Below are 222,409 nucleotides of genomic sequence, written 5' to 3'. Positions count from 1 at the left end.
AGTAAAGCTCCCAACTTCCTGGGGCAGAGCACCTGGGAAAGGGGAAAGTTGTGGGTTCAGCATCAGCAGACTTAAATATCCCTGCCTGGCAGCTCTGAAGGGAGCAACATATCTCCCAGAACACTCGCTCCAATAAAGGAAAGACTGCTTCCTCAAGTGGCTCCCTGACCCCTGTGTGTCCTGACTGGGAGACACCTCATTGAGGACACTTTGGCTGGCACCTGATGGATACTATTCTGGGAGGAAGCTATCAGAGAAAGGAACAGGCAGCAATCTTTGCTGTTCTGCAGCCCCCATGGGTGATTCCCAGGCAAGCATGGTCTGGAGTAGACCTCCAGCAAACTGACTGTTAGAAGGAAAACTAAAACAAAGAAATAGTTTAAACATCAACAGAAAGGATGTCTACTCAGAGGACCCATCCAAAGATCATCACCTTCAAAGACCAAAGGTAGATAAATCCATGAATATGGGAAGAAACTGAAGCAAAAAGGATGAAATCTCGAAAAAGCAGAATGCCTCTTCTCCTCCAAGGGATCACAATTCCTCACTAGCAAAGGAACAAAACTGGATGGAGAATGAGTTTGACAAATTGACAGAAGCAGGCTTCAGAAGGTGGACAATAACAAACTTCTCTGAGCTAAAGGAGCATATTCTAACGCAAAGCAAAAAAGCTAAGAACCTTGAAAAAAGGTTAGACAAAATTCTAACTAGAATACCCAGCATAGAGAAGAACATAAATGACTTGATGAAGCTGAAAAACACAGCATGAGAACTTCGTGAAGCATACACAATGTTCAACAGCCAAACTGAACAATCAGAAGGAAGGATATCAGAGTGAAGAACAACTCAATGAAATAAAACAAGAAGGCAAGATTAGAGAAAAGAGTGAACAGAAAGAAAAAAAGTCTCCAAGAAATATAGGATTATGTGAAAAGACCTAATCTACATTTGATCGGTATGCCTGAAAGTGATGGGGAGAATGAAACCAAATTAGAAAACACTCTTCAGGATATTATCTAGGAGAACATGCCCACCCTAGCAAGGCAGGCCAACATTCAAATTCAGGAAACACAGAGAACACCATAAAGATATTCCTCAAGAAGAGCAACCCCACTCGGACGACTCAAGATGGCGCTGTGAGAACAACCCAGGATTGAGGCTCTCGCTGGATGCGCGGAGTAGGTGAGTCAGGGACGCATTTCCAGACGGACCTTTGTTGCCCACAGAACGGGGAAATTCCCAGATATAAAACAAACGCGGGATGCCAGCCAGAGATCTTGACTGGTGTAGCCAGCAGCCGGTGCAGCTGCGGCCCGCGCTGGAGCGCAGAGGCGCTCCACAGAGGTCCACACAAAAACGCACTATTCCGGGTGCCCTGTTGAACTGGCAACCTGAGACCTGAGAGGGCTGAACTTGAGACTGAACAGGACTTGAACAGTGAGCCAGCCCAGGACAAAGCGTTAGGGGTAGTGCAGTGCGACAAAATGGGATTCCAAACACTCGCTGTTAGGAGGTTACCTTAAGGCGCAGCTCCGTGCAGGAGGGGCGTCTGCCATTACTGAGGCAATCAGCCCCTACTGAGGTACACGCCCATTGCTAACACAGCCTGCCATTGCCGAGGCAACCCGGTACAACAGAGAGACTCCTGCAGGGCGGAGCCCGCGGCTGCAGGGCGGAGACCGCAGAAACAGGGTAAACCTCACACCAGCAGGGCGGAGCCCCTGCAGGACAAGACTGCCTCGTAGCTAGGCAGGACAACCCAGCAGACACTCAAAAATAAAGCACCAACCCCTTCAGAAAGAGCAGCTGAGAAAAAAAGGGCTTTTTTTGAGTTCTGTTGCAGCAGAACTAAACATAGCAGCCTAACAGCCCTGAATGAACATCAGAGCTCACAGCTCAGCACTTGAGCTCCAATAAAGTATGAACTGTCTCCTCAAGCAGCTCCCTGACCCCACTATATCCAAAAGACTGACATTTGGCAGACATCATTCTGGGACAAAGATAGCAGAAAAAGAAACTGGTAGCATCCCTACTGTTCCACAGCTGCTATAGGTGTACCCCATACAAGCAGGGCCTGGAGTGGACATCAGCAGTCGTACAGCAAAGAAGCTAGACTGGTAGAAGGAAAACCAAGTAACAGAAATACTTCATCATCAACAATCTGGGGGTCCACCCAGAGACCCAATCGAAAAGTCAGCAACTACACAGATGACAGGTGGATAAATCCACAAAGATGGGAAGAAACCAGCGCAAAAAGGAGGAAAACACCCGAAACCAGAACACCTCGCCTCCTAGAAAGGAACAAAACTCCTCACCAGCAAGGGAACAAAGCTGGATGGAGAATGACTGTGACGAAATGACGGAATTAGACTTCAGAAGGTGGACAGTGAGAAACTTTTGTGAGCTAAGAGAACATGTTTCAAATCAATGCAAAGAAACTAAGAACCTTGAAAAAAGATTCGAGGAAATGATAACAAAAATGGATAACTTAGAGAGGAATATGAATGAATTAAAGGAGATGAAAAACACAATATGAGAACTTCGCGAAGCATGCACAAGTTTCAATAGCCGAATTGACCAAGCAGAAGAAAGAATTTCAGAAGTCGAAGATCAACTCAATGAAATAAAACAAGAAACCAAGATCAGAGAAAAAAGCACAAAAAGGAATGAACAAACTCCCCAAGAAATGTGGGACTATGTGAAGAGACCTAACCTACGTTTGATAGATGTACCTGAATGTGATGAAGAGAACGAATCCAAGTTGGAAAATACTCTTCAGGACATTATCCAGGAAAATTTTCCCCACCTAGCAAGACAGGCCAACACTCAAATGCAGGAAATACAGAGAACACCAAAAAGATATTCCGCAAGAAGAGCAACCCCAAGACACATAATCGTCAGATTCAACAAGGTTGAAATAAAGTAGAAAATACTAAGGGCAGCCAGAGAGAAAGGTCGGGTCACCCACAAAGGAAAGCCCATCAGACTCACAGCAGATGTCTCGGCAGAAACTCTGCAAGCCAGAAGAGAGTGGGGGCCAATATTCAACATCCTTAAAGAAAAGAACTTTCAACCCAGAATTTCATATCCAGCCAAACTGAGCTTCAGAAGTGAAGGAAAAATAAAATCCTTTGTGAACAAGCAAGTACTCAGAGATTTTGTCACCACCAGGCCTGCTTTACAAGAGCTCCTGAAAGAGGCACTACACATAGAAAGGAACAACCGGTACCAGCCATTCCAAAATCACACTAATTGCTAAAGAGCATCAACATAATGAAGAATCTACAACAACTAACAGGCAAAACAGCCAGCTAGCATCAAAATGGCAGTATCAAATTCACACATAACAATACTAACCCTAAATGTAAATGGACTAAATGCACCAATCAAAATACACAGACTGGCAAATTGGATAAAAATCCAAAACCCATCAGTGTGCTGTATCCAGGAAACCCATCTCACATGCAAGGATACACAAAGGCTCAAAATAAAGGGATGGAGGAAGATTTACCAAGCAAATGGAGAGCAAAAAAAACCAGGAGTTGCAAATCTCATCTCTGATAAAATAGACTTGAAAGCAACAAAGATCAAAAGAGACAAAGAAGGCCATTATATAATGGTAAAAGGATCGATACAACAAGAAGAGCTAACGATCCTAAACATATATGGACCCAACACAGGAGCACCCAGATACATAAGGCAAGTTCTTAAAGACTTACAAAGAGACTTAGACTCCCACACAATTACAGTGGGAGACTTTAACACCCCACTGTCAATATTAGACAGATCAACCAGACAGAAAGTCAACAAGGATATCCAGGGCTTGAACTCAGACCTGGAGCAAGCAAACCTGATAGACATTTACAGAACTCTTCACCCCAAATCCACAGAATAGACATTCTTCTCAGCACCACATCACACCTACTCTAAAATTGACCACATAATTGGAAGTAAAGCACTGCTCAGCAAATGCAAAACAACTGAAATCATAACAAACAGCCTCTCAGACCATAGTGCAATCAAGTTAGAACTCAGAATTCAGAAACCAACCCAGAACCGCACAGCTTCATGGAAACTGAACAACTGGCTCTTGAATGTTGACTGGATAAACAACAAAATGAAAGCAGAAATAAAGAAGTTCTTCGAAACCAACGAGAATGAACACACAACATGCCAGAATCTCTGTGACACATTTAAAGCAGTCTCTAGAGGAAAGTATATAGCAATAAGTGCCCATATGAGAAGAATGGAGAGATCCAAAATTGACACCCTATCGTCAAAATTGAAAGAGCTAGAGGAGCAAGATCAAAAAAACTCAAAACCCTGCAGAAGACAAGAAATAACTAAGATCAGAGCTGAACTGAAGGAGATTGAGACACGAAAAACCCTCCAAAAAATCAATAAATCCAAGAGCTGGTATTTTGAGAAGATCAACAAAATAGACAGACCACTAGCTAGATTGATTAAAAAGAAAAGAGAGAACAACCAAATAGATGCAATAAAAAATGATAAAGGGGAAATCACCACAGATTCCACAGAAATTCAAACCATCATCAGAGAATATTACAAACAACTCTACGCACATAAGCTAGCAAACCTGGAAGAAATGGATAAATTCCTGGACTCCTGTGTCCTCCCAAGCCTAAACCAGGAGGAAGCTGAAACTATGAATAGACCAATAACAAGGGCAGAAGTGGAGGCAGCAATTAAGAGCCTACCACACAAAAAAAGCCCAGGTCCAGACGGGTTCACAGCCGAATTCTACCAGACAAAGAGGAGCTGGTACCATTCCTTCTGAAACTATTCCAAATAATCCAAAAAGAGGGAATCCTTCCCAAATCATTTTATGAGACCAATATCATCCTGATACCAAAACCTGGCAGAGACCCAACAAGAAAAGAAAACTTCAGGCCAATATCCATGATGAACATAGATTCAAAAATCTTCAATAAAATATTGGCAAGCCGATTGCAACAGCAAATCAAGAAACTTATCCATCATGATCAAGTAGGATTCATCCCGGGGATGCAAGGCTGGTTCAACATACGCAAGTCTATAAACGTAATTCACCACATAAACAGAACCATAAACAAAACCCACATGATTATCTCAATTGATGCAGAGAAGGCATTTGACAGAATTCAACAGCCCTTTATGCTAAAAACCCTCAATAAACTCGGTATTGATGGAACATATCTCAAAGTAATAAAAGCTATTTATGACAAACCAACAGCCAATATCGTACTGAATGGGCAAAAACGGGAAGCATTCCCTTTGAAATCCGGCACTAGACAAGGATGCCCTCTGTCACCACTCCTATTCAATATAGTACTGGAAGTTCTAGCCAGAGCAATCAGGCAAGAAAAAGAAATAAAGGGTATTCAAATAGGAAAGGAAGAAGCCAAATTGTCTCTATTTGCAGACGACATGATAGTATACCTAGAAGACCCCATCGCCTCAGCCCAAAAACTCCTGAAACTGATAAGTAACTTCAGCAAAGTCTCAGGATATAAAATCAATGTGCAAAAATCACAAGCATTCCTCTACACCAATAACAGACTTAAAGAAAGCCAAATCAAGAGCGAACTGCCATTCACAATTGCTACAAAAAGAATAAAATACCTTGGAATACAACTCACAAGGAACATAAGGGACCTCTTCAAGGAAAACTACAAACCACTGCTCAACGAAGTCAGAGAGGACACAAACAGATGGAGAAACATTCCATGTTCATGGTTAGGAAGAATTAATATCGTGAAAATGGCTATACTGCCCAAAGTAATTTACAGAATCAATGCTATACCCATCAAGCTACCATCGACTTTCTTCACAGAACTGGAGAAAACCACCACGAACTTCATATGGAACCAAAAGAGAGCCCGCATAGCCAAGTCAATTCTAAGTAAAAAGAACACAGCGGGGGGCATCACACTACCGGATTTCAAACTATACTACAAGGCTACAGTAATCAAAACAGCATGGTACTGGTACCAAAACAGAGATATAGACCAATGGAACAGAACAGAGGCAACAGAGGGAACACAACATATCTACAACCACACAATCTTTGATAAACCTGTCAAAAACAAGCAATGGGGAAAGGATTCCCTGTTCAACAAATGGTGTTGGGAAAACTGGCTAGCCATGTGCAGAAAGCAGAAACTTGACCCCTTCCTGACCCCTTACACTAAAATTAACTCCAGATGGATTAAAGACTTAAACATAAGACCCAGCACAATAAAAACCCTAGAAGGAAATCTAGGCAAAACTATCCAGGACATAGGAGTAGGCAAGGACTTCATGAACAAAACACCAAAAGCATTGGCAACAAAGGCAAAATAGACAAATGGGACCTAATGAAACTCCACAGTTTCTGCACGGCAAAAGAAACAGTCAATAGAGTGAATCGGCAACCAACAGAATGGGAAAAAATTTTTGCAGTTTACCCAACTGACAAAGGGCTGATATCCAGAATTTACAAAGAACTCAAACAGATTTACAGGAAAAAAACAAACAAACCCATTCAAAAGTGGGCAAAGGATATGAACAGACACTTTACGAAAGAAGACATATATGAGGCCAACAATCATATGAAAAAATGCTCATCGTCACTGGTCATCAGAGAGATGCAAATCAAAACCACATTGAGATACCATTTCACGCCAGTTAGAATGGCGATCATTAAAAAATCTGGAGACAACAGATGCTGGAGAGGATGTGGAGAAAAAGGAACACTTTTACACTGTTGGTGGGAGTGTAAATTAGTCCAACCATTGTGGAAGACAGTGTGGCAATCCCTCAAGGCCTTAGAAATAGAAATCCATTTGACCCAGCAATCCCATTACTGGGTATATATCCAAAAGACTATAAATCGTTCTACTATAAGGACACATGTCCACGAATGTTCATTGCAGCACTGTTTACAATAGCAAAGACCTGGAATCAACCCAAATGCCCATTGATAATAGACTGGATTGGAAAAATGTGGCACATATACACCATGGAATATTATGCAGCAATCAGAAATGATGAGTTTGTGTCATTTGTAGGGACATGGATGAATCTGGAGAACATCATCCTCAGCAAACTGACACAAGAACAGAAAACAAAACACCACATATTCTCACTCATAGGTGGGTGATGAAAAATGAGAATGCATGGACACAGAGAGAAGAGTACTAAACACTGGGGTCTATTGGGGGGAAATGGGGAGGGCCAATGGGAGGGGGAGGTGGGGAGGGATAACCTGGGGAGAAATGCCAAATGTGGGTGAAGGGGAGAAAGAAAGCAAAACACACTGCCATGTGTGTACCTATGCAACTGTCTTGCATGTTCTGCACATGTACCCCCAAACCTGAAATGCAATAAAAAATTTAAAAAAAAGAAGAAGAGCAACCCCAAGACACATAATCGTCAGATTCACCAGGGTTGAAATGAAGGAGAAAACGCTAAGAGCAGCCAGAGAGAAAGTTTGGGTTACCCACAAAGAGAAGCCCATCAGACTCACTGTGAATTTCTTGGCAGAAACCCAACAAGCCAGAAGAGAATGGGGCCATTATTCAACATCCTTAAAATAATTTCAACCCAGAGTTTCATATTCAGCCAAACTAAGCTTCATAAGCAAAGGAGAAATAAAATCCTTTGCAGACAATCAACTGCTGAGAGATTTTGTCACCACCAGGCCTGCCTTAAAAGAGCTCCTGAAAGTAGCACTAAACATAGAAAAGAACAACCAGTACCAGCCACTGCAAAAACATACCAAATGTAAAGACCATTGACACTATGAAGAACCTGCATCAACTAATGGGCAAAACAACCAGCTAGCATCAAAATGGCAGATCAAATTCACACATAACAATATTAACCTTCAATGTATATGGGCTACATTCCCCAATCAAAAGACTCAGACTGGCATACTGGATAAAGAGTCAAGACCCATCAGTGTGCTTTATTCAAGAGACCTTTCTCACATGCAAAGACATACATAGGCTCAAAATAAAGGGGTGGAGGAAGATCTACCAAGCAAATGGAGAGCAAACAGCAAGAGTGGCAATCCTAGTCTCTGACAAAACAGACTTTAAATCCACAAAGATCAAGAGAGACAAAAAAAAAAAGGAGTTTACCTAATGGTAAAGAGATCAATGCAACAAGAAGAGCTAACTATCCTAAATATATATGCACCCAATACAGGAGCACTCAGATACATACAAGTTCTTAATGACCTAAAAGAGACTTAGACTCCCACACAATAATAGTGGGAGACTTTTTAACACCCACTGTCTATATTAGATCAACACTACAGAAAATTAACAAGGATATACAGGACTTGAACTCATCCAGACCAAGCGGACCTAATAGACATCTATAGAACTCTCCACCCAAATCCACAGAATATACATTCTTCTCTTCTCAGCACCACATCACATTTATTCTAAAATTGACCATATAATTGGAAGTAAAATGCTCCTCAGCAAATGCAAAAGAATGGAAATGATAACCAACAGTCTCTCAGACCACAGTGAAATCAAATTAGAACTCAGGATTAAGACACTCACTCAAAACAACACAACTGTTTTGAGTTGGAAACTGAACACCTGCTCCTGAATGATTACTGGATAAATAATGAAATGAAGGCAGAAATAAAAGTGTTCTTCAGACCAATTGGAAATGAAGACACAATGTACTAGAATCTCTGGGACACATTTAAAACAGTCCCTAGTGGGAAATTTGTAGCACAAATGCCCACAAGAGAAATTATAAAAGATCTAAAATTGACACCCTATTGTCACCATTAAAAGAACTAGAGGAGCAAGATCAAACTAATTCAAAAGTTAGCAGCTAGCAGAAGAAAAGAAATAACTAAGATCAGAGCAGAACTGAAGGAGATAGACATGTAAAAAACCTTTCAAAAAATGAATAAATCCAGGAACTGCTTTTTTGAGAAGATCAACAAAATAGATCAACCACTAGCCTGACTAATAAAGATGAAAACAGAGAATAATCAAATAGATGCAGCTAAAAACCATAAAGGGGATATCACCACCGATCCCACAGAAATACAAACTACCATCAGAGGTTACTACAAACACCTCTATGCAAATAAACCAGTAAATCTAGAAGAAACTGAAATTTCTTGACACTTGCACCCTCCCAAGACTAAACCAGGAAGAAGATGAATACCTCAATAGAACAATAATAAGGTCTGAAATTGAGGCAACAATTAAGAGCCCACCAACCAAAAATTTTCCAGGACAAGATGGGTTCACAGCCAAAATCTATCAGAGGTACAAAGAGAAGCTGATACCATTCCTTCTGAAACTATTCCAAACTATACAAAAAGAGGGAATCCTCCCTAACTCACTTTATGAGATCAATATCATCCTGATACCAAAACCTGGCAAACATACACCTAAAAAAGAAAAGTGTCAGGCCAATATCCATGATGAACATTGATGCGAAAATCCTCATAAAATACTGGCAAACCAAATCCAGCAGCATGTCAAAAAGCTCCATCACAATCAAGTCAGCTTCATCCCTGGGATACAAGGCTGGTTCAACATACACAAATCTATAAATGTAATTCATCACATAAACAGAACCAAAGACAAAAAATGCATGATTATCTCACAGATGCTGAGAAGGCCTTCAACAACATTCAACAGCCCTTTATGCTAAAAAAAAAAAAAAAAAAAAAAAAAAACTCTCAATAAACTAGGTATTGATGAAATGTATATCAAAATAATAAGAGCTATTTATGACAAGCCCACAGCCAATATCATACTGAATGGGCAAAAACTGGAAGCATTCCCTTTGAGAATTGGCACAAGACAAGGATGCCCTCTCTCACCACTCCTATTCAACATAGTATTGGAAGTTCTGGGCAGGGCAATCAGACCAGAAAAAGAAATAAAGGGTATTTGATTAGGAAAAGAGGAAGTCAAATTGTCTCTATTTGTAGAAGATGCCTGTATATTTAGACAGCCCAAAATCTCCTTAAGCTGATAAGCAACTTCAGCAAAGTCTCAGGATACAAAATCAATGTGCAATAATCACAAGAATTCCTATACACCAACAACAGACAAACAGCCGAATCATGAGTGAACTCCCATTCACAATTGCTACAAAGAGAATAAAATACCCAGGAATACAGCTTACAGGGGATGTGAAGGACCTCTTCAAGGAGAGCTACAAACTGCTGATAAAGGAAATAAGAAGACACAAACAGATGGAAAAACATTCAATGCTCATGGTTAGGAAGAATCAATATCATGAAAATGGCCATACTGCCCAAACTAATTTACAGATTCAGTGCTAATCCCCATCAAGCTACCATTGACTTTCTTCACAGAATTGGAAAAAACCACCTTAAACTTCATATGCAACAAAAAAGAGTGTGCATAGCCAAAAGAATCCTAAGCAAAAAGAACAAAGCTGGAGGCATCAGACTTCAAACTATACTACAAAGCTACAGTAATCAAAACACAATGGTACTGGTATCAAAAGAGAGATACAGACCAATGGAACAGAACAGAGGCCTCATAAATAACACCACACATCTACAACCATCTTATCTTTGACAAACCTGACAAAATCAATAATGAAAGAATTCCCTATTTAATAAATGGTGTTGGGAAAACTGGCTAGCCATATGCAGAAAGCTGAAACTGGATCCCTTCCTTATACCTTATACAAAAATTAACTCCAGATGGGTTAAAGATTTAAACATAAGACCTAATGTCATAAAACCCTAGAAGAAAACCTAGGTAATACCATTCAGGACATAGGCATAGGCAAGGACTTCATGACTAAAACACCAAAAGCAGGCAACAAAAGCCAAAATTGACTAATGGGATCTAATTAAAGAGCTTTTGCATGGCAAAAGGAATTATCATTACAGTGAATCGGCAGCCAACAGAATGGGAGAAAATTTTTGCAGTCTACCCATCTGACAAAGGGCTAATATCCAGAATCTACAAGAACTTAAACCAATTTACAAGAAAAAAACAACTCCATCAAAAAGTGGACAAAGGATATGAACACTTCTCAAAAGATGATATTTATGCAGCCGCTAACATATGAAAAAAAGCTCATCATCACTGATCATTAGAGAAATGCAAATCAATACTACATTTTTATACAATCTCATGCCAGTTAGAATGACATTCCTTAAAAAATCAGGAAACATTATACCTAATACTATGTTAAAAAAAAAAAAAAAACAAAGAAAAATCAGGACACAACAGATGCTGGAGAAGATGTGGAGAAATAGAAACACTTTTACACTGCTGGTGGGAGTGTAAATTTGTACAACCATTGTGGAAGACAGTGTGGTGATTCCTCAAGGATCTAGAAATAGAAGTACCATTTAACCCAGCAATCCCATAAGTGGGTATATACCCAAAGGATTATAAATCATTCTGCTATAAAGACACATGCACATGTATGTTTATTGCTGCACTGTTCACAATAACAAAGACATGGAACCAACCCAAATGCCCATCAAAGATAGACTGGATAAAGAAAATATGGCACATGTATGCCATGGAATACTATGCAGTCATAAAAGAGGATGAGTTCATGTCCTTTACAGGGACATGGATAAATGTGGAAACCATCATTCTCAGCAAAGTGACACGAGAACAGAAAACCAAATGCTGCATGTTCTCATAAGTCAGTGTTGAACAATGAGAATCATGGACACAGGGAGCGAAACAGCACACACTGGGGCCTGTTGGCAGGGTGGTGGTTAGGGGAGGGACAGCAGGGGGTGGGAGGATAGAGGAGGGATAGCATTAGGAGAAACACCTAATGTAGATGATGGGGTGATGGATGTAGCAAACCACCATGACATGTGTATACGTACGTAATCTGTGTGTTCTGTACATGTACCACAGAGCTTAAAGTATTATTAAAAGAAAAATCAGAAACCACAGAAAAACTTAAAGATAATCTAATAAGAAAAGATATGCTAACAAAATCTATCAAAAGAGAAGTTGTGACAATCAGATAAAAGTGATTTTGCTTTGGAATTACCTTAAAATTGATTTTTAGGTAAAATAATAAAGAGACTGTTTGAATAAAGAGTAAGCTTTTAACAATGATAAATGGAGCAGTTTGCCAGGATTATAACAACTCTGAAACAACAGCCCCAAAATTTATGAAGCAATTGACAATGAAAAGCTGAAACCCATAAGAATAGTAATAGGCCATGTGCAGTGGCTCATGTCTGTAATCCCAGCACTTAGGGAGGCCAAAGCAGGCACATTACTTGAGCCTAGGAGTTTGAAGCCAGCCTGGACAAGATGCTGACCTCAAACTCTTTGTTGTCTTTCTCTACTCATCCAAGTAGAGGAAGACAACAAAAGAACTTGGAAGGAATTAATGACATCAATTTATAATGGAATTTTTCCAAGATGGTGTGCCTCAACCACTTGAAAATAGCAAAATAATGCATAAAGATCTACTCTGCGAGCTTTAAGTTAAAAACAAACAAATAAAAATGGAAATTCACAGGAATAGCAAAAGATATCCCAGATCCCAAGGAGGAGGAGGTGGAAAAGCGGCCCCCATGATAGCATCTGGCTGATAAAAGTGAGTGACACTCCAATATGTGAGATGGGCAGGCAGCCAGTTTCTGTGACTCGCCTTTCCACTAGGAATCCGTGTAGTCTAGGCCAAGGGAGAGTAACTTGTTTCTCTCAAACCCCGAAGATAACTTGGGGAAAGCCTAAGAGATAGAAAACACCAGGAAAAGCTGCAGCCATTTTATCAAACTTGGGCCTGAGATGAGGACTTGCTCCTTAACCCCGGCTTTTACAAAGTCAGTCACTGGTGACCTGGCAGCAGGGGCTATTGCAGGCATTTTAGTCTCTGGCTGGGGTACTGGAGCACATGCTCTGAGCAGGGAATGGCCCCCATAACCAGAATTGGGCAGTGAGTGTGAAGAGTGCCCCGGCACTAGGCATTGGAATTGGGCTCCTTACCACTGTAGGACTGTAGGACTGGAGCCAGGAAAGTTGCTGGAGCTGAGGTTTATCCGGGTAGTGAGACTTGAAACCAGAGATAGCCTTGCAAGCTAGCACCAGTTTGCATGTGTCTGGGTGCCGTATCCCACTCCCTTGGTCAATAGGAAGAGTGCCCCACCAGTTGCAAGGAGTGGTAGGTTGACCCAAGTCCGGCTTGCCTGGATTGGAAGCAATGGGCCAAGTTCCTCTTTCCTTGCAAAGACATCAGTGTCAGGGGTGCATTCTTTGTGGCACACTCATAGTCCCACTCATTCAGAGTAAATTCCCACCTGGATTAGTGGCCCAAGCCACATTTCCTTCCTGTTCAGAGATCTTGGTGCAGTGGCACTCTCTCCACTATAAACCCAGGCATATTCCCAGGCATTTGGAATGCCCACATTCCTGGATTACCAGACTGAGCTACTCCTCCCTTTGCCTGGAAAGAGCTTATTGCACCAGCAGTAACTCTGCTCCTTGCCAGGGTACATGTTTTCAGGCATTCGGAGTACACACTAACCTAAATTAGGAGACAGTTGTCCCTCCCTTACTGTGTAAGGAGGGGCTCTCTTTGCCCCTACACCTAGGCATATCTCCAGGAATTTGGAGCACTGGCTCATCTGGATTAGCAGCCTGAGCTGCCCCTCACTTTCCCTGCAAAGACTTTGTTGTAGCAGCAGTGGTTCACTCTTCACCAGTGAATGTATTTCCAGGCCATCGGGGCAACTGCTTACCTGAATTAGGAGCCCGAGGTACTCTCCCTTCCTGTGCACAGATCTTGATACAGTGGTGCAATCTCTGCTCCACACCCAGATGTAACTCCAGGCTTTCTGTGCACTGACCCCTGCAGTAAGAGTTTAAGCCACCTTCCTATTTTTCACACAAAGAACTTGGTACAACAGAACTCCCTTTGCTCCACTCCCAGATGTAACTCCAAGCATTTAGCACACCTACTCCCACAGATTAGGAGTTTGAGTCACTCCTGCTTTCCCTCTTGTAGCAGTTTCTCTGCTCCTGCCCTGGGCATATCTATACGTGGTTTTGTTACCAGTGGAAGGTATCTGAGTTACCAGCAGCAAATCTGTACAGGTCTGCAGCAACTTCAATTCTTGCATCCTCAGAAGAAAGAATTTGACTGAGGGGTATAAAAACAGAAAAAGAGACCAAGGCAAGTTTCTGAGCAGGGGTGGAAGTTTATTTAGGAAGGCTTTAGAACAGAAATGAAAGTTCACTTGGAAGAAACCTAAGTGGGCACTTGAAGGTCAAGTGTGACATTTAACTATGGTCTTAAGACTTCATAGGCTCACCTCTTTCCCATGATTCTTTTCTTAAGATGGGCTGCTTACAGGTGCAGTGCCCTCCTTACCCTTGAGAGGTGAACATGTGCAGAGTGTATAGGAAGTTATATGCATGCCTATCTGAGGCTTTCTTCCTTTTTCCACTGGAGTGCCCTTGGAACATCATACTCTGCCATTTTATCTCTTAATATGCATGCCCAGGAAGTTGCTTCTCCCTGGCATCTCCATTCAATTAACACTTTAGTGCAACAGGAGTGAACCATCAAGAAATGGCCTCTCCCTGGCAACAGCTGCCAATTCATCACTTTTAGAGAGGCAATGCGATAACCATCACTCAATATTCCTAGAGGGTTTGCAGGGAGAGCCCTTTCCTGCCCCACTCATGCCTAACTACCTGTTACAGCTTGAGGCACATCTGCTTCCCCAAATTAGGAGGTTGAGCCACCCGTCCCATCCCCTACAATGTCCTTGTTGCAGCAGCAGTTTCTCAGCTCCTTGCTGAGAAATTTTCCAGGCATTTGGCTCACCCACTCACCTGCATTAGGAGCCTGAGCCATCCCACCCCTTCAGGTGCACAGATCTTGGTTGCAGTCATGCTCTATCTGCTCAATGTTTGCACATATCCTCAGACATTTGAAGCAACCACTCCTAGATTACGAGGTTAGGCTGCCCATCTTTCCCATGCAGAGAACTTGGGTCAGTGGAGATCTACCCACTGGAAACCCCCCACCCTCTTGGAGCTGTTGCTGCCATTGGAGAACATGTCAGCAGGCCTGCCCAGTCTGGCCCTACCCTTCTTTGCCCTTCTCCGGGTCTTAGCAGGGAACTCAGACCACTATACATTCCACAGCCCATTCCTGAGGCAAGAGAGTGTTTCTCCCAGTAAAGAAAGATCAAATATATACCCATCTGCTTCAACCACAACTGGCTCTTACCATAAGCATTGCCTACTGGCCTGGAGGTTAAATGGAACAACACAATAGGAAATCTGCTGACATAAGCATGCAACTCTGGAGAATGATATAAGCTTCCTAAGATTTCCTCCACCTCAGCCCCACAGGAACCAATGAGCCTGCTCATATGCCCAGTACCTTGCTCCTACAGTATTTAGAAGAGCCACCATACAAAAGTTATCTATAAGCAACTAGACTGTGCCACCAAAAGCACCCAGAACCAAAACCAAAGGACCCTATACAAAATACGTTATAGACACCCCTTCCAGAAAGAAACAACTCCTGTCCAAATGAAAGTAAAAAATAAATAAATAAATGACACATATCTTATCCAGTGAGAAATAACCAGAGAAACAACATTTAAAATTAAAAAAAAAAAAGACTAATTCAACACCCTCAAAGGATTTTGCTAACTCTCCAGCAACAGATCCCAACCAAAATGAACTCTCAAATACCAGATAAAGAATTTAAAGTACCCCAGCATGGATGACAGAGCAAGACCTGTCTAAAAAAAAAAAAAAAAAAAAGAATTCAAAGTAGGTTTTACAGAAGCTCAATGAGATTCAAGAGAAACTGAAAGTCATCACAAAGAAATCAGAAAAAAACAATTCAGGATATGAAAGATGAGACATTTAAAACCCCAAACAGAACTTTAGGAAATGAAAAATTAATTGAAGGAATTACAAAATACAGTTGAAATCTTGAACAACAGCCTAGACAAAGTGGAAGAAAAAATTTGATAGCTGAAAGACAGACCCTTTAATTAAACCAAACAGACAAAAATTAAAAAGAATTTTAAAAATTAGGCCTTCAAGAAATATGGAATTATGTAAGGGTCAAAACTTGAGTTATGGATATTTCAGAAAAAAAAAGAAAGAAAAAGTAAAATTTATGGAAAATCTATTTGAGAAAATAATTCAGAAAACCTTCCCTGGCCTTGGGAAACATTTAGACATCCAGACACAAGACGCTCAGAGAACTCCTGGAAGATACATTGCAAGAAGAACTTCACCAAGGTATACAGTCATCAGACTATCCAAAGTTGACAAGAAAGAAAAAATTCTAAGACTGGCAAGAGAGAAAAGTCTAATCACCTATAAAGAAAATTCCATCATAATGACAGCAGATTTCTCAGCAGAAACCCTACAAGCCAGAAGAGATTGGGGGCCTATTTTTAGCCTCCTTCAAGAAAAAAAATGCTAGCTAAGTATTTTATATCAATCCAAACCAAGTTTTATAAGTGAAGGAGAAATAAACTCTTTCCCAGACAAATGTGAAGTAAATTTGTCACCAGTAGTCCAGTTCTGCAAAAAATGCTCAAAGAGATTCTAAACATGGAAACAAAAGGATGACATGCACCACAGAAGAACACATAAGTACCAAACTCACAGATCCTATAACGCAGTTACACAATTGAAACTCCATGGTAACTAGCTAACAACAGTATGACTGGGGAAAAAAACCTCACATATCAATATTAACTTTGAATGTAAATGGACTAAATATTCCACCAAAAAGATACAAAAGCAAGCAGAAATAGCCATTCTCATATTAGAAAATACAGGCTTTAATCCAACAAAAGAAAAAAAAGACAAAGAAGGGCACTATATAATGCCTAAAGTGTTTAAAACAAGAAAATTTAACTATCCTAATTAAATATATATTCATTCATTACAGGAGCACCCAGACTCATCAGGCAAATAACGTGAACTAAGAAAACAAACTGATAGAAATATAACAATGGGGGTCTTCACCCCAGTGACATCACTAGACAGATCATCAAGGCAAAAAATCAACAAAGAATCTCTGGACTTAAGCTGGACTGTAGACTTAATGGACCTAATAGACATTTACAGAACATTCTGTCCAACAACTACAGAATATACATACTTATCTGCACATGGAACATTTTCTAAAACCGACCATGTGCTTGGCCTTAAAGCAAGTCTGGAAAACAAAAACAAAACAGAGATTAAGTATCTTCTTGGACCACAGTAGAATAAAATAAAATTAGAAATCGATACCAGTTTGGGTGCAGTGGCTCATGCCTGTAATCCCAGCACTTTGGGAAGCCGTGGTGGGTGGATCACCTGAGGTCAGGAGTTCAAGACCAGCCTGGCTGACATGGTTAAACTCTGTCTCTACTAAAAATACACACACACACACAAATTAGCCCAGTGTGGTGGCAGGCAGCTGTAATCCCAGCTATGAGGAGGCTGAGGCAAAAGAACTGCTTGAACTGGGAGATAAAGGTTGTAGTGAACTCAGACAGTGCCACTGCACTCCAGCCTGGGTGACAAGAGTGAGGCTCCATTTAAAAGAGAGAAAGAGAGAGGGAGAGAGAGAGGAAGTGGGAAGAGAAAGAGAGGAAAGAGATAAAAAGAAAGAGAAGGAAAGAAAAAGAGAGAGAGAAATGCTGAAAGAAACTCTAAAAACCACGCAAGTACATGGGATTCTAACAACTTGCTCCTAATTTATCTTAGAACAAAAACAATGAAATTAAAACAGAAATTTAAGAAAAAATGTTCAGTGAAAACAGAGACACAACATACCAACCCTCTGGAATACAGCAAAAGCAGTACTAAGACAGAGTGTATAGTGTGAAATGCCTACATCAAAAAGATAGAAAGATCTGAAATAAAATTTAACATTGAACCTCAAGAAACTTGAAAAACAAGAACAAACCGAACCCAAAGCTAGCAGAAGAAATGGCAAATATCTGCAGAACTAAATGAGACTGAGACCAAAAAGATGATATAAAGGATCAACAAAAGTTGGTTGTTTGAAAGGATGTGCAAAACTGCCATATGGTTAGCTAGACTAAGAAGAAAGAAGAGAAGATTCAAATTACTATAGTCAGATGATAAAGGTAACATTACAACTGATACCATAGAAATACAAAAGATCATCAGAGGGCTGGGTGTGGTGGTTCATGTCTGTAATCCTAGCACTGTGGGAGACCAAGGCAGGTGGATTTCCTGAGGTCAGGAGTTGGAGACCAGCCTGGGTAACATGATGAAACCCTGTCTCCAAACAAACAAAAGTTAGCCAGGCATGGTGGTACATGCCTGTAGTCCCACCTACTTGAGTGGCTAAAGCAGGAGGATTTTGTGAGCCTAGGAGGCAGAGGTTGCAGTGAGCCAAGACTGCACCACTGCACTCTAGGCTGGGTGACAAAATGAGACCCTGAAGACAAAAATAAAATAAATAAATACATATATATATATATATATAAAATATATATATTTTTTGAAACGGAGTTTTGCTCTTGTTACCCAGGCTGGAGTGCAATGGCGTAATCTTGGCTCACCGCAACCTCCACCTCCTGGGTTCAGGCAATTCTCCAGCCTCAGCCTCCTGAGCAGCTGGGATTACAGGCACGTGCCACCATGCCCGGCTAATTTTTTGTATTTTTAGTAGAGACAGGGTTTCACCATGCTGACCAGGATGGTCTCAATCTCTTGACCTTATGATCCACCCACCTCGGCCTCCCAAAGTGCTGGGATTACAGGCGTGAGCCACTGCGCCCAGCCCAAAATATTTTTTTAAAGTCATCAGAGACTACTATGAACACATCTATGCACATGAAGCAGAAAATCAAGAGGAAATGAATAAATTCCTGGAAACATACAACCTCCCAAGATTGAAGCAGGAAGAAATAGACATCCTGAACCAGACCAGTAATAACTAATAAAATTGAATCGGTAATAACTAATCTTCCAACAATAACAACAACAAAAAGCCCAGAACTAGACAGATTCACAGCCAGATTTTACCAACTGTACAAAGAAGAGCTGATATCAATCTTGCTGAAACTATTTTGAAAAATGAAGGAGGAAGAATTTCTCCCTGACTTATTCTATGAAACCAGTATCACCCTGATAGCAAAATCAAGCAAGGACACAACAAAAAAAGAAAACAATAGGCCATAGGCCAACAGCCCTGAAGAACATAGATGTGAAAATCTTCAATGAAAGAGTAGCAAACAGAATCCAACTGCATATCAAAAAGATAATTCATCAGGATCAACTAGACTTTATTCCAGAAATGCAAGGATGGTTCAATTTTTGCAACTCAATAAATGAGATCTGTCACATAAACAGAACTAAAAACAAAAAACATATGATCATATCAATAGATACAAAAAGGCATTCAGTAAAATCCAACATCCCCTTATGATAAAAACCCTCAACACACTAGGCATCAGAGGAACACACCTCAAAATAGTAAGAGCCTTGTATTACAAACCCACAGGCAATATCATACTTACTGGGAAAAAGTTGCAAATATTCCCTTTAAGAACTAGAACCAGATAAGGATGTCCACTATTATCACTGCTATTTAATATAGGACTGGAAATCCTGGCCAGAGCAATCAGGCAAGAGAAAGAAATAAAAGACATCAAAATAGGAAAAGAGTAAATCAAATTATCTCTGTTCACTTATGCCATCATTACATACCTACCTAGAAAACCCTAAACATTTCCCCAGAAGACTCTTAGACTTGATAATCAACTTCAGTAATATTTCTATACACCAACAATCTTGAAGCTGAGTGCCAAATAATGAAAGCCCTTTACAATACACACACACACACACAAAACACCTCTGAGTACATCTAACCAACAAGGTGAAAGATCTCTACAAGGAAACTATAAAACACCAATGAGTGAAATCATACATGACATGAATGGAAAAACAACCCATGCTTATGGATTGGAAGAATCAATATCATTAAAATGACCATATTTTCCAAAGCAATCTGCAGATTTAATGCAATCTCTATCAAAGTACCAAAAGAATTGTTAAAAATAAACAACAACAACAAAAAAAAACACTAAGTTCATATAGAACCAAAAATAGAGGAAATAGCCAAATGAATCCTAAGCAAAAACAACAAAGCCAGGGGCATCACATTGCAGGACTTCAAATTATACTATAAGGCTATAATAACTAAAATAGCATGGTAGTGGTAGAAAATAGACACATAGTTCAATGGAACAGAATAGAGAACCCAGAAATAAAGCTACATACCTATAACTATAACCAATTGATCTTTGACATAGTCCACACAAATTAATGATGGAAAAAGGATACCCTAGTCAATAAATGGTGATGGGAAATATGGCTTGCCATGTTCACAAGAATGAAACTGGACCCCTATTTCTCACCATATATAAAAATTAAGATGGATTGAAGACTTAAATATAAGACCTGAAAAATCTTGTTTTTTGTTTTTTTTTTTTTTTGAGACAGAGTTTTTGCTCTTGTTGCCCAAGCTGGAGTACAATGGCCAATGTTGGCTCACTGCAACCTCTGCCTCCTAGGTTCAAGTGATTCTCTTGCCTCAGTCTCCAAGTATCTGGGATTACAGGTGCACACCACCACACCCAGCTAACTTGTATTTTGAGTAGGAACTGATTCACCATGTTAGCCAGGGTGGTCTCAAGCTCCTGACCTCTCTTGACCTGCCCACCTTGGCCTCCCAAAGTGGTGGGATTATAGACATGAGCCACCACACCCAACTAAAAAAATCTTAGAAGAAAACCTAGGAGAAAAACATTGGCTTAAACATTCTGGACATTAACCTAAGCAAACAATTTATGATAAAGACCCTGAAAGCTAATGCAACAACATTTTTCAAAACAGACAAATGAGATTTAGTTAAACAAAAGAGTTTCTGCACAGGAAAAGAAATAATCAACAGAGTAGACAGACAACCTACAAAAATGGGAGAAAATATATGTAAACTATACCTCCAGCAAAGGACTAATATTCAGAATGTGTAAGGAACTTAAATCAACAAGAAAAGTGCCATTAAAAAGTGGGCAAAGAACATGAGCAGATACTTCTCAAAAAAGACATACAAGTAACCAACAAACATGAAAAAATGATCAACATCACTAGTCAGAGAAATACAAATTAAAACCACAATGAGATACCATCTCAGAGTGGTATTATTAAATACCAGTCAGAATGGCTATTATTAAAGAGTCAAAAAATAACAGATGTTAGGGAGGATGCAAAGAAAAGGGAATGCTTATACACTATTGATGAGCATAAAATAGTTTAACTTCTACGGAAAACAGCATGGAGTTTTCTCAAAGAACTAAAAATAGGACTACCGTCCAACCCAGCAATCCTTCTACTCAGTATCTACCAAAAGGAAAGGATATCACTGTATAAAAAAGACATGTGTACTCACATGTTCATCGTGGCACTATTCACAATAACAAAGTCATAAAACTAACCTACATGTCCATCAATGATTGACTGGACAAGTAAAATGTGGCATATATACACAATGGAATACTATGCGGCCATAACAAAGAATGGAATCAAGTCCTTTGAAGTGACATGGATGAAGTCAGAAGCCAATATCTTAAGTGAACTAACTCAGAAACACAAAAACAAATAACTCATGTTCCATTTACAAGTGGGAGCTAAACAATGAATATATATGGACCTAAGGGTGTAAACAATAGACACTGGGGACTCCAGAAGGGGAGAAGTTGGGAGATGGGGAAGATTGAAAAATAACCTATTGATATGGAACTAAAAAAGCAGTTATTTAGGCAGTTAGTAAGGGCAAGAGAGATCTCAGTGGAATTTTCTTTTAATAAAAAACTGGCCCCCAAATCATTTCTTTTCTAACAAAAATCAGCCTGAAAAATCAAGCTGCAAGTATAGATAAGCATAGGTGAATGCCTACAGCTGTACCAGTAGAAAAGGGATACCTGAAAGTCAGGTATGTTCAACATGGAGGTTTTCTCTTCCCTTTTGTTTGTTGCTACATGTGCAAATGTCATGGTGCTGACCAGGTAGAGACTCATCTACATAATAAAAGATTAGGATGGGATGGCCAGCCGTCTCAGGCACTATATAATTGGCACACTTGGTCAAACCAATCCTCTGGACCCTATGTAAATCAAATACTGACTCCTCAAGCTCATCTATAAAATCAACCACATTTTGCCCCAAACCCAGGAACCCACTTGGGCCCCCTCCCTCTGCACAAGGAAGCTTTAAACCCACTCTTAAACCCACTTTGTGTGTGTCTGTGTCTTCAATTTCATTAGTGCAAAACAACAAACTTCAAATATTTCCCCAGATAAATGATGCCACTTCATTATCAGGTACAATTTCACTACTTGAGTAAGGGGTACAACTAAAAGCTCAATCCCCACCAGTAAGCAGTATGCCCATGTAACAAACACCCCATCGTCTCAGCCCAAAATACCCTCTAAATCTAAAAAGAAACAAAAAAAAATTTCAGACAGTTTAACTCCATTGTCCAGCCTGGGGTGCAGTGGTTTGATCTCGACTCACTGCAGCCTCAACCTCCTAAGCTCAGGTGATCCTCCCACCTTAGCCTCCCAGGTAGCTGAGACTACAGGCATGTGTCACGATACCTGGCTAATTTTTTTGTATTTTTAGTAGAGACAGGGTTTCACCATATTGCCCACACTGGTCTCAAATGCGTGGGCTCAAGCAATCTGCCTGCCTCGGCCTCCCAGAGTGCTGAGATTACAGATGTAAGCCACTGCATCTTGCCATAAAACAAAATTTAAAAAAAGAAAAAAATTTAATACATATATTTTGTAAACAACAGACAAGCTTCTACCAAATTTGATCAAGGTAAACATATGTATATGCATTAAAGAAATTAATTTTGAGTTTAAAATCTACCTATTAAAAATATATCATTCCCTAATAGTTTTACAAATAAATATTCTAGAAATAAATAAGTCCTTTTGAACTTAAATGCTATAGAAACTTGGAAAAGAATACTTTCCAACTCCTCCTTAAAGCCAGTTTCATTGTGTACCCTTGATATCAAACCAGAAAAGTTTGGTATAAAGAACAAAAGTACTTTTCTAATCCTACTCATGAACATAGACACAATAAATTATAAATTTTCTAAATTCTAGCAAACCAAATTCATAAATATATTAAAAGTATATTATCAAATTGGTGGTATCCCAAGAATGCTAGGGCAGTTTAATGTTAGAAAATCTACATCATTCCCTATATTAACAAACTAAGGAAGGAAAACATATATGACTATGATAACAAATATTGAAAAACTATTTGATTACTCTTTCATTATTTTAAAACAGTTTTATATGATTCCTTAGTTCAAGCCACCACCATCTCTCACCTATATGATTATTACAATGTACAAACTGGCCTTTCTAACATCTATTCCCAATATGGAATTCGAATTTGATCCTTTCAAAACTTGCATCAGATATATGTTGGTCTTCTGGTTAGACATTCCATGGCTTTCCATAGCACTCAAAATAAAATCCAAAGTCTTTACCATGACCTGTAAGGTCCTACATGATTTGTATCATTAGCTCTTTGACCTCACCTTTTACTTCTTTCCTCCTTCATCACAAAGCCCCAATACAATGGCCATCTTTTGTTTTAAGAGAGTTGTAAAATTGTTGAAAAGAAGAAAGAGACCATTTCTCCTCTACAGAGCACTAAGAATATTTAATGGCTAACTTTTCAACATAAATGATGGAATCCAACAGACAAAGGAATGAAAATGAAAAGTCCACTATTTCAAGTAGTGAAGAAAAAGGGAAAATATCTATTAACCTAGAATTCTATACCCAGTGAAAATACCCTTCAAAAATACTCTCTCATATAAAAGACAAAATACTCTGTCATATAAAAACTCTTTGGTTCTCACCAAATATGCACCAAAAAAATAATACTAGAGCCTGGGGAGAAAAGCCAAATGTGGGTGAAGGGGAGAAGAAAAGAAAGCACACTGCCATGTGTGTACCTACGCAACTGTCTTGCATGCTCTGCTCATGTACCCCAAAACCTATAATCCAATAAAAAATTTAAAAAAATAATAATAATAATACTAATATGGAATGTTTTTTTATAGAGACAGAGTTTCACCATGTTGGCCAGGCTGGTTTTGAACTCTTGAACTCAAGTGATCCACCTTCCTCAGCCTCCCAAAGTGCTGGGATTACAGGCATGAGACATCAAGCCCAGCTAGGGAATTCTTCGGATGGAAGGAAAATACAAAAGAAAAACTATGCCAGAAAATACAAATATGAGAATAAATCTAAATGACTATTAAATATATTAGTTATTGATCACAATATGAGAACTATAATTCCTCAAAACAAATAGTTTTAAAAAGCACATAACCAAAAACAGGTCTTCAGTTGTTGAAAAGCAAATTTTATCTCAGATGGTTGTCTTCCTTAGCAGCAACAAAAATAAAATGCTACCAAACTAGTTTGAGACAGCTGCCACGTATATTTGCATACTTATAGACATATATCCACACAGAGACATATCCAAACACGTATGTGTATGTCTATTTGTATATATATAAATACAAGCCTGTTACAATTTAATGTCATATGTATCACAGTTATGATGCTATCTCCCACTGCAGATGCTACTTTTAAAAATCATGTTCCTGCTTTTTTTACTGCATTTTAGGTTTTGGGGTACATGTGAAGAACATGTAAGATTGTTGCAAAGGTACACACGTGGCATTGTGGTTTGCAGCCTTCCTCCCCATCACCTACATCTGGAATTTCTCCCATGTTATCCTTCCCCAACTCCCCACCCTCCACTGCCCACCACCCCTTTCCCAACAGACCCCAGTGTGTGATGCTCCCCTCCCGGTGTCCATGTGTTCTCACTGATCAACATGCGCCTATGAGTGAGAACATGCAGAGCAATCAGGCAAGAAAAGGAAATAAAAGTATTCAAATAGAAAAGGAGGAAGCCAAATTGTCTCTATTTGCAGATGACATGATAGTATATGTAGAAGACCCATCCTCTCACCCCAAAATCTCCTGAAACTAATAAGCAACTTCAGCAAAGTCTCAGGATACAAAATCAATGTGCAAAAATCACAAGCATTCCTATACACCAATAACAGACTGAAAGAGAGCCAAATCAAGAACGAACTGCCATTCACAATTGCTACAAAGAGAATAAAATTACCTAGGAATACAACTAACAAGGAATGTAAAGGACCTCTTCAAGGAGAACTACAAACCACTGCTCAATGAAATAAGTGAGGACACAAACAGATGGAGAAACATTCCATGTTCATGGTTAGGAAGAATCAACATCGTGAAAATGGCCATACTGCCTAGAGTAATTTACAGATTCAGTGCTATCCCCATCAAGCTACCAATGACCTTCTTCACAGAACTGGAAAAAACTACCTTAAAATTCATATGGAACCAAAAGAGAGCCCACATAGCCAAGTCAATTCTAAGTAAAAAGAACACAGCAGGAAGCATCACACTACCAGATTTCAAACTATACTACAAGGCTACAGTAATCAAAACAGCATGGTACTGGTACCAAAACAGATATAGACCAATGGAACAGAACAGAGGCCTTGGAGGTAACACAACATATCTTCAACCATACAATCTTTGACAAACCTGACAAAAACAAGCAATGGGGAAATGATTCCCTGTTTAATAAATGGTGTTGGGAAAACTGGCTAGCCATGTGCAGAAAGCAGAAACTGGACCCCTTCCTGACACCTTACACTAACATTAACTCCAGATGGATTAAAGACTTAAACATAAGACCTAACACCATAAAAACCCTAGAAGAAAATCTAGGCAAAACCATTCAGGACATAGGAGTAGGCAAGGACTTCATGACCAAAACACCAAAAGCATTGGTAACAAAAGCCAAAATAGACAAATGGGACCTAATCAAACTCCACAGCTTCTGCAAGGCAAAAGAAACAGTCATTAGAGTGAATCAGCAACCAACAGAATGGGAAAAAAAATTTTGCAGTTTACACATCTGACAAAAGGCTGATATCCAGAATTTACAAAGAACTAAAATAGATTTACAAGAAAAAACAAACAAGCCCATTCAAAAGTGGGCAAAGGGTATGAACAGACACTTTCATATGTTTCAGATGTGGAGAAATACAAACACTTTTACACTGTTGGTGGGAGTGTAAATTATTTCAACCATTGTGGAAGACAGTGTGGCGATTCCTCAAGGACCTAGAAATAGAAATTCCATTTGACCCAGCAATCCCATTACTGGGTATATATCCAAAGGATTATAAATCGTTCTACTATAAAAACACATGCACACGAATGTTCATTGCAGCACTGTTTACAATAGCAAAGACCTGGAATCAACCCAAATGCCCATTGATGATAGACTGGACAGGGAAAATGTGGCACATATACACCGTGGAAGATTATGCAGCAATCAAAAATGAGGAGTTCGTGTCCTTTGTATGGGCTTGGAAGCACATGGAGAACATCATCCTCAGCAAACTGATACAAGAACAGAAAATGAAATACCACATGTTCTCACTCATAGGCAGGGGTTGAACAATGAGAACACATGGACACAGGGAGGGAAGCACTACACACGGGGGTCTGTTGGGGGGGATAGGGGAGGGACAGTGGGGGGTGGGGAGTTGGGGAGAGATAGCATGGGGAGAAATGCCAGATATAGGTGAAGGGGAGGAAGGCAGCAAATCACACTGCCACGTGTGTACCTATGCAACTATCTTGCATATTCTTCACATGTATCCCATACCTAAAATGCAATATAAAATATTTTTTAAAAATCATGTTCCTGCTTTTTTTTTTTAACTGCATTTTAGGAAAAATATGTGCCACATTTTTCCTATATTTAGTTCCAAGTCTTTACTATTGTAAACAGTGCTGCAATGAACATATATGTGCATGTGTCCTTATAGTAGAATGATTTATAATCCTTTGGATATATACCCAGTAATGGGATTGTTTTGGGTCTAATGGAATTTCTATTTCTAGATCCTTGAGGAATCGCCACACTGTCTTCCACAATGGTTGAACTAAATTACATTCTCACCAACAGTGTAAAAGTGTTTGTATTTCTCCACATCCTCTCCAGCATCTGTTGTCTCCTGATTTTTTAACAATCACCATTCTAACTGGTGTGAGATGGTATCTCAATGTAGTTTTGATTTGCATTTCTCTAATGACCAGTGATGATGAGCATTTTTTCATATGTTTATTGGCCTCATGTATGTCTTCTTTTGTAAAGTGTCTGTTTATACCCTTTGCTCACTTTTGATGGTCTTGTTTTTTTCTTGTAAATCTGTTTTAGTCCTTTGTGAATTCTGGATATTAGCCCTTTGTCAGATGGGTAGATTGCAAATGGGAGGGGAGCATCACACCCTGGGTTCTGTTGGAAGGAAATAGGGAAGTTGGGGAGAGATACCATGGGGAGAAATGCGAGATATAGGTGATGGGAAGGAAGGCAGCAAATCACACTGCCACGTGTGTACCTATGCAACAATCTTGCATGTTCTTCACATGTACCCCAAAACCTAAAATGCAATAAAAAAAAGAAGGATATATAATAGTAATTCCCATCAGAGTGAAATGATTATAAGGTCAGATTCATGGAGCCAAGCCATTACATTCTGTGGAAGGGAATCTCAGGAATAAGGCAGTGTTTTTGTTTTTGTTTTTTTTAACATCTTCTATCCTTATACCTATTTTTGGATAGGGTGCTGGCAACTGTCCCAAGCAATGGGTAGTGATGATGACAAAAAGGGTGTTTGAGGGAACAGCTGCAGACCTGCTGCTCTTATGTTCACACCTGCCCCATTCTGGGTCAATGTGATTTCATTTACTTGCTCCCTTGGATACTGCATCTTGGGTCCCACTTTCTCCAGGATGCCAAATGCACTAACTGTGCAAATGACATATCTTGTGCATTTTAACTTTTTTTCCCTTCATATAAATATTCTGGTGTTGCATTTTTGTATATTTTAATCTAAGGCTCTCATTTCCCACACTGTGTTCTCAGGTACATGAGCAATCTCAGGGATAAGTCGGCAGCAGCTCCAGGTCTGCACAGTAGGAATACTTTCTGTTGTTTTTGCCACCAGGGAGAGCAACAATTTGGAGTGTACAGCCTATTGAACTACCTCATTTTTGCCAATGACAGCTGGTTTTTCTGCCATAGTGTCCTCTTGAAACCCCCTCTGCCTTGAAAACGTTTTATGGGAGACTACGTTTTAACTGGGTTGCCCATGACTTGATTGCCTCCTACTGGAAGGTTGGAAATTAGTCTAAACTGGAAATGATGGTACAGAGAGGCCAGGAGAGGTTGGGCCAGGTAAAAGGCCCAGAGAGGAAACCAAGATTAAGTGAGGGTTGTCTAATCCTAGGGCACAGGATGTGCTTTACATCCCAGATCCATTCTTCACCAGATTAGACTAGGCCTACCATGCACAACGGAATGTGTTCATAAAATGGAGTTGATAAGGGTGAGTTTTAAGACCCATATTCCTGTGCTGTCGAGGGATGGCTATAGGAAGGTCTAAAATCTTTAACCTTTCATAATTCTTGGGCTCCAGGAAGACACATAAGCAAGGGCTCTGTGGTGCCTGGGGCCTGTGCTCTGCCCTGTTGTGGTAGTGATTGATAGTGTCATGATAGCTAAAGAAGAAAAAGGGAGTTTTGTTTACATGCTGTGAGATCACCGCAAACCTACCTCACTGTGTTGAAATGGGACAAATGCAATGTATTCTATTGCATTTGTCCCATTTCAACACAGTGGTGTGTGTCTGATCCTGGGTTCTTCTCTCCCCTAATGCTATATCCCATCTAGTTATTGCATTTGTCTGGGCCTTGTAGGACTTCACTAATTTGGTGATTGCTAGGTGGCCTAGCTTGTGTAAATGTAACATATTGGTCTTTCTCCATGTTCTTTGGGGTTTTGTTCACAAACTTCTTTTCTTGGCTAGGCATGGTGGCTCACGCCTGTAATCCAAGCACCTTGGAGGCCAAGGCTGGCAGATCACCTGACGTTGGGAGTTCAACACAAACTTCTTTTCTTACTGAAAGAAAAATAGCCAAAGCATCTCTGACAGAAGGTTCCACACTAGAAAAAAATATCTGAAACATTAGTTTTGGGGGGCCCTCTTCTTAAAGTGGCGATCTTAAACTATCCTTTCTTTTGTATTCCCCTTCCCCTATTACCTATTAGATCCAATCTTCTGTCCTAAAAACTTGTCTTCCACTTGGCCCTCTTTTCTGTTCACCCCCAAAACAAAACTTACACACCCACACACATACACATGTAATGCTTGAAGTGTCTCTACAACTCTTAAACAATGTATACAAAAGTCCTGAAGAAGCAGGGAACCTTCCATCCCTTGTTCCCAACCTCCTGAGTCAAGACCATTATCATTTATTTTGGCGAGCCACTGCACCTGGCTGACCATTTCTTGATGTATTCATGCCAAACACTTAAGATACTTCTGTAGGCTGTGTGCAGTGCCATACCTGTAATCCAAGTACTTTGGGAGGCCAAGGTGGGTGGATCACAAGGTCAGCACTTTGAGACCAGACTGACCAACACAGTGAAACCCCAACTCTACTAAAAACAAAAAATTAAAAACATCCAGTGTGATGGCATGTCCCTGTAGTCCCAGCTACTCAGGAGGCTGAGGCATGGGAATCACTTAAACCAGGAGGCAGAGGTTGCAGTAAGCTAAGATCACACCACTGCACTCCAGCCTGGGCAACAGAGCAAGACTCCATCTCAAAAAAAAAAAAAAAAGACACTCCTGTATTTTTGACAGATCAAACCTACTTAATTTTTTTTTTTAATTTTTTATTGGATTTTAGGTTTTGGGGTACATGAGCAGAGCATGCAAGACAGTTGCGTAGGTACACACATGGCAGTGTGCTTTGCTTTCCTTCTCCCCTTCACCCACATTTGGCATTTCTCCCCAGGCTATCCCTCCCCACCTCCCCCTCCCACTGGCCCTCCCCTTTTCCCCACAATAGACCCCAGTGTTTAGTACTCCCCTTTCTGTGTCCATGTGTTCTCATTTTTCATCACCCGCCTATAAGTGAGAATATGTGGTGTTTCATTTTCTGTTCTTGTGTCAGTTTGCTGAGGATGATGTTCTCCAGATTCATCCATGTCCCTACAAACGACACAAACTCATCATTTCTGATTGCTGCATAATATTCCATGGTGTATATGTGCCACATTTTTCCAATCCAGTCTATCATCAATGGGCATTTGGGTTGATTCCAGGTCTTTGCTATTGTAAACAGTGCTGCAATGAACATTCGTGTACATGTGTCCTTATAGTAGAACGATTTATAGTCTTTTGAACCTACTTAATTTTTAATCCCAAAGTAGAGAGATGCAATTGGGGGCCTTCCATGTAGAAAGTGGGGTCAGGAGGCCAAGAAAGGAAATATGAATGTATATTCAAGTGACTAAGGAACTATTATGCAGGTGCTAGAATCTTATGTCAAAGTAGCCACAGATTATTTAATAGGAGATGAACAAATGTAACTCCATGTTTACTTCTAGAAACCAAAGCTTAGTGTAAAATCTTGAATTTATAGGAAGGGAGGGTAGGAAAGCTGGTATCTGTCTATTCTTTTCTGATTTCTTTCCCCCATTCTTGAACTGCAGGAGACTGAGCCCCTTTGGGCTTTGGTGACTCCATCACCAGGGTGTGTTTATTTGATGGTCGATTTTGCTGCACTGGGTACTTTCTTTCCCATTTTCTAATCATTTCTCAATACATGCTGACCCTTTCCTTCCATTCTACTTTCCCTGGGAAAATACAATGAGTAAGTAAAGACTTATTGGTACTCAAAAAAAAAAATCAATAAATCCAGGAGACACTTTATTGAAAAGATCAACAAAATAGACCACTAGCCAGACTAATAAAAAAGAAAAGAGAGAAGAATTATATAGATTTTTTAAAAAAGTGATAAAGGGGATAACACCACCAATCCCACAGAAATACAAACTACCATCAGAGGTTACTACAAACACCTCTGTGCAAATAAACCAGTAAATCTAGAAGAAAGTGGTAAATTCCTGGACACTTATACCCTCCCAAGACTAAGCCAGGAAGAAGCTGAATCCCTGAATAGACCAATAACAAGGTCTGAAATTGAGGCAGCAATTAATAACCTACCAACCAAAAAAAGTCCAGGACCAGATGGGTTCACAACCAAATTCTACCAGAGGTACAAAGAGGAACTGATACCACTCATTCTGAAATGATTCCAAACAATACAAAAAGAAGGAATCCTCCCTAACCCATTTTATGAGACCAACATCATCCTGATACCAAAACCTGACAAACACACAACTAAAAAAGAAAATGTCAGGCCAATATCCATGATGAATATTGATGTGAAAATCCTCAATAAAATACTGGCAACCCAAATCCAACGGCACATCAAATAGCTTATCCATCACAATAGAGTCAGATTCATCCCTGGGATGCAAGGCTGGTTCAACATATGCAAATCTATAAACATAATCCATCACATAAGCAGAACCAAAGACAAAAAACCCATGATTATCTCAATAAACACAGAGAAGGCCTTTGACAACATTCAACAGCCCTTTATGCTAAAAACTGTCAATAAACTCGGTATCGATGGAATGTATCTCAAAATAATAAGAGCTATTTATGACAAACCCACAGCCAATATCCTACTGGATGGGCAAAAACTGGAAGCATTCCCTTTGAAATCTGGCACAAGACAAGTATGTCCTCTCTCACCACTCCTATTCAATATAGTATTGAAAGTTCTAGCTACCGCAATTGGGCAAGAAAAAGGAATAAAAGCTATTCAATTAGAAAAAGAGGAAGTCAAATTGTCTCTATTTGCAGAAAATGATTGTATATTTAGAAGATCCCATTGTCTCAGCCCAAAATCTCCTTAAGCTGATAAGCAACTTCAGCAAAGTCTCAGGATAAAATATTAATGTGTAGAAATCACAAGCATTCCTATACACTAATAACAACCAAATCATGAGTAAACTCCCATTCACAATTGCTACAAAGAGAATAAAATACCTAGGAATCCAACTAATAAAGGAGAACTACAAGCCACTGCTCAAGGAAATAAGAGAGGAAACAGATAGAAAAACATTCCATGCTGATGGTCAGGAAGAATCAATATCATGAAAATGGCCATACTGTCCAAAGTAATTTACAGATTCAATGCTATCCCCATCAAGCTACCACTGACTTTCTTTACAGAATTGGAAAAAAATACCTTAAACTTCATAAGGAATCAAAAAAAGAGCCATCATAGCCAAGACAATCCTAAGCAAAAAATAAAACAAAACAAAGCAGGAGGCATCACGCTACCTGACTTCAAACTATACTACAAGGCTACAGTAATCAAAACAGCATGGTACTGGTACCAAAACAGAGATATAGACCAATGGAACAGAACAGAGGCCTCAGAAATAATGCCACACATTTACAACCAACTGATCTTTGACAAACCTGACAAAAACAAGCAATGGGGAAAGGATTCCCTATTTAATAAATAGTGTTGGGGAAACTGGCTAGTCATATGCAGAAAGCTAAAACTGAATCCCTTCCTTACACCTTATACAAAAATTAACTCCAGATGGGTTAAAGATTTAAACATAACATCTAACCCCATAAAAACCCTAGAAGAAAACCTAGGTAATACCATTCAGGACATAGGCATAGGCAAGGACTTCATGACTAAAACACCAAAAGCAATGGCAACAAAAGCCAAAATAGACAAATGGGACCTAATTAAAATTAAGACCTTCTGCACAGCAAAAGATACTATCCTTAGAGTGAACCACCAACCAATATAATGGGAAAAATTTTTTGCAATCTACCCATCTGACAAAGGGCTAATATCCAGAATCTACGAAGAACTTAAATTTACAAGAAAAAAACAAACAACCCCATCAAATAGTGGGTGAAGCTATGAACAGACGCTTCTCAAAAGATGACATTTATGCAGCCAACAACCATATTAAAAAAAGGCTCATCATCACTGGTCATTAGAGAAATGCAAATCAAAACCACATTGAGATACCATCTCATGACAGTTAGACGATGATCAATAAAAAATCAGGAGACAACAGATGTGGAGAGGATTTGGAGAAATAGGAACACTTTTACAGTGTTGGTGAGAGTATAAGTTAGTTCAACCATTGTGGAAGACAGTGTGGCAATTCCTCAAGGATCTAAAAATAGAAATACCATATGACCCAACAATTTCATTGTTGGGTATATACCTAAAGGATTATACATCATTCTATTATAAAGACACATACACACGTATGTTTATTGTGGCACTGTTCACAATAGCAAAGACTTGAAACCAACCCAAATGCCCATCAATGATAGACTGGATAAAGAAAATATGGCACGTATGCACCATGGAATACTATGCAGCCATAAAAAAGGATGAGTTCATATCATTTGCAGGGACACAGATGAAGCTGGAAACCATCATTCTCAGCAAACTTACACAAGAACAGAAAACCAAACACCGCATGTTCTCACTCATAAGTGGGTGAACAATGAGAACACATGGACACAGGGAGGGGAATATCCATACCCCGGCCTGTCAGCAAGGTGGGGGGCTAGGGGAGGGATAGCAGGTGGTAGGGAGATAGGAGAGAGTTAGCATTAGGAGAAATACCTAATGTAGACGATAAGGTGATGAATGCAGCAAACCACCATGGCACGTGTATACTTTTGTAACAAACCTGAACCTTCTACATATGTACCCCAGAACGTAAAGTATTAAAAAAAAGAAGAAGAAAAAAATTCTAAGAGCTCTGAGGAAACAGCATTGGGTAACTTATAAAGGAAAACTTATCAGATTAACAGCAGACTACTCAGCAGAAATTCTACAAGCTAGAAGGGACTGGGGTCCTGTCTTTAGCCTCCTTATACAAAATAATTAGCAGCCAATAATTTTGTATCTAGCAAAAGTAGGCTTCATAAATGAAGGAAAAATAAAGTCTTTTCCAGACAAACAAATGCTGAGAGAATTTGCCACGACGAAGCCAGCCCTACAAGAACTGCTAAAAGGAGCTCTAAATTTTGAAACAAATTCCCAAAATATACCAAAATAGAATCTCCTTAAAGCATAAATCTCACAGAACCTATAAAACAACAACACAATTTTTTTTTAAAAAGATATACAGGCAACAAATACCATGATGAATAGAATAGTATCTCATATCTCAATACAAATGTTAAATGTAAATGGCCTAAATGTATCTCTACTTCAGAGATACAAAATTGCAGAATGAATAATAATTGACCAACCAAGCATCTGCTGCCTTCAAGAGACTCACCTAACACATAAGCACTCACATAAACTTTAAAGGAGTGAGAAAAGATATTCCATGCAAATGGATACCAAAAGTGAGCAGGAGTAGCTAGTCTCATATCAGACAAAACAAACCTTAAAGCAGTAGCAGCTAAAAAAGACAAATAAGGACACTAATGATAAAAGGACTAGTCTAACATTAAAATATCACAATCCTAAATATATATATGCACCTAACACTAGAACTACCATATTTTCAAAACAATTACTACTAGATACAAGAAATGAGATAGATGGCAACACAATAATAATGGGAGACTATAATACTCAACTGACAGGATTAGACAGGTCATCAAGACAGAAAGTCGACAAAGAAACAATGGACTTAAACTATACCCTCAAACAAATGGACTTAGCAGATATTTTCAAAACATTCTACCCAATGACTGCAGAATATATATTCTATTCAGCAGTATATGGAACATTCACTAAGATAGGCCACAAAATAAGTCTCAACAAATTTAAGAAAATGTAAATTATAGCAAGTACTCTTTTAGACCACAGTAGAGTCAAATTGGAAATCATCTCCAAAAGGAACCCTCAAAACCATCCAAATACATGGAAATTAAATAACCTCTCCTGAATGGCTGTTGGGTCAACAATAAAATCAAGATGGAAATTGAAAAATTATTTGAACCAAATAATAATAGTGATGCAACACATCAAAGCCTCTGAGATATAGCAAAGGTGAGGCTAAGAGAAAAATTTTTAGCATTAAGTGCCTACATCAAAAAGTCTGAAAGAATACAAATAGGTACTCTAAGGTTACACTTCAGGAGCCAGAGAAACAAAAATAAACTAAACCCAAACCCAGCAGAAGAAAAGAAATAACCAAGATCAGACCAGAACTAGATGAAATTGAAACTCCTCCCCACAAAAGTGTAAAGGATAAATGAAACAAAAAGCTGGTTCTTTGAAAGATAATAAAACTGATTGACCATTATCAAGATTAACCAAGAAAAGAGAGAAGATGCAAATAAGATCTGTTAGAAACACAATGGGAGATATTAGAACCAGTATCACAGAAATACAGAAGATCCTTCAAGGCTACATGAACACATTTATGCACAAAAACTAGATAACCTCGAGGAAATAGATAAATTCCTGGAAATATATACCCCTCCTAGAGTAAACCAGGAAGAAATAGAAACTCTGAACAGACCAATAACAGCAAGATTAAAATAGTAATTAAAAAGTTACCAACAAAAAGCACCATAACCAGTTAGACTCACAGCTGAATTCTACCAGACATTCCAAGAAGAATTGGTACCAATCCTATTGACACTATTCCAACAGACAGAGAAAGATGGGATTCTCCCTAAACCATTCTATGAAGCCAGTATCACCCTAATACCAAGATCAGGAAAGGACATGACCAAAAACAAAACAAAACTACAGACCAATATCCCTGATGAACATAGATGCAAAAATCCTCAACAAAATAAAAGCTAACCAAGTCCAATGGCATATCAAACAGTTAATCCACCATGATCAAGTGGGTTTCATACCAGGAATTCAGGGATAATTTAACATCTTCAAGTCAGTAAATGTGATACACCACCTAAACAGAATTAAAAACAAAAGTCATGTGATCATCTCAATAGATGCAGAAAAAGCATTTGGTAAAATCCAGGATCACTTTATGATTAAAATCCTCAGCAAAATCAGCATAGAAGGGACATACTGAAAGATAATAAAAGCTATCTCTGACAAACCCATAGCCAACATTATACTGAACAGGGAAAAGTTAAAGCATTTTCCCCTGAGAACTGGAACAAGAAAAGTAGGCCCACTTTCAGTACCTTTATTCAACATACAACTGGAAGTCCTACTCAGAGCAATCAAGGGAAAGAATCAAAGGGCATCCATATCAGTATGGAAGAAGTCAAACTCTCACTGTTCACCAATGATATAATTGTATACCTAGAAAACCCTAAAGATTCATCCGAAAAGCTCCTGGAGCTGGTAAATAAATTCAGCAAAATTTCAGGATACAAAGTTAATGCACACAAATCAGTAGTCCTACTATACACCAACAATGAGCAAACTAAGAATCAAATCAAGAACTCAATCCCTTTTACAATAGCTGAAAAAATAAAATACTTAGTAACATACCGAACCAAGGTTGTGAAATATCTCTACAAGGAAACTACAAAACACTGCTGAAAAAAATCACAGATGACACAAATGGAAAGACATCCCATGCTCATGGATGGGTAGAATCAATATTGTGAAAATAACCATACTGCCAAAAGCAATCTACAAATTCAATGCAATTCCCATCCAAATACCACCATCATTCTTCACAGAACTAGGAAAAAAAATCCTAAAATTCATTTATGGAACCAAAAAAGAGCCTGCATTGCCAAAGCATGATAAAGCAAAAAGAACAAATCTGGAGGCACCACATTATATTACCTAACTTCAAACAATACCATAAGGCCATGGTCACCCAAACAGTATGGTACTGGTATAAAAAAACAGGCATATAAGCCAGGCGTGGTGGCTCATGCCTGTAATCCCAACACTTTGGGAGGCTGAGGCAGGTGGACCACCTGAGGTCAGGGGTTCAAGGCCAGCCTGGCCAATATGGTGAAACCCTGTCTCTACTAAAAACACAAAAAATTAGGGGGATGTGAGAGAAGGCACCTGTAAATTCAGCTACTCAGGGGGCTGAAGCAGGAGAATAGCTTGAACCCAGGAGGCAGAGGTTGCAGTGAGTAAAGGCCGTGCCATTGCACTCAGCCTGGGCAACGAAAGAGAAACTCTGTCTCAAAGAAAAGCAGGCATAATGACCAAGGGAACAAAGATAAAGAACCCAGAAATAAACCCAAAGATTTACAGCCAACTGATCTAGAACAAAGCAAAGAAATAAATTAAACAAATGGTGCTGGGATAATTAGTAAGCCACATGTAGAAGAATGAAACTGAATCCTCATCTCTCACCTAATACAAAAATCAACTCGAGATGAATCAAAGATTTAAATCTAAGAACTAAAACCATAAAAATTCTAGAAGATAACACTGGAAAAACCCTTCTAGACATTGGCTTAGACAAAGATTTCAAGACCAAGAACCCAAAAGCAAATGCCACAAAAACCAAGATAAATAGATGGAAAAAAAGTTTCTACACAGCAAAAGAAATAATCACCAGAGTAAACAGACAACCCAGAGAGTGGGCAAAAATCCTTGCAATCTATGTATTTGACAAAGGACTATTATGATGTCCAGAATCTATAAAGAATTCAAACAAATCAGAAAGAAAAAAAAACAAAAAATTCCATCAAAAATTGGGCTAAGGACATGACTAGACAATTTTTAAAAGATATACAAATAACCAACAAACATATGAAAAAATGCTCAACATTACTAATTATCAGAGAAATGCAATTAAAAACCACAATGTGATACCACCTTACTCCTGCAAGAATGGCAATTAAAAAAAAATTTTTTTTAATTGTTGGCATGGATGTGGTGAAAAGAAAACACTTTTACACTGCTGGGGGGAATGTAAACCAGTACAACCATTATGAAAAACAGTGTGAAGATTCCTTAAAGAACCAAAAGTAGATCTACCATTTGATCTAGCAATTCCACTCCTGTGTATCTACCCAGAGGAAAAGTCATTTGATAAAAACGGTACTTGGCCATGCATGTTTATAGCAGCACAATTTGCAACTGCAAAAATAACGAACCAGCCCAAATGCCCATCAACCAACAAGTGGATAAAGAAAATGTGAGATATACATGTATACATGTCCTATCAACAAAATCTATTTTATCTTTAAACCATAATAAAGCTGTTTTGTGTGTGTGTGTGTGAGTGCATGCATTCTATCAACAAAATCTATTATATCTATAAACCATAATTAAGCTGTTGTTGCAAGTATAGTCTGTAAGTCAATATAGGAAATTATATACATACCATGGAATGAATACTACTCAGCCATAAAAAGTAACAAAATAATGGCATTTGCAACAACCTGGATGGAATTGGAGACCTTTATTCTAAGTGAAATAATTCAGGAAAGGAAAACTAAACATCAAATGTTCTCACTTATAAGCAAGAGCTAAGCTATGAGGGTACAAAGGCATAAGAATGATACAATGGACTTATGGATTTTGGGGACTCAGGGGAAAGCGGGGGTTGGTGAGGGATAAAAGACTACACATTGGGTACAGTGTACACTGCTCAGGTGACGGGTGTGCCAAAATCTCTGAAATCACCACTAAAGAACTTATTCACATAAGCAACCACTACCTGTTCCCCATAAACCTATTGAAGTTTTTTTTTGTTTCTTCTGGGTACTATTGCAGGCAGGACAGATAGCTGGTGAGCGACTGAACTCACCACTGCCATGCTGATCACAGAAGATGTGAGAGCAGGCTGTGACCCATGCATTGCCAGAGAGTTTTTTTTTTTTTTACTTATTTTTTTTTTGTATTGCATTTTAGGCTTTGGGGTACATGTGAAGAATATGCAAGATAGTTGCATAGGTACACACGTGGCAGTGTGATGTGATGCCTTCCTCCCCTTCACCTATATCTGGCATTTCTCCCCATGCTATTTCTCCCCAACTCCCCCCGCAGGCTGTCCCTCCCCTATTCCCCCCAATAAACCCCAGTGTGTAGTGCTCCCCTCCCTGTGTCCATGTGTTCTCACCCGCCTATGAATGAGAACATGCAGTATTTCATTTTCTGTTCTTGTGTCAGCTTGCTGAGAATGATGTTCTCCAGGTTCATCCATGTCCCTACAAAGGACACAAACTCATCGTTTTGAAGTTTTTTTAAAAAAAGAATATTTGAATTATTCTACTCCTCAAACATTTGTGAAAACATTTACATTTGTTTTCATATGTACATGAATGCTTACAAAAATTGATCATGTATGTAGCCAAGAGAGGAATATTTTTGGCTACATCCCCTAATTAAAAGCCAATAAATCCCAAAAGCTTGAAAATTAGAAGTAAAAGGAATATATCAGAAAAAATAAATGGGAAATTACTAACTGGAAATTAATGAGAAGAATATTTCATATTTAAGCCAATGGAGTACATGAAAATAGTACTGAGGAAAATTTATAATCTTAAATAAGTTTGCTTTTAGAGTAAAAGGATGAAAAAAGGAATACATGCTCATCTTAAAAAATTAAATTTCTGCCAGCAGGTATTTAAACATAAAAACTGAAATATAAAAATTAGGAAAATAACAGAAATATGCAATCAGTAAAGGTAAAATAAATTAGTGACAGTAACAATAACAAATATAAAACAAAAACACTAAGCTCAATATGCTTCCTTTTAGTAAAAAAGATTAGAAATAACAAAAGAATCACAGAAGAGAGACTCAAAAAGATGAATTGTTCTACTATATGACAGTAAATTTTAAACACTAAAGAAAAGGAGATCCTGACAAAACATGAACTGCCAACAATGACCAAAAAGAAAATGGAAATTTCAAGCACTGGACACTACAAAAGAAAATGCATAATTGACTAGCAATCCAACTTTGAAATAAACACTGTTGTATATAACAAATTTGGTATTTTTCTTAGGTTCCTGACAGTAAACTTCTAAACTCTTGGAGTGTTCCAAGGAACAGCATTCTTCGTTATTCATGGTGTGCCCTTGACACCAAGTCTGAATTTATGCTAGCAAGGTGACCCATTGTGGGCCACTAGATAGTTTCAGGTTGTGGGCTGGCCATGATGGAAAGACACACCATATGATTAGAGAGTTGGGGCTTTCTGAAAGGTGAAATCAGCCCAACCTTCAGAAAGAAGAGGGGGGCTAGAAATTAAGTTTAATCTTGTGACCAGTGATTTAATCAATTTTGTCTATGTAATAAAATCCCAGTGAACACTGGACACTAAAGTTCAGGCTTCTCTTGGCCAGGCGCATTGGCTCACGCCTATAATCCCAGCACTTTGGGAGACCGAGGCGGGTGGATCATGAGGTCAAGAGATCGAGACCATCCTGGTCAACAAGGTGAAACCCCGTCTCTACTACAAATACAAAAAGTAGCTGGGCATGGTGGTGTGCGCCTGTAGTCCCAGCTACTCGGGAGGTTGAGGCAGGAGAATTGCTTGAACCTAGAAGGTGGAGGTTGCAGTGAGCCGAGATTATGCCATTGCACTCCAGTCTGGGTAACAACAGCAAAACTCCATCTCAAAAAATAAAAATAAAAATAAAATAAAGTTCAGGCTTCTCATTGGTGACAAAAACTAATGTGCCAGGAGGGTGATACATCTTAATGACACAGAAGCTTCATGTTTGGGACCCTCTCAGACCTCAGCCTATGCATCTCCTCACTTGGCTGGTCCCAATTTGTATTCTTTATAATAAAGCTGTTGTTGTAAATATAGCACTTTCTTGAGGTCTGTGAGTCAATCTAGAAAACTGTCAAACCTGAGAGAATAGTGGGTACCTTCCCCCTCTCCCACCTCCCCGCTCAACCAGAAGCCAACTGGTAATGAGTGCAGGTAGCCTGAGAGCTTCCAACAGGTGTCTGAAGTGAGGGCAGTCTTGGGACTGTGTCCTCAAACTGTGGAGTCTGCACTAACTCTGGGTAGACAACATAAGAGTTGCATTGTAGTACGAAGGACTGAGTTGGCTTTATAGCTGAATTATGTTGAAATTCAAGAGAAGAGTCCAATTTTTAAATCATCCCAGGACACACACAAAAAATAAGTCAATTAATTTGAAAGGTCAAAAACAACCCACATTTATACAAAAAAAAAAAAAAGTCTGGCAAAGATTAAACTATGGACCAACCTCACTTAAAAATAAAAATACAGTGAAAAAGTTGTAAACCAAGCCTTAACAAGAAGAATCTAACAATGTTTAAAAATACTAATTACGGTGGGTCACACCTGTAATTCCAGCACTTTGGGAGGCCAAGTCAGGTGGATCACCTGAGGTGAGGAGTTCGAGAGCAGCCTGGCCAACATGGTGAAATCCCATCTCTACTAAAAAAAAAAAAAAAAAAAAAAAAAATTAGCCAGGTGTGGTGGCACATTCCTGTAGTCCCAGGTATTTGGGAGGCTGAGGCAGGAGAATTGTTTGAGGGGGAGGGAGGTTGCAGGGAGCTGAGATTGTACCACTGCACTCCTGCCTGGGCAACAGAGCAAGACTCAATCTCAAAAATAAACAAAGATAAAATAATAAAAATACTAATTTATTATAACCAAGCAGTGTTATTCAAGAAATTGAAGAATGATCAGGAAATCTATCGACAAAATCTATTTTCTCTGTAAACCCATCAAGAACTTTGAAGAGTCTTGGATTTTGCCCTACTTGCAAGGTAACTCAGCCTGACACAGTCTCATTGATACTGGTAAAGTTGTCAAATACCCAAATACATAAAACTGCAGGACCAATGGTGAAGAACAATTTATTTTTTTTTTAAATAGCAGCAGCCTGGGCATTGGTAATTTTGTGCCTATTCCCTGAGGCCAATTCTTACAAGGCAGCACAAATAGATGTGATAACACGGGCACATACTGTGGGTTGCATTATAGAAGAGCCTGGTTTAGGAGACTAGTTTTTTTTTCCTTTTCAAAAAAGCAAACAAAAGTCACCACAGAGACAAGTGCAGTGGTGTGTGCTGAAGGTGGTTGAAGTAAGAAGATTGCTGGATAACATAGAGAGAACCTCTTCTTGAAAAGATATATAAATATGTATTTTTAAAAACACATAAATCTACCCTCTTAACAATTTCTAAGTGTACATAGAATACAGTATTACTAATTAAATGCACATTATAATTCAATACATCTGTAGAAATTTTTCATCTTTCATGACTCAAAGTTGGGCTAAAAGTTGAACAATAGCTACCTGCTTCCCCTTCCCCTTCCATGATGGAAGGGGCCAAATACCATTCTACACACTGTAAGGGGCACATGGCAACATATTCAAGCTTATGTTCATGGCATTTGAGGTTGGGGTATGGAAAAATACTGAGGCACTGTGTGTGTTATTTGTGCATGGGAATGAAACTCCTTGACCCTAAAAGCAGGACAGGGAGTGGAGTTTGTGGTGTGATAAGGAACACTGAAAACAGCCTCCTGATAATGCAGTTTGAATGTGTACAAGGTCACAGGTGTCTGAGTAACCCACATCAAATGACCATCAAGTAGATGTTTGTAGGTCATACAAGCCCTATCAATAAATACTTGGTGGATAGATGCTGGGCAGACTCTCTCAGAAGAGTGACTCCCAGTCCCCGCTCAGCTGAAACTGAGTACTTAGGTCTTGGCGTTCACTGCAAGCTGTAGGCTCTGCAACTGGTGACCCTGAAGTGATCGCCTTGAATTTACATGTGAAGGTAAAGAGCTCACCAATTTTTCAGGGAATCCAAGTAAAGGACAGTCCTGACTCCCATCAGAAGGATGGAACACACATGTAATATATCAGGGGCTAGGTTATCATGGGTCAAAAAATGACCAAAAAGCATCAAGTATTTTTTAAAACAGTGCAACAGCTATTTAAAACTATCCAGTGCACTGTAAGCCTCTACACAAGTGTATCCCCTTATTTCCGCAGGAATGCCCTTGGTTTCCTGACCAAGGAACCATAGATTTAGAGTTATAGGAGCAGGTGGTTTCTCCCTGAAAAGAAGATGAGAAAGGTCATTTTACTAAGGTTACTATTTTGACCACCTGGGCGCTGGTACACTCTGAGTTGTATCCCCCCCCCCCCCGCTTTTTTTTTTTTTTGAGATGGAGTTTCACTCGTTACTCAGGCTGGAGTGCAATGCCGTGGTCTCAGCTCACTGCAACCTCTGCCTCCTGGGTTCAAGAAATTGTCCTGCCTCAGCCTCCTGAGTAGCTGGGACTACAGGCATGTGCCACCATGCCCAGCTAATTTTTGTATTTTTAGTAGAGACGGGGTTTGACCATGTTGACCAGGATGGTCTTGATCTCTTGACCTCGTGATCCACCCACCTCGGCCTCCCAAAATGCTGGGATTATAGGCGTGAGCCACCGCGCCCAGCCATATCCTCTTTTTCTACTAGATTGCAGTGAGTCAAACCACTCATCTTCTCCACCTGAAGGGAATTCAGGAGATTTAAAGGAAAAGGAAAAACAGAAATCAGAACAGTGAGAGGGTCCTCTCCCCTCTTCCCTTCTATGGGGAAAAAAAAAAGAGACTTTTTCTAGTGAGGATAAGGAGCCTTTCCCTCCCCCCATAGAAAAGCCATTGCCCTCCTTTCCTCCACTGTTAAAGGGATCTGCATCTGTTTGCCCCATTCAGGCAACAGCGCCTCCCATTGCCCTTGAGGATTGGGGGCTGCCCAAGGGATGGTCCTTGGATAAGACCCCTGGTCAGCGAACATCTATATCATCGGGTGGCCACATCTCCTCGACAAACTTCCCTGCTGGAGGAGTGCCTCCAGGAGGGAAGGAAAGTAGCCAATTACGATTGTTTTCCTAATATGCAAGTTCTCACTTCCTGCTTCCAGCACCTGCCTTTCTGGCCTTGTCTTTTTTGTTTCCCTAGAGTTTAAGGAAAAGTTTTATGCTGCCTCCTAGATTTTTATCCCAGATAGCTCTGGATTTCTTGTTGCCCACAGAGGCCTGGGGGAGGAAAGTTACTAAGATGTCTTGTAATGCCCATTGGGTCACTGGCAGTCTAGGCAAGTTGCTCCTTTCTGGGTTTGTGGTGACAGAGGGGAGGCCAAGAGGCATAGACAGAATCCCCGGTTAGCTACAGGCAGCTCCAGCCCGGTCCTGAGGATCCTATTCGCCATGGTCACATGCCTTAGTAATTGCACCCAGAAAGTGGCCTGCTGCTTGCTGTGCTTGCTGCTTTTCCTACTTCCGCCCATCCCTGCCACCCCTCACATGTCTCAGTTGCCAAGCAATTCCTTGTCTCCTCTAGCCCCCTAGGGAAATGGCTAAGAAACAGTCCATGTGCACCCCGACCTTACTAGCCTAATGTGGGCAGAGAAGCGTAGACCAGCCTAGAGTACAGAGCCCTGGGGGAGAAGCCCAGTAAAAAGGGGTGCTCTCATTAAATGCTAACTACGCTGAAGTAGACGAGCTCTATCAGGAGCTGTCATCCTCAGAAGATAGATGCAGCAGTAAGGAATGTTTATTTTGCCTTTTTATAAAATGTTTAAAAAACACTCTGGCTAGGAGACTTCAAAGAAGACCCTATGCTGCATGTCTGTTGCTCCCTGAGCCTTTCTGCCTGGGGGTAGTAAAAATAATAAAAAGCCTATTATATTTTCAGTAACTTACCTAACAGGGTTGGCTCCAAGCATAGCTGGTCTGGAGGATGAGGGGAGTGGTCTTCTCCAAGCCTTTTACCCTCTTGCCTCCTGCCTCCATGCTTATGCACACACTTTACCACCTGGTTATTTTCTGGCCTCTTGCTGCCACTTGTAGTCTTCTTTCCTCTCAGAGCAAGAGTAGCAACAGGTGGCAGGCTGTTAGAAAGAGAGGCTGCCTAATGAGCCTGGAACTAATAGAAAGAAACCAGCCACAGCCCTACTTTCCCAAACTAATTTCTAAGACTTTCCAGCTAAAGGCTAATGCAAGAAAATGGCCAGCACCTAAGGGCATTTTAAGAAGTTTTTTTTTCTTTTTTTTTTTTTTTTTTTACACACTTAAGCTAACTCAATGCAGGTTTATTATCCTGGCAACTTGCAGTCACATTCTAATAACTTTCTAAGGCCAGAAAATATGGTAGAAATCACTTAAAATATCCATCCCTTCCATGTCTTAGTTTAGCAGGTAGGTTTCGTCTTTTGCCATTTCTTTATTTTATGGCTGTTTACCTGTCTCATAACCCCTCTAAACATATACAAAAGACCACAGATTTAATAGCTTCTCTTATCATAAATGGGCTCTGACATTGCATCCAATTATCAAGATATAACCCTGCTATTCTTTTCCTACCGTGAAGCAAGGAACAATTTCATACCCTCTTAGCTTGTGATCTTGACTAGCAAATAGCAATGGCTGACTTTATTGGTAATATCAGCTTTCATTTACCAGTCTTTAAGCTCCTAAACTTTTTGAAAACTGTGTCTGTTAAATTTGAATCTGTTGTTGTCGCTGAGCCCTTGCTTCATGCCACTACTATCTTTCAAAAAAACTGAAAAGACATCTATAGTGTGGTAAGATGCCATGCAAAAAAATTGGCAACACAAAATCCAGGAACATTTTAAAACTATGCAACAGGTGGAGACAGGTACTCTAATATTGGCCTTACAAACTTTTCCTCACCAAGACATAAACATAGTTAGTGATTCTGCTAATGCAATATATAGTATTGCTCATTTAGATCTTGCACATGTGAAGGACATTACTAATGAATCTCTACTAGATTTGTTTCTTGCAGCAAGAACTCCTCTGTGCCCATAATTACCAGGTTAATATCACACGTATTCATTCTCATTCTAGGTTTTCTGGTCCCTTATCAGAAGGGAATGCTCAAGGTGATGCTCTAGTACGACCACAAATGTGGTTTGCAGACTTTCCTGCACTTTTTCAAGTTCGAGCTGATCATGCTTGCTTTGCACAAGAATGCTCACAGTCTTAAACAACAGTTCTAACTATATCTCTATAAACAAAACAGCAAGAAAACTCATACAGCAGCTGGGCAGAGGCCACAGCAGTTCAGCAATGTCTCTGCTGGCAGACTGTGACTAGGCTAACTCCTCGCTGTGCAGGGCATCTCTGAAAAAAAGGCACCAGCACAACAGGAACTTATAAATAAAGCCCCACCTTCCCAGGACATAGCACCTGTAGAAAAAATGTGGTTATGAGTTCCACTGCAGCAGACTAAATGTACCTGCCCAACAGCTCTGAAAGGAACAATGGAGCTAACAGCTCAGCACTTGAGCTCCTGAAAGGGACAGACTGTCTTCTCAAGCAGCTCTCCAACCCCATATATCCAAAGAGACATCTCATAAAGGAGAGCTCAGGCTGACATTTGGCAGGTATTTTTCTTGGGCAAACATAACAGAAGAAGAAACTGGCAGGAACCCTTACCATTCTGCAGCCACCACAGGTGATACACAGGCAAGCAAGGTCTGGAGTCGACCTCCAGCAGTCCTAAAGCAGAGGGGCCTAACTGCTAGAAGGAAAACTAAAAAACAGAAAGAAATAACTTCATCATCAACAAAACAGACATCCACTCAGAGACCCCATCTGAAAGCCACCAACTACAAAGACCACAGATAAATAAATCCACAAAGATGAGAAGAAACCAGTGTAAAAAGGATCAAAATATCCAAAACCATAACACCTCTCCTCCGCCAAGGGATCACAACTCCTCTCCAGCAAGGGAACAAAGGCTGGATGGTGAATGAGTGTGATGAATTGACAGAAACAGGCTTCAGAAAGGGGTAATAATAAACTTCTCTGAGCTAAAAGAACATGTTCTAACCAAATGCAAATAAACTAAGAACCTTGAAAAAAGGTTTGATGAAATGCTCACAAGCATAAACAGCTTAGAGAAGAATATAAATGAATTGATGGAGCTGAAAAACACGACACGAGAACTTCATGAAGCATACACAAGTTTCAATAGCCAAATAGACCAAGCAGAAGAAAGGATGTCAGAGGACAAAGATCAACTCAATGAAATAAAATGAGAAGGCAAGATTAGAGAAAGAAGAGTGAAAAGAAATAAACAAAGCCTCCAAGAAATACGGGATTTTGTGAAAAGACCGAATGTACCTTTAATAGGTGTACCTGAATGTGACGGAGAGAATGAATCCAAGCTGGAAAATACTCTTCAGGATATAATCCAGGAGAACTTCCCCAACATAGCAAGGCAGGCCAATATGCAAGTACAGGAAATACAGAGAACACCACAGAGATATTCCTCAAGAAGAGCAACCCCAAGGCACGTAATTGTCAGATTCACCAGGGTTGAAATGAAGAAAAAAATGCTAAGGGTAGCCAGAGAGAAAGGTTGGGTTACCCACAAAGGGAAGCCCATCAGACTCACAGAAGATCTCTCAGGAGAAACCATACAAGCCAGAAGTTAGTGGGGGCCAATATTCAACATCCTTAAAGAAAATAACTTTCAATCCAGAATTTCATATCCAGCCAAACTAAGCTTCATAAGTGAAGGAGAAATAAAATCCATTATGAACAAGCAATTGCTCAGAGATTTCATCACCACTAGGCCTGCCTTACAAGGGCTCCTGAAAGAAGCACTAAACATAGAAAGGAACAACCAGTACCAGCCTCTCCAAAAATATACCAAAGGTAAAGAGCATTGACACAATGAAGAAACTGCATCAACTAATGGGCAAAACAACCAGCTAGCATCAAAATGGCAGGATCAAATTCACACATAACAATACTTACCTGAGAGAACGATCCAAGATGGCCAATTGCGAACATCTCAGGATTACAGCTCCCAGTGAAAGCTCAGAGAACCAGAAGACGCCACACTTTCAGACAAATTTTGGTCGCTCACGGAGCAGAAGATTCCCAGTGGAGGAGCTCCACGGGTCACCAGCACGACTCTTGTGGCCAACGCAGAGGTATCACTGGCACCTCAGTGCAGCAGCTCTCGGTGCAGAGTAAATGGGACTGGTTCCCCTTCTGACCAAGGTTTGGAGGAGCCACACGGGTCACCAGCGCAACTCTTGTGGCCAGCGCAGCAGTTGTGCCAGCACCTCAGCGCGGCAGCTCTTGGTGCAGAGTAAACGAAACTGGTTCCCCTTCTGACCGAGGTTTGGAGCTCCAGGAAGGCAGAGTCGCCTATTACGGACTCAAGAAGAAAGCCAGACTGGAGATTCCCGGGCAGAGAAGCACCATCACTCTTAATGCCGCTGTTTTGGCTGGCACAGTGGGTTGCTTATATTTCGGCCCTGGTAATTAACAACTTGGACGTCCACTCAGAGACCTAATTTGAAAGTTGGTAATTACAAAGACGACAGGAGGATAAATTTACAATGATGGGAAGAAACCAGCATAAAAAGAATGAGAATACTCAAAACCAGAGCGCCTCTCCCACTAAAGAGGATCACAGTTCCTCATCAACAAGGGAACAAGACTTGATGGAGAATGAGCACATCCCATTAACAGAATCAGGCTTCAGAAGATGGATAATAAGAAACTTCTGTGAGTTAAAAGAACATATTGTAGCCCAATGTAAAGAAACTAAGAACTCTGAAAAAAGGTTTGACAAAATCCTAATGAGAATAGACAACTTAGAGAGGAATATAAGTGAATTAATGGAACTGAAGAATACAATACAGGAACTCCAAGAAGTATGCACAGGTTTAAACACTCAAATTGTTCAAGCAGAAGAAAGGATATCAGAGGTCGAAGTCCAACTTAATGAAATAAAATGAGAAAACAAGATTAGAGAAAAAAGGATAAAAAGGAATGAGCAAAGTATCCAAGAAATGTGGGACTATGTGAAAAGACCAAATCTACATTTGATAGGTGTACCTGAATGCGATAGAGAATGAATCCAAGCTGGAAAATATTCTTCAAGATATTATTCAGGAAAATTTTCCTAAACTAGCAAAGCAGGACAATATTCAATCCCAGGTAATACAGAGAACACCACAAAGAGATTCCACAAGAAGAGCAACCCAAGGCACATAATCGTTAGATTCACCAGGGTTGAAACGAAGGAGAAAATACTAAGGGCAGCCAGAGAGAAAGGTCATGTACCCACGAAGGGAAGCCTATCAGACCTACAGCAGATCTCTAGGCAGAAACTCTACAAGCCAGAAGAGAGTGGGGGCCAATATTCAACATCCTTAAAGAACAGAACTTTCAGCCCAGAATTTCATATCCAGCCAAACTAAGCTTCACAACTAAAGGAAAAATAAAATCTTTCATGAACAAGCAAGTACTCAGAGATTTTATTACCACCAGGCCTGCTTTACAAGAGCCTCTGAAAGAAGCATTACACATAGAAAGAAACCACCAGTATTAGCCTTTCTAAAAATATACCAAAAAGTAAAGAGCATCAACATAAAGAAGAATTTACATCAACAAATGTATAAAACAGCCAGCTAACATCAAATGGCAGTAACCCTAAATTTAAATCAACTAAATCCCTCAATCAAAAGATACAGCCAAAAGCCAATGGCATATTACATCCAGACCCATTTCACATGCAAGGATACACAAAGACTCAAAACAAAGGGATGCAGAAAGATTTACCAACCAAATGGAGAGCAAAAATAAATAAATAAATAAAAAGCAGGAGTTGCAATTCTTGTATCTGATAAAATAGATTTTAAAGCAACAAAGATATTGTGGTAAAAGGATCAATGCAACAACAAGAGCTAACGATCCTAACACTCAGATAGAGACTTAGACTCAATGAGACAGAAAATTAATAAGGATATCAAGGACTCAAACTCAGATCCAAAACAAGTAAACTTAATAAATATTTATAGAGTTCTCCACTTTAAATACACAAAATATACATTCTTGTCAATACCACATCACACTTACTCATAGGTTTAAATGAAACATTGGCCATTATTAATACCCATTCTTTTTAGAATAAAGCAACATTTTTGTTCTCTCTCCCTCTTTTTCTTCCTCTTTCTTCCTCTCCTTCACTCCTTTTTTTTCTTTCCTTCTCTCAGAAAAAGAAAAAAAAGAAATCAACTTGTAGACCTCTAGATCCAGGTCGGCAATGTCTCTCTCATTACTTGATTTCCTTCCTTCCCTTCTCCCTCCCTCCCTCCCTCCTTTCCTCCCTCCCTCCCTCCCTCTTTCCGTCCCTCCTTCCATACCTCCCTCCCTCCCTTCCTTCTTTCCTCTCTTCCTGCCTTCCTCCCTTCCTCCCTTCCTAAAAAGTGAAAAAATAATAAAAATAAACTAAAAATACAATACTAACCTTAAATGTAAATGGGCTAAATGCCCCAATCAAAAGACATAGACGCTGGAGGAACTCAAGATGGTGCTGTGACAACAACCCAGGATTTAAGCTCTCGGTTAATCCGCGGAGAGGTGAGTCAAAACTGCATTTTCAGACTGATCTTTGTTGCCCACGGAATGGGGAAATTCCCAAGTATAAAGGAGATGCGGGAAACCAGGCAGAGGCTCTGCCTGGAGAAGCCGGCAGCCGGGGTGGTGGCGGCCGGCCCTACCCAGCAATCCCCATAGGGCGCACTTGTCCAGGTGCCCTGTTGAAACGGCAGCCTGAGACTTGAGGGGGCGGAACTCGAGACTGAAAGGGACTTGGGCAGTGGGCCAGCCCAAGGGATTGCAGGGACACAGCGTGTGGAATAGTGCAGTGGGACATACAAAACGGCGATTCCAAACGCTTGCCGTGGAGACTGTCCCTGAGGCACTCGTGGGGGAGGGGCGTCCATCATTACCGAGGCAACCCGCCCCGACTGAGACACACGCCCACTGCTGACGCAACCTGCAGTTGCCGAGGCAACCCGCCCCTACTGAGATACACGCCCACTGCTGACGCAGCCTGCCGTTGCTGAGGCAACCCGCTACAACAGAGAGACTCCGCTGCAGGGCGTAGCCCGTGGTGGAGAACTCAGCAGAAGAGCAAGAGCCTGCAGCAACAGGGCGAGCCTCACAACAGCAGGGCAGAGCCTCAGCAGTCAAATAGTGATTAGACTGCCTCCTAGCTGGGCAGGACACCTCAACAGACATCCAAAAACAAAGCCCCAACCCCCCAAGACAGAGCATTTGAGAAAAAAAGGGGTTTTTTAATGAGCTCTATTGCAGCAGAATTAAACATAGCAGCCTAACAGCCCTGAATGAACAACAGAGCTCACAGCTCAGCAATTGAGCTCCTATAAAGTACAGACTGTCTCCTCAAGCAGCTCCCTGACCCCTCTATATCCAAAAGACTGACATTTGGCAGGCATCATCCTGGGACAAAGATAGCAGAAAAAGAAACTGGTAGCATCCCTCACTGTTCCGCAGCTGCTATAGGTGTACCCCAGACAAGCAGGGCCTGGAGTGGACCTTAGCAGTCGTACAGTGAAGTGGCTAGACTGGTAGAAGGAAAACCAAGTAACAGAAATACTTCATCACCAACAATCCGGGTGTCCACTAAGAAACCCAATGGAAAAGTCAGCAACTACGCAGACGACAAGTGGATAAATCCACAAAGATGGGAAGAAACCAGAGCAAGAAGGAGGAAAACACCCGAAACCTGAACGCCTCGCCTCCTAGAAAGGACCAAAACTCCTCACCAGCAAGGGAACAAAGCTGGACAGAGAATGACTGTGATGAAATGACGGAATTAGACTTCAGAAGATGGATAATGAGAAACTTTTGTGAGCTAAAAGAACATGTATTAAATCAATGCAAAGAAACTAAGAACCTTGAAAAAAGACATGAAAAAAGATTTGAGGAAATGATGACAAGAATGGATAACTTAGAGAGGAATACGAATGAACTAAAGGAGCTGAAAAACACAATATGAGAACTTCACGAAGCATGCACAAGTTTCAATAGCCGAATTGACCAAGCAGAAAAAAGAATATCTGAAGTTGAAGATCAACTCAATGAAATAAAACGAGAAACCAAGATCAGAGAAAAAAGCGCAAAAAGGAATGAACAAAGTCTCCAAGAAATGTGAAACTATGTGAAAAGACCTAACCTACGTTTGATAGGTGTACCAGAAGGGGACGAAGAGAATGAATCCAAGCTGGAAAATACTCTTCAGGACATCATCCAGAAAAATTTCCCCCACCTAGCAAGACAGGTCAACACTCAAATGCAGGAAATACAGAGAACACCACAAAGATATTCCACAAGAAGAGCAACCCCAAGGCACATAATCGTCAGATTCAACAAGATTGAAATAAAGGAGAGAATACTAAGGGCAGCCAGAGAGAAAGGTCAGGTCACGCACAAAGGGAAGCCCATCAGACTCACAGCAGATCTCTCGGCAGAAACACTACAAACCAGAAGAGAGTGGGGGCCAATATTCAACATTCTTAAAGAAAAGAACTTTCAACCCAGAATTTCATATCCAGCCAAACTGAGCTTCATAAGTGAAGGAAAAATAAAATCCTTTGCGACAAGCAAGTACTCAGAGATTTTGTCACTACCAGGCCTGCTTTACAAGAGCTCCTGAAAAAGGCACTACACATAGAAAGGAACAACCGGTACCAGCCATTCCAAAATCACAATCAATGCTAAAGAGCATCAACATAATGAAGAATCTACAACAACTAACAGGCAAAACAGCCACTTAGCATCAAAATGGCAGTATCAAATTCACACATAACAATATTAACCCTAAATGTAAATGGACTAAATGCACCAATCAAAAGACACAGACTGGCAAATTGGATAAAAATCCAAAACCCATCAGTGTGCTGTATTCAGGAAACCCATCTCACATGCAAGGATACACAAAGACTCAAAATAAAGGGATGGAGGAAGATTTACCAAGCAAATGGAGAGCAAAAAAAAGCAGAAGTTGCAATTCTCATCTCTGACAAAATAGACTTTAAAGCAACAAAGATCAAAAGGGACAAAGAAGGCCATTACATAATGGTAAAAGGATCGATAAAACAAGAAGAGCTAACAATCCTAAACATATATGGACCCAATACAGGACACCCAGATACATAAGGCAAGTTCTTAATGACTTACAAAGAGAATTAGACTCCCACACAATAATAGTGGGAGATTTTAACACTCCACTGTCAATATTAGACAGATCAACCAGACATAAAATTAACAAGGATATCGAGGGCTTGAATTCAGACCTGGAGCAAGCAAACCTGATAAACATTTACAGAACTCTCCACCCCAAATCCACAGAATAGACATTCTTCTCAGCACCACATCACACCTACTCTAAAATTGACCACATAATTGGAAGTAAAGCACTGCTCAGCAAATGCAAAACAACTGAAATCATAACAAACAGCCTCTCAGACCATAGTGCAATCAAGTTAGAACTCAGAATTCAGAAACCAACCCAGAACCGCACAGCTTCATGAAAACTGAACAACTGGCTCTTGAATGTTGACTGGGTAAACAATGAAATGAAGGCAGAAATAAAGAAGTTCTTCGAAACCAATGAGAACGAAGACACAACATGCCAGAATCTCTGGGACACATTTAAAGCAGTCTCTAGAGGAAAGTATATAGCAATAAGTGCCCATATGAGGAGAATGGAGAGATCCAAAATTGACACCCTATCGTCAAAATTGAAAGAGCTAGAGGAGCAAGATCAAAAAAACTCAAAACCCAGCAGAAGACAAGAAATAACTAAGATCAGAGCTGAAATGAAGGAGATTGAGACACGAAAAACCCTTTAAAAAATCAATAAATCCAAGAGCTGGTTTTTTGAAAAGATCAACAAAATAGACAGACCACTAGCCAGATTGATTAAAAAGTAAAGAGAGAACAACCAAATAGATGCAATAAAAAATGATAAAGGGGAAATCACCACAGACTCCACAGAAATTCAAACCATCATCAGAGAATATTACAAACAACTCTATGCATATAAACTAGTAAACCTGGAAGAAATGGATAAATTCCTGGACTCCTGTGTCCTCCCAAGCCTAAACCCGGAGGAAGCTGAAACTATGAATAGACCAATAACAAGGGCAGAAGTGGAGGCAGCAATTAAGAGCCTACCACACAAAAAAAGCCCAGGTCCAGACGGGTTCACAGCCGAATTCTACCAGAAACACAAAGAGGAGCTGGTACCATTCCTTCTAAAACTATTCCAAATAATCCAAAAAGAGGGAATCCTTCCCAAATCATTTTATGAGACCAACATCATCCTAATACCAAAACCCGGCAGAGACCCAACAAGAAAAGAAAACTTCCGGCCAATATCCATGATGAACATAGATGCAAAAATCTTCAATAAAATATTGGCAAGCCGATTGCAACAGCAAATCAAAAAACTTATTCATCACAATCAAGTAGGATTCATCACGGGGATGCAAGGCTGGTTCAACATACGCAAGTCTATAAACGTAACTCACCACATAAACAGAACCAAAAACAAAAACCACATGATTATATCAATTGATGCAGAGAAGGCATTTGACAAAATACAACAGCCCCTTATGCTAAAAACCCTCAATAAACTCGGTATCGATGGAACGTATCTCAAAGTAATAAAAGCTATTTATGACAAACCAACAGCCAATATCATACTGAATGGGCAAAAACTGGAAGCATTCTCTTTGAAATCCGGCACTAGACAAGGATGCCCTCTCTCACCACTCCTATTCAATATAGTACTGGAAGTTCTAGCCAGAGCAATCAGGCAAGAAAAAGAAATAAAGGGTATTCAAATAGGAAAGGAGGAAGCCAAATTGTCTCTATTTGCAGATGACATGATAGTATACCTAGAAGACCCCATCGCCTCAGCCCAAAAACTCCTGAAACTGATAAGCAACTTCAGCAAAGTCTCAGGATATAAAATCAATGTGCAAAAATCACAAGCCTTCCTCTACACCAATAACAGACTTAAAGAAAGCCAAATCAAGAACCAACTGCCATTCACAATTGCTAAAAAAGAATAAAATACCTTGGAATACAACTCACAAGGAAAGTAAGAGACCTCTTCAAGGAGAACTACAAGCCACTGCTCAACGAAATCAGAGAGGACACAAACAGATGGAGAAACATTCGATGTTCATGGTTACTAAGAATTAATATCGTGAAAATGGCTATACTGCCCAAAGTAATTTACAGAATCAACGCTATCCCCATCAAGCTACCATTGACTTTCTTCACAGAACTGGAAAAAACCACCATGAACTTCATATGGAACCAAAAGAGAGCCCGCATAGCCAAGTCGATTCTAAGCAAAAAGAACACAGCGGGGGCCATCACACTACCGGATTTCAAACTATACTACAAGGCTACAGTAATCAAAACAGCATGGTACTGGTACCAAAACAGAGATATAGACCAATGGAACAAAACAGAGGCACCGGAGGCAACACAACATATCTACAACTATACAATCTTTGATAAACCTGACAAAAACAAGCAATGGGGAAAGGATTCCCCGTTTAACAAATGGTGTTGGGAAAACTGGCTAGCCATGTGCAGAAAGCAGAAACTGGACCCCTTCCTGACACCTTACACTAAAATTAACTCCAGATGGATTAAAGACTTAAACATGAGACCTGGCACCATAAAAACCCTAGAAGGAAATCTAGGCAAAACTATCCAGGACATAGGAGTAGGCAAGGACTTCATGAACAAAACACCAAAAGCATTGGCAACAAAAGCCAAAATAGACAAATGGGACTTAATCAAACTCCACAGCTTCTGCACGGCAAAAGAAACAGTCACTAGAGTGAATCGGCAACCAACAGAATGGGAAAAAATTTTTGCAGTTTACCCATCTGACCAAGGGCTGATATCCAGAATTTACAAAGAACTCAAACAGATTTACAAGAAAAAAACAAACAAGCCCATTCAAAAGTGGGCAAAGGATATGAACAGACACTTTACGAAAGAAGACATATATGAGGCCAACAATCATATGAAAAAATGCTCATCGTCACTGGTCATCAGAGGATGCAAATCAAAACCACATTGAGATACCATCTCACACCAGTTAGAATGGCGATCATTAAAAAATCTGGAGACAACAGATGCTGGAGAGGATGTGGAGAAAAAGGAACACTTTTACACTGTTGGTGGGAGTGTAAATTAGTCCAACCATTGTGGAAGACAGTGCGGCGATTCCTCAAGGCCTTAGAAATAGAAATTCCATTTGACCCAGCAATCCCATTACTGTGTATATACCCAAAGGACTATAAATCATTCTACTATAAGGACACATGCACACGAATGTTTATTGCAGCACTGTTTACAATAGCAAAGACCTGGAATCAACCCAAATGCCCACTGATGATAGACTGGATTGGGAAAATGTGGCACATATACACCATGGAATATTATGCAGCAATCAGAAATGATGAGTTCATGTCGTTTGTAGGGACATGGATGAATCTGGAGAACATCATTCTCAGCAAACTGACACAAGAACAGAAAATGAAACACCGCATATTCTCACTCATAGGCGGGGGATGAAAAATGAGAACACATGGACACAGAGAGGGGAGTACTAAACACTGGGGTCTATTGGGGGGAAAAGGGGAGGGCCAGTGGGAGGGGGCGGTGGGGAGGGATAGCCTGGGGAGAAACGCCAAATGTGGGTGAAGGGGTGAAAGCAAACAGAACACGCTGCCATGTGTGTACCTATGCAACTGTATTGCATGCTCTGCACATGTACCCCAAAACCTAAAATGCAATAAAAAAATAAGAAAAAAATTAAAAATTTTAAAAAAAGACACAGACTGGCAAATTGGATAAAAAGTCAAAACCCATTGGTGTACTGTATCCAGGAGCCCCATCTCATGTGCAAGGATACACATAGGCTCACAATTAAGGAATGGAGGAAGATTTACCAAGCAAATGGAAAGGAAAAAAAAAAGGAAACAGCAGTTGCAATCCTTGTCTCTGATAAAATAGACTTTAAACCAACAAAGATCAAAAGAAACAAAGAAGGGCATTACATAATGGTAAAAGGATCAATACAATAAGAAGAGCTAATGATCCTAAATATATATGCACCCAATACAGGAGCACCCAGATACATAAAGCAAGTTCTTCATGACCTGCAAAGACACTTAGACTCCCACACAAAAATAGTGGGAGACTTTAACACTCCACTGTCAACATTAGACAGATCAACCAGACAGAAAATTAACAAGGATATTCAGGACTTGAACTCAAATCTGGACCAAGAAAACCTAATAGACATTTATAGAACCCTCCACCCCAACTCCACAGAATATACATTCTTCTCAGCACCACATCATACCTACTCTAAAATTGACCACATAATTGGAAGTAAATCACTCCTCAGCAAATGCAAAAGAATGGAAATCATAACAAACAGTCTCTCAGACCACAGTGCAATCAAGTTAGAACTCAGAATTCAGAAACTAACTCAGAACTGCACAGCTTCATAGAAACTGAACAACTGGCTCTTGAATGTTGACTGGATAAACAATGAAATGAAGGAAGAAATAAAGATGTTCTTCCAAACCAATGAAAACAAAGACACAACATACCGGATTCTCTGGGACACATTTAAAGCAGTGTCTAGATGGAAATTTATAGCAATAAATGCCCACAGGAGAAGCAAGGAAAGATCTAAAATTGACACCCTCCATCAAAATTGAAAGAGCTAGAGGAGCAAGATCTAAAAACCTCAAAACCTAGCAGAAGACAAGAAATAACTAAGATCAGAGCAGAACTCAAGGAGATAGAGACACAAAAAAACCCTTCAAAAAATCAATAAATCCAGGAGCTCGTTATTTTGAAAAGATCAACAAAATAGACAGACTGTTAGCCAGATTAATAAAAAAGAAAAGAGAGAAGAATCAAGTAGATGCAATAAAAAATGATAAATGGGAGATCACCACTGATTCCACAGAAATACAAACTATCATCAGAGATTACTACAAACAACTCTATGCACATAAACCAGTAAGCCTGGAAGAAATAAATAAATTCCTGGACAGTTGCACCCTCCCAAGCCTAAACCAGGAAGAAGTTGAAACCCTGAATAGATCAATAACAAGGGCTGAAGTTGAGACAGCAATTAATAGCCTACTACCCCAAAAAACCTCAGGTACAGACGCATTCACAGCCGAATTCTTCCAGACATACAAAGAGGAGCTGGTACAACTCCTTCTGAAACTATTCCAAACAATACAAAAAGATGGAATCCTTCCCAAATCATTTGATGAGACCAATATCATTCTGATACCAAAACCAGGCAGAGACTCAACAGAAAAAGAAAACTTCAGGCCAATATCCATGATGAACTTAGATGCAAAAATCTTCAATAAAATACTCACAAACCAATTGCAACAGCACATCAAGAAGCTTATCCATCATGATCAAGTAGGCTTCATACTGGGAATGCAAGGCTTGTTCAACATATGCAAGTCTATAAATGTAATTCACCACATAAACAGAACCAAAGACAAAAACCACATGATGATCTCAATAGATGCAGAGAAGGCCTTCAACAAAATTCAAAAGCCATTTATGATAAAAACTCTCAATAAACTATGTATCAATGGAACATATCTCAAAATAATAAAAGCTATTTATGACGAACCCACAGCCAATACCATACTGAATGGGCAAAATATGGCACTAGACAATGATGCCCTCACTCACCACTCCTATTCAATATAGTATTGGAGTTCTGGCCAGAGCAATCAGGCAACAAAAAGAAATAAAGGGTATTCAATTAGAAAAGGAGGAAATAAATTGTCTCTATTTGCAGATGACATGATTGTATATCTAGAAGACCCTATCATCTCAGCCCAAAATCTCCTGAAACAGATAAGCAACTTCAGCAAAGGCTCAGGATACAAAATCAATGTGCAGAAATCACTAGCATTCCTATACACCAATAACAGACTTAAAGAGAGCCAAATCAAGAATGAACTGCCATTCACAATTGCTACAAAGAGAAGGAAATGCCTAGGAATACAATTAACAAAGGATGTAAAGAACTTCTTCAAGGAAAACTACAAACCACTGCCCAAGGAAATAAGAGAGGACAAAAACAGATGGAAAAATATTCCATGCTCATGGTTAGGAAGAATCAATATTGTGAAAATGGCCATACTGCCCAAAGTAATATAGATTCAACTGCTATCCCCAACAATCTACCTATGACCCTTTTCACAGAACTGGAAACAAACCACCTTAGACTTCATATGGAACCAAAAAAGAGCCTGCATAGCCAAGACAATCCTAAGCGAAAAGAACAAAGCTGGAGGCATCATGCTAGCTGACTTTAAACTATACTATAAGGCTACAGTAATCAAAACAGCATGGTACTGGTACCAAAACAGAGATACAGACCAACGGAACAGAACAGAGGCCTCGGAGGCAATGCCACACATACAACCATCTGCTCTTTGACAAACCTGACAAAAACAAGCAATGGGGAAAGGATTCCCTGTTTAATAAATGGTGTTGCCACATGTTATCACTCATAGGTGGGTGTTGAACAATGAGAACACATGAATACAAGGAGGGGAGCATTACACACTGGGGTCTGTTGGGGGGAAACAGGGGAGGGACAGCGGGGGGTGGGGAGTTGGGGAGAGATAACATGGGGAGAAATGCCAGATATAGGTGATGGTGAGGAAGGCAGCACATCACATTGCCATGTGTGCATCTATACAACAATCTTGCATGTTCTTCACATGTACCCCCAAACCTAAAATGCAATTTTAAAAAATGGTGTTGGGAAAACTGGCTAGCCATGTGCAGAAAGCAGAAACTGGACCCCTTTCTGACACCTTACACTAAAATTAACTTCAAATAGATTAAAGCCTTAAACATAAGACCTAACATCATAAAAACCCAAGAAGATAACCTAGACAAAAGCCACTCAGGACACAGGCATAGGCAAGGACTTCATGACTAAAACACCAAAAACATTGGCAACAAAAGCCAAAATAGACAAATGTGATCTAATTAAACCCCAGAGCTTCTGTACAGCAACAGAAACAATCATTAGAGTGAACTGGCAACCAACAGAATGGGAAACAATTTTTGCAGTTTACCCATCTGACAAAGGGCTAATCTCCAGAATCTACAAAGAACTAAAACAGATTTACAAGAAAAAAAAACAAAAAACAAAAAAAAAATTCAAAAGTGAGCAAAGGACATCAACAGACACTTTTCCAAAGAAGACATATATGAGGCCAACAAACACACAAAAAAATGCTCATCACCACTGGTCATTAGAAAAATGCAAATCAAAACCACATTGAGACACCATCTCACGAGAATTAGAATGGCAATCATTAAAAAAATCTGGAGAATAACAGATGCTGGAGAGGATGTGGAGAAATAGGAACACTTTTACACTGTTGGTGTGAGTGTATATTAGTTCAACCACTGTGGAAGACAGTGTGGCGATTCCTCAAGGACCTAGAAATAGAAATTCCATTTGACCCAGCAATCCCATTACTGGGTATAGATCCAAAGGATTATACATTGTTCTATTATAAAGACACATGCACACGTATGTTCACTGCAACACTGTTTACAATAGCAAAGACTTGGAACCAACCCAAATGCCCATCGATGATAGACTGGACAAGGAAAATGTAGCACATACACACCATGGAATACTATGCAGCCATAAAAAACGATGAGTTCGTGTCCTTTGTAAGGACAGGGATGAATGTGGAAACCATCATTCTCAGCAAACTGACACAAGAACAGAAAATCAAACACCGCATGTTCTCACTCATAGGCAGGTGTTGAACAATGAGAACACATGGACACAGGGAGGGGAGCATCACATACTGGGGTCTGTTGTTGGGGACTAGGAGAGGGACAGCAGGGGGTAGGGAGGATGGGGAGGGATAACATGGGGAAAATGCCAGATATAGGTGATGGGGGTTGGAGGCAGCAAACCACATTGTCATGTATGTACCCATGCAACAATCCTGCATGATCTGCACATGTACCCCAGAACCTAAACTGTAATAAAATATATATTATAAATAAATGAAACTAATAAATAATTATAAATAAAAAATCTTAGATTCAGGGGTACATGTACAGTTTTGTTATGTAGGTAAACTCATGTTATGGGACTTTGTACAGATTATTTTGTCACCAAGGCACTAAGCCTAGTACCCAATAGTTATTTTTTCCATCCTCTCCCTCCTTTTACCCTCCACCCTCAAGTAGGCCCCACTGTCTGTTCCCCCTCTTTTCTTCCATGTGTTATCATCATTTAGATCCCACTTAGAAGTGAGAACATGCAGTATTTGGTTTTCTTTTTCTTTTTTTGAGACGGAGTTTCTCTCTTGTTACCCAGGCTGGAGTGCAATGGCTCAATCTCGGCTCACCGCAACCTCTGCCTCCTGGGTTCAGGCAATTCTCCTGCCTCAGCCTCCTGAGTAGCTGGGACTACAGGCACGTGCCACCATGCCCAGCTAATTTTTTGTATTTTTAGTAGAGACGGGGTTTCACCATGTTGACCAGGATGGTCTCGATCTCTTAACCTCGTGATCCACCCGCCTCGGCCTCCCAAAGTGCTGGGATTACAGGCTTGAGCCACCGTGCCCGGCCCGGTTTTCTGTTCCTGTGTTAGTTTGCTAAGGATAACAGCCTCTAGCTCCATCCATGTTCCTGCAAAACACATGATCTTGTTCTTTTTTATGGCTGTATAGCATTCCACAGGGGTATATGTACCACATTGTCTTTATTCATTCTACCATTGATGGTCATTTAGGTTGATTCCATGTCTTTGCCATTGTGAATAGTGCTGCAATGGCCATACACTTGCATGTGTCATTATGATAGAACAAGTTATATTCCTTTGGGTATATACCAAGTAATGGGATTGCTGAGTAGAATGGTAGTTCTCTTTTTAGCTCTTTGAGGAATTGCCATACTGCTTTCCACAATGGTTAAACTAATTTACACTCCCACCAACAGTGTATAAGTGTCCCCTTTCTCTGCAACCTTGCCAGCATACTATTTTTAACTTTTTATTAGGAACAATTCTGACTGCTGTGAGATGGTAGTATCTCATTGTGATTTTGATTTGCATTTTTTTCTAGAAATAAGTCATATTTCTCAGTTGGTAAAATGCCTTTCTGAACAAACACTTGAAGCACAGTTAATCAAATGTCTGCCCATTTTTGTGTAGCTTTCACACAGTACAGATTTAATTGATGTCACTCCTCAACTGAGTGTTAAAAACATTTGACATTGTTCTCAGTCCTCACAACACCCTGTGAAGTAGGTGGTATGGATCCCATTTCGAAGATGGGAAGGTCTAGGCATGGAAAGGTTTAGTGGCTCCTTACAGGCTGCATGGCAGGAAGAGGCAGAGTGGCATTCTGGCCATACGCCACGGCCACCTTCACATTCACCTTTCATCAGCGCCACTGTAGGATCTTATGGTGAGGCCAAGTTCTAGTCTAGAATGAAGCCAGTGTCTCACCTCTTAAAGCTTTGGTGTGTGACTCAAAGCCAACTACTCTCCCAAACTTGCAAAACAGAAATATTGACTAAATCTTGATTGGGATTATTTGTACCAGTTAAGACTATTTTTGAGAGTTGACCTCCCGGATTTATAGTTGTAGATGCTCAAACCCCTTTCGAAAACAGTTTGAAACAACATGAGGGATAATGTAATTCTGAGAACAAAACACAGAAAACAAAAGCTAAGAGATTTACATTGAAACACAAGAATATAAACTATGGTAAAATGAGAACATCCCAAATACCTGGAGAACAGTATTTCTCAGTGTTTAACACCATGCACAGAGCAGGCATTCAGTAAGCACTTCTTGGATCAAGGAAACGTGATGCCCCTTTGACTGGCCTGTAACTGATAACAGAAGCTGAAACCCCCAGGAAAGCCCACAGAAGCCATGGTTCCCTTGGTTTGGGGTGCCAGAGTCACACAAAGCCACTCAGCCAAATTGTGTGGAGGTGTCTAGGCTTACTTGCTCTTAGATAAAAGTTGAGCTAGGAACACCAAGCGAGTCCCCTTTTAATACACCACTTCTTAAAAAAATAGAGATGTAGCTATGATTAAATAGATGAAGAACCAAAGCATCCTTTAAGGAAGCATCTTTAAAGTTGTATAGATGTTGGCTGGGTGCAGTGGCTCATGCCTGTAATCCCAGAACTCTGGGAGGCCAAGGTGGGTAGATCACCTGAGGTAAGGAGTTGGAGATCAGCCTGGCCAATATGATGACACCCCATCTCTAATAGAAATACAAAAATTGGCAGGGCACGGTGGCTCACGCCTATATTCCCAGCACTTTGGGAGGCCAAGACGGGTGGATCACCTGAGGTCAGGAGTTCAAAACCAGCCAACATGGCAAAAACCCATCCCTACTAAAAATACAAAAATTAGCCAGGGGTAGTGGCATGTGCCTGTAATCCCAGCTGCTTAGGAGGCTGAGGCAGGAGAATCCCTTGAACCCGGGAGGCAGAGATTGCAGCAAGCAGAGATCAGGCCATTGCACTCCAGCCTGCAGAGTGAGACTCCATCTCAATATAAATACATCAATAAATAAATAATCTTGTAATCATTAAATGAATTGGAGAGGAGAGTGATGTTAGCAAGATGGTAGAGTATTGTTGTGGATAACTATAGTTATCTGTAAATGGTAATAACTTTGGGAGGGATCAAGGGTCCATTTAAGAACCTGCAGTAACACAGTAGAGGAAAAAAATGGAGAATAACCATATAGGAACAATCAAAGGAGATCAGCATACCTGAGCCATCTAGAGACAGGAATAAAAGACAAGGGTAGGAACTATTAGTATCAACCACCCAGAAGGGGCTACTGTGGCCCCAGTTGCCTGCTCTACAGAGGACACTAGCAACTGAGTAACCAACAGCCATCCCCACTGCAGACCCCACCACCATCACCAGAAGGAAACATGGCTATGCCTCCTCCAAAGGAGCCACTGTTGTGCTTTTCAGGACTGGAGCCATCATCCCTCACAATCCCATGCAAATCCCTGACATCAGAACTATGGTTATTTCTCAGTCATGCTTCCTGTTAAGCCTGAAGAACTGTGCCTCGATTAAATTCTGCATAAATTACTCAGGTAGTTCTTTATAGCAGTGTGAAAACAGATTAATACACCATATTACACAAAGCAATCTACAGATTTAGTGCAGTCCCTATCAAAATTCTACTGTCATTTTTCACAGAAACAGAAAAAGCAATCCTAAAATTAAACTGGAACTACAAAAGACCTTGAGTAGCCAAAGCAACCTTGAGCAAAAAGAACAAAGCTGGAAGCATTATACTACCTGATTTCAAAATAATCTATTAATCTATAGTAGTTAAAACAACATGGTATTCAACTAAAAACAGACATATAGACAAACGGAAGAGAATAGAGAGCCCCAAAATAAATCCACACATTTAGGCAACTGATCTTTGACAAAAGTGCCAAGAACACACAATGTGGAAAGGACAGCCTCTTCAATAAAGGGTGTTGGCAAAACTAGACCTCCACATTCAGCAGAATGAGAGTTAACCCTTATGTTAGCTGATATACAAAAATCAACTCAGAATGGATCAAAGATTTGAACATAAGACCTGAAACTGTAAAACCATTAGAAGAAAATATAGAGGACAAGCTCCATGATAGTGGTCTAGGCAATAATTTTTTTAAAATATGACCCCAAAAGCACAGGCAACAAAAGCAAAAATTGGCAACTGACAGTGTATCAAACCAAAATGCTTCTGCACAGGCAAGGAAATAATCAAGAGTGAAGAGACTATCCATGACTTGGGCGGAAATATTTGCAAACCTGATAAAGGGTTAATATCAAAATATCTAAGAAACTCAACTTGATAGCAAGAAAGAAGTGATTTTATTTAAAAATGGGCCAATGACCTCAAATATCACTTCTCAAAATAAGATAAACAGCCAAGTGTGTCTCTAGTCCCAGCTACTTGGGAGGCTGAGGCAGGAGGTTAACTTGAGCCTAGGAATTTGAGATGAAACTGGGCAGCATAGTAAGACCCTGTCTCTTTTTAAAATTATTATTAGACTTTAAGTTCTGGGGTACATGTGCAGAACATGCAGGTTTGTTACATAGGTATACACATGCCATGGTGCTGTGCTGCACCCATTAACCCATCATATACATTAGGTATTTCTCCTAATGCTATCCCTCCCCGGGCCCTCCCACCCCCTCGCCATAGGCCCTGGTATGTGATGTTCCCCTCCCTGTGTCCATGTGTTCTCATTGTTCAACAGCCACTTATGAGTGGGAACATATGGTGTTTGGTTTTGTCATATTTTTTTTTCATGAAGAAGATATACAACTGGTCAAATAAAATATTTTAATATTTATATTACTGATGTGTATTTTAAAGAAATTTAAAAATTATAGTTCTTTATATTTATCCACATATTTCCCTTTTTTTTAACACAGGGTCTCACTCACCCAGGCTGGAATGTGGTGATGCAATCTCAGTTCACCACAACCTCCACCTCTTCGGTTCAAGTGATTCTCTTGCCTCAGCCTCCCAAGTAGCTGGGATTACAGGCACTCACCACCACGCCCAGCTAATTTTTTATTTCTACTAGAGACAGGGTTTCACTGTGTTGGCCAGGCTGGCCTCAAACTCCTGGCTTCAAGTGACTTGCCTGTCTCAGCCTCCCAAAGTGATGGGATTACAAACATGAGCCATGCCCAGCCCATATTTCCTATTTCTGATATTCTTCATTAATTTCTGACAATATGAGTTTCTATTTCTTATCAAATCCACTCAGTGTGAAAAACTTCCTTTGGCATTTCTTGTCGTGCAGGTCAGTGGATGATAAATTCTCTTGTTTTCATTTATCTAAATTAATATTTTTATTAGATAATAGAATTCCGAATTGACAGAGCTTTCTTCACCAGCTTTTAAAGATGCAACAAAAGCCAAAATGGACAAATGGGACCTAATCAAACTCCACAACTTCTGCACAGCAAAAGAAACAGTCATTAGAGTGAATCAGCAACCAACAGAATGGGAAAAATTTTTTGCAGTTTACCCATCTGACAAAGGGCTAATATCCAGAATTTACAAAGAACTAAAACAGATTTACAAGAAAAAAACAAACAAGCCCATTCAAAAGTGGGCAAAGGGTATGAACAGACACTTTACAAAAGAAGACATACATAAGGCCAACAAACATGAAAAAATGCTCATCCTCACTGGTCGTTAGAGAGATGCAAATCAAAACTACATTGAGATAACATCTCACGCCAGTCAGAATGGCAATCATTAAAAAATCTGGAGACAACAGATGCTGGAGAGGATGCAGAGAAATACAAACACTTTTACACTGTTGGTGGGAGTGTAAATTAGTTCAACCATTGTGGAAGACAGTGTGGTGATTCCTCAAGGACCTAGAAATAGAAATCCCATTTGACCCAGCGATCCCATTACTGGGTATATATCCAAAGGATTATAAATCGTTCTACTATAAGGACACATGCACACGAATGTTCACTGCAGCACAGTTTACAATAGCAAAGACCTGGAACCAACCCAAATGCCCACTGATGATAGACTGGACAGGGAAAATGTGGCACATATACACCATGAAATATTATGCAGCCATCAAAAACGATGAGTTCGTATCCTTTGTGGGGACATGGATGAACCTGGAAACCATCGTTCTCAGCAAACTGACAGAAGAACAGAAAATCAAACACCGCATGTTCTCACTCATAGGTGAGTGTTGAAAAATGAGAACACATGGACACAGGGAGGAAAGCATCACACACTGGGGTCTGTTGGGGGTAAATAGGGGAGGGACAGTGGGGGGTGGGGAGTTGGGGAGAGATAGCATGGGGAGAAATGCCAGGTATAGGTGATGGGGAGGAAGGCAGCAAATCACACTGCCATGTGTGTGCCCATGCGACAATCTTGCATGTTCTTCACATGTACCCTAAAACCTAAAATGCAATAAAAAAAAGATGTCAATTCACTGTCTTTTTCCTTCCATTATTTCTTGTGACAAGTCAAACATTATTTATATTCCTTTTTCCTGTGTAGAATATATTGGTTTTTGCCTAGTTGTTTTCAAGATTTTTCTGATTATCTTTGATAATCATTTGATTTTCATGGTCAAATTATGATGGTCACTTGATTATAATGTACCTTGGTGTGGTTTTCATTGAATTTATCTTGCTTGGGATTGACTGAACCTCTTGAATATGTGTATTTATATTTTTCATAGGTTATTTTTCTTAAACATTTTTGCCCCCATCTTTCTCTTTTTTCTTGTGGGGATCCAATAACACATATATTGGTCTTTTCAAAATACTGTTCTACAGATCACTGAAGCTGTATTCATTATTTTTTGTGGGGAGCAGCTCATTAGATTTTGTAAGTTCTAGTGATCTATCATCAAGTTGCCTGATTCCTTCATCTGCCATCCCCGCTCTACTATTAAGCCCATTTTGCAAATTCTTTGTTTGCCCTTTTTTCAGTTCTTTATCTAGTTCCTATTTCTGTGTTGAAATTTCCTATTGCTCATTCATTACTATCATAATTTCCTTTATATTCTTGAGCAAAATAGTTATAATAGCTACTTTTAAATCCTTGAGTACTAATTCTTTCATCTTGGTTAACTCAGTGGTTAGTCTCTATTGATTCTCTTTTCTCTTTTTAAATTTCATGTCACATTTTCTTATTTTTTAAATATCTACTAATTTTGGATTTTCACCTTGGCATTTTGAAAACTTAGAGATAATAGATTTTGTTATGTTCCTCTTAAAAAGTACCATTCTTCTGTTTCTATAGACATCTAAATGACCTAAACTCAAATTCCAAACTCTATCTTCCTTGGAGTGGGAAGCAACTAAAAAAATCTGTGCAGTTCTCAGCATCAGCTAGACAGTTTAAGTCTGCACAGCACATGTGTAATTCACGGCACAGCCAAATATTTGGGTAGAGCTTTTGCACAGAATTTATGGTTTCCCTCTCCCGCCCTATATGACTTTCTACTCACTTTCTAGCTGCTGTGGTCAGCCCAAATTCTGGTCTGATTCCTCAGTTGGGTAAGACTGCACAGACGTGGCAGCACCTGGAACTTCTATCAGTCACAGAGTCATAAAAAAGTTAAACTCACACTATAATGCATTTCTAAAAATGATTGAACTTTGAAATTCATTATTGTACTGTTCTCTCTACTTTTCAATTTGTCTGAAATTTTTTTATAATAAAAAAACCATGCTCAATATAAGTATTTTAAAAATTAAGGCTATGGGAGGTAGAAAATCAAAGTTCCCTGCAATCGCTGCATCTACATATAACCTCTATATAGAGCCAATAGACTATCTTAGTAAAGTAGACTTATCGCTTGACTCAGACTATCTCAGAGGGAAACATTATTTCAAGGAAGATATGAGATGAGATGCTTCCTCTTTTTTTTTTTTTTTTCCTTTTAGTTGCATTTATTTTAAGGCTGAATTTACTCCCGTGCCATAAGTTTTTGCTTCTTCAGTTTCTTCTGGGATATCTTCTTCTTCTGGGCAACCTCCTCTTCTGGTTTAGGAACAATCTGTTCCTTTTCAGCAAGGATCATCTCAATGTGGCAGGGAGAACTCATGTATGGGTTAATTCGACCATGAGCTCTGTAGGTCCGGCGGCGCATCTTGGGTGCTTTGTTCACTTGGATATGCTCAATGACCAGAGAATCTACATCTAAACCCTTAAGTTCAGCATTACTCTCTGCATTTTTAAGCATGTGCAGCAAAAATTCAGCACTCTTTTTGGGCCACCGACCTTGTGTCCAGCCCCACTGCTTGGCCTGGGCACACCTGCCAACTCCACCATTGTAACGTCGGAATGGTACGCACTGTTTCTGTAAAGTGACATCTTTCAGATACTTCGTGGCTTTTCGTATATGCATACCCTTGATGGCCTGGGCAGTTTCACGTGTGTTCTTAAAGTGAACGCGAAGATTGGAACCTCTTGATTTGCATGACTTTGTGGGGTTCTCCGGATCAAGTGAATAGTGAACCATTTTCACAGATTACCTCAGGCCGCTTGGGGAAAGAGGAAGAACGGTGACTTCTGGGAGATGCTTCCTCTTAACATAGCTTCCTCAGAACTACACATCACTATTCCTTAAAGTGCTGTTCGGAACATTAGCTTTGCTCTGTATTTTCTTAAACTGTAGAAGAAACCAAATGTTATACGAAGAGGGGAAAGGATCTTATGTATCTCAGCTGTAATATGTACTTAATTATAATAACATTGTATACTCTGAATATTGAGATAAACAAAAGTTATGAGGTGGCCAGGTGTGGTGGCTCATGCCTGTAATCCCAGCACTTTGGGAGGCTGAGGCAGGCAGATCACTTGAACTCTATACTTGAAGTACAGAGTTCAATGCCAGCCTGGCAACCATGGAAAAACCCTGTCTCTATTAAAAATACAAAACTTAGTAAAGCATGGTGGCACATACCTGTAATACCAGCTACTTGGAAGGCTGGGGCATAAAAATTGCTTGAATCCAGGAGGCAGAGGTTGCAGTGAGCCAAGATCATTCCACTGCACTCCAGCCTGGGTGACAGAGAGAGATGCTGTCTCAAGGAAAAAAAAAAGTTATGAGCTAATTACATTAATTACATTTAGAGAATGAGGTCATAAGAACTGAGGACAGAAAGGGATAAAAGTGGCCAAGTGTGGTGGCTCACATCTGTAATGCAGCACTTTGTGAGGCCAAGGCAGGTGGATCATCTGTGGTCAGGAGTTCAAGACCAGCCTGGTCAACATGGTGAAACCCTGTCTCTATTAAAAATACAAAAATTACCTGGGTGTGGTGGCAGGTGCCTGTAATCCCAGCTACTCAGGAGGCTGAGGCAGGGAACTGCTTTAAACTGGGAGGCAGAGGTTGCTGTGAGCTGAGATGGCACCACTGCACTCCAGCCTAGGCAAGAGAGCAAGACTCTGTCTCAAAAAAAAAAAAAAGAAAAAAGAAAAAGAAAAATGAAAGGGGTAAAAGTAAAAGCAACTAAGGAAATAGTTCCTCATCTTCCACAACAGAATAGAGCTAAACCTATAACTGAAAAAAATAAAAAAAGAACATAAGCATGTTATTTAGAAATATGGTGGAATATATAAAAATGAACAGTTAAATGAATTGAAGAGGGTTGCATCTGGGAAGCAGAAATGGAGAGTTTGTACACTTACTCTTATTAATTTGTTATAAACAATTTGATTTAAAATTTTTAAAATTATATATACATAACAGTGATTAAATAGAAATTAAAGGTAGTAAGAACAACTATGTAAAATTAGATTAGAATTGGTGATATCAACTTGAACTCATGATTACTAATAATAGTTTTTTTCTTTAGTTCCATCTGCTGAAAAGTCATAGATGCAATGACACTTAAATCACAATAAGCTTTCTGAGCCCCCAGATACTGTTCTTTAAGTACCATTTTCTACTGAAAAGTGTCAGGACACTTTGCAGAAATGGCTCCCTTCAGTGCTGGGTCAGAAAAAGCCCAAAATAAAACTAGAACATCTTGTTGTACCACAAAGTAAAGAACTGCTAAATATATACATATGTTCTATCAAAACAGCTAGGTTGAAAGGAGCTCTCACTGTAACAAATCCCAATTTGAACACCAAAATAAGTAATGATTGTGATGGGTTATAACCCTTTGAGGAAATGGATTATAGCTGATTCAATAATCTGGGAATCCCTAAATCCATACTCATCTATCTTATCTGTGATAACACAGATGCTCCTTGACTTGTGAGGGGGCTACGTCCCAATAAATTCATCATGAGTCAAAAATATCCTAAGTCAAAAAATGCATTTAATACCCTAATAAATAAATACATTATAAAGACAAAATACCATAAATTGAACCATCATAAGCTGGGGACCATCTGTATATCATTAAACAGGGCAAAATGTAGGACTCTTCTTTTTTTTTCTTGAGACAGGGTATCGCTCTGTTGCCTAGGCTGGGGTGCAGTGACATGATCTTGGCATACTGCAGCCTTGGTCACCCAGGCTCAAGTGATCTTTCCACCTCAGCTTCCCGAGTAGCTGGGACCACAGATGCACACCACCTCCACTGGCTAATTTTTGTATTTTTTTGTAGAGACTGGGTTTCCACTGTTTTGCCCATGCTGGTGGTCTCAAACTCCTGGCTCAAGCAATCTGCTCGCCTCGACTTCCCAAAGTGCTGGGATCACAGGCTTGAGTCACCACACCAGGCGGAGCTCTTCTTTTTGGCAAAGTTGTTTCTAATAAATATGGAGAGAGAACAATTATCATTTTGTAACTATCATAGTAAAGACTAGTTTAGGAAAAATCAATAATACTGCAGAATTGTGAGAGGTTTTTGCTGAGGAGTAGGATATTTGCATTAAATTCAAGTGTCTCCCCCATGGATTGCTTATTAGTTGCAAGTAGAAAACCAGTAATTTATACTGTGGAGAAATTGAGATCAAATGGCATGCAACACACACAAACACACACACACACACCCCTAAGGGTGGTGACAATGTGTTAATTTGATTGTTGTATATGTATATCAAATCATCATGCTGTACAACTTGAATAAGCACAATTTTTGTCTATTATACCTCAGTAATACTGTAATGAACAAATGGTAAATAATTGGCTTGCAGTCTTCAAAAATCTCAATGTCACAAAAATACAAAGGTTGAGGAACTCTTCCATATTAAAGGAGACTAAAATGATATGGCAACTAAATATACTATGTGATCCTGTACTAGATCTATACTGAAGGGAAAAATGCTAGATAAAGACATTACTGGAACGATTGTGTTGTTCACAATCTAATGTCCAGACTGTAGATTAGATTAAATATAATATTGTATCAATGTTAAATATCCTTATTTTGATAAACACACAAGAGGATACCATTGTTCTTAAGAAATTCACATTTTAGAAGAGGTAAAAGAGCATAGTGTATGTAAAGTTTTTAAGAATGATTAATAAAATACAAATATTAAGCTTACATTATTTATATAGTATATATTATTTATATATTTATACATGGATATTACACATGAAGAATACTAAAACAAGTATGGCAAAATGTTAAGAATTGGTGACTGAGTAAAGGACAATAGTTCTCTATTACTCTTACAACTTTTCTGTAAGTTTAAAATTATTTGTAATAAAAAGTTTTTAAAAAATGGGCCAGGCATGGAGGCTCACGCCTATAATCCTAGTGCTTTGGGAAGCCAAGATGGGCAGATCACCTGAGGTCAGGAGTTTCAAGATCAGCCTGGCCAAAATGGTGAAACTCTGTCACTACTAAAAATACAAAAATTAGCCAGGTGTGGTGGCACTGCCTGCAATCCCAGCTACCGGGAAGAGTGAAAAAGGAGAATCACTGGAACCCAGGAGATGGAGGCTGCAGTGAACCAAGATCGAGCCACTGCACTCCAGCCTGGGCAACAGAGCAAGGCTCTGACTCAAACAAAACAAACAAAAAACAATTATGGCGAATCATAGGAACTTTTGAAAAGTCAACAGCTAAGGCAAGTCTTAGTTGGAGGACTGGAATCAGGGACCTAAATGAGAACCACTCAAGCATTATAACATTACCTTTAATGAAGGATTTCTGGAAATGAAGGAAAAAAGTTGACTTGTCTCTGAACAGAGATTTTTTACAGCTTCCATATAAACAAATTTAAGTAAACTTGAAATACACAATAACGTAGAGGAAAAGAGCTTTCATTTAAGAACAGATCTAAGTTTGTGCGCTAGTCCTGTTTGTTATACATCCTTCCCTGAGCATCACACTTTTCTCACCTGCAAGACACCATCCCGGCTGGGTGTGGTGGCTCAAGCCTATAATCCCAGCAGTTTGGGAGGTCGAGAGGGGTGGGTCACGAGGTCAGGAGTTCCAACACCAGCTTGGCCAACATGGTGAAACCCCTTCTCTACTAAAAATACAAAAATTAGCCGGGTGTGGTGGCGTTTGCCTGTAATCCCAGCTACTGGGGAGGCAGGAGAATCGCTTGAACCTGGGAGGCAGAGGTTGCAGTGAGCTGAGATTGCACCACTGCACTCCAGCCTGAGCAACACAGTGAGCGTCTGCCCCACCACGCACTCCCAAAGAAAAAACAAACGAAAAAACACCGTCCCAAACTTATAAAGGTCTCTTTTGATCCCTACAAATCATAGTGTATGAGATCTCCTAACTCTAAGTTATTATACAAATGACACAATAATATTAAAATCTTAGAGGAGTTTACCAAAATAAAGAATGGAGTTCGTATTCTTAAGGTACCATACACATTAATTACAGTTACAAAAAAATTACGGAGCACTTGGTAGTTGTGTAACCGGTGTCCCTTTAAAAAAGGTAATGCTTTTTTTCCTTGTTCTTTCAAGTCTTAAACATGTGACATTTTAAAATATTTTTAAACCTTTACGGAATTAGAAGTGGCATTTCGAACAGTGAAGTAACCGATCAGCTATGAGTGTTCCATCTCTAAAGCTTGCTCTTTCACCCATCTTGCAGAAGGTCGTCCGAGAGTAGGCTCGCGACACGCTCCCGCCCAAGTCCGAGACCGCAGGAGCGCTTCCGGGCCTTGGCGCTGAGGTCTAAAACCCTCGGCCAGCCAAGAAGAAGGGACTGCTGCGCATGCGCGCCCCGGGGTAGCCTCTCCGGAGCGAGCCGTGTCGATACGTCACCACCAGCCTCGCACGAACTGTAACCGGCGGGAGTCTTTCAAAATGGGAGCGCAGAGGCACCGCCCAGGCCTTGGAAGGTGTCGGGGAGGACTCTCCGTGGCTTTAGCGTCGTGGCCTGGAGCGGCGGCCTAGAGAACCAAGCCTGATGGGCGCCAAGAGCGGCTGGCTGCTTGGAGCGTTGCCTCGAAGGGACTGGGTGAAGGAAGATAATTCGGAGAACCCAGGCCAGAGCCTGGAAATATGGCGACCTGCATCGGGGAGAAGATCGAGGTGAAAAGACGCGGCAGTCTGCAGCGGGGCGGGTAGGAGTAGTTATGGCGGGACTGGAGACCTCCGTGGGAAGGGGAGCGAGCGAAGCTAACAGCTGCGGCACCGGCGCCGAGGTGCTTAGGGAGGGTCCCAACCGCCCGACCCCAGCTGTTTAGGGGCGGAGCGGCCCGCCCCTCAGAGACGGTAGGGGTAGAGGAGGCGGGACAGGTGAGTCCCTCGCCGCCCGGCCGTGACCCCAGGTACTGCGACTTTCTGTCAGCAATCCCGCGGGAGCTGCCGCGCTAGAACAGGGCAGGGCTACCTCCTACTTCTCCAAGGCGATGACGGTTATCTCCGGCGGGAGCTGCGGCGGGATTCTGACCAGGCGTTAGGCTGCCAAGGGTTGGCTGGAGATGGGAGGAGGGCGCTTAGGCTGCACCGAGGTTAAGGAACCAGATCACTAGGGTGCACCATCTCGAGTCCAGCTTGGAAGCTCAGGGATCCCTGCACTGAGCCAACATGTCTTCCACCCTAGACACCTGCTGCATCGAGGTGTAATACCTGCTTGAATTTTGTCAAATTCCCCTCTCGATCCATTTTTATCTTCTTTTTTCAGCCCCTTCTCATCTTCCTTTCTACTGTGAGTCATCACACATAATCTTTAATTTTAACTTTTAAGGATTTTAAAGTTGGAAATCTCCTTGGTAAAGGATCATTTGCTGGTGTCTACAGAGCTGAGTCCATTCATACTGGTTTGGAAGTTGCAATCAAAATGGTAAGAATAAACTAATCAACTTCTGTACTTTGCAAGTAACTACAGAGGTGTCAGAGATGTCAGAAACTCCTGCACACCAGCCTTTCCTTTGATTATGGCGTAAAGAACACTTTGCATAGGCAGAAGATAATAGGGCCAAGTCCAGCTGTTGAGCTTAAGAATATTTTAGGAAAGCCTTGACCTTGCTTAAATAAGTGTTATATCTTCATTAATATTCAGTAGACCTAGTATATGGTATAATTATGCATACTTGGAGTAATGAGTAGAAATCAACTAACAAGTAATTTGTTTATGAGTATACTGTGTATAATTCTGTATTACACTAATAATCTAAAATTATTCTTCATTGTTAGAAGTTAGTCTAATAGGAGTAACATAAACATAAACAAATTAAGAATAATTTTTCAGCCGGTGGGTGACTCATGCCTGTAATCTCAACACTTTGGGAGACCGAGGCAGGTGGATCGCTTGAGCTCAGGAGTTTGAGACCAGCTATGCAACATGGTGAAACCTCCTCTCTACCAAAAATTAGCCAGGTGTGGCAGCTCGTGGTCCCAGCTACTCAGGAGGCTGAGGTGTGAGGATTGCTTGTGCCTGGGAGATTGAGGCGGCAGTGAGCTGTGATCGTGCCACTGCACTCCTGCTTCGGTGAGGTGACAGAGTGAGACCCTGTCATTAAAAAAGAAAAAAACAAAGAATCTTTTATCTAAACCACTTGGAAAAGGAAAGGGAAGTTTTGTTTCAAAGTTTGCCTGAGTTGGGAATTTTTTTCCCTTATAATTAGGCTAGTTGTGCTATTAGATTATTTAAATTGAGAGAGGATATTAGAATGAATTGGGCAAACTTTTACTAAGCATCCTCTCTGCCAAGCACTCTGCTAGGTGCATGGGGAAAACAGATTAACAGTAGATTGACTGCAAAGTCATATAAAAGGTTTTCAGACTATTTTAAATTAAAGTATACTTTGTTTTCAAAGTTCACTTTTAACCTGTTCACATTTGAAAATTTGTCAACATTTAAACCTGTTCTTTTTAGATAGATAAGAAAGCCATGTACAAAGCAGGAATGGTACAGAGAGTCCAAAATGAGGTGAAAATACATTGCCAATTGAAACATCCTTCTATCTTGGAGGTAAGATACTAATTTTATAGAAGTGACCAAGGACACTGAATTTTTGTATATTTTAATTTATTATGCCCTTTCACATTTCAGCTTTATAACTATTTTGAAGATAGCAATTATGTGTATCTGGTATTAGAAATGTGCCATAATGGAGAAATGAACAGGTATCTGAAGAACAGAGTGAAACCCTTCTCAGAAAATGAAGGTAAGCATCTGTTGTTTTTTTTGTTTGGGTAGATAAAAATTTTGCTTTTTAAAGTGTAGTTTTGAGGAATATGCTATTTTGTAATATATAGTAAAACTGTTTGAATTATTACTTCAGGCTAGAAAATATTTCCCATGCTGCTAATTGTTAAAACAATTCAATTACTACAGTAGTAAAGTTAGAAATTTGTTGTCCTTCTGTCCTTAAAACCACATTTTAAATTAAATAATTGGTAGCAGTTTACTGTAAGCATTTTAGGATGCCATTGGTGGCTATAGAGTAGTTCTAAATCAAGCACAAATAGTCATTGAAACTGTTTATTATAGAAAATGTGAAACATATAAGTAGTGTGCTATAATGAGTCCCCTTGAATTTAACACTCAGCTTCCAAAACTAGTGACTCATGGTTATATTATTTCATCAATACAGTTTGTACTCCCCTGATTTTCCAAAATATTTTGGAGCAAATTATAGACATTTTTAACTTGAAAGATTTCAAAATATAGACTTCTTTAAAAACATACTCAAAAAGTCATTGTCACACCTAATAATTCTTTACTATCAACTATATAGCATCGGACTTCCTCAATTTCTCATGGATAATTTTTTGCAGTTCAAAGCAGAACCAAATAAGGTCTATACATTGACACAAGTAATTGTTTTCAAGTTATCTTGCTCTGCTAACTGAAATTACAGGTAAGTTAAGAGAGGTGGTTGCTGATAGGCTTTTTGTACATCTGAATCTATTTAAGCCATTTGGAAAACAATTCGGGAATATGAATTTAGAGTTATGGAATATTTATATTCTTTTACTCCGATTCCATTGTTGGAAGTTTATTCCAAAGAAATAATACAAATTGAAAAAAATCAATACACATGTTGATAATGACTACTGCATTTTTGTATAATACTTCATAAGAAAGAGGACTTATTTGGCTGGCGCAGTGGCTCACACCTATAATTCCAGCATGTTGGGAGGCTGAGGCAGGACCAGCCTGGCTAACATGGTGAAACCCTGTCTCTACTAAAATGTAAAAGTTAGCCAGGCATAGTGGTGCAAGCCTGTAATCCCAGCTACTTGGGAAGCTAAGGTGGGAGAATTGCTTGAACCCAAGAAGCAGAGGCTGCATTGAGCCAGGATCACACCACTACACTCCAGCCTGGGTTACAGAGCGAGACCCGCGTCTCCAAAAAAAAAAAGAAAGAAAAGAAAAAGGCCTTATTAAATAAGGCGGAACCTGTAAAACCCATAAAGGAAAATCAATTTGACTAAATTAGAATTTAAAACTTTATATGACTAAAGCTATTAAAAGACAAAGGAAGGAAATATTTGCAAAATGTACAACTAGAAAATTAGTACTGTATTAAAAGATATAAGACACACCTAAAAAGAAAAGCTAATTGAATAGACAAATGGACATCTAATATGAGCAGACTGTTCACAGAAGAGAAAATACTGATGACTAATAAACATATGAGAAGATGTTCAAACCCAATAGTAATCATAAGAATGCCAACCAAAATAATGAGGTACCATTATTTTTTATTCAGATTGAGACTATTGAATGTTAACAAGGATGTACAGGAATATATAGGCTTTTCAAGGGTAATTTTGTGTGGTATGGCAATACTAAATTTTCCTATCCTTCAACCTAGTGATTCTACATCTTGAATCTACCATAGAGAAACAAACTATGCATATATTCAAGAAAATAAGCATGTACAGGAATGTTTATTACTACATTTTTAATCTTGAAATTTTATAAATGATCCAAATACTCATCAGTAGCAATTAAATATCTCTGCCACTGATATAGAAATATCTCTAAGAAATATTGTGAAGTGGGGAGAAAAGTAATGAACGTATATTTTTGATACCATTGTTGTATTTAAAAAGCATTTATTTAAGTGTATCTCTAGATTTAAATGTATGTAAACATGCTGATGAAGGTATAAAACAAATTACAAACTGATTACTTAGGAGAATTTGGGAGATGTGGATGGGACTTTAGCTTTTTTTTTTACAATTAGAATATATGTAGGAATTGTTTGTGCAATTGTTTGTTTTCTTAATTGCTATGGTTACCCTAATGACTCTCAATTGCTAAAAAAGTTAAGCTTCTCTTATCTGTGTGTAAAACACTCATCAGTTGGAAAGAACAAAGATTAAAAGGAGTGCCTAGTTTTCTTAAAGATTAATATATCTTCAGAGTGGTGTGATGGTACCACTGTGATAATTGCTGGTAATTGAAGTAGCTGGCAAATCTAGGCTCCAAGCCAGTGTTCTAATATAATACTCTAGCATATGTACCTGGGTTTCATAATGTTTACTAAATCACTGAATCTTCCAGAGTTTCTAAATTGTAAATTTCTCTTTTTTTATATCCTAACAGCTCGACATTTCATGCACCAGATCATCACAGGGATGTTGTATCTTCATTCTCATGGTATACTACATCGGGACCTCACACTTTCTAACCTCTTACTTACTCGTAATATGAATATCAAGATTGCTGATTTTGGGCTGGCAACTCAGTTGAAAATGCCACATGAAAAGCACTATACATTATGTGGAACTCCTAACTACATTTCACCAGAAATTGCAACTCGAAGTGCACATGGCCTTGAATCTGATGTTTGGTCCCTGGGCTGTATGTTTTATACATTACTTATCGGGAGACCACCCTTTGACACTGACACAGTCAAGAACACATTAAATAAAGTAGTATTGGCAGATTATGAAATGCCAACTTTTTTGTCAATAGAGGCCAAGGACCTTATTCACCAATTACTTCGTAGAAATCCAGCAGATCGTTTAAGTCTATCTTCAGTATTGGACCATCCTTTTATGTCCCGAAATTCTTCAACAAAAACTAAAGATTTAGGAACTGTGGAAGACTCAATTGATAGTGGGCATGCCACAATTTCTACTGCAATTACAGCTTCCTCCAGTACCAGTATAAGTGGTAGTTTATTTGACAAAAGAAGACTTTTGATTGGTCAGCCACTCCCAAATAAAATGACTGTATTTCCAAAGAATAAAAGTTCAAGTGATTTTTCTTCTTCAGGAAATGGAAGCAGTTTTTATACTCAGTGGGGAAATCAAGAAACCAGTAATAGTGGAAGGGGAAGAGTAATTCAAAATGCAGAAGAAAGACCACATTCTCGATACCTTCGTAGAGCTCATTCCTCTGATAGATCTGACACTTCTAATAGTCAATCTCGAGCAAAAACATATACAATGGAACGATGTCACTCAGCAGAAATGCTTTCAAAGTCCAAAAGATCAGGAGGAGGTGAAAATGAAGAGAGATACTCGCCCACAAACAACAATGCCAACATCTTTAACTTCTTTAAAGAGAAGACATCCAACAATTCTGGATCTTTTGAAAAACCTGATAACAATCAAGCACTGTAAGAATTCTATCAAAGGCGTTTTATTTTTTGATAAACATTATACTAGTATAAATATGAAGCTGCATCTAAGCTGAGGGGTTACCAGGGAAATGAATATCTTTAAATATGTATATATATACTGTCATGTTTCTGAGGTACTTCTCAATTATGATTTTTATGTATTATTAGGATGAAAATTAGAATAATAATTTGACCTGTGGTTAACAGTCTTAAAAGGAGTGTGTGTGTTCATGAATGTGTTTATAGGATTGCTTAATTTTTGGAAATTTTTAGTCTCATTTTTAAATTTTGTATGGAATGGGTCTCCAGTGCAAAGTATTATGTATTAGTCATACCTTACTCTTAAAGTACTTTAATAATAACTATATGCATAGATAGAAAAGCTGAGCCTGAGTGGTCATAATACTGACTGCTTCCAACATGAAAACTAATTTTTAGTGACTATAGTTTGGTTTTTTTTCTTTTTCTGGTCATTTTATGATTTTTATGCTTAAGTTATAAGAGGGCAGAAGCCTTATAGAAATGCTATCAAAGTGCCCTGGGCATTTTGGCCTGGGAGTTTAACTTTTTAGAGATAACATAGTTATGCCAATATTGTTTTCTATAGTTATTCTAAAATGTTCAGGTGTTCAAATCAGAAGAAATCTTCCTTTTCTAATATTTTTACTTTAAAATGTTACCTGATAATTTATTAGTTTATGGGATTTTTTTGTTTGTTTGTTTAGCTCCAATCATCTTTGCCCAGGAAAAACTCCTCTTCCATTTGCAGACCTGACACCTCAGACTGACACAGTACAACAGTGGTTTGGGAATCTGCAAATAAATGGTGAGTTTTTAATGGAGTATTTAATCAAGAATTAATTACCTGGACACTTACCAATCATTGCAGTGTTCTATTTGAGGTTTTTAAAGAAAATCATTTTCTGGCTGGGTACAGTAGCTCATGCCTCTAATCCCAACACTTGGGAGGCCAGGGCAGGTGGATTGCTTGAGGCCAGGAGTTTAAGATCAGTTTGGGCAACATAGTAAGACCCTGTAACTCCAAAAAATAAAAAAATTAGTCAAGTGTGGTGGCATGCACCTGTAGTCCCAGTTACTTGAGAAGCTGATTCAGGAGCATTGCCTGAGCCAAGGAATTCAAGGCTGCAGTGAGCTGTGATCACACCACTGCACTCTGTGACCCTGCCTCAAAAAAAAAAAAACAAAGAACATTGGCATGCAGTGGCTCATGCCTATAATCCCAGCACTTTGGGAGGAAGTGAGGCAGATCACTTGAGGTCTGGCATTGGAGACCAGTCTGGCCAGCATGGAAAAACCCCGTCTCTACTAAAAATACAAAAATTAGCTGGGCGTGGTAGCATACACCTATATTCCCACCTACTTGGGCGGCTGAGGCATGAGAATCACTTGCCCGGGGAGGCAGAGGTTGCAGTGAGCTGAGATTATGCCATTGCACTTCAGCCTGGGTAACAGAGCAAGACTGCCCCCCCCCCCAAAAAAAGCATTTTCAGTTCATCTCAATAAAGCTGTATTACAATATTTGAATATTTGCTATAAGTCAGTCATTGTCCTTAATATTTAACATATATTAAGTTCTCACATAAAAACATGAGGAAGATACTGTTACTGTCTCCATCTTATAGATGAGGAAACTGGGTACACAGAGCTTAATTTGCACAAGCTATGTGACCATTCAGTAGAGGAGCCAGGGTTCTAACGTAAGTAGTCTGGCTCAGAGACTTTTTTCTTAACCCCTATGCTTTGCAACCTCTCAATAATCAGCACCTACTATCAGTGCCCATAAAATAATCAAAGATGGTTGACCTTATTTTTAAGTAGAAGCTGATAAGGACATTATAGGGTACCAATGAAACCTCACACTGAAGTACAGAGCTCCTAAAACCTAAACATTTTAAACAGCTATCATCACGTCATTATGTTGTTTATAATACAGAGTTTGAAGGTTAAACATTGCTCATAATGAACATGACAGATTCACAGAAGGTGAGTTGGGAAATGATGTAAAAAAGACATGTGGGCCGGGCACGGTGGCTCACGCCTGTAATCCCAGCACTTTGGGAGGCCGAGGCAGGTGGATCACGAGGTCAAGAGATCGAGACCATCCTGGACAACATGGTGATACCCCATCTCTACTAAAAATACCAAAAAAAAAAAAAAAAATTAGCTGGGCATGGTGGCGTGTGCCTGTAATCCCAGCTACTCAGGAGACTGAGGCAGGAGAATTGCCTGAACTCAGGAGGCAGAGGTTGCGGTGAGCCGAGATCGCGCCATTGCACTCCAGTCTGGGTAACAAGAGCAAAACTCCTTCTCAAAAAAAAAAAAAAAAAAAAAACGACATATGGAGAGGAGGAGATCATTTTTTACTAAGTGTCGTATTACTTCATAGATAAAAAGTGCATAATACAACTGCAATTTAAGCAGAGAGTTGTATGTTATCTTGAGTCTATTCTTGTTTTCTTTTTTTTAAATGCATATTATTTTCAGAAGCATAAAAGGAAATTAATTTTTTTATTTGTACTTCTTGGAGATGGTAATTCAGGTTTGTTTTTTAAACTATAAAACTGCCACGTACTTAATTTTGCACATCTGTTGTGTTTACAGATACTTATATTTAGTAACACAGACTTGTCTGAGATAGAGAAATAACCTTGTTTATAATAATCCAGTAGTGCTCCTGCAATTTTTCAGTATATTATTTGACACAAAATACTTTGTAATGAGAGTAGGGGAGAGCACTAAAAAAGTCATTTAAGAAAAACATTATAATTCAAATTTTTAGAGTTTAGTGTTGAAAAATTGCCTTACCAAGTTTTATATAATTTATTCATAAGCCTTTAAAAGATAATGTTTTGTATGTGAACTTTAAGGCCATACAAAATATAAATTGGTAAAGTTAATAGCTTTTTTAAAAATGTGGGTGCAAGTACATAGGTAATATTAAATATTAATATTAAAGCTGTTCATATAGTGTTTTTGCTTTTAGTTGCATATTTTCATTAATTACAAGTATTTCTAAGTAAAAATGGGCTATACTGATCTTAGAGTAAATTTTTGTATTTTTCTCATGTAGAATGATTACTTGGGAACTCAAATCTGCTTTTGTTGGAGCATTGGCGATTGCTTGCTTTAGGATTAATAGGTGACCATATCGTGACTAGTTTTTGTTTTATGTTAATATTTTTTGTGTCTTAGTCTTAGGAATACTAAAGATATTTCTTTACGATCTGATTTAAAATGTCCTTTCAAAGTCATTATCCTATTTTGTCTTAAAACTGCTTATTTGTTAGAAAATTAAGAGCTCTTTTTTTACTAGATTTCTTTTGTTCAGAAAATGCTGTTATAATCAGAATGACATTGTTTTGTGTCAACTTGTGTTTTTAGTTATTTACTTAATTGCTTCATTCTATATGTATATTACAGCTCACTTAAGAAAAACTACTGAATATGACAGCATCAGCTCAAACCAGGATTTCCAGGACCATCCAGATTTGCAGAAGGACACGTCAAAAAATGCCTGGACTAATATAAAAGTCAAAAAGAGCTCTGATGCTTCTGATAATGCACATTCTGTAAATCAGCCAAATACCATGAAATACATGATGGCACTTCACAGTAAACCTGGGATAATCCAACAAGAATGTGTTTTTGGCTTAGATCCTCTTTCTGAACAGAGCAAGACTAGGGATGTGGAGCCACCATTGGGTTATCAGAATCGTACATTAAGAAGCATTACATCTCCATTGATTGCTCACAGGTTAAAACCAATCAGACAGAAAACCAAAAAGGCCGTGGTATGTCTGTTATTTTCCTGAGTTACTACATAACATTTTACTTGAGAATACAATTCTTGAGAACATATTTTTTTGTCCTCTGTAACATTCCTTGTACTTGGGGGTGTACATGATCAACTATATTAAAAAGAAAAGAAACTGGGTGTTTATGGAAAAACAGCTCTTGTTTCCCTCTATCTTCTTAAGAACAGCGAATTGATACTGATAAGTTTTAGATTTCATATTATTAAAATAGATTTGAATGAAAACATTTTAAAATAATACTGGCTATATGCTGTGTTAAAGGTTATTTTGTTCACAATTCCAATCAGTGAGTCAATATTTAATATTATCCTTTTGCTTCTGTTTTTATTGTTTCTAAATTTAATCCTATCTCAAATTTTTTAAAAACTAGAAAATATAACTTTTTATTTTAGCATCTGGAAGTAAAGAAAAGGCATGTGCACATTTAAGTTTAGAGTTTAAAAATTATTATATGTGAATTGAAAATGATGTGTTTTTTTTTTAATTCTATCTTTATCCTGTTCTTTGTTTCCCGTTTTCCCATTTCATTCTTGCCTTTGTTTGGCTTGCTATTATCTTTTCAAAGCCCTTATTCTCCACCCTACCTTCTGCTTGCTTTCTGCTGATTGATTATCATTTCACACTTCATTATACATTCTTACCTTTGTACCATATGGTTCACAGTTGTACTCAAATATACCTCTGATCTGGACTGTTGTAGTGAAGCAGCTATTTGATTTTGACTTCAATATTTGTTTCTGCCATGGTTAAGTATTCCTAAGTACTATGTATGTCAGAGCTGTTCTAGTAAACAAAAGAATTATTACTGATTTTTAGGTTTTTTTTTTAGGTGAGCATACTTGATTCAGAGGAGGTGTGTGTGGAGCTTCTAAAGGAGTATGCATCTCAAGAATATGTGAAAGAAGTTCTTCAGATATCTAGTGATGGAAATACGGTAATGTGGAATTACTTTTTATCTTACAACTTCAAATTATTACTTAAGCACATTTAGCATTCTAATTCATTTTACAATTATGTAAGTTTTTTAAAAATCAGTTTCCTGGTATGATAGTGTCTCTGGAATTCAAAAACTGAAATAGCATATTAAACATTTAAATAAATTAGTGTACTATTAAAAATAATTATATCTAGTAACAAAATCTAAATTTTTGCCTTCAGTTAAAAAGCAAAGAAAATGTTTTTATAGAATATTTAATATTTTTCTATAAAATAATTTTAATGTTACATTTAAACACTTTTCATACTTTCGAGCAAAATGTAATACTGGAACTTAATGGTATGTAATTAGAATTTTTAAAAAAATCTTTTTGGCAGATCACTATTTATTATCCAAATGATGGAAGAGGTTTACCTCTTGCTGATAGACCTCCCTCACCTACTGACAACATCAGTAGGTACAGCTTTGACAATTTACCAGGTATGCGAATTTACCAGGGAATCCATTTGGATCATAGATTTATATGTATTTATGTATAAACTCTATATATAAATATGATACATTATAAATATCTTGGCTTTGGTCAAACTTTAGGTCATATCATATTCTTATACTTTGTTTCTGGTGAGGGTTGTATGCCTTTAATGCAATGTTTACTATTAATATTCTGTGTTATAATGGTACTGTATTCTACTTAAGTAAAAACTAACTCTAGAACATTAGTCATATGTCTTACAAATATAATTTGTACATTTGTTTAGAATGTGGCCATAATTGTGTTAAAAAATTCAACATTGCTTATTTCAGAGCACATATACTAAAATTGGAATGTTACAGAGGACATGGCCCCTGTGACTCACAAATTTGTGAAGCATTCTGTATTTAAAAACTAATTCACCATGATGTATCTCATGACCTTTGAAATCAGTGCTGCTACATAAATGATTATTTATGATTATAGTTAACCAAATTTGACTCTCAGTTTGGTTTCTGGATATTATGGACTGGTGACATAATTACTGAAGAGTAAGACTTCATTGAGGTGACTCATAGAAAATAATAAGAAAACCTGTCTAATCTAACTCTATTAGAAATAAAAATAAATAGGTAAAACTATATATCAAGTCAACACTTTCTTCCCTAATGTTAAGTAATTATTTTTTCCTTAGAAAAATACTGGCGAAAATATCAATATGCTTCCAGGTTTGTACAGCTTGTAAGATCTAAATCTCCCAAAATCACTTATTTTACAAGATATGCTAAATGCATTTTGATGGAGAATTCTCCTGGTGCTGATTTCGAGGTTTGGTTTTATGATGGTAAGTACCATTTGGAAATGGTAACTTGTTCCTTTAGTTTGGAATTTAGTAGTTACATATATGTGGGTTTTTAAAATTCAACACAGCCAGTTTTAAAGATGTGTATGTATGTAACTATACATATAAGTTGCATAGCAGAGTATACATGTCAAATCATATTAATCAAAATTCATATATACCTTCCTTTAAACAATTTATCTTATAATATGTATATTAGTCCTCTTCTCCTACATAACTCCAGTTTAACTACATCTAGACTGATAGTATAAAAATCACATGAAATGAGCCATGTCCTATTTCTTATTAGAAACCTTAAATGGATATATACCATATTATGAGTATTATAAATTTAGCAAAAAGGATAGGGTTGAATCAGAGAATTTTTTCAATCTATTCTGTAAAGATGAATTTTCTTATTTTTTAAATCTATTTCATAAAGGCAACTATTTTTTAATCTATAAAGCTCCTTGAAGGGATGCAAAGCATTCATATCATATAGTACACTATAATTGTAGCTATCCTTAAATTATGTTTTTGTATGAATGTAGTGATTTTTTAAAATATAAAAGTATCAGACTTAAACCAGATATATGTTGGGGAAAAAAATGGATGACCTTATTGAATACTTTGATAGTCTCATTAATAGTCAATAAATGAATGAAAATGATACCTTGATGTAGGAGCCATTATATACTGATGCGATAATTAATATAAATCTAGGAATATATTTAAAAAGGATAAGAGAACAGTTTTCTGATTTTTTTTTTTTTTTTAGGGGCAAAAATACACAAAACAAAAGATTTCATTCAGGTGATTGAAAAGACAGGGAAGTCTTATACTTTAAAAAGTGAAAGTGAAGTTAATAGCTTGAAAGAAGAGATGAAAATGTATATGGATCATGCTAATGAGGTACATACCTAATTGTAGGTTTTTTATACGAATTAATGATGATTATGAATGACATAGGTGAAATAATGACGGAAGCACTCTTCTTTTGAAATAGGGTCATCATATTTGTTTAGCACTGGAATCCATAATTTCAGAAGAGGAAAGGAAAACTAGGAGTGCTCCCTTTTTTCCAATAATCATAGGAAGGTAAATGTCTGCAAATTTTAAATATCTAGCTAAAATATTTTTTAAAGTTTGGTGTTTATATTATAAACATTCTTTAGTTTTCTGTAAATTGAAAGCTTCAAGGGAATATATTTGGACTTTTCTTCTTCAGAAAACCTAGTAGTACTAGTTCACCTAAGGCCTTATCACCTCCTCCTTCTGTGGATTCAAATTACCCATCGAGAGATAGAGCATCTTTCAATAGAATGGTCATGAATAGTGCTGCTTCTCCATCACAGGCACCAATGCTTAATTCCTCTGTAAGTAAATATATGTCACTTCTGTACTTTAAACCTTTCAATGATTGCCTGATGCCCATCATATAAAATGGTTTGGCTTTACTATCATCTACCTACTTTCCAACCTCATCCTGAGCCACTTTATTCCATACTATCTATGCTTACGCCTCAAAGGCCTTCTTTCAGTTCTTTAAACAAGTCAAAAGGCCTTTTCACATGCTGTTCACTTGACCTAGAACTCTTTTCCCTAACCTCTTAACTTTATATGAGTAATTCTTTTTAGGTCTCTTTAAATGTTACCTCAATGAGCCCTAATCTCAGCCCTCTTGGAAAAGCTAAATGTATTAATATTTACATATATAGTTGTTTTATTTTTACTAGTAAAATATCATTAACTGCCTAAATGCTCATGATAGGCTCATGGTTAAATTTATTATATATTTAATGAACATGGTGGTGAAGATTATTTAGCAATGTAGAAAAATGCAACATTAAAGAAATAGGTGTGTGTATTTGTGTGTACTCACCCACATGCATAAAAAGAATATGCCATGGGATTAAAAAGATGAAAGAAATCCACCAAAATGAAAACAGCAATTTTGTGGGTTTTTTTCTTTTCTGTATTTTTCTAATTTCCAATAATGTGGTTATATTTTCATTTAAAAAATTTTGTTTTTAAAAAATTCAGCTAATGAAAAATTCCATAATTTTCTGCTTTTGCTGAATTTGGCTTATAAAAATGCTGAGGAATAATAACTTCCTGTCCTTTATTCTTTGTAGATGATTACAAATGAAGGACTTGGTCTTACAGCTACAGCTTCTGGAACAGACATCTCTTCTAATAGTCTAAAAGATTGTCTACCTAAATCAGCACAACTTTTGAAATCTGTTTTTGTGAAAAATGTTGGTTGGGCTACACAGGTGAGAAGTTTCTAGTAGAGTGAATTTTTTTCATTATGAATTTCTTTTCATTTTCACACTGATAAGACAATTACCAAAAAATACAAATTATTGTAATGATACTTTTTTACAAGGAAGTTTTTGTACCTTTTTACATCGGTTATATCATTAAAAATTTTAACTTCTAAATTTGTATACAGTTGGAAGACTCCAGACATTGCTGACAAGAGGTTGCCTGCTAGGGCCGGGGTGACCTACTTTTGCCCTTTGTTTTTAAAGTAGAGGTCATGATAATGACTAATTATGAAGAGTAGACTGTGATATCTGGGACATTTTAAGTTTGGAAATTATTTGTAATCAGTATTAGTAGAGTAACTTTCATTTGGCAAAAGAAAAAAAGGATTTTTGCATTAAAAGTCAAGTGAAAGCCAGGTGTGATATCACATGCCTATAGTCCCAGTTACTCAAGAATCTGAAATGGGAGGGTCGTTTGAGTCCAGGAGTTTGAGGCCAGCCTGGGCAACAAAGCATGACCCCATCTCTTTTAAACAGTGAAGTCAAGGTCAGGCATGGTGGCTCGTTCCTATAATACTAGCACTTTGGGAGGCTGAAGTGAGCTAATCACAAGGTCAGGAGTACCAGACCAGCCTAGCCAACATAGTGAAACCCTGTCTCTACTAATACAAAATTAGCATGGCATGATGGCACACACCACTACTTGGGACGCTGAGGCTGGAGAATCACTTGAACCCGGGATGTGGAGGTTGTGGTGAGCCGAGATCACGCCACTGCACTCCAGCCTGGGCAACACAGCAAGACTCCGTCTCAAAAAAAAAAAGTGAAGTCAATATTGAGTTTCAAACTTACAGAATTTTATGTAGGTGTGAACTTATATGTGTATGTTATCTGAAAATTTGAAACTTGGAGACTTCTAAGCCTGGCACATGTACTTTTACTTATTAGTGAAGTAAAATGCAGCCTAGTACTTTATGGGGGTAGGTAACATTTGTTGAGCACCTGCTTTGTGGTATCTACCATGTGTTTCACGTACATTGTTTAATTTATTCTCCAAAATAACCTAGTAAAGTCGATGTATCTCCTTTTATAGATAGTAAAATTATGGTTTATAGCAGTAGGTTGACTTGCAACAATCCTATGCTATACTCTTAAGTTGGCAGAGTCTAGATGGCAGAGCCTAGGTCTGTTTGATTTGGTGTCCATATACTATGTGCTTCTCCACTTTGAGTGAAACATTGTGACTACTAATGACTAAAGGAAGAAGTTTCAGAGGCTAAAATATAATATTCTCAGGCCAGGAAAGACATTCTTGTGGCCTAAGGACAGAAAATGTTGCTTTTATTTCCTAAATCTTTTCTTGGTAAGAAATACTAAATATTTCTTGTGGGGGGGGGAAAAAAAGCAACAACCAAAAAACTACTTCAAAATCCTAATGGAAATTAATGGGAAACAGAATTTACTTAGAATAATTCTAATATTATAATATCTTAGCTATTAAAGGAATAATCTGAAAAAGACATGAATATTCTCAAAGCTACTACCATCGCAGCCCCAAATTTGTAGTCACTTAGAGAGTTTCTTTTTAACTGTGGAAAACCTGTTAAATATTAATATAGAACCATAAATCCTCTGCTGTATAGTAATTTTGTATGCTGCTGCTGCTTTTTTTTTCTATTCCTGTGCTTACCTGTGCTTATTATTTTTCTAGTTAACTAGCGGAGCTGTGTGGGTTCAGTTTAATGATGGGTCCCAGTTGGTTGTGCAGGCAGGAGTGTCTTCTATCAGTTATACCTCACCAAATGGTCAAACAACTAGGTAAGTTCTTAAAATACTGGTTGAGATTCAGCCCTTTGCTATAATTTATCTTTCTCTATATGTTGAAATAGATGATTTTTAAAAGTTGCTTCTTTCATTTTGACAATGATCGTATGATTCTTTAAACTGTTAATTATTCTTAGCATATAGTCGTTTATGCATATTTTATAATTATCCGTATTAATGCAGAGCAATTGGTATGAATAATCTACTCTAAGAGGTTGGGTTCCTCGTAGCCTTACTGTTCCTTAGCGTAACTTGGTTGGCCCTATTCAGAAGTAAGGGACTTCTAATTCTAGGTTTAAAGTAATATACCAAACCTATTTACTTAAAAGAACATAAAAAAAAAAAATCTTTGTTTTAAGATATAACCTGATTATTTTTCCCAAATGAAAGGCTATATCCCCAATCTAATGTAAAGTGATTAATGTTTTTGAATGTGTATATTCATTTTATATGAAAATGTGTATCAGGCACCAAGCCAAAAATAAGAAGTCTGCCAATAGGAGAAACAAGGAGTCATTTGCTTTCCACATTTAAACCAGAACTTATTGAAAGTACAGTGCTGATGATGCCAATGCAGACATGCTCCTTTATGAGAAGTGCTTATTGTAATGGAAACACTTGGGACAAATAAAATCTGTAGATACCTACCAACTGCATTTTTGTGTTAAATGTATATAACACAGTGCCATCACTTAAAGAACTATGCTTCAAGTGAGAGGCTTTGTTAAAATCTCTTTGAGGTGCTCCAGAAACTGGAAGGATGCAGATGCAATGTGGGTAGAACCCTCGTTCTCAGGATACATGTTGACAGTTTATTTGGTATATCATTTGGAAATTGTTAATATTTAAATAGAAATCTATTCATAATGTGTTTAGTTTGGTATTTTTCTTTAGAATTAAGGCCTTTTAAAATTAATGAATCTAGATTTTTGGCTTGCTTATGAAATTATGAAGCCAGTTCAAGTTTATCTAATTTTCTTTCTGTTATTTAAATGTGTTGAGAAAATGGTCTGTTTTAAAAGAAAAGAAACTCTGTATGCTTCACTTGATTTAGATATCTAGTAAATAATTGTTATAATTTTTCTGAGGTGCTTCTTGTTATTGAAGAATTGCTGAAAAATATAAGGTGCTTTTTAGTATTCTCATAAGAACCAAGTAATTAAGTTATGTTTTTGTCTTTTTTTCTTTTGCTTCACTTAGGTATGGAGAAAATGAAAAATTACCAGAATACATCAAACAGAAATTGCAGTGTTTGTCTTCCATCCTTTTGATGTTTTCTAATTCAACTCCTAATTTTCATTGATTAAAACTCCTTTCAGACATATAAATTTAATAAATAACTTTTTTGTTGGCTTTCAAGTAAAGTGATTTTTTTTAATTTAACTTCTTCAGAAAGCCTTTCTATGAAAAAATTTTAACGTATACTGTAAAGGATGTATTTTGAGAGAACAAAGCAGAATGAAACTTGAGTCACTTACTAAATAGAGTGGATATAAAATAGTACACCTGACTTTGCTCTTAGATCATAATTCCCAAACTTATTATGTTTATGTATTTGTATTCAACAATCTTTTAAAAGCAAAAATATAAATGATGTGTGGTATATTTCTGCTTTTATTGTTTTCCCTATGTTTCAGACATGTTGAGAATCATGGACAAAACCTGCTGAAATTTGGGAATTTTTGAACATGTAAATAATGTGTATTTATGTTATAAGTAACATATGTGAACATGTATATTTGTTTTATATTTATTTTTGTAGCACCAGTGTCTGATGAAACATTTTCGCAAATGCATTTTATAAAAAAAATAAATACAGTGATAAGTTACATTATCTTTTGATTCATTTAATTAAATACTTATTTTAAAATAACTACTCACTTTTAAATTTGTTGCCTGTTTAGGAGGAGTCAATTAAATTTTAAATGATAATTTTGCAAACGTTAAATACATTGTTTATTATCTGAAAATATTGGTATATTTTAATAAATATTTTAGCACTGAAGAACTTGGTGCAGTTGATTGACATGAAGAAAAATAATCTGTGATAGTGGGATAGCTATTCCTAATGAAAGAATAAGAGTAGCATGAAACTACTTAAATATCATAAAGACTGTTTAACCTAAAGTATCCTACTGGTTTTTATAATCAGAAATTATATTACAGTATTTCTTTTAAGTAGACAAGTAGACAGTGTTATGATTATTCAGCATTGTTTTGGAGATTTTTTTCCCTGAGACAATAAGAAAAATAATATTTATATTTGCAACATAAATTTCAGAACTAATATTGAACTATCACTATATCCCTCTCTCAGAGAAAACCAGTAAGCAGAAAAAAGGTGATTGAGGAAATTTTCTATTGTCACCCAGTAGAAAAATGGACAAGAGATATGAATTAATAGTTCACAAAGGAGGGAAGTCCATATGGTCAATAAAAAGGAGGTATGCTCAACCTCATAAAAGTTGGGGAAACGCAAAGTTAAAGCAAGACAATCATTTTCCTTTATCAAAGAATGGCTTTAAGATTAAATAATAGCCCAGTGTGGTGGCTCATGCCTGTAATCGCAGCACTTTGGGAGACCAAGGTGGATGGATCACCTGAGGTCAGGCATTCAAGACCAGCTGGCCAACATGGTGAAGCCTCATCTCGACTAAACATAAAAATTAGCTGGCATGGTGGTACACGCCTGTAATCCCAGCTACTCAGGAGGCTGAGGCAGGAGAATTGCTTGAACGTGGGAGACAGAGGGTGCAGTGAGCTGAGATCACACCACTGCACTCCAGCCTAGGCAACAGAGCAAGACTCTGTCTCAAAAATAAATAAATAAAAATAGAAATACAGTAATCCTGAGCTAAATTTTATTTTATTTTATTATTATTTTTTTTTTGTAATGGAGTCTCACTCTGTCACACCCAGGCTAGAGTGCAGCGGCACGATCTCGGCTTGCTGCAAACTTTGCCTCCCGGATTCAAGTGATTCTCTTGCCTCAGCTTCCTAGGTAGCTGGGATTATAGACACATGCCACCATACCTCGCTAATTTTTGTATTTTTAGTAGAGATGTGGTTTCACCTTGTTGGCCAGGCTGGTCTCGAACTCCCGACCTCAAGTAATCCACCTGCCTTGGCCTCCCAAAGTGTTGAGTCCACAGGCGTGAGCCACCACACCCAGTATGAGCTAAATTTTAAAGGCCAATGACTTAAAACACATTTCTGCTTTGGCAGAACTTAACTAGTATACCTATTATCTCTTTGTCTTTATGAATGAGTCTTTATTTTTTACATACTTTTCTTATACATAATGAACGTATAGCTAAATTTTATTTTTAATACAATTTAATATCTTCTAATTTTTATATATATTGTTTCTGGCTGTCTTACTGTTTTTCATTACAGTTCTATTTGGATTTATGTCTAGCAGTTTATTTTGTGCTTTCTATGTACCATATTTTTGCTTTGGTTTTCTTTTTCTCCTGTTACTTCTTTCAAGTTGAGTTTCCTTTAATCCCTGTTTGTCTCTGTACTGGCTTTCTCTGGGGTATGGTGGTAGTTTAATATTCAATGTTTATATTATTATGACTATAAAAATATTTAAAGCTGAACTATGTACTATCCTAGAATTATATTTCTTCAACAGTTTTTTTTCCGGAATTATTTTGTTTGCTCCAGTATATCAGGTAATCTATCTGTGCTTTTTTGTTCTATTTATTCCCCCTTTTGGAGACATGTCTCTCCAATTTTTTTTTTCTACCTGGACTGGTTCCTTTGTAGATTTCCTGTGTAGGAATGTACTGTAGTTTGTTTTTCTGTTATACTATTGATGGACATTTGAGTTTCCAAATTTTGGCTGTAAAAAATATACTTTATGAACATGTTCTGGTGCACATGCATACAAGTTTCTCTATGATTTTACTCAAATGAATTTACTAATCTTATGATTTGTATGTCAAACTTTAGTAGATAATGTCTAATTTTTTTTACGCCTCCACCTGCAGCATATGGAAAGTATATTTTGCTCCACATCCTCACCAAAACTTGGTGTTAGAGTCTCTTAAAATTATTGCCAGTTTGACAGAATAGTGTAAGGCCAGGCACGTTGACTCTAATTGTAGTGCTTTGGGAGGCAGGAAGGTAGCTTGAGGCCAAGTGTTCAAGAACAGTGTTATCAATGTGGTTTTAATTTGAATTGTCCTCATTATTAAAGAGGTTGAAATATTAAATCTTTATTAGATATTTGTTTTGTGATTTGCCTATTGATGTCTTTTGCCCATTTTTTCCTATTGTGTTGTCTGGCTTTTTCTTAGTGGTTTTCAAGCGTTCTCAGTATGCATCCTTATTTATTGATACATGTTGCAAATATCTTCTCCCATTCTATGCTTGTCCTTTTAAAAAAAAGTGTATGTGTATATATGTGTGCGTTTGTGTGTGTATGTCTGTGTGTGTGTATATATATGTATATTTCTGAAATACTTTATTAACATGTATGTAATGAAAACATGTTACCAGTGCTAGAAGACATCCTCCTTAATTAAATTGGCAAGAGGCACCACATTCTCCACAAGCTGGATGATGCCAATGGATTTTGGCAGATTTCACTGGAGGAAGGAAATGCTAGGCTGACAACTTTTATATTCCTTATTGAAGACATTGTTTTGTAAAGTTTCCGTTTGGGACAATATCCATTTTTGAGATCTTTCAAAACAGTAATAAAATATCCCAGAGGATAACTGACATAAACCTAAACATGACATGGGAATGAAAACAGTTATTTTCTGTTTTTCTAGTGAGCACGATACAGGAAAATTCACATTTGGAACAAAGATGACATTTCTGAATGATTTTATCAATCAGTACAACATTAAACCAAATTTAGAAAAGATAAAAGCTAAACAGGTGAGATGAAATGCACACAAGGTACCAAGTGACACATTCTTTATAGATAAAACCTCGAACACTTATGAAAATATTTATCAGTTCTTTGTTGCCCAGACTGGAGAGCAACAGCACAATCTCGGCTCACTGCAACCTCTGCCTCCTGTGTTCAAGCGATTCTCCTGCCTCAGCCTCCCAAGTGGCTGGGATTATAAGCATGTGCTACCATGCCCGGCTAATTTTATATTTTTTTGTAGAGACAGTTTCTCCATGTTGGTCAGGCTGGTCTCGAACCCCTGACCTTAGGTGATCCGCCCACCTTGGCCTCCCAAAGTGCTGTGATTACAGACATGAGCCACCGTGCCCAGCCAGATTCTTAAACATATTGCTAAGAGCATAAACATATTGCTCTGTCTATCAGGGAAGGTCACTATTTCAGCATAATTGTTCCATAAATGCAGGACCAGTTCTTGTTTTCCAATAACAACAATAATAGGAATAATAGCAGCCAATACACATTGAATGATGACTACACACCAGGCATTTCTCTTAAGAACTCTGTAAATTGTCTCTATGTGTGTTTAGGCTTGTCCTTTCACTCTTCTAATAGTGTCTTTTGATAAACAGAATTTCTTAACTTTAATATAGTCCAATTATGCAATCTTCCTTTATGGCTAGTGTTTTTTTCTGTTCCCTTTGTTGCTTTACTTACATACAAAGTTGCAAAGATACTCTTCTAGATTGCCTTCCAAAGCATATGGTTTGTTTTACTTTCATGAGTGTATGACGTGGAAAGTTTTATATATATAAAACATATATATATTTGGGTGTTTCCTATTTCCTGTTGTGTTGCCTGGCTTTTTCTTAGTGTATATATACATATATATGTATACATGTATATAATAATAACCTTATTAAGTCTCCCATCTGGAATTATTTATGAACTGGGGAGTAACAGTTGAGGGTTGCTCTAAAACCCTCAACTAAAAGTGGAGGTTGGGAGGCCGAGGCGGGTGGATCACCTGAGGTCAGCAATTTGAGACCAGCCTGGCCAACATGCTGAAACCCCATCTCTACTAGAAATACAGAATTAGCCGGGTGTAGTGGCGCATGCTTGTAGTCCCAGCTACTCCAAAAGCTGAGACAAGAGAATCGCTTGAACCCAGGAGGCAGAGGCTGCAATGAGCTGAGATTGCACCACTGCACTCCAACCTGGGTAAGACAGAGCAAGACGAGATCTCAAAAATAAACAAACATAAAAATGAAGGGATTAAGTGATTGTACATAGTGAATGTTGAATGTGGAATCACCCCACCTCTGCTCCCCAGCCTCCTCCTACTTAGCTCCCAGAATGTACTCAGTCACACTTTGTCCTGGGAGACTTACCAGTCTGTCCAGTCCAGGAGGAAAGACCTAAGGTTAATGAGTTTGGGTTCCCCAACAAACCAAAATCATACTACAGGAATATGTAAAGTGAACCAGCCCCACCCAATCAGCTTTTTAAATCTTTCACTTAAAAGCTATTTTATGGAAAGTTTCATACAAAAATAAATGGACTAGGATGATGAGCCCCTATGTAACCATCACTCACCTTCAACATGTTAGCATGTAGCGAATCTTGTATCACTTGTACCTCTTTTTATTCTCTCCCAGCTAGATTATTTTCAAGCAAATCCTAGGCATCATATCATCTCATCCATAAATACCCTTTAGAAATAGCCATAAAATCTGGCGCGGTGGCTCACACCTGTAATCCCAGCACTTTGGGAGGCTGAGGCGGGCAAATCACGAAAACAGCAGATCAAGATCATCCTGGCCATGGTGAAACCCCATCTCTACTAAAATACAAAAAAAAAGTAGCCTGATGTGGTGGCATGCACCTATAGTCCCAGCAACTCAGCAAGACTCTGTCTCAAAAAAGTAAAGAAATAGCCACAATATCATTATACCTAAAAAGTAAGTTTTCATTACATAAAGTCATCTAACATTCAACCAATGTTCAATTTCTCCTGATACTTTTACTGAAAAAAAATTGTTTGCTTGAGTCAAATTTTTTTTTTGTGCTAAATACACAGGCTTTATTTTCTTCAGTTTTTTCATGAATTTAATATAAAGATGAGGAGTCCATTGTGCAACCTAAAAATTTACTTATTAATAAACTATACAAAAAGGTAATGAGACAAACATGTACATTTATGGAACTGCATGTCAGTCAGGCCAGTTCCCTGCAGAGGGAATTCCTGGCATGACGTCATTCATCTGTGAGGACACAGAACAGTCCTTGTTTAGACATACACATTCATCACTTCTCAGCATGATCAGCCTTCCACTTCTTGATGGTTTCCTTCTGCTATGAATGCACATGTCCAGTTGTCTGCTTCTTAGAGCAGACATTTACCTTCCTCATCCACCAGCCATTGGAGGAGGACTGGGGCCACGCAGATGATTGATTCTACCCATTCTTTGGGGAGGGTTTCCTGGTGGCCCTCTTCCATCATCATATCTGGAATCAGATGAGTTTCCATAGCTTCTTCTTTTTTTCAAGTCTTGCTGAAGCAGAGTTTTGAAAAATAAAACCACAAACTCAGCTATTCCCCAGAAGAAATCTGTTATCAAAGATAATCTCCATGGAGACTGATTCCGGCTGTCCAACACTTGTCCGTTCGAGATGTAAACCATCTTGTCCCACTTCCCCGCTTCGGAGCGACAGGGCGCCTGACCCCTCTCGGTTTCCGTACCTCCTTCTCTTGAGTCAAAATTTAAACAAGATCTACATGCTGCATTTGATTGATAAGCCTCTTAATCTTTTAACATATACCCCACTGCCACCAGTTTTTTTCTGAAATTAATTTGTTGAAGAAACTGAGGTGTTTGTTCTACAGCATTTTTCACATTCTATTATCGATTTAACTGATTACATTCCCATGGTGTGTCATTTAACATATTCATCTATCTTCTCAATTTTCCAAAAGATGTAGAAACTTCATTAGATTTAGTTTCATTTTGGGGAAATGGGGACAAGTGAGACAAGAATAGTTCTTAGCTGGGGTTGTTTTTACTATAATAACTAGCCTCTTTATATTAAGATTAATTTAAGCACTATCAGCTTGGGCTGGGCAAGGTGGCTCATGCCTGTAATTCCAACACTTTGGGAGGCTGAGGCGGGAAGATGCTTGAGCCCAGGAATTCAAGACCAGCCTAGGCAACAGCACAAAACCTCATCTCTACAAAAAAAAAAAAAAAAAAAAAATTTTTTTTTTTCTTAATAGCCAGACATGGTGGCAGTGCTGGCAGTCCCAGCTACTGAGCAGGTTGAGGTGGGAGAATCACTTGAGCCCAGGAGTTTGAGGCTGCAGTAAGCCATGACTGCATCACTGTACTCCAGCCTGAGCAACAGAGGGAGACACTATCTCTTAAAAAAAATTTGCTATCAGCCTTGTCCCTGCATTATAAAGCTCCCTATAAGGCTTTTATTCTTAATGATGATCATTTTAGATTCATGATTTCATTAGGGATTCCAAATAGTGATATTCTACTTTTATCATTCCTTCTGAATTTTCTGTCATCAGTTATTTGGTTAACCTGAAATAAAGATGATACAAAGAAGGCAGGCCAAATGAAATGCTTCATTCTTTATTTTTTTTGAGACGGAGTTTCACTCTTTTTACACAGTTGCTGGAGTGCAATGACGAGATCTAGGCTCACCGCAACCTCCGTCTCCTGGGTTCGAGCAATTCTCCTGCCTCAGCCTCCTGAGTAGCTGGTACTACAGTCATGCGCCACCATGCCCAGCTAATTTTTGTATTTTTAGTAGAGATGGGGTTTCACCATGTTGACCAGGATGGTCTCGATCTCTTGACCTTGTTGTGATCCACCCGTCTCAGCCTCCCAAAGTGCTGGGATTACAGGCTTGAGCCACCACACCCGGCCGATTCTTTTCTTTAAGACACTGTTGCCCAGGCAGGAGGATAGTGGAATGATCATTGCTCACTGTGGCCTTGAACTTGGGCTCTAATGATACTTCCATCTCAGCCACCTGAGTAGCTAAGACTACACGTGTGCACCACCACATTCGCCTATTATTTTTTATTTTTTGTAGAGATGGGGTCTTGCGATATTGCCTGGGCTGATTTTGAATTCCTAGCCTTAAGTGATCCTCCCGTCTTGGGCTCCCAAAGTGCTGGGATTATAGGTATGAGCCACTGCATCCTGCCCATTCTTTCCTTTATAAAGAACTGGTGCTCTAACAGCTTCAGAAGTTGACTAATAATGTTATGTGTTTTTGGCATATTTATAAACTCATGGATGTTTTTTAAATCAACTTTTGTGGTAAAATATACACACAATTTTGCCATTTTAAAGTGTACAATTCCGTGCATTAAGTGCATTCACACTGTTCTGCTACTATAACTGCTGACAGCTGTTATACCTTGGTTCTTGTCTTCTTCTTTTTTTTTTTTTTGAGACAGGGTCTGCTCTGCTGCCCAAGCTGGAGTGTAGTGGGGCACAATCACAGCTCACCACAGCCTTGACTTTCAGGGCTTAAGTGATCCTCCCACCAGAGCCTCTTAAGTAGCTGGGACTATAGGCACATGCCACCGTGCCTGGCTACATTTCGTATTTTTAATAGTTTCGCCATGTTATACAGTCTGGGGTCTTGTCTTCTTAGTTTAAAAGAATTTAAACAAGAGACACACAGCAAAGAAGATGCAGTATAGGGCAATTTATTGGAAAGGAAAAAGAATATTTTGAAAGTTAAGTGCAGAGTAGACAGTACACCCTGAAAGAGAAAGGATTTGCGGGGGCTACTCATAAGGACGAGACAGTGTTGATTATGGCTAAGGAGCTGGGAAGAAGTGTTACTAGGACGCATATTCTGAGTGGCATCCTGGCTGCATATGTACAGTAGTTGTACATGCTTGTTCATATGTTTCATGTCTTATTAGCATCTTAAATCTCCACCCAGGGATGTGTTTTTCACTATTACGACAAGCAAAGGGCCAGTTTTAGGACAGGTTAAATCAAATTCCCTGCTGAAGATCGCTTTTCTTGAATGAGCGTAACTGCAATGCAAATGCTAAGGCTTATTGTGTCGGTTATATGGTGGCCACAGTTGCCATGTCCCACGGACGTGGTCACTTCCTTGACCACACCTATCCTGCCTCATAACCACTATCCATTTCCAGAACTTTTCATCACCCCAAATTCTGTGCCCATTAAATAATAACTTCCCACTCACCCCTCTGTCTAGCCCTTGGTAACCTCTGTTCTACTTTCTGTATCTATGAATTTGGTTATTCTGGGTAGCTGGTATAAGTGGAATCATACAATATTTATACTTTTGTGTATGGCTTATTTCACTTAGCATAATGTCTTCAAGGTTCATCTATGTATCATGTATCAATATTTCATTCCTTTTTTGGGCTGAATGATATTCCACTGTATTTACATATTGTACCATGTTTGGTTTATCCATTCATCCACTGATGGATTCTTGAGTTGCTTCTACCTTTTGAGTATTGTTAATACCTTTCTTTAGCTTTTTGTGCTGAGTACATAATTGGTTTATTTTCATCATTTTCATTGATATAGATATTTAATGTTACTTATTTTCCTCTGAAACCTGTTTTAGTTGCATCCATTCTGATGTCAACTTTTCAGATTATTTTTTCAAGAAATTCTGTGATTTCAATTCATATTTCTTCCATGACCTAAGTTTGTTACAAAATGTTTTTCAAATTAATTTTTAAGGAAGTGTCAAATATATACAGAAGTAAATGGAATAGTAAAATCTATCTCTGTGCACTAATCACTCAGCTTAGAAAATTATCAGCTTATCAAATTTATTTCACTATCTGCTCATTTCCTTCCTGAAACTGTATTAGTATTGTTTGGCTGTATTGCGATGGGATATGTTCTAAGAAATACATCTTTAAGTGAGTTCATTGTTGGGTGAACATCGAAGAGTGTACTTACACAATCCTAGTTTGTATAGCCTACTACACACCTAGGCTATATGTATAGCCTATTGCTTCTAGGCTACAAATCTGTACAGCATGTTATCTTGCTGAAGATTGTGGACAATTGTAACACAGTGGTATTTGTGTATCTAAACAAAGAAAAGGTACAGTAAAAAATGTGGCATGAAAGACAAAAAATGGTCCATCTGTATAGGGCATTTACCATGAATGAAGCTTGCAGGACTAGAATCTGTACGAAGTGAGTCAGTGAGTGGTGGGTAAATGTGACAATACACTTAGGCTATACTAAATTTGCAAATAATATATATATATATATTTTTTTTTATTGAGATGGAGTCTTGCTCTGTCACCCAGGCTGGAGTGCAGTGGTGTGATCTCGGCTCACTGCAACCTCTGCCTCCCAGGCTCATGTGATTCTCCTGCCTCAGCCTCCTGAATAGCTGGAACTACAACTGTGTGCCACAATACCTGGCTCCTTTTTAAATAGAGATGGGATTTCAACATGTGGGCCAGGTTGGTGCTGAACTCCCAAACTCAGGCGATCCACCTGCCTCGGTGTCCCAAAGTACTGGCGTAATAGGTGTAAGCCACCACCCCCAGACAAAAAAATATTTCTTTCAATAATAAGTTAACCTTAGCTTACCGTAACTTTATAAGCCTTCACTTTTCTAACTTTTTGGCATTTTATAACACTTAGCTTAAAACACATCATACAGCTGTATAAAAACATGACATTCTTATTCTATAGGCTTTTTTCTGTTTTTAAAAAAATTACTGCCGAGCATGGTGGCTCAAGCCTGTAATCCCAGCACTTTGGGAGGCCGAGACGGGTGGATCACGAGGTCAAGAGATCGAGACCATCCTGGTCAACATGGTGAAACCCGTCTCTACTAAAAATACAAAAAATTAGCTGGGCATAGTGGCACGTGCCTGTAATCCCAGCTACTCAGGAGGCTGAGGCAGGAGAATTGCCTGAACCCAGGAGGCGGAGGTTGTGATGAGCTGAGATCGTGCCATTGCACTCCAGCCTGGGTAACAAGAGCGAAACTCTGTATCAAAAGAGAAAAAAAAAAAATTACTTTTTCTACTTTTTTTTTTTTTTGAGACGGAGTTTCATTTGTTGCCCAGGATGGGTGCAATGGCACCATCTCGGCTCACGGCAACATCCATCTCCCAGGTTCAAGTAATTCTCCTGCCTCAGCCTCCCAAGTAGCTGGTATTACAGGCATGCACCACTACACCTGTCTAATTTTGTATTTTTAGTAGAGACAGGTTTTCTCCATGTTGGTCAGGCTGGTCTTGAACTCCTAACCTCAGGTGATCCACCTGCATTGGCCTCCCAAAGTGCTGGGATTACAGGTGTGAGCCACCGCACCTGGCTTTTTCTTTTTAGTATAATCACCTGAACCTGGGAGGTGGAGGCTGCAATGAGCTAAGATTGTGCCAAGGCACTTTAGCCTGTGCGACACAGCAATACTCCATCTCAAAAAAACAAAATAAAATAATGGTACATAGTATATTAAATACATAAACCAGGAACATAGTCATTTATTATCCAATAGTATGTTACGTAACTGTATGTTCCACACTTTTATACAATTGGCAGTGCAGTAAGTTTGTTTAAACAAGCATTACCAAAAACAGGTAAGGTGCTGCTCTATGATGTTACAATGGTGATAGGATTCTCCTGCCTCAGCCTCCTGAGTAGCTGGGATTACAGGCACCTGTCATCACACCCAGCTAATGTTTGTATTTTTAGTAGAGATGGTAAGTAAGCCTCATGAAGGTAGGAGATCTATGTGTTTTGTTTACTGCACAATCCCCCAAAATACATAGTAATTGGCACCTAGTGGGTACCCTGTTAAATATGTATTGAAAGCACAACTGAATAAAGTGTAAACGCTTAAGTTATATATGCAAAATAATCTTGTTTATTAGAAAATGAACATTCACAATGTAAAGTAGATACTAAATTACAAATAAGTCTTCAGTAGTCAAAAATGGTGTACGGAATTTCTTTTCAAAATAAGTTAATCTATTCTTGAACAGAGGCAGATAAATAGTTTATCCTTGTTAAAACAAAAAATTACAGATTTCACTTTATGTAAGAGGTAAGTTTTATATGAACCAGAAGAGTTTATTTTTAAATGTAAAACTGAACAAGATAGAATGGAGTTGCTTTGAGAAGTTATAAATCCCTTCAAAATATGAAAATCATCCTTTCTTTTCAAGTTTAAATTTAGGCTTCAAAAACATATTTTCTCTTCTTAAATATGTACTACTCTTAACAATATATCATACCTTAAAATCTCCTGTCATCACTTTCTACTTACACTCAACTTGTCCTACTCAAGAAGACATCAACAGAGTGATTTTTTTCCTCAAACTTTACCTCCTTGCTCTTTTCCCAATCTCATGTTACTTCCTTTTGTCTTCTTTTGTGCCAAGATGAGCAAGGTATAATCCTCTAAAGAAGAAAATGCTCTCAATAAAAAGGAAAATAACAGTAATTTATGCAAGGTTATAGTTTATCTAAATTTTAATAAATATTATAAATCTTTGGAAGCTGGGAAACTTTTCTATGGTATTTTCTTGCTGGAAACAGGCTACTAAAAGACAAAAGCTCTAGTCAGTGGACTTATGTTTCCCAAATATTTCTGCTAATAGGAGTCACTGGTATAGGTAAGTTACCCTACAACTAGCAATTAATTGAAACTGCAACTTTCTGGGCTATTTTTATTTTCCTCACTATGAAAAATACAGTGGTTAAGACTGTGGACTTTAAGGATAGACTGTTACTTAGACAAGTAACTTCTCTGTGCCTCCATTCTTTCATCTATAAAATGGGAATCATAATAGTATCTTCACTTAATAAGACTGCTGTAAGAATTAAATTATATGTTACACATTACCTGGAATATGGAAAGCACTCCACAAATGTTTGCCCCATCATTTTCATCATTACTATTATTGCTGGTTATTTCTGTAATGCACACTATGCAAACCAAGGGTGGAGTTTACTCTTTAAGATTAGAAGTGACCCAAAAAATGTAAGACACAGAAAGCAGCTGCAGAATAACAGGTAAGAGGGATGCCAGATTTGACCAAATAGCCAGAAACCTGGCTGTCGTTCTGATAAATCTATGGACGCAGTCTTGCTATGGGCAGAAGAGGAGAGTGAAAACAGTTTCAAAATTTAATCGTAGAATGATTCTATCAAATTAAGCCCTTTTCTAGAGTTGAATAAAAACTGACTGTAAGAGCACAGCAAGTTTAGTATAAAGTGCAGATTACATATTTTTAAATTTTTGTTTTTATTTTATTTTTTGGAGAGACAGGGTCTCGCTTTGTTTCCCAGGCTGGTCTTGAACTCCTGGCCTCAAGCAATTCTCTTGCCTTGGCCTTCCAAAGTGCTGGGATTACAGGTGTGAGACACTGCACCCAGCCTATGAAGTGCAGATTATAGTGTTTATTCTCAGATTTGAAAATATTTCTAACTTAAAGTAGAAAACATTTTGAAAGTATTTAGAAATATTTTTGCATTTTCTATAACACTAATTATCCATATACATAGTTCTCTACTAGTTCTTTTTATCAGCATTCAACTTATGTAGAGGTAGAACTATAAACATACAGAGTGTTGTTTAGCCAACTTAACGTAAACTCAGTAAACTGTTAGATTAAAGCCATTTTGCCTCAAATACTTATTAACCTGACTAGATTGGAGTTGTCAGAGATCATCCAAATTAAAAATCCAACTAATATTCTGCAGCTCTAAACAGCTATGCAGACAGATTGAAAACTGTTGGGTTCCTCCCCGCCACTACTAAGAGATGGGAAAATAATCTAATTAAAGTGAATATTTTTCTCCAATTTAAGGGGGTTGAAAAATAGCAATAATTTTAAGAAACCATTTACTGTTTTGTGTATACACACACACACACACACACACACACACACACACACACACATCTGGATTATGTTTCTAAAGTGAATTACTGGCATTTGAAAGAAAAAAAGTAGGTAGCCCTGTTAGGGTAACTAATAGGCAGTGAAATATCTTGATCTCTTAATCCTCTGTATTGCTCAAATATTAGCATTACTCATACTTATATATTAATGTAGAAGTTACTTAGTGAAACCCTAAACTAAAATAAGGCAGAGGTGCAGTATTAGGAGAAAGACTCACAGAAAGCAAGGTAGGATGTTAGGTGTGCTAAATGGAAAATATAAGTGTTATGATTTTTATTTCATAAGGGAACTTTATAATAGAAAATGCATTTTTTAATAATAAAAAGCAGACGTCTTTGAATAAAAATGCCTCTACCCGGGTTCTTAAAATTCTAGAATTCTATTCTGCTATGGCTAATTCTTACAGAACCCTCTTCTGGTTCCACTGTATATTATTTTAGTGACACTTCTGCAGTTTGTATTAAGAATACAACTTCACATTTATACATCATTGTCTATCCACTCATTAGTTCATGCAATCTCAAAAAAGTATTATAAGAAGAAGATTTCATTTCTGAGATAAGGAAATTATGATCCAATATGTTTTTATATAACCTACTATTCATAATTACATGCAGAATTCTATTAGTCAACATATGTTCTTGTTCTTCAAAATCTGCAATATCTGTAGTCTGATTCTTGGAGACTGGCTCATCACAAACGCCTAACAGAGTTTTAGACCAGGAAGTGCCATACAGCAAGTACTTTCCATCACAGTCTCAGCTAGTTTACTCCTGAATCCTCCCATACCTTACAGAAAAAGCAATGAGTCTTTTGTAAACCACTCCTAGGAGTGTGATGGTGAGCACCACTATTCCACACACAAGGCAGAATGCCCATCGTGGTCCCCAGTGAGCGTACACTTGACTGATGAACACAGGGCCAAGAATCCGGGCTCCACTTCCAGAAGCTGTTAACCAACCCATGTACACACCCTGCGGGGGATAAAATGGAGGATAAGCAGATTGATATTCAGGTTTACTTATTTAAAAATAAAGAAATGCTACTACCAAACTACAGCAAACTTACGAGAATCATTTCTCCATCTTTTACTTTTAAATTAAACATAAAATGCCTTCTATAAATACAACAGTTGATATTAAGTCAGATTAAGAAAAATAAAAGGAGTGTAAAAGTGAAAACTTAATGTCTGCCAAAACCCTGGGAATAATCAAATTGATTAAAACACCTTTTAAAGCTAACATTTATTTTGTACCTGCTACATGTCAGTCACTGAGGTTAGGTGCACTACATACATCATTTGTAATGTTCACAAGTTTCAATGACAGGTGTTATCACTGTTTAACAAAGGTAGAAGCTGAAACTCAGAAAGTTTAAATAACTTGTTCAAGACGTTTGAAGCCATATTTGGCTGACTCCACTATGCCACTTTACACTCTACCACAACGCCACTCCTACAACTTCTGTATTCAAAACAATAGCCCACACAAACTACCCAAGAATGTTCAGGGCAGCATTGCTTTTAATAGCCTCAAATTGAAAACAACCTGTCAGTGGTAGATTAAGTGAATAACCTATGGTAAACTTAGTAACTGGAATGCTAAGCAGCTACTTTTTTCTATTAATTTTTCCTTGCCCTGTCTTATGGTGCTAATAAGCAGCTATTTAAAAGAATAAAGTCTTATATATAGACAATAAAATCTTATGAAAATATCTTTATACACTGACATGGAAAGAAAGCTGTAACATATTAACTAAGTTAAAAAAAAAACCTATCAAGATGCAGAAACAAGTATAAACCCATGCAATATAGTCTGTTTTTTCTTTTTTTTTAAAGGGATAAGTGTGGATATGTCTGGATAGGCATAGAAAAACGTCTTGAGGCATACAAATTAATAGTAGCTGACTTTGGTGAGGTAAAGCTAAGGAGAGCCTTCATTGTCTGTTAAATATATTTCTAAATTAATTGAATTTTGTTACAACTATTATATATTGCTTTTGTAATAAATAAGATTTTATTCTTAATTTTGGAAAATTAAAATAGACTCTATTAGGTTAAAAACAAACCCAGAAATTAACACCAAAATGTTTTATCTCTATTCCTTATAACTTGAAAACACAGGTATTAATTTTTTCTCCTTCTTTGCCTTATTTCAATAGAGAAACACTAATTTCTGCTCTGAAAATGTAAAGCTATTTAATTTTTAAAGAGGAAGATAATATTTTTATTTTGTGGCCATTTAAATGTCTGTTATTAGAAAGAGTTACAAGTGGCCAGGCATGGTGACTCACACTTGTAGACCCAGCACTCTGGGAGGCCAAGGTGGGAGGATCACTTGAGCTCAGGAGTTCAAGACCAGCCTGGCCAACATGGTGCTACTCCATCTATACAAAGATAAAAACATTAGCCAGGCCCAGTGGTGCACACCTGTGGTCCCAGCTACTTGGGAGGCTGAGGCACAAGAATTGTTTGAGCCCAGAAAACAGAGACTACAGTGAGCCAAGGTCACACCACTGCACTCTGGCCTGGGCAACAGAGCAAGACTCTGTCTCAGAAAAATGAAAAAAAAAAAAAGAGAGAAGTAAAACCTAGAGATAATCTAAATGCATAGTAATAGGAAAATGATTGTGAATAAATGATGGTACATACATAAAATGGAATATAATGTTTCCAGTAAAAATAATTATCTGGGCTGGGCACGGTGGCTCACACTTGTAATCCCAGCAATTTGGGAGGCCAAGGCAGGTGGATCACGAGGTCAGGAGTTTGAGACCACCTGGCCAACATGGTGAAACCCCATTCCTACTAAAAATACAAAAATCAGCCAGGCGTGGTGCTGGGCGCCTGTAATCCCAGCTACTCGGGAAGCTAAGGCAGGAGAATTATTTCATTTGAACCCAGGAGGCAAAGGTTGCAGTCAGCAGTAATCGTGCCACTGCACTGCAGCCTAGGCAACAGGGGGAGACTCCACCTCAAAAAAAAAAAATAGTAACAATAACAATAATAATAATTCTCTAAGAGAAAATTAAATGGTATGGGAGAATATTCACAATGCATTTTTAAAAAGCAGATTACAAAATAGTATCCATTATACTATTTTTTTTTTTTTTAGACGGAGTTTCACTCCTGTTACCCAGGCTGGATGCAGTGGCGCAACCTCTGCCTCCTGGGTTCAAGCGATTCTCCTGCCTCAGACTCCCAAGTAGCTGGGATTACAGGAGCGCGCCACTATGCCCAACTAATTTTTGTATTTTTAGTAGAGACAGGGTTTCACCATTGTTGGCCAGGATGGTCAAGATCTCTTGACCTTGTGATTCACCTGCCTCGGCCTCCCAAAGTGCTGGGATTATAGGCGTGAGCCACCGCGCCGGGCCGATACTATTTTTAAAGTCCTATTTTTGTGTTACATGCACATACACATTCACATAGGCATAAATAAAAGACTGGAAGTGTAAACGTAATTTTGCCAAAATGTTAGTAGTAATTTTCTCATTGATAATTTTTCATTTTCCTTCTATATTTTTTCTAATTGTTTATAAAAATATGGAAAATCTTATTTTAAAATTATAAAATATGCATAAGCTGCTGTAAACTTTTAAGACTATTGTGTTTTTATCTCTTAGTAATTGCCTAGGGCTAGATGAAAGTAAGCCTAGGTCCAAATCCGGTTATCAATTTTGGTTGCCTAACTCTTGCCTAATTTAAGAATGAGTTTCAGAAATTTACACCTCGAAAAAAAAAAAAGGAAAAAGAAATTTACCTCAGATTTTTTTCCCTATGAAGATGATTTTGAGCTCCCTAATCTCTAAGTTCAAAACATCTTTGAGTTGTAACTTAGGGTACTGTTTGTACATTTCAGCATATAAATCTTGTAAACATCTTATAGAAGTTGTGGGATTTTTAAAAATTTTAAATGCTGGTTGGGCGCAGTGGCTCACGCCTATAATTCCAGCACTTTGAGAGGCCAAGGTGGGCGGATTGTCTGAGCTCAGGAGTTTGAGACCAGCCTGGGCAACATGGTAAAAACCCGTTTCTACTGAAATACAAAAAATTAGCCGGGTGTGGCAGCGTGTGCCTGTAGTCCCAACTACTCGGGAGGCTGAAACAGGAGAACTGCAAGAATCCGGGAAACAGAGGTTGCAGTGAGCCAAGATCGCACCACTGCACTCCAGCCTGGGCGACAGAGCGAGACTCCATATCAAAAAAAAAAAAAAAAAATTTTAAATGCTGAATATGATAAAAATCCCCAAAATCAGTCTGTGTAAAAATAAAGAATGGCAGCAAAAAATTTGAGTGTTTACAAGTATATTTTCTATAATTGCAATGTTAGGGTTCCTGGCTTACCTGAGGTTTTGGTCCCAGAATTTTTGAATATAATGTATAGGACATAAGATTGCAGACTGGATAGCCTATTCCAATTAGCACAACTGATGTGAGGAACTGGGCTAGATGGATCACTGGGGTGTAGAGGCACCAGGCTTCTTCAATCGAGCAACCAGTTGGTCTTTCATTGTGATCTTCCATTGGAGACTTCCAAAGACCAATAATAATTTCCCCAAATGTGGTATTAGGGATTGAATTATTATGCAAATCTGAAAAAAGAAAATCAGTGCAGTGCATTACTTGTTGATTTTTGATAAATAACAGAGGCTAACACTATAAAATTATGTATAGCTATACCTTCCCACTGTATTTTGGGAAATTGATTTCCCCAAGGTAACAAGATAAAGAAGCCAACCCATACAACGATGAGTCCTCCTAGTAGAATAGCACGCTCGCCAATCCTGTTAAAGAACAGAAACTCTGTAATTTTAAAATAAAACATTAAAACATAGCTTCATTATTCATAATTTTAAAAACTGAAAATAATATCTTGTACTTTTAGTGATATATCCATTAAAAAGAATGCTAAATATAAATTTCCACTAATAACCAGGACACCTCCGAAAAATGGCTGACTTAGGTCTGGTACAGGAAAAGTAGAAGATGAGCCTGAGATCTTTCACAGCAAAAAGCACAGATGTTACCCGTGACTACCAGGTCATGAGTGTTTTTGATTCAGCCAATTTGAAGAAGCTGGCCAAAATGTGACTATATGAATACCAAAACAGAATAATAATGGCAATGGATTGAAATACATGTGAAAGTATTATCATCTGTGGCCTGGTACAGTGGTTCATGCCTATAATCTCAGCACTCTGGGAGGCCAAAGGGGGAGGACTGCTTGATGCCAGGAGTTCAAGAACAGCCTGGGCAACATAGCAAGACCCCATCTCTACAAAACATAAAAAAAAAATTAGCCAGGAGTGGTAGCAAGTGCCTGTAGTCCTAGCTACTCAAAAGGTAGACGGGCAGGAGGATTACTTGAGCCAGGAGGTCAAGGCTGCAGTGAGCTGTGATGGCACCAATGCACTCCAGACTGGGTGACAGAGCAAGACCCTGTCTCTAAAAAAAAAAGTTATTATAATCTATGAATTCATAGTATATTAAAGTACTCTTTGATCACTTTTGGAGGATGTTAGAGAAACAACTCATTAGTTTTAAAAACCAGTTACTAAAAGGAAAGAATCAAGGCTTTATCTTGCCTTTCCTATACGACTGTAGCTCAGGTTAACCAAATAGTTGGTGAGGGAAACAGTCTCTATGAAAAGTATTCTAGCAAATAAATAAAGGAACAATAGAATTAAAATACCAGAATTTTGCAATGATCTATTAATAAATGAATGTATCTAGGATAGTCAATGGCTACTTACATATTAAAAGATAAATATTATATCTCTTCTGATATAAGCACATATCCCCACCTATAAAGTATTCTTGCCAAAAAATTGAACCCAAGTTTCATCAAGCTGCTAGATCCAAGAACTAATTTTTTAGAAATATAGCAATCATGTCATCTGCAAACAGAGACATTTTGACTTCCTCTCTTCCTATTTGAATACTCTTGGTAAGAGACAGCGTTCCTTTTTTTTTTTTTGAGATGGAGTTTCGCTCTTGTTACCCAGGCTGGAGTGCAATGGCGCGATCTCGGCTCACCGCAACCTCCGCTACCTGGGTTCAAGCAATTCTCCTGCCTCAGCCTCCCGAGTAGCTGGGACTACAGGCGCGCACCACCATGCCCAGCTAATTTTTGTATTTTTAGTAGAGACGGGGTTTCACCATGTTGACCAGGATGGTCTCGATCTCTTGACCTTGTGATCCAACCACCTAGGCCTCCCAGAGTGCTGGGATTACAGGCGTGAGCCACCGCGCCCGGCCGGCATTCTTGTCTTGCGCTGGTTTTCAAAGGGAATGCTTCCAGTTTTTGCCCATTCAATATGATATTGGTTGTGGGTCTGTCATGAATAGCTTATTATTTTGAGATACATTCCATCAATACCTAGTTTATTAATAGTTTTTAGCATGAAGCATTCAAAGACTTTATCCTGCAAGATTGGCAAAAAGAAAAAAAAAGAGTTTTTGAGTGTTAATGATTGGGTGTTAAATTTTATCGAGGGCCTTTCCTGCATCTATTGAGATAATCGTGGTTTTTCTCATTGGTTCTGGTCATGTGATGGATTACGTTTATTGATGTGTGTTGAACCAGCCTTGCATCTCAGGGATGAAGCCAACATTATTGTGGTGGATAAGCTTTATAATGTGCTACTGGATTCAGTTTGCCAGTATTTTATTGAGGATTTTCACTTCAATGTTCATCAGGGATATTGGCCTGAAATTTTCTTTTTCAGTTGTGTCTCTGCCAGGTTTTGGTATTAGGATGATGATGGCCTCATAAAATGAGCTAAGGAGGATTCCCTCTTTTTCTATTGTTTGGAATAGTTTCAGAAAAAATGGTAACAGCTCCTCTTTGTACCTCTAGTAGAATTCAGATGTGGATTCGTCTGGTCCAGGACTTTTTTTGGTTGGTAAGCTATTAATTCCTGCCTCAATTTCAGAACTTGTTATTGGTCTATCCAGGGATTCAACTTCTTCCTACTTTAGTCTTGGGAGGGTATATATGCCCAGGAATGTATCCATTTCTTCTTGATTTTCTAGTTTATTTACATAGGGGTGTTTATAGTATTCTCTGATGGTAGTTTGTATTTCTGTGGGATCAGTGGTCCCCAAAATCTCCTTAAGCTAATAAGCAACTTTAGCAAAGTCTCGGGATACAAAATCAATGTAAAAAAGTCACAAGCATTCCTATACACCAACAATAGAGTGCCAAATCATGAGTGAACGCCATTCACAATTTCTACAAAGAGAATAAAATACCCAGGAATACAACTTACAAGGAATATGAAGGACCTCTTCAAGGAGAACTACAAACCACGGATCAAGGAAATAAGAGAGGACACAAACAAATGAAAAAACATCCCATGCTCATGGATAGGAAGAATCAGTATCATGAAAATGGTCCTACTGCCCAAAGTAATTTGAAGATTCAATGCTATTCCCATCAAGCTACCACTGACTTTCTTCACAGAATTAGAAAAAACTAATTTAAATGTCATATGAAACCAAAAAAAGAACCAGAGCCCACATAGTCAAGTCAATCCTAAGCCAAAAAACAAAGCTGGAGGCATCACGCTACCTGACTTCAATCCATACTATAAGACTACAGTAACAAAAACAGCATGGTACTGGTACCAAAGCAGATACATAGACCAATGGAACAGAACAGAGACCTCAAAAATAACACCACACATCTACAACCATCTGATCTTTGACAAATCTGACAAAGACAAGCAATGGGGAAAGGATTCCCTATTTAATAAATGGTTTTGGGATAACTGGCTAGCCATATGCATAAAACTGAAACTGGACCCCTTCCTTACACCTTATACAAAATTAACTCAAGGTGGATTAAAGACAAACGTAAGACCTAAAACCATAAAAGCCCTAGAAGAAAACCTAGGCAATACCAATCAGGACATAGGCATGGCATAAGACTTCATGACAAAAACACCAAAAACAAAGGCAACAAAAGCCAAAATAGACAAATGGAATCTAAACTAAAAAACTTCTGCACAGCAAAAGAAACTATCATCAGAGTGAACAGGCAACCAACCTACAGAATGCGAGAAAATTTTTGCAATCTATCCATCTGACGAAGGGCTAATATCCAGAATCTACATGGAACTTAAACAAATTTACAAGGAAAAAACAACCCATCAAAAAGTGGGCAAAGGATATGAACAGACACTTCTCAAAAGAAGATATTTTGCAGCCAATAAACTTATGAAAAAAAGCTCATCATCACTGGTCATTAGAGAAATTGAAATCAAAACCACAATGAGATACCATCTCATGCCAGTTAGAATGGCGATCATTAAAACATCAGGAAACAACAGATGCTGGAGAGGATATGGAGAAATAGGAACACTTTTACACTGTTGGTAGGAGTGTAAATTAGTTCCACCATTGCAGAAAACAATGTGGCAATTCCTCAAGGATCTAGAACCAGAAATACCATTTGACCCAGCAATCCCATTACTGGGTATATACCCAAAGGATTGTAAATTATTCTACTATAAAGACACATGTACACATATGTTTACTGCAGTACTATTCACAATAGCAAAGACTTGGAACCAACCCAAATGCCCATAAATGATAGACTGGATAAAGAAAATTTGGCACATATACACCATGGAATACTATGCAGCCATAAAAAAGGATTAGTTCATGTCCTCTGCAAGGACATGGATGAAGCTGGAAACCATAATTTTTAGCAAACTAACAAAGGAACAGAAAACCAAACACTGCATGTTCTCACTCATCAGTGGGAGTTGAACAATAAGAACACATGGACACAGGGAGGGGAACATCACACAATGGGGCCAGTCAGGGGGCGGGGGGCTAGGGGACAGACAGCATTAGGAGAAATACCTAATGTAGACAATGGGTTGATGGGTGCAGCAAAGCACCAGGGCACATGTATACCTATGTAACAAGCCTGCACAATACGTACATGTCTCCTAGAATTTAAAGTATAGTAAAGGCCAGATATGGTGGCTCACGCCTGTAATCCCACCGTTTTAGGAGGCTGAGGCAGGTGGATTACGAGGTCAGGAGATAGAGACCATCCTGGCCAACATGGTGAAACCCTCTCTCTACTAAAAATATAAAAATTAACTTGGTGTGGTGGCGCACACCTGTAATCCCAGCTACTCAAGAAACTGAGGCAGGAGAATGGGTTGAACCCGGAGGCAGAGGTTGTGGTGAGCTGATATGGCGCCACTGTACTCCACCCTGGGCAACAAGAGCACAATTCCATCTCACACACACAAAAAAAGACCGAAAAGTGAATATGAAGATAGGGAGTAGACTGGTGAGCCCAGGCAACATAGCAAGACCTTGTCTCTACAAAAAGTTAAAAAAAAATTAGCCAGGCATTATGGCACATGCCTGTAGTTCTAGCTACTCAGGAGGCTGAGACATGAGAACTGCTTGAGCCTAGGAGTTCGAGGCTGCCATGAGATATGATCACACCACTCCACCCCATCCTGGGCAACAGAGTAAGACACCACCCTTTACAAAAAGGAAAAGAAGAAATGAAAGAAAAGAGAGAATAGATTGATAGTTACCAGAGGCCAGGAATAACAGTGGGGAGAAAAGCAATAAAGGTTGATTAATGGGTTCAAATATATAGTTAGAAGAAATAAGACTTAGTTTTTAATAGATCAGTAGAGTGACTATAGTTAGGAATAATCTAGTATACATGTCAAAAGCTAGAAAAGAGTAATTCAAATGTTACTAGCATAAAGAAAAGGTAAATATTTAAAGTGATGGTATTCCAGTTATTTTGATTTGATCTTTATATGAATGTATCAAATTATCACAGATACCCCAAACATATGTATATCTACCATGTATCGATTAAAAAACACTTACACTGAACACAGTGGCTTATGCCTGTAATCCCAGTACTTTGGGAGACTGAGGCAGGAGGATTGCTTGAGCCCAGGAATTTGGGACTAGCCTGGGCAACATAGTGAGATACTGTCTTTACAAAAAATAAAAATAAAATAAATTAGCCAGGTATGATGGTGCCTGCTTATAGTCCTAGCTATTCAGGAGGCTGAGATGAGAGGATCACTTGAGCCCAGCAGGTCAAGGCTACACTGAGCCATGATTGTACCACTGCATTTCAGCCTGGGCAACAAAGAGAGACTTTGTCTCAAAAAAAAAAACTGTGTGTGGTCTGGGAAAAGCCACAAATTATATTTGCCATAATGATGATATAGAATATATACACTGTGGATAGAAGTTCTAGAACAAATAAGTTTGGCATTTACATTTTCCAAACTTAACCACTGAATCTTTTTTGTTACACAATGTATATTACAATACAGTAGAACAATGGTCTGTGAAATACACTTTCGGGAAAACATAACATACAAAAGATAAAGTGAGTCAATTATATACTTTGTAAGAAATTTTGTTTTGCCAAAGAAATGCTGTATAAAAATATTATGATCTCTTAATCAATTTTAAATGTGTGTGCAAAAAAAAGCTTTCAATTACTTTCCTGGTACATCCATTTGCATTGTTAGCTCTGTTTTTTGTTTTATTTTTTAAAAACAGACATAAAACAAAAACAAAACCACTTAACTTACTTTCTGGAAAATAATTTAACTCCTAAGAAAATAACAACTGCCTCAACTCCAAGAGCAGCAAGTATTATGCCATCATATAAGACAGCTTGTACTTGAGTCCAGGCATACATATCCATTGTTAATGGAGTAACGATGCTAAGAAAAACAAAAACAAAAATTATTCTTATTTTATTTGAATCATAGTAACTGTTATACTTAAAGTGAAGTAAAAGTTTTAATAATGACAGCTACACATTCAAGAATTTGCATGAGTTTTAGCAATGACAACAGACTTAAGCAAAAGTTTGAACACATTTTAAGCATGTTGTTGTTACATACCTAAGTAATTAAGTCTGCCTACTCATATTTTACTTTATAACGTTTATTTTAATTATATAACTAATATAGCCACATTACAGAGAGTCTAAAAAAAAGGAAAAGGAATAAACCAAACCAATCATAATGCCTACCATTCTAACATTTCTAAATAATCATGGTCATATTTTTAATTAAATTACTCTCTTTCAATGCAGTAATGTTATATCATTAGAATATACTGGATTTTTGAATGTATATATTTTTTCCTTTACCTCTGAATGTCTCTTCCTTTGCATGACTATATCCTTCCTTGCCAGGTTTCTCTCCCTACATTTGATCTCTTTCTATTAACTGACTACAAAATGCAATTTATATTTACTGTATTTTATTATTATTTTTGAGACACCAGAGTCTCACTCGGTCACCTGGGCTAGAGTGCAGTGGCATGATCTCAGCTCGCTGCAACCTCCATCTTCCTGGTTCAAGTAATTCTCCTGCCTCAGCCTCTTGAGTAGCTGAGACTACAGGCACCCACCACCACACCCAGCTAATTTTTGTATTTTTAGCAGAGACAGGGTTTCGCCCTATTGGCCAGGCTGATCTTAAACTCCTGACCTCAAGCAATCCACCTGCCTTGGCCACCCAAAGTGCAGCAATTATATTTCAGGCGTGAGCCACTGCACCCAGCCTGAAATTTATTTAATATTGTTAATTGGTATGTTATTGTTTAATGGGTATGGAGCTCCTGTTTAGAATGATGAAAACATTCTGGAAATACTGGTCCTGGTTTCACAACATTGTGAATGCACATTATGCTATTGAATTGTATGCCTTAAAAATAGGATGACAGTGCTGGGACGCAGTGGCTCACATCTGTGATCCCAGCATTTTGGGAGGCCAAGGTAAGTGGGTCACTTGAGCCCAGAAATTCAAGATCAGCCTGGGCAACATGGGGAAATCCTGTCTCCACAAAAAATACGAATGAACTAGCCGAGCATGGTGGTGAATGCCTGTAGTCCCAGCTACTTGGGAGGTGGAGGCTGGAAGACCACCTGAGCCCAGGAGGTCGAGGCTGCAGTGAGCTGTGATCACACCACTGCACTCCAGCTTGGGAGACAGAGTGAGACCCTGTCTCAAAACAATGCAAAAAAAGTTAACACAGTAAATTTTATGTTATGTATATTTTCCCACAATAAATAACTGCCCCCGAAAAATCAGATGAGCTGGAAGTTTCATTATCTCAATAATTTTGAAAATAAAGGCCAGGCACGGTGGCTCACACCTGTAATCCCAGCACTTTGGGAGGCCAAGGCAGGTGGATCACGTCAGGAGTTCAAGACCAGCCTGGCCAAGATGGTGAAACCCTGTCTCTACTAAAAATATAAAAATTAGCCAGGCACAGTGGTGGGCACCTGTAATCCCAGCTACTCAAGAGGGAGGCTGAGGCAGGAGAATCGCTTGAACCTGGGAGGCGGAGGTTGCAGTGAGGTGAGATTGCACTACAGCACTCTAACCTGAGTGACAGAGCAAGACTCCATCTCAAAAAAAAAAAGAAAAGAAGAGGTCAGGCACGGTGGCTCACGTCTGTAATCCCAGCACTTTGGGAGGTCCAGGCAGGCAGATCATGAGGTCAGGAGAACGAGACCATCCTGGCTAATGTGGTGAAACCTCATCTCTACTAAAACTACAAAAAAATTAGCCAGGCATTGTGGCATGTGCCTGTAGTCCCAGCTACTCAGGAGGCTGAAGCAGGAGACTTCCCTGAACCTGGAAGGCAGAGGTTGCGGTGAGCCAAGATCGCACCATTGCACTCCAGTCCAGTCTGGGCAACAAGAGCAAAACACTGTCTCGAAAAATAAAAGAGAATAAAAACACCAAGCAAACCTACAAGTACTAACATAAAAATGACACAATGTAGTTCTTCACATGTACCCCAAAACCTAAAATGCAATAAAAAAAAATGACACAATGTATTAATAAGAAAATAAACCAAGTTGTCAAATGATAATATCATATAATCTATGTAAGTTTAAAAATACAAACTAAAGTATTAGCAGGGGTCTCTTTCACAGAAATGAGTGGATATAGAAATATAGTTGTAATACTTGGGATTTCAATGTACTATTTTTATAATTTCATAGAAAGTTATTTTAAAAATAAAAGAGTCATACGATAAAGGTGAATAAAGCCTGCACAAGGCAGAGATTTTGTATTGTACTAGGTTTTTTTCCAAGATCAGGAATTAAATTGAGTTAAAATTGCCAGATTGAACCATATATACATATATATATATATGAAACTATAGAGCTTAAGGTTAATTGAATCATGACACTAAAGTTTCATAACTATTTACCATAAAACTTAGATGAAAGAAGAAAGATTGGTGAAACAGATTCTTTTATAAGAAAGTAAGATAAGGTAGTAAGATTATGTACAAAGAATTAACTACATTTAAGTTAAAAGCCACAAAACATATATATACTTTTTACATCACGGTAAGAAAAATATGCCTTACATAAGATTTTAATAACATCTATATGCCTATTTAACACTGCATGAAGAAGTAAAGGTTAATACATAAACTGATTTAGATGAAGATGGAATAAAACTTACGTTTCAAAAAGGGCAAAGATAAATAGAATCACAAAAAACAGAACATTGATGGCCACAACAGCAACTTGGTCAATATTTCCTTGGGGAACCTGAACTTCATCTGTACTTTCTGTAGGTAAATCGGAGAAAAATTACATTACCTATATATCTAATTTTTCTTATGACACTAAAATAATGTAGAAATTCACTGTGGCAAATTTTATAAATAAAAATTTTTAAAAATTTTAGGCTTCAAAGCAGTTTAAGAATAAGATAATTTATTTATTTTTATTTTTTGAGACAGGGTCTCACTCTGTCACCCAGACTAAAGCACAGTGGCATGATCACAGCTCACTGCAGCCTTGACCTCTCCAGGCTCAGGTGATCCTCCTACCTCAGCCTCCCAAGAATCCAGGACTACAGGCATGCACCACCATGTCCAACTAATTTTCGTACTTTTTGTAGAGATGAGGTTGCACCATGCTACCCAGGCTGGGCTTGAACTCCTAAGCTCAACCAATCTGCCTGCCTCGGCCTCCCCAGGTACTGGGATTACAGGTGTGAGCCACTGTGCATGGCCAACAATAAGATAATTTATATGACAGAAACAATTTTTAAATGGCATTTAAAAGCAAAGTGAATTTTCTTCCCAGGAGATAGACTTAAAAATCCTGTTATCTTAAGAAATACTCAGATATATTTTCTACTTGGTATATCTCAATCCAAAAACAGGAATGGAATTTCTAGAACTCTATAATATAGTGATCTCATACTAAATATATGTACTTTAAATTTCAATTGCAGATTTTTTCCACCTTACTTAAATCTTAGACTTATAAGAATTTCATGCAGAACTCCAGTAGTTTATTAAATCGGTTCCCAGTTCTATGATTTACTCCAATGGATATATACATATATTTTGAATTTCAATGCTACATGAAATTAGTATTCATGGCCAGGCATGGTGGCTCACGCCTGTAATACAAGCACTTTGGGAGGCCAATGCAAGTGGATCACCTGAGGACAGGAGTTCAAGATCAGCCTGGCCAACATGGCAAAACCCCATCTCTACTAAAAATACAAAAAACATTAGCCAGGCATGGTGGTGCATGGCTGTAATCTCAGCCACTTGAGAGGCTGAGGCACTAAAACTGCTTGAACCCAGGAGGCTCAGGTTGCATTGAGCCAAGACTGCACCACTGCACTATATCCTGGACGACAGAGAGAGACTCTGTCTCAAAAAAATAAAATAAAATAAACAACAAGATATTAGTATTTGTAAAGATCCTTATGTTTTCATTACCATTTAAAAAACCCTTATCATATTTCTGCAAAAAAATAGTCATGATTTGATGGTGGTTTTATAAATAAGGAGGACAAAGTAAGTGTACTGATTTCTCATCTTGAACAATGTCGTTAAGCTTACTACATGTTTGGCTATTCTTGATGTAACTGAGAAGAATGCACACATATGTATCTACTCATACATATTCATCACGCTGTTTTGTAATTTATCTACTTATTCAGAAAATCAGTTTTTCACACAAATAAATACCAAAATAAGCCAAGTATTAATATATAAAATATTACTAAATATGTTCACTTATGCTATCTTAAATTGTGTGTACTATCAGTTGGGGGGGGTGCTTTCCTAAGATGCAGTAAGGTTCTATGATTTTATTCATAATAATGCCTGCCTTTCTAGCTCAGAATTCTTGAGGAGTTCCTCCTCCAACAATAGGTAGATTTGGAAATAGTCTGCTATACTTAAAAGGAATTAAGCACCCTGGACACTCAACATAGCCTTATGACCTTCCTTTACAATTACACAAAGAGAACTGGTCACCTTTGTCCAGATCCTTTTCCAGGGCTAGGCCCTGATGCTTGTGGCTCCTGTATTATTTTGGATAGACCTCTCTGACTCTTAACGACCACCTAGAAGTCAGTCTTTACACCTTCAAATCAGTATCAACATTGCCCCAAGTCAGACTGGAGTTTGCTTCAGAATATGCTCTACTAATATTTATATTTTTAATAGAGACAGAGTTTCACCATGTTGGCCAGCTTGGTCTTGAACTTCTGACCTCAGGTGATCCACCTGCCTCGGCCTCCCAAAATACTTGGATTATAGGCATGAGCCACTATGCCCAGCTGGACTGTAGTTACACTTTGAAGATCTTCTCCAAAGATCGTTGTTGTTGGGTGCAGTGGCTCATGCCTGCAATCCTAGCATTTTGGGAGGCTGAGGCAGGCAGATCACTCAAGTCCAGGAGTTTAAGACCAACCTGGGCAAGATGGTAAGATCCCATCTCCATTAAAAAAAAAAAAGTTATTTGTTGTGTATTAAAATACAAATTTAACTGGGTGGGACATCTTTATATTAAAGCATTATTCAAATTTAATTGGACATTCTGTGTTTTATATTTATTATATATATATGTTTTACATTTCTTTATTGACTCCCCTATTTGGAGAAGCAACATCCTACGTTTTATAGGCAACCCTATTAGGTCTTACCCTAAGCCTACTGAATCAGAATTTGCATCTTAACAAGGTTCCCAGGTAGTTTCTAAGCACATTAATGTCAATGAAGCACTGATTTATATCATTATCCCCTTCCAACTTCTGAAATACTGATTTTTACATATGTTACCTTTGCCATACCTCTGCCTCACTCTCTTAACTTCCTCCTTCCTTTTTCCTGATAGCTCCTTGAAGTCAGCATCCTATTTTTTCACCTTTGAAAAAAGTAGTGTATATCCACCTGCTGGCACTTCACCTCTCATTCTTTTTATTTTTTATTTTGAAAGTTTTCAAACATATTCTTACATATTCATCCTTCAGATTAAACAATCTTTTGCCACACTTGAATCATTACCCCATCCTTTCTCTCACTCCCTCTTTGCTGCTATAGTGTTTTTCACTGGGTGACTGATAATTTTATCTCTAGCTTTTATTTCTACAGTCAAAATTACAAATGCCTGAGACTTTTTAGTTGTTCTAGAGTAGCAACATATTTAGCTTGATCCAAACTGAAATTTTCTTCTCTTTGCATCCAACGTCCCTTCCTGAATTCTTGTTCGCTCTCACTCTTCCAGGTGATCTAGAATCAAAACCTGGCAGAAATGTCGACTTCCTCTAATCCTTAATATTCTCTATCTAAATATCTATCTTGATTCCTCCTTCAACAACTTCTACTTATTTCTTCTCCATTCTCAGTCATTGCCCTACTTCAGGCCTAGTCAAAATTAATACTTTTATACTGTCTTCCTGAGTCATCTACACAATGTTCTTTTAAAAAGAAAAACACAAATATTGTACCTATGAAAAGTTTAATAGAGAAATTGTTTAAATTTATTACTGGCATTATATATTTTTTACATTCTGATATAGCTTCTTTTACTAGCTGTTCAGTAATGAAATTGTTACCAATGAGACATTACCAGTGAGATATAATCTGGATTAGCCTCTATATGGAATCAATGTCAAACTTCTCCTAGTTCAAAAACTTACTATAGCTCCTCAACCATGCTGCTCTCCACCCTATTACATTTAACTTTATCTTCCACTATTTCTTTTGTGGAAATTTAATAAAAGAGCTGTGAAAGTACCTGGTAAAATAATGCTGTGACTTTTCCACAACTTTATTAACTATTGAGGGCAAACATCAGTTCTTGCATTCTTTCCCCAAGGAGGATATAATTAGTACCTAAATAACAGTTTATTTGGTAAAATATAACTACTTAGCAGGTTATCTGACTTACATAAGTCAGAGAAGATCTAAAGGATGAAAATGTATATTTGTAAAGTATAACAAACAATAAAAATAAAAAGGCAAAACCATACCCGTTCTCATGCTTAAGAGAATAAAGAACTGCTTTAAATAGAAAGACTTATTTCTTTGGTAGTAAAAATATGGAAACCATGCAAATATCTCAGAGGTTTTAGGATACTGGCTCTCTGAAAATAAGACAGTGATTTTTTTCCAATGTTTGTAACCTTGTCAACCATGAACACGAAATAACTGGTATGGGAATGCCTCTTAAAAAAAAACATCCATTTAGGTCACTTTCAGCTTTCAAGATCTTCCCCAATCACCCACTGTTTTGTCCTCAGAAGAAAAATCCAAGTAAATACCAAACAAACAGAATCATTAGAAACACTTTGATAATGTTATATTAATTCAGTCAAATGGGTTAAAAGTACCTTCATCAAAATTAATATTTTTACACTGTCTTCCTGAGTCATCCACACGATGTTCTCTTAAAAAAAAACAAACACACAAATATTGTAACTAAAAAATGCTTAACAGAGAAGTTATTTAAATTTATTACTGTCATTATATTTTTTTCACATTCTAAATAGTTTCTTTTATTGGCTTTGTAGTAATAAAATTGTTACCAATGAGATATAACCAATAAACTTAAGACAGGAGTTACAATTCTTACCATATTATCATAGACAGGTAAAATGAAAAAAAATCCAACTCATCCTAAAGCATTCATGATCTACTTTAGTATTTGAAGTTATGCAGTGATTATAAATACTAGTAATCAATGTTTTTAGACTATTGAGTAAAGCACTCTAAAAAATAAAATGTAATTCCAAAAAATTTTTTCAAATATATAAAGATATACATTACTAGAAACTTTTATATTTAAGACTGATACAAACCCATCAATTTATTTAAAATGTTACTTTCATGCTTTTCCCCTACTTAGAAATATGTAGTTAGTAAATCAAGACCAAACCTTGAGGCGCCATGTGCAGCTTCATGTGGCTCATGTCTCTAATCCTAACACTTCGGGAGGCCAAGGTGGGCAGATCACGCTGAGGACAGGAGTTCAAGACAAGCCTGGCCAACATAGTGAAACCGTATCTCTACTAAAAATACAAAAATTAGCTGGACCTGATGGCACACACCTGTAGTCCCAACTCCTAAGGAAGCTGAGGCATGAGAATCCTTGAACCCAGAAGATGAAGGTTGAAGTGAGCTGAGATAATGCCACTACCTTCCAGTCTGAGCCACGGAGTAACATCTTGTCTCAAAAAAAAAAACCTGAATCTTCAAAGACCTTCCTTTTCTGTTTTCATTTATCAGGTTGTCTTTTGATTGCCAGTATTACATGTTTTAGTACTACATGACCAAAAAAATATAAACAAACTATAGACATAAAAAAAACAAAAATAAGGCTGGGCGCAGTGGCTCACGCTTGTAATCCCAGCACTTTGGGAGGCTGAGGCAGGTGGATTACCTGAGGTCAGCAGTTCAAGACCAACCTGGCCAACATGCTGAAACCCCATCTCTAAAAAAAAAAAAAACAAAACCAAAAACATACTTCATAAGGGTAATTATCTTGCAGTAATTACAAAGCTCATTTAATTTCACAATCTACAAAAATAGTTTTATCATTTCTATCTAATTACCTTAGTATAGCAAAGATCAGAATAATATTTAGAATTCCCAGGAAGGCTCCAAGTAAAGCTGGTGTTGTATACATGTTTATCTGCAGTTTAATCACATCCCATGTCACACCCTTTTCTCCAATGAATGCAAAACAAGTCTGAAAAACTTATTAAGATAAAATTTTCACAGATGAATTGTTATATGAGAGGAATAGGATAAAAAAATAAAAAAGACATTGAACACAGAATTGGGAACAATGTTATGGAATCATCCTTCTATAGCATGCATTCTCAACAGGTGCAAGAAAATTGGTTCTTGATGGGGGGTCAAAAAATTTCCTCTTTTTATGTATAAAGCAGGTAGGTACAAATATACATATGATACATAAAAGATATATGATACATCTGTGGCACTAAAATGTTATGGGATAAAGAGAGTAGGAAAAAATATCTAAAAAGACTCCTTAGGGAGACAACAATGAAAAAAAGGTTATGAAATACTGATGTACATGCATTCACAAGGAACTGTTATCTTAAGTAAGTTGTCAGTTTTTTACATCTTCGTAGGCATTTTAAATTATAAAATTTCTTCCAAGAATTAATTATAGAGGTTTAATCAACTTCATTATAAGAATGGACATATCATAATTTAGATTAGATATTTTAAATATTATTGTGTAGGGACCAGGCGCGGTGGCTCATACCTGTAATCCCAGCACTTTGGGAGACTGAGGTTGGGGGGATCACAAGGTCAGGAGTATAAGACCAGCCTGGCCAACATGGTAAAACCCCGTCTCTATCAACAATATAAAAACTAGCTGGGCATGGTGGCAGGCAACTATAATTCCAGCTACTTGGAAGGCTGAGTCAGGAGAATTGCTTGAACCCGGGAGCTGAGGTTGCAGTGAGCCGAAATCTCGCCACTGCACTCCAGCCTGGACGACAGAGCAAGACTCCATCTCAAAAATAAATAAATAAATAAATATTATTGTGTATATGGTACCTAAATTATATATATTTAGTATCATTTGACCACACTATCATATATAGGTAAAAAAAAAAAAAACAAAAAACATTTCATCCAAAAGCATATATAAGCTAATTGGTATTTGAAGTTTCTTTAGTGACTTTAAACATTAGTTAGAAATGTTTTTGGACTGGTGAATAAAGCACTCTAAAAAAATATGAAGTAACAAAATCTAATTTGGATTTGTGGCAAAAACTGGATTGGAACAGTACTGGTTTGCTCTCCTGATTTAGATTCTATATGCTCTATAGTAATTCACATATAACTCTATGGTGAGGACTAAGATACTACACCTACTATACTTAGAGCAGTGCCTAGCACACAATAAATGTGAGTGCTTTTTGAGTGTTTATTATTGGAAAAGTCATCTAAGCTCTTCAGGCTTACATTTATTTATCTATAATGCAAAATTTTTAAATGACACAATCTTTAAAATGCTTTTAAGGTGGTAAAAATATTTGCTAAGAACATATGTCTATACCAAATATTATGCTAGATACTAAGGTTAGACTGGAAAATTAGAAAGACACAAACCACACCCTCATGTACTTTACAATATGCTTTTCAAGTTCAATTTTTCTATATTTGTGCTTGTATTTGTCCCAAGGTACTAAACCGAAATACTAGATTTTGGTGAACAGTGAATTAGTCTCTTCTGTTGAGCCTTTTCTTTTTGGCTAAATAGAGGAATGTAATAGAACTGGGGGTGGGAGAATAGGTGTTAATGATGAAGCTGAGTTGGATTAAAACTGATGATATTCATAACTGCAATATTCAAAATATGGACCAATTATATAGTTTTTCAATATTATTATAAGCATGAAAATGACTCTCTACTCAGCAGAAAATTAATTGGCCTTGAGGAAATATTAAATCTCATTAATTTTTTTGAGATGGAGTCTCACTCTTGTCACCCAGGCTAGAGTGTAGTGATGTGATCTCAACTCAATGCAACCTCCACCTCTGGGTTCAAGCGATTCTCCTGCCTCAGCCTCCTGAATAGCTGGGATTAGAGGCGCCCGCCACCACGCGAGGCTAATTTTTGTATTTTAAGTACAGATGAGGTTTCACCATTTTGACGAGGCTAGTCTCAAACTCCTGACCTCAGGTGATCCACCGCACCCGGCCTCACTAATTTTTTTAATACTCAGCAAAAGGGTGACCTTGGACAATTTACTTAAATTTTCTATGCAATGGCACTCTCAACTATAAAAGGGGACTAATAGCACTTAATTTAGTGGATTGGCATCAAGATAAAATGAGTCTAGCCTCATTGCTGGATTAAAAAAAAAAGTTAGCTTTCCTCCCTTTCCCTTCAGCTATAAGGTTTTATACTTGGGTTACATAGAATATTTGTGCCTCAAAAGTTTTCCCAATTCAAATTCAAGTAATGATAAGTGAAGAACACCTACCTGGACCTAGAATAAAACCTAATGCTTGACATGTGCTTATATTTGCCATGGAATTTGTTCTTTCCTGAAGGGAAGTTGCACCAGCAGTATATGATCGAATAACAGCTACATTTCCTTAAAAGCAAGACACAATAGTCCAAAGTAAAAGAAAGTATCATTCAGTTTATAAAATTCATTCAAATTTAACTTTATACAGAAGAACAGGTGTTGGTCAATAGTATAGTCACTGCTTTCTTTTTATGACCATACAAAGTAAGGTATTTTTATTAAGGAAATACATGAACTAATGGACCATAGTAGTTTTAGTAATATGAAAACAGTTAATGATATGAATGAGTTAAAAAATGGCATTATAAGAAAACCAAGCCAGGCATAATGGCTCATGTCTGTAATTCCAGCACTTTCGGAGGCTGAGGTGGGCAGATCATTTTGAGATCAGGAGTTCAAGACCAGCCCGGTCAAGATGGTGAAACCCTGACTCTACTGAAAATACGAAAATTAGCCGGGAGTGATAGCAGGTGCCTGTAATCCCAGCTACTCAGCAGGCTGAGGCAGAAGAATCGCTTGAACCAGGAGGTGGAGGTTGCAGTGAGCCGAAATTGCGCCACTGTACCCAACCTGGGTGACAGAGTGAGACTCCATCTCAAAAAAAAAAAAAGTTTATTGTCTGGTTAGTGAAAAATGATAAAAACAGTACAATACTATAAGGAACATGTCAGAGAAGAAAATAACCTCTTAAGGGGTAGCCCAAGAGAGCTTTGTGAAAAATGTGGAGCTTGAATTGGATCTAATTTTGTTTTGGGTTTTTTTTTTTTTTTAATGGAGGTCTCCCTGTGTTACCCAGGCTGGCCTCAGACTCCTGGGGCTCGAGAGATCCTGCCACCTCAGTCTCCTGAGTAGCTGGTATTATAGGTGCGTGCCACCATGCCTGGCTTGAACTGAATCTTGAAGGATGAAGAATGACAGGAACAGAAGAGAAACTATAGGTAATGAGAACATCATGAGCAAAGGCAGAATGATAGGAAAAATATTTGTTTACAATGACATGTATGTTGAACTGTAAAATATGAGTCTAAAAGGGGATGACACCAGGTGAAAGTGAGCATAAATGTCAGAATGAATGTGAATTTGACACAACCAAACATACATACAAACTTACCTGCTCCAAATCCCACCAATCCACGAGCAATCAGCATGTAGTATTTATTATGAGAGGCTGGGACGTGGACATATGCATAGAGGCAGTTGGCTGCCACGGAAATGAAGATGGAGACAATAAGAGGCTCTTTTCTTGGTCTATAATTAGACCAGAAACCAAATATAGGTGATGCTACCATTTGGCCAAGACTATATGAAGCAATAACCCAGCCCAAAAAACTTGCATCAGCTGTCTGATCAATCTGCAGAAAAAAGTACAGTGCTTTAAGAATTGTTATCTAAGAAAAGCAAAGTTTAAAACCTAAATACATTTGTCTTACCATGTAAAATTTCCTATTAAAAAATAAAAACAATTCTAATAAATGTTTTATAACACTATTACTTACAGTAAGAGATTCAAACTTCTGACAATAGAATTAAATGTGCAAACAACAGACTGTACAAAGGGGAAAATGTTTGGGAAGCTCATTTTTAAGAATTACTATGGAAATTTCTCGTTCATATAAACCTTGATAAAAAGATAATCACACACACTATATACTCATACAGCAATAACATCATGAAAAATAACACAAGCTATTCTTTAATTCTTGTAAATAGAATTCTTTAGACTTATGCTACTCTATATGTTAAATAGTCAGCACTCTAAATCTAAAAAAACTAGGCAAAAGAGTCAAATGCAGGAAGAAAATAATAAAAACACAAAAGCTGATAGACAATTCTCTTGATAAATCTGTTATAAATTATTCTTTTCGATATAGACAACTCAATATTCTACCACTTTAAAAGGGTTTACATATCATGATGAACATGAGGGGAGAACCAAATGGCTACAACTCAGAAAATGAAATACTTTCAGAAAAACAGAAAATATTTGCTTAGAAAAGACACTATTGTTTATTTTTATTTCTTTTTTTGATACAAGGTCTCGCTTTGTCACCCAAGCTGGAGTGCAGTGGTGCAATCATGGCTCAGTGCAGCCTCGACCTATGAAGCCCAAGTGATCATGGGCCGGGCGTCGTGGCTCATGCCTGTAATCCAGCACTTTGGGAGGCCAAGGCAAGTGGATCACGAGGTTAGGAGATCGAGACCATTCTGGCTAACACGATGAAACCCCATCTCTACTAAAAATACAAAAAATATTAGCTGGGCATGGTGGCATACACCTGTAGTCCCAGCTACTCAGGAGGCTGAGGCAGGAGAATGGCTTGAACCCAGGAGGCGAAAGTTGCAGTGAGCCGAGATTGAGCCACTGCACTCCAGCCAGGGCTACAGAGCGAGACTCTATCTCAAAAAGAAAGAAAAAACAGTGACGAGTATGAAGCCCAAGTGATCCTCCTACCTCAGTCTCTTGAGTAGCTGGTATGTACCACCACGCCCAGCTAATTTTTTATTTTTGTAGACACAGGGTCTCCCTATATTGCCCAGGCTGAGTTTGAACTTCGTGCTTCCAACTCCCAAAGCAATTCTCCTGCCTTGGGAGGGAGCAATTCTACCACCTTGGCCTCCCAAAATGTCGGGATTACTAGTATGAGCCACTGTACCTGGCCAGATTATTTTTTTCATATATGGAAGGCTAATCCAGGAATAGTGGCACATGCCTATAATCTCAGCTACCTGGGAGGCTAGAGCAGGAGGATCGCTTGAGCCCAGGAGTTGGAAGCTGTAACGTACTACAATTGTACCTGTGAAAAGCCACTGCACTCAGGTCTAAGCAACATAGGGAGATTCTATCTCTAATCTTCCTATTTAATGGTTTTTATCAAATTTTAGGAAATAAATTTAAACAAATATAGATAAGTGATAGAACTTAATAAGGAAAATAAATATCTTTTGTTCCCTAGAGATATTTATTTATTTACTTGTTTTTCATTTTATTTCTTTATTTTTCTTGAGATAGAGTTTTGTTCTTGTTGCCCAACCTGGAGTGTAATGGTGCAATCTCAGGTCACTGCAACCTCTACCTCCCAGGTTCAAGCAATTCTCCTGCCTCAGCCTCCCAATTAGCTGGGATTACAGGCATGTACCACCATGCCCAGCTAATTTTTGTATTTTTTTTTAGTAGAGATGGGGTTTCACCATGTTGGCCAGGCTGGTCTCCAACTCCTGACCTCAGGTGAGCCGCCCACCTCCGCCTCCCAAAGTGCTGGGATTACAGGCGTGAGCCACCATACTTGGCCATTCCCTAAAGATATTTAAGTTGAAAATATTTAGGTGTATTTTTCTTTATGGGGCATAAGAAATAATAGGCAAAAGTATAATGATATATAATGTTTAAAGTTCTAGCCTTTAAAGTACCTTTCATTTTAGGTACTCTGTTTTTCATTTTCTCCCTGTTACCTTTTGTTGTCTCAATTAAAGTAGAAAATAATAATTTCATGTTATAAAAAATTTTAAATTAATTTTCAAAAAAGCAATGAAAACTCAGTTTTAATGTTAAATGTGTAGTGGTTTGAAAGCAAAACTTTTTTTTTTTGAGACAAGCTCTGGCTCTCTTGCCCAGGCCAGAAATACAATAGCATAATCTTGGCTCATTGTAATCTCAAACTCTTCTGCTCAAGCAATCCTCCTATTTCAGCCTCCCCAGTAGATGGGACTGCAGAGAGTAGCACCCCTATGCCCAATTAACTTTTTAAATTTTTTGGTAGAGATGAGGTCTCATATTTACTCAGCCTGGTCTTGAACTCCTGGGCTCAAGCAATCCTCCCACTTTGGCCTCCTAAAGCATTGGGATTACAGGTATGTGAGTCACAGCACTAGGCCTGATGGTAAAACTCTTTAGGGTTTTCAAAATATCTGGAGAAAGAAGAGTACTTTTCAAAATTCAACATAGGATGCTGAGTAGACCTAATCACTACTAATATCCTTCTTTTGAGAATTTTGACTTAAAACAAAACGTCAAGAAATCAATAATTTGATATATGAAAATATCTTTTTAGCAGAGAAGACATTGCTCTAGAATTGTGCCCAATTCCAATGACTCTAGCAGTATGGAAAGAATTTTTAGTGTAACAGGTAATAAATTCATGTAATATAATTTTCAAAATAACAATGAAAATATGGCACTAAACTAGTAAAACACAAAATTTGTATTTCTTCTTATGTTCCTTTAAAAATATTTTTTAGGAGAGCATTTTCAAAAAAGTAGAAATTCGTAAAAACTGGGCAGGGCATGGTGGCTCACACTTCTAATGCCAGCACTTTGAGAGGCTGAGGTGGTAGATTATCCAAAGTCACAAGTTTGAGACCAGCCTGGCAAACATAGTGAAATCCTGTCTCTACTAAAAATGCAAAAATTAGCTGGGCATGGTGGTACACAACTGTAATCCCAGCTACTTGGGAGGCTGAGAAAGAAGAATCACTTGAACCCAGGAGGTGGAGGCTGCAGTGAGCTGAGATTGTGCCACTGAACTCAAGCCTGGGTGACAAAGTGAGACTCCGCTTCCAAAAAAAAAGTAATTAATAAAAACAAAACAATCTTAACAATCTAATAGGGGAGTTAAGTAAACTCTGTTAAATACAGTGTTAGGACACTCCACATTAAGGGCTAATGATAAAAGGAAATGGGAGTACACAGGAAAACCTTCTGACCTAAACTGTGGTAAGGGACAGTCAGAGAAGGCTTTCCAGGCCAGGCGCAGTGACTCACACCTGCAATCTCAGCACTTTGGGAGGCCGAGGCAGGATCACCTAGGTCAGGCGTTCGAGATCAGACTGGCCAAAATGGTGAAACAACATCTCTACTAAAAATATAAAAATTAGCCAGATGTGGTAATTAATCCATTTATGTATTAATGGGTTATCATAGACTGGAACTGGTGGCTTTATAAAAGGAGGGAGAGAGACCTGAGCAAGGATGCTCAGCCCTCTTACCCTGTGATATCCTACTCTGCCTTGGGACTCTTCAGAGAGTCTCCACCAGCAAGAAGGCCCTCACCAGATGTAGTCTCTCAACCTTGGACTTCTCAGCCTCTGTAACTGTAAGAAATAAATTCCTTTTTAAAAATAAATTACCTACCTTAGGGTATTCTGTTGTAAGCAAGAGAACACAGACTAATACAGGTGGTTTCAGGAAGTAGGGAGAGGACAACAATGTCAAATGCTATCCAGATGTCACTAAAGTAGGGACTGAAAAGTACTGTGTGATCAACAATTAAGTCATTGGAAACTTTACAAGAGCACTTTCAGGACAGCAGAAAAGTTAATCAGATAGTAGTAGGATAATGAGTAGGAGGTTAGGAAACACAGTGGAACGCTTTAAGAACCTTTACTAACATATTGTTGTCAATGAATTATGTAACCAACTTATATAATGATTTTTAGTAAGTTCCTTCCTGGAGATTTAACATATAATTGACAGGACTTGATGATCAATTGATGTTAAACTACCTAACAAATTTACATCTTCATGTCACCCTCTGTTCCCCTTCTAGTAATAACAGCATCAAAAAATACATATATTTTAGTCTTTACAATGTTATCTGATAGCCCAAATTAATTTATAAGAAAAGCATTAAATGATTCCACAAAAATATTATTTATACATTTTGAGAATTCAGACTATTACTAGTTTCCTTTTTATTAAGGAACAGGTAATGATGGAATGTGAATGTGGCTTCTGAGTAGGTGACCGTATGTCTATGTTTGCCTGGGACTACCTGGGTATGATCCTATTTTTCCTCCTATAGCATTCCCTTCTCTTCAAAAGTGTTCTGGCTTACACAATAAAGCATATGGTCACCTTACTTAATAAGCCTCTTTCAAGGAACTATTATCTCGTTATTGCTGTAAAGACTAAACCATAGAATACCAAAGAGACTCTTTAGAAAATGCTTAACTACATAAGAATTACTACACTGTAGTTACTAAGGGAAAAATAGATTGAAATATACAAACCTTTTGGAGATATGGCCATATGGACATTATCACTATAGAGAACCCTGTGAAGAGGCAAACTAGGTTATTTGTACTCATAATAATTTAATCACTATTACAGATACAATTTTCTGTACTGTGGCATGGATTTTAAAATATCATTCTGAACCTAAAATTTACACATACAAATGCCTAAATTATCAAGCAACAAGATTTTAATTATCAGAAAGAAAATAAATACTAAGAGAACATACAATTACAGTCCCTCATCATAATTGATAATGAATACAAAAAAAGAGAGGATCTATGTCTCCATACTCATGTGCTTTACTGTAAATGGAAATAATGAAAAGCTTTAAGTTTTTACAGCAAAAATGGGGGAAAGGCTACTTTGTTAGACAGGAAGTGCTAGGCTTCTATCCTGTGTTGTTTGGAGGAGATAATTGACTGAAGGGAAAACTAGGAATAAGGAAAATGATCATCTACATGGGGGTTATAGTAAACCAGGATACTTCAAGATGGCTATACCTTAAAAGAAAATTCACTATTTCTGCTACTCTTTACTGCTTGAAAACTGTAATGATTAACTGCAACACTATCTGTCAATTTTTATTTATTTATTTACTTTTCAGCTTCCTCAGGTTGACTTTTTCTTTTTTTTTTTAATCTGTCAATTTTAAATGGTAGGCAGATGCAGCCAGATGCGGTGACTCACCCCTGTAATACCAGCAGGGTGAGGCAGGCAGATCACCTGAGGTCAGGAATTCGAGACCAGCCTAGCCAAAATAGTGAAACCCTGTCTCTACTAAAATATAAAAATGAGCCAGGCATGGTGGTACATGCCTGTAATCCCAGCTACTCAAGAGGCTGAGGCAGAAGAATTGCTTGAACCCAGGAAACGGAGTAACTTGTATTAGCCAAGATTACAACACTGCACTCCAGCCTGGGTGACAGAACAAGACTCCATCTCAATAAAATAAAAAATGAAAAATAAATAAATGTTAGGCAAATCCATTAGGAAATTCTATAAAGACTGTTCTTAAAAATGGCTTTACTGAGGCTAGACACGGAAGCTTATGCCTATAATCCCAGAACTTTAGGAGGCCGAGGTGGGTAAATCACTTGAGGCCAGGGATTTGAGACCAGCCTGGCCAACATGGTGAAACTCCGCCTCTACAAAAAAAAAATACAAAAATTAGTTGGGCATGGTAGCACATGCGTTGTACTCCCAACCACTCGGGAGGCTGAGGCAAGAGAATCACTTGAACCTGGAGATGGAGGTTGTAGTTGTTTTTGTTATTGGTTCTGTTCATGTGATGGATTATGTTTATTGATTTGTGTATGTTGAACCAGCCTTGCATCCTAGGGATGAAGCCGAATTGATAGTGGTGGATAAGTTTTTTGGTGTGCTGCTAGATTTGGTTTGCCAGTATTTTACTGAGGATTTTCATATTGATGTTCATCAGGGTTATTGGCTTGAAACTTCCTTTTTTTGTTGTGTCGCTGCCAGATTTTGGTATCAGGATGATGCTTGCCTCATAAGATGAGTTAGGGAGGATTCCCTCTATTTCTATTGCATGGAATAGTTTCAGAAGGAATGTTACCAGCTCCTCTCTGTACCTCTGGTACAATTTGGCTGTGAATCTGTCTGGTCCTGGGTTTTTACTGGGTGGTAGGCTATTATTTCCTGCCTCAATTTCAGAACTTGTTATTGGTCTATTCAGGGATTCAACTTTTTCCTAGTTCAGTCTTGGGAGGGTGTATGTGTCCAGAAATTTATCCATTTCTTTTAGATCTCCTAGTTTATTCGCATAGAGGTGTTCATAGTATTCTCTTTGTATTTCTGTGGAATCAGTGGTGATACCCCCTTTATCATTTTTTTTATTGAGTCTATTTGATTCTTCTCTCTTTTCTTCTTTATTAGTCTGGCTAGCGGTCTATTTCGTTGATCTTTTCAAAAAACCAGCTCCTGGATTCATTGATTTTTTTGAAGGCTTTTTTTGTGTCTCTATCTCAAGTTCTGCTCTTAGTTATTTCTTGTCTTCTGCTAGCTTTTGATTTTGTTTGCTCTTGCTTCTCTAGTTCTTTTAATTGTGATGTTAGCACACAATGGGTCTGATTTTAAGGTATTGATTTTAGATCTTTCCTCCTTTCTCTTGTGGGCATTTAGTGCTATAAATTTCCCTCTACACACTGCTTTAAATGTGTCCCAGAGATTCTGGTACACTGCATCTTCATTCTCATTGGTTTCAAAGAACATATTTATTTCTGCCTTCATTTCATTATTTATCCAGTAGTCATTCAGAAGCAGGTTGTTCAGTTTAGTCTGAAAGACTGTTTGATATGATTTCCATTCTTTTGCATTTGCTGAGGAGTGTATTACTTCCAATTATGTGGTCAATTTTAGAATAAGTACAATGTGGTGCTGAGAAGAATGTATATTCTGTTGATTTGGGGTGGAGAGTTCTGTAACTGTCTGTTAAGTCCACTTGGTCCAGAGCTGAGTTCAAGTCCTGGATATCCTTGTTAATTTTCTGTCTTGTTGATATAATATTGACAATGGGTTGTTAAAGTCTCTATTATTGTGTGAGTCTAAGTCTCTTTGTAAGTTTTTCAGAATTGCTCCTGGATTGGGTATGTATATATTTAGGATAGTTAGCTCTTCTTGTTTCACTGGTCCCTTTACCATTATGTAATGCCCTTGTCTCTTTTGATCTGTTAGTTTAAAGTCTGTTTTATCAAGTCCAGGATTACAACCCCTGCTTTTTTTTTTTTTCCTTTCCATTTGCTTGGTAAATACTCCATCACTTTATTTTGAGCCTATGTGTGTCTCTGCATGTGAGATGGGTCTTCTGAATACAGCACACCAATGGGTCTTGACTCTTTATGCAATTTGCCAGTCTGTGTCTTTTAATGGGGCATTTAGTCCATTTACATCTAAGGTTAATATTGTTATGTGTGAATTTGATCCTATCACTATGATTCTAGTTGGTCATTTTGCCCGTTAGTTGATGCAGATTCTTCATAGTGCTGTTGGTCTTTACAATTCAGTATGTTTTTGCAATGGCTGGTACCAGTTGTTCCTTTCCATGTTTAGTGCTTACTTGAGGAGCTCTTGTAAGGCAGTCCTGGTGGTGACAAAATCTCTCAGCATTTGCTTGTCTGTAAAGGATTTTATTTCTCCTTCACTTATGAAGTTTAGCTTGGCTGGATATGAAATTCTGGGTTGAAGATTCTTTTAAGAATGTTGAATATTGACCCCCCACTTTCTTCTGCCTTGTAGGGTTTCTGCAGAGAGATCCCTTGTTAGTCTGATGGGCTTCCCTTTGTAGGTAACCCCACCTTTCTATCTTCCCTTAACATTTTTTCCTTCATTTCAACCTTAGTGAATCTGACGATTATGTGTCTTGGAGTTGCTCTTCTCAAGGAGTGTCTTTGTGGTGTTCTATTTCCTGAATTTGAATATTGGTCTCCCTTGCTAGGTTGGGAAGTTCTCCTGGATAATATCCTGAAGAGTGTTTTCCAATGTGGTTCCATTTTCCCTGTACACCGATCAAATGTACATTTGGCTTTTTCACATAGTCCCATATTTCTTGGAGGCTTCATTTGTTTTTCACTTTTTTCTCTAATCTTGTCTTCTCACTTTATTTCATTTAGAAATATTTCATTAGATCTTCAATCTCTGCTATCCTTTCTTCTGCTTGATCTATTTGGCTATTGATACTTGCATATGCTTCTTGAAGTTCTCATGCTGTGATTTTCAGCTCCGTTAGGTTATTTATGTTCCTCTCTAAACTGGTTATTCTAGTTATTCTAGTTAGCAATTCATCTAACCTTTTTTCAAGGTTCATAGCTTCCTTGCATTGCGTTAGAACATCTCCTTTAGCTTGGAAGAGTTTGTTATTACCCACCTTCTGAAGCCTACTTCTGGCAATTCATCAAACTCACTCTCCATCCAATTTTGTTCCCTTGCTGGTGAGGAGTTGTGATCCTTTGGAGGAGAGGAGGCATTCTGGTTTTTGGAATTTTCCGACTTTTTATGCTGGTTTCTCCCCATCTTTTATCTACCTTTGGTCTTTGATGCTGGTGACCTTTCAGTGGGGTATCTGAGTGGATGTCCTTTTTGTTGATGTTGATATTCCTTTCTGTTTGTTAGTTTTCCTTCTAGCAGGCCCCTCTGCTGCAGGTCTGTTGGAGTTTGCTGGAGGTCCACTCCAGACCCTGTTTGTCTGGGTATCACTAGTGGAGGATGGAGAACAGCAAAGATTGCTGGCTGTTCCTCTGGAAGCTTTGTTCCAGAGGAGCAGCCACCAGATGCCAGCCAGAGATCTCCTGTATGAGGTGTCTCTCAGCCCCTATTGGGAAGTGTCTCTTAGGATACACAGGGGTCAGGGACCCATTTGAGGAGGCTGTCTGTCCCTTACCAGAGCTCAAATGCTATGCTGGGAGATCCGCTGCTCCCTTCAGAGCTGTCAGGTAGGGATGTTTAAGTCTGCTGAAGCTGTGCCCACATCCGCCCCTTTCCCTAGGTGCTCTGTCCTAGGGAGATGGGGGTTTTATCTATAAGTCCCTGACTGGGGCTGCTGCCTGTTTTTCGGAAATGCCCTGACCAGAGAGGAGGAATCTAGAGAGGCAATCTGGCTGCAGCGGCCTTGCTGAGCTGCAGTAGGCTCTGCCCAGTTGGAACTTCCCAGTGGCTTTGTTTACACTGTAAGGGTAAAACTGCCTAATCAAGCCTCAGCAATGGCGGATGCCCCTCCCCGCACCAAGCTCAAGCATCCCAGGTCGATCTCAGACTGCTGTGCTGTCAGTGAGAATTTCAAGCCAGTGGATCTTAGCTTGCTGGGCTCATGGATGTGGGTGCTGAGCTAGACCAGCTGGCTCCCTTTCCAGGGAAGTGAACAGTTCTGGCTTGCTGGTGTTCCAAGTGTCACTGAGATATGGAAAAAAAAAAAAAAAAAACCTCCTGCTGCTATCTTGGTGTCTGTCCAAAAAGCCACCCAGATTTGTGCTTGAAACCGAAGGCCCTGGAGGCATAGGCACTGAAGGGAATCTCCTGGTCTGCCAGTTGTGAAGACTATGGGAAAAGCTTAGTATCTGGGCCAGAATGCACCATTCTTCCCAGTACAGTCTCTTACAGCTTCCCTTGGCTAGGTAAGGGAAATCCCCCAATCCCATGCGCTTCCTGGTGAGGTGGTGCCCCACCCTGCTTTGGCTCACCCTCCATGGGCTGCACCCACTGTCCAACAAGTCCCAGTGAGATGATCTGGGTACCTCAGTTGGAAATGCAGAAATCACCCACCTTCTGCATCGATCTCACTGGGAGCCACAGACCAGGCTGTTCCTATTTGGTCAACTTGCCAGCCCCACCCTCCCCTTTTTTTCTGAGACAGAGTCTTGCTCTGTCGCCAAGGCAGAAGTGTAGTAGCATGATCTTGGCTCACTGCAACCTCTGCCTCCTAGGTTCAAGTGATTCTCCCACCTCAGCCTCCCAGGTAGCTAGGATTACAGGCACCCACCACCAAGCCCGGCTGATTTTTGTATTTTTAGTAAAGACAGGGTTTCACCATGTTAGCCAGGCTGGCCTTGAACTGCTGACCTCAGGTGATCTGCCTGCCTCGGCCTGCCAAAGTGCTGAGATTACAGGCATGAGCCACCATGCCCAGCCCTGCACAAGGCATTCTGATACACAATGCAAGGTGAAACTGTATTACAAAAAATTACTGAAAATATCCTTTATCGTTCACTTTTCTTTTTACCCAGTATTAAATCATGCACAAGTGTGGATGACTGGGGTAAACAGAAAATATACAAAAAATAATTTAGTAAAATGACCTTCTTTAAATTCCTCTTAGGGAAAGAGACCCCTTATAATATTAGTGCCTATAGATTTAGAGGGTTGCAACTTGTAAAAAAATTCATTTCCTAAAACAGTCCTTTAAAAACTATTACAATATTGATCATTTCCTATACATTCTCATCCCATCCATTTAACATGGTTATATGTTCATATTTTGAAAAGTTTTCCTCATGAAGTTTTACTTTTCAGGAACTACATATTCAGAAATAATGGGAATAGGTTAAAATACATCAAGCAATACAAATTAAGATTCTTGTATTTTACTGTTTCTATGTTGTATCAATATAAAAATAAGATGAAGTTCACAGACAACAAAAGAAAAAAACAGCTGAGTGCAGGGCTCATGCCTGTAATCTCAGCACTTTCTGAGGCCAAGGCGGGTAGATTACCTAAGGTCAGGAGTTTGACACCAGCTTGGCAAAAATGGCAAAACCCTGTCTCTACTAAAAATACAAAAATTAGCCAGGTGTGGTGGCACACATCTTCAGTCCCAGCTACCAGGGAGGGTGAAGCACAAGAATCACTTGAACCTAAAAGGCAGAGGGTGCAGTGAGCCAAAATCGTGCCATTGCACTACAGCCTGGGCAACAACTCAAGACTCTATCTTTAAAAAAAAAAAAAAAAAAGCAGAGGTTGTGGTGAGCCGAGATCATGCCATTGCCGAGATCGTGCCATTGCACTCCAGCCTGGGTAACAAGAATAAAACTCCATCTAAAAAAAAAAAAAAAAAAAAAACAGATAAGGTGGACTATATCAATATTTAATACTTCTGTAAATCCCAGGATACATCTAGTAGCACACTGAATCTAACAGTACTGGAATAGGAGAAAATATTTGCAAATCATATAGTGCTTAAAAGGCTAACATCCAGAATATATGAAGAACTCCTACAACTCAACAAAAACCCAAAAAATCTAATTAATAATGGACAAACATTGAACAAACACTTCTCCAAAGAAGATACACAAATGAACAGTAAGCACAAGAAAAATGTTCAACATCATTAATCATTAAGGTTATGCAAATCAAAACAGTGAGATACCATCTCATCCATAAGGATGACTATAATCAAAAACAAACAAAACAAAAAAAACCCAGAAATTTAATGTTGGCAAGGATGTGAAAAAATTGGAACCCTGACTGTTGATAGGAATGTAAATAAAATGGTGTGGCTGCTACAGAAAACAGTATGGTAATTTTTCAAAAAATTATAAAGAAAATTATAATATGATCCAGCAATTTCACTCCTGGGTATATACCCAAAAGGACTGAGAGAGAGCACTATTCACAATAGCCAAGGGGTGGAAACAACCCATCTGTCCATTGACAAATAAATGGCTAAACGAAATGTGGCATACACTGAAGGGGATCCGAGTACGCTACTCCAAAAATATGCTGTTTTGCCATTTTAATTATTTCAAGCTGAAGGCAACTAGAAATAGCAGATGTAGGAAGGGGTCTCTGCTCTCCTTCTTTCTGCCTAAATGTAGAGAATAGATTGAATTTTGTTTTGTTTTTAGTTCTTTGAGACACAACTGAAATTCTGTCTTGGGACATTAAGGCACTGGTCTAATTAAGACTGCTGACTTAAACTTACGAAATTTTACACTGGCTAGGTGCAGTGGCTCAAGCCTGTAATCCCAGCATTCTGGGAGGCCAAGGAGGTTGGGAGCATCACCTGAGGTAAGGAGTTTGAGACCAGATTGACAAACATGGCAAAACCCCGTCTCTACTAAAAATACAAAAAAATTAGTCAGGCATTGTGGCACATGCCTGTAGTCCCAGCTACTTGGGAGGCTGAGGGATGAGAATTGCTTGAACCTGGGAGGCAGAGGTTACAGTGAGCCGAGATCTTACCATTGCACTCCAGCCTGGAAAACAGAGTGAGACTCTATGTCCAAAAATAAATAAATAAATAAAAATTTTTGAAAAGAAATTTTGTACATTTTCAAGTAGCAGCAAAACAAATTATTCACTGATGGCTGTAAAGATAAAATACTTTTGGCCAGGTGCAGTGGCTCATGCCTGTAATCCCAGCACTTTGAGAGGCTGAGGGTGGCAGATCATCTGAGGTCAGGAGTTTGAGACTAGCCTGAACAACATGGAGAAACCCGTCTCTACTAAAAATACAAAACTAGTCAGGTGTGGTGGTGCATGCCTGTAATCCCAGCTACTTGGGAGGCTGAGGCAGTAGAATCGCTTGAACCTGGGAGGTGGAGGTTGCAGTGAGCCGGGATAGCGCCATCACACTCCAGCCTGGGCAACTTCATCTCGAAAAAAAAAAAAAAAGATGAAATACTTTTCTGAGTACATAAAAGTGTTAGGTAGGGACTCTTAGCAATTGTCTAGTTTCATTTGTATGTACACTCCTTAATACTGTTTTTTGTTTCTTTTCATTAAAAAATATTAACATCAAATACATTTGTAAACTTTATTATTACTATAATTATTTTTAGACAGAGTCTTGCTCTGTCACCCAGGCTGGAGTGTAGTGGCCTGATCTCAGCTCACTGCAACCTCCACCTCCTGGGTTCAAGCTGTTCTTCTGCCTCAGCCCCCCCAGTAGTTGGGATTATAGGCGTGTACCAACATGCCCAGCTAATTTTTATTATTTTTAGTAGAGATGGGGTTTCACCATATTGGCGAGGCTGGTCTCAGACTCCTGACCTCATGATCCACCTGCCTCAGCCTCCCAAGTGCTGGGATTACAGGCGTGAGCCACTGTGCACAGCCAAATTTTTTAACTGTTAGTCCTTCTTTTGTCAGCTTAATTCATAGGCCTCAGGCACATAACATAAGAGAACAGAGGAAAAGTTTTTCCTACCCTACGGTACATATAATGGGCTACACAGCCTTTAAATAAAAGGAAATTATCAATCCCAGCAGTTTGAGTGGCCGAGGTGGGTGGATCACAAGGTCAAGAGTTGAAGACCAGCCTGGCCAAGATGGTGAAATCCTGTCTCTATTAAAAATACACAAATTAGCTGGGCATGGTGGCGGGCACCTGTAATTCCAGCTACTCATGAGGCTAAAATGGGTGGATCACGAGGTCAGGAGTTCAAGACCAGCCTGGCCAAGATGGTAAAACCCTGTCTCTACTAAAAATGCAAAAATTAGCTGGGCATGGTGGCGGGCACCTGTAATCCCAGCTACTTGGGAGGCTGAGGCAAAGAATTGCTTGAAACCAGAAGGCGGAGGTTGCAGTGATGCAATGAGCTGAGATCGTGCCACTGCACTCCAGCCTGGGCAACAGAGTAAAACATCATCTCAAAAAAAATAGAAAATTCTCACAAATGCAACTTGAGGACATGAGGTTGAGTGAAATAAGCTTGCCACAGAAGAAAAATATTATATAATTAATTTATATAAGCTATCTAGAGTAGTCAAATTCCAAGAAACAAAGTAGAATGATGGTTGCCAGGGGCCGGGCGATAGGAAAATAGGGAGTTGTTTCATGGGTATAGATTTTCTCTTCTGTAAGATGAAAATGTTCTAGAGATTGGCTGCACAACAATGTGGATATACTTAAGGCTATTGAACTTAGATACGGTAACATGACAAATTTTATATTATACACTTTTTAACATAAAAATAATTTTTAAAAGGTAAATGAAGTTAAAATATGACATTTGACCTGAATTGTTAAAATCATGTATTTCTAATACTCACCTACACTGCTGAGAAACATAGTAAGATATAAAATCCTAATAGATCTCCATCGGCTCTTATAATGCTCTTCAGTCTCTAAAATGTCCCATTCTCTAGGTATAATGAAGAAAAAAGTAGAATAAATTTATCTCATTACAGGTGGATCTTTAGGGCTAACAATTTTGTTTTCTCCTAAAGTTATAAAAATGATGTGACAGAGGCAGAATTTACTTATATTGGTTCTGCTGCACTAATTTATGAATAAGCATTATTCTTTTGAATGTCCATGGATTGTATTTATGTATCATTGTATATAGAAATCTGGGAAACAGTATAGTTTTTAAAGGGGAAACATTTTGCAAGGCAATTATTTTGCTGCTGTTGGCATGCACAAATTTATTAATCAAGAGTGTTGTAATTTGTAAAACTAACAATGAATAAACTATATCAAGATAAACTAACTACAACTAGATCTCCCATAGCTACTAAGTACTAAAAACTAATAACTGTAATCAGTATAACATGCTCTACTTGATGACAGCAAATTAAATTGCTGCAGGCAGCTGTTTTGGCTTCCTACTTCAGAAAACAGAAGTGATACCAGGACGTTTAACATAACCTAATACAGGCTGGCGCAGGTGGCTCATGCCTGTAATCCCAGCACTTTGGGAGACTGAGGCAGGAGGATCACGAGGTCAGGAGATCAAAACCATCCTGGCTAACATAGTGAAACCCCGTCTCTACTAAAAATACAAAAAATTAGCCGGGCATGGTGGCATGCATCTGTAATCCCAGCTACTTGGGAGGTGAAGGCAGGAGAATCGCTTGAACCCAGGAGGCAGAGGTTTCAGTGAGCTGAGATCACGCCATTGCACTCCAGCCTAGGAGACCCAGTGAGACTCCATTTCAAAAAAAAAAACCTAAGACATTTTCAGCTTTCGGATCTCCTATATGAGTTTACAGATAAATTTACCAGCAGACCAAAGAGAAACCATGACCCTCCAGACTTCACTGATCTTTCAGATAAGCATCTGACCTGTCCAAGGGCATGTATACTAACTAGACATCCTACCTCCATTAGGTGACACATACAATAGAAAGAGTTAACAAGTTTATCTTAATGTGAGCATTATCTTTTCAAAATAATCAAGACATGCAGAACAGACAAAATGCCTTCTTATGTTCCAAGATTAGTTTCCTATAAATAAATCTTACTAAGAAGTGTCAATTTGTCTCCAAAAATATAACTTTTTTTTTTCAAATGTGATACGGTTGGGAGAGATAAAGAAGAAAGGAAGAGAAACAATATTTTTTAGATGTCTTATATGCCAAATGTATTAGTTTGTAACATAAAGTGTTTAACACTGTATATATCATTCCATAGAAACAAGCCTCTTCTGAGTCAAAGGAGAGTAGGTAAGAAAAAAATAAAAGACCTTAATGATAATGTAGCTTACCTGAAAAAATACCAGAACCCCAGATGCCCATACTTTGAAATCAATATACTAGAATTTGAACAAAAAATCAGATATATCTAAATTAGGGAATCAAGAAGTAAATTATTTGATTCCAAAAATAACACAATTGTTTGAGGGCCTTCAAACTGATTTAGAGCTCAGTCAAAATCTTTCTTCTTTTAATGACAATTATTAAATACTGAAAGGATAAAATTAGAAAATAATAATTTAATGGCTACTTTCTATGAAATAATAGAAGAATCACCAATGGATGCTGAAACAACTGGTTCAAAGATTGTTAAGGAGAGGATAGTCAAAAGCCCCCAAGTGCCACTCCGGTGTCTGCTTACTAATTACAAAATGGAACACTAACCTATATAATTCAAAGATATAGCAGTCACCCTCTTAACAAGTGGTCATATTTGACATTCCCAAAAGTAGAATGTCCTGGCATCCTGAACCTTTTGATGTAATGTATTGGGATGTTCTCAACGCAACCCATGTGATATTCCTGCCAGAAAGGGCCAGGGTCTATTTTGAAATAAACAGTCCATAAATCCAGAATATGAGACGTTCTACAGAAAAACTGACCTAGACTCTTCAAATTTTTAATGGTGACAAGAACAGAGATAGGTCAAAGGAGAGTTTTAGGTTAGAGGAGTCTAAAAAGACATAACAATGAATGCATAAACATTGATTAGCTCCTCCATATGGCTGCTGGTTTTTTTGTTTTTGTTTTTATAAAGAATATAAAGTATATTTTTGGAACAATTGAAAAAACATTGAGTATTAATTATATATTACATGACATTCTTGAATTAATACTGTATTTCTAGTTGTGGTAACAGTGATGGAGTTGGGTAAAAGAATTTCTTTGTTCTTGGGAGATGTAAGCTGCAATCTGGGATACTTGGGACACAGTGTCACAATGTCTGCAACCTACTTTTGAGTAGTTTGGCAAAAGAAGTGTTGTGGGTGTGTGGGTGTGTGTGAACCCACAGAAAAATTTCAGCAGTGTGGAAAAGGCTAACAGTGACAGGATATAGAGTGTTCATGATTTTTTCAACTTTTCTATGGATTTAACATTTTTCAAAATAAAACAATTTACTTTTCCTTCTTTTTAATTAAAAAATTATAACTTCAGTGAAAAAAATTTATCTTTCTACTTTGTTGGAGATTGTAGAAATATAGGAGAATGCAACTGTCCTTCAACGAATTGACCATATTTATTACATTTTCTTAATCTGGATGATTCAGACAAATGTGTCACATGCCTAAGATTAAATTTCCAGAGGTTTCTTTCTTGTATTACCAGGGTATAAACAGGAATGCTGCATTTTCAAGATGATTTGCTTAACTTTTAAAATTCCTTTCTATAATTACTGTTGTATTCCAGCATTAGTTCCCCATATGAAATTCTCCTTCCAGTAAAACTGTAGTGCTACAGTTTTATACTGTTCAACATTTCTATCACAAACTGAAATACTCCAAATGATAGCATGCTTGTCAAACTTGTGACTTAAAAACTAAAAGGAATACATCATATAGCGGAGTGAACTGATTTAGCAAAATGAGTTAGATAAAATTTAACAATGGCCAGGCGCCATGGCTCACACATGTAATCCCAGCAGTTTGGGAGGCCAAGGCGGGTGGACTACTTGAGGTCAGGAGTTTGAGACCAGCGTGGCCAACATGGTGAAACCCCAACTCTACTAAAAATACAAAAATTAGCTGGGCATGGTGGCAGGCGGCTATAATCCCAGCTACTCGGGAGGCTGAGGCAGGAGAATCACTTGAACCTGGGAGGCATGGGTTGCAGGGAGGTGGAGGATGCAGTGAGCCAAGATTTTGCCATTGCACTTCAGCCTGGGCGACAAAGTGAGACTCTGTCTTAAAAAAAAAAAAAAAAAAAAGAGAGCGAGAGAGAAAAGAAAGAATTGTGTGCTCACTGACAGAAGAGCGTAGTGGTATAACAGTTACAAAAATAAAAAGACAAACTGAAAATATTCTATAAAGATATGCTCTATAAGGATAGATGTCCTAATAATACAAATTTTACAGAGACTAGGCTAAGGTTGCAAGGAAAATTTGAAACCACTTGTAACACTGGATCAGTAACCTGTGAGCTACAAATGATTTTTACAGATGAATACTTGTTATCAGTTTGATGACAGAAAACACCTACTCTGAAGTACCAGTAATGAAAATGTCATCCCCTCCCCCACCAAATTCTATCCCTTTCATTAACAGACCTATATTATACTTATTTATTGTTATATTTTAAATGTCATTACAAAAAATTTTTGTGGAATTTGTTTTCTGGTTATCTAAATATCTATATAATATCTTTGATTTTGCCCCTTGCCCTGAACCATCCTAAAATATTTACAATATGGGCCTTTATAGGAAATGTTTGCCAACTCCTGTTGTCTTAAGTAAAGCTCCATAGAGGGGGTCAGTGGGAAGCACTGAGGATTTAAGAGGCCTAGCTCCACCAGACCAGCAAATAACAACCATTCTTGTTTGTGAGGAAAGGTTGGTGGTGACCCAGACATGTTTGTGCAATATATTCAAAGTGAATAGGTCCTGCCAACCAGTTGTACATAGGTTTACTTTACTAGGGAATATACTTGTGTTTTTAAAGACATATTGAATTATTTTCAAAATATTCCTTTTTTATTTTTAAAATGCTGAATCTAGAACCTCAATCAGAGGTATTGATTATTGGCAGGAACACCTAAATTTGGACAGATCCTAATGAGCATCAATTACTTGGATCAAATCAAAGCTAAGAGTATGAAAAAAATTTCTTTTGTACAAGGTGACAGAATGCACCGGAAGACCACACTTAACCATAACTCAGGGATCTTGCAATTTTTCTGGAAAATAGCTAAAAACCAGGAAGAAGCAACAAGAATTCTGAGAAAACCAAATGTCACAAAGTCCATGTACTCAAGCTTACGCACTTAACTAATAGGAAAGACATTTAGCTCTCAGTCAGAATTTCCAGGTTGTAATGACACACAATTATATTAAGCATAGATACAAGGTTATCAAAGCTATAACAAACAAGAAGCCCCAAAATAAAGCTGGTGGAAAGAGAATGGTGACAGCAACAACAACAACAAAAAACTGTTGCTGCCATATTTCAAAAACATGATGCAGAACAGTCTGCCAGAAACAGAATAGTCAGAAAAACTAAAAGCAGACATAAGTACTTAAAAAGTATAGCAGTGGGCCCAGTGTGGTGGCTCACACCTGTAATCCCAGCACTTTTGGAGGCTGAGGTGGGTGAATCGCTTGAGGTTAGGAGTTGGAGATCAGCCTGGCCACATGCTGAAACCCCGTCTTTACTAAAAATACAAAAATTATCTGGGTCTGGTGGCCTGCACCTGTAATCCCAGTTACTTGGGAGACTGAGGCAGGAGAATGGCTTGAACCTGGGGGGCAGAGGTTGCAGTGAGCCAAAATCCCACCACTGAACTCCAGCCTGGGCCACAGAGCGAGACTCCATCTCAAAAAAAAAAAAAAAAAAAAAAAAGCATAGCAGTGTAGAATAAATAAATTAGTATAGAAGCAAACAGTCCCAAATGTCTCAACAGGCTCTAAGGACATCACCCTGTTAAAATACATTTCAGCATCAATATTTATTTTAGTGATTTCAAGATAAAATCAAGTAAAGATAAAACTGCATTCCATATACTGTTTACTAAATTGAAGACCAGAGAAATACATTTTCCAAAGGGTTTTGAGTTAGAGTGATCAAAAAAGGTTTGGTGCTTAAGAGGAACAAATGAATAAAAACATGGTCATAGACAGCTGAAGTTTAACTGAGTTTATTAATTTACTTGAGATAATTATTATATATATTTCAAATAAAATAATAATTCTGTTTTCCTAAAGGTAAAAATACATAAGTATGCAGTAAGAAACAAAAGTTAAATATTTCTCAATCACTAACCATAAACCAGGATGAAAATAACCAGAATTACAAGGATCAAAATACTGACATGTTATTCTTTCAATGTCTTTAAATTAGTCTTTATTTATAAATTTGGCATAGGGCAAATGTGAGCTCATTTTAGACAGGTTTACTTGTCAAAGTATCAAGAAGTTGTCAGGCAATTAGGCCGCAGGTCATTATTAAGACCGACATCTTCAAGTACCATTAAAACCATCATTTTGGAACTTATGTGAAATATGGAGAGTGATCAGTTACAAAGGGCCAAATATGGAATGCGGAAGATACAGAATGTGGTGGCTTGGCTGCTGCAACAGGTAAAGCAGTAGCCTGGGTTTCTCTAGCCCCGTCACCCGAACCCACGGACTCAGAGCCGCACCGTGCAGCCAGACGCAGTTTCCCCTACGTTTGGAGCGAATCTCCTCGGCTCACACAACCCTGCCGCCGGCTCCCACCGCGCTGGCACCCCTCTGGCAGCGAGGGTTCGTTCCAGTACGGCTGACGCCCGGAAAGGAGGCAGTCCCAACAGCGCAGGAGGCTGAAGGGTCCCTCCAACAGGATCTGCTTACCTGTTTCCGGGTGTATCGCCCAAGAGCGGCTCCTGTTCACTCTCGATACGTAGGCCTGCCATAGTTACAGTCCCTACGAGGTGTCGTGCGCCCAATTCTCGCGACACCTGCTTTTTCCCATTCCGGGTAGCGTGAAGCTGGCAAAACAAGCCTGCTAGTGCGCGTGCGCATCGGACGGTCAGAAGTGGGCGGAGCGCCCCGAGGTCATAGGCGGGGTCACGCGGGAGGCCGGATGGCGCAGGGCGAAAGGAGGTTGCGTCCTCAGCCACTTCCCTCGGTCCGCGCTTCCCAGCCTGACGGGGACGGAGAACCTAAGAGAGCTCGGGGCGTGTCCAAACGGCCACTTTTTTCCTCCTCTTCGCCTTCCGCGGTACCCAGCATTTCGGTTCCTGGAAAGGCTACGGGAGCTGCTGTTGGGGCTCTAAAGTCGAGTCCTCGAAAGGGAGTCTCGAAAGCGGCGGTGCTGGGAGACCCGGTCAGCTCAACCGCAGGCGCCCGCCAGGCAGCCAGTAAGTAGCCGGCCCGGGCCGAGCTGCCCGCGCCTCTTAGCACGCCGTGTACGTGCCGGGAAGCAGAGACCCGGGCGCGGAGATTGGCGGGAGACGCGCGGGTCCAGAACGCGGGGTGAGTCTTGGGGCGAGAGACAAGGCTGGAGTCCACGGCGCCCTCCGGAGGTCCGAGGTGAGTTCCTTTCCCCAGCAGAAGGTAGAGGTGGCTTCCAGCTCTCTTCTCTAGCTCGGCTAGCTGCAAAGGCGCCTTATCTGGAGTGCTTGTTAGAGCCAGGCCTGAAGGTAGGATCCGCTGCTTGTAATCTGCAGGTCCCGAATGCTTACCCCAGCAGCGCCGGCGCCTACTGGGGGCTCAGCCTTGCAAAATGCCACTCAGCAGAGCCTGGTGCTGAAACATGTGATTTGAAAAATGCACAGCACCTGCCTAGCAATGACCAGCTCCTTTCGTCACAAGGAAGGTGTCATTTTTAGAAAACGTGATGGATTTCTTCACTAGATCTCCATGTTTATTTCCTGGTGGTTATGCATTAACGTCTTATCTCTACTGTTAGGCTTGTAGGCTAGCTGGTGCCAGTAGTCATTTTGTGTTTCATAAACTACCGTTTTATTACCGCTAGATACATTCTCATGTAATTTCATTTGATGACAACTATCCTATGAGATAGGCAAAGCAGACACATTTCTATTTTACCAAAAACAGATCCAGACAAGTTAACCCAGAGTCACGCGGTGGGGAAGTGGCAGAGTTAGAAACCAAACTTAATTTTTTTCAATTAATATTTATGAGCATTTACCCTATGCTAGGTCCTATACTAGATACACAGTTGTGTATGGTATATGCCATCACTTCTGATCTTCGTATCATTTGTGACCTTGTGTGCATCAGCCCGGCACAGTTCACTGGTGAACACCTTAACTTGAAACGTGCTATTAGTTCAGAAATATCTTCTAAATCAAGACGTGATATTTTGTACTTGGATTCATTCTTGCAGATTCATTTGTAACAGCTCACAAAAACATGTCAGATTCCTATTATTGGTTCCAAGAAGATACATAGGTAGAAAATTTAGTATTTTCTTCCCATAATGTCGCTTTACTATATTGTCGTTTTTAATCCCAGGGCTAGCAGTGTATGTCATATACATAGTGGACAAGGGGATGTTTATCCAGTATAGCAGTAAGAACAATGGTTCCTATATGTTGGATGAATGCTCATTGAATTAACTCGTCTCATCCTTAAAACTATCCTCTGAAGTGAGAATTGTCTCAGGTATACAAGGAAATGGAAGGCAGGGAGATTAAGTAACTTGCCTAGAATCATACAACTAACAAGCAACAGAGCTAGAATTCAAGAAACAGGACTCCTGATTCTAAAGCCCGTGCTCTTTACCACCAGGCTTCTTATGGAAAACAATGGCAAAACGGCAAGAAGAATCTTTCTTCGTATCTCATAAAAATATATAATAGATATTCAGTTTTTATCTAAGTGAAATGATTGGCTATCCTGTATTAGGGCAGGTATTACTTCCTGTTTATAGGTTAAGGTGGCTTACTCAAGGTCATACAGCTAGTAGAGCAATCCCAGTCCTCCAACACTGCTCTTTTCCATTGTTGCCTCCAAGTGATGACTTCAGTCCATAAAAGCATGTGGAATGAGTACATGTACAGCTGGTGAAATCTAAGTAAGCTTAGAGTATTATACCAGTAGGGAAAAAAAAAAAGGAAAAAACTGTTTCATCCAAACAAACATTTAAAAACAAAACTATATATTTTTATAAAACCCATGGAAAAGAGGAGCTAAATTTGAAGAGATTAGATTATTTCCCAAATGTTTCACTCAAGAATATGAGGCAGTCCATTTGGTGGATTTCCTTAGGTGACTGGCCAGAATATATACCCACACCCCTTTCAAACAAACAAACTTCGTATTTTCCTACTCTTGTGTAGTGTAAGATTAAAAGGAATTCTATTTATTGAATTATATTTGTGAAGCTAGGAAAGTAGATTTTAACAGTGGATATCTGAGGTATCGAAACCCTTTTTTAGCTACTTAAACTTGTACAGACATTATTTAGAAGTAAACTTTATAAGATAAAACTGTCTTTTTTTTTAGGTAGGGGACTATATTCTTGTACATGGTGGTATTTTAATTTTAATTTTAATTTATGCCTTTGAGATATATATATCACTAATGTAAGGATGAAAATCCAGAAAAGAATTAGTGTTGCATTGTTAAATAGTTAGGTACTAGAATGACAGGAAATAAAAGTACTAGATAGCATAATAAATGATGAGTATCTCTTTAGCAATAGGGCTCATATCTAGGAAAGACTTTTTATTTCTTGGCACTGTATTAGAACTTCTATTTTTGTTTCACTTGTTTTTCTCTTTCCCATTGATAATTGTGTCATTTTGGCTTGATACATACTTCAAAAAATGGGTTCTGTTTCTGAAGAAGCTCATTATTGTCTGTCCATCCTGAAGTTGGGACGTTTAAGTAGCTGGCATGGCTCCAGATGGTGCCTCATTTGGAATTATGTTCACCCTGGACTTGGATTTTTATCTGTTCGTGGTGGCACTGGATACCCTGGACCCAGCCAGCCCTGTCTAGAAAGACCTACATGTTTAGAGAGTTCCACAAAAACTGAGTTTTTTATGTTGTTTTTGGAGGCGAATGGGATTTAAGAAGATTTGTAGAACCCCAAGTCTCAGAACCAAATTTATACTAACCTATATGTGTGTTTGATTTACTTTCTGTTTCTCATTTATTAGTTGTTTACTAGCAGGTAAATATAGTAAGGAATATGCTGTGTCTTGGCTTGGAGTGCTGACTTTTGTGGCCTATTACACAGGAAATTAAAGTAATTTGAGAAGATTTTCTTTTTTCTTTGTTTTTTTTTTTTTTTTTTTGAGACCAAGTTTTGCTCTTATTGCCCAAGCTGAGATGCAATGGTACAATATCAGCTCGCTGCAGCCTCCACCTCCCGGGTTCAAGAGATTCTCCTGCCTCAGCTCCCAAGTAGCTGGGATTACAGGCACACGACCACACCTGACTGATTTTTATATTTTTAGTAGAGACATGGTTTCACCATGTTGGCCAGGTTGGTCTCGAACTCCTGACCTCAGGTGATCTGCCCACCTCAGCCTTGCAAAGTGCTGGGTTTACAGGCATGAGCCACTGGGAAGGCTTTCTAGTTTGGATTGAAAACTAGAAATAAGTAAACAATTTAAACAAACAATAAATATAGTACTTTACACAAAATATTTGAAACGTTCATTGTTCTTAGGCCCTTTCTTGCTTCCTTTGCAACTTTCTAATTCTATATTTTTGTCTTACCTTCGTTTTATCTACTGACCTAGAAGAATATCAGTTTAGGAAAAAAGTATCTCATGAGCAGTATATTCCTTTTCTTCTTACTGTAAAATATAAGTGTTGGATTTTTTTTTTTTTTTGGAGACAGGATCTTGCTCTGTTAAGCATGCTGGAGTGCAATGGTGCAACCATGCTCACTGTTGCCTCAACTTCCCAGGCTTACACAATCCTCACACCTCAGCCTCCCAAGTAGCTGAGGCTACCTGCACCACCACACCTGGCTAGATTTCGAAATTTTTTTGTAGAGACAGGGTCTCACTGTGTTGCCAGGATTTGTCTTGCGCTCCTGGGCTCAATTGATCTTCCCGCCTTGGCCTCCCAAAGTGCTGGGATTATAGGCATGAGCCACTGTACCTGCCACGGATTGTTTTTTTTCTTTTAAGAGACTGGGTCTCACTATGTTGCCCAGGCTGGTTTCAAACTCCTGAGCTCTAACAGTCCTCCCTCCTCAGCCTCCCAAAGTGCTAGGATTACAGATGTGAGCCACCACACCCAGCCTAGCAAGGATTTTTAATTTTATTTTACTGTCATGGATTCCATTTATTGTTATTGATGCCATGGATATTAGAAAGGAAGATGATGTCCCTGGTTCATTTTCTGCCACGGTTAAGAAAATAAGTAGGCCGGGTGCGGTGACTCACACCTGTGATCTCAGCACTTTGGGAGGCCGATCTGGGTTCACTTTGGGATCATTGGAGGTAAGGAGTTCGAGGCTAGCCTGACCAACATGGAGAAATCTCATCTCTACTGAAAATACAAAATTAGCTGGGTGTGGTGGCACATGCCTGTAATCCCAGCTACTTAGGAGGCTGAGGCAGGAGAATTGCTTGAACCCTGGAGGCAGAGGTTGCAGTGAGCCAAGGTTGTGCCATTGCACTCTTACCCTGAGCAACAAGAGCAAAATTTCATCTCAAAAAAAAAAAAAAAAAAAAAAGAAAGAAAAAAGAAGTGAGAAGTGGCCTATAATACATTGCAAAAGGCAGTGAAATCTTAGCTGGGTGCAGTTGCTCCTGCCTGTAATCTCAGCACTTTGAGAGACTGAGGTGGGATGATTGCTTGAGCTTGGGAGTTCAAGACCAGCCTGGTCAACATAGCAAGACCCTCATCTGTACAAAAAATAGATTAGGCCAGGCATGGTGCCTCATACCTGTAATCCCAGCACTTTGGGAGGCCAAGGCGGATGAATCACCTGAGGTCAGGAGTTCAAGACCAGCCTGGCCAACCTGGTAAAACCCCATCTCTACTAAAACTACAAAAATTACCTGGGTGTGGTGGTGCATGCCTATAATCCCAGCTACGTGGGAGGCTGAGGCAGGAGAATTGCTTGAACCTGCGAGGCAGAGGTTGCAGTTATCCAAGATCATGCCATTGCAGTCCAGCCTGGGTGACAAGAGCCAGACTCCCTTTCAAAAAAAGAAAGAAAGAAATTATCCAGGCAAGGAAGGTGACCTGTGCCTGTGGTCCCAGCTACTCTGGAGGCTGCACTGAGTCGATTACTTGAGCCTAGGAGGTTGAGGCTGTAGTGAGCCGTGATTGCCCCAGTCACACTGAAGCCTGGGCAACAGAGCAAGACCCTGTCTCAAAAAAAAAAAAAAAAGACAAGACTTACACAATATGGTATGCCACTGTTCTACTACACTTTAATAAATGTATGCAAAAGATGTATTGATGCTGTGTATTTTAACAATTCCAGAAAGACCTAGGGAATAAAATAATTAAAATTAATATCACCTAGAATTATATTTCCTCAAGCCATAGAACCTCCCCTCCCCCAGTATATCCAAAGAGTTGGCATATTATTTGGAATATGTAACACTAGTCAGAATTTTGGTAAAGAATAATCTATTCCATTTCTAACCCAACTGGGTGTACTTCAGTTCCCAATTCTGACACTAACCACCCAGAGTTAACGCAGACTCCACAAGTTAAGGGCTCAGTTCTTCATCCCGCTAATCAACTTGGCTAAAAATTTAGGAGTTCCTGAGAGCCCTGTTGGTTTATAATTTGTTAGAATGACTCGGAACTCAGGAAACAGCTATATTTATGATTACAGGTTTATTATAAAGAATACAACTCAGGAGCAGCCCAATGAAGAGAAACATGAGGAGAGGTATAAGAATGAATGTGGAACTGCCTGGCCTCTTCCTATGGAGTCAGGGAGTATCTCCTTTCTGACACACCAAGGTGTTCATCAACCAGAAAGCTCCACCAAGGTTTAGTGTCCAGAGTTTTTATTGGAGTTGGTCTTTGGCCATGTGATTAAACTCACTTTCCAGCTCCCTTCTCTCTGGAGGTCAGAGGGGCCTAAAGTTCTAACCCTCTGTTCATTTAGTTGGCCTTTCTGGTGGCTAGCCCTGATTCTAAAGCCTTCGGTGGGCCCACAATGAATTGCCTATTTAGCATAAAAAAGACACTCATCACTTCAGAAATACCAAGGGTTTTAGGAACTTCATGCCAGGAACTGAGGCCAAATACCAGATATCTGTTGCCCAGGTTGGCATGTAGTGGCACTACATCGGTTCACTGTAACTTCCACCTCCCAGATTTAAGCAATTCTCCTGCCTCAGCCTCCCAAGTAGATGGGATCACAGGCCCACCACCACACCTGGCTAATTTTTGTGTATTTTTAGTAGAGACCCGGTTTCACCATATTGGTTGGCCAGGCTGGTTTTGAACTCTTGACCTCAAGTGAACCACCCACCTTGGCTTCCCAAAGTGCAGTGATTACAGGCATGAGCCACACCGCACCTGGCCCAGATATACTCTATTATTCTACACTGACATGTACTCTACAAGAAAAAGACTAGTCAAACAATTTAAATATATACTACATACACTTACGTGATTGTCATAATTGCACTAAAGTAGAAAATATATATATATATAATGAAGACAACATTTCAGAAGTTAGTTTGTCTTTTACCATTTGTTTCATGATTAAAAAACAAAATTTTAAGAGGCAAGTGTTTTTACTTTGTTTTGGGTTTTTTTGTTTGTTTCTGACAAGAGTATTAAGTGAGTGAAAATACATAAACAAGATTTAGACAATCTCTTATCCCCTCCCCAATCCTCCCTCCCTTTTCATCTGCTCCCGTTCCGTCCTGACCCTCTGTCACCCAGGCTAGAGTGCAGTGGTGTGATCCTGGCCCGCTGCAACCCCTGCCTCCTAGGCTCAAGCAATCCTCCTGCCTCAGCCTCCCAAGTAGGTGGGACTACCCAGGTGCACACCACCACACCTGAGTGAGTTTTGTATTTTTCGCAGAGACAGGGTTTCTCCATGTGGCCCAGGCTGGTCTCAAACTCCTTGACTCAAGTGATCCTCCCTCCTCAGCCTCCCAAACTGCTGGGATTACAGATGTGAGCTACCATGCCTTGCTGATTTAAAAAGATCATTTGCTTATAAACAAATGTTTATTCAAGTCTGTGGAGTTTGGGGGTTCTTTCCCACCTACCGGTAGGAAAATGTAAAGAAAGTAAGTAACATCTGGTATTGAGGGTGTCAGCCCAGATACTCTACTCAAAGGCTAAGAAGTACAGTTGGTTTCTCCCAGTTGTGATGTTTATATTTTTGTGTAATCTCCTTCCTTGAGTTTTGTCAGAATCCATGATTTTCTTTCTAACCAATAGCCATATGGCAAAGGTGATTGGTTGTCATTCCCATGATTACATTATGTTACATGGCAAAGGTATGACTCCTGTGGCTCACACTTACTTTCCTGCTGGCCTTGAAGAAGTAAGCTGCCATGTTGTGAACTCTTATGAAGAGAGCCATGTGACAGGGAGCTGCGGGTAGCCTCCAAGAGCAGAGGCTGGCCTCTGACTGACAAACAGCAAAAAAAAAAAAAAAAAAAAAATTGAAGCTCACAGTCCCAAAGCCACAAAAAAAAAAGAAATCTGCCTTCAACCTGAGTAAGCTTTAGAAGTGCGTTCTTGTTTTTTCAAGCCTACAAATGAAAATGCAACCCTGCTGACGCCTTGATTGAAGCCAAATGAGATCCTGAAGCAGAAAACGCAGCTAAGCTGGGTTCTTGGAAGGTAATCTCCAAGGAAAAGGGAAGAAGATGGAGGAAACAAACTAGATACAAAAGATTTATTCCTCAGATTCTTTTCTTTAAAGGGCTTCCTTATTAAAAGCTTCCAACTATTTAAATTATGCGGTTATCTTTTTTGAAGAGAATAATATTAACCTTAAGTTCTGTTGTTGTTATTGTTGTTTTTAAACGGAGTCTCACTTTGTTGTCCAGACTGGAGTGAAATAGCATGATCATAGCTCACTGCCACCTTGCTCTCCCAGGCTCAAGCGACCCTCCCACCTCAGCCTTCTGAGTAGCTGGGACTACAGGCACACACCACTGACCACTGCACCTATTTATTATTTTTGTGTGGGATGGTGTCTCACTCTTGTCACCCAGGCCTGGAGTGCAGTGATGTGATCTTGGCTCACTGTAGCCTCTGCCTGCTGAATTCAAGCAATCCTCTCACCTCAGACTCCCAAGTATCTGGGACCACAGGCATGTGCCACCACACCTGGCTAATTTTTTGTGTTTATTGTAGAGACGGGATTTCACCATGTTGCGTAGGCTTGTCTTGAACTCCTGAGCTCAATCAGTTCACCCGGCTCACCCTCCCAAAGTGCAGGGATTACAGGTGTGAGCCATGGCATCTGGCAAGTTCTATTCTGAGATAAATAGGATGGTGAACTACTTCTGGCTGAAGCAGTGGATCACCTGAGGTCAGGAGTTTGAGACCAGCCTGACCAACACAATGAAACCCCTTTCTCTACCAAAAATACAAAAATTAGCTGGGCGTGGTAACTGATGCTGTAATCCCAGCTACTTGGGAGGCCGAGGCAGGAGAATTGCTTGAACCCAGGAGACGGAGGTTGCAGTGAGCCGAGATCATGCCATTGCACTCCAGCCTGGGCAACAAGAGCAAAAACTCCATCTCAAAACAATAAATAAATAAAAGAATAGTGAACTACTTTTGCTTACTGACAAAGTTGTCAAAAGGAAGAGAAAGCATCAATTTACTTCTCCCAGAAATTTTATTTGGAGACCACCAAATTAACCCCAAATTCTATTTTGTATTTGATTTTGTTTTATTTTCTTGTGATAAAATACACTAACAAAATTTACCATCTTAATAATTTTAACTCTGTAGTTCAAAGGTAAGTACATTTATATTGTGCGACTGTCACCACCATCCATCTTGCCAAACTGAAACTCTTTACCCATTAAACAGTAACCCCTTTTCCTTTCCCGCAGTCTGAGCCATCATCCTTCTGCTTTCTGCTTCTATGAATCTGACTACTCTAGGTATCTTCTTTAAATGGAATCATACAATATTTGGCTTTTTGTGACTGGCTTATTTCATTAGTGTAATGTCCTCTGAGTTCATCCATGTTGTATCATGTGCCAGAAGTTCCTCCTTTGTATGACTGAGTATATTCCTATTGTGTGTGTGTTTGTAATTGTTTGTATGTACTTACTTTGCTTATCCATTCATCTGTTGATGGACACTAAGAGCTTCCACCTTTTATGTATTTATTACACAGGAAGTGAAGAAGCTTCTGCCTTCTAGTTACCAAATTCTAAATTTTAAGGAGGCAAACAAAGCATGACTGATTAAATAACTAGTGTTTACTTTAAATAGAATATTAATTTTAGGTCTACTTTATAGAATTTCCTTAAAATAAATATTTGTATGCCTTATGAAAACATTGAAAAATAAATAAATATTTGCAGTTTATGTATGCCCATTTTATAGGGTTGGGATAATTTTTTATTTTATTTTATTTTTTTGAGATGGAGTTTTGTTCTTATTGCCCAGGCTGGAGTGCGACGGCATGATCTCAGCTCACCGCTACTTCCACCTCCTGGGTTCAAGCGATTCTCCTGCCTCAATCTCCCAAGTAGTTGGAATTACAGGCATGTGCCACCTCACCTTTTCAGTAGAGACCGAGCTTTTCCATGTTGGTCAGATTAGTCTTGAACTCCCGACCTCAGGTGATCCATCTGCCTCGGCCTCCCAAAGTGCTGGGATTACAAGCTTGAGCCACCATGCCTGACTTATTTTATTTTAAGACGAAATCTTATTCTGTCACCCAGGCTGGAGTGCAGTGGAGTGTAATCTTGGCTCACTGCAACCTCTGTTTCCCAGGTTCAAGTGATTCTCCTGCCTCAGCCTCCCAAGTAGCTAGGATTATAAGACATGTGCCTCCACACCCAGCTAATTTTTGTATTTTTAGTAGAGATGGCGTTTTGTCATGTTGGCCAGGCTGGTCTTGAACTCCTTACCTCAAGTGATCCATCTGCGTCAGCCTCCCAAAGTGTTGGGATTATAGGCGTGAGCCACCATGTCTGGCCTGTAATTGTAATATAGTGATTTATAGTTTTATCTTTACATTTATGACATTGGTGTTATATTTGTGTCATACCTATGCTTTATTTGATTTTTCTAACCCAGGGGTCAGCAAGCTATGGCTTATTGGTCAACCTGCCTGTTTTTCTATGACTTTCAAGTTAAGAATAGATTTTACAGGTGAACATTTGTCGTTTCATTATGGAGTACTAACTTTGAATCTCAATTAAGCAAACTCCCAAGAAAAAGGTTTGTTCTTCTCATTTATTCTACATTACAAAAAATTACACTTATTTTTATGACAATTTGAATTTCCTCAATGAAAAACACGTGACTCTTGTTATCTAAAATACCTACATAATATCTTTCATTTTGCCTCTTGTCCTGCAAGCCCTATCATATGTACTATCCAGCTCTTTGTGGAAAAACTTTGTGGAGTCACTCTTCTAGTCTTTTTATAGCATTCTTTTCAGATACTATTTGGAAACATATTAAAATGGAAACTAAAATTTTATGTTTATATCGTCTCTATTATTTTTCCATGAGAAATTCTAATGGGTAGCCTACCAGTCATTAGATATACTTAGTATAAGTTGTTTTAAAAATATTCTTTAGTTTTTTTGCACCTTAAAAATCAATATTTTCTCCCAATTAGGTATACTATTAAGATTGTTTTGGAAAAAGGTTATTCAAATATAATCAGAAATCTGTTTAAAAAAACAATTTAAAAATCTGTTTTAAAGACAGAATTATAAAAATATTTAGGATAGTACAGGTTGAAAAGCTTAATCCTATAAAGGTAGTAACATGCATAGCACTTTCTCACTTCATGATTTTTCACCTTTGGTTTCTGATAGGCTTAACTTTGAAGAAATTAGAGGAGTGGCATAGTATAGTAGAAAGATGCATATTCTATTGCAAATGAATAAGTCTCTGCTAAATATTAGATGCATTTGTTCCTGGAATGCAATTCTAATATAAAACTTGTAGGACAGAAGAAACATTTAAAATAAATTTTTTTTTTTTTTTTTTTTTTGAGATGTAGCCTCACACTGTCGCCCAGGCTGGAGTGTAATGGTTCAACCTCAGCTCACTGCAACCTCTGCCTCCCAAGTTCAAGCAATTCTCTTGCTTCAGCCTCCTGAGTAGCTGGGATTACAGGTACCCACCACCAGGTTCAGCTAATTTTGTATTTTTAGTAGAAACAGGGTTTCACCGTGTTGGCCAGGCTGGTCTTGAACTCCTGACCTCGTGATCTGCCCGCCTTGGCCCCCCAGAGTGCTGAAATTACAGGCGTGAGCCACTGAACCCAGCCACCATTGTTATATTTTAATACCTTGTTCTATCCATTTATACATGTAGACATTTTTTTTTGGTGTTTTTTAAACATGGAAGAGAGTAACTGCTAATTATTTGTTCAGTGCTCTTCCTCCTCTTATTTATAAACATCTGCAAGCTCTTTCAAATTCGGTGAATACAGATCCACCTCAACTTTTTATTTTAATAGGTAAATTTAGGTTATTTATATTATGATAAATGCTTGGTTTTAGTTTTTATTGATTCTGTAGGTTAATTGTTCACATTTAACTGTTTTACATTTACTTTGAGTAAATAGTTTGACTTACATACTTACTCTAAAGTTGATGTTTCAACCTTATGCTGAATTTATAGAATATAACCTCATCATAATCTGAGGAACATTTAGACTTACAGTGGTTCAAGTTACAATTTTTCAACCTTACAGCGGGTTCATTGGAGTTTTAAGTGTGTTTACAATGGGGTTTATCAGGATGTAACCATATTGTAAGCTGAGGAGTATCTGTGTTTAACATGTAATATATCACAATAGCTAAGAGAACAGACTCAAGCCAATTTGGGTCGAATTCTTACTATAAGACTTTCAACAAGTCACTTAGCTTTTTGTAATTCATCTGTAAACTAGGGATATTCACAATGCTTACCTCAAATAATTGGTATGTGATTTAAATTAGAATATATAAGGCACTTAAACAGCTCTTTGAAAATTTAAGTGCTATACCTACTATAGAATCAGGATTTTAAGTCTTTATCAGATTTATAGCAAAAAGTTTCTACCATTCCATTAATTTTAAAAATTATATTTACATGCATTCTGTATGCTTAAATGTTTATATAATCAACAAATCCATCTTGTCACATCAGTAGAACTCCTCAATAAACTGTAAAAGTATTCAAATTTAGTTATTTAAAATATTAAATTCATTTTTCTCATTGGAGGTCATTATAAAATGGAGTATTTTTCTTCTCTTTAGTAACCATTTTTCCAGAAACATTTTCTCTCTACTGCTTTCTAATTCCTATTTTTTAAATCTAGAAATCTATTAATACATTCAGCTACTGTGTACCCACAAAAATTTTCAACAATAAAATTTTTTAAAATCTAGAAATATTTTATAAACTTGGATTAGGTTATAAAATCTACATTCTGTTTTAAATATTTTTCAAATAGTTCTACAACTACAGCTCTCGTTTTTATGTTTAAAATTCGACAATTACTTTTATACAGTTTACATCATGATTTATAAAATATACCATTGGCAATGTATTTATTTAATAGAGTGTTCAGTGTACAAAAGTAATGTAATATGTTTTTGGCAGAACTAAGAAAACATAAAAATATACAGAGTAAAGTGGAGAAGCTTCTCTTCATCACTTCTTCCTTTCCTCCATTCCTTCCTTCCCCTCCATCTACCCCCACCCCCCAAGACAGAGTCTTGCTCTGTCACCAGGCTGGAGTGCAGTGGCACCATCTTGGCTCACTGCAGCCGCTACCTCCCAGGTTCAAGCAATTCTACTGCCTCAGCCTGCCGAGCAGCTGGGACTATAGGCATGCTCCACCACACCCAGCTACTTTTTTGTGTTTTCAGTAGAGACAGGATTTCACCATGTTGGCCAGGATGGTCTTGATCTCTTGACCTCGTGATCCACCCACCTGGCCTCCCAAAGTGCTGGGATTACAGGTGTGAGCCACCATGCTTGTCGTACTTTTATAATTTTTTTTGGAAAGAATGTACAATGGCTTAAATGTGTCCCTCATAGTTCACATGTTGGAACATAATCTCCAATACAACAGTGTTGGGAAGTGGGTCCTAATAAGAAGTGATTAGGTTATGAGGGCTCTATCCTCATGGATGGATTAATGGTATTATTTTGGAAGTGAATTAGTTATCTAGAGAGTGGGCTTGCTATAAAAGTTCAGGCCAGATGCAGTGGCTCATGCCTGTAATCCCAGCATTTTGGGAGGCCAAGGCTGGCACATCACGAGGTGCAGAGGTCAAGACCATCCTGGCTAAAACAGTGAAACTCCGTTTCTACTAAAAATACAAAAAGTTAGCTGGGTGTGGTGGCATGCACGTGTAGTCTCAGGTACTCCGGAGGCTGAGGCAGGAAAATCGCTTGAATCCAGCAGGCAGAGGTTGCAGTGAGCCTAGATCATGCCACTGCACTCCAGCATGGGCTACAGAGAGAGACTCTATCAAAAAAAAAAAAAAAGTGAGTTTAATTCTCTGTTGCTCTCTCATCATGTGATACCTTCCACATGTTATGATACAGCAAGAAGGTCCTCACCAAATGTTTACCCCTCAACCCTGGACTTCCAGCCTTCAGAATTTTAAGAAGTAAATTTCTCTTCTTTATAAATTACCCAGCTTGTGTTATTCTATTATAGCAACACAAAACAGAGCAAGATTGTGTGTAGGTAAGTAAATAACATCAACAAGAAAAAGGTCAGAAAGAGTAGCATCTATACTGTTAGCACTAGATATGCCTGAAAAGTAAAATTAGAAGTGAGTAGAAGGGGGCCAGGTGCAGTGGCTCTCTTATGTAATCCCAGGACTTTGAGAGGTCAATGCGGATGGATCACCTGAGGTCAGGAGTTTAAGACCAGTCTGGCCAATATAGTGAAACCCATCTCTACTAAAAACACAAAAATTGTCCAGGCGTGGTGGCAAGTACCTATAGTCCCTGCTATTTGGGAAGCTGAGATGGGAGAATTGCTTGAACCGAGGAGGCAGAGGTTGTAGTGAGCCGAGATCACACCACTGCACTCCAGCCTAATTAACAGAGCGAGACTCCATCTCAAAAAAAGTGATTGGAAGGGGATTATTTTCCCTGTTTTTGCTATACATCCCTTTGTATTGAATTTAAAGATTTTACAGTGAGCATTTTTGAATTTAAAAACAAAGAAGAGCCGGGCGCGGCTCAAGCCTGTAATCCCAGCACTTTGGGAGGCTGAGGCGGGTGGATCATGAGGTCAAGAGATCGAGACCATCCTGGTCAACATGGTGAAACCCCATCTCTACTAAAAATACAAAAATTAGCTTGGTATGGTAGTGCGCGCCTGTAGTCCCAGGAGCGCTGGGAGGCTGAGGCAGAAGAATTGCATGAACCCAGAAGGCGGAGGTTGCGGTGAGCCGAGATCGTGCCATTGCACTCCAGTCTGGGTAACAACAGCAAAACTCTGTCTCAAAAAAGAAGAAGAAGTGTATGTAGTTATTTTTTCTTGCCTTTCCCTTATATGAATTATCTGTACCTGTACTTGACCCACTGAGTAGATAATTTTCAGTGAATTTCATTGGAACATAGTAATGGATAGATTTCAAGAGTTACATGATTTTAATGAGATTTGCAATTTAAAGACTTTGGTGCTCCTTGTCTTGTAGCACTTGGCTTAAATACGTGCAGTCCTTAACTTTTGATGGTTTGACTTATGATTGTTTTGACCGTAGCTTTGTCAGGGTATTACATGTATGTTCCACATATGATTTTTTATTTATGATGGGTTTATTGGGATAGAATCCCATTGTAGGTTCAGGAGCATCTGTATTACCTTTTTGGTACCTCTGAGGATGTTTTTTTGTTTACCAAAAGAGCCTTCTAGTTGTTACCACATTGCCTTGTTTTATTTTCATTATGTTATCTTCTACTCTTATTTTGACCGTTTTTTATTTTTAATTATTTTCCCTCCACTAAAATATAAGATTGATGAGAACAAGACCATGCCTTCATGATTCTTGTGGCACAGGGTCTAAAGTAATTATTGGAATATAAGCAATTAATAAATATGTATAGAATGAAAGAAATGGTACATATTCTTACAAGTTCAGGAACTTATGAAGCCACCCAGGGATGGTTCAGCTATGGTGAACTACACTTAACACTGGATGGGTGATAATTTATAGGAGTCTAGTAAACGTTTATTTATTTATAGTGGTAGACATAAATAGTATAATAACAAAACTGTATATGCAATACATTTCTTCAAGCGTTATTATACTAAAACCAGACTTTTATCAAAGAGTCATTGAATAGCACATGGAAACTGAGAAAAAGAGAGATGGATGGTATTAAAAAAACCCTTAATGCTATACTCTGGCTATAGGTTGTCTTGTCTAACAAGTACATTTGCTAGTAAATATTTGTCCTTCGTAGTGAGAATTATGAGGGGCAACATGATTGACTTGGTTTTGCTGGTATAACCGTAAAAACAAGTTAAATGCCGCCCAGTTGATGGGGGGTTACATTGTATACCTAGGCAAACACAGAGGAATATAAAGTTGATCTTACAGGTTGTTAAAAAATGAAAAAGTTAAAATATATGATATAAGGTATGGTTTCAAAAAAAATCTGAAGCAATGGGTATTTCTTAAGCTCATTGATGCAAATGCAGATTTCCTAAGATCTGAGGAAAAAAATAAAACAATTGAAAAAAAAGGGAAATGCAGAGTTTTATTTTTCATTTATTTAAATAGAGTATACCCTGAATCTGAATTAGGTTTTGCCCATAAATCAAAACCATACCATTCATTTTGACAAGATGGAGGTAGATACTTAAAAATCTTTAGAAATATTTGGGAAGATAGGTAAGTGCTATATAAGTAGTAGCAGTGATCAATTATTATTTTTCATTCACTGTAATATAGTAGAGTGGAGTGTTATAGTTAGATCTTGAGCTGTGTGCCTCAGATTGATTCTCAGCTGTGTTTCCCACTAGCTTTGTGACCTTGGGTAAATTATCTATACTCTCTGTGCCTCAGTTTTCTTGTCTCTATAATTGGGATAATAAATCCTTCCTCAAAATTGTTGGTTGCTTTAAGGAGGACCTGTGTGTGAGTTCGGAGTTCTTAAAACAGTGATGCCTGGCAGATAATACACTATCACATATTATATCCCCTGCTATTGTTATCCAGCAAATAGAGGGTACTTGTTTCAGCAACTGTACTGACGATGGGAAGATCTTACCCTAGAGGAATGCACAGTTTAGTTAAGTTCAAGACTATACGTCTTCTCTATTTTCAACCCAGCTCTTTTTTTCCCCCAAATCTTGTTTTTTGTTTCCAAAGGAAATTCAAGGATTTAGTCTCAATATTTAATTTTACCTGATAATCAAAGAAATGGTTAGAAAATTGATCTGCTTCCCTGAAAAAAATAAAATATTTTAAAGCCATTTTAAATTTTGTTTTATAGATGCTTGTTTGCTACTGATGGGTGTGAGCAAGTTAGACATTCTATACCGGAGACTTCTCCTAACAAAACTTTTTATCAGAGGATGGGGAAGGCCAGAAGATCTCAAAAGGTAAGCAGTTTCTTTCCTGAATACTTGTTCCAAATTTGTTGTTTTAATGAACATTTAAAACTTTGTTATAACATCCCTTGCTCTTAAATATAGAGCAGTTATCCAGCAAATTAAACATTAAACTATGTAAAATGTAATTATTTTTTCTTTTGTCTTTTTAGTTATTTCTCTTAAATTTTAGCCCATATCGTAAATTGTACTGTTTTAAAAAAAAATTCAGATTTTTTAAATAGAGAGCTCTCAGAAACACAGACTAGATTTTTGGCTTCAATAATTATTAAGCTGATTAGAGTTGTATGTAGTTTCCAAGGATTGAGTCTTTTTGGATAACCTGAATTTGTAATGGCTCTAAAACTGGATTACACTGTAGCTCATGGGAAAATCTGGACTTAAGAAAATGAATTTTCAGCCGGGAGCTGTGGCTGATACCTGTAATCCCAGCACTTTGGAAGGCCAAGGTGGGCAGATCATGATGTCAGGAGTTCAAGACCAGCCTGGCTAACATGGTGAAACCTCGTCTCTACTAAAAATACAAAAATTAGCCAAGCATAGTGACATATGCCTACTCGGGAGGTTGAGGCAGGAGAATTGCTTGAGCCCAGGTGGCAGAGGTTGTAGTGAGCTGAGATGGCACCACTGCACTCTAGCCTGGGTGACAGACCAAGGCTCTGTCTCAGGGAGAAAAAAAAAAGAAAGAAAATGAATTTCAGGATTGGTGCATTTAATTTTGAGGTTTATATATATTAATTACTTTCTGAACAATATTGTACCTGACATTTTTCTGGAAGAAAAAAAAAGTCCAGTTTGGGGGAAACACAACCTAATCTCTTTCTTTAATGATCAAAATTAAATTTTAATATGGCTTATGAACTGGATTTGCTAATTTTTAATTCCTGCTAATCTCAATTATAATATGCCTAGTAAGTGATATAAAACATGAATTTTTTTCCTTGTCTTCTTTCTCATAATAGACTCTTTGAATTCAGAAAGATGATTGGAAATCGAGAGAGATGCCAGAATCTGGTTTCAAGCGATTATCCAGTACACATTGATAAGGTATGCAAATGAGAGAAACGCAGTTATAGGAATTGTGGTTTGACATAAATATGTCCAAGAATAGATTACCTGTTGGTGTATAACAACAATAAACACTAAAATATAAGTGCAGTATGGATTTTTTATTTCAAATTTAAAGAATATTATTTGTGGGCCAGGGACAGTGGCTCACACCTGTAATCCCAGCACTTTCGGAGGCCAAGGCAGCTGGATCACCCAAGGTCAGGAGTTCAAGACCAGCCTGACCAACATGGAGAAACCCTATCTCTACTAAAAAAAAAAAAAATACAAAATTAGCCAGGCGTGGTGGTGCATGCCTGTAATCCCAGCTACTTGGGAGGCTGAGGTAGGAGAATGGCTTGAACCTGGAGGCAGAGATTGTGGTGAGTGGAGATGGCACCATTGCACTCCAGCCTGGGCAACAAGAGTGAAATTCCAAATCGTGTTTTTTGTTTTTTTTGTTGTTGTTTTTTTCCTTCCTTCCTTCCTTCCTTTCTTCCCTCCCTCCCTCCTTCCTTCCCTCTCTCTCTTTTCTGTTGAGATGGAGAAAATGTTTGCAAACTACTCATCTGACAGGGAATTAAGAACCAGAATATATAAGAAGCTCAAATAACATAATAGGGAAAAAAATCACAATCTGATTTTAAAATGGTTAATAAGATCTGACTAGCCATTTTACATTTTTCCAAAGAAGACATACACATGGCCAACCAGGTAGATGAAAAAATGCTCAGCATCACTAATCATCAGAGAAATGCAAATCAAAATTAAAATCATCTATCATCTTACCCTAGTTGAAATGACCTTTATCCAAAAGACAGGCAATAATGAATGCTGGTGAGGATGTGGAGAAAGAGGAAACCTCATACATTGTTGGTGGGAATGTGAGTTAGTACAACCACTGTGGAGAACAGTGGAACTTCCTCAAAAGCTGAAACTGGAACCACCATATGACCCAGCAATCCCTCATTGGGTATATATGTAAGAGAATGGAGATCGCCGTATCAAAGAGATATCAGCATTCCCATGTTTATTGTAGCACTATTCATAGTAGCCAAGATGTGGAATCAACCTAAGTGTTCATCAGCAGATGAATGGATTAAGAATTTGTGGTACAGAACGATCAAAGATGGCCGATCGCTAACATCCCGGGATTGCAGCTCTCAGGGAAGGCGCGGAGAACTAGAGGACGCCACGCTTTCAGACAAAGTCTGGTCGCTCACGGAGCAGAAGATCCCCCAGTGGTGGAAACACACGAGTCGCCAGCGCGACTCTAGTGGTCGGCGCAGCGGTTCCACCGGCACCTTGGCTCGGCAGCGCTCTGCGCAGAGTAAACGGGACCGGTTCCCCTTCTGACTGAGGTTTGGAGCCCCGGGAAGGCAGAGTCGCCTACTACGGAAACAAGAAGGAAGCCCGACAGGAGAATCCTGGGCAGAAAAGCACCATCAGTTTTAACGCCGCTGCTCTGGCCCTGGGAACTAACAACCTGGATGTCCACTCAAGGGACCTAATCTGAAAGTTGGTAACTTCAAAGACGACAGGAGGATAAATTTACAATGACGGGAAGAAACCAGCGTAAAAAAGCTGAGAATACTCAAAGTCAGAAAGCCTCTCCCTGTAAAGATGATCACAGTTCCACATCAACAATGGAACAAGGCTTGATGGAGAACTAGCGCCTCCTGATGACAGAATCACTCTTCAAGGAATGGATAATAACAAACTTCGGTGAGTTAAAAGAACATGTTGTAGCCCAACGTAAAGAAACTAGGAACTTTGAAAAAAGGTTTGATGAAATCCTATTGAGAATAGACAACTTAGAAAGGAGTATGAGTGAATTAATGGAACTGAAGAATACAATACAGGAACTCCGAGAAGTATGCACAGGTTTAAACACTCGAATTGTTCAAGCAGAAGAAGGGATATCAGAGGTCAAAGTCCAACTTAATGAAATAAAACGTGAAGAAAAGATTAGAGAAAAAAAGGATAAAAAGGAATGAGCAAAGTCTCCAAGAAATGTGGGACTATGTGAAAAGACCAAATTTACGTTTGATAGGTGTACCTGAATGCGACGGAGAGAATGAATCCAAGCTGGAAAATACCCTTCAGGATATTATTCAGGAAAATTTTCCTAAACTAGCAAAGCAGGTCAACATTCAACCCCAGGTAATACAGAGAACACCACAAAGATATTCCTCAAGAAGAGCAACCCCAAGGCACATAATCGTTAGATTCACCAGGGTTGAAACGAAGGAGAGGATACTAAGGGTAGCCAGAGAGAAAGGTCAGATAACCCACAAAGGCAAGCCTATCAGACTTACAGCAGATCTCTCTGCAGAAACTCTACAAGCCAGAAGAGAGTGGGGGCCAATATTCAACATCCTCAAAGAACAGAACCTTCAGCCCAGAATTTCATATCCAGCCAAACTAAGCTTCACAACTGAAGGAAAAATAAAATCTTTTATGAACAAGCAAGAACTCAGAGATTTTATTACCACCAGGCCTGCTTTACAAGAGCTTCTGAAAGAAGCATTACACACAGAAAGAAACAACCAGTATTAGCCTTTCTAAAAATACACCAAAAAGTAAAGAGCACCAACATAAAGAAGAATTTACACCAACAAATGGATAAAACAGCCAGTCAACATCAAATGGCAGTAACCCTAAATTTAAATTGACTAAATTCCCAATCAAAAGACACAGCCAAAACCCAACGGCATGTTACATCCAGACCTGTTTCACATGCAAGGATACACCAAGACTCAAAACAAAGGGTTGGAGAAAGATTTACCAACCAAATGGAGAGCAAAAATAAATAATAAATAAATAAAAAGCAGGAGTTGCAATTCTCGTATCGGATAAAATAGATTTTAAAGCAACAAAGATATAGTGGTAAAAGGATCAATGCAACAACAAGAGCTAACGATCCTAACACCCAGATAGGAGACTTAGATTCAATGAGACAGAAAATTAATAAGGATATCAAGGACTCGAACTCAGATCCAGAACAAGTAAACTTAATAAATATTTATAGAGCTCTCCACTTCAAATACACAAAATATACATTCTTGTCAATACCACATCACACCTACCCATTAGTTTAAATGAAACATTGATTGGCCATTATTAATACCCAATTTTTTTCAAAATAAAGCAATATTTCCATTTACTCTCCCTCTTTCTCTTCCTCTTTCTTCCTCTCCTTTACTTATTATTTTTTTTTTCTTTCCTTCTCTCAAAAAAAAAGAAATCAACTTGTAAACCTCTAGATCCAGGTCGGCAATGTCTCTTTCATTGCTTGATTTCCTTTCTTCCCTTCCCTCCCTCCCTCCCTGCTTCCTCCCTTCCTTCCTTCCTCCCTACCGTCTTTCTTCCCTTCCTTCCTGCCTTCCTCCCCCACCAAAAAAAAAAAAAAAAAAAAAAGAATTTGTGGTACAAATATTCAATGAAATATTATTCAACCATAAAGAATGAAATCCTGTCATTTGCAACAACATGGATGGAACTGAAGGACATTGTGTTAAGTGAAATAAGCCAGGAGGACAAATTTCAGGTGTTTTCACTCATACTTGGGAGCTAAATGTAAATTGAACTCATGGAGATGAAGAGTTGATTGATGATTATCAGAAGTTAAGAAGAATAGCAGGGAGGGGAAGATAGAGTGGAGATGATTAATGGGTGCAAAAGTACAGTTAGAATCAATAAAATCTAGTCTGTGGTAGCATAATAGTATCACTATAATTAATAATTTATTGTTTATTTTGAAATAAGAGTGGAATTGGAATGTTCCTAATACAAAGAAATGATAACTGCTTTAGGTGATGGATACTCTAGTTACCCTGATTTGATCATTACACCTTTTATACCTATACCAAAATATCACATGTACCCCATAATACATTCAACGATTATGCACTAAAAATAATTAAAAATAAAGTACAATGGCACAAAAAGTTTACATAGTAGGTGCCGAAAACATGATTTTAATTGAATATAACTCTTTATTAGAAGAACATCCATTATAGACCAAGATATCTTAGTTTTCTTGCATACACCTTGGTTTTTATTTTTTTTTAGATTGAAGAGCAATCAGATTGTAAGATCCTAGATGGACACTTTGTTTCCCCCATGGCTCACTATGTGCCTGATATCATGCCAATTGAATCTATTATTGCAAGGTAAGAACTTTTTGTATAAAAAGGTGAATTAGTACGTTATGTTCATTAAAATTATAATATCAACACCATGTTATTTGAAATTAGGAGTAACAAGACAGTTCTAAATTATTGGAAAAGCTGAATTAGAAGATATTTTAATTCTTCTAAGGATATAAGGATATACAAGGATGTGCGTTGAAGCATTGTTTATAGTTGCAAAAAACAGGTAATGCCTAAATGTTAAACAATAGGGGATTATTTATCCATACTGTGGATACCATTAGTGTCATGGAAATATGGTCACAATATGTGAAAGTTTAAGATAATATGAACGATTTTTAGTTCCATTTTGTAAACATAACAAGTATGCACACATAGTCACATGCGTTTCCAAAGCATTTATATGAATATACAAACTCTGCTTATCCCTGAGTGGTGAGATTTGGGCTTTAAAATTTTTACTTTCAGGCCATGCATGGTGACTCATGCCTGTAATCCCAGCACTTTGGGAGGCCAAGGCGGGCAGATCGCCTGAGGTCAGGAGTTTTGGAAAATGCAAAAAATTAGCCAGGAATGGTGACAGGCACCTGTAATCCCAGCTACTTAAGAGGCTGAGGCAGGAGAAATTTATTGAGCCCAGGAGGCAGCGGTTGCAGTGAGTCAGGATTGTACCACTACACTCCATCATGGGCCACAGAGGTGAGACTCTGTCTCAAAAACTGATTTTTTATTTTTTAATTTAATTTTTTTTTTTTTAGACGGAGTTTTGCTCTTGTTACCCAGGCTGGAGTGCAATGGTGCGATCTCGGCTCACCGCAACCTCTGGCTCCTGGGTTCAAGCAATTCTCCTGCCTCAGCCTCCCGAGTAGCTGGGACTACAGACACGCACCACCATGCCCAGCTAATTTTTTTATTTTTAGTAGAGACGGGGTTTCACCTTGTTGACCAGGATGGTCTCGATCTCTTGACCTCGTGATCCACCTGCCTCGGCCTCCCAAAGTGCTGGGATTATAGGCGTGAGCCACTGCACCCGGCCAAAAACTAATTTTTTAGTTTTGAATTTTTACAGTGTACCTGTGTTGATTTTATAATAGGAAGCAAAAGTACTTTTAAGTGAAGAAACTAAAAAACGTGGTAACTTAGACTAGACAAACTACATAGTTAGCTAAGTAAAGTGCCTCAGGATTGTTATGTAATTAGCATATCAGTTTGAGATTATAAATAGATATTCTGAAATACCTGAGATTCTTAAGTGGTTAATTATACAATTGTTGAAAACTGGCTTTTTGGATCTTCATTAGAGTACAGAGGTTACTCTTAGCCCAGTCTTGTTAATGGTTATTTGTTTGTTTTTTGAGACAGTCTTGGTGTTTTGCCTCGGCTGGATGGAGTGCCATGGTGCTCACTGTAACCTCTGCCTTTCAGGTTTGAGTGATTCCCATGTCTCAGCCTCCTGAGTGGCTGGGATTATAAGCTTGTGCTACCAATACCCAGCTAAATTTTATATTTTTAGTACAGACGGGCTTTTGTCATGTCAGCCAGGGTAATCTCAACCTCCTGGTCTCATGGGATCCACCTGCCTCCCCTCCCAAAGTGTTGGGATTATAGGTATGAGCCACGATGCTCGGCCACTGTTAATGGTTTGTGGGTTTTTTGGGTTTTGTTTTTTGAGACAGAGTCTCCAGAGTCTCACTGTGTTGCCCAGGCTAGATGGAAAGCAGTGGTCCTCACTGCAGCCTCCGCCTCCTAGGTTCAAGTGATTCTCCTGCCTCACCCTCTGGAGTAGCTGGGATTACAGGCACCCACCACCACACCTGGCTAATTTTTGTATTTTTAGCAGAGACGGGATTTCACCATGTTGGCCAGGCTGGTCTTGAACTCCTGACCTCAAATGATCCGCCCACCTCAACCTTCCAAGTGCTGGGATTACAGGAATGAGCCACCGTGCCTGGCCTGTTAATGAGTTTTTAAAGTTGTTTTTAATTCTAAATCAGCATTGAACCTAGGTCTTTACACAGTTTTCTATTTTATGTTTTAACTAACTGTATTCAAAAAGAACAAAATACTGTACTTTTTTCCCCTACATTGTTGTTAATAAACTGTTTGCTGCTTCTGGTTAGTAGGTATTCTCTCCTTTTAAGACTTTTGTCTGCAATAACAATGATAAAATAGCAGTGATACATACATGTATCAACCGATCTGGGATTAAACCCTGAGTCTACTACTTACTGACCTAATGTCAATTACTTAGTCTCTGAAGCAGACTTTATAAAGTAGAACTAATAACACTTATCTCGTAGGGTTATTAAAAGTGATAAATAAGGAATGAGTCTGGGCATGGTGGCTCATGCCTGTAATCCCACACTTTTGGGAGGCTGAGGTGGGCGGATCACCTGACATCAGGAGTTCCAGACCAGCCTGTCCAACATGGTGAAACCTTGTCTCTACCAAAAATACAAAAAAGATTAACCGGGCATGATGGTGGACATCTGTAATCCCAGCTACTTGGGAAGCTGAGGCAGGAGAATCGCTTGAACCTGGGAGACAGAGGTTTCAGTGAGCTGAGATCACACCATTGCACTCCAGCCTGGGCGACAAGAGTGAAACACCATCTCAAAAAAAAAAAAAGGAATGAAAATGGTGTTCAGGGAATATAAAAAACATTAAATGTGTAGCTTATTTATGTATTTGCTTATTTATTTGACAGTCTCGCTTTGTCAATCAGGCTAGGGTGCAGTGGTGCTATCTTGACTCACTGCAGCCTCAACCCCCCCGGCTCAAGTGATCCTCTCACCTCAGCTGCCTGAGTAGCTGGGACTGTAGGCTGACGTCATTATACTTGGCTAAATTTTTTTTATTTTTCTGTAGAGATGGGGATTTCACTACATTGTCCAGGCTGATCTCAAATTCCTCGACTCAACTCATCTTCCTGCATTGGCTCCACAGAGTGCTGAGATTACAGGCTTGAGCCACTGCACCCAGCCTTAACTCTTAGATATACTTTTTCTTATTAATGCTTCATTAAAAGCATTCTTTAAAAGCATTATCTGCCCATGATGATGTGGGCCTATAGTCTTACCTACTCAGGAGGCTAAGGCTGAGGATTGCCTGATCGAGGTTAGAGTGAGCTATAATTGTACCACTGCACTCCAGCCTGGGTGACAGAGCAAGACCCTGTCTCAAAAAAAAAATTTTTTTTTTTAAAGCATAAGTGAATGTGTAGCTTTTTCGCCTCTAGGCTAAGTGATATAGAAGGAAAAGAAACTTTCAGTTTCTAGATAGCATCACTTCAATCCCTAGAACTATGTGTCCCTTTCTCATAGATTCTCCACCTTATCTGAACAATTATACAAGCTATAAAGCATAAAGAAAGGAGGAAAATTGTGTGCGTTTACTCAGACTCAGAAATATTCCTCAACATCTGTTGGCAATTGAGAAAGGGTTCTTTCCAGTTGATGACAGGAACGGGGAAACAAGTTGACTTCCTGTCTCTGCAGTGGCATATTTTTATAACATAATTAATATTTTCTCAACAATTTCTAGTCAGATTTGAAGCATAACTTATTGTGATGAAATACTATAAATTCCCAGATGATGCACATTGACATTTATTTTTCCTTTCTTTCCCCTTATTATTCTTGGGCAGCAATTTATCTCATTGCATTAAAATATTAGAACATGCAAATAAGAAAAAAGAAAAAATGATCATTGGTAATTCCACCAACAAGGGATAATCAGTATTTTATGTAGATTCTAGTCTTTCTTCTATGTGTTCACATACAACTGTACTTATTTCTCTCTCTCTTTTTTTTTTTTTGACCTAATTAATCAGTGAATATGCAGTTGGTTATCATTAATGGCTGCTTGGTATTCCATACTGTGGCTCTATCATTATTTACTAATTCCTTGTGTTGCACATTTAAGTTGCATTGTTTTTCACTATCATAAACAACATTACAATGAGCATCTTTATATTCGTTTCCTTGCCTGCTTCTCTGATTATTTTCGTGCCATAAGTTGTTAAACATAGAATTTCTGGATTTACAAGATTTGCCCACATTTTAAAATTTTGATCATATTGCCATATAAGCAGGAAAAGTTTAAGGCTATGCCAAGTATAGATTAATCCACATGGAGAAACCTATCTTTCCTATTGTCATTTGGCCCAGTACTGATGATTCTGTCTCTTTTTCACACTATAGTTTTATTGAGGTAGAGAAAAATATATCAGGTAAATGAAATGAGGGAACTGCAAGCATTATTTTTCCTTAAAGAACAGTTTTAAGACTGTTTAAGATATGTTTCTAGTGACATGGTTTATAGACCACAAAATTGGGATTTCACTGTATAATGTGAAATAGTTCATGAATTGTGATGTATCTTCTGGACAGCCTATGTTGGAAATATACTTATGTCAAAATTCCAAATGAACTATAATATTTTAAAACATAGCATTCAGGCTGGGCACAGTGGTTCACGCCTGTAATCCCAGCACTTTGGGAGACCGAGGCAGGCAGATCACCTTGAGGTCAGGAGTTCGAGACCAGTCTGGCCAACATGGTAAAACCCTGTCTACAAAAATACAAAAATTAGACGGGCATGATGGTAGGTGCCTGTAATCCCAGCTACTCAGGAGGCTGAGGCAGGAGAATCGCTTGAACCCAGGAAGCAGGGGTTGCAGTGAGCTGAGATCATGCCATTGCATTCCAGCCTGGGTGACAGACAGAGCAAAAATTCTGTAACATTCCTTTGAGCAACCTTAAATAATTTTATGGTAACATGGCATAATTTAGTATTCAAATTTTACCAAAGTTGAATTCTAATGGAAACTCTAATTTTATCTCTGGTAAAATGTTAATATTCCCACAAGGATAGTTTATATGTCTTCTATAAGATTTTCATTTCTCAGCAGCAGAGGTCAAAAATATTTTTCACATAATTGGCTTTAAGTTCCTGTAGTGATGAAGTACTCATTTTATTTATTTATTATTTTTTAATTTTTTGAGATGGAGTTTGACTCTGTCACCCAGACTGGAGTGTGGTAGCTTAATCTTGGCTCTCTGCAACCTCTGCCTCCCAGGTTGAAGGGATTCTCATGCCTCAGCCTCCCAAGTAGCTGGGATTGCCACCACACCCAGCTAATTTCTGTATTTTAGTCAAGATGGGGTTTCACCTTATTATCCAAGCTGGTGTCAAACTCCTAACCTCAAGTGATTTACCCACCTCAGCCTCCCAAAATGCTGGGATTACAGGCATGAGCCACTGGGCCCAGCTAGGCACTCATTTTAAATTATGCATACTTGCAAATAAAATGTTCCAGGCTTTCATGAAATTTTACTCCATTTACAGAAATATGTATGTGTGTGTATGTATAACAAAACCAGCTATCCTTTTCAGCATTAAGTTGTTCTCAAGTGTTACTTTTATTCCATGTTCCAAATTGAACCAAAAAAGTAAGATATTACTTAAAATAACAAAATGTAGATAATTCCTCTTCTGATTTCGTGTTTACTACTGAGCTAGTCTTTATTTTTAAAAGAATAGTGGTTTATTACAGAGAGTAGAAAGAATGATATTTCTAAATTAATAGACTCATGATTTTAAATATATACATTAAATTTTAAAATTAAAACTTAAATTTTATAACATTTAAAATAAATATCAGTAAAATAAACAAGCAGGGAAAATAATACTTTAATTTTCACTGTTGCTTTATTTTGATGGTTTTAACAGCAGTAAATCTAAATATACTTATGTATGATTTTAAATATATGTAACTAAATTAGTAAACTCAATGTTATAAGCAGGAAAAATAAGACTTTAGTATTATACTCTGCTTTTTTCTAATAATTACAATAGTTTTTGCCAATGTTTTAAAAATCATTCTTAGCTATCTTTAAATGGCATAAATGGCATTCTGTTGTTCTCTACTAATTCTAAAAAGAAAAAAACAAATTATATAAAAATTTTCCTTGGCTATAAAAAATTCTTTGTAGGTACTGGTAATTTCCTGTGTTTAACTTAAGGAAGAGCCATGGGCCACGACTCAGCCACTCAGCTCCCTGTCCTTGGGTAATTTATTTAACTGTAATGTTTTCCCTCTTCTGAATTATTATCTTGCTGGAAAGATACAGACAGGAATAAAGAAATTAAAGTTGAAAGGAGTGTGGACTAGTAGAGGAAAAGGAGTATACCAGCACATATTTATTTATATGTGCGGGAAAATCAGTATTTAGCTAAAATCTTTTATAAAACTAATGTGATATGACCTGAGCCGAGCCAAAATTTAACTGTTCAAGTAAGTAGCATTCACTTGCCTTTTCTTTTTTTTTTTTTTTGAGACGGAGTTTCACTCTTGTTACCCAGGCTGGAGTGCAATGGCTCGATCTCAGCTCACCGCAACCTCCGCCTCCTGGGTTCAGGCAATTCTCCTGCCTCAGCCTCCTGAGTAGCTGGGATTACAGGCACATGCCACCATGCCCAGCTAATTTTTTGTATTTTTAGTAGAGACGGGGTTTCACCTTGTTGACCAGGATGGTCTCGATCTTTTAACCTCATGATCCACTCACCTCGGCCTCCCAAAGTGCTGGGATTACAGGCGTGAGCCACCACGTCCGGCCTCAGTCACTCGCCTTTTCACTTTCTTATTGATTTGCATCTCATGCAGATGGCCATACCCAATCTTATTGTACTCTCTGGAGATAAGGAATATGATAAAAGAGTGTTAAAGACTTGCATTTCAAAAGACTAGGTAGTCAAAAGGATATTCTTATTTTTCAAATGGAGGAAAAAGGTAACAACAGCAAAAGACTAGTCAGAATCAGTACAAGGAGCTCTTTGAGAGTGGAGTAGAAGCAATATTTATTTCATATGATTGAAATTAGAGTTTCCTTGAATCTCAACCCTCTTCAGTCTGCCTCCCTTCTAGACTCAAAAAGCTAGGTATTGTATATATAATATTATATATATACACATTAAATTTTAAAATTAAAAATTAAATTGTATTAACGTTTTAAATAAATATCAATAAAATACGCAGGAAAAATAATACTTTAATTCTCACTACTGCTTTATTTTGATGGTTTCAACAGCAGTAAATCTAAATATACTTACGTATATAGGTATTTGCCTTTTGGAATGTTTGCTTTGAAACTTGTAGAGTACTGCTTTCAGCCTTATCAAAGACAAGTGATTAAGAAAAAAGTGTACCACCTAGCAGCAGTAGGCAAATGTGTGATTAAAGATATGTAATCATAGCAGCTGTTGGCTCAGATAAAAATTTAGTCATTTCTAGGCCGGGCACGGTGGCTCATGCCTGTAATCCCAGCACTTTGGGAGGCCGAGGCGGGTGGATCACGAGGTCAAGAGATCACAACCATCCTGGTCAACATGGTGAAACCCTGTCTCTACTAAAAATACAAAAAATTAGCTGGGCATGGTGGCGTGTGCCTGTAATCCCAGCTACTCAGGAGGCTGAGGCAGGAGAATTGCCTGCACCCAGGAGGCGGAGGTTGCGGTGAGCCGAGATCGCACCTGCACTCCAGCCTGGGTAACAAGAGTGAAACTCCATCTCAAAAAAAAAAAAAAAAAAATTTAGTCATTTCTTATGAGTTCTCATCTCCCTCCTTCTTTGCTTTGCTTTCTGTTCCACTTCTTCCTTCTTCTCTTCCTCCTCCTTCTTTCTCCTTCTCCTACTTATATTCTCCTTCTCCTTTTTTTCTTGTTTTGTTTTTTTGGTTTTTTTTGACAGTCTTGCTCCATTGCACAGGCTAGAGTGCAGTAGCGTGGTCACAGCTCACTTCAGTCTTGAATTCCCAGGCTGGGGCAACTCTCCAACCTCAGCCTCCTGAGTAGCTGGGACTACAGGTATGCACCACCACAACCAATATTTTTATTATTTGTAGAGAACAAGATCGCTCTCTGTTTCCCAGGCTGGTCTTGAACTCCTGGGTTGAAGGGATCCTCCTGCCTCAGCCTCCCACAGTGCTGGGGGTTATAGGCATGAGCCACCATGCCCAGCTTCACTTCTTTATCTCACTTCCTCTTCTCTCTCTCTCTCTCTCTCTAACTTCCTTTGACTTGGTCTCATTTGTCTTATCCTTTATAAATTTTTCAAGACCTTTTTTTTTTAAGAGGCTGGATCTCACTATTGGCCAGCCTTACCTCAAACTCCTAGACTCAAGTGATTCTCCCCGCTCAGCCTCCCAAGTAACTGGGACTATAGCTATAGGTGCATACCATTGCATCCAGCTCTAATTCTTCAGGTCTTTCTGGTTTTTCTCCACTCTCCTTTCTCTGGGAATGCCATTATTAAATGTAGCCCCCCACAAAAAGACAAAGAACTAAATAAGATAAAAGCAAAACAGTTTATTTTAGTAACATATAAACATTACATTTTAAATTATATGAATTGTCTAAGTCTGTCGTTTGTCTTTAACTCTGCCACTATGGTACTTTACATAGGAACTTTAAAAATCTTTTGAATGATTATTGGGATGAAGTATTGGATTTTTAGAGTCTAGAATCCAAAGCAAAGCATTTTTGCAGCTATGGAAGCAATACAGTTGTTCATTGATTTCTTGATTACTTAAGGTGAAGGAGTTCATTGTTATATGAAGACTCTCATTTAAATATATATATTGTGTGTGTGTGTGTGTGTGTGTGTAAAACATGTGCTGGCCAACATGATAAAACCCCATCTCTACTAAAAATACAAAAATTACCTGGGCGTGGTGGCACATGCCTGTAATCCCAGCTACTTGTGGGGCTGAGACAGAAGAATCACTTGAACCCTGGGAGGTGGAGGCTGCACGAGATCACGCCACTGCACTCCAGCCTGGGCCACAGAGTAAGACTCCATCTCAAATAAATAAATAAATAAATAAATAAGAAAGTAGCCTTCTGGTAGCTTAGTTCCCACCATAGGTTAAAATAAAAGAGGCTTCTAGGTAAAGGTGAGTTTCTGGTGTGGGGAAAAAACAGGATTTTTGACTCTGATTAAAAACAAAACAGTGACAGCATATTAGCTAAAGTGCTCATTTAGATTGTTTTAAAATTACAAAATAATACATGGTCATTGTAAAAATTAGTGCAAATAATACAGATTCTGGAGGAATCTTTAGGAAGGCTGCCTGTCAGGTACTATGATCACAGCATAGGTAATGGGATTATTTGCCTGGGTGATGGTATTATTATTCTTTTGAAAGATGCCTGTTCGTATGGTTTGCCTGTTTTTTAATGGGGTTATTTGGTTTTTGTTAAATTGTTTAAGTTTCTTATAGATTCCGAACATTAGACCTTTATTGGATGCAAGGTTGTGAGTATTTGTTTTCCATTCTGTAGGTTGTCTGAATCTGTTGATACTTTTTTTTTTTTTTTTTTTTTTTTTTTTTGCTGTGCAGAAGCTCTTTAGTTTAATTAGGTCCCACTTGTCTTTTTTCTTTATGTTGCAATTGCTTCTGGGGGCTTACTCATAAATTCTTTGCCAAGTGTATTAGTTTGTTTTCATGCTGCTGATAAAGACATACCAGAGACTGGGCAAACAAAAGAGATTTAATGGACTTACAGTTCCACGTGGCTGGGAAGGCCTCACAATCATGGTGGAAGGTAAAAGGCACATCTCACATGGCGGCAGACAAGTAAAGAGAGATTGTACAGGGAAGCTCCCCTTTTTAAAACCATCAGATCTCGTGAGATTTACTGTCACGAGAACAGCATGGGAAAGATCTGCCCCCCATGATTCAACTATCTCCCACCAGGAGCCTCCCACAACACTTGGGAATTCAAGATGAGATTTGTGGGCATAGCCAAACCAAATCACCAAGGCTGAACCCAGAATTTCCTAGGTTTTTCTTCTGGGGTTTTTATTGTTTTAGGTCTTACATTAAAGTCTTCAATCCATCTTGAGTTAATTTTTTAATTAATTTTTGTTGATGGTGAAAGGAATGGGTCCAATTTCAATCTTCTGCATATGGCTAGCCAGCTATCCCAACACCATTTATTGAATAGGGAATCCTTTCTCTTTTATCTGCTATTGTTGACTTTATCAAAGATCAGGTGGTTGTAGGTGTGTGACTTTATTTTTGCATTATCTGTGCTGTTCCATTGGTCTATGTGTCTGTTTTTATACCAGTACCATGCTGTTTTGGTCACTACAGCCTTGTAGTATAGTTTGAAGTTGGGTAATGTGATGCTTCCAGCTTTGCATTTTTTGCTTAAGATTGCTTTGGTGATTCATGCTCTGTTTTGGTTTCATATATGAATTTTAGAATAATATTTTTTCTAATTCTGTGAAAATGATTTTGGTAGTTTTATAGCAACAGCATTGAATCTGTAAATTGCTTTGGACAGTACAGCCATTTTAACAATGTCAGTTCTTCCTATCCATGAACATGGAGTGTTTTTCCATTTGTTTGTGTCATCTCTGATTTCTGTCAGCAGTGTTTTGTAATTCTCATTGTTGAGATCTTTCATCTCCTTGATAAGCTGCATTCCTAGGTTTCTGAGTGTGTGGTTGTGTGGCTAGTATAAATGGGATTGTGGTCTTGATTTGGCTCTCAGCTTGGATGTTATTGTACATAGAAATGTTACTGAGTTTTTTGTTTGTTTGTTTTTAAAGAGATGGGGTTTCACCATCTTGGCCAGACTGGTCTCAAACTCCTGACCTCAGGTGATCCACCCACTTCGGCCTCCCAAAGTGCTGGGATTACAGGTGTGAGCCACCACGCCTGGCCATGTTACTGAGTTCTATATGTTAATTTTCTATCCTGAAACTTTACTGAAGTTATTTATTAGTTCCAGGAGACTTTTGGCAGAGTCTATGGAGTTTTCTAGATATAACATTATATTGCCTGCAAAGAGAGGTAGTGGATATCCTCTGTTTCTCTTTGGATGCCTTTTATTTCTTTCTGTTGCCTGATTGTTCTGGTTAGGATTTCCAATACAGTGTTGAATAGTAGTAGTGAGAATGGGCATCTTTGTTTTGTTCCAGTTATCAGGGGAAATGTTTCTAGCTTTTGCCCATTCAGTATGATGTTGGCTGTAGGTCTGTCATAGATGGCTCATATTATTTTGAGGTATCTTCCTTTGATGCCTAATTTATTGAAAGTTTTTAACATGAAGTGGTGTTGAGTTTTATCAAAAGACTTTTCTGTATCTATTGAGATGATCATATGGTTTTTGTTTGTAAGTCTGTTTATATGGTGAATAACATTTGTTAATTTGTATGTATTGAACCAATCTTGCATCCCAGGAATAAAGCACTCTTGATTGTGATGAATTAATTTTTTGATGTGCTAGTGTTGTCCTTATAGCTTCTGATATTTCCTTCGATGGCGTTCCGTAGATATAAACATTCTGAGTTCTTCATATGTAAAGTGACTTTATTATCCTTCATACTTAGTTAACCCCTTGCCTACTTATGTTATTCTTAGTTCAGAATAACTTCCTTCAGAATTTAGAAGGCCTTAATGTGTTTTTTTCTGTCATCCAGCATTATTGATGAAATGCTTGATACCAACTTGATTCTCCTCCCTTGTAGGTAACCTGTTGTTTCTCCCTAGAAACTTTTATGGTGTTTTCTGTATATTTAGTGGTTAGATAATGTTTTGTTTTGTTTCGTTTTGTTAATTATTATTTGTGCCTACCATTCAGAAGAACCTTTCAGTTGAGGGGAAAAAAACCAAATTTTCATCAATTATTTTTTTCTCCTGTTTTGTCTCCATTCTTTTCTGAGATTCCTGTTAAAAAGATGTTGGGACTAGGTGGTGGCTCATGCGTGTAATCTCAGCACTTTGGGAGGCCAAGGAGGGCAGATCGCCTGAGGTCAGGAGTTCGAGACCAGTCTGGCAAACATGAAAAAACCTTGCCTCAACTAAAAATGCAAAGATTAGCTGGGCATGGTAGCGGGCACCTATAAACTCAACTACTGGCAAGGCTGAGGCAGAAGAATCCGTTGAACCCAGGAGACAGAGGTTGTGGTAAGCCAAGATTGCAGGGCCACTGCACTCTAGTGACAGAGTAAGACTCCATCTTTAAAAAAAGAAAAAAAGAGAGAGAGAGAGTCTTGCTCTGTCACCCAGGCTGGAATACGATGGCATGATCTTGGCTCACCAAAACGTCTGTCTCCCAGGTTCAAGCGATTCTTCTGCCTCAGCCTCCTGAGCAGTTGGGACCACAAGTGCACAACACCATACCCAGCCAATTTTCATATTTTTAGTAGAGACAGGGTTTCACCATGTTGGCCAGGCTGGTCTCAAACTCCTGATCTCAGGTGATCCACCTGCCTCGGCCTCCCAAAGTGTTGGGATTACAGGCATGAGCCACCCCGCCCGGCCATATTATCTGTATCTTTTAACTCTTGTAATTTCTATCTCTGAATTTTTGTTGTACACCAAGAGTTCTTTGACCTTTTTCTTCAAGCCTTCACCTTCATTATTTGATCATTGTAAAAATTAATACAAATAATACAGACTCTGTTAAGTTAAAATACACATTGTAAACTATAGAGAAACCACCAAAGAGAGAGAAAGAAGTATAGCTAATGAGAAGGATAAAATAGAATTTAAAAACACCCAATTAATCTAAAAAAAAAAGATAGGAAAGAATTTGAAAAGGAATAAAGAGATAACAGAAAAAAATAAAGAGAAAGCAAATGACTTTTTAATCATAATTTCCAAGATCCTTTTATTATACAGCTTATTCTTTTCTCTGAAAAACTTAAGATTTTTTATATATTTGGAAGTTTTCTATTTTTCTGGTCTGTACATTAGAATTTATATGTATATTTTAATTTTTAAACAATTTTATTGAGGTATATTTTACATATAAAATTTACCCATTCAGGCTGGGCAAAGACAGCAGTCTCTACTAAAAATACAAAAAAAAAGCCCAGTGTGTTGGTACATGTCGGTGGTCCCAGCTACTCGGGAGGCTGAGACGGAAGGATCACTTGAGTCTGGGAAGTGATGGTTGCAGTAAGCTGAGATCACGCCACTGCACTCTAGCCTGGGTAGAGCAAGACCCTGTCTCAATAAAACATAAAATAAAATAAAAATAAAAACATTTCTGTTGTACAGTTCAGTGGTGTTTAGCAACTTTACCCAGTGATGAAACTATCCCCATAATTTTTTTAAATTATTTTTTTTCTGACATCTGTTTTTTCCAAGATCAGTTGTTCTATTTGTCCATTTCTACTTTCCTCACCTCTTTTTGTTGTGTTTTTTTTGGTTTGTTTTTTTTCCTTAGAAAATATAAGGCTTGGCCAAGCTGGGTGGCTCATACCTGTAATCACAGCACTTTGGGAGGCCAGGGAGGGCAGATCGACTGAGGTCAGGAGGTTGAGACCAGCCTGGCCAACATAGTGAAACCCTGTCAGTACTAAAAATGCAAAAAGTAGCTGGGTGTGATGGCACACGCCTGTAGTTAGAAGGTTGAGGAAGGAGAATCACTTGAACCCAGGAGGCAGAGGTTGCAACAAGCCAAGATCACACCACTGCATTCCAGCCTGGGCAACAGAGTGAGATTCAAGAAAAGAACCAAAATAGTGTTTCCCTGCCTCTGCTGCAGCCATCTCCTATCCTATGTCTGTTCTCAACTGTTGTTCTAGCTCCTCAACTGAAAAACTTTAAACTCATCTTAGTAATAAGGTTTATTCAGTAAATTTATGTTTAGCTCCTTATTCAAAACTATACATGAGGCCAGGCTCAGTGGCCATACCTGTAATCCCAGCACTTTGGGAGGCTGAGGTGGGCAGATCACCTGAGGTCAGGAGTTTGAGACCAGCCTGGCCAACGTGGCAAAACCACGTCTCTACTAAAAATACAAAAAGTAGCTGGGTGTGATGGCACACACCTGTAATCCCAGCTACTTGGAAGCTGAGGCAGGAGAATCCCTTGAATCCGGGAGGCACAGGTTGCAGTGAGCCAAGATCACACCACTGCACTGCAGCCTTCGCAACAAAGACTGTCTCAAAAAAAAAAATTATACATGTTGAAACTTTGGTATAAAGTCTCTTTGTTGTTTCTTGCCCTATTTGTGCTATTATCAGCTGATTTCCTATTGCTGAGATTCATAGGTAGCTGGAATTGAGAAAGGCCTGTAGAGGTCATCTAGTTTATTATTCCTTTAAATGCTGTTGCTTTTGTTATCTTGCCAGTAAGGGAATGAAAAGCAAGTCAACTTGTATGCATTTTTTTTTTAAGAGACGGGGTCTTACTTTGTCACCCAGGGTGAAATGTAATGGCCTGATCACAACACTCCAGCCTTAAACTTCTGAGCTTCAGTGATCCTCTTGCCTTGGCCTCCTGAGTAGCTGGGACTACAGGAACATGCCAACACACCCAGCTAATATATTTTATTCTTAGTTTTGCAAAGACAGGGTCTCCAACTCTTAGCCTCAAGAGATCCTCCCATCTTGGCCTCCCAAAGCACTAGGATTATAGACATGAGCCACTGCATCTGACCTCCTGTGTGCATTTTCTACCTCATGAGATTTTAGAAGCGGGAAATGGGAAGGCATCAAGATCCAAGGGAATACATTTCTTACTTCATCTTCTTCCCTATTGCACAGTCTTTTTTGTCTGCTTTATGCCCTATGTCTGTGTCATTGGCAATCTGTCCTCCTCATTTCTTACGGCTAACAAAACAGCTACCACAGCCCCACAGAGCTATCATATCCAAAAGCTCAACAGAATATAGCTATAGTCTGTCTTAATTCCATACTACCAAAAAAAACAAATCTCATTGCCCTAATTTGGCTTATGCTTGGCCCAGTCAGCTGTGGCAGAGGATTCACATGGCCTGTACCCATTCATCATGGGGTACTGGGGAAGACTGTTAGAAGATAGTAGAATTTGAGCAGACAGACCAATGACTAAGATTAATTAGGTGGGTGGTCAGTTAGTACTGCAATAAAGAATTCTTATTAAAGGCCAGGCACAGTGGCTCATACCTCTAATCCCAGCACTTTGGGAGGCCAGGGTGGGCAGATCACGAGGCCAGGAGTTCGAGACCAGCCTGGCCAGTATGGTGAAATCACGTCTCTACTAAAAGTGCAAAAATTAACCAGGAGTGGTGGTGCACACCTGTAGTCCCAGCTGAGGCAGGAGAATCACTTGAATCTGGGAGATGGAGGTTGCAGTGAGCCAAGATCGCACCACTACACTCCAGCCTAGGCGATGGAGCAAGACTCTGTCTCAAAAAAAAAAAAAAAGGCTGGGCGCGGTGGCTCACGCCTGTAATCCCAGCACTTTGGGAGGCCGAGGCGGGTGCATCACGAGGTCAAGAGTTCGAGACCATCCTGGTCATCATGGTGAAACCCTGTCTCTACTAAAAATACAAAAAAATTAGCTGGGCACAGTGGCATGTGCCTGTAATCCCAGCTACTCGGGAGGCTGAGGCAGGAGAATTGCCTGGACCCAGAAGGCGGAGGTTGCGGTGAGCCGAGATCACACCATCATTGCACTCCAGCCTGGGTAACGAGCGAAACTCCGTCTCAAAATGAAAAAAGAAAAGAGTTCCCATCAGCACAAAACAGGAATAATTATTAAACCATACTAGGCCGGACAGTAGCTTACACCTGTAATCCCAGCACTTTGGGAGGCCGAGATGGGTGGATCACAAGGTCAGAAGATCAAGACCATTCTGGCTGACACAGTGAAACCTCGTCTGTAAGTATGAACTGCTAAGGAAATTAAAATGAGAAATGTTTGGGAAGATAAAAATGTTTTGAAGATAGGCGATAGTGATGGTTGCACAGCCATGTTACTGTACTTAATGTCACTGAATCATAAGCTTAAAAATGGTTAAAACGGACAGGTATGTTAACTCTTGTCTGTAATCTCACTTATTCAAGAGGCCATGGTGGATAAATAAAACATTAAATGAGGACCAAAATACTACACTAAGAAAAAACAAAAGTGAGGTACGATGGCTCATGCCTGTAATCCCAGCATTTTGGGAGGCTAAGGCGGGAGGATCGTTTGAGTCTAGGTGTTTGAGACCAGCCTGGGCAACATAGCAAGATCCCTCTACAAAAACTAAAAAATTAGTTGGGCTTGGTAGCAGATACCTGTAATCCCAGCTATCTCGGAGGTTAAAGTGGGAGGATCACTTGAGCCCAGGAAGTTGAGGCTGCAGTGAGCTGTTATCATGCCACTGCACTTCAGCCTGGGCAACAGCAAGACCCTGTCTCAAAAAAAAACAGAGAGTTGCTTTGGACTTTAAAAAGAAAAAAAAAGTCAAAGAGAGAAAACTGCGTTTGTGTTTTTTGTTTTCTGGCATGGATTGACTTTACTTGTAAGTATCAAAATTTTAACGAATCAGAGTCTATCGCACACTAAAAGTTAAAAAGAAAAAGACAACATAAACTGTTTTATTGATACATCAACAGCTTGTACAGCCAAGCATTTCTTTTGCAAAGAGAAAATGTTGAGCTATATCTAAAGAGTTATTTCTTTTGGCCAGGTGTGGTGGCTCACGCTTGTAATCCCATCACTTTGGGAGGCTGAGGTGGGTGAATCACAAGGTCAGGAGTTCAAGACCAGTCTGGCCAACATGTTGAAACCCCATCTCTACTAAAAATACAAAAATTAGCTGGGCCTGGTGGTATGCACCTGTACTCCCAGTACACGAGAGGCTGAAGCAAGAGAACTGCTTGAACCCGGGAAGCAGAGGTTGCAGCAGGCCGAAATCATGCCACTGCCCTCTAGCCTGGGTGACAGAGCAAGACTCCATCTCAAAAGAAAAAATTATTTCTTTTAAGACTTACTCATACACGGTGGTGTCTCTACAAGATAAGAAAATTTCATTATGTATTTATAAAGTTGTGATATTGAACAAGGTAAAGAATAGTGACAATAAATTCTATGTTTATGTTGTATTGACGATTTTAATATCTAAACAGAAAGCAGATTTACAATATCTTTGTAGCTTTTGGACAACTTAATATAGTTATTACAATTTGAATGTCAAAATTTACACTGATCTTTTCTCTCAAATAATTTAAATGTAAGATTTTTAAGAATTGAAAGTTTTTATTGAAAGCCCTTTAAAGAGAATTTTATTGATATGTCTGTGCTTTTAAAAATAGGTTCCAATTTATTGTGCCTAAAGAATGGAACAGCAAATATAGACCTGTATGCATTCATCTTGCTGGAACAGGAGATCATGTAAGACTTTATTATATTGGCTTATTAGTGGCATTAAGGGAAAAAAAAGACTTTATTATAATGCTTTAATTTCTAGATAATTTGTTGACATATTCTTCTTAACAGATGTGGCTCCTATATCCTTTGAGTATGTGTTCTTCTGTTTCCTTAGCATTACTGGAGGCGACGAACACTAATGGCCCGTCCTATGATTAAAGAAGCCCGAATGGCTTCTTTATTGTTAGAAAACCCTTATTATATCCTTTTGTGATATCTAAGAAATCTTTTGTCTTGTTTATTTATTGATATATGTAGTCACCAAAAGGAATGATAGATAGTAACCAACTTTTCTAAACCAGTAAATCTAGTCATCAGTTCAGAAAATACTTAAGAAACAAGATGCCTTTTAAAAATTAATGTAAGGATTACACTTGTATAGTAAAGAAATTGTACTTCTATTTCTTTGGAGACGTGCTAGATTTCAATGTTAGTAAGTCAAATATTTGCTATTAAGGAAACACTCATGTTTTAAATGCAATTTACAGTATCAGTTGAGGTTTAGAACAGTTCTTAACTTGATTTTCAAGATGAAATCAGACTATTCACAGAAGAAGAAATGAAACTGATGCACAGATATAAAGAAATGTTCAACGTTGCTGGTAATAAATGTAGCGTTAAAACAACAATGGTCAACTATTTTTAAAAAATAAAACACAGTACTGGTCAGGCTGCTGTGAAATGGGCACTCTTGTTACTAGTGACTGAAAATCAGTTCAACCATTTGGGAAAACATTTATTACCATATGTATCAGGAGCTTTGAAATATCATATCCCATGACAGAATGATTTTGATTCTGGGAAATGTATTCTAAGAATAAAAACTAAGAAAAAAAGAAAATAACAAAAACACATCTGTATAGCTTTATTTATGATAGTAAAGCATTCGAAATAGCTGAATGTCTAAAATAGATATAGTTATGTAAACTGTGTTTCATAACATTGGAATTTTATGCAGTTGGCTGTGTTATATTTATTTCTCTACCGCTTACTACCTTTGTGACCTTGTACGTGTACATAACCTTTTAGTACCTCAGTTTTCTCATTGGTAAATGAGAATAATCTCTTGGGTTATTGAGTTTATTAAGTGATTAATACTGTCTAGAACAGTGCCTGATAAATAATAAGCATTCAGTAGCTTTTAACTGTTATTAGTTTACAATAGTGTATGAGAAGTATTTCTGATGTGAAAATAGGATAAAGGCTGGGCGCAATAGTTCACGCCTGTACTCTCAGCACTTTGGGAGGCCAAGGTGGGTGGGTCATCTGAGGTCAGGAGTTCAAGACCAACCTGGCCAACATGGTGAAACCCCGTCTCTACTAAAAATACAAAATTAACCAGGCATGCTGGTGCACCTCTGTAATCCCAGCTACTCGGGAGGCTGAGCCAGGAGAATCACTTGAACCCAGGAGATGGGGGTTGCAGTGAGCCGAGATTGCACAATTGCACTCCAGCCTGGGCAAAAAGAGTGAAACTCTCTCAAAAAAAGAAAATAGAATATAAAACTCCATAGTGTGGCACAGGTATGCAAAAAAACTAAAAACAAAATTCAAAGCAAAAACTGCATTGGCCTGGCACAGTTGCTCAGGCCTGTAATCCCAGCACTTTGGGAGACTGAGGCAGGAGGATCACGTAAGGTCAGGAGTTTGAGACCAACCTCGCCAAGATGGCAAAACCCTGTCTCTACTAAAAATACAAAAATTAGCCAGGCATGGTGGCGTGCACCTATAATCCCAGCAACTTAGGAAGCTGAGGCAGAAGAATTGCTTGAACCTGGGAGGGGGAAGTTTCAGTGAGCTGAGATCACGTCACTGTACTCCAACCCAGGTGACAGAGCCAGACCCTGTTTTTAAAAAAAAAAAAAAAAAGTGCATAAAGAAAAATACTGAAAGGAATATACCAAAATGTTAATATAATTGTGTCTGTAGACAAAATAGTTGTTTTTTAATATGCTTTTTTGTACTTTTTGGATTTTTGATAATAAAAATTATATAAATGAACTAAACTAAATCAATAAATTTCATTTTAAATTTAAATTGAAGATTGTATAACCCTGTTAATATACTGAAAACATTAATAGGTATATTTTATTGGCTGAATTATGTGATATATGATTATCTGTATTAATAAAGCTATTTTTAAAAAGGAAAATAATTAAGTTGAAAACTTATGAACTTCTAAACAGCCTACTTAACTAGGATGAAGTTTTTCAGTATTAAATTGTGTAAAATTTAACTATTTAATGTACTCTCAGACAAACAAAATTACTTATTTTAAAACTTTCTCTTTGACCCACATTCTTAAATGGCTGCAGGAAACCCAAGGACCAAGTGTAAGTATATATCACCTTTATTTTTGCAGTCTTTTTACCAAATATCCATCAGTATTAAAATTTTGATTGCCTTCAGTTAACCATCTCTAAATTGAATATCTAAATATTAATGGGGAGGATTTCTGTTATAAAACTGTAGAATGAATACTGACTTTAATTCTTATATTTAAGATTTTTGCATTTTAATGTCTGTTAAGGAAATACAATAAACAATTTTAATAGGTAGACTTAAGATATATTTTGTTTATGAAACTATTAATGAAGAAATGATAAAACTCTTTCCTTTTATGTTTTTTTTGGGGGGCGTTTTTTGAGACGGAGTCACTCCGTCACCTAGGCTAGAGTGCATTGGTGTGATCTCAGCTCACTGGAACCTCTGACTCCTGGGTTCAAGGATTCTCCCGCCTCAGCCTCTTAAATAGCTGGGATGACAGGCATGCGCCACCATTCCTGGATAATTTTTGTATTTTTAATAGAGACCATGTTGGTCAGGCTGGTCTCGAACTCTTGACCTCAAGTAATCTGCCCACCTCAGCCTCCCAAAGTGCTGGGATTATAGGCATGAGCCACCATACCTAGCCTGCCTTTTCCCTTTTAAAGTACATTTACTTTGTATAATTAGATTACTAATATGCGCATGGTGGCACAATTACTTTGTGTAAATTGACACTGTTTATTCCTACAATGCATAGTATAGAAAATCCGAAGATGAACATTTCAGTCTTTTTTTTTTTAAATCGAGACGGGGTTTCACCATGTTGGCCAGGATGGTCTCGATCTCTTGACCTCGTGATCCGCCTGCCTCGGCCTCCCAAAGTGCTGGGATTACAGGCGTGAGATTTCAGTCTTTTAAAATGATAAACTTTGAATTTTTTTTGCATTTTCATAATATATATTGTGTTTGGTTTGGTTCATTCAATGAATATTTGATGCTAGACACTGGGAATACAGCAACAATAAGGCAACACTCATAAAGTTCATATTCTAGTATAGGAGATAGATAACAATAAATAAGGTTATTTCAGATATTTATCAATGCCCAGTGAATGAAATAAAGCAGGGCAGGAAGCTCTCGCTGGACGCACGGAGAGGGTGAGTCGGGGAAGCATTTCCAGAGGAATCTTAGTTGCCCACAGAACGGAGAAATTCCCAGGTATAAAAGAGACGTGGGACGCCAGACAGAGGTCTCCGCTGGCATAGCCGGCAGCCGGTGCGGCTCCAGCCCGCGCCTGAGCGCAGAGGCGCTCCACAGCGCTCCATACAAAAGCGCACTGTTACGGGTGCCCTGTTGAACCGGCAAACTAAGACCCGAGAGGGCTGAACTTCAGACTGAACGGGACTTGAACTGTGACCCAGCCCAGGAAATCCCAGGGACTCAGCGTTTGGGGAGCGCAGTGCAACAAACAAAATAGCGATTCCAAATGCTCCCGGTGAATAGGTTTTTTTTTTAAAGCGCAGCTCCGTGGGGGAGGGGCGTCAGCCATTACCGAGGCAATCAGCCCCTACTGAGGTACACGCCCATTGCTGACACAGCCTGCCGCTGCCGAGGCAACCCGGTACAACAGAGAGACTCCGCCGCAGGGCGTAGCCCGTGGCAACAGGGCAGAGACCACAGCAGAAGGGCGGAGCCTGCAGGAAAAGGGCTAACCTCACACCAACAGGGCGGAGCCTCGGCAGGCAAAAAGTGACTAGACTGCCTCCTAGCTGGGCAGGACAGTGAGGCGGACACTCACAAGGAAAGCCCCAACCCCCGCCCAGACAGAGCATCTGAGGAAAAAAAAGGGGTTTTCTTACGAGTTATGTTGCAGCAGAACTAAACATAGCAGCCTAGCAGCCCTGAATGAACAACAGAGCTCACAGCTCAGCACTTGAGCTCCTACAGATTGTCTCCTCAAGCAACTCCCTGACCCCTCTATATCCATAAGACTGACATTCGGCAGACATCATCCTGGGACAAACATAGCAGAAAAAGAAACTGGTAGCATCCCTCGCTGTTCCGCAGCCGCTACAGGTGCACCCCAGACAAGCAGGGCCTGGAGTGGACCTCAGTAGTCGTACAGCGAAGGGGCTAGACTGGTAGAAGGAAAACCAAGTAACAGAAATACTCCATCATCAACAATCTGGGTGTCCACTCAGAGATCCAATCAAAAAGTCAGCAACTACACAGACGACAGGTGGATAAATCCACAAAGATGGGAAGAAACCAGCGCAAAAAGGAGGAAAACACCCGAAACCAGAACACCTCACCACCTAGAAAGGACCAAAACTCCTCACCAGCAAGGGAACAAAGCTGGACGGAGAATGACAGTGACGAAATGACGGAATTAGACTTCAGAAGGTGGATAATGAGAAACTTTTATGAGCTAAAAGAACATGTTTTAAATCAACGTAAAGAAACTAAGAACCTTGAAAAAAGATTTGAGGAAATGATAACAAGAATGGATACCTTAGAGAGGAATATGAATGAATTAAAGGAGCTGAAAAACACAATACGAGAACTTCGCGAAACATGCACAAGTTTCAATACCCAAATTGACCAAGCAGAAGAAAGAATATCAGAAGTCAAGGATCAATTCAATGAAATAAAACGAGAAACGAAGATCAGAGAAAAAAGCGCAAAAAGGAATGAACAAAGTCTCCAAGAAATGTGGGACTATGTGAAAAGACCTAACCTACGTTTGATAGGCGTACCAGAATGTGATGAAGAGAATGAATCCAAGCTGGAAAATACTCTGCAGGACATTATCCAGGAAAATTTCCCCCACCTAGCAAGACAGGCCAACACTCAAATGCAGGAAATACAGAGAACACCACAGAGATACTCCGCAAGAAGAGCAACCCCAAGGCACATAATCGTCAGATTCAACAAGGTTGAAATAAAGGAGAAAATACTAAGGGCAGCCAGAGAGAAAGGTCGGGTCACCCACAAAGGAAAGCCCATCAGACTCACAGCAGATCTCTCGGCAGAAACTCTACAAGCCAGAAGAGAGTGGGGGCAAATATTCAACATCCTTAAAGAAAAGAACTTTCAACACAGAATTTCATATCAAGCCAAACTGAGCTTCAGAAGTGAAGGAAAAATAAAATCCTTTGCGAACAAGCAAGCACTCAGAGATTTTGTCACCACCAGGCCTGCTTTACAAGAGCTCCTGAAAGAGGCACTACACATAGAAAGCAACAACCAGTACCAGCCATTCCAAAATCACACTAATTACTAAAGAGCATCAACATAATGAAGAATCTACAACAACTAACGGACAAAACAGCCAGCTAGCATCAAAATGGCAGTGTCAAATTCACACATAACAATATTAACCCTAAATGTAAATGGACTAAATGCACCAATCAAAAGACACAGACTGGCAAATTGGATAAAAATCCAAAACCCATCAGTGTGCTGTATCCAGGAAACCCATCTCACATGCAAGGATACACAAAGGCTCAAAATAAAGGGATGGAGGAAGATTTACCAAGCAAATGGAGAGCAAAAAAAAGCAGGAGTTGCAATTCTCATCTCTGATAAAATAGACTTGAAAGCAACAAAGATCAAAAGAGACAAAGAAGGCCATTACATAATGGTAAAAGGATCGATAAAACAAGAAGAGCTAACGATCCTAAACATATATGGACCCAATGCAGGAGCACCCAGATACATAAGGCAAGTTCTTAATGACTTACAAAGAGACTTAGACTCCCACACAATAATAGTGGGAGACTTTAACACTCCACTGTCAATATTAGACAGATCAACCAGACAGAAAATCAACAAGGATATCCAGGGCTTGAACTCAGACCTGGAGCAAGCAAACCTGATAGACATTTACAGAACTCTCCACCCCAAATCCACAGAATAGACATTCTTCTCAGCACCACATCACACCTACTCTAAAATTGACCACATAATTGGAAGTAAAGCACTGCTCAACAAATGCAAAACAACTGAAATCATAACAAACAGCCTCTCAGACCATAGTGCAATCAAGTTAGAACTCAGAATTCAGAAAACAGCCCAGAACCGCACAGCTTCATGGAAACTGAACAACTGGCTGTTGAATGTTGACTGGGTAAACAATGAAATGAAGTCAGAAATAAAGAAGTTCTTCGAAACCAATGAGAACGAAGACACAACATGCCAGAACCTCTGGGACACATTTAAAGCAGTCTCTAGAGGAAAGTATATAGCAATAAGTGCCCATATGAGGAGAATGGAGAGATCCAAAATTGACACCCTATCGTCAAAATTGAAAGAGCTAGAGGAGCAAGATCAAAAAAACTCAAAACCCAGCAGAAGACAAGAAATAACTAAGATCAGAGCTGAGCTGAAGGAGATTGAGACACGAAAAACCCTCCAAAAAATCAATAAATCCAAGAGCTGGTTTTTTGAAAAGATCAACAAAATAGACAGACCACTAGCCAGATTGATTAAAAATAAAAGAGAGAACAACCAAATAGATGCAATAAAAAATGATAAAGGGGAAATCACCACAGATTCCACAGAAATTCAAACCATCATCAGAGAATATTACAAACAACTCTATGCACATAAACTAGTAAACCTGGAAGAAATGGATAAATTCCTGGACTCCTGTGTCCTCCCAAGCCTAAACCAGGAGGAAGCTGAAACTATGAATAGACCAATAATAAGGTCAGAAGTCGAGGCAGCAATTAAGAGCCTACCGCACAAAAAAAGCCCAGGTCCAGACGGGTTCACAGCCAAATTCTACCAGACACACAAAGAGGAGCTGGTACCATTCCTTCTAAAACTATTTCAAACAATCCAAAAAGAGGGAATCCTTCCCAAATCATTTTACGATACCAACATCATTCTGATACCAAAACCCGGCAGAGACCCAACAAGAAAAGAAAACCTCCGGCCAATATCCATGATGAACATAGATGCAAAAATCTTCAATAAAATATTGGCAAACCGAATGCAACAGCAAATCAAAAAACTTATTCACCATGATCAAGTAGGATTCATCCCGGGGATGCAAGGCTGGTTCAACATACGCAAGTCTATAAACGTAATTCACCACATAAACAGAACCAAAAACAAAAACCACATGATTATCTCAATTGACGCAGAGAAGGCATTTGACAAAATTCAACAGCCCTTTATGCTAAAAACCCTCAATAAACTCGGTATCGATGGAACGTATCTCAAAGTAATAAAAGCTATTTATGACAAACCAACAGCCAATATCATACTGAATGGGCAAAAACTGGAAGCATTCCCTTTGAAATCTGGCACTAGACAAGGATGCCCTCTTTCACCACTCCTATTCAATATAGTACTGGAAGTTCTAGCCAGAGCAATCAGGCAAGAAAAAGAAATAAAGGGTATTCAAATAGGAAAGGTGGAAGCCAAATTGTCTCTATTTGCAGACGACATGATAGTATACCTAGAAGACCCCATCGCCTCAGCCCAAAAACTCCTGAAACTGATAAGCAACTTCAGCAAAGTCTCAGGATATAAAATCAATGTGCAAAAATCACAAGCATTCGTCTACACCAATAACAGACTTAAAGAAAGCCAAATCAAGAACGAACTACCATTCACAATTGCTACAAAAAGAATAAAATACCTTGGAATACAACTCACAAGGAACGTAAGGGACCTCTTCAAGGAGAACTACAAACCACTGCTCAACGAAATCAGAGAGGACACAAACAGATGGAGAAACATTCCATGTTCATGGTTAGGAAGAATTAATATCGTGAAAATGGCTATACTGCCCAAAGTAATTTACAGAATCAACGCTATCCCCATGAAGCTACCATTGACTTTCTTCACAGAACTGGAAAAAACCACCATGAACTTCATATGGAACCAAAAGAGAGCCTGCATAGCCAAGTCAATTCTAAGCAAAAAGAACACAGCGGGGGGCATCACACTACCGGATTTCAAACTATACTACAAGGCTACAGTAATCAAAACAGCATGGTACTGGTACCAAAACAGAGATGTAGACCAATGGAACAAAACAGAGGCACCGGAGGCAACACAACATATCTACAACTATACAATCTTTGATAAACCTGACAAAAGCAAGGGGGAAAGGATTCCCTGTTTAACAAATGGTGTTGGGAAAACTGGCTAGCCATGTGCAGAAAGCAGAAACTGGACCCCTTCCTGACACCTTACACTAAAATTAACTCCAGATGGATTAAAGACTTAAACATAAGACCTGGCACGATAAAAACCCTAGAAGGAAATCTAGGCAAAACTATCCAGGACATAGGAGTAGGCAAGGACTTCATGAACAAAACACCAAAAGCATTGGCAACAAAAGCCAAAACAGACACATGGGACCTAATGAAACTCCACAGCTTCTGCACGGCAAAAGAAACAGTCACTAGAGTGGATCGGCAACCAACAGATTGGGAAAAAATTTTTGCAGTTTACCCATCTGACAAAGGGCTGATATCCAGAATTTACAAAGAACTCAAACGGATTTACAGGAAAAAATCAAACAACCCCATTCAAAAGTGGGCAAAGGATATGAACAGACACTTTACGAAAGAAGACATATATGAGGCCAACAATCATATGACAAAATGCTCATCGTCACTGGTCATCAGAGAGATGCAAATCAAAACCACATTGAGATACCATCTCACGCCAGTTAGAATGACGATCATTAAAAAATCTGGAGACAACAGATGTTGGAGAGTATGTGGAGAAAAAGGAACACTTTTACACTGTTGGTGGGAGTGTAAATTAGTTCAACCATTGTGGAAGACAGTGTGGCGATTCCTCAAGGCCTTAGAAATAGAAATTCCATTTGATCCAGCAATCCCATTACTGGGTATATATCCAAAAGATTATAAATCGTTCTACTATAAGGACACATGTACACGAATGTTCATTGCAGCACTGTTTACAATAGCAAAGACCTGGAATCAACCCAAATGCCCATTGATAATAGACTGGATTGGAAAAATGTGGCACATATACACCATGGAATATTATGCAGCAATCAGAAACGATGAGGTTGTTTCGTTTGTAGGGACATGGATGAATCTGGAGAACATCATCCTCAGCAAACTGACACAAGAACAGAAAATGAAACACCGCATATTCTCACTCATAGGCGGGTGATGAAAAATGAGAACACATGGACACAGAAAGGGGAGTACTAAACACTGGGGTCTATTGGGGGAAAAAGGGGAGGGCCAGTGGGAGGGGGAGGTAGGGAGGGATAGCCTGGGGAGAAATGCCAAATGTGGGTGAAGGGGAGAAGGAAAGAAAAGCACACTGCCATGTGTGTTCCTACGCAACTGTCTTGCATGCTCTGCTCATGTACCCCAAAACCTAAAATCCAATAAAAAATTAAAAAAAAAAAAAAGAAAGAAATAAAGCAGGGCAACTGTATAAAGAGTAATATGGTGTGCAGTTTAGTAACAGTATTATATATGAGAACATGATGTAATGAGAAGGAGCCACCTGCAGGAAGACTTGAAAGAAGATCAGCCACTGAGAAGGAAAAGTAAATGAAAAGCCCAATGAAAGCATCAGGAGGGGAGAGTAGTACAAGATGAGGTCAGAAAGATAGGCAAGGGCCGGGTGCAGTGGCTCACGCCTGTAATCCCAGCACTTTGGAGGCTGAGGTGGGTGGATCAGTTGGGGTCAGGAGTTCGAAACCAGCCTGACCAACATAGTAAAACCTTCTCTCTACTAAAAAAAAAACAAAAATTAGCCAGGCATGGTGGTTCACACCTGTAGTCCCTGCTACTCGGGAGGCCAAGGCGGGAGAATCGGTTGAACCCAGGAGGCAGAGGTTGCAGTGAGCCGATATCACGCCACTGCACTCCAACCTGGACAACAGAGCAAGACTCTGTCTCAAAAAAAAAAAAAAGGAAAGACAAGGACCACATGATGAAGGGCCATCATACTTTGAATGTGAATGATCTGAGAGTGCAATGGGAAGTGTCTAGAGGACTTTAAGGAAATGAGTTGCCTGATTTATATTTTTAAAGACCTACTTTGGTTTACTGGGGCAAGAATAGCAGCAGAGAAAACAAATAGGAAGCTCAATGATCCAAGAAACAGTAGTAACTAGTATAACTAGGTGGTAGTGGAAATGGAAAGAAGTTTTCTTGGATTCAAGATATTATGTAGTAGTTGAAATGATAGGAGTTGTTTATGAATTGGATGTTGTGGGAAAGAAATCAAAAGTTCTGACTTAGATGTGTCAAATTTGAGACTGGGCCCAGTGGCTTATGCCTGTAATCCCAGCACTTTGGGAGGCCAAGGCAGGAGGATCATCTGAGGTCAGGAGTTTGAGACAAGCCTGACCAACGTGGAGAAACCCCTCTACTAAAGGACAAAAACTTTAGCCAGGCATGGTGGCACATGCCTGTAATCCCTGCTACTCGGGAGGCTGAGGTAGGAGAATCACTTGAACCTGGGAGGCGGAGGTTGCAGTGAGGCGAGATCGTGCCACAACCTGGGCAACAAGAGCAAAACTCCAACTCAAAAAAAAAAAAGATGTGTCAAATCTGTAATCTTGGTTAAACCTGCAGGTGGAGAAGTCAAATAGGCAGTTGGAAAGTGCTAGAGAGGTAGATTTGGAAGTCCCATGTTCTATATGGTCATGGCATGAAAGAAGTATAGGTGAAAGTGGGATGGGGCAGAGGCACATATGTATACCATGAAGAATAGTTTAGAATGAACCTTGATAGTTTATAATGAACTTTGTGAAGCCTTATGAAAAATTAAAGGCTACCCAGGCACACTGGCTCATGCCTGTAATTTCAGCACTTTGGGAGGCGAAGGTGGGTGGATCACAAGGTCAAGAGATCGAGGCCATCCTGGCCAACACAGTGAAACCCTGTCTCTAGTAAAAAAAAAATAAATACAAAAATTAGCTGAACCCAGGAGTCGGAGGTTGCAGTGAGCCAAGATCATGCCACTGTACTCCAGCCTGACGAGAGCAAGACTGTCTCAAAAAAAAAAAAAAGAAAGAAAAATTAAAGGCCAAGCTAAGTAGTTCAAGAATTTTCACTCTGGAACCAAGCCCAGAATTCAGAATTAGGTATGTGATTTTTACCTTATCCATAAATTGGTTAAAAACCACAAAGAGTTTACTGAGGTCCTTTGAGAGACAGCCAGGGTTTAATAGAAAGACTGACTTTGAAGTCATACAGACATAGGTTAGAATTGTAACATGTTATTTACTAATTACTTCAGTCATAAAATGGGAATACTATGTAATTTCTTCCATGTAGAATTGTTGTGAGAATCATAATGTTTATAAAATATTCTATCACATACTGCATTCTCAAGAAATTTAATAATGGCTCAATGTATTTGTTTGATTTTTCACAATTCATAGTAAGAAATGGCTTGCTGGCTGGGTGCGGTGGCTTACACCTATAATCCCAGCACTTTGGAAGGCTGAGGTGGGCAGATTGTGTGAGTCCAGAAGTTTAAGATCACCCTGGCCAATATGGCAAAACACTGCCTCTACAAAATATACCAAAAAAAAAAAAGGCGGGGCGCAGTGGCTCACACCTGTAATCCCAGCACTTTGAAAGGCTGAGGCTGATGGGTCACCTGAGGTCAGGAGTTCTGGACCAGCCTGGCCAACATGGTGAAACCCCATCTCTACTAAAAATACAAAAGTTAGCTGGGCATGGTGTGGACACCTGTAATTACAACTACTTGAGGTTGAGGCAGGAGAATCGCTTGAACCCAGAAGGCAGAGGTTGCAGTGAGCCAAGATTGCACCATTGCATTCCAGCCTGGGTGACAAGAGCAAAGCTCCATCTCAAAAAAAAAAAAAAAAAAAAAAAAATTAGCCAGGCATAGTGGTGCATACATGTAGTCCCAGCTACTCAGGAGCCTGAGGTGGGAGAATCCCCTGAGCCCGGAAAGACAAGGCTACTGTGAGCCATGATCAAGCCACTTTACTACAGCCTGGGCAATGAGAGTGAGACCTTGTCTCAAAACAAAAAGAAAGAAAATTTTGGGCTGGACACGGTGGCTCAAGCCTGTAATCCCAGCACTTTGGGAGGCCAAGGCAGGCCCATCACTTGAGCTCAGGAGTTCAAGACCAGGCTGGCCAACATAGTGAAGCCCTGTCTCTGCTAAAAATACAAAAATTAGCCAGGTGTGGTGGCGCACGCCTGTATTCCCAGCTACTCGGGAAGCTGAGACAGGAGAATTGTTTGAACCAAGGAGGTGGACACTGCAGTGAAATGAGATGCTACTGCACTCTAGCCTGGGCAACAGAGCAAGACTCCATCTCAGATTAAAAAAAAAAAGTTATGCTTTAAATTCTATTCTAATAATTTCAGTAAAGATTATGTGCTGTAGAACAGGAACATTTTTTGATTAAGTTTTAGGTGATTGGATATGTAGAACAATGTTAGCAGCTGTCTGATTCCATTTTTTTTCTCTTTTTGAGACAGGGTCTCACTCTGTTACCTCGGCTGAAGTGCAGTGGCACAATCTCGGCCCACTGCAGCCTCTGCCTCCTGGGTTCAAGCAATTATTGTGCCTCAGTTTTTCGCATAGCTAGGATCACAGGCATGCACTACCATGCCCTGCTAATTGTTGTATTTTTAGTAAAGACAAGGTTTCACCATGTTGCCCAGGCTGGTCTTGAACTCATGACCTCATCCACCCACCTCAGCCTCCCAAAGTGCTGGGATTACAGGCATGAGCCACCATGCCTGGCCTTAATTCCAATTTATTACGTTGTTTGACTTAACTATCTGGTCCTTTAAAAGAAATACATGAAGTCTGTAAGTTTGCATATATTAGCATGTAAATACATAAAATAATCATTTTCTATTTTGTTTTGTGAGTCTAGAAGGTCCAGCTTAAAAAATGTGTCTGACCTTTTTGTGATGGGAGGAGCTCTTGTTTTAGAATCTGCAGCCCTGTTGCACTGGCTAGAGAGGGAAGGTTATGGCCCTTTAGGAATGACTGGAATATCCATGGGAGGACACGTAAGCCTTTTTATTTCTGCTTACATTTAATTATGTTTAAGTTTATAAGATCTAGAGAACCTGGTTATTTAAAAAATTCGCTTTAGGAACAGAATTCGTTTTGGTAAAAGTAGGAAGCAGACACAGATTCCAAGCTTTGATCCAATTATGAAGTAGTGATGTTAATTTTTTGTATGATTTATATAGACATTGATTGTACTCCACAGTTGTATCTCAGATAGTAGATTTAATATTTTATTTAAAAATATAAAATTTAACTTTTCAAGTCTCAAGTATAAATGCCCAATTTTGCTGTTACATTGGTCAAAATACCTGAATTGGAAAATACTTTCCATTTATCTATCTCCCTAGTACCACCACGAACTTTACTTTGTCGGCCTTTTAGAGTGTACTAAAATGTATTCCTAATTGCTTTCTCTGTCTCTAGTCTTTTCTCTTATTAATCTTTTTATGTATATATATATATATATTTTTTTTTTTTTTTTAATTTTTTTTTTTAAGATGGGGTTTCACCATGATGGCCAGGCTGGTCTTGAACTTCTGACCTCAGGTGATTCACCCACCTCGGCCTCCCAAAGTGCTAGGATTACAGGCATGAGCCACCGTGCCTGGCCAAACCTTTTTTTTTAAGACAGGATTTCACCATGTTGGTCAGACTGGTCTTGAACTCCTGACCTCAGGTGATCCACCCGCCTTGGCCTCCAAAGTGCTTGGATTACAGGCGTGAGCCACCGCACCCGGCCTTATTAATCTTTTTCTTAACCATTTCTCCTCTACACCATAACTACAGTTATCTTTCTAAATCTAATCTTTGTTCTGTCTTGTTCAAAACCTGCCAAAAGCTTGCATATGTACTGGGCTCCAGCTGTGTCACATGCTAGCATCCCTCTAGTGCTCCCTTATTCTCCTACAGCTAGCTGAGTAACAGCTTACCCTTCTGTTTCATCAGTGACACCCAGCCTTACCTCCAGACTGCACGTCAAACTCTCAGTAACTTTTTACTGTACTGTACTGTACTGTACTGACTTGTTTAGCAGTCTGTTTTCTCCATGAAGCAGTTGGAATATTGAAGGTCAGGAATATGCTCTGATTTATTACTTGGCACATACTAGTCACTCAGAACATTTTTAAAAAATTATTATTATTTTGTTTTTGTGTGAGCTCAAGTAATCCACACAGCTTAGCCTCCCAAAGTGCTGGGATTATATATGTGAGTCATTGCACTGGCCTAAAAATTAATCATACCCCAACCCAGGCAATATAGTGAGACCCTGTCTCTACAAAAAAATTGTTTAAATAATTAGCCAGGCATGGTGGTACATCTCTGTAATTGTGGGTATTCAGGAGTCTCAGGTGGGAGGATCACTTGAGCCACAGAGTTTGAGACTGCAACGAGCTGTGATCGTGCCACTGCACTCCAGATTAGATGATCTAGACAGAAACAAGATTCTATCTCAAAATAATAATAATGATAATATGAAGGTTCTCTATGTCACTTGAATTAGAAAATTAAGTTCAAAAACTTAAATTCAAAACAACCACCTGACAGTGAAACAGAAGACGGAAAAGGATTTATTTTCCTATCTAGTAGTGTTTCCATTGTTAACACCTAGGACAGGTTCTTATAACTTTCACCTGGATTACTGCCTATTAACTGGTCTTCCTACCTCAGCTCTCCCCTTCTCTACTCAATCCTGTAAACTACTATCATGTTACCTTTTTTGAATCATTTCTTTGACAATACTACTCCTTTACTCAATTCTCTTTATTAATTTCCCATTATCTATAGAACAAAGAACCTCTCATCTGATCCTGATCAATCTTTCTAGCCCTTCTTATCTCCCTCACTCCATTGGCCACATGTGCCTATTGACCATCCCAACTAAAGTACATTGGCTGTTTCCCTATGAGACCCTGTGCATTCTCACCTTACTGCCTTTGATCATACTGATTTCTTTCTGTGGAAGATAAGACCCTATCTTTCATTCCTCTGCAAGACTCAGCCATTCCGTGAAGCCTGCCTTTCCCTTCTGATTCCTCCAACCCAGAAGGGAAAGTTACTTTTCCAGAAGATAAAGTACTACCTTCTCCAAAAGAGAGAGTAAATTTTTCCTTCTCTAAACACATATTATATTATTTTATATCTGTTATATAATCTGCTTTGTAGTTCACCAAATTCTTTGCATACTCAGTCAGCCTCAATGGTCTGATGTTTTATAGTTGTGATTTTGCTGTATCTGAGCAAGTCACTTAAGTAATGAGTGTGCTTACTCTGCTGCCCAGCATCTACGTCTCAGCATCTTTGCTTCATATTTACACAGTAAAAAGTGGCTCTCAGTGAAGGGTCTTGAGGTTTAAGTTTTCTATTACATTTTGTTGCTTTCTAAGGGAAAAATTAAATGTTGTTGAATTAATGATTTGGGAAGTTTAATGAGGTTGCTAGGCATTCTCACTAATGTTTGCAGACTTTGTGTTTATCTAACCAACTACTTACTGCACGGAATACTTCTTAATATTAAATATTTTTTATTTTAATGAATAGAAACTCTAAACACAAGCTCTCTAAACTGTTACATTACAGATGGCTTCCTTAGCGGTATCCAACTGGCCTAAGCCCATGCCATTGATTCCATGCCTGTCTTGGTCCACAGCATCTGGGGTCTTCACTACGGTAATTTAATTGTAATTAATATTAGGTAGCTATATATAATTAGAGGTAATTGTTTTGGAAGTCCCCAAAACCACCATCAGCTTTGGTGATTCATAGAAAGAATCATAGCACTCAGGATATAGTCATAATCATGACTAAGGGTTAACTACAGCAAAAAAAATACAACACAGTGAACAAAAGGAAAAATGCATGAGGCAGAGTCTGAAGGAAACCAGGAACAAGCTTCCAAGAGTCCTCTCCCAGTGGACTGTTACAGTTCATGTTTAATTCTTTCAGCAATAATTATTGATAATAAGTGCAAAGTGCTGTTCATCAGTGAAGCTCCCCTGAGCCTAGCAGTCCAGAGTTTTTATCAGGGGTTAGTGACTTAGATAACTTTTGCCCAGCATGCACCAAAATTTCAGAAGGAAAGCAGGTGTGCAGCAGAAACGGCATTGTTTATATAAGCAGTTTAAGCATAGTGACCCACTCTTATCATTTAGGGAAAGTTTTATGTAAGTATAGAAACCTATTTACTGGCCAAGTTCCCAGACTCCAGCTAAGGGCCAACCTTACAAGCAGGCTAAAGATAGGCAGTCTTGGGCCAAGTGGGACAGCTCACACCTGTAATCCCAGCACTTTGGGAGGCCGAGGTGAGTGGATCACCTGAGGTCAGGAGTTCAAGACCAGCATGGACAACATGATGAAACTCTGTCTCTACTAAAAATATAAAAATTAGCCAGGTGTGGTGGCACTTGCCTGTAGTCCCAGCTGCTTGGGAGGCTGAGACAGGAGAATCACTTGAACCCAGAAGGTAGAGGTTGCAGTAAGCTGAGATGGTGCCATTGCACTCCAGCCTAGGCCACAGAATGAGAGACTTTGTCTCTTAAAAAAAAAAAAAAGGATAGACAGTCTCCAGCCTGCTATGTTAACTCTTTTCCACACAGTAATAAGAATAAAAGTATTGGGCAAATTGCTTATGATGTGGTTTAATCTTAATTTAGCTTATTATTTCAGGGTGTGTTGAGTAAATCAATTAATTGGAGGGAGCTGGAAAAGCAGTATTATACCCAGACAGTTTATGAAGAAGAAATTATTCACATGCTTGAATACTGCGGAGTAAGTATTTCACTTTTCACCCAACATTGGTGGTGGGGGGAGTTGATTGTATATTTAATGATTCAGGTTTTTAAAGAGAAGGGCAAATTTTTAAAAATATAGCTGTACATACTTTTTTTTACTTTTAAAATTTTTTCATTTTTGCCCAGGTGTGGTGGCTCACGCCTGTAATCCCAGCACCTCGGGAGGCAAAGCAGGTTGATCACTTGAGGTCAGGAGTTCGAGACCAGCCTGGCCATGATAAATCCCCCATCTCTACTAAAAATACAAAAAGTAGCCGCATGTGGTAGCTGGTGCCTGTAATCCCAGCTACTAGGGAGGCTAAAACAGGAGAATCTCTTGAACCTGGGAGGTGGAGGTTGCAGTGAGCCAAGATCATGCCACTGCACTCCAGCCTGGGTGATAGAGACTCTGTCTTAAAAATAAATAAATAAGGCCGGGCACGGTGGCTCACGCCTGTAATCCCAGCACTTTGGGAGGCCGAGGCAGGTGGATCCCAAGGTCAAGAGATCGAGACCATCCTGGTTAACATGGTCTCTACTAAAAATACAAAAAATTAGCTGGGCATGGTGGCGCGTGCCTGTAATCCCAGCTACTCAGGAGGCTGAGGCAGGAGAATTGCCTGAACCCAGGAGGCGGAGGGTTACAGTGAGCCGAGATGGTGCCATTGCAACCCAGCCTGGGTAACAAGAGCGATACTCCGTCTCAAAATAGATAGATAGACAGATAGATAGATAGATAGATAGATTGATTGATTGATTAGATAAAACTTAAAAATAAAACACAGAATCATGCAAAGCAAATATTACTACATTTATTAAAAGGCATTGGCCGGGCACAGTGGCTCACACCTGTAATCCCAGCACTTTGAGAGTCTGAGACGGGCATATCACAAGGTCAGGAGTTCAAGACCAGCCTGACCATCATGGTGAAACCTCTGTCTCTACTAAAAATACAAAAAACTAGCTAGGTGTAGTAGCAGGCGCCTGTAATCCCAGCTACTCGGGAGGCTGAGGCAAAAGAATCCCTGAACCCAGGAGGCAAAGATTGCAGTGGGCCGAGATTGTGCCATTGTATTCTAACCCCAGGTGACAGAGTGAGACTCCATCTCAAAAAAAAAAAGGGAAAAAAAAAAAACGAGGGGCAAACACACTGTGTATTTTGTTTTTGTTGAGACAGAATCTGGCACGGTCACCTTCTATGTCAGCCTCCTAAGTAGCTGGGGTTATAGGCATGTACCAGCAACCTGGCTAATTTTTGTATTTTTTGTAGAGATGGAATTTCACAATGTTGCTCAGGCTTGTCTCAAACTCCTGGGCTAAAGCAATCTGCCTGCCTCAGCCTCCCAGAATGCTGGGATTACAGGTATGAGCCACTGTGCCCAGCCTCACTTCTCTTTTTTATGGACTATGCACAGGTGTTTCCTTGTTATTTTTTACTGTTACGTAATATAGTCTATTAAGTGAATTCATGTACCATAATTTATTAATCAGTACCCTGTTGATAGATATTTATGTTGTTTCTCATCTTTCACTATTAATAAACGATGCTGCAGTGAGTAACTTTGTATATTCATATTTGGTTACCTGATTAGCTTTTCTATGATTAGATACACATATACTTACATGTTGTATAAACATAAATTCCTAGAAATATGATTGCTGAGTCAGGGGTATAGTAATGTAGTTAGATTTTGTCTGATTCTAGTTGTGTCAGTTTATACCACCAGCAGGAATGTGTCTTTCTCCATAAGTTCACAAATTCCATGTGTTGTCAAACATGAGTTTTTATTTTTTGTCAACCAACACGGGAAAATGGTATAGTTTTAATTTTAAGTAACTAAGTATGAGGGAAATTGAGCAAGTTTTTATAAATTTAAGAGCAGTTTGTATTTTTGTATTTTGTTTTCTGTTTCCTTTATGTGTATATCCTTTGCTCATTTTGGGGGTTCTGGGCTTTTAAAACATCATTCAATTCTACCTCTTAATAAATTAAAGTTATTTGCCATTTGTTATATGAGTTGCAAATATATTTTCCCAGGCTGTCATTTTTTCTTTTGACTTGCCTGTTACTACATAACAAGTTTATTTTTACTTAAATTATATTGTACAATCATGCTCTGCATAACAATGTTTCAGTCAATGACAAACCATATATACAAGGTGGTCCCAAAGATTGTAATACCATATTTTTACTATACCTTTTCTTTTTCTTTTTGTTTTTGAGATGGAGTCTTGCTCTGTCTCCCAGACTGGAGTGCAGTGGCACAATCTCTACTCACTGTAACCTCTGCCTCCTGGGTTCAAGTGATTCTCCTGCCTCAGCCTCCCACGTAGCTGGGATTTCAGGTGCCCCCCACCATACCTGGCTAATTTTTGTATTTTGATAGAGATGGAGTTTCACCATGTTGATCAGGCTAGTCTTGAATTCCTCACATCAAGCGATCAACGCCCCCTCGGCCTCCCAAAGTGCTGGGATTATAGGCATGAACCACTGTGCCTGGCCTACTGTATCTTTTCAATGATTAGATACACAAATACTTACAATTATGTTACAGTTACCTACAGTATTAAGTACAATCACATGCCTTACAAGTTTGTAACCCAGGAGCAATACATTATACCATATAGCTTAGGTGTGTAGTTGGCTTATACCATCTAGGTTTACACAACAATGTAACAACCTAATAATGCATTTCTCGGAACATGTCTTGTCATTAAGTAACACATAATTGTATTTACAACTTAAAATATAGTTTTGAGATTTTAATAGGCAATATTTCTTTTTTTCCTTGATAATTTTTAATTCTTGTTAGTTCAACCAGAGAAAGGGATTTGGGACAGCTGGTGTCCTCTTGTGCTTGAATTTACATTACTCAGTTGTAAGACTTTTAGAAGTTCAAAGGTTAAGGCAGATCATGGATTTCAAAACTTTGGCTATAAGAAAAAAAAAAGATGCAGGCTAAATGCTAAATGATGCCCTTTACTGTTTAATAGGAAACAGCAATAAAGTGTAAATCATTTATCTTAGTCCTGAGTTAAATTGACACCTCTTTGTTTTTTTAAAAAATTACGGTAAATATATACAATATAAAATTGTCTATTGTAACCATTTTTAAGTATATAGTTCAGTGGCATTAAGTATATTCAGGTTGTGCAACTATCACCACCATCTGTCTTCAAATTTTTTTCATCTTCTCAAACTGAAACTTACCCATTGAACAAAACTACCCATTCCTCCCTTCTCCCAGTCCCTGACGATGGCCATTCTCTTTCTGTTGCTATGACTCTTACTGCTGTAGGGACCTCATACAAGTAGAATCATACAGTATTTGTCCTATGTCTTCAGTGTTCATCCATGTTAGTAGCATGCATCAGAATTTCATTCCTTTTAAGACTGAATAATATTTCATTGTTTGCATATACCACATTTTGTTTATCCATTTATTCATCGATGGACATTTGTTTTTTCTCTTTTTTTAACAAAGTTGTTAATAAAACCCTATTTTATATTAAATAATGTTTTCTTTCCTTTCATATATTCAGACAGATTCTTTCAAAATGGGACAAGAGTTTGTGAAACGCTTCACTAGCAGTGCAGACAAGCTAACTAACCTTAATCTGGTTTCCAGAACTATAAATTTAGATATAACAGACCAAGTTGTATCCCAAAAACCTGTTGACTGCCATAATTCTAGTAAAACATCTGTTAGTGCCACATCAGAAGGACTCTTACTGCAAGATACCTCTAAGATTGAGTGCTTCAATCAAACACTTTCAACCAACAAAAGTAGTTATACAAGTTGCAACCCTCAGTCATACCACCTTCTTAGTAAAGAACAAAGAAGAAACAGTCTTCGGAAAGAATCTTTAATATTTATGAAAGGAGTCATGGATGAATGTACTCATGTTGCAAATTTCTCAGGTACTAATTTTTATATGAAATTGAGAACATTTGCTGATGTGTAAATATTTGTGAAATATTTTAAAGAATGCTTTATAAGATTTTATATTTTCAAAGGTATTTTTTTTTTGTTGGCTCTAGAATATATGTGCAAAGAAAAGTTGGTTACTTAAATGTATCATATTCTAGCTATGAAAATTTAAGACTATCTTAATCATTAAAAAACACATGGGACAGCCAGGTGTGGTGACTCATGTCTGTAATCCCAGCATTTTGGGAGGCTGAGGCAGGTGGATTGCTTGAGCCCAGGAGTTTAAGACCAGCCTGGGTAACATGGTGAAACCTTGTCTCTACCAAAAAAAAATACGCAACGGTAGTTATGTGTGTTGGTGCCTGCCTGTAGTTCCAGCTACTTGGAAGACTGAAGTGGAAGGATGGCTTCAGCCCAAGTAAACAGTTTGCTGTGAGCCAAGATCACACCACTGCACTCCATCGTTGGTGACAGAGTGAGACTCTTTCTCAAACACACACACACACTCCTCTCTCTCTCTCTCTCTCTCTCTCTCTCTCTCTCTCTCTCTCTCTGGAGCTGAGCACAGTAGCTCACACCTGTAATCCTAGCATTTTGGGAGGCTGCGGTGGGAGGATCGCTTAAGCCCAGGAGTTCAACACCAGCCCAGGCAACATAGTGAGACCCTGTCCCTACAAAAAAATGTAAAAATTAGCTAGATGGCCAGTCCCAGGGTGCACACCTGTAATCCCAGCACTCTGGCTCAGGTGGGTGGATCACGTAGTTTGAGATCAAGCCTGGCCAACATGGTGAAACCCCGTCTCTACCAAAAATATAAAAAATTAGCCAGGTATAATGGTATGTGCCTCTAATCTCAGCTACTCAGGAGGCTGAGGCAGGACAATCGCTTGAACCCAGGAGATGGAGGTTGCAGTGGGCAGAGATCATGCTACTGCACTCCAGCCTGGGTGACAGAGTGAGACTCTGTCTCAAAAAAAAAAAAAACTAATTGGGTACGATGGCACATGCCTATAGTCCCAGCTACTCAGAGGCTGAGGCAGGAGGATCCCTTGAGTCTGGGAATTCAAGGTGGCAGTGAGCTATGATTGCACCACTGCACCCTAGCCTCTATGACAAAGTGAGACTCTTGTCTCTAAAACAAAAAATCACACTGGATTGCTGAGTGTGGTGGCATTCACCTGTAGTCCCGGCTACTCAGGAAGTTAAGGAGGGAGGATCACTTGAACCCAAGAGTTCAAGACTGTAGTGTATTATGATCATGCCAGTGAATAGCCACTGCACTTCAGCCTTGGCAACATAGTGAGATCCCATCTTTAAATAAATTACAGGGGCCGGGTGCGGTGGCTCACGCCTGTAATCCCAGCACTTTGGGAGGCTGAGGCGAGTGGATCACGAGGTCAAGAGATCAAGACCATCCTGGTCAACATGGTGAAACCCCATCTCTAATAAAAATACAAAAAATTAGCTGGGCATGGTGGTGCGTGCCTGTAATCCCAGCTACTCAGGAGGCTGAGGCAGGAGAATTGCCTGAACCCAGGAGGTGGAGGTTACGGTGAGCCGAGATCGCGCCATTGCACTCCAGCCTGGGTAACGAGCAAAACTCCATCTCAAAAAAATAAATAAATAAACTGAGACAATGCATACCCCATGTACCTGGATGTGATTATTATGCATTACATGCCTATATCAATGTATGTAACCCATAAATATATATACCTACTGTGTACACACACACACACACACAAAAGAAATTAATTAATTTTTTAAAACCACAGTGGATTTTGTATCATCTGTAGAATATTGATCTCATTATACTGGAGATGAGCAATGTGGCACATTATAGTTGATTTTTAACTTAATCAAAAATTTTTAGTTTGACAAATGTTTCATTTACTGCATTGTGTGGTGTTTTTTATTTTCTAATGTGTATATGTTGAATTTTTTAAAAATCCTATACCTAGTTCCAGTTGACCCAAGCCTCATTATAGTGGTTCAAGCCAAAGAAGATGCCTATATTCCACGAACAGGAGTTCGAAGTTTACAAGAAATTTGGCCTGGTTGTGAAATTCGATACCTAGAAGGGGGTCATATTAGTGCTTATCTTTTTAAACAAGGACTCTTCAGGTAAGATGACTAGTCTAAACAGGTATTTGTTCATTTGTTGTTTGTTTTCTGGATTTTTTTGCTTCAACAAATAGATATTTTTATTGTCTGTTTCAATCTTCGAATTTCCTCCTCACCTCCCACAAATCTCACATTGAGTTATTTTTCTCTCTTTCATAAAATTTCATCCTCTTATTTTCTTTTTCTCCTAGAGAACTAGACATGATGCTTATCATAGGCATGCTTTATTGTGCAGTTTTACCCTCTTCAAATATTACTGGCCAGGTATTTTAGGATGTGAGAAAGAAGATTATGGCTTGTTAAAGTTGCTTTGGTGCATCAAGAGGTTTTTCACTCTATTCTGATGTTCTCTCAGAATGGCCTGAACATCCATGGGAAAATTTAGCAATGTTTTTCAGTTAGCAAGTGAATATTGAACCTTAAATGAGAAGTGGTTTTAATGTTAACCTAATATGATTCCACTATTTTAGTTAGAATTTATAAAAAACTTTTATGCCAAAACTATAATTTTCTGGTTTTCTGCATTATTATTGGAACATTTTTATGTTATTATATTTCTTTCTTTTTTTTTTTTTTTAAAGATGGGGTTTCTCCATGATGGCCAGGCTGGTCTTGAACTCCTGACCTCAGGTGATCCACCCACCTTGGCCTCCCAAAGTGCTAGGATTACGGGTGTGAGCCACTACGCCCAGCATTTATATGTTATTAATGGTTACATAAATTAGTTCACATAAATGCTTAAATCAGTGCCCTGTACATAAGCGTTCAAAAAAAACCTGCCAACTACATAGCTATATAATAGAGGAATTGTATGTGATATGTTTGACATGTTTTAGCTCTTGTTAATGTAAGAAATAATTTTTGTATGTTGTTACTTCTCTAGCTCAACTTATTAAATGTCACCTTTTTGAGAAATAGACAAATTCTAAAAGTCTGTCATGTCTTAAAGGATATAGTAAACCTTTCTTCTTTTTTTTTTTTTTTTTGAGGCAGAGTTTCACTCTTGTTGCCCAGGCTGGAGTGCAATGGCATGATCAGCTCACCGAAACCTCTGCCTCCCCGGTTGAAGTGATTCTTCTGCCTCAGCCTCCTGAGTAGCTGGGATTACAGGCATGCACCACCACACCCAGCTAATTTTGCATTTTTAGTAGACATAGGGTTTCTCCACGTTGGTCGGGCTGGTCTTGAACTCCTGACCTCAGGTGATCCACCTTCCCTGGCCTCCCAAAGTGCTGGGATTACAGGCATGAGTCACCTCCCCTGGCCAAACCTTTCTTTAATAGTGTGGTATTTTAAAAAGTATTTATTCAGCATTTGAGTCCCTGTTGGTGAGTGAGCAGACTATCCAATACTCATTGACCCTCTGGCACAACAAAACTTAAATAAACAAAAATCTGTGACTACCTGGGGTTGCTAGGGTTGCTTAAGAAGAGTCTAAAGTTTTATTGTATGTGCAAATACAGAGGACCTACATGCTTGCATTAGTAAATTAGTATAAAATTTTTCACTCTTTGGTGTACCTAAGTCAGAGTATAGTTAAGAAGTATTAGAAGAGATTTATAATCTAAGTCAGATATAAAAACTCAAAAGTGCTATTATGAAGGCTTCATTTGAGAGAGATAAATGTTAACTATTATCATGTGCCAGATGCTAGGGCAATTGCTCTGTTATTATCCCCTTTACACAGAATAAAGGGAACAAAAAACGTTAAGAAACTTGCTCAAGTGGAGTCACTACTAAGCTATTTGGCCTCATCCATTCCCCATCTGTCACTTCAAAACTTAAAAGATTGTTTCTTATGATCCGTGTTTGAAAAAAAAAAAACTTAACAGAGTTTAGATGACATTGGAATAGTAGAATTATTAAAAATTCAGTCTTTTCACACACCAAACATAAAAATAAAAGAAGCCACCGGGCATGGTGGCTCACATCTGTAATTCCAGCACTTTGGGAGGCTGAGGTGAGTGGATCACAAGGTCAGGAGTTTGAGACGAGCCTGGCCACTATGGTGAAACCCCAACTATGCTAAAAGTACAAAAATTATCTGGGTGTGGTGGCAAGTGCCTGTAGTCCCAGTTACTTGGGAGGCTGGGTCAGGAGAATTGCTTAAACCCGGGAGGTGGAGGTTGCAGTGAGCTGAGATCACACCACTGCACTCCAGCCTGGGCAACAGAGCGAGACTCCATCTCAGTCAATCCATCAATAAAGCCATTCCTTTATGTGCTCTAATATTTTGTGTTATTTAGAGATTATTGATAATACATGTGAATAAGAGACTATTCAAATGATTAAAAAGGGACATGTAGTCTTCCTAACCCTTCTTATATCATGTATACAAGCCCAGATTGTAACTTTAGCATCAGAAAGTAAACAAAGTCAGGTTCATTCCACAAGAGCAAGTGCCTGGAACTGAGGGAAAAAATTAGCCAGTGGTCAATAATTTCAGAGATTTCTTTACTTCTCACCTTCTGCTGTCATATCTGTCTTCAAAAAAAAATCTCTCTATGTGTTTACACCAACATGCAAATATCCACCTCTAATTTTTTTCCCTTCTTGGGGGTTCAGTATAATTCACAAGGAACAAATCCTTGAGCTAAAGAAAGACAAGCATGATGGAAAACTATGTCTTCCCAACGTACTGGAAACAATATTAGCAAGCTATGTATTTTAAAGATAATCTTAATCTTTGTTAGGATGTGAGGAAATGCTTAGTTGAACAACTGGGATACAAAATTAACATTTCATAGTTATTTAAACTGGGTGAAAATATAGACATGCTCTTTTTTTTTTTTTTGAACCATAGTCTCACTCTGTCACCCAGGCTGGAGTACACTGGTGCAGTCTCAGCTCACTGAATCCTCTGCCTCCCAGGTTCAAGCAATTCTCCTGCCTCAGCCTCCTGAGTAGTTGAGATTACAGGCATGCACCACCACATGCAGCTAATTTTTGTATTTTTAGTAGAGATGGGGGGTCTCACCATTTGACCAGGCTAGTCTCGAACTCCTGACCTTGTGATCTGACCAGCTCCACCTTCCGGAGTGCTGGGATTACAGGTGTGAGGCACCGCACCTGGTCTAGATATGCGTTTTCTTAAAAGCCTGGAGGAAAGATATGAAAAGATTAACAGTAGATGCAAGTGATGGGATTATGATGTTTTCTCCATCCTATATTTTAGATTTTCTGAATATTCTGCTATGAAAATGTATTATACAATAGAAAAAAAAACAGCTTTAGGGACCGGATGCAGTGGCTCATGCGTGTAATCCCAGCACTTTGGAAGGCCGAGGTGGGTGAATCAGCTGAGGCCAGGAGTTCAAGACCAGCCTGGCCAACATGATGAAACCCTATCTCTACTAAAAACACAAAAATTAGCTGGGCACGGTGGCGTGTGCCTGTAATTTCAGCTACTCAGGAGGCTGAGGCAGGAGAATTGCCTGAACCCAGGAGGTGGAGGTTGCGGGAGCCGAGATCGCGCCATTGCACTCCAGCCTGGGTAACAAGAGCGAAACTCCGTCTCAAAAAAAAAAAAAAAGAAAAGAAAAAAACTGCTTTAGAAAAAAATATGAGTGGGGCACAGGACTGTAGTTCCAGATATTCAACAGGCTGAGGTAAGATAGCTTGATGCCAGAGTTTGAGGCTGTGGTGTGCTATGATTGCACCTGAGAGTAACCACTGCACTCAAGCCTAGGCAACATCGTGAGATCTTGTCTCTAAAAAAAGAGAAGAAAAAAATCTTACATAAGATGAAATTGGTCTATTCCTTTTCAACTGAAATATTAAAATACTCGGTGAAGTTAATGTAGGAAACCAAGGCTTTTAAGGAGCTAGGAACATGTTCATAGGAAATGAAAAACATCTGTATCATAATGTGTGAAACAGACTGTCATATTCTGAAAAGTTACATAATTTCAACAAAGTGATAAGAAGACAAAAACTCAGTTCCTTTTTCTTTCATAATTTATTTTATACACACACATATATCTCTGTGTGTGTGTGTGGTGTATGTGTGTATAAAATATATACTAAGGCACAAAAAAAGTGCTTCAGAAAAAGATAATGCTTCTAGATCTATCATAAGTTGGAAGTATATTTGTGGTTTTCTAGTAGTGGTGGTAAGGTTGCATGCATCTGAAGCGGGCGGATCACTTGAGGCCAGGAATTTGAGGCCAGCCTGTCCAACATGGTGAAACCCCATCTCTACTGAAAATATAAAAAATTAGCAGGGTATAGTAGTACATGCCTGTAATTCTAGCTAAATGGGGGGCTGAGGCATGAGAATTACTTGAACAGAGAAGCAGAGGTTGCAGTGAGCAGAGATCATGCCACTGCACTCCAGCCTGGGTGACACAGCGAGACCCTGTCTCAAAAGAAAAAGAAAAAAGGTACATGGATTCAAACACACCTTCTGAGGAGGATAACTGCCTATTTCATAGCTATTTAGAGACAAGATCAGGCTGCAAGTCCCAGATAAATTTCGAAATAACTTACAGTAAAGGCATTGTCCGTCCCCGCTTTTTGCTAGTTACTGAAGAGTTTTTCTTTCATATCTAATTTTAGACAAGCCATCTATGATGCATTTGAACGCTTTCTCCATAAATACGCTAACTAATTGGATCATCATATGTAACCAGTGTGGCCATGATGTTTCTTACAAAAGGAAGCTTCATCCTATGATGATGTGAAAGACAAGCAGACAGCACCAACATATCTGATTCCTATCAATGTAGTCTGGAATTCATTGTTACAGATCAGTTAACGATAAATTTTGAATACATTTGTATCATTTGAAGACAGTATTTGAAGTAAATAATGTTAAGGTATTTTTATTATTGTTTATTAGAATCCCATATAGTCAGTAGTCTGTTGTTACTATTTATAAAAACTAAATTTTTAATCATGAATAATTTAAATAAATTTATTCATAGAAACCCTTCTGGTTTTTAATAAAATTTCTAAATCAAACCAAGATTTTAATATATCAGCATTTACCTTGTACCCTTATAACATTTCACTATTGACTTGATTTGAGAAACATGTTTATTTCTTTTTTGAATGTATGGTGAATTCATAGTCTTGTGTTCAACTTCAGCCAATTTTCTGCTGTGGAAATAAATCCTTGTGATGTATAAAATCAGTGTTAACTTTGAATTCTAAAGTATCCTGATAGCTTCATAGATAAGTGCATTTCTTTTACTTTTTTTTCTTTTCACATGTACCTCTATTTGAATGTAAGTGCTTTTAATAATCAAAGTGAATAGCTGGTACAGTGGCTCACACCTGTAATCCCAACACTTTAGGAGGCCGAGGCAGGTGAATCACCTGAGGTTGGGAGTTCGAGACCACCAGCCTGACGAAAATGGAGAAACCCCATCTCTACTAAAAATACAAAATGAGCTGGGTGTGGTGGTGCATGCCTGTAATCCCAGCTACTCGGGAGGATGAATCAGGAGAATTGCTCGAACCCAGGAGGCAGAGGTTGTGGTTCGCCAAACTCACACCATTGCAGTCCAGGCTGGACAACAAGAGCAAAACTCCCATCTCAAAAAATAATAATGATCAAAGTGAATGTTCTGCAGATAAAAAGCATTAGACTTTACTAGAATTTAAAACTTTACCAAAGATTAGGGTTTTAAAAAAATGCCAATAGGCTGGACGCAGTCACTCACGCCTGTAATCCCAGCACATTGGGAGGCCAAGGCAGGTGGATCACAAGGTCAGGAGTTTGAGACCATCCTGGCCAATATGATGAAACCCATCTCTATTAGAAGTACAAAAATTAGCCAGGTGTGGTGGCTCACACCTGTAATGCCAGCATTTTGAGAGGCTGAGGCAGGCGGATCACTTGAGGTCCAGAGTTCAAGACCAGTGAGGCCAACATGGTGAAACCTCATCTCTACTAAAAATACAAAAAAATTAACCAGGCATTGTGGTGTATGCCTGTAATCTCAGCTACCCAGGAGTCTGAGGCAGGAGAATTGCTTGAACCTGGGACGTAGAGATTGCAGTGAGCCAAGATCGTGCCACTGCAATCCAGCCTGGGCAATAGAGCAAGACTCCATCTCAAAAAAACAAAAATTAGCCGGGCATGGTGGCTGGGACCTATAGTCCCAGCTACTCAGCAGCTGAGACAGGAGAATTGCTTCAACCCAGAAGGCAGAAGTTGTGGTGAAGCCGAGATTGTGCCACTGCACTCCAGCCTGGGAGACAGAGCAAGACTCTGTCTCAAACAAAACAAAACAAAATGCCAAACTTATTTTCCCCTACTAAAAAAGTTTTAATTCACAAAAAATGGAAACACTGGGAGACCTGTTGCATTAACTGATGGATACTGTGTTTGACATATTTTTTTTTTTTTTTTGAGACAGGGTATCACTCTGTTGCCCAGGCTGGAGTGCAGTGGCATCTCAGCACACTGCAACCCCTGCCTCTCAGGTTCAAGTGGTTTTTCTGCCTCAGCCTCCTGAGTAGCTGGGATTACAGGTGCCTGCCACCACGCCCAGCTGATTTTTGTATGGTAGTAGAGATGGGATTTCATCATGTTGGCCAGGCTGGTCTTAAACTCCTGACCTCAAGTGATCCAACTGCTTCAGTTTCCCAAAGTGCTGGGATTATAGGCATGAGCCACCACACCTGGACTGAAGTTTTCTTTTCATTTTTTAAATTATTTTTTTATATGCATACTCTTTGGATTGCTAACCATCTAACTGCCCAAAGACTTACCAGCTTTGGCTTTTTAATTTCAGAATTTAATAGACACATATGCAATTGATTTGTCCCATATAAAGTTTATTTTACAGAAAATAAAGTTTTATGTAACAGCTATTAACTCTTTTTGGGGGGTGTTAAATGGCTAGGTTTGGTGCTTGCTTTTTATGTTAAACTTCTCTAGCTGACAACTAAAATGTTAATCTTAGAAAATAGATAATCTTAGCTTAGTAAAGATATTTGAATTATTATGTGCCTTTGCAGTCTTTTTTTTCTTCTTCTTCTTTCTTTTTTTTTTTTTTTAAATAAAGATGGGGTTTCACCATGATGGCCAGGCTGGTCTTGGACTCCTGACCTCAAGTGATTCACCTACCTTGGCCTCCCAAAGTGTTGGATTACAGGTGTGAGCCACCACACCCAGCACCTTTGCAGTCTTTTTAAAGGAGATTTCATTTGTCACTCTAATGGCTCTATCTTGATTTTTTACAAACATTTAAAAATTACTAATGTGAAGTTATTGAGAGTAGACAAAGTAGTAACTTCTTTCAAATTACTTTGGCACAACAAGACAACACTGTACATCTCTTTGAGCTATAAGCAATTCTGCATGTTCAGAAGAAAACCTTTAGTTTTAACTGAAAGTACAAAATCTACTAAAGTTCTTTCACAAAATACTCTTTAAACTTGTTAACTGAATTACAATTTTCTTACATATATTGTGAGGTTATATGATTGAATGCTTTTTGAACAATGGTTTTAGTAAAACCAATACTTTATTATTGTTCACATAAATATTTCTTACTAAGCAATAATGTACTATGGCATGTGAATTTCTGTTGGTAAAAAAAATGAAATTTTGATTTGGTTTTAATTAACTCTTAGGCATAACTGATTTTTCCCAAATAAAATGTGAAAGAAGGTATTTTTAAAATTTCATCTCTTAATCAGATGTTTTAAGAATATATCCCTAAAACTACCTCAGTTGATACATTTGAAGTGCAAAATACCTTTTCTTAGAATTTTGTAATATATTCCCCTCAAAATGGTAGCTTAAGTGGTCTCATATATAATCTCAAAGAAGTGCAGTCTGCCATTGTCTGCCATTTTGAGGATTAGGTACTACATAAAATGTTAGAGTCTTTCAGTTGGGCATGCATTCCCCAGTTTGCCACAGCCTACTGGACTTCCCTCTTGTACCAGGCAGCTTCTCTACTTTGTAGTTCCTCCTCAGCCATGAAGACCTCTAAGTTTGAGACCCCTAATTTAGATCTGTAATTAGAAGAAGCTTCTGAATTTCATGATTTGTTAATGTCATTATTGTTAAGTCATTTTAGCATGTGCGTTGTAGATTACTTCTTTGAATGTATTTTTTAATGTGGTGCTTTCTCTCATAAAGATAATTGAATTGTTAACACTAATTGAAATTTTAAAAATCATTTCCAAATATTTTATATTTCACAATAAAAGTCTATTTAAAAAGCTAATCATTTGTGCTTTTTTTTAAGAGGTATTATTGTAAATACAGTAGTCCGGGCGCAGTGGCTCACGCCTATAATCCCAGCACTTTGGGAGGCTGAGGCGGGTGGATCACAAGGTCAGGAGGTTGAGACCATCCTGGTCAACATGGTGAAGCACCGTCTACTAAAAATACAAAAATTACCTGGGCATGGTGGCGCGCGCCTGTAGTCCCAGCTACTCCGGAGGCTGAGGCCGGAGAATTGCTTGAACCCAAGGAGGCGGAGGTTGCGGTGAGTCGAGATCACGGCATTGCACTCCAGTCTGGGTAACAAGAGCGAAACTCCGTCTCAAAAAAAAAAAAAAAGTAAATACAGTAGACACATGTCACATTTGATTAATATACCCAAACTTGAACTTAGTGTATATGTTCCCTATTAGTTATTATGCCCTAAGCAAAGACAGAAATAACCAAGGGACGCTCTAGCAGAACAGTATCAGTATCTCTATAAAAATGACCAAATTTTTCCCCAAATATGTGTGATCTGAGGGAAATAAACATTCTGACAGACCATAATCATCTCAATGTTGATCAGTATTGAATGTGATTACATTTACACTTGTAAATAAATATACTGCAAACAAAATCTAGAGATTTGGTTAGACTGGGAATGGGAGTCTTGGGTAGAGTCTCCTATAATAGTAACTGGGTTTGGAAGTGTGAGGAAAGATTATGGTAAATAAGACAAAGGAGAAAAAGGTCATTATTTGGCCACTTTGCAGTAAGATAACCTAATCTGGGAACATTCTTATAGGTAGAATCCTAGGAAACCAATGATGGTATGAATTATAAGCCAGGAATTGAATGGGCTAGCACCTGGATTGTGGACTCCCCAGCTCCAGAACTGTGAGAAATATCTCTGTCGGAGCCACCAAATTATGGTATTCTTTTATAGTAGCCCAAGAAAACTGAGATAACAAGTCCTGTGAGCAACCATTAATAAGGGTACAAAACAGCACTGTTCAATATAATTTTATACAATGACAGAAAGGTACTCCATTTACTCAGTACAGTAGTCATTAGTCACATGTGGCTATTGATCATGTGAAATGAGGCAATCATAACTGAGGTACTGAAGTTTTGTTTTTTGAGACAGTTTTGCTCTTGATGCCCAGGCTGGAGTGCAATGGCGTGATACCGACTTACTGCAACCTCTGTCTCCCAGGTTCAAGTGATTCTCCTGCCTCAGCCTCCCAAGTAGCTGGGATTGCAGGCATGCGCCACCATTTCCTGCTAATTCTGTATTTTGTTAGTAGATATGGGGTTTTTTCATGTTGGTCAGGCTGGTCTCAAATGTCAGGTGATCCGCCCACCTTGGACTCCCAAAGTGCTGGGGTTACAGGCATGAGCCACTCTGCCCAGCCTGAAATTTTTATTTTTTTAAAATTCAATGGTAAAATTTAATGGAAATAGCCACATGTAACTAGTAACTATTAGACAGCACTGATAGAAAAAAAATCTAAAAAGTGGCCGAGCACAGTGGCTCATGCCCAGCAATTCGGGAGACCAAGGTGCTGGATCACTTGAGGTCAGGAGTTCAAGACCAGCCTGGCCAACAAGATGAAACCCCATCTCTACTAAAAATACAAAAGTCAGCTGGGCATGGTGGCAGATGCCTGTAATCCCAGCTACTCGAGGGGCTGATGCAAGAAAATTGCTTGAACCCAGGAGCTGGAGGTTTCAGTGAGCCAAGATCGTGTCATTACTCCAGCCTAGGCAACAGACGGGAACTCCATCTCAAAAAGATTAAAAAAAAAAAAATTAGGCATAGCAGGGCACAGTCATGTGTGCCTGTACTGCCAGCTACTCAAGAGACTGAGGCAGGAGGATCACTTGCACCCAGGAGTTTAAGGCTGCACTGAGCTGTGGTTGTACTACAGCATTTTAACCTGGGTGACAGAGCAAGGCCCTGTCTATAAAAAATAAATAAAAATATCTGGGTGCAGTGGCTCATGCCTGTAATCCTAGCACTCTGGGAGGCCTAGGGGGGTGGATCCCGAGGTTGAGAGTTCAAGACCAGCCTGACCAACATGGTGAAACCTCGTCTCTACTAAAAATACAAAAATTAGCAAGGCTTGGTGGCAGGCATCTGTAATCCCAGATACTTGGAGCCTGAGGCAGTAGAATCGCTTGAACCCAGGAGGCAGAGGTTACAGTGAGCCAAGATGGCACCAATGCACTCCAACCTGGGTGACAGAGCAAGACTCCGTCTCTAAATAATAAATAAAATAAACTGATGTTGACTAAAAAATTGATAGATGCATCAAAACGACATAATTTAGATCTGTAAATTTGACCTACAAAAATCAGGTAAAGATTTTCAAAGAAAACTCAAAATATAAAATTAAGAGGGATGAGAATCGATCCCAAGAAAATTAGTTAACGATTAGTATGAAAGTGGAAATGGGTTTAGCTGCATTATGAAGAAATTTATTAGAGTTTAACTTGTTCAGTAAAATTTGGAATAAAGTGCTATAACTAAGTTATGCAGGGTCCTGTAGGATTTTAGTCTCTATGCAAAGAGCTATATGAAGACATTAAAGGTTTTTCTCCATTGATTTAACATGTATCTTAAATATATTTTAAGATGTATTTAGGACAAATTTAGGATTAGGACAAATATCTAATACATGCAGGGCTTAAAACCTAGATGATGGGTTGATGGGTGCAGCAAGCAACTATGGCACGTGTATCCCTATGTAATAAACCTGCACGTTCTGCACATGTATCACAGAGCTTAAAAAAAAAAAAAGATTGTCGATCACTCTGGCTGCAGTGAGAAGAACCATTGAAGGGGGCCTGTAGTCCATGCAAATGTTTCAACTAGAAGGTCATGAATGTGGTTAGGTGAAAAATGATGATAGCTAAAACTAGGATGGGGGCAGTGGATATAGAGAATTCTGAATGGATTTCAGAGATAATACAGGTGATAGGATGATGATGGGTTGAGGGGTGAGGTGGTACTCTTCAAAGAGATAGAGAAGCCTGGAAGAAAACCAGTGTGAGAGGATAGATTACAAGTCTAGTCTGGCACATACAGATTTTTATATGTCTAAAACTACACAGTCAGATGGGAGTTGGAGGCTCAGAGCAGAGGTCTGAGCAGGAGATAAAAACTCATAATCACTAGTGTTTAGATGGTAATTGATGTTATAGGCATGGGTGAGATTTTGAGGAGAGTAGGAAAGGGAGAGAATCTTGGACGGTGGTTCCCAAACTTTTTCATCTAAGAATGAAAAAGTTTATCCTCTTTTTTCTTCTTCTTTTATGCCACTTCACATACAAGAAGCTAGAAAAAGTCAATACTCTTAAAACTTGAGGACCTTGATCATGAGGTCAGGAGTTCAAGACCAGCCTGGCCAACATGGTGAAACCCCATCTCTACTAAAAGTAGAAAAAATTAGTTGAGTGTGGTGGCAGGCACTTGTAATCCAAGTTACTTGGGAGGCTGAGGCAGGAGAATCGCTTGAACCTGGGAGGTGGAGGTTGCAGTGAGCTGAGACGGCACCATTGCTAGCCATCCTGGGTGACAGAGCTAGACTCTGTCTCAAAAAAAAAAAAAAAAAAAAAAAAACCTTGATTACCTTAAAGACCATTTGTGTGTGTGGGTTGTATATATCAATATTACCAAATTAAAACTGAGAAATAGTTAAAATATGTATTGATTTTTTTCTCCCCGCCCCCCCGCCTCCGCCAACCACCTGTTTTTTGTTTCTTTTTAAGACAGAGTTCCTCACTTGTTGCCCAGGCTGGAGTGCAATAGTGCAATCTCAGCTCACTGTAACCTCCACCTCCTGAGTTTAAGTGATTTTCCTGCCTCAGCCTCCTAAGTAGCTGGGATTCCAGACGCCCACCACCCCGCCCAGCTAATTTTTGTATTTTTAATAGAAACAGGGTTTCACCATGTTGGCCAGGCTGGTCTCGAACTCCTGACTTCATATCACACCTTCCTCAGCCTCCCAAAGTGCTGCTATTACAGGCATGAGCCACTGTGCCTGGCCTGATTCATTTTTACATAACAATAATGAGCCCATTACATATTATATTAGATCCTAGATCCCTAGGACTGATGTAAAAAAAGTATCAGTGTTTGGCTTTAAAGAACAGAAGTGCATTCTCTCACAGTTCTGGAAGACAGAAGTCTGAAATCAAGGTGTCCACAGGGCCATGCTCCTTTTGAATGCTATAAGAAAGGATGTGTTCCCTGCCTCTCTCCTGGATCTGGTGGTTGGCAGCAATCCTTGGTTTATAGATCCACCATGCCAATCTCTGCCTCATCTTCACATAGTATTCTTATTTCTGTGATTTCCCTCTTTCTTATAAGGACATCAGTCTTTGGATTAAGGCCCACCCTATTCCCAGTATAAACTCATTTTATTTAACTTGATTGCATTTGCAAGCACTCTATTTTCAAATAAGGTCACAATGCATAGGTAGCAGGGGTTAAGACTCGAACATATCTTTTTCAAGAATACAAT

At 38.8% G+C, this 222,409-nt stretch overlaps 3 protein-coding genes, 1 long non-coding RNA gene and 2 pseudogenes across 49 annotated transcripts; 2 read left to right on the top strand and 4 right to left on the bottom strand.

Annotated features, from left to right (window-relative positions):
* Window positions 1-68,403: 68,403 nt before the first annotated feature.
* Window positions 68,404-69,057, bottom strand: LOC100396012 (large ribosomal subunit protein uL22 pseudogene; annotated as a pseudogene). Its single transcript, XR_013532904.1, has one exon. The product of XR_013532904.1 is annotated as a large ribosomal subunit protein uL22 pseudogene (transcript).
* Window positions 69,058-71,087: 2,030 nt separating this feature from the next.
* LOC144581752 (uncharacterized) lies at window positions 71,088-73,587 on the bottom strand. The gene is made up of 2 exons (XR_013532905.1): window positions 73,415-73,587; window positions 71,088-71,251 (listed from the first exon to the last, which is right to left on the bottom strand). It is a non-coding gene; the product is annotated as an uncharacterized LOC144581752 (long non-coding RNA).
* A 109-nt stretch (window positions 73,588-73,696) lies between these two features.
* On the top strand, window positions 73,697-91,462 carry PLK4 (polo like kinase 4). 3 transcript variants are annotated; one of them, XM_002745364.7, is made up of 16 exons: window positions 73,697-73,952; window positions 74,611-74,706; window positions 75,742-75,837; window positions 75,919-76,033; window positions 78,427-79,447; window positions 80,176-80,276; window positions 82,892-83,262; window positions 84,116-84,220; window positions 84,601-84,703; window positions 85,393-85,542; window positions 86,318-86,451; window positions 86,546-86,637; window positions 86,768-86,915; window positions 87,675-87,815; window positions 89,521-89,627; window positions 90,834-91,462. In XM_002745364.7, exons 1-16 carry the CDS (start codon window positions 73,923-73,925, stop codon window positions 90,934-90,936), a joined length of 2,913 nt encoding a protein of 970 aa, XP_002745410.1. In that variant the 5' UTR covers window positions 73,697-73,922; the 3' UTR covers window positions 90,937-91,462. The 3 variants fall into 3 exon arrangements, with proteins under 3 accessions (XP_002745410.1, XP_008990976.1, XP_035148868.1); XM_008992728.4 differs by having other exon boundaries at window positions 73,697-73,984; XM_035292977.3 differs by lacking the exon at window positions 73,697-73,952 and adding an exon at window positions 74,199-74,483.
* Window positions 96,567-97,251, bottom strand: LOC100394814 (selenoprotein K pseudogene; annotated as a pseudogene).
* Window positions 102,395-147,424, bottom strand: MFSD8 (major facilitator superfamily domain containing 8). Of its 12 annotated transcripts, none has more exons than XM_054252941.2 (13): window positions 147,323-147,424; window positions 141,357-141,448; window positions 139,894-139,957; window positions 131,849-131,892; window positions 126,954-127,194; window positions 125,795-125,908; window positions 123,377-123,521; window positions 122,156-122,211; window positions 117,971-118,079; window positions 115,061-115,195; window positions 109,140-109,243; window positions 108,804-109,051; window positions 102,395-105,432 (listed from the first exon to the last, which is right to left on the bottom strand). In XM_054252941.2, the coding sequence occupies exons 3-13, from the start codon at window positions 139,955-139,957 to the stop codon at window positions 105,226-105,228; spliced, it is 1,467 nt and encodes a 488-aa protein (XP_054108916.1). In that variant the 5' UTR covers window positions 141,357-141,448; window positions 147,323-147,424; the 3' UTR covers window positions 102,395-105,225. The 12 variants fall into 12 exon arrangements, with proteins under 12 accessions (XP_054108916.1, XP_078222651.1, XP_078222653.1 ...); XM_078366525.1 differs by having other exon boundaries at window positions 139,894-139,951; XM_078366527.1 differs by lacking the exon at window positions 125,795-125,908.
* Window positions 147,425-147,530: 106 nt separating this feature from the next.
* Window positions 147,531-217,899, top strand: ABHD18 (abhydrolase domain containing 18). Of its 32 annotated transcripts, XM_078366506.1 has the most exons (15): window positions 147,531-147,831; window positions 158,604-158,725; window positions 164,069-164,177; window positions 165,149-165,233; window positions 169,308-169,408; window positions 186,477-186,555; window positions 186,707-186,793; window positions 188,899-188,924; window positions 199,745-199,883; window positions 202,465-202,554; window positions 203,551-203,652; window positions 204,925-205,017; window positions 207,198-207,576; window positions 209,548-209,710; window positions 214,268-217,899. In XM_078366506.1, exons 3-15 carry the CDS (start codon window positions 164,086-164,088, stop codon window positions 214,317-214,319), a joined length of 1,488 nt encoding a protein of 495 aa, XP_078222632.1. In that variant the 5' UTR covers window positions 147,531-147,831; window positions 158,604-158,725; window positions 164,069-164,085; the 3' UTR covers window positions 214,320-217,899. The 32 variants fall into 32 exon arrangements, with proteins under 32 accessions (XP_078222632.1, XP_054108899.1, XP_078222642.1 ...); XM_054252924.2 differs by lacking the exon at window positions 158,604-158,725; XM_078366516.1 differs by lacking the exon at window positions 158,604-158,725 and having other exon boundaries at window positions 186,661-186,793.
* The last annotated feature ends 4,510 nt before the right edge of the window (window positions 217,900-222,409 follow it).

The sequence above is a fragment of the Callithrix jacchus genome, chromosome 3 (genome assembly GCF_049354715.1).
Source record: "Callithrix jacchus isolate 240 chromosome 3, calJac240_pri, whole genome shotgun sequence".
In the NCBI taxonomy this organism is placed as follows: Eukaryota; Metazoa; Chordata; class Mammalia; order Primates; family Cebidae; genus Callithrix; species Callithrix jacchus.
This window is presented reverse-complemented; position numbering and strand designations above follow the sequence as displayed.

Excerpts from the sequence above, each read along its gene's own strand:
- PLK4 (XM_035292977.3), top strand. The coding sequence starts at position 74,451 with ATGTCTTCCACCCTAGACACCTGCTGCATCGAG. Across the intron at positions 74,484-74,610 it reads TAGACACCTGCTGCATCGAG|GATTTTAAAGTTGGAAATCT; the intron begins GTGTAATACCTG and ends TTAACTTTTAAG. Across the intron at positions 86,916-87,674 it reads CACCAATGCTTAATTCCTCT|ATGATTACAAATGAAGGACT; the intron begins GTAAGTAAATAT and ends TATTCTTTGTAG.
- MFSD8 (XM_002745362.6), bottom strand. The coding sequence starts at position 147,384 with ATGGCAGGCCTACGTATCGAGAGTGAACAGGAGCCGCTCTTGGGCGAT. Across the intron at positions 123,522-125,794 it reads AGGTTTTATTCTAGGTCCAG|TTTTTCAGACTTGTTTTGCA; the intron begins GTAGGTGTTCTT and ends TATCTTAATAAG. Across the intron at positions 109,244-115,060 it reads GTTAAATTATTTTCCAGAAA|GATTGGCGAGCGTGCTATTC; the intron begins GTAAGTTAAGTG and ends GTTCTTTAACAG.
- ABHD18 (XM_054252924.2), top strand. The coding sequence starts at position 147,555 with ATGGCGCAGGGCGAAAGGAGGTTGCGTCCTCAGCCACTTCCCTCGGTC. Across the intron at positions 202,555-203,550 it reads CATCTGGGGTCTTCACTACG|GGTGTGTTGAGTAAATCAAT; the intron begins GTAATTTAATTG and ends TTATTATTTCAG. Across the intron at positions 207,577-209,547 it reads TCATGTTGCAAATTTCTCAG|TTCCAGTTGACCCAAGCCTC; the intron begins GTACTAATTTTT and ends TCCTATACCTAG.